General features: G+C 46.6%; 2 protein-coding genes and 2 long non-coding RNA genes across 5 annotated transcripts; 3 read left to right on the top strand and 1 right to left on the bottom strand.

Annotated features, from left to right (window-relative positions):
* Positions 1 to 13,060: 13,060 nt before the first annotated feature.
* Positions 13,061 to 165,278, top strand: ARMC9 (armadillo repeat containing 9). Its single transcript, XM_082396418.1, is given in 26 exon segments — positions 13,061 to 13,390; positions 21,968 to 22,055; positions 23,647 to 23,772; positions 27,070 to 27,240; positions 28,847 to 29,002; positions 32,701 to 32,793; positions 36,672 to 36,696; positions 43,776 to 43,933; positions 50,079 to 50,177; positions 60,480 to 60,514; positions 63,471 to 63,582; positions 66,494 to 66,586; positions 71,535 to 71,625; positions 73,496 to 73,619; positions 75,761 to 75,900; positions 77,332 to 77,408; positions 79,927 to 80,001; positions 85,896 to 85,986; positions 90,351 to 90,406; positions 133,813 to 133,917; positions 144,686 to 144,801; positions 149,859 to 149,995; positions 155,941 to 156,070; positions 164,009 to 164,192; positions 164,198 to 164,269; positions 164,271 to 165,278. Coding segments are annotated over 25 exon segments (2,592 nt in total). The 5' UTR covers positions 13,061 to 13,390; positions 21,968 to 22,004; the 3' UTR covers positions 164,346 to 165,278.
* On the bottom strand, positions 144,912 to 148,862 carry LOC309630768. Its single transcript, XR_014245926.1, has 2 exons — positions 147,743 to 148,862; positions 144,912 to 145,443 (listed from the first exon to the last, which is right to left on the bottom strand). It is a non-coding gene; the product is annotated as an uncharacterized lncRNA (long non-coding RNA).
* An 18,600-nt stretch (positions 165,279 to 183,878) lies between the features above and the next one.
* Positions 183,879 to 190,807, top strand: B3GNT7 (UDP-GlcNAc:betaGal beta-1,3-N-acetylglucosaminyltransferase 7). Of its 2 annotated transcripts, none has more exons than XM_082395599.1 (3): positions 183,879 to 183,937; positions 186,368 to 186,465; positions 188,363 to 190,807. In XM_082395599.1, the coding sequence occupies exons 2-3, from the start codon at positions 186,455 to 186,457 to the stop codon at positions 189,555 to 189,557; spliced, it is 1,206 nt and encodes a 401-aa protein (XP_082251725.1). In that variant the 5' UTR covers positions 183,879 to 183,937; positions 186,368 to 186,454; the 3' UTR covers positions 189,558 to 190,807. The 2 variants fall into 2 exon arrangements, with proteins under 2 accessions (XP_082251725.1, XP_082251724.1); XM_082395598.1 differs by lacking the exon at positions 183,879 to 183,937 and adding an exon at positions 184,908 to 185,413.
* A 9,554-nt stretch (positions 190,808 to 200,361) lies between these two features.
* On the top strand, positions 200,362 to 214,046 carry LOC309630408. The gene is made up of 2 exons (XR_014245649.1): positions 200,362 to 200,429; positions 200,765 to 214,046. It is a non-coding gene; the product is annotated as an uncharacterized lncRNA (long non-coding RNA).
* Positions 214,047 to 217,943: the final 3,897 nt, after the last annotated feature.

Below are 217,943 nucleotides of genomic sequence, written 5' to 3'. Positions count from 1 at the left end.
TATAGAGTAGAGTGAAATAAAGTAATGTATGAAAACAGGACAGGAGCTAGAATTGACACATTCAATAGAAGAAACAGAAGGGAGAATGGCAGCAATTACTGCCAGTGTTGTCATTGGGGCACAGTGTTTCAGAGTTGAAGGCAAGGGGGGTGCACATCCAACCACTCCCTGGGCATCCCTATTTGGGCTGCCTCACAGGCACTTAAAACCACATAAGCAAAGCACATCCAGCCCCTTCTCCCCCTTGAGGCTAATCACAACCCCTCGATCTGGTGATCCAACCAGAAATCCAGAAGGGCTTCACCCTTGACTCAGTTTAGCCTCTCAAGTATCTCTCCAGTTCCTCCACCCTCCTTCCCCACTGTTCACTACCCCTAGTTTAAGTACTTAACTGTCTGTCTGCCTCCAGACTTGGCCCACTCTACTGCATTCTCCAAACTGATCTTTCTAAATTGCAAACCATATTAGTCTCCTGCTTAAAAATCTCTCAGTGGTTCTTTGTTGAATAATGTGCAAATCCTTTTCTGTGTGTACAAAGTTATGCAAGGCATTAGCTGCTGCTCACCTCTCCAGCCTCCCATCTCTTCACTCTTCTCCCACCTCACACTCAGAACCACTTTCACTTCCTTCAAAGATCCATTGAAGGGATTTGTTGTGGAAAGCCGAAGTGTTGTCTCATTTATGATGAAGATAATAAGGAGGCTGGGGAGAGGACTGAGACAAAGCCACAAAAGCTTCTTTGCCCAAGCTTAACTTCTTCTCATCATCTCATGCCAGTTAGAGATAACTGGCTTTTGTACGTACTATTCCTTCTGCCTGAAATACCCTTCTTTCTTTATTCCCGCCTCTCCCTCAAGGTCTGGTAATCTACTAGTTACTTCTTTTTTTTTTTTTCTTTTTTTATTGGCGTATAATTGCTTTACAATGTTGTGTTAGTTTCTGCTGTACAGTGAAGTGAATTAGCTATATGTATACATTCTACTAGTTAGTTCTTTAGGTCTCCATTTAAAGAGACTTCTTCTAAGAAACCCTCCCCAATTTCCCCCACCAGAGCTGGACTAGGTCCTCTCTGCTTCCCCAGCGCCCAGTATTGCCCCCGTTGTCCTTATCACACCATATTATCATTCACTGCCCAGTTGACTTGCCTATCTTCCCGCATTTTTGTCTTGCTCACCATTATAACCCTAGCGCACAATGTATGATCATATATTCTTGGACTCTATATTGTTGAGAACGGTGAGAGCCACAACTGAGCACTAACAGAAAACTGGGACAGAATCCATGAGGACATATGAGGAGATTAATTCAAATGTCTCCTCACTTACCTCCTGCAGTGATTAAACAATCCTTCTAAGGACTGTTTTTCAATTGGTTTTACTCTTGGAGAACCTTGGCTTTTCTTTGTGTATGTATATGTGCAAGATGGTGTGTCTGAAATCTCTTAACTGGCATGAGATGATGAGAAGGAGTTGAGCTTGGGCAAAGAAGCTTTTGTGGCTTTGTCTCAGTCCTCTCCCCAGCCTCCTTATTATCTTCATCATAAATGAGACAACACTTTGGCTTTGCACGGCAAATCCCTTAGAAGTTGCTTAGCTTGATTGTTTCTAGAGCTCAAGTTCCTTTTCTACCCTCTCATTTTTTACAATTAAGAACTGGAAGGGAGGGCCCTTCCAAACCGAACTGCATAATGGGAAGGTCGTAGACTCTGGCTTCAGACTTTGGTTCAGGTCCTGATCTTGTCCCTTAGTGGTTTCCTCATTTGTACAGAGGAAATAATGTTTACCTCAAGGTTGTGGGGATTAAATGATAATGGCTAATTATTACATGCTTACTACATGCTAGATACTAAGAATCACACGTATTGACTTATTCCTCACGACAACCCTGTGAGCTAGATGCTGTTATCTTGAGATAATCTATCTAGGTTAAAGAACCTAGCACTAACGTATTCACTAAATTTTAGTTGAATCAGAACGGTATGGTCTAACCCCTCATTTTACACATGAAGGCACTTATAAGAGTGAAGTGACTGGTTGACATTAAGCACCATTTTTACAGTTGTGTTTCCAGTTCATAGGCCAGCTGGTCTCTGGCCTATTAGTGTTCTGGGCATGTTTGATCCAAAGGGCAACAGACCTCCCAATAGCCATTTTTCTGGCTATTCTACTTCCATACTCTGCTCCAAGTTTGTGTCTTCTTCCTCCATACTCTTATGCCAGTACGCCTTTTCAGAAAGGGATTGTCAATAAAAATGTTATTTCCAAACACCCGTTGCCTCTACAACACAGCCCATTGCTGATGGGCATTTCCCATCTGTTTGCTGGGATCTGGGCAGTTCCTTTGGTGCATGCACTCAGTGGTTGCCAAATCAGTGAGTTATTTATTTATAATAAAATTGCATCCGGCAGACAATTACCTTCAGAGATCTTGGGCGTTACACAGAGCTGGGGCTTGGCAAATAGTTGGACAGAGATAAAGAGTTTCCCATCAAGTTGTATTCCCACGACCTGGTGTGAGGAGCCTCTGACTCATGCCATGATCTTTTCTCATTAGCCCTGATTCATGTTCTAAAGATTCAAGTGGTTTATAAGCATACAAGGCTTTCTGCTTAGGCTGGGTATGAACTAGCCTCTCCAAAATAAGGAGTAAGCATATCCCTTCCTTTGTTCCTGGATTAGAAGCCTGGTGGGGGTATTCAATCAATCTTTCCTCTGAGCAACTCCCAGGCATGTATGATACATGGTTGGCAGGTGATTCGTTGTTCTCCAGTGATTTCCTGTGTGTATGGGATTTTTATCGCCCAGCCAGTTTATAAATAAGCTCCTTAAGAGCAAGCCCCAACATATCCCCCAAAGTCCCTGTCACAGCGTTTGAGACATAATGCCTATTGGCTCCAGGTTAAATAATTGGGGAGTCTGGTGATACACTTGATCCTGATTTATTTTTCTCCATGGCACTTAGAACCACCTTGCATATCATATGTTCCTTTATCGTCTGTATCCCCCGCTTAGTGTGTAAACTTCCTGAGGACAAGGACTTTGTTTTTGTTTTTGTTTTTAATTTTTTATTTATTATTTATTTATTACGTTTATTTTTGGCTGTGTTGGGTCTTCGTTTCTGTGTGAGGGCTTTCTCCAGTTGCGGCGAGTGGGGGCCACTCTTCATCACGGTGCGCGGGCCTCTCACTATTGCGGCCTCTCTTGTTGCGGAGCACAGGCTCCAGACGCTCAGGCTCAGTAGTTGTGGCTCACGGGCCCAGTTGCTCCGCGGCATGTGGGATCTTCCCAGACCAGGGTTCGAACCCGTGTCCCCTGCATTGGCAGGCAGATTCTCAACCACTGCGCCACCAGGGAAGCCCCAAGGACTTTGTTTTTGATGATTTATGTATTCCTAGTGCCTAGAGCAGTTCCTGGCTCATCATAGGCTCCCAGTAAGTATTAGATGGACAGATGGACAGGTAGATGGACAGACAGATGGTCAGACAGATGGCCTGACCGATGATAGTGCCAAACGTGTATTTAGCTTCTGTGAGCTAGGCACTCTGTTCAGCACTTTATTCACATTACCATTTTCAATCCTCACAATTCTATTGTGAGCTAAATATTACTCTCCCATTTTACACAAAATGGGACTTAGAGAGGATGAGGGTACAGAGTAAGTCATGAAACTGGAATTCAAACCCAGGTCTGACTACAAAACCTGATTCTTTTGCTTCTGCTTATTTTAGCCACCATGGCAGTGACTTGACAGACCTGGAGTCCAACTCAGAAATGAGCCAGTTTAGCTGGCCCTCAGGTGATCCTGGTGGAGACGATCCTGAGACCACACTGAGAAACACTGTCCCACACGAAGCTGCCTCCAGACTTGGGTCCCCTTGGCGTTTAGACGGGGTGTGGATACGGGGGTAGTGAAGACCCCAGAACCGCTCCAACAGCACAGCCATCAGCAAAAGCCCTGCGTACAGGACAGGTGTCTCCAGCAGCAATGCAGGACATACCTGGAGGCAGAGTTATTCCCCGAAGGAAAGGTCCCCAGAAACCAGGTCAGTGGGCCACGTGGCAGGAAGTGAGGACGCTGTCGTGCTGGGGCCCCTTGGGCAGGTCTCGCTTGTAGTACACGTGACACGTGGCACCAGGCCCGCTGGCTTCCCTAACTCCAGGCTCGCCTACACTCACCATGGCTATTGCTGCTCACCAGCAAAAAGGACTTTGGGTTTGTCTACCTCTGGTAACAGCCCATTTAATGAGATGCTTCGCTCTCTTCCCCAGAGCCCTGCGGTGGGCATACTGAGGAGCCAAGAGGCTGAGAGAGCCAGCAGGGGCGGCCACGATGCACCACTTCCCCTGGGAAGTACCCCACCGGAGCCCCCAACCTGAGACCTTCTGCGGCTTGCAGTGACCCAGGGAGATGCAAACACATCGCCTTGCCCGAGCAGACAGTGCCTGTGAGCGGATGCCAAACAGTCAGTCCTTGCCCTGGAAACGCCAGGCCCCAAGCCAGCCCCACAGAGGCCTGGACATAGGTGCCTCAGCCTTTCTTCTCGTCAGGGTTCTCAGGGGGGCTGTGTTCACGCAGTCCAGTAACACCCCGGCCGGCAGCGGGCTCAAGCAGGGCCGGCAGGGCTAAATTCCCCATCAGCAGGCAAAAGTGCATGCTGGAGCCAGCAGGGCAGAGGCCCAGGAAAAAATAATTTCATTTTTCTTAAAATAATTTGATCAACATATATTTGCTATTAAAATAGTCTTTATGGGGAAAATGAACACGTTGTTAGACGTCCTTACATTTATTCTGTGGCTTAGAAATGTTTTTATTTTTAATGGGGGCAGCGGGGCTGGGGGGAGGCACCATAATCTTTTCAGTGCTTAGAGTCTTTAAAGGTCCTTATCTATCCTGAACAGGGACATGTAATCTGTGCTTAGTTCCCCAACATTCTCAAGCCACTGAGTGGTTCAAGACACAGTCACGCTCTGGCAGTGGAGCTGGTACTAATAAGGAATATGGAAAAGCATCACATCTGAGGGGAAAGCCAGTGTGACCAAACCAAACTGCGGAAATTAAATCCATAGATGACTGGCCTTAGCTCACATTTCTATACCACGTTAGAGAAGGTCTAGGGAGCTCATTCACTCATGTGTTCACCCATTCTCCAGTGAGCTTCTGTAACGTTTGCAAACCAGCCACCACTTGCATTCCTTCTGGGAAATGATGTCTGCGCCTTCGTTTTTCCCTGAGGGAACTGCTGACCTCCTAGCTCAGCCCAGCTGCCGGTCAGCACGCTCCACCCGCAGGCCTCGGTGCCGGGCGCAGGGAAGAGCGCACAGCCCACCAGGCCAAGCTGAGAAAACAAGACCAATCCTGGGACCTCTGTGCCAACTACTGGGAACCTCCTACTTTTGACACGCCCTATAGCTGAGCCTTGCTCCGCAAAGAGCCTGAACATGACGCCAACCCAGAGGAACCCGGGCTCAGAGGCGGATCCAAACAGCACCACACAAGCTCCGGGTCCAGCTGTGTCTCTGCCTCCAGACTACGAAGTTCCATGAGTGCCAAGTTCTCTTCTTTCTTTAAGCAAAACACAAGGCACTTAGAGTTGAATTTCCGGCATTTGATACCAAAAGACTGCTTCAAGAAGAACCATTAAAGAGGGGTGCTACGGGCTAAACTGTGTCCCCTCAAAGTTCATATATTGAAGTCCTAACCTCTAGTACCTCAGAATATGACTGTATATGGAGATAGGGCCTGTCAAGAGGTAGTTAAGTTAAAATGAAATCATACGTGTGGGCCCTAATCCTATGACTAGTGTCCTTACAAGACAGACAACAGACAGACCAAGAGGCAACCATGTGAGGACAGAGCAAGAGGGAGGCCATCTGCAAGCTGCAGAGAGAGGCCTCAGAAGAAACCAAACCTGCCAACACTTGATCTTGGGTTTCCAGCCTCCAGAACTGTAATAAAGTAAATTTCTGCTGTTTAAGCCACCCGGTGTCTAGTATTTTGTATGGCAGCCCTAGCAAACTAACACAGAGGGTGTACTAGGGGACAGATGAGGTGATCGAATTGGTGGGTGGGGGGGAGTGAGAGGAAACCACTGCAGTCTTCCACCAGGGAGGTGAGGCTTGAGCGAAGCAGGAGGCAGAAGCCATAAAGAGAAGAACATGGATCTGAGAGAAATTTTAGGCCAAATTGAACAACTTGGTCACTGACAATGACGAAGTGAGGGTAGGGATATCATGCTTTTTGCTGGAGCCTGATGGTGTCATGTCCTCCAGCAGAGGGAGCGAAGTCAGAGACACCAAGTGGTGACCGTGAACTATACCTGTGTTTGTCCTCACTGTGTCCCTTACCTCTCCCCACACGAGGTTCTTAGCTCCTGGGTCTGGGCTTGGTGGATTCACGTTCATCTCCCCTCCAACCTCACAGCCTGAAGCTGCAGTTCTCAGGAGCGAGGCATAACTGCCCCTGGAAGGGAGGCATTTCCCACATCGGTAGGGTGGAGGCATTTTTAGTTCCCACAATGACTGGGGAACCCAACGGGTGTTCCTGGTGGGAGCCCACCACGCTGGACATCTTGCCGCGCATGGCTCGGTCTGGGCCAGAACTTTACTAAGGGCTGCTCATCCTTTTGAACTACCCGGTCGCCACCATCACACCCCTGCGCCGGTCTGCACCGCAGCAACGGCCTGAGGCCACATGCATCAGACTGCTTTCTGTCTTCCCGCGTAGTCGGCCCAAGTGCTTACATGTGGAAAAATACATTATTTTTTAATAAATTGCATTATCGTGATTATTTTAAAATCAGGTGGGTGAGGAGTTTCATTTTAGGATAGGAAAGAGGATATTACAGAGCATGTGATGGAAGGGGGAGCCTGAGAAGCTGGAGACTCAACACCCAGGGCGGCGGCGCAGCCTCCGTGGAGAGCCGCCCTGAGGCCTCCCCGCCTCTCTTCCCAGCGGGCCCGGCCTCTGCGCAGCCGCTACCCTATAAGGCCATGTGAGGGCTGAGCAGGCAGAGGAAATAAATGGGCTCCCCTAGCAGGGGCCTGCAACTCTCACAGCTTCCTGGAGGGGAGGGGGCTCCCAGAGCCCCCCACCGCCCCCCGAGAGGGCTTGGGCTGCCCCGTGCCCCCTGCCCCTGAGAGCCCCGATTAGAGGATCCGGACTGAGCCAGACTTTCAAGGGCAAGTAAAGAACGTTACCTGTCTACAGCCCCTGTTACTTCCTCCAGACAGGTACACACACATTTCCGAACAGATAGTTCTAGAAAATGGGAGGCAGGCATACCAGGGTCCTGAGGGCTCTTGGGGCCAGGATTATAGAAAACTGTCCCTTGTCTTGGCTCCTTCCCCAGACCTGTGTTCTGGGTTCGGCACTGCTGGGGGAAATGGCAAAAGCCTGCCTGCACGATTGCGTGGCCACAGCTGGCCTGGCCCAAGACCTGGCTTTCCAAAGACCTGGATAGCTTAGACGCAAGGGCTTTGGGGTTCAAAGCAAGGCCTGGACACTGGGGAGCAGGGCCACCATGGTGCACCACCATCAAGGGTGACCCCTGGAGGCAGCGGTGGGTTAGCCAGCACCCCGGGGCTAGCACCCAGCCCCCTTGGAAGGCAGAGCACTGAGACCTTGGGTTCTCATCTGCTCCTCACCCACCCTTACCCCAGAGGACTTATCCAAATATTTCTTCCAAACAAATCCAGTGCTCAACCTACGAGAAAATCTGGAGAAAGAAATTTCCTTCATCTCCATACAAACGGCACCCGTCACCCTCCTAGCCTGGCCTTGATTGTTGGGCTTCACCACTCACAGCCCAGCTGGGAAACCTTCAAACAGAGCGTCTCCTCCTCTGGCCCCACCGGCCAACAGGCCCAGAGCAAAGGTGCTGCTGCCACTAAGTGGCTCTGGCTTCCCAGCCTGGGAGCTCGGAGGGGCGGACGGAGGCTCACCTCACAGCAGCAGGTCCCCCTCCTATGGACTTCTCTCACTCTCCAGAGTTTTCTCATGTGACCCCTATGGTCACAGAGGGCCTATGGTTCTATATGGCCTATGGTCACTGCAGTCCCAAAGATCTGTGACTCTGAGATGGGACCCTGCTGCTAAGAGCTGGCCAGCTGGCCAAGCCTCAGATTGTTGCAGAGTTTGATGATACCGCCCCGCCCGTTCCTTCCTGGATGTGCTCAGCTCCTGCAGGCTGACCTCTACCCATGCAGGCTGACCTCCATCAGGACTATCCCAGGCTCTCAGCTGGGCCATATTTGCCTGAACCCTAGGGATGGACAGAGTTCATATCATTTTTCCTGGACAGCTTCTCAGCCCCTCCTCAAAGCAAATACTCGGGGTGGGGGGCAGGGGTTGCCTTAGCTCCATTTACCAGAAACTTCTGAGCCTGGACAAGATGCTGCCACACTGCAGCTGCTCCAACACCTCTGCCTACTTTAGCACCTCCCCCAAGGATCTTGGCAGGCCCTGCTGGGACCCTACAGAGGAGGACGAGGCCCCTCCCCTGTCCCAGGGGGAGGGAGGAGGAGGTCACAGAGCTGGACGCTGGGGCAGTGTCTGTGTCCCCTCTCCCCTCCTCCATGCTAGGGAGCTCCGCCTCACGCCCGCGGGCGGGGAGGCGGGGAGGCGGGGAGGCAGCCAGCCCTGCCCAGGGAGCCTGTGGGAGTCCAGACCCTTCCTTGTGGGTAATCAGCTCGAACCTGCTCAGCACAGAAGCAGCCTTCATCTTATACACACAAAGGCATTTTAAAGGGCCAAGGACGGGTGCAGCCAGGCCTCAGGAGCGAGGGGAACCAGACCCTTGGGCCCCAGACTCCAGGGAGAGCGCTCCCGCAGGGCTTCGCTCTCCTCCCTGCCTCTCCGCCCAGGCCGCCGCTCGCTGCTCCCGGGCCCAGGTCGCAGGCCCGGCCACGGGGAGAGCTGGCTTCCAGTCCCCACCCCGCACAGAGCCCGCGGCAGAGCCCAGCGGAGAGAGACAGAAGCGAGAACGGAAGGCAGCGCTGGGGTCCTCCTTCCCGCTCTGCGTGAGGGAGGCCGGCTGCGCCTGACTTCCCTGTGACGGGAGCCAGGAAAAGTCGCTTTTGGCTGACGCTGTTTCAAGGCAGGTTTCTGTCACTGGACGTGAAGGGGTCCTCTGCGTCCCTGGCGCGACTTCGTAAGGAGTTGCGGCCGGGAGGAAAAGGGACAGGGCCAGAGAGCTTGTAATGAGGGAAGGCGGGGCTGGCCTGGGCTGCTGTGCCCCAGGCCCCTCCAGTGTCTTTGCCCCGACTTCCTTCCCAGGGTCAGGACTGGGGGCCGGTCGTGGGAGGAAAACAGAGATGCCCGGCCGCCCGGGTGGGGACGGTCTCCGCTCCAGAGCGCGTGTGATTTCTGGGAACGCTCTGCACTCTGACCGCCGGGCTGGCACAGCCAGAGTCCGGGTTCCCGGAAATGACCTCGGGAGAAGGCGCGGGCGCGCCTGGGGCCCGGCAGGAGCCGAATTTCCGCCGGGGCGGAGCCCAGGTCAGGTCCGACGGCTGCTGTCTTAAGCTCTACCCAGGACCCGCGCTGACCCCATCCTTCCCAGGCCCGAGGTCACTGCACTGACGCCACCCCCACCCCAAGATTAGGATCACTGGTGAAAACTCCGTGAGCGCCTTGCTTGCTTCTTCTCTGGGCGGAGCGGCTGCGTTGGTGACCGCGGCTCCATCTGGTCCCCGCGCCAGCCAGCCGGACGCGCGGGCGGGCGGCGTCTGTGCGGCTTCCAGGGCGGGGCGGGCGGCGGGCGCAGATCCGGCCTCGCAGAGCCCAGCTCGCCGCGCCGGGGCCCGGGGGATGCTCGCTCCCGCTCCCGCCCAGAGCCCGCGCAACCCGAGACCTTCAAGTCCAGCGGCTCCGACACTCGGAGCGCCCAACAGTCCCAATCGCCTAGATTGCTGGGCCCCACCCAGAGTTTCTGATTTGGCAGGTCTGGGTGGGGCCTGAGAATGTGCATTTCTAACAAGCTCCCAGGTGCTGCTGCGGCAGCTGATCTGGGGACCACACATGGGAAAGCCAGTGGGCCATCCTCCCAAATTCTCTCCTCACCGGCCATAGTTTCACTTTTGGCTTCAGATGTCTATTAGCAGTAAAAGGCTTCATCCAGGGGCAGCAAGGAGTTCTACGTCTTACCCTTGACCTCAGGTTCAACTGAGCTCATGGGACATTCATTATAGGTGGGGAGAAGGGTGAAAAGGGAGATTCAGCGGTACTATGTGCATCTTCTATCATCAGGAATTATTCTTTTCATTGTCACGATTAACCAACTATTTATTTAGTAGCCCAGTTGTCCCTGTCTCACACACACCTTCTCAAGTCCATATGTAGGTCTCACCGTGAAAGCAGTAGTCATAATGTAAAGTTGGTCTGGGGCAAGTGGATCGGTGTTTAGGCTGAGACAACAATGAGGCCAGGAAATGCTTAGTGACAGGGTTGGCGGTACAGCTAAAGAGGTTCCTTGTGAGCCATGCCTTGCTGGTCCTCAAGATGTGTCAACCTGCGAGAAAACCACCAAATTCGGTCACTGTAGCATCTACTCTTCAGTTCAAACCAACATATTGACCTCTGTGCTTGCCCTTTGAAGGCCATTTTAAGGTCTGGATCTTTTTGCCAACCTCATCCAGGCCACAGAACTACTGGGCGCTGTGATGTGACTCACATCCCTGGAAATAAACTTAAATTGTTTAACAAGAAACAAATTTTTAAGCCATTTTCAGTTGATATAACATATAGAAATTACGTCTGTAATAGTCAGACTTCTTTTGGTTGCAAGTGACAGAAACTCAGTTTGAACCAGTTTAAATGAAAACGATGGTTGATTGGAAGAATGCTGGGGTGGGGGGCAGAGCAGTGCTTATGCAATGGATGGAGTGAGGGCTGCTCCAGGGAACTCAAGAGCCTGGGACCAAGGATCTGATGCCCCCAACAAGCTCTGTTTGCATCTCTCTAGGTAACAGCTTCATTTTCTCAGGCCTTCCCATGTGATGAAGAACATGGCAGTAGGCTGCTCTGGAGTCTCATTTTACAATGAACTGACCACACTTCAACAGAAAAATCCCAGGGAAAGACTTTCATTGGATCAGCTTGGATCACATGCCTACCCTGGACCAATCACTTGTCAGAAGGATGGGGCAATATTGGTCCAGATTGGGCTGTAATGCCCATTCCTGTGGTCAGGGGTGGGGGTGTGGGGTGCATTTCTAGAAGGGAGGGGATGCTGGGCAAATCCTGCTCATCAGGCAAATGCACTTGTAAGTGACCAATCCTGATCGTGAGGCAAATGCACTTGTAAGAAAAAGCAAAGCAGGAGTGGTGTTTTTGTTTTTGTTTTTTTCTTTGGCAGTGTTGCGCAGCATGAGGGATCTTAGTTCCCTGACCAGGGATTGAAACCCATGTCCCCAGCAGTGGAAGGGAAGAGTCCTAACCACTGGACCACCAGGGAATTCCCTGGAGTGGTTTTTATTGTAGTTAAGAGCCTAGGGTTCAAAGGCACAAGGTCTTGTGTTCAGTTCTGGTTCTACCACTCCCTAGCTATGTGAATTTGGAGGAATTTCTTAACCTCTTTGTGTTATTCATCTTGTCAAAGACAAAACCTGGACAAGGAGGTTGATTTTATTCAGGCTATTGCAATAGGTAGAGCACACCTGGTCAGACATCAGAGTGTCTCCACACGGTGGTTTTACCCTGGACTCGTAGAGGGAGGGCTAGAGAGGTTACAAGTAGGATGATTTACAGTTGGGATGATTTTGCCATCAGGGGAAAGCTCAGTCAATTAGCTGAACAGGACATGCTTATCTCTGTATCTAACTAGTTTCAGGGGGGCACAAACAGTTCTTAGCTAATCAACCACGAGACAAAGAACAGGAATTTGGAAGGTCTGTGTCTGGCCTGGTGAGCAGGTTCAAGCAAAAGGGGAAAGGTCTATGTTTGGCCTTGTCACAGGTAAACAAGGGCACCATCCATGAATCTTATAGGAGTCACGAGAAGAGTGGATGATGAGCCTTATCTAAGTCACAAGAGGAAGGGTAGTTCTTTTTGGTAAGCCCCTTCCCAGAACACAAAAGGGTGGGGGGATTTCTTAACCATCACTGTTTCCCAGGAGCAGAGGGCTCAGGTAAAGTACAACACTGTTAATCTGTAAACCCCTGAAAATATTACCCATCTCATAGATGTGGTGTGAGGATTAAATACAAGTGGGCACTCATCGGCTTGCCATATTTAGCAAATAAAAATACAGGAAATATAATGTCCTATATGCACAATAAAATAAGGCAATATTTGGGATATACTTAAACTAAAAACTTATCTGAAATTAAAACTTAATTGGTTTTCCGGTATTTTGTCTGGCAATCCCTGGCACACAGTGAGTTGATGATAGATGTGAACTTTTATCATTATGAATTGAGAGGTTTATTTTCAATTCATATTACCTGGACAGGGTGTCTCTTCCTGCTAAATACAACCTTTCTTTGAAAACACTATCAGATCTCAAAAGAGCACTGGCAGGCCTGGGGCCTGGGGAGATGGCCACAGACCATCTTAGGGCTTCTTCAAAGGCAAGCATATCTACCTTCTCCATGACCTTTTCCCTGTCTCTGGCCTTGGTGGTCTCCACCTTCTTGGAAGCATGGAGATGGAAACATGGAGATCTGGTCCTCAATGCCGGGTGGGGAGAGATTTTCTCCATTTCTAGCCAACTCCTCAGCCTCCAGCCCAGAGTTGGGCGAGTCGCAGGTGCTCTTTCAGTGCTGGTGAACTTCAGTTCAAAAGCACCACGTGCAAGGAGAGGGATGATTTGTGCTCCTGTTTTACTTTTAAAAACCACATTTCACGTGGGGGAAAAAAAGTTTCTCTAAAATCCCTGGAAACTGCTACAGTGGGGTGGAACCCTGGTGCCTGGAGCTTTAAGGCAGATCTTGGGCTACATTTTTGGTTCTAAATTGACCCTGGGTCGCTCCTGTAAAATGGTAATAACGACGTCTATCTTTTTCCGCGCACGCCACACTGTAATCTCTTGATGGTTTTGTTTCCAGCCTGGTCGGGCTCATCCCCAGAGCCAGGCACAACGCCAGGCGCAATATTTGTGGAAATGAACCAATGGGAAGTTGTGGAGAGGAGGACGGGTGACGCGGACCTGCATCGTGCAACCCGCAGCGGACTCTGAACTGCGAGCCCCGACTTCACTTCCGCCGCCTGGAAGCCCCGGGGCTTAGCCCTCTAGGCGCCGCCGTTTGTCCCAGGATGCTCCGCGCAGGTCGCGTCCGGTGATTGGCTGCGCTGCTCCACGTGGTGCCAGGCAGGCGGCGGCGGTTGCCGGGGCGACGGCTGGACAAGGGGCGGCCGGGCAGGGAAGGAGCGTGTGCCCGCGTCAGAGCAGCAGGTAAGCTCGTCCCCCGACGCGGTCGGGCCACCCCCGAGCCCGCCGTCCCAGGGCGGGGAGGAGTGGTGATGGGCCAGAGGGCCGAGGCTCTGCTGAGCCCTCTCCCCAGAGGAAAACCCCGACGCGCCAACTCAGCAGCAGCTGCCGGATGACCCCGCTTTTCGACTGCTGTCCTGGACTTTGTGGGCCCGAGGCGGCTGCCTGGATATCCCGAGGACAGGCCCAGCTGCTTCCCACAAGTAGTCCCTGATCTTTGCTTCAGTGAGCCACGCTTGAAGGGGGCTCCATGTCGTCCAGCTGGGGAGTGGCGGCACGAGAGGGTGGCCTGGGGCTTTTAGATCCATTCCTTCCGTTATCTCCATCAGCTAACCGCTCTCCCCAAGCACCCAGGTTGAGTCCAGACTTCATCCAGTCTAAGCAAAAACAGGATGCTTCCTATTCAAATTCGTCTTCCAGACAAATCCCGTAGTCTTCCCCTCATTCAACCAGCTCGTAGGCCCTAAATCCCTATTATATGGAAATCAGAAGCTGCCACTGCAACCCTCAAGAGTGACTGAAGAAGTTTTCTCTAGTTTTTGCATAAAGTAAAGCCGTGGTTCTCAAACTTGAACGTGCATAAAAGTCATCGGGAGAGATTGTTTAAAACAATTTCTGGGCATTGTGTTCAGTAAGATCAGAGTGATGCTAGGAATTTTCATTTTCACAAGCATCCCAGGTGATTCTGATTGAGGTGGTCCAAACTTTGGGGTAATACTGTGTAGTGGTTAATATCAGTCTGGATTTAAATTCCCACTTTGTTACTTACTAGTTGAGTTACTGGGAGCACCTTAACCTCCCTGAGCCTCAGCTGCCTCATCTGTAAAAGGAGAATATAAATCATATTCATCGTTCAGGTTTATTGTGAAAATTAAATGCGAAGCATTTTGCATGGCATACAATAAGCCCTCAATAAGTGAACTTATTATGATATAAAAGTGTACAGAAAATTTTGTAATTTTTAAGAATGTCAGAGTAATAGAATACCCAACGATGGCTCACATTCACTGACAGATGATCATAGCAGAATCTTATTCAAAAGATGGTCATGAAGAACTTCTCTGGCGAAGTGATGTTTATAAGCACAGGGCTTAGCCAGGTGAAGAAAGAGAGGGGAAGAGTGTTGCAGGCAGAGAGAACAATATGTGCAAAGGCCCTGAGGTAGGAAGGAGCTTGAGTTCTCAAAACAACAAAGTTTTCTTGTTCCAGGGCCTTCAAAATGCTTTTCCCTCTGCTTGGGCTTCATTTATTTATCACATGTCTTGGGTGCCTACCAGGCACTCTGCTAGGTTCTAGAGATACAAACTTTAAATACAGCTGCCTGCCTTTTTAAATAGGGTAATAAGTATAACAGTAGAAGTAAATGTAGGATATAGAGGTACCCCAGAGGAGAGAGAATTGCCTTGATGGGGAAGAAAGGAGAGGGGTTCCTGGAAGACTTTGTGAAGGAGGTCAAGCCCTGACTGAGTATGATGTGTCAAGTTTGCCCACGAGGTGAAGAAGAGTACATCCAAGGGCTTAGAATCATGAAAGAGCATTTTGTAAGGGGGAATGGCCGGGAGTTCAGTATTACTGGGGCCTCACATGGGGAAGTAAGAATGGAGCCAGCACAGGGACAGGGACAGGGGGTGGTGGTTGGTCCAGAAGAAGGCTGGAGAGGTGGGTGGTCCTTAGACAGTAGCTGTCTTTCTCCTCACACCTTGTGTAACTGGCAGGCAGGGTGTCCTGCTTACTCCTCATTGCTACTTCCCCGTCACCCCCTACCCCCCCACCTTTGAAGTCCATGCCGTGGGCTTTACCACAGTTGTTTCCCTTGAAGACTGCAATGCCTGGCTCACCGTCTACGTCTCCACCTCCTCTGCTTCATTTTGAGGGGTTTCAGAATCCTGGCTGCACAAGTTTCTTCGTCCTCCTTACTTATAGGCATCTTTTTCCTCCATCCTCATTTGCCCACTTCTGCGGTCATGAGCTTTTTATTACTGCACCACCTTCAAAATCTTGATTTGAAGTACTCATCCCACTCTCTGAGCACCACCTTCTATCTTTCAAGCTCGCTTTGATGTGCCTCTGAAGTAGGTCTTTGACCCCATTACTTTTTCACTGCCTTACAACCCCCTTATGCACCTTCCCTCCCCCCATCTTTAACGTAGCTTAACTTCAATGCTCCATCGCTGTTATGCTTGTTTTCTCTTTCCCCTCTCCTGCAAAAGCCTCACCCTGTTAACCTAACTCAGACAGCTGAAAGTGGCTGGAGAAAAGTGCAAAATGGTGCAGACTGGTTCTGTTTGGGATTCAAGTCCATGTATCTTTTTTTTTTTTTAATATTATTTATCTATCTATTTGGCTGTGTTGGGTCTTAGTTGCGGCACACAGGATCTTTGTTGCAGCATTGGGGAGGGGGGGTCCTTCGTTGTGGCGCGCAGGCTCCAGAGTGCGCCGGCTCAGTAGTTGCAGAGCGTGGGCTTAGTTGTCCCACGGCAGGTCCCCAACCTTTTTGGCGCCAGGGACCGGGTTCGTGGAAGACAGTTTTTCCATGGACGGGGTGGGGGGTGGTTCAGGCGGTAATGCCAGCGATGGGAAACAGCAGATGAAGCTTCGCTCACTTGCCTGCCGCTCACCTGCTGCTCACCTCCTGCTGTGCAGCCCGATTCCTAACAGGACACGGACTGGTACCGGTCTGCGGCCCGGGGGTTGGGGGCCCCTGCCCCACAGCATGTGGGATCTTAGTTCCCCGACCAGGGATCGAACCCATGTCCCCTGCATTGGAAGGCAGATTCTTAACTACTGGACCACCAAGGAAGTCTTTCAAGTCCATGTATCTTTTGTTTGTTTGTTTGTTTGTTTATACTGCAGGTTCCTATTAGTCATCAATTTTATACACATCAGTGTATACATGTCAATCCCAATCGCCCAATTCAGCACACCACCATCCCCACCCCACCGCGGTTATCCCCCCTTGGTGTCCATACGTTTGTTCTCTACATCTGTGTCTCAACTTCTGCCCTGCAAACTGGTTCATCTGTACCATTTTTCTAGGTTCCACATACATGCGTTAATATACGATATTTGTTTTTCTCTTTCTGACTTACTTCACTCTGTATGACAGTCTCTAGATCCATCCACGTCTCAACAAATGACTCAATTTCATTCTTTTTTATGGCTGAGTAATGTTCCATTGTATATATGTACCACAACTTCTTTATCCATTCGTCTGTCGATGGGCATTTAGGTGGCTTCCATGACCTGGCTATTGTAAATAGTGCTGCAATGAACATTGGGGTACATGACTCTTTCTGAATTATGATTTTCTCTGGGTATATGCCCAGTAGTGGGATTGCTGGGTCATATGGTAATTCTATTTTTAGTTTTTTAAGGAATCTCCATACTGTTCTCCATAGTGGCTGTATCAATTTACATTCCCACCAACAGTGCAAGAGGGTTCCCTTTTCTCCACGCCCTCTCCAGCTTTTGTTGTTTGTAGATTTTCTGGTGATGCCCATTCTAACTGGTGTGAGGTGATACCTCATTGTAGTTTTGATTTGCATTTCTCTAATAATTAGTGATGTTGGGCAGCTTTTCATGTGCTTCTTGGCCATCTGTATGTCTTCTTTGGAGAAATGTCTATTTAGAGTCCATGTATCTTAAGCAGACTCTCAATACTGGAAATCCTGCCGTGTTTCCATAGTTGATTTGGTTCCCACCTTCCCTTCTCTTCAAACTACCAACTTGCTTCTTGCTCTCAGCTGATGACCTTGTTTCTTGTTTTGCTTCTCATCACTAAATCTGTCCATTTCTTTGGTCACTACCCATATCCTCTGCCATCCCTCTGTGTCAGGAGACGTCCTGTCCCCATCCCTGTGTGAGGCCCGGCCCTCATTGGACACTGGCCGCATCAAGGACATTGCTTCCTTAACCATCTCCTCTCTCTCCTGCCTCATCCATTTTTCCTTTTCTAACTGGGTCACTCCTATCAACGTACAGACACGCTGCTTACAACATCTTCCTTCTTTACAAAAACCTCCCATCTCTTTCCAGCCACCATGCCATCTCTCCTCTCCTTTTTGTCTCTCCCTCCTTACTTCCCTTTCTCTCTTTAACCCTTTCCAGTCAGGCACATGTCCTCACTGCTCTTCTCAAGGTCACAATCAAACTCCATTTTGCCAAATCCAGGGATTAGTTCACCTGTCCTCATCTCCCTTAGCCACACAGGCGCAGTCGACGTGGGAAGCACCTTCACTGGGCTTCCAGAGTGTCACGGTGTCCTGGTCGTGTCTCCCAGCAAGTCTCTGTTCTTGCTTAGTCTGCCCTCTCGCTGACCGCGCAGTACCGAGGGCCCCGGGGCTCAGCCTGGGCCTGTGCTCCTCTCCAGCTGCACTTTCTCCCTGGTGCGGGGGTCACGTCAGTCACCGTGCCCATCTGCCGAGCTGCCATCTTGGTGCGGACGACTTCCAAACGCTCCTCCCCAGCCCATGCTGCTCCCTTCACTCCATCAGCCTTCTCAGCGCCCCCACTTGAATGTCCGCTCTGCATCTCAGATTTAGGGCCGGAGCAGAGCTCTTGATTTAGCTCTCAGGCCGTCCCTCCCCAGTTTCCCCAGATCGGTGAGTGGCTTACTCTTCACCCAACTGCTCAGGCCCCAGGTGTCGCCCTTCACCTTGTCCCCTCACGCGCCACATCCAGCCCCTCAGCAGCCGGCCACCTCTGCCTTTACACCTGGAACCAGGACACTTCACACGCTTCCTGTCGCTCGTCCGAACTCCCCTTATCACCCGTTTCCTCTCATGGGGCCCTGCAGTCTCTTCGTGGCCCGGCAGACATGGCGCTCCTTACAAGACGTGAGCCAGGTCGGGTCAGCCCCCTCCCGGCCTCCCGTTGTGCCCGGCTAACGGCCCGGCCAGTCATCTACACGAGTCCTGCTGGTCTGGGCCCTGGCACCTCATTGCCTCCACAGTCTGCCTGCTCTTCTGCCCTAGCGGCACCCCTACCCCAGCACCCGAAGCCTTAGCACTTGCAAATCCCTCTGCCCGGGTCTCGGAAGTGCCTGCTCTCTCACATCTCTGCTCACCACTCCTGTTCCCAGGGAGGCCTTCTCTGACCACCCTTTCTTTTTTTTTTCTTTTTATATTTTGGCCGCATTGGGTCTTCACTGCTGCATGTGTTGCTGCGCGCGGACTTTCTCTAGTTGCGGCGAGCGGGGCTACTCCTCGTTGCGGTGCGCGGGCTTCTCATTGCGGTGGCTTCTCTTGTTGCAGAGCAAGGGCTCTAGGCGCGCACGCTTCAGTAGTTGCAGAGCCTGGGCTCAGTAGTTGTGGCTCGCTGGCTCTAGAGCGCAGGCTCGGCAGTTGTGGTGCACAGGTTTAGTTGCTCCGCGGCATGTGGGATCTTCCCTGACCAGGGATCGAACCCACCTCCCCTGCATTGTTAGGCAGATTCTTTACCACTGGCCCACCAGGGAAGTCCCCTGACCACCCTTTCTAAAATGTCCCCAGACCCCTCTCCTCCACGCTCTGTCTCCTTCCTTGCCTTATTTTCTTCATATCTGAAATTCTTTCCATTCACTCAGTAAGTAATTTTGAGCACCCACAGTGTGCCAGGCACTGGTCCAGGCACTGGGGATGCCAAGTGAGCGTGTGTCTTCCTCGTGGAATCTGTACCCCGGGGTGGGAACGACAGTGAGCAGATATGTTAACGGAAGGATGTTCCTGTCAGGGGGTGCTTAGTGCTGCTGAGAAAGGTAAAGCAGGAGAAAGGGTAGGAAGTGACCAGGGGGCTGGCTCCTTAGGGAGGGTGGTCAGGGCAAGGCTCTGAGGGGGTGACTTTGAAGCAGAGACCTGAGTGAGATGTGGATGCCTGGAGGAGGGGCCACGAGGCAGAGGGGGCAGTGAAAGCAGAGCCCTCAGGGAGGGCAGGCATGTGCAGGGCGCGTCCAGCAGGTGTGCACTAGAACTGCATGGTGGCCCACGTGGCTCAAGCCTATAGAACAAAAGGAAGAGTGTTGGAGGCCAAGTGGTGTAGGCTTTGAGATGAGAGTTGGGCCGAAGGAGTCTGGCCTTCATCTGGAGGTGGAACCACGGGAGGGTCGAAAACAGGAGGGGAAAGATCACTTGTTGTAGCTTAGACATTGGAGTGAGGTGGAGAGGGAGGTGATGGGAGGTGGTGTGGAGGGACCTTGGGAGAGACGAAGTCACGAGACAGTGACGGGGAGACAGAGAGAATGAAAAAGGGGAGATTTCTAAATTTCGTCTTCTGGACTTGTATTCAAATATTTCAAATTGAATGCACTGTTATGGGCAGAAAAATGTAAGGTTACAGAATCATGCATTCTTTTTTTTTTTTTTTTTAATATTTATTTATTTATTTGGTTGCACTGGCTCTTAGTTGCGGCTCAAGGGCTCCTTAGTTGTGGCACGTGAACTCTTAGTCTCTTAGTTACTGGGATCTAGTTCCCTGACCAGGGATTGAACCTGGGCCCCCTGCATTGGGAGCGTGGAGTCTTAACCACTGGACCCCCAGGGAAGTCCCAAATCATGCATTCTTAGAACTTGAAGAGGTCTGATAAATTCTCCATTTTATTTTACAGATAGAAACAGGTTCCAGTGATTTGCCCCAGATCAGGTGCCAGTGAATGGCAGAGTTAGCATTAGAGCCCAGGCTTTGTAATTCCTTTGAGGTTATGGGCAAGCAGCCCGGGGGAGGAGACTGGGAGTGGGGTCCAGGGAATGGCTGCTTTGGGTACACCTTGGGGAGGGGTGGCAGCAAGAGAAGAAAGAATTACTTTAAAAAAGTTCACAACGTTTTATTTATTTAAGTGTTTTGAAAATATAAAAGATATTGGGCATTCTTGCACTTAATTTTTTAAAAACTGACCTAATAAATTCTCTGGTGTATGAACCTTGTGTTAACACTTGTGTAAAGGCACACCACCTCCTCTTCCGGTAGCGTAAGGCTGAATGATTATGGACTTTGGGTGACATTAAAGATTTCTTTTAAGTAGTACCTGATATCTTTTTGTGACTGTTTAATTTTTTTTTTTTTTGCATTTTTTAGAAACTTTTTATTTTGTATTTTTTTATTGGAGTATAGTTGATTTACAGTGTTGTGTTAGTTTCAGGTGTACAGCAAAGTGAAGCAGTTATGCATATGCATGTATCCACTCTTTTTTTAGATTCTTTTCCCATATAAGTCATTACAGAGTATTGAGTAGAGTTCCCTGTGCTATTCAGTAGATCCTTATTAGTTATCTATTTTATATATAGTATTGTGTATATGTCAGTCCCATCCCCCCACTTTCCCTCCTGGTAACCGTAAGTTTGTTTCCTACATCTGTGACTCTATTTCTGGGTTTAATGTTTTTTACTTGGAAGTAGAGCGAGGGATTAGTGACTCTGTGTTTTTTCCATCAGACTAATTCTAGTGCGTATCCTTTCTTAAAGTAAATGAATTGACTTTATCATTAAACTCTATTTTGTTCTAAATACACTTTATGCTCTTGACTGTTACACATACCACATGATAGCACGTTAGAAAACTCTAAATAAGAAAAATAATCTTCCGTACTCTCACCAGCAATCCTTGACTGTCTCATTTATACCACCCTCCAGTCCTTGATCACATTCATTTTAAGTAGTTGTCATAGAAGAGAGAATTACTTTTGACTTTAGCCACTGTATTTCCTAGTGCTACTGTAATAAATTACCATAAATTTAGTGGCTTAAAACGACACAGAGGGGCTTCCCTGGTGGCACAGTGGTTGAGAGTCTGCCTGCCAGTGCAGGGGACACGGGTTCGAGCCCTGGTCTGGGAAGATCCCATATGCCGCGGAGCAACTAGGCCCGTGAGCCACAATTACTGAGCCTGCGCGTCTGGAGCCTGTGCTCCGCAACAAGAGAGGCCGCGATAATGAGAGGCCCGCGCACCGCGATGAAGAGTGGACCCCACTTGCCACAACTAGAGAAAGCCCTCTCACAGAAACGAAGACCCAACACAGCCATAAAAATAAATTAAAAAAAAAAAATTAAACTTTAAAAAAATGACACAGATTTATTGTCTTACAGTCCTGGAGGTCAGAAGGCTGAAATGGGTCTCGCTGGACTAAATTCAAGGTGTTGGCAGGGCTTGTTCCTCTCTGGATGCTCCAGAGGAGAATCAGTTTATTGCCTTTCCCAGGTTCTAGAAGCCGCCTGCATTCCTTGGCTCCTGGCCCTTCCTCCATCTTCAAGGCCAGCAACGGCGGGTTGAGTCTGTCTCCCACTGCATCACTCTGACGCTAGCCTTCCTGCTTCCCTCTTTCCCTGATGAGGACCCCTGTGATTATGTTGGGTCCGCCAGATAATCCAGGCTACTCTCCCTATTTTAAGGTCAGCTGATCAGCAACCTTAATTCCATCTGTAGCCTTAATCCACCCCTTCTACGCAACCTAATATTTTCACAGGTTCTGGGGATTAGGACATGGGGGCCATTATTCTGCCCACTACAGCTATCTTTTTGTTATTTTACAGATAGTTGGAATGATAGCCTTTGTCTTATGTTTTTGCCTTGCAGAGATTTTTGCGGTGAGAATTAACAGTAACGGTTCAATATGGGGGACATTCTGGCTGATGAATCAGAATTACTTGGACTAGTGAAAGAGGTATGTTTTACAAAACACAGGTCATAGAAAAAGATCTTGAAGACTTGTAAAGCTTGTATTTTACAATGCAGCAAATTCTGTAATGCCTTGTAATGTTTCTAGCATTACATTACAGTTACCTGTTTTCCTTTTTATAATTTTCCATGTATTTATATTTTGTTTTTATAACTAAACTGAAATGTAAAGCTGCTTTTTAGAATTCTTTAAAGGAAGTTATAAAGGCAGCACATGCTCATGGTAACAGATTCAAACAGTATAAATGTATAAACAGTGAATTTCCTTCCTGCAGTGACCACTGTTAATGGCTTAGTACATTACCTTTCCAGACTTTTTTTCTATGGGTATTCAAAATATATTCACACGACTATAGTTTGTTTTACAAAATGTGATGATACCACACACGTTGTTCTGCAGCTTGCCTTTCACCTATCAACAGTAGTACAGTATGAACATCTTCCTGTGATCTGCCTCATACTTCTGAATGCTGTAGAGTATTTCACTGAGTGGCTGCATCATCATCTATTTAACTTGTTGCCTACTAATGGACATTTAGGTGGCCTACACTGAAAGCTTTTGAAGGATAGGACCCACACCTTATGCTTTTTAGTATTCTCTACTGCCTTTAGCAGGGGCTGGCATAGAGTTGGTGCTAAAGAAATGGTTGCTGCTGTTTTACTGTGTGGTTAAACTGTCCATTAGGCATTGAGAGACATGGCCGTGGAGCAAGGATACGGCATCCACCCTGGGAATGCAGCTTTGGAATTTGGTGTGATCATGAATAAATTTTCAAAGCTGTCACAGCAGAGGATTGTGGATAGGGCCTGGAGAAATAGCCACAGTTAGAGGAAGTGGAAACAGAAAGTTATGACTGACACAGACTGTAAAGAAGGGCAGAGAAGTGTGGAGAGCATCAGTAGAAGTAGTGCATGTCACTAACACAAGGCAGAGGGGCGTTTCAGGACGGGGTGGGGCGGGGATCATTAGTGCTTGAAGGTGGCTGATGACATGGCCCATCTTTTAATGACTTACCTTTTGTTCTTAGGGGCAGGCATTACCTCTAATCCCTCTGTTTCAAGTAACAAATTCCCAGAGACCTACTAGACCCAAAGCCGTCAGGTCCTTTGATCACTTTTGCCTTTTTCAGGCTGCTGCACATATCATCTTATTTTCTATTAATAATTATAATAAGGGAATTCCCTGGTGGCCCAGTGGTTAAGACTCCGCACTTTCACTGCCGAGGGCATGGGTTCGATCCCTGGACGGAGAACTAAGATCCCACAAGCTGTGCGACGGGACCAAAATTAAAAAATAAAAAATAAATTATAATGCAGCTCACATTTTCCTTCTAAAAACAAATTTATTTTCTGTAAATAAATGTTTTCTATGATACTGTTTTTCTAGTTTTTTAGTGTGTATATCAATAAGTAAATTCTAAGCTGGATCCCAAATTACTTCTCCCAAAGATGACAGTTCATTAACCCCATTATAAATTTTGTGATAATATTGAGCTGGTACAATTACATCAAAGATGGTTACTTTGTTGATGTTAAAACAGAGAAATATATATACATTTATACGCTTTTTTTAATAGTATTTAGATTTTGCCGAATTTGAAGACACCTTGAAAACATTTTCAAAAGAATGCAAAACAAAAGGAAAACCGTTGTCTAAATCAGCATGTGGCTCTTTAAGGGACTCCAAATCATCGATAATCCAGGTAACATTTTACTTTTTTTGATTTCTGTAGATAATCAAGATGCTCCAAATTTGTAAGAAATGCTGCCATTAGAGAATGCTGGAATATTTCTGGAGACCTGGGCACAGTGACTGTTAGACTGTGCAGATGTTTATGGATAAATGAATAACGTCATTTTCAAATCTCTGTATCCTAGGAAATGGGTGGCAACATAAGATCTTTCACATACATTTCTTGGCAAGAAGAAAAAGAAGAAACCATGCAATGCTTAGAAACTAAGACAAATGTGGTCCCCATTCTGAGGAGTTTTAGGTTATTAATTCCAGACACTGGAGACACAGCAGTGAACAAAACAAAACAAAATCTCTGCCCTCATGGTGCTTGCCTTCTAGTTTGGGGAGGTCGGAGGGGGCAGGGAGCAAGAGCCATATGCAAGGCAGCGTCCTTTCAAAGGAAGGCCTGGGCAGCTGTGAGCCTGTTGCAGGGGGCTGCAAAGGGCAGATATGACATGGTCCTCAGCTTTCAGGGTTAGACAGGATCTTAAAAGTCCTCATTTCAACCATTATTTGATGCTCCATCCCATTTGTAACATTCTAAGTAAGTGATTGATTCACCATGAATACATCCAGTGACAAGAGAGCATACTGTTTCCTGAGGCAGCATATTTCAGCTTTGCATGATTTTATTATTTTAATAAATTTGTTTCAATATACATACTTCTAAGAAAAATATGAGACTCTGTTTGAGAGTCCCACTGAGTAGCTGGAGGTCAGGCCGCAGCCCGACTCCCCAGTGGCCTGGCACGGGGTACCATTGAGCGGGGGCACCGTCGCAATGGCTTGGGGAGCTCAAGAGGGGCTGCTCCCCCGACCCAGTGCCCCTCCAGTCCTCACGCACCTGGATGCTGAGCTGCTACCACTTCAGACACAGGCTCTTCTGTCAGGGATGCATCGGGCAGCCTGATGACACCTCCCAACCGTGGAGCAAACTTTTCAGAACATGAAACAAGAATCTAGTCATTATTAGACATAGAAACAGAGGCTATACTTAACTTGAAAGACCTTGAAACTTTCTGATTGTGAGAAGCGTGTCTTTTCTGCTCATTCAGTAAACAGCTGTGTCCTGCCATTATACATTTCCCAAACAAAAATACCTGGAGCAGTGACTTAGGGACATTTGTTAAGTTGGCACTCAACAAAGGGAGAGTTTCCCTAAGCACAGTTCTGTGAAAATGTGTGTGTGTATGTGTGTTTATAGGTGATTACTGGTGGTATGTAAATTTTCTGATCTTCATAATGCTGGCTGTGATCATGGTTTATATTTGAGAAGTTAATATTTTGTGACCCTATGAGTTGTAACACTGGATTGCTTTATGTGTATATATTATTTTAAATGCAGGGACCATTTCCAGGTACAGAATATGATTCATAAATTGGGAGTATAATGGCACAGCAAAGGTTTGTAGTCCCAGGTCTACAAATGTAGAGTTTAGAATAAAGTGTAGATGGGCCATTTGACACATAGACTTCCTTTGCCAAGCCATGTTAAGAAAGTACGCTGACTCCAAGCTTTAAAATACCCACGAGAGTCTGCGGTCGCCTCATTCACACAGTCACTGGACCTCTCGTAGGACAGTCCTCCCCAGAGTGGCTCGCAGGGTTCGCTCAGAGCTCAGCAGAGGTGAGCCGGGGGCGGGGCCGGGCCCCAGCAGCGCACCCTTGGGAGGCTCCCCCTCACCTTTGCATCAGTCAGTGACAAGAAAAGGGGATCCTCTGGCCAGGTTCCCCCAGTTTCTTCCAGAGGTGGCGGTGCTTAGCTGCTTGTGCTTTATTTTGGGACCCACCCTGCCTGCAGTTGCTGACCAAGCTGTCCTTCACTGTTTCCAGGGCTGAGAAACAGAAAGAGGCCAGTTTTGAAGAGGTAGAATTTCACTGTAGGGCTTATTTTGAAAAATCCTGAGTTTCTTTCAAATGTATGCCAATCCCTTCCAGACTAAGGTACTATTCAGAGACAGTTGTTCTCGGTCACGTGACGTAGAGAACATTTTTGTGAGATTCACAGTGGAAGATTCCTTATCAGTGAATGTCTTTGACTTAAGGATGACCAAACAGTGTAACATTGTTCTCTGTACATTTCTATTTCATAATGCTAAAAAGTTTGATTATAAACAAATAGAATATGTAACCTTAAAAAAAAGACAGTTTTACAGAAAAAATGTAAAACCATTAAAAAAAGTATAAAGGAACAATGACCAAATAATGGTGGTAGATAATGGTGGTGATGGGTTGGGGAACTGGTGATTCTACAGAAAATGCACTCCAAGAAAAGCTTTTGCAGTTGAGCACAAAATGTAGGTCTGAGGATCTTGGGCATTTGATACAAAAAGGAAAACAAAATGAGTCACAGGAAGTTCTTTTGATTCTGCTTTATACCTAAATCTGCAAAATTACGCAGCAGGTATTTGTGATGGATCAGTTATCATTTTTCCTGTGAGACAGGTGACATGGGAACTGCCACCACCTTTCTCCAGAATTCTCTGTTTCAGCTATTGCATGGCGAGTCGGGAAGCTGTCTCTGCCCCACATAGTCAGACTGGCACAGCTCCGAGGTCGGGTTGGTGCCGGGCCTGTGTGCCCTCCTCCACCTCCAGCCCAGGCTTCCTTGTTCCTGGAACGGGAGGGCCCGGGCAGTCACTACCTGCGTGTGTTGGGCTCTGTGGTTGCTTCCCACACTGCCCTCTCTGCCAGACATGCTTCTAGCAACAGCGGGCACGTGACAGCACCCACCTCCCAGGCCTGGGATCGACTGTTCCGTGTGGCTGAGCTCCCAGGCACTCAGGGACTTGGCAGTTGTGGTGTCAGCAACTTTCCATAGGTATGAGGTTGTTCCACTGAGGTCTGGCTGGGCTCTGGGTCTGGCCTGTTCTCATCAGTTGCGTGCAGTGGGTCAGCAAGTCCAAAGGGTGACCTCAGTGTATTCATTTGCCTTTGAGTCTCTGGGCTCAATCTTTGGCCTATGCCTGATTCCTTCCATTTCAGAGACCTTAAATGTTGTATCTGTTCTTTAGAATGCTCAGATTTGATATTGCAGAGCCGTGGAAAACCAGGGTCGGTCTGTAGGAGTCTCAGCCTAGGCAGTTTGAAGCCCTCTGGATCTCTACTTTCCTATCCCTTACCTCTGAGAAGGAGACTTAATTTTGCTCACACTGAAACGATGGAGTATATGGGTATCCAAGGTAGCGGGAGGGTGTGAGGATTCGGGGTGTTGAGAGAAGGGGCATCCCTATGACCAGGCTTCACTCTGATGTCTTCTCCACAGAAGGACCTCCTTGCTGCGTTTGACAGTGGAGACCAGAAGGTGTTCTTCGATTTGTGGGAGGGGCACATTCCCAGTTCCATCCGGGCTGGCGACTCCCTCGCCCAGAAGTTGGAATTCTACCTTCACATCCATTTTGCCATCTATCTTCTGAAACACTCCACAGGGAGACCTGTAGGTTCACCTTGTGGCATGGGTTGGTCCAAATGGTGTCTTAAAGGAGAATGTGAGCTGTTACGTTTTGCAAATGAGGAGTAATTTAGCTTTGTGGCCATTTTTTCATATTGCCTTTAAGGAGTGGGTGTCTTACATCCTGATGAATGATTTTCTATCTCATTCCCCGCAGTTTACTTTCTAATTTGCATGGAAAGTTAATCACTTCTGTAATGAAAGCTACATCGTTTTCCTGAATACCTCAAGACATGTATGTCTAAGAGAATACATGTTCAGACCACATTTTCGACCATATATTAGAAGATAAATTTAAGCTTAAACAGTGGGAAAATGGTGTGCCCGTCTGTGAAAGCTCATTTGAGTGCTAAGTTGAACTTAGCTTCTGCGTCTTTTCCTGCAGGTGTGGGACTGGGGCTGCGAAGGGGAGAGGGGAGCAGCTGCAAACTGCTGTGCGGGGGAACCTTGGGGCACGGAGGGAATGACAGAGGCGAGCAGGCCAGGCTGACATCGGACCACGCACATTTGTTTCGTGGCTTCTCCACGCCTTGGCTACTGCCCCCAGGACCTGTGTTAACTTATTAAATGTCAGGGGGCCACAGGAAGGCTCAGTGGTAGCCATTCTTGGAAGGCTGTTCCTTAAGACAGTACTCCTGTGGGTGCCGTTGTGGGAGACTTTTCATTTTCTTTGTATTTATTTTGATTTTCTAATTTTTCCATTTTTCTGTAAGATGAAAAGATCAATAACTTTTTTAAGTCCGGTGGGCTTCACGGTGTAGGTGAAGTGAGATGCATTGATGAGAAGAATTGGCCTGTATATGAGGCTGTGAGGGACGTAACAGGTGAGGCCAGGGTCGACCTTCTTGTTGAGGCCCATGAGGAAATGGAAACCCTGGTGGGGGGACCCGACTTGCCTGGGATTACACCCGGAAGCAGTGAGGCAGGCAAGATCACTTCTTAGTTAGCCTAATAAAGGAAAGGAATAATGATATGGAAAACTTCTGTTTCAAAAAACGATTCACCTTTAAGTGCTCGCTTCGGCAGCACATATACTAAAAAAAAAAAAAATTGGAACGACACAGAGAAGATTAGCATGGCCCCTGCGCAAGGATGACACGCAAGTTCGTGAAGCGTTCCACGTTAAAAACAGTAACTGTTCACCCTTAAAAGCCTCTCGTAAGGAAATCACAGGAATGCAGACAAATAATTATTTCTGATATCTGAACTATGAAAACAATGTACATATCTAATAATGGGGGAATTGGTTAAATAAATTGTGATAGACCCACAAGATGCGGTTTTGTCCTGCCATTAAGAATGATGTTTATGAAGAATTTTAAGGATATGAGAAAATGGTAACGATAGATTGAAAAGGCAGCATTTGAACTGTGTGTATCATATATCTAGTTCTCTGATATTCCTGACAGTTTCACGAAGGGGCGAAATAGGGATGACGTTAGGGTGACTGGTGACGGCACACAGGCTGGGCCGGACGGGGAGGATGCCAGCGACGTAGCTGGAACTGAAGGGGCCTCGGAGAGAGGACAGGTGAACGGGCGAGCTGGCGTCAAGCAGGAGATCTCAAACGAGCGTCCTCCCTTCCTCGTAGGACAAAGAGGAACTGGATGAAAGGATTTCTTATTTCAAGACCTACCTGGAGACCAAAGGGGCAGCGCTGAGCCAGACCACGGAGTTCCTCCCTTTCTACGCCCTGCCTTTTGTTCCCAATCCCGTGGTACACCCCTCATTTAAAGAGCTTTTCCAGGTGAGTGGCCGCCTCCGAATCTTGTCTCAGATCCTGGGCAGCGTGGCAGTTTCACCTTGTATACACTGGTGGTTTCTGAATGATGCTGTAAAAAGGCTAAAATTTGCTTACGTTATGTTGTATTTTAAAAGAATGTACAGGTAATTTGCTTTAACAAACTTTTCTTGTGCTATAAAATGTGCTTTTTTTTTTGTTGCACCAAGACTTGTTAACCCAGACTGACAAAATATTTTAAAATATACTAACCTCTTAAATCATTCTGTGTATACTTCTGCAGTATTGAAACGATAACTTATTCAATTACAATGAAAATTAGTAGCCTGAAAAAAAACTAGGCTACTTTACACAATCACTGGCCATGTATATTTTGGTTTGTGTTAAAATTCTCACTTACTTGGTATATATTTGGTTACCTGATTGTGTACTATATTACCATCAGACTATTTGCCTATAGCTCTTTTAATTGTTATACTTCATTTTAGTTGACATTTTAGAATAATATTTATGAATAAGATTTACCTATTAAGGTAATTTTTGTTGACTTACTAAAATTAATATGTCCCACTGAGAGGTTTATTGAAAAGTATTTAGAGACAAATATTTTGATATAACTAGATACTTTTTCTAAAGATCTCACACTGTTTCCAAGAATTTGTATGGTGCTTACTCCCCTGCCATTGAACAATGGATGCAATTCTTCCAAGCTCAGTACATTTCAGTTTCTGCTATAATTCAGTAAAACAAATTTCATTACTCCTGAATAGTAGCTGCTAAACTGAAGGTCAGGTAGTTGACTGATCTCATCAAAGCCGGATTGTTGTATAGTAGCACAGTTGAATTCTGTGCTTGTTTTTTTGGTCAGTCCAAATTTAGTTTTACCGTCTTCTCCTAGAAGGTTGAAAATATAAAACGGTTAGAAAGTTGTGAAACTTCTCACAGTCAAGGCTTCTGTTTATGAGAATTATGACATGGCAGTGTGGCTACAGCTCAGATCAAGGTGAGGAGGAACTGGCAGCGTCAGGGAAGGGTCCCTCTGAGGCCGCAGCAGGTCTGATGTTGCAAGGCAGAGGTCAGGTTCCTCTTCAGAGTTCAGGAATTTAGAGACCATCCGTGTTCATGGAGAGTCATTTTATTCCATTTTTTTTCCTTTTGCTACTCTCTAAATATATTCTTTCAGTGGTCATCACAGATACTTCAGTGTACATAATAAAATCTAAAGTTAATGTCTTTATTCTCTTCCTGACCATTTACAAGGACCTTAGAATGCATTAACCTCATTTATCTCCTTCCCACCTTATGTGCTATTATTATCAAATATTTTAGTTATATACTTTTAACCCCACAAATTTGAAATTTTTATTATTTTATGCAGTCAGTATGTGTATAGATTTACCTTTAGGTCTGCCAGTATTTTTGCTTACTACTCCATCTTGCGCTGAGGACCTTCCATCTGGGATCATTTTCTCCTCTACCTTAAGTACGTTCCTTTAAAATCTCCTTTAGTTGAGGATCCCTTCTTTCAGTTCTTGTTTGTCTGAAAACATCTTTACTGCTTTCTCAGATAGGGTTAAAATACTAGGTTTACAGTTCTTTTCTTTTCTTCTTTTTTTTTTTTTTGGCCATGCAGCATGTGGGACCTTAATTCCCCGACCAGGGATCGAACCCGTGCCCCTTGCAGTGGGAGTGCGGAGTCTTAACCACTGGACTGCCAGGAAGTCCTGACAGTTATTTTCTTTTGGGACATGGAAGGTATTTTTATTTCATCTCCTGGCTCCCACTGTTGCAATTTTGAAGTTGGCCGTCAGTCTAATTGCTGTTCCTTTGTACGTGGTCTGTCTTTTTTCTCTGGCCTTTAAGATTGTATAATTTCACTGTAGTGTGTCTAGGGATACCCAAATATTTTATTTTGTTTTGTTTTTTAAGACGTCTTCGTTTATGTTGGCCAATCTAGCAGTCCTTTCCTGAGATTCTTTTCTGTATGGTTGAGCACAGAGAGCCTTGAGCTGGAGCACACTATTAGTTTCCTGCAGCTGCTGTAACAAAGGACCACAGACTGGGGGGGTTAAAACAGAAATTTATTGTCTCACAGTTTAGGAGGCCAGAAGTCCAAAATCAGGGTATCGGCAGGGGCATGCTCTCTACGAAGCTTCTAGGGGAAGATCCTTCCTTGCCTTTTCCAGCTTCCGGTAGCCTCAGGTGTCTATTGGCTTGTGGTTGCATAATTCCAGATCTCTGCTCTGTCTTTACGTGGCCATCTTCTCTCTGTGTCTGTGTCTAAATTCCCTTCTTCTTATAAGGACAACAGCAGTCATATTGGATTAAGAGCGTACACTAATAGCTAATTCCACCTGCAATGTCCCCGTTCCCCTGGCCTCACATTCTGAGGAGATTAGGGCTTCAACATGTCTTTTTTTTTTTTTTAATTAATTAATTAATTTATTTATTTATTTTTGGCTGTGTTGGATCTTCGTTTCTGTGTGAGAGCTTTCTCTAGTTGCGGCGAGCGGGGGCCACTCTTCATCGCGGTGCGCGGGCCTCTCACTATCGCGGCCTCTCTTGTTGCGGAGCACAGGCTCCAGATGCGCAGGCTCAGTAGTTGTGGCTCACGGGCCCAGTTGCTCCGCAGCATGTGGGATCTTCCCAGACCAGGGCTCGAACCCGTGTCCCCTGTATTGGCAGGCAGATTCTCAACCACTGCGCCACCAGGGAAGCCCCAACATGTCTTTTTAGGGGACACAATTCAACCCACAACAGACACATTAGAAATGAAGTCATCATGCTGGGTCGGGGAATTACAAAATCTTTTTAAAATATCAGCCTTTTCTGGCAGTATTTTTTCAAAGGGTCAGACAACGCACTGGATAGACTGATGGGGTGGGGTGGGAGGTGTGGATGAGGATTAGAGCTGGAGGGAGAAGTGGGGAAGGATGGGCAGATCTGGGGGAGATGGGGCAGGATCTCAGAGGTAAGTGGACATGAATTTTAGTGACAGAGCTTCTTTTTAGTGGAACTTCTTGGTTTAGGTGGTGGATATTTTTGTCTGAAGACTCAGAAAAATTGTCCTGAGAAAGATCGTTGCTCGTGACACTTATTCTTTTACTACGTGAGTCATTATTTTTTCCTTCTCAATGAGCATTATTTGAGATAAATAATTTATTTTTAAGGAACAAATCAAACTAGATGTATGTCATAATGCTGGACATGATGGAGTATTTGAGGCAGATAACAGCTTCTTTCTGTTTTTCTTGTCTGGATGAGGTTTATGGAAATGAGCCTCCTTCTTCTGGAGACTCTCAGTAACTTTGCGATAATTGTGTATTCCTGCCAATGCCACGTATGCCTAAACCGTACTGCATTATTTTTGGTGTTCAACATAATAAGGTTACTTATCATGCTTGTGTTTAAATCACATGAAACATTCAAATCATGTACAGGGTTATTTTTTCTCTGTATATGAAAGTACTCTCTTCTTTCCTCCTGCTGTGGGCTCTCAAATCTTCTATAAATGAATTGGTGAAATGTCCTAAAACCTGTTTTTTACAGCATCACACCACTGGCAAGACATCTTGCTTCTGATTTCAGTAACTGTGGCGGAGTTATTTAACCCTAAAGGCCACAACTTGACAATGTTTGTTGGCATTTAATGATCTAGTGCTTTTCTTTTTTTTCCTTGTTTTTTTTTTTTTCCTTTCCTTCAGGATCCTTGGACTCCAGAATTAAAGTTGAAGTTGGAAAAGTTTCTGGCTTTAATTTTTAAAGCCAGTAACACGCCGAAGCTTTTAACATTATATGTATCCTTTTGAAGCATATGGAGGCCACCTATGGTGTGAGAGCAGCTCACTGGCCTAGATGTCCTCAAATAAGGATAGCTGTGGTCGTGCTGCTTTCATACTTAAGAGTGAATTAAGCGTTAATGGGAGCGTGTGCCAACCTGTCCGCGGCCTGTTAGGACCTGGGCCGCACAGCAGGAGGTGAGCGGCAGGCGGGCGAGTGAGCGAAGTTTCATCGCTGCTCCCCATCGCTCGCATCACCCCCCGAACCATTGCCCTCACCGTCCGTGGAAAAATTGTCTTCCACGAAACCGTCCCTGGTGTCAGAATGGTTGGGGACCGCTGCTGTAAAGGATTGACTTCTATGGCGTTGGGTCTCTGAGACGTGGCGAGGGTCTTATTTTCATGTCATGTGCCGAGAAGCTGTCTGAGTAGGAAAAAAAAAGTCTGCCTTCTTGAAAAATAACCCTTTGAAAGAACTGTCCTTTGCAGGAGATCAGCTCGTCACTTTTAAGGCCTTGAGGCCGTGGCGTATGGACAAGTCATATATAACTTGTCACTCAAATTAGGACTTTTAAAAAACAACTTTATTGGGACTTCCTTGGTGGTCCAGTGGTTAAGACTCCGTGCTCCCAATGCAGGGGGCCCGGGTTCGATCCCTGGTCAGGGAGCTAGATCCCACATGCCGCCACTAAAAATCCCGAGCGCCACAACTAAGACCCGGCACAGCCAAATAAATAAATAAATAAAAAACAACTTTACTGAGGTATAATTTACACACTATGAAATTTACCCATGGTAAGTGCATTATTTAATGATTTTTAGCAAATGGATAGAGTTGTGCAGCCATCACCACAATCCAATTTAAATAGGGACACTTGAGAGTAAAAAGGGAACCCTGACCGGACAGAGGACCAGGCAGCAGGTGTAAATGGAGCTTGTCCAGGGAAGAATGTCACAGATCACCCCGCCCGTGGGAGGCTGATTTCCCAAAGCTCGTGGGTCTCTAAGGACGTTCATCTCCTTTTTTTCTGAACAAGACTGTATCAAAAGTTATTTCATAACAAGAATATAGCATTTTGAATTGTAAAGTTGGTGTTTGTTTTGTTTAATTTAATAAAACATTTAGGCCACTGTGCTGCATAATAACTTCTGCTTCTGTTCTAACTCCAAAGCACTGGACTCTCTTTTCCTAATTGAACTCTTTGAATTGAAATCCCTGGGATTTCATGACACGCTTCTCCTGCTTCAGCTTCCTAAGCCTCCAGTGGCTCCCTGTGGCCTGTACTCAACTCCTCAGCCTCGCCTTGAGACCGCCCACCGTCGGGCTGATTACAGCTCTCCTCTCTGCTTTTATATCCTTTAAGGTTTTGTTCCAATACTACCCTCTGCGCACATACCATTATGTTTGCATACCCAATTCTTTTCCCTCTTAGGGTTCCATATAAAAGAACAGTTTTCAGTGAAATTAGGACTTTTCCAACTTGGCTTATGATTACTTTAATACACTTTTAAAAAGCGTTTCTCCTTAAAAAGGTGATGGGAATTATGTAAAGATTCTAAAAGAAATTTTTTACATAGTAAATCATATTAGTTATATTAATAATAGCACCCATTTCATTGGAATAATATGAGGATTAAGTTAATACATGAAAAACTTGCTTAAAACAGCCCAACACATGGAAGCGCTTGTGCTACTGACTGTTAGCTGTTAGTATTATAGTTTGCAAATAGTTGTTACCTTTTATCCTGTTCAACATGCTTTGAAGCAAATACACTGAAGTCTAGCAGGTAACTATAAACATTATTCCTTTCTTTTCCTTGTTATGTGGAAATATTTGGAGTTCAGTTCAACACATATATTAGGTTGAATATTGTGCTAGGAATTAGGGACACAAAGAAAAGGCCAAGACATAGTTGTCTCAGGCAAGTTGGAGTTTTGAACAGTAAAATGGGAGTCTGTGAGGCAGACAGAATGAGGGACAGGAGTTCCAGGTAGAGGAACAGCTCGTGCAAAAGCACTGAGCCTGTATGTTTGGGAAACTATGAAGCATTCAGTATTGCTGGAGTGGAAGGATTGAGAGAGAGTCAGAGATTAGGCAGGCCCAGGGCACGAAGGTTCATATGAGGTCCCGTAAGTAATGAGGAGCCTTTGAACCATTTTAAGAAGAAGAATAACATGGTTATGTTTACATTTCTAAACAAACACCTTTTTTTTATTCCTGATTATAAAATTGATCATATTCCTTATAGAAAATTTGGAAAGCACAGAAATGCATCTGTGTACATACATACACCCCAAAGTATGTAATGTTTACAATAAACGAGGATAGACAGCTATATGTATGTGTATTTTTAAATATTTTTTATCAAATGAAGAGAGAATTTCCCCATATCATTAAATATTCTTCAAAAATAGGTTGTCTCCTCAAAGTTTAAACATAGAAATTACCTACGTCCCAGCAGTTCCACTCCTAGCTGTATACTCAAGAGAAATGAAAACATATGTCTACACAGCAACTTGTACATGAATGTTCACAGCAGCATTATTTGAAATAGCTAAGAAGTGCCAACAACCCAGATGTCCATCGACTGACGAATGGATAAACCAAATGTGGTCTGTCCATATAACGGAATATTATGTGGCAATAAAAGTGAGTGAATTACTGATCTGTGCTACAACATGGATGAATCTTGAAAGCATGATGCCAAATGAAAGAAGCCAGGCCCAAAAGGCTGCATATTGTATGATTCCATTTGTATGAAGGGGCCAGAGGAGGCCAATCTACAGAGAGAGTAGACAGTGGTTGCCTAGGGCTGGGGAGGGTGGTAACTGCTGACGGGCACAGAGTTTCTTTTTTGGGGGATGAAAATGTTCCACAGCTGATTGTAGTGATGGTTGCACAACTCAGTGAATGTATTGAAAACCATTGAAATGTACACTTTGAATGGGTGAATTAGATAATATGTGAATTACATCTCAATAAAGCTGTTACCAGAAAAATTAAGAAAACCGAGGGACTTGCCTCGTGGTGCAGTGGTTAAGAATCCGTCTGCCAATGCAGGGCACACGGGTTCGAGCCCTGGTCCGGGAAGATCCCACATGCCGCGGAGCAACTAATCCCGTGCGCCACAACTACTGACCTGTGCTCTAGAGCCCACGAGCCACAACTATTGAAGCCCACATGCCACAACTACTGAAGCCCACACACCTAGAGCCTGAGCTCCGCAACAAGAGAAGCCACCACAACGAGAAGCCCGCGCACCACAACCAAGAGTAGCCCCCGCTCGCCGCAGCTACAGAAAGCCCGCGTGCAGCAACGAAGACCCAACGCAGCCTAAATAAATAAATAAATAATTTTTTTTTTAAATTAAGAAAACCCAAATAAAACAGGTAAATACCTTGCCATCAGACATGCAGCCAGATGTGTGGAAGCTGAGATTTAAACGCAGGAGGCAGTCTGGTGCCAGAGTCTGTGGTTGTAGTTACCGCGCCATGCTCCTTTCATCCCATTCTCAAGTTCTTAGGCTAACGCTTTAGCACTGAAGTTACAGCATTAAAGTGTATGAATTCAGATTTGCATTTTTAGTCAAACGTTTTGGTAGCTGTGGGGAAGGTTTTTGAAGGGGGAAGGAGGCCAGTTAGGGGGCTGTTGGACTCAACTGAGTGGTTCTTGAGGTGGATAGAGGAGGATTTATTTTTGAGTAGTCAGTCACCCAAGAATTGAGAAGTTGGTAACTGTCTTAGTTATTTATAGCAACATTAAGAAGCGCCCTTCCCTGTCCTGAGATTTCTTTTTTACCACACTGGGGCTCTTTCTCAGATTGGCCAACACAATGTGAGATACCCTGAGTTCTGCCTCCTGAATGCCTGTTTTCCTGAACTTCTTTCATCCCAGAAGGAGAATGGACAAAGCAACAAAGGTAAATCATCTAGATGAAAAATTTTAAATAACTTTGCCAACTTGAGTTTTAAGTAGTGAAATGGAGAGAATTCCACGGACTTGGCAAACGAGGGCTTTAAAAATCTAAATATTTATGAAGTGCTTTGTAGTCCTTTTTATCTGCGTTCCTTGAGACCCACTTTTCAGGGTGGCTGGTATTGTTAGCTTTGTCTTGTATGTCAGATAACTAAGACACGAAGAAACTACGAGAATCCAAGCAAGTGCCAGAGGGACATAAGTGCAGCAGCACAGTTAGAAGACGCAGTACAGCATGGGTGGGGAAAGAGTTACTTCAGTATCTTTCACTTTTACCTTAAACTACTTTAACAGGGTCTTATCTCCGCAGCAATATGGAGTTCTCGTTCTTATAAAGCATTTCCATTTTTTGCATTCAAAGTAGGAATTCCAGTCTTACACTTTTGGCACAAAATGATGGTTTTCCAAGATTAGTAATTTTTACCAGACCTGTTCATTTTCCAGAAAAGTGAGAAAAATTTAAGTTAACATGAAATTGGTGGTCACAGTTGGGGTTCTTTGCGGGAGTTTTGTCTTTGATACAACATTATGAAAACTGCTTAAATTACTCTGTTGGAAAGGGTTATATGATGTGCTTCATGCCTTTGATAAGTATTGAGGGCATAATCCTCAATTCCCAGCAGGTGGAGTTTTACTACGTGAAATAACACATTTGCCCTTTTCACAGCAGTCATGTTAGAGAGGATTGCAAAACTTCCTGCCATTGTTTTTCTGTTTCCTTTTAGAGAGTTAAAGTTTTCTAAAGAAAAGAAGCATTAGTAAATTATTTAGCTCTTGGTGTTCCAGGGAACTGAATGATGAGCAGGGCTGCAGATTTGATTCCCCCGCGTGCTTCAGTAGCTGCAGGTGGGAAGCGCTTGGGTGTTTGTTCTCGCCCTCGGTGGCCTCGCAGGCCTCCAGCCCAGCGGTTCTAATTGCGCTTCTGGTTCTGCAGCTGGGCCTCCCCTCCTGGAACTCAGAGGGACCTGCGTGGAGGAGTGGCAGCTCGCAGGACTCATGCCCGCGGTCCGGGCCTGAACACAGAGGAGCAGTGGGGACCGCTCTGAGGGTCACAGGCTGCAGCCTCGAGCTCCCGGAGGTGGCGTTGCCCCCAGCATGGTTACGCGGAGGACGTGTACCTGGGGTCTCTCTCTGCAGCTCCCCAGGCCTGCTCCTTACTGGGTTAGGGCAGCTCCGGGCCTTGGCCAGGGCAGGTCCAGTCCGGTTGTCTCCCGTTCAGCACAGCTGGAGCTCCTCAGTTGGGCCAGGCACTCGGGGCTCGACCTGCAACCCCCAGAAATGCTCCTTTGCCTCTCACTACTTCTCTTCCTCTTGCTGCCCAGCAAACCGCCTCAGACTCAGTGGCATAAAACAGCAATGTCCATTTATTATTCTTATTGCTATCATCTTGCGTGGTCTGGGAGTTGTGGGCTCAGTCAGTTCTCCCTCGGGGTGTCTCCCGGGTGTAGACGGAGCCGGGTGGAGCCGTCTCCAAGGCTTCCACGTGCACAGGTCTGGTGGCTGATGCTGGCTGTCGGCCGAGCTGTCAGCAGAGGCCCTGGGCTAGAACGCCCACGTGCACTCTTCGTGTGGCCTGGGCTTCCTCAGGGCCTGGTGGCCGGGTTCCCACCCAGGGTGAATGTCCCCAGAGGGGGCTGGATGGAAGCTGTGTCACCTTTTCTAACCCAGTCTCTGAAGTAAATCAGTGTTGTTTCTGGTGTGTTCTATTCATTAGAAGCAAATTCCTAAAGCCAGCCCACATTCAAAGGAAGGAGACTTAATTCCACCTCTTGATGGGAAGGAACTGTCAAAGACCCTGCAGTCATATTTTAAAACCACCACCCAACCTGCATCCAGAGAACTGCCTTAATTCTTTTTTTTTTTTAATTAATTAATTAATTTTATTTATTTATTTTTGGCTGCATTGGGTCTTCGTTGCTGCTCACAGGCTTTCTCTAGCTGTGGCGAGCGGGGGCTACTCTTCATTGCAGTGCGCGGGCTTCTCATTGTGGTGGCTTCTCTTGTTGCGGAGCACGGGCTCTAGTCTCGCGGGCTTCAGTAGTTGTGGCATGCGGGCTTCAGTAGTTGTGGCTCGTGGGCTCTAGAGCGCAGGCTCAGTAGTTGTGGCGCACGGGCTTCGTTGCTCTGTGGCATGTGGGATCTTCCCGGACCAGGGCTTGAACCCGTGTCCCCTGCATTGGCAGGCAGATTCTTAACCACTGTGCCACCAGGGAAGCCCAATTCTTGGCTGAGTCTGTTTAGTCCTTGTTCAGAGTCGGTCTTTGGACTCCTAGGCACTGGGGACAGGAAGGTGGTGAGAAACTTCTCCTGGATTCCCGAGTTTCTGCCACCTCCTGTCACCCAGCATGCCCTGCAGTTTGGGGGGATGGCTTCTTGCCGGCAACCAGTTATGTCTCTGATAAGCGGTCCAATTTTGCAGACGAAATAAACATGGGAGGGGGAGTGCAAGTGGAAGAGCCTGTATTTTTCTACAGACCTTTCATTTGGTATTTCAGCAAGGAGACCAGGTTTTTCGAGCCTTCTTTAAGTTTGATTTTAATTGAGTTTTCTGAGGATAGCTAAGCAGGATGTCTGTGGAATTGAGTCTGGCAGGCACAGTGTGTGTCTATGGCAGAATAACCCCCAAATGCAGTATCGCCATGGAGATGAGAGATTAGCACCACAGGGCACTTGTACCAGGGGCTCCGGTCCAGGCCCAGTGTCACCATAGCTAGTTGTCACCACTGTGTCTTCTGTGCCTTGTGCTCATTGCTAAGGCTGCAGTGACCACAAGGCACAGACAAGCCCCCAGTTCAATTCTAGCCCCAGGTGTTGTTTTTTATTTTTATTTCTTTTTTAAAAAATTTATTTATCTATTTTTGGCCGCATTGGGTCTTTGTTGCTGCTCGCGGGCTTCCTCTAGTTGCACCGAGCGGGGGCTACTCTTTGTTGCGGTGTGCGGGCTTCTCATTGCAGTGGCTTCTCTTGTTGCAGAGCACGGGCTGTAGGCACGCGGGCTTCAATAGTTGTGGCTCACGGGCTCTAGAGCGCAGCCTCAGCAGTTGTAGCGCATGGGCTTAGTTGCTCCCTGGCATGTGGGATCTTCCGGGACCAGGGCTCGAACCCGTGTCCCCTGCACTGGCAGGCGGATTCTTAACCACTGCGCCACCAGGGAAGCCCAGGTGTTGTTTTTTAAATGGAATGGTTGGATAATATCATTATGTGTCTTGATAGGAAGGTTTCACGGGCAGAGTGAGATTTCCAGAAGCTTTTGAAGAAAGTGAGAAAAGTGCTTGGAGTGGAAGAGTCTCTCAAAAGGAATTATATTAAAAATGGCGTTAAGGATAAAAACTTAGGTTGGCAATATAACATATTGGATTATTATTTTCACCTAGCCATCTAAAAAGGATACAGAAATAGTATCTTTAGCATTTCTGGCATTATGCATTTGGCCCCTTCAGACAATGGGCAACTGATCATTTTCCTAGAGTTCAGAGCTGTGAATATTATTTTTGAAAATGATGACCTATATTCCTAGTTATAAGCCTTAACTTTCTTCCTCCAGTGTTTGTGGATTAGCAGAATAGCAAAGAGACGATTTATATCTAAATACAAAGAAAAAATTGTTTGATATCATAAAAGTAGAGTGATTGATTTCAGTTTTTTATATTAGGTTAGAAAAAAATTCCATATTTTAAAATGTATCATCTTGAGCAGCCAAGGTGGTGTCTCTAGAATCAAATCTCATCTACTCTTAAAACAAAAAACAGTGCATCTAAATGAAGTAGAAATGTCTACAAGGGAAAGCTTGACTGCTTTACTGTAGGAAAGATGCCCATCACTTTTGTAATTGATTCATTTCATGCTCAAATTATAGGAAATATAGGAAATTATATAATACAGGAAATTATAGGAAATATAAGGTCATTCTTTGTGACCTTAACTGGCATTCTTTTGGTTGTATATATCTTTTGTTTAAAGCTTGGGATGCAGTTCTTTGGACTTTTGCACAAACTATGTCAGTGGCTTTGAAATATAAAGAGTCTCACTAAATTTTGCTGGCATGATTACGACAGTTTCATTAAAATAACATGGACCAAGACATCTCCATTGAAAGTTGAGATCTTGCATGGCAAGGCATCTTAGCTTAGTTGTCCTTGTCTCATAAAACTTTTTGTTACTGAGTCCAAGCTCGCTTTGCTCACCGCATGACAGGCCAATGAATCGGAGACAAGGTCTTGAGGCAAGGAATACGACTTTATTCAGAAAGCCGGCAGACGGAGAAGACGGCAGACCGGTGTCTCTGAAAAACCATCTTATCTGGGTCTGGATGCCAGTTTCTTTTATAGAATCAGAGGGAGAGGCGGTGAGGAAGTAAAGTAAAAGGGCCATCAGTCTTGCAAAGCATCTTCTGGAATGACCAGACTCGGTGAGGGGATGTGTTAGTTTCTTCTTTCTTGCAGCCATCCACAGGTGGGCAGGGTTCCCTGAGGCAGGCCATTATGTACGTTTATAATAACAAAAGCAACGAAAAGCAAAGATTAAAGTCTAAGAAACAGATCGGAACATGGAGTCTGATTTAGCTCTTCCCTGTCACGATTTGACAGGGAAAAAAAGAGTCAAAGTTCTGTTTAATGCTCAAAAATAAAGTTGATATTTTGAGCTGTAACTCAGATAGCTTCCAGTAATGGTCAGGTCCTGTATGTAGCCAGTTAAGGTGTCTGCAAGGTGATATCTCTGGATAGCAGGCTGTTTTTGCTAAATGGTGTATTTGAAAGGGTTATGAACGTTTCAGCCCAGTTGCCTACTTCTCTCTTTCCTATAGGCTGCTGGCAGTTAAGGCTCTTTTGCCTCAGGTTACCATACTTTGAAACTGTCATAAATATCAATTCTGGGTTCCCAAGGCAAAAGTTCCACAAATAGTCCCTAACGTTTAGTTAGTCGTACAATGAGTTTATGAGGGGAAGAGTTTTTTGCTACAGTCCCCTTTCGAGAGGGACTACTTTGATGACATTAACACTGATAATTTGGGAAGTCATTTGACCCAGCTAATGGGTTTTGGTATTTCATTCATCTGCCACTTGGTAGACGTTGAGAAAAATGTCACAGATACTCTTTAATATTTATTCCCATAAAATGGGACTATGAATAATCTAAAATTTTCATCCTTGGAAGTTCTTGTTTATGTAATTTTGAGTTTTGGATGTATGAAAAAGCTTAAATGATACTTAAATGATACTTAGTGTAGGAGGAAGGTAGTGACTCCTTCCCAATATTATATTAGGAGAAGATTGATAAATGATTTCTAGGAATGTTCTCCAGAGGTTCAAGTACTGGATGTAAATTTGTGTCAGATGACTTTTTAAAGTTATCTTTCAATACTGAAATTTGATGGGTGTTAAATAATAATAATAATAATTCATTATGTGATATTTTGGGTTTTAGTAGTTAAAATATTTTACTTCTGCACATCAACAATTGTGACACATGAAAGTTTTTGAAATACAGTTTGAATGTGGGTGATCCTCATAGCTGTTTAGGACACAAATTAGGAGGAAAAGCTAATTTAGGACACTGTTTCTCAAACCTGTGGTCTGTGTCAGAGCCGGGAGTTTGTTGACAGTATAGATACTTAGCCCCTACCCAATATCCACAAAATCAGAGTCTCTGAAGGTAAAGCTTGATCATCTTTATTTTTGGATGATTCTGATATATTTCAAAGTTTGCATACCACTGCTTTAGGACGTAACCTTTCTGCCACTTTTTCAAGTTATCTACTTGCATAGAAATATATTTAGAAAATCTTTGACTCCTTTCCATGAAAAGCAATAATAATAATAGCTGCCGTGTATGGGCAGCTGCTGTGGGCCAGCAGTGTGCTTGGCACTTTTGAGTATATGTGTTCTTTAATCCTCACAATAACCCTTCAAGATCATTATCATTTTCCCCATTTTATAGGTTAAGAAATGAGAAGCAGAGACATTAAGTGTCTTGCCCCAGGTTACCCAGCAAGAAATTGGTAGGGTAGAGATTTGAACCCAGGTCTTTAACTGAATTATAGTTGATTTACAATATTATATTAGTTTCAGGTATACAACATTTTTATAGATTATACTCCATTAAAGTTATTATAAAATAATGGCTATATTTGGTCTTTATAATTTTAAAGGCTCTCTCTGTATACATGAGATGTGTTCTACAATGAAGACTAAGTATTATGCGGTGCCTGGATCGGGACAGTAGTGAGTTAACGTGGGTTTGGGGGCAGCAACACGTCCTTCCATCCAAAACATAGCCTTCCAGGAAAGGGAAACAGTAGGATAGGGCCAAGGAGTACTGACACCGAAGAAGATTTGCATGGTCCAGCTGTGTCCAGGGTGGCCTGGCCATCAAGTGCTGCCAGGGGGTACAGGGGCAGGGTGGGGGGGTATTCCAAGAAGAGAACCCTAGAACCTTCCAAGGCTGCCGCGCTAAGACTTATTTATGCCTCATCGAACTGGCAGAATGAACACCTGGAATCTTACCTAATTCTGGATTTGAGTTTTCTCAGCACCTGTCAAGCAGCCCTGACCTTTAGTTAAAATGAAGAACTCTCTTGCGGTTATGAGTTATCCCCCAGACAACCTCACGGGGCACAAACGGAGAAAAAAACTCAGTTTTGGTTCAACCATTTTGTGAGCTGATTCTAGAAAGAAACATTGAGTTTGTTTCTTGTACATAGAGAGAGGAACTAAAAGAAGTTGCATGGGGTTCAGCCAAGGAAATAGATTTTGTTAGGAAAGCCAGTGATGACTCAGTTGAACTACCGGGGATAAGAAATGAAAAAATCAGTGATTACAAAGCACTTTGTAATTAAAAGTGGCATGAGACAGAAGAAGTGTTAAACACAAATACGGAGCGTCAAGTTCATTGTTATAGTAAAATATTCTGACAGTAGGCATGGTATTCCCTTGAGCAGAATATACTTATTTTTTGTTTTGTAGGGGTCTTTTAAATTGTTGCTTTTTTGTTTTGTTTTAATATAAATATATATTGTCTTCCTAGAAATGTTGCAGCAGCTCCACCAGCAGCTGGTAGAAGCTGAGCGTAGGTCAATGACGTACTTGAAACGGTACAATAAGATCCAGGCGGACTACCACAATCTCATCGGAGTCACAGCAGAGCTGGTGGATTCTCTGGAGGCCACAGTCAGTGGCAAGATGGTAAGGAAGGTCCCCCATTGTTCGTGTGTCTTTTTTGAGATAAAGATGTGTCATGAGCATGGACTGTGTTGATACACAATTCCTGGCCACCCCCAGCCAGTGACGCCTGCCCTTCCACGTCACAAAGCCGACGTGCAGCTGTTTATCACGCTGCTGCAGTATTTCATCCATTTTTTCCTGACACATTATCTACTGTGTCTTTATTTCTTTACCTTATTTTTTTTTAATTGGGATATTGTTGTTTTACAATGTTGTGTTAGTTTCCACTGTACAGCAAAGTGGAGTTCCCTGTGCTATACAGCACGTTCTCATTAGTTACCTATTTTATACATATTAGTGTATATATGTCAATCCCAATCTCCCAATTCATCCATACCCCCTTTCCCCCCTTGGTGTCCATATTGCTCGTTCTCTATGTTTGTGCCTTTATTTCTGCCTTGCAAACAGGTTCGTCTGTACCATTTTTCTAGATTCCACATATATGCGTTAATATACGATATTTGTTTTTCTCTTTCTGACTTATTTCACTCTGTATGGCAATCTCTAGGTCCATCCACATCTCTACAGATGACTCCATTTCGTTCCTTTTTATGGCTGAGTAATATTCCATTGTATATATGTACCACATCTTCTTTATCCATTCGTCTGTCGATGGGCATTTAGGTTGCTTCCATGACCTGGCTATTGTAAATAGTGCCACAATGCCCAGCAATCCCACTACTGGGCATATACCCAGAGGAAACCGTAACTCAAAAAGACACATGCATCTCTACCCTATTCTTAATGTTAGCAAAGAATAAATTGGCATTAGAAAAAAAAAATTAGGTAGTGGCATAAAAATGAGGGGGAAATACCCTGTTGGTATATAGGAGAGCTATAGATTTTCATATACTGATTTTGTATCCAGCTACCTTTCTGAACTCTATTAATCTGATAGATTCTTCTGATTGATTCTTCTGTATTCTAGATTGGCAGTCATATCATTTTCAAATAATGATATTTTTGTTTTTTTCCTTATATATCATAACTTTCTTTTTTTTCCCCTTAGCTTATTGGCTAAGACTCTAGGACACTGTTCAATGTGCTCATGGGCATGTTTGTCTTATTCCTGACTTTAATGGGAATGACTCTGGTGTTCTACTCAATAAAAAGTTAGAAAGTATAATAAAATTGCTTTGTGGAAATATAGTTTTTTTTAAATGGAAGTAATTGTGGGTTCACATGTAATTTTAAGAAATAATGCAGAGAGAGTCCTTGTACCCTTTGTCCAGTTTCTGCCAGTTGTAACAGTTTGCAAAACTATAGTATAATATCTCAGCCAGGATATTGGCATTGATACAATCTGTTGCTCTTATCCTGATTTCCCCAGTTTTACTTGTACTCCTGTATGTGTGTGTGTGTGTGTGTGTGTGTGTGTGTATTAAGCTTTATGCAGTTTTATCACCAATATAAGTTTGTGTATTAAACTAGTTTTAGCAACTTAAAATGTGATTACAAAATAAAATGTATTACAGAAAATTTCAAAAATATAGAACGATGCAAAAAATAAAATGAAAATTACCTGTCATTGTGTCACTTAGTAATAACACTTGTTAACATTCCAGACTTTTTTCAATACTTAGATACACATGTTTTACAAAAATGGACTCAGTTCACACAGTTTTCTAATCTGCTTTTTTCCTGAATACTGAATCATGTATTCTTGAAGTCGTTAAATATCATCCTATGATGCCTCACCTCTCATGGCTGTGGAGTTTTCTGTCGTGGGCAATGCCATACTTTATTTAATGTTGGGTCCCTGTTGTTGCACATTAAGGTTGTTTCCAGGTTTTCACCTTCATAAGTGGACGTTTGAGTAAACACTTGGAAGGGATTAGTTATTCAGCTCCCTGGGGCTACCCCAGGGCTCTAGGCCAAAGCAAGAGCTGTGTATTGTTTTTCTACCATAACAGCTTTTCTTTTTTAAATTTATTTATTTATATATTTTTTTGGCTGCATTGGGTCTTCATTGCTGTGTGCGGGCTTTCTCAAGTTGCGGCGAGCGGGGGCTACTCTTCATTGCAGTGAGCGGGCTTCTCATTGTGGTGGCTTCTCTTGTTGCGGAGCACGGGCTCTAGGCGCGTGGGCTTCAGTAGTTGTGGTGCGTGGGCTCAGTAGTTGTGGCGTGCAGGCTCTAGAGCGCAGGCTCAGTAGTTGTGGCGCATGGGCTTAGTTGCTCTGTGGCATGTGGGATCTTCCTGGACCAGGGCTCGAACCCGTGTCCCCTGCATTGGCAGGCAGATTCTTAACCACTGCGCCACCAGGGAAGTCCAATAATAGCTTTTTAATATGTTTTGGTATCCTGCACTGAAACGCCTTTGCTCATGTGAAAGCACACACAAATGCTCAACAAAACTGCTCAAAGTTGCTTGGTATGGCTGGAATAGCCAAAACTGGGGGGTGGCATGTGTTGAAAGATGTTGCAGAGGAGGTGGATTGGGGAAGGTCATGGAGAGATCTGTAGACCGTGCTTAGGAATTTGTGCTTTATCCTGTAGTTAGTGAGGAGCTTTTGAAATGTATATCTTGAAAATTGTTAGGGTTTTTTTAGTTTTGAAAATAACACACACTGATTTTTCTTGAGTACAGAAAAGTACCAGACACAAAGCAAAAATGGCTTATATAACCACTGTTGACAAAAAAGAAGAAGAAGGCATGTACATAGAAAATTCAGGGACTTCCCTGGCGGTCCGGTGGTTAAGACACCACTCTTCCACTGCAGGCGGCACGGGTTCGATCCCTGGTCAGGGAACTAAGATCCCGCATGCCGCACAGCATGGCCAAAAAATAGAAAAAAGAAAGAAAGAAAGAAAATTCAAACAGTACAGAAATAAATAAAAGGAAAGTGTGTGTTTTCCTTTTGCCTTCTCTCCTCTTAAAACGTAACTGCCATCATCCTGGTGTGCTTCCTACAGCCAGGGTCGACGTGACGCCAAGTGTGGCATGCAGGCCACAGATGGGCACATGGGCTCTTACAGCTGGAGTGTGCAAGCAGAGGCCTGCAGACCACCAGGCAGGGGTTGGAAGGGGCTCCACTATCAAAACAGGGAGAGATGGGGTTGGGGGGAACACTGGAATCTTAACTAGATTGTTCTTCATGTAAAAGAAATATATGCTCTTGGTAAAAGATTGAAACAATTCAGAGGAGTATATAGTTAGAGCAAAAGGCCCCTTCCACACACAATTCCTAAGTCTCATTTTCTTACTGACATTCAAGATTAACACTTTCTTGTGTATTATTTCAGAACACTTCTATGTATGTGCATGTGTGTGCACGTGTGTGCGTGTGCATACGGTATGCACACACTTACTTGGGATCTTGTGACCCATTGCTCTTCTCAAACTTGCTATTTCACTTTCAATATATCTTGGAGATCTTTCCAGATGACCACACACCTACTTCATTCTTTTTTTTTTTTTAAATAGTTTCTTCCTTCTTTTATTTATTTATTTATTTATTTATTTATTTATTTATTTATTTATTTATTTATTTTTGGCTGTGTTGGGTCTTCATTTCTGTGCGAGGGCTTTTCTCTAGTTGCGGCAAGCGGGGGCCACTCTTCATCGCGGTGCACGGGCCTCTCACTATCGCAGCCTCTCTTGTTGAGGAGCACAGGCTCCAGACGCGCAGGCTCAGTAATTGTGGCTCACGGGCCTAGTCGCTCCGCGGCATGTGGGATCTTCCCAGACCAGGGCTCGAACCCATGTCCCCTGCACTGGCAGGCAGACTCTCAACCACTGCGCCACCAGGGAAGCCCTACTTCATTCTTTTTGATGCTTGTACATTATTATTCCACTGCAAGGGTGAGCCATAATTCATCAGATCTCTGATGAGGAACATTTAGATTTTTTTGTTTGCTATAACAAAAACTGTTATAATGAACATCCTCGTATATACTGTATACCTTTGAATATAGGTAAGATAAGAGCCTAAGAATGGAATTGCTAGGTCAAAGTTATGGGCATTAAGATTTTGAGAGATGCTTTGCCAAATTATTTCTCCAAAGATTTCAACAATGTCTACCCACCCCCCACCCCCAGTAGCGTATCGGAGCATCTATTTCTCCACACATTTGCCAACACTGGACATGATTATACGTTGAAATTATTGCCAGTTTGGTAAGTAAAACTTGGTATTCTGAATGTTTCAATTTACATTTCTTTAATTATGTATGAGGCTGAATATATTTTCATATGGTTTTTGGCCATTTATAGATTTGTCTTTTAGTCAACTGTTTATTCATTTCCTTTTCTCACTCACTTGTTTTAAGCAAGAGAGTGAAAGAATCAGATTTCCTTGTTAAAGGGATGGGTCTGGTATCAGTTCCGGTATCAGCCAAAAGAGGAAACAGTTTCAGGAGCAAGGGGTTGATCCAAAGTCTCAAAAATCACAGAAAACTCTAGAAGTTCACAACTGAAAAGTGTCCAATGTTTCTGACACTTAGAAGGTCATTGGTGGTGGCCTTTGCCATGAGTTTCCTTGGGGTGATTCAGATGGGGGCTCGACTGTGGTGTGTTGAAAGGTAAAGTGAAGGGGAGGCGGCAAACGTCGGCTGTTCTTTCAAGGACCTTGGCTGTGAAGGAAGAACACTGAGAGGGTGGTTGATAGATGAGGGCCTAGGGAGGAGAAAGGGGAAGGTATTTTTAAAATATTAAATATATTTGGACATGTTTCTAGGTTGTAGGAAAGGAACAGGTTTACAAGGAAAGGTTAAATGTACGGGATGAAAAAGGAATGATTAAATTTTGATACTGTGGGAATTCAGAGGAAATGGGCTCAGGATAATGTAGGAGGTGCAGCCTTGAGATGGGGCCCTTCTTTGTCTGAGTTACTTATAGCTGAGTGTCAAGGGATGACCAGAGGCACAGAGGGACAGTCTTTCTGGTGGCCGAAGCAGACCAGATGTTTCAAGGGGACAGACAGGAGTACGATAGGGAGAGAAAAGGGTCCAGCCCAGCATTCTGGCTCTTTCCAACTCACCAACCAGTTGAGTTGTCTTCCTCTTGTGGGGACGAATGAGTGAGGGGTAGGAAGAGAGCCAGTTACATTACCATATGGAAGTTCAGCACGTGGAATCATGAGGCTGGGGAAAAGGAACTTCCCTCTCACAATCAGGCACAGGAAAAAGTCTGGAAGGGGGTAAAATTGTTAAGAGTAGTTACCTCCAGGGATTGGCTTTTGGGGTGGGGCTGGGGAGAGGTTGCGTTACCTTTTAAATGAGCACATGTTACTTCTATGAAAAGAAAAGACATAAGATGAAAAGAAAACGTTTCAGAGATTACCACCTTAGATGCTGGATGTCCATCCTGAATCATGGTAGCTAATGAGAGAGGTATGAGAGATGCTGACGGAAGAGGCCATGATGCAGTGGCATTGATGCAGCAGTAACCCAGCCTCCTGTTGTCTAGCGCTGGATAGTTTATACAGTGTCTCCGTCACTCATTCAATAAGCGTTTACTGAGCCATCTGTCACGTGCTAGGCTCTCCCTTGATCTCATTTACCGCCCTCCCCGTGACGCAGAGCCGTGGCCTCATTCATTTCATCCGACAGGTCAGGAAAGCGGGAGGCAGAGCTGTTGGTTTTCTCGAGTCCACTGCTTGAGCCCAGATCTTCAGATTTTCAGTCCGGCTTTCTTTCCATCACATTATGGCCACCCAGTGACTTTGTTGCTTGAATTAACAAAAAATGGTTTAAAATCAGTTGATTTTATGGGAAATCCCTGGCGGTCCAGTGGTTAGGACTCTGCAGTTTCACTGCTGAGGGCACGGGTTCAGTCCCTGGTCAGGGAACTGAGATCCCACAAGCCGCCCTGTGCAGCCAAGAAAAAAAGGAAAAATCAGTTTATTTTATGTGACAGCAGGAGTACGTTAAGTGGAGTTCTGCAACTTAAAGTATGCTATCCCGTGACCACACCAGTAGTGTGTTAGTTTTTGTGTCAGGCTCAGTGCTTCAACTCCCTGGGGCTGCGATGTTAAAGCAAAAGCTCACCTTTGTGCCCTCGGAGAGGCTGTTGAGGGTCAGCTCCGACACTGGCTAGCGTGCCTCTCGCGGCTCCGGGGGTGTCTCACCCCTTTCACCCGCCGTCCATCCTCTGTCCTCCCGCAGATCACCCCCGAGTACCTGCAGAGCGTCTGCGTCCGCCTCTTCAGCAACCAGATGCGGCAGAGCCTGGCGCGCAGCGTGGACTTCACGAGGCCCGGCACGGTGAGGCTCTGCGCCCGGGTCTGCCCCCGGGTGTCAGAATCCCGTAACTTTAAAACATGAGAGAACAGGAGGAAATAACACATTCGGAGTCTGCATCTCAGCGGGCTTTGGAGGTCTGTGCGTTCCCAGAAGGAAAAGTGGGTTTGGGCCACTGGAGGCGACCTCCTGGGGGCGGGGGCGGGGGAGGCGCGTTTATCTCTTCCAGGCGTAGCTGCTTGTTGGGTCCCAGGGCAGGTAATGGCAGCAAGGCAGTAGGAAATGAAGGAAACCTCGTCCTGTTTGAAAAATCACTGCCGTGTTGGGGTTGTGCGGTGTCAGACGGGCTTTCCTTTTATCTTTTTAAACTTTATACTTAGAATCATTGCAAACGTACAGAAAAGCTGCAAAAACTGCCCGAAGGACACTTGTATACCCTTTACCCATATTCACCAACTGCTAGCGTGTTACTCATTTGTTTGTTTACTTTCTCTCCACACACACCCATACACACACAATATGTTTGCTGAACCATCTGAGGATAAATTACATATGTTTATGGCCCTTTCCTCCTAAATACTGGAGTGCAGTGTGCATTTCTTAACAGCAGTGTTCTCTTATTTAACCATGTGATTGTCAACTTCAGTAAATTTAATATCGAGGCAGTATTTTTACCTGACTAACCTACATCGCATTTCCCAGTTTTGCCAGCGGAGCCATTAATGTCCTCTACAGCAGCCCCTCCCCCGTACCCGGAGTGTGGGCTCAGGTATTACGTTGATTTGTCCTGTCTCTTTAGCCTCCTTTCAGCTTCAACACTCCCCCCCCCCACCCCCTTCCGTCTTTCTTTCTTTGACTTTCATGACATCGACATTTTAAAAGAAGACAGTCCTTCCCCTTCTTTAAAAATAGAACATTTCTCCTTTTGTGGTTGATGTTCCCTTGTGGTCAGATTCAGGTTTGCGTTACAGACCAAGACATTATGTAGGTGATGTGTCCTTCCTAGGAGAGCTCCTCTGGAGGCATGTGGAGCTGAGTCGGGTTCTTAACCAGGGGCACGAGTATAGCTGTGTCTCCAGAGGAAGTTTTCAGAGTTCGTGAACCCATGTCCCGGGAGCGCACACCAACCTGCCGCCTGGTCCGCAGGCTGAGTGTGTGCAGCCGGGCAATTAGGAAGGAAGCACCGGGTGAGCCTGAGGCAACCCCGAGGGTCAGAGCCCCAGCTTTTAATTAAGTGTTTGCACATTAATACTAGGGTCTTCATAAACAAGGTCTTTTTCAGCATTAAAATAATCTACCTGATTCTCAAGTAGATTTGAAGCAGCTTATTATGAGAAGACACAGATATGAGAAATGAAAAAATAGAAAATAAAAAGAAAGAAAGAAATTTTGGTTAGAATTCATAGAAACTGAAAGTAGATTGGTGGTCGCCAGGGAGTGGGGGCGATGAGGGGATGTTGGTCAAAGGGTACAGACATCTGACTTTAAGATGAATAGGTCTGGGGATGTAATGTGCAGCATGATGACTACAGTTAACAATACTGTATTGTGTACTTGAAGGTTTCTAAGAGAGTAGATCTTAAATGTTCTTACAACAGCAAAAGGTAACTATGTGAGGTGACAGCTGTGTTAACTAACCTTATTGTGGTAATCATTTCACAATATATACATTTATTAGATTATCACATTGTATGCCTGAAACTCACACAATGTTGTATGTCAGTTATATCTCAGTAATGCTGGGGGAAAAAAAGAAATTGTGCTTGAAGGAAAATGAGGGTAGGAAGAATAAAAGTAAGCCATGGCTAAGGCTAGTATAAAAAAATGCATGTCCTAAGTTACTGTACCCCTGGGAGCGAGGCTCAGATTTGACTGTGGGCTTCCTAGTAGCCTGTGCAAAAAACAGTTACATGACTTATTTCTAAAGGAAGTGAGGGTGATATTCACTGCATCTAAAACGGCATTTGTGCTACATGTGTAGCCCGTGAAGCACAGCAGTAAAATGAACGCCTACGAGCCCATCACACATGCCCACAGTAGACCATTTCAATGCCACCAACGTCCCCTATGTGCCCTTTAGACCGTGAACTTTTTCCAAGTAGGTATATTACTCTTACAATTTAAAAACAAGTCTAAGTACATTTTTTTTTGAGGACTGGAAGGTCAAAAAACCGCTGCACAGGGTTTTTCTGGTGCTAAGACCTGAGGAGAGTTCCTCTCGTGGATCTTGGTAGAAAGGACATGGCAACGTGGTGAAGAGCCAGCGTCCTTGACTATGTCCGCGGGGTGCACGTGCAAGCGCACCGCCAGGCTTTTGCTGCGTTGGCTGTGCCACACGTGGACAGGAGCTGCGGAGTCCGTGCTCTAGGATGTGGGCGCAGTGATGTCAGCATACAGGAATCTTAGCGAATCGACCGTTTTTAAAATGTCAGTAAAGCACACACAGACATCCAAGTTTCGAAAAAGTAACTCCCTCATAGGCCCTCTAGGATGAGGGGCTTCAAGCCACATCCCTGTGGACTGGCTGAGTTGACCCTCTGTGTCTAGTACATGCTTAGCTGTAAGTCATCAACCTCAGGTAACATTAAGGATCAGAGTGTGTTTACCAAAAATGATGGCTTTCTAGCAGTAATTAGCATAGCAGGATCTGTGTCTAATAAGACCACTTCTTCCCCCCCCCTTCCATTTATGTATTAATTCAGTAAATACTCAGTGTTCTTCAGGTTTGTTTATAAAATCCCACCCTGTCTTGCATATACAAGAATCCTGTCTGTTGGCGGAGTGCTGCATCCAGCATATTTAAAACTGATGTTGGGACTTCCCTGGCAGTCCAGTGGTTAAGACTCCACGCTTCCACTGCAGGGGGCGCGGGTTCAGTCCCCGGTCAGGGAACTAAGATCCCACGGGCCACGTGAACAAAACTGATGTCATGTTTAAAAGGAGCGGTATAAAAGGGGATGGGGGAACAACGTATCTGATATTTCATCCCGTTAGAAGTTACCTTCATTTGTCAAGAGACTGGTCCTACCATCCTTCCCTGTTATGGTGGCACTAAGGTACAGAGTGTAAGCCTCAGAAACCACGGGAGAGAGGATGCGCTCTGTTTGCCTTAACTCGTAACCGTTTTTTTTTTCCTGACTTGAGTCACTGACTTAGTAACAGGCCATAAAAACTGCAAACAATTTTTTATTGTTCCTAGTATATTTTTCTCATAAGGTGATAAAAAGTGGGTGAGGGGTCATTATGGAAGTGTAAAAGAATATTGTAGTTGACTAGGCATGCCTAACGTCAATGTATGATGTCAGATTTATAACGCATGAAGAGGAAATTAGGATACAATTTAGATCGGATGTCCGGTGACTGAGCCGATAGGATCTAGGATTTGGAAGAAGATTGCTTTTTTATTTGTTTAAGGGAATATAGTCAACCCTAAGTCCAAACAGGATGCCATCAATTTCAAGATAAATAGGTAGGCACAGCCCAGCCTTCTTTCTAGCCTGGTCCTTGATCAGCTTCTCCTCGGGCTTGAGCGTTTCAATTCACTGTACTTGACAGGAGCCTGGCTGGGGCCCATCAGAAAATGGCTGGTACTACAAAGTTTAGTGCCTTTGATACTGGTTTTTAAATCTGGCTGTTAAGAATCTGGCCCTCTACAACCTCATTCACTGTTGAAAGTTCAGAAGGGTTCAGTAAATAAGACCCTTCTTCCCCCTGAGTTCCGAACCAATCGAAAAATACAACAATAGAATGAAGGAAAAAGGAGCTGAAGATATTGCCACTGATTCTGACAAAGCTTATATTGCAGAATGTGGATTTTTTTTTTTTTTTTGGCAGGCAGGTGGGTAACCTACTTTTGAGCCCTGGACCTAAAGAAACTTTCTCCCCCCGTCACGGACAGCTGTGGCCCAGCCCCTGCTCTGCACCCCCTCCACCCGTACCACTGGGGCTGTGCTCTCTGTGCAGCCTCACTGCCCAGAGGAGGGGGGTGCAGGGCGGTGCAAATCCAGTAAGTCACCCCCTCTGGGGGGTATGTGTGAAGACTGTGTATGTGTGGAGGCCGAGGACCCCACAGAGGAGACGAGAAGTGTGTTTCCACCCTACCTCCTTCCCGCCCAGGTAACTGTGTCCAGAAGTCTGATGCATTATCAGAGCTGGGCGTCAAATCCACATGCTCCCAGGGTTGATAACGATGGATTAAATCTTGAGACGAGAACTCTCCTGGGTGGCCTCTTCCAGCCTGACTGCTTGTCACCACCCTAACCCCAGGTTTGTCTTGCCGTGGTCCTTACCAAATCAGGCTCCAAACCCTGGGGCCCATTATTTGCTGGGATTTGAGATGAATCTGATTTTATATTATCAGGAATCTAGTGATAAGTAGTAAAAGGAGAAACTTCTTCCTCAGAGCACAAGAGGGAGGGTTTTTTTGTGTTCTAAGGTTATACAGGGGATAGAAGAATATGTGTTAGCTGGAAAATACACAACAACATTTAGCAGTAAATGGAGCAAAGCAGAAACCCCTTCCCTCCCTCACACTCACCCCATCCTGCCTTCCTCCACAGGTAAGTGTTGACTATGTTTCATATGCATCCTCCAGACCTTTAAAAATTGTATATAATTGAGAGTTTATTACACATATCATTCTGCAGCTGTCTCCTTTCACTTAACTGTACATTTTGGAAAGTCTTTCATGTCCCTTTAGCATACTTGTATTTCCCTTATCTTTCAGAATTTTAATCTGAGAACAATATGGTACATTTAACCATTCCTCTGGGAGACATTGTCAGTTTTTTGCTCTTTCTAATGATGCAGCATCCATCTTTGTGTGCAGCAAATAGCATTTAAAAGTGCTTTGGTATGTCTTTCTCTTCTTAGCCCCCTGTTTGCAGAGGGCAAGCATGAATGCAGAGACACTCTCAAGGTGGAACTCTGAGCACAGCCCCCGGTTGAGTCCCGAGTCCCACCCTGTGGCGCCTCTAGGTTTGTGATTCATCGGATGGGAAAGTTTACATTTAAACCCATCCTTATTGGAAAAATGGCTCTTTGGGGAATTAACCCTCCCTTTCTTCCACGACTCCAGGTAGGCCGCATTGTAAATACAAGTTACAGTACTTCCCGGTGTGATAGCATTAAATATATTAAAGGCCCAGGACGTGTGAATCTTAGGAGGCATCTACTTCCAAAATCAACCATCTTTGTTAGCAGTGAAAACCTGCAGGGGGCGGGGGGGCGGTGGTGGCAGTGACCCTTTGGGGAGGTGGCCTCGTGCAGTTGTTCAGGAAGCCTTGCTGTGGCACTATTCTGCTAAGGAGGGTACTTCCCGAAGCTTCCTGCTGTGCGTACTGTGCTTCTGCAGATGAACTCCAGCATCTTCAGCCTTGGCCTTCTCCCTTAGCCGGCTCGCTTAAGTCTTGGCAGGACGCCTGCCCTTTCCCCACGTGGCCACTGCATTTCGAGGCAGCCTTTCCGGGCCCAGTGCTCTGTGTATCGAGGAGGAGGAGTTGCACACCTAGTTCCCCTCTCCCTACCACACCTCGTACACCAGTGCCTGTCACGTACCTGAACTGACCCTGTTGACGTGAGGGTTGAATACCTTTGGTCTCATCAGTCAGTAGGACCGTGATTGGCAGAGGGTAACTGTGCCATTAGCTCAGACCTTTTCCCCGACCTCCAAACCCAGACTTACTGGCCTTCTCCCCGTGAATGTCTGACAGGCACGTCACACTTTCCGTGTCCCGACCAGGCTCATCTTTTCCTCCACACAGGTGATTTCCCTCCTGTGTTTCTGTCTCAGCAAATGGCTCTCCAGGGAACCGCGGGAGTCACCCGAGGCTCTTCCCTTTCCTCTGCCCTGTGCTCAGGTGGCCGTGGGGATCCGGGCGGGCTTCCTCCCTCCTGCCCTGCCTCTGTTGCTTTGTGTCTGTTCAGGCTCTCCCTCTTTCTGTCCTGGCTTAAAGCAACATTTCCTGCCTGGTCTCAGTCTCAAAACTCTTAGATTTCTGATGGCTCATTCACATGGGAGCTGGAGTGACCTTTCTGGTTGTGTCTTATTTATTTACTTTTGCCCTCAGGCTTCAGGAAGGATTTAGGTACATGCAGGAACCCCATCTTGTTACTCCCTTGCTTAATACCTGTCGTCGCTTCCGGTCCAACGTGCTCAGCATGGAGTCCCCAGCCCTCCGCGATCTGACGCGCATCTGTCTCTCCAGGCCTGACTCGGGTCTCAGAAACCCCAAGAAGCCCCAGCGCCCCAGCCCCTGGCACCTCCCCAGGTGTGCACGTTGCTGTGCACCTTGCCCGGCCGCAGGCTCTCAGACGGCTTCAGGCTGCGGGGTGGTGAGGCAAGGCCAAGGGCTCAGACACCAGGCACTCCCACGCCGCGCACACACATAGCGCCGCTTCCAGATCGCATTGGCACAGTTTTCCATTCCAGCGCTCCCCTCCTGCGGTCACAACCCTGCGTTTTCGAGTTGTGTCCGTACCCTTTCCTGTTACAGAGTTGGCCATAGCAGCCTCCCTTCTCCATGTGGTGGGGATGCCCCTCTGGGTCCCCAGCTCCTGTTGCCTCTCTGTCACGTGGCCGACACACATTTCCTCAGGTGTCCCACGGTGGTGACTTAACCTCTCCTGGTGACCATTCCCCGTGAGGTTGCCTGACAAGGGTCCTGCCTTTGTCCTGCACCGCACAGGCGGCACCTGAGTTCAGCGTTAGTCCCACGTGAGCGGGGCCAGGGAAGAAGGGCTGGCAGCGGACCAGCCTGGTCCGAGGAGGCTTCTGGCTCCAGACGGGGCCTTCCTGTCGCCCTGGGGCTCGGCAGCCGCTGCTGGTGTCGTCGAGGCTCCCTCTTTCTGACCCTCCCTGGGCTGCGCACACCCGCTGCCGTCCTTTGGAGCAGCAGTTCCCCAAGTGTGTGTGCCTCGAAGCCAGTCCCGCAGGATGTCCCCGTCCCCAAACTGTTGATGTCACGAGTTTGAAACACGCTGGGTACTGAGATTCACGACCCTCAGCCGTACACCAAACTCCCCGGAGACGTCCCACGGTGACAGGCCCCCGCCAACCCAGTGAACCTCCAGTCGCTCGTGACCCAGGGGCACTCTCGCCCCGTCACACCTCCTCCCGGTTTCTCTAAGCACGCTTCCTGACGCCATGCGTCATTAGCAAAGCCCCTCATCCCGCTGTTGTCACCGAGAGCGGGTCCCAGGCTCGTGTGGCCCCAGTAACGCCCTCGCCCACACCATGACCCCGAGGGCCGGGCTCCGGTTCCTTGCCTGCAGCTGGGAAGGGATGGGGCCGTAGTTCCGCCCGTTCACTCTCGGCTTAGGTAGCAGTTTAGTTCTCCCACGTCCAGGCGTTGCAGAGAGCCCTGCCCTGAGCCCGGCACGGCACGGGCGCTCAGTGACTGACGGACAGGTTCGTACGTTCCTCGCTGCGCTGGCCTCCACCCGTGCCCGGAGAGGGCCGCCGCACGTTCACCCTGTGCTTGCCCAGTGGAAAGCGCCACCCGTCTGCGCCCACGTCCGCCGTGGCCGGGGCGCCGGCCTCCTCCTGGTGCCCCAGGCCTTGCGGGCCTTACGCTGAGTGCCCAGCGTAGAATCCCGGAACTCACACAGCCCCCGCTGGGGCCGCGCTCAGGGCCTCCTTAGCGGGGGGCTGCTCCCTGGGCTTGTCGTCCATACTCAAAATCCAGAGTTACCTTGAGAGGGAAATTATTCCAACTGATGGTGATTCTGGGGCCTCTCCCAGCTTTCTCTTCCTGGGCTTTTCTTCCTTAGTCAGACTGTCGTAGCTGTGTCCACCCCGCCTACACGCAGAGCAGCGCCCGCAGCTGGTGGCAGGGACCTCTAGAAATCCAGTCCAGAGTAAAGGTTAGGCCACAGATCGGAGCAGCCCCCTCGGTGTCCGAGTATTCTTACTAACGCCTCCACGCAGGAAGGAAGTGATAGCCGTGGCCCACTGTGAGTTCTCCATTCCGTGGGCAAGTTTATACTTGGGTGTCAATGTTAAGGTCAGCGTCTACTTCATGACTTACGCCCAGTACCTCTCAGCTCCAGCATCTCCGTCAGCACTGGGGGCTCAGCGTGGGCAGGCAGAAAAGAGGGGAAGCTACGCTGACTTCCATGGGCTCTCGTTGGCATCTGCACCCACTGGCATAGCATTGCCACCATCTTGCACGTGAGGCACGGAGAGTCATTTGATCATTGATTCTGCCCATTGGATTGCGAGCTCTCTGAGAAGAGGGCTTTTGCCTTGCTCACCGATATCAACGGTGCCTAGCAGAGGCCTGTTAGATGGTGGGCAGTCAGTACTTACTGAATGAAATGCCACAACTTCCTCCCTCGTTAGGAGCAGGCTGGGCCATTCTCCCCTCGGCTCATTGCCAGCTTTAAAAGAAATTTTTTTTTTTACTCGATTGAATAGTAAAGTCTCAATACTGTTTAACATACTGGCTCTTCTCATGAAAGGGTCAGTTATTACTGCTTTTCAATTAATTTCTTCACAGGGCAAATAGAATGATACAGAATTTAGGAAAAGAGAAAAAAAATCAGTGTTTTAAAAGAGAACATTTTCTTAATTATGAAAAAAGGGGAGGTGTATGTAAATGAATTTTATTTGTGGAAATATGAAGTAGCCAATATCACTAATTTTAAAATATTTTTCTCTTGTGTATATATTATGCTAGTGTTTTACTATGGTTGTGTCCTTCATTGACTACATCACTGGCTCCTTGATCCCCTTAATGTGTTAGACAGGTAATTTAGGTGACATTTCAAACAATGTTCTGAACTCCTTGCTATTTAAGCCAATAACAGGAATAACAGGTAATTAATTTTTTAAAAGTCAAGGGTTAAAAAAAAAAGACAGAAAAGGGAATTCCCTGGCAGTCCAGCGGTTAGGATGCCGAGCTCTCCCTGCCGAGGGCCTGGGTTCAGTCCCTCGTCGGGGAACTAAGATCCCACAAGCTGCACAGTGTGGCCAAAAAAGAAAAGGAAAAGTCAAAGGTTAAAAGTTACAAGAACATACATGGTCATGAACCATTTAAAAGCAGGGTTTTCGGTCTTCAAGGTGAGAATATGGGGATCTGTAAATACTGCGAAGGGAAGCAGTTGAGAACGGGGCCGATTTATTACATTTAGTTATTAAATCAGTCAAGGATTCTGGAGTGCCCACTTTTGGAAGTCAGTCTTCATTCATGCCTTCAACAAACACATGTTGATTGAGTGCCTCTGTGGTCCAGGTACTGTGCCAGGTGCTGGGGACATGCAGGTGCTATATCTCCAGCCCTTGTGAAACTCCGTGTCTGCTGAAGGAGAAGGACACAGAAATGGCTGCAAAATGATCACAGTTCAGTATGGTCAGCGTGGATAATGTTCCGTTCGAGGGCTGTGGTGACATAGAGGGAACGGAGTACTACTGCCTGCCCCTTCGGGAAGGTCTCCACAGACAGCTGAGACTTCCTCTCTTCGCCTCTACTTACTTTTTTCCCCGAGAGTTCTTTTAGACAAATTCCACACGTTCTATCATTTTACCTGTAAATAATTCAATATACATCTCTAACAGATAAGGGCTTCAAAAAACGAAAACCGTAACCACAGTGCTGGATATAATTAATACTAATTCCTTAGAAGCATGTAATACCAGTGCAGTCCATTTTCACATTTCCCGTGTTTTCTCAAAATGTCTTTTACAGTTGGTTTGAGCCCATCCAAACAAGTGCCATTCACAGCATTTGGTGGTTTCTGTATTTTAGCACATACTTAATACCGCGTTGCTGTAGTAGCAAAAACAAAACAAGAAAACAATAAATGGGACGTGCCCATAAAGTAGGCAATGATTTGGCCTATAGGCAGGATTAAAAGGGAGTAGGGTGGGAGGGGGATCGTGAATGTTTTCCACAAACACCTCTATAGCGACTTGGTGCCAAGTGCATGTGTTATTTTTATACTCAAAGATCAAATCTTAATAAAGAAGAAAACCAGGATAATAAACTGATTTTCATTGCTTTTGTTCTTTATGATGTCTTTGACTAGGCAGCTTTAAGTTCCTCTGGGAGCTTGGTCAGGGCGAACCCACCCGTTTTCTTATAGACTGCTGCTTGGAGTGGAGTAGCAACAAGCCAAAGGTGGGTGGCTTGGGAAATGCATCAGTAGGGTATTACTAAACTTGGACTTGGGCTAATTTTTAAATCATATACAATTATGGTTGGAGAATCCTGGTGGATGAAAAACTTGGCAAATCTGTTGGTTCTGTGCCGTTACAGTGATTTGGGATTAATGCATTGCTGTCAATGTTTAACACGCTCTATTTCCTTCTGTCCCCTTCCCCCTCAGGCTTCAACCATGTTAAGAGCCTCCTTGGCACCCGTGTAAGTAATTGCTCTTAGGAACTGTTATTAAGGAGAATAGCTATGGGTAAAACTGAAATTCAACATAGTTTTAATAAATGCTCTTAACCGCCTAGCTTAGACGAATTCCTTTGATTAAGCTGGAGCTACATGTGGGTATTAAAGGAAATACCAGTAATCATAAGTAATACTTATAAAATACTTATAAAAGTATCTTTTAAAGTCAATTCTATTGATGTTGGTGAGGTAGCATCAAATGGAAAAAATTGTTGAATTGTTCCTATAATATTCTATAGAAATCAGTTTAATCTACTGTCATAGGGCAGTCAACAGAACGTTGCAATGTCTAAATTTTATGTTCTCTCCTGAGTCACATTGTGACCAGGGCCACAGGATAGCTCTGTGTGTGCTGGAGCCTTCCTATACAAGTCAGTTAGGCTGTCCCCCATGGGGGTATCTGACGCATGGGGGCTTCACCAGGCATGTGTGTTGCACTAGCAGGGAAGTTGAGAACCTTTGGCATGGACACGAGGACTAGGGTGGGTTCTGGTGACCCTCTGAGCCAGCCTTGGGTGGAGGTGGGGATTGGGGGGTGGGTGCTATGATATTACCAAGACACCTGCGGTCGATACAACATTCCTCCTTCCTTCGGTCCTGCCCGAGTCTGACATTAACCCTGCACTCTGTTCACTTCAGATGGTGGCTGTAGAATGCAGTGCTTATGAGCACGGACTGCCAGGGTTAAAAACCCCCTCTGCCACCGGCTCTGTGACCTTGGACCACTTTTATAACCTGTCTGTACCTCAGTTTCCTCATGGACTGTGGGAGAGTGGCTGGACCACAGAAATGGGGGATAGCTGAGCAACTTAGTAATATTGCCATTATTGGCAAGTAAATATGGCCCAAATATATATGACAGTTTTTCCTCCTTTGATTAGAAGCTCCCCAGCTATAGAACATTATCAAACTTGGCTTTACAAATGGAACTTTTTTTGTCTAGAAAAAGAGCCTGTTTGCATTTTAAATTAAAACTTTTTTTCATTTTGAAATAATTTCAGAGTTGCAAAAAAAGAACAAAGAATTCCCATATACCCTTCACCCAGATTCATTCCCCAGTGTTAATATTTTACACAAGCCCAGTGCAGTTATCAAAATCAGAAAATTAATGCTGAAAAAGTACTGTCCTCTAGTCTGCAGGGCTTATTCACATTTTAGCAGTTGTTCCATTATGTCCTTTCTCTGGTCTGAGGTTCAATCCAGGATCACACGTTAGTCTTGTCATGTCTTAGTTTCCTTTAATTTGAGATCATTCTTCAGTCTTTGTCTTTCAAGGCCTTGACACTTTTGAAGAATACTGGCCAGTTATTTATAATTGGAATTTTTTTAAGTATTTGTATTAATTTTTAAACTCACAATAGTATCTGCCTCTGGGAAAAAATCAAAATAATCAATGTGCCATGTACAGAGGTTTACCATTTGCTATATTAAATAGAAGACGCTCCTCCCCAGGAGTGTTAACTGAGACCCCATTTGATGCCCTCTCTTCTGGCTTTTTCCTCCAGGCCCTATAAGAGGATGTCATTTTTTCTTTTAAAAACTAACCTTAAGGGAATACCCTGGCGGTCCAGTGGTTAGGACTGTGCTCTTTCACTGCTGAGGGCACAGGTTCGATCCCTGGTCTCGGGGAACTAAGATCCTGCAAGCTGCGTGGCGTGGCCAAAAAAAAAAAAAAACTAGCATGTAATTTTTTCCTATAATGTAAGTAATACATGCTCATTATAGAACATTTGAGTCTATAGAAACATGAAGAAGAAAATTTAGAGAACCCCAAATCCTACCTCCCAGAGGTATTAGCTCAGTTTTTACTCCACCCTTAAAAACAAATGAAACCCTACAGCTTTAGTCTTTTCACTCAATTCTTCATGAATTCTCATTTAATATTAATATTCTCTGCACAGTATTAGAAGAATCATATTTTGTTTTGTTCTTAGTTTTTTTATTTTGAAATAATTATAGATTCATAGGAAGATGAGTCCCTCAGTGTCTCAGGTAAGGTGGTGACATCTTATCTGACTGTAGTACAACAGCAAAACGAGGAAATTAACATTGAGACAGTGCAGACCTCATTCAGTTTTCAATTTTTCTATACACTCCAATCTTCTTCTATTCAACAAAACAAAATGTGAAGATACTTGTTTTAGTGACAAGGCATCTGAGGTGGTTCCTTTTGTTTCTGGCCAGCCAGATGCAGGTGTTGGGTCATCTGCACCGTGTAGGTCTCTGAACAGGGATCTCTCTTAGTTGAAACCTGCCTTCACCTGAGGCCTGACTCGGAGTCCTCTTGAGGAGGGTTTGCAAATTGCCCTACTTACCACCTGCCTCACTGGCACGTCCCCACTGCCGCTTCCTGGCCACACCCTCCTACCTCCTGGAGGGTCAGCTGTGCACCTCCTCTTCACAGTTGTTTTCTGACCCCTGTTCTGTCTTTCACATCCCCCCAAGCCAGTCCCTCAGGCTTGAGAGGGACAGTGGCTTCAGGTTTTTAGGGAGGACCCTAGGGGCCTGCTAAAACTAGTAGGCTTTGGACTTTGCTCAGGATTCTAAATAGAACTCAGGATTCTATGATGCCTCCAGGGTGATTTCATCCCCATGGTGTGGAGCCCTGGCCTATTGTGAATGTGGTGGTTTCTAATCCCATTAGGCAGAGACTCCTTGTTTTAGGAAAAGTGTTATATAGACCCTGGTACATGCAACAGAAGAGACAGAGCTGAGCCCGTTGAAGCCGGGGTGGGAGGCCTGGAACCCAGCCCTCTTGGTGGAGGCCTGGAGTTAACGCCAGGAGCACAGAGAGCAAGTGGGCCACTGCCCGTCCAGTGTGTCAGAGCAGCTCTAGATGAGACCATCGTGACACTCAGGAGGTGTAATGAACATGCCCTTTTGCCCTGTTCTTTCTCTTTGAACTTGTGTTGCTGAGTAGGCAATTGAAGGATGTCCCATTACTGCCCTCCTTGGATTATGAGAAACTGAAGAAGGATTTGATTCTGGGGAGTGACCGCTTGAAAGCCTTCTTGTTGCAGGCTCTGCGCTGGGTAGGTACCTTTTTCTTGAAGTTAAAAAAAAAAAAAAGAAGACCATGCTGGTTTTCTTGGCTGGCTGCCTTGCCTGTATCTTTTAACCCATCTTCTCAAAATCTTTCTTCATGCTTCCTGCTGACACCAAGAGCGAAAATGAAAAGCAGCTTCCGAAGCTCGCTGTGGTCTCTTTTTAAAAACCCCTATGTTGACGTCACAGCTGCCATTGCCTTCACTCGGTGATCTGATACACGATGATTTGGTACATGCAGTTTCAAGGCCCCGGAGACGTCCTGGCATCTGGCCCTTCCCTGGCCCTGAGCCAGACTCACAGCTGGTGGCGTCGGTGTGTTAGAGCACGGGTCCCGCTCACACTGACCCCCACAGAGACCTCTGGATTTAGGTATTCCCGCGCAGCCACACGAGCAGACATCAAGGGCGAAAACTTACTAACAAGTCTTTAAGGAAAATAGAGTGTAATCTAAATAGTTGCTTTTCTGGGAATTCCCTGGTGGTCCAGTGGTTAGGACTCCACGCTTCCCCTGCAGGGGGCACAGGTTCAATCCCTGGTCAGGGAACTAAGATCCCGCAAGCCACGTGGCGCAGCCAAAAAAAAAAGGAAAAAAAAAAAAAAGCCTTCGTTTAAATAAATAAATGGTTGCTTTTCTCACCAATTTTCAGATTGATCACAGTTAAGGCAGTGGTTCTCCAGCTTTCTGGTCCCAGACCTCTTGACACTGTCAAAAATTACTGAGGAACCCAAAGAGCTTTTGTTTATGTGAATTTTATCCACCAGAATTTACAGTATTAGAAGTTAAAGCTGAGAAAACGTAAAATGTATATTTATTAATTCATTTAAGATGAACAGTAATAAACCGAGGCTGTAACATAAATAACATATTTTTTATGAAAAATAACTATTTTCCAAACTAAAAAAAAAAATTAGTGAGAAGACTGACATTGTTTTACACTTTTATAAATTTCTTTAATGTCTGGCTTAATGGAGGACAGCTGGATTCTTATCTCTGCTTCTACATTCAGTTTGTCACAGTATCTATCACGCTTCATATAACCTCGGAGAGGTTGATCATTAAAAAGACAAAACATGCCTTAGTATTATTATGGAAATAATTGTGACCTTCTAGACTACCCTGAAGGGACTCTCCAAGTGTACTATGGGGAACGCTTCTAGATCCCCAGGGTTCCCCAGACTACATTTTGAGAACTGCTGGCCTAAGCCAACACTGGTTCACTCTTTTTTTTTTTAATTTTTATTGGAGTGCAGTTTATTTATTTATTTATTTATTTATATAAATTTATTTACATATTTATTTATTTTTGGCTGCATTGGGTCTTCGTTGCTGCTCTTGGGCTTTCTCTAGTTGTGGTGAGCGGGGGCTACCCTTCGCTGCGGTGCGCAGGCTTCTCATTGCGGTGGCTTTTCTTGCTGCAGAGCATGGGCTCTAGGCACACGGGCTTCAGTAGTTGTGGCATGCGGGCTCTAGAGCACAGGCTCAGTAGTTGTGGCACACAGGCTCAGTAGTTGTGGTGCACGGGCTTAATTGCTCCACGGCATGTGGGATCTTCCCGGACCAGGGCTCGAACCCGTGTCCCCTGCATCGGCAGATGGATTCTTAACCCCTGGGCCACCAGGGAAGTCCCTGGTTCACTCTTTAACTGAACAGTCTATTCTAATTCACCCTGCAATAGCGTCAAACCCCTTCATGGATCCCCAAATTTCAGGTTATCTTGACATCCAAATGCCTCTGAGTGATTTCCCCATCTCTCTGGATAACAAAAGCTCTCCTCACGTGCACTCTGATGGTTGGCAGTGCTTCCGGGAATATGGTCTGGAGGAGCGCTCTGAGGACGCATCCAGGATCAGCAGGAAGAGTCCTGCTCTGGTTTTGTTGACTAGAGTGGGTGGGGTGGCACGAGTAACCGCTAGCGGCTGTCCCTGCCTGGAGGTTTACCGCTGCTCCAGTTACCAGCCTCCCTTTGGCTCTTCGATTATCCACCGGGCACTTGCTATTGGCCCATGCTATTGAGCCTCTTGGCGAGACAGGATATTCCTTTGCTGAATGAATGTCATAGAACAAGCAGGAAAAATAAAGAGATCCTTGTAATTCTGTCTGAGACCCCTCCGGCCCCTCACCCCCCCACCCCAGCCCAGCAGTAGCCTCCGAACTCACCAGAAGGGCGGCAGCCCCTGTGACTGTGTAAAGCCCATGGGTGAGAAGGCGGGAAGAGCAGCAGACTGTCCGGAACCCAAAGGTGGAGGTGCTGAAAGGCCGGTGTCCCGGAGAGATGGGACCCACTGCGGCCAAGGAGGGAGGCCCTGGGGGAAGAGAGGACCATATGCAAGGAGGGCAGTGCCAGGGGTGCCACACACGCACACGCATACACAGTACCCGCAGTGCCGCTGTGCCAGCCCCTGTGGGATGGGTCTGCTCTGTGCGCCTGGCGCTCATTCACGGCCCCCCCGTCGGGCACCACGCAAAGGCACCCTGTGTTTTCACACCCCCCTCAGCTGGACCACACGTCCCCGGCCCCCACTGCGCTCACATCCCCCCGTGCTGCCCAGTAGTCTGCTCGTCCTTCGGGTACCAGCTCTTGAGCCACTTACGGCAAAAAAAAAAAAAAAGCCCTCTCCAGGTGTGTGTGAGCTCTCTCATCTGCTCCCGTACAATCCAGTCCAATACGATCCTTCACCGCTCTGGAGGTTACATGTGTAAGTTGACTCCTGCATCGCCCATTCGGAAGTACGTTGTAAGTTTTTGCTAATTGACTTGTTGGCTGGTTGGCCACCCGGCTGGGTATTACTCATTTTGTTTGGTGAAGTGCATAGTTACAGGTGCTGCCAGCTGTGGGAACAGTTTCCTCCACATCGACACTTGGGTCCTGTTGCTCTTGCTTTTCTTCATTCTAGCGCTTGACCACATCGCACCCTGGAGAGCAGAGGGAGACCGTTCTGCAGGCCTACATCAGCAACGACCTCTTGGACTGTCACAGCCATAGCCAGGTGGGTGAGAGAGGGGCCAGCGCCCAGCCAGGGCCTGCATTTCTGGGAAGGATCTTAGAAGGAGGAGGCTTTCATTTCATGCATATCTTCAGCGTAGCGACTGTATGTCAGCCTGGGGCTTCTGTTAGCTTCCGAAATCTGCTGTCCACCCTGGACACTGGCCCACTTTTCACTTCTAATGCAGAGTCCTAAACAAGTTAGTACTGCTTGATTCAACTCTGGAGCTCTTTTCTGCCATTTTTCCTTTTCTCAAATTCCCCGCTCTTTCCCTCACCCCACTGCTTACCATGAGTCCTGAAAACTCAGCGTGACTTACAATGGGCAAGGCAGGTAAGCAGATTCAAATTGTTTTCATCTGGGCCTGACTTAAAAAGTGTCTTCAACACTCTTTGTATATAGCTTTGGACCAGATAGGTCTAATGGTGCAGCGGGAAAAGTATGGGGTTTAGAGGGAGATAAACTTGTTTCAAATCTCTGCCCCACCGACTATTGGCCAGACACCCTTAAGCAAATTTCTCAATCTCAGAAAGCTTTCCACCACCAAGAAGGGGCCATCTTCTGCCTCGTGAGGTTGTTGGGATGGTTGCATGTGGTCACGTGTGGGAAGAACTTAACCCAGGGCCCAGCTCGGAGGAGTCCTCCACACTCCTCATCCCTCTTCCCTGTTCTCAGCACCTGTTGTCCTCCCGAAAGAGGATCGAGAGCTTGAACATGCCCTATGTAGAGAAGATACTGCATCTCATTATTTCAGTTTCATCGTTACCAAAATGCTCTAAAAACTTCATCTCCCTACTGTTAAGCTTCACGGTGTGCACCCTGAGTGCAGTATCAATACCTCTTAGGATCGCTGATGAAACAGCCCCGGAGAAAGCTTGTTGCACGTAATCTGTTGTGTGCACAGGCGACAACATTTAAGGGTTTTGAGTTTCTTCTTTGTACACAATCGCATTGTTCCCATGAAACAGTTAAGTATGAAAAATAGTCCCTCAAATTCTTATTTTCTTTTCCTTTTTTTTCCTGTTGGTATTTGTAATGGCATGGAAACCAGCCTATAAGACACGAAGCAGCTGAATAATATACTGTCATGACTTACGAACTCAAATTCAAAGAGTGAATTCAATACTGATTCTTTCTGAACTGTGATATTTCATTGAATCTAAGATGTAATTTCTCCCCCCATTTTAGCATCTCCGAAACTGGGGTGTATCTAATAGCCGATGGCCTGTTACAGTTTAACTTGCAGTGCTTTTTTCTTTCTTGGTTATATATAAAAAAATAATATGTCCTCCTATGAAAGGTGTCTTAGGTTTTGTGATATATGATATTTGTCAAAATGCCGAAATCTTTATAGCCACTGAAAATGTCATATCTTCCTCAGGTCATTATTTTTAATTGCTCTGGCTTATTTTTTTTTTTTAATAAGGAATGAGCTGGAGTTATCTTAAGATGTCAGAGAATCTGCAGAGCAGGAGAACTCCTTGGGAAACATGGGTGCCGTGTCACCATGACACCAAAATAAATTGGGAGATATATATATATATGTGTATATATGTATATATATATATATATATATATATATATATACATATATACACATATATATGTATACATATATATCCCACGTTTTGTTTATCCATTGATCAACAGACACTTGAGTTACCTCTACCGTTTGGCTGTTGTAAATAATGCTGCATTGAACATGAGTGTGCACACCTTCACTTTTGTCTCAATCAGTTCCTTGCTTTTCTTTGTAGTGTCCGCATTTGCATATGTACCCTGAATAATATAGTGTTTGATTTGGGGTTTGCTGAGTAGCAAGCACAGACCTTGCTCTGCAAGGAAAGGGTACTGTTTCCATGTTAGATGAAGGCACCGAGGGGAAGATGACATGAATAAAATTGCTGGATTATAATCAGACGTAGCTTCCCTGGGCTCTTAATGGTCCCCTCTGGGGACATTGGTAATCAAAGTCAGGAGAGAGTCCCGGGAAGCACAGGGCCTCTGGCAGGGCTGAAAGGTAGGCCAGGTACTGGTTATCCAGCAGCAATATGTATGGCCAAGGGGAATGGTGAGCCGCTCTGTAATTTGGGTTTTTAAGCTTGCCTCGTCTACTTCTAGTTCTCAGGAGCTGATCACATGAGAACACTCCTGTGGGGATGAAGAGACTTTCCACAGCTGATCCACACAGCAGGGTGTGAGTGGGGGAGCTGGAGCTTCATCAGAGCAAGGGCAGGGGTATCCAAGTGTGGGTGAGTCTGGGCTCCCCTTACCCAGGTAGTTTGCACTCTGTTTGAAAATATGTTACATGGTGCACTACTTTGGAACCCTGGCCGTATTTACTAAAACCGCATAGTCTGTGTCCTAGCAAAACCACTCCTAAGTATAACCCCAACAGAAATGTGTCTGTACGTTCAACTAAAAGATGTGTAAGAATGCTCATAGCAGCACTATTTATAAGAAGCAAAACACTGGCTATAACCCGAATGTCCCATCAAGAGTGGAATGGATAAATCACCTGGGATATATCTGTAAAATGGGATATATTGAGCAATGAGAAGGAGCACACAGCATACAACATGGATGAATCTCACAAGCATGATACTGAATGAAAAAAGTCAGGTATAAAAGAATACATACTGCATGACTTTATTTGTTAAAAAATTTAAAAACGGACAGAACTAACCTACGATATAAGAAGCCAGGAGAGATATTGCCCTTGATTTGGAAAGGGACCCCGGAAGGGCGTCTGGGGCTTTGGTAATGTTCTGTTTCTTGATTTGACTACCGGTTACCCACATGTCATCAAGCTGCACACTCATGATCTGGGCAATATTCTGTATGGATGTTATATTTCAATAAAAATTTTACCTAAATGAAGATGGTACAGTGGCAATAGGCATCTTGGGGATGACAGCCTTTAGTATGTCACTTTCTTGAGCCAGTCATTCAGCCTGTACTGGTGGCCCTCCACATCTGGGGCACAGCTGCCTTCCAGAAATCTCTTTTCACCAAACGTATGTTGATTCCTTGCAGCCCTTTCCTGAATTGGATCCCTGTTTCCAATATTCCATACTGTCTTCTTGGTGAAGCACAGCCTTTAGTTAATAGCTTCTAGAAAAAGGATGGATGGGGAGTATATTTTTCAAGACTCTGTATGTCTGAAAATATCGTTACCTTTGTATAGAACTCTGGGTTGTAAATAATTATCCTTCAGAATTTTGAAGATATTGCTTCATTGTCTTTTAGGTTCCAGTGCTGCTGTTGAAAAGTCCCAAGCCATTCTAATTCCTGACCCTTTGTATGTGACCTGTTTTTTCTCTCTAGAAACGTGTTGAATCTTTTCTTTTTCACCAGTGTTAATGAATTTCCCATTGATGGCTTTCATGATGTGTATTTGATTCACTGTTTTGAGCACTTTGTGAGCCCTTTCAATCTGACAACTTTAGTTCTGGGAACTGTTCTTGAGTTGTTTTGTTGATGATTTCCTCTATTGTTTTCTCTGTTCATTCTTTCTGAATGTTGGGCCTCTTGAACTCTGTTCATTCTTTCTGTTCATTCTTTCTGAATGTTGGGCCTCTTCTTTCTGAATGTTGGTTCTCTAATTATCTTTTTTCTCATATCTTTTTGTTCCACTTTCTGGGAGATTTCCTCATCTTTATTTTCCAACCCTCCTGTAGAGTTTTTCATTTCCCTCTTTTGTGTTTTTTTGGTTTTTTTTTTTTTTTGTAGCATTCTGTTGTTTCATGGATACAGTTATATCTCTGAGGATATTAATGACAAATTTTTGTCTATTTTTAGTTTTCTTCTCCCTGCACAGTTTCATTTCCTCCAAGTTGCTTCTGTCCCCTGCCCCATTTGTTTTGGCCTTATTTTCCATGTTAGAAACTTTCCTTGAGTTCCTGGTAGACCTTGGTTATCTCCTAATGTTTAGAGTGGAGGGACTGAAAAGCTGATTGGCGGTTCTGAGGGTGAGGATCAGGCCTGTAGGCATAGAGCTCCACTGAGGGTGACCCCGGTGGGCCAGCTATTGGGAACCTCTGATTTCAGGAACTTTAGTTCTTTTCCTGTTTCCAGGGCTGGTCATTCTCCTCCAAGAAGTGTCTTCTAATCTGCCTAGAAGGTAACAGTCTGGTTGGCAGTGTTCTGAGAGCCAGGTAGGGGAAGAGGACGGGGGTGGCTCTCTGTTGAGTATTTATCCTGCCTTTAGGCACCACCCCTACTCCATTTTGGGTGTGGCAGCCCTGCTCACCTGTGCCTGCTGTCCTCCGTCCAGAGACCTTTTGTGTTGCCCTCGAAAGAGAGCGCTCCCAGATGTGTGATGGGAGGTGCACGGGAGGACAGCTGTGCAGGAGCAGCACGAGGGGGACCTAGCTGCTGCTTCCACCACTTTCATTCATTCTTCTTGATTTCCCCCCAGTTCTTGAGACTTTTGAGGACTACGTGACATAAGCTGGGTGATTCCTCCTTGCCCGCTTGGCGTTCTTGGGTCTGCTAAGTTTGTTACCATCCTGCATTCCTGATTCCAAAATTGTGTTGTTATAGTTTCCTGTGCTGTCCTCTCTGTCCTTGAGGATTTGTCTCCTTAAAAAAGCCATTTACTGTAGTTTGATGGTGGTTTTGGAGGGAGCAAAATTAGACGAGTGTTGGATCAATCGTTCTACCTGGAAGAACCTCAACAACAGTCATAGCAAATAGTATTGCTTACCTGGTGTCAGTCACCATTCTAAGTGCTTTGAATAATTAATTCTCCTAATTTGGAAGTCTGAACAACTTATATTTTTTTGCCAACTCTCAGAAAAACATCAGTTGGAAATCAAGACCGAATCACCTCTAATAAGTTCACTCAGAGGAAGAGAACATCAGACCTGCAGAGGAGACGTATGCTTCTCTCTCACTTTTCTTTCACTTCATGGCTTTTCCTCTTTTGATATAGTTTTCTCTCCCACAGAGGAATGTGCTGCAGCTGCTGCACTCAAAGAGCGAGGTGGTGCGGCAGTACACGGCCAGGCTCGTCAACGCTTTCGCGTCCCTGGCAGAAGGTGAGACGGCAGCTCTCCTTGCCGGCTGAGGGAAAAAAATGAAAAGCTGAGAATTATGTTTTATTTGGCGGACGAAACTGAGGACTTAAGCCCGGCCGCAGCATCTCATATAGCTCGGAGGTGCTGCTCCGAAGAGGCAAGGGGGGAGCCAGGGTATATAGGAGTTTTTGCAGCAAAGATGAGGTAGACAGAGCATCAAAAGATTACTGTTAAAGAAAACCAGACATCTCGAGTTAAGGAATTCAGCACTTTTCTGTGTACGGGAAGATGCAAGAGTCTGGGCTCACTGAAATCATCCCTTTGACGGGCACCTCAGCGATCTAGGGCCATATCCTGTGCTTTCCCATCCTGAGCCTCCTCAGGGTGCACCGCTGGGGGTGGCTGCAGGGGCTGAGGGCTTGGCAGTGGGCAGCCCGTTGGTCTCCATCCTGAGTTCCCTCAGGGCTCACCGTCCAGAGTGGCTGTAGCAGCTTGATGGCTGCAACATCCTTTGCTTACTGATATGGCAGGCAACATTTTTTTTTTTCATTGATACCTTCAGAGAGAAGAGCTAGGTCTTGTGGATGTGTTTTTCCCTGTGAAAACACATTCTTCCCCAAGTTTCTTGGCAATGACGTGTTTCCTCAGTTTATTACTGTTTAATGCATCTAAGGTCTTTTGAAAAACTTAGTTGTTGTCATATTGCTGTAATTTATGTCAGAGCAAATTTTGATGGTTTTGGAGTTTATTTTGTTAGCCTTTAGTTTTATTTTGTAAGCTTTCTGGTATTGTAACATAGTACTTTTTAGATTGCTCTCAAGATAGCAGGTAATGCATCTTTTATCATTTTCTACTTAAGGCCAAATAAGGTTGGTGAAATAAAGTTATCCCAATAAGCACTATACCATGTCTTGCAAAAGACTAAGCCTTTTAAATCAAGAGGATTTGAAAAATCCCAAAATAACATGCCACCATAATTTAATTCAAAATGATTTTACAAAATGCCCTTACCTTCCATAAATTCTAATTTGTTTGAGCTCTTTTTAACATGAATAATGGGAGTTTTAAATTGTGACTGTATGACACTCCAAAAGTTTTTTCATTCATTTGTTTGTTCTTCCAGCCATTTAACAAACATTTTATGATAAGCCAGGGTATGTGCCAGGGACCATTCATATAATATGGTTGAACTTTACGTCTGAAATTAATGTCATCTGTATCAAGATACAAGTTCACAACAAGCTAGTGATAGGGTTCCAGGTATGGTTCCTAACTTCTTCTCCAGGCCATGGGTGTGTCCAGAAAGCACTACTGGGCTGCCTCTATTGTTAAGACTAAGGGGTTCATAACACACAGATTCATCACCCCCTTTTTCCTCGTGATCTGACTTTTGGGTTCAAGATTTTGGGTAGGGACTTCCCTGGCGGTCCAGTGGTTGGGACTTTGCCTTCCAGTGCAGGGGCTGTGGGTTCGATCCCTGGTCGGGGAGCTAAGAGCCCTCATGCCTCGGGGCCAAAAAACCAAAACATAGAACAGAAGCAGTATAGTAACAAATTCAATAAAGACTTTAAAAACAAAAAATGGTCCACATCAAAAAAAATGTTTAAAAAAAAAAAAAAAAGATTTTGGGTAAATAAAAGACAGCGCTCCGCACAAGAACACAGTGATGAATCGTGTTTAGATGACAGGAAAAGTGGTTTTCCATTCATTAGATAGTTGATTGAGTAAAACCAACTTGCAGTTGAAATATGCTTTAATAAGTTTTCTAGAACATAAAATTACCCAAACTCTACGTGTGTTATATGCAAAGTTTTCATAGAAAGTGGTTTTGGAGCATGAACCTAACACAAGATAAATTCTCTCCCTTGTTCATCTCTGGTTATATTATTAGGTCGCCGCTACCTTGCCCAGAGCACGAAGGTGCTGCGGATGCTGGAAGAAAGGCTGAAGGAGGAAGACAAGGACGTCATCACCCGGGAGAATGTTCTCGGGGCCTTGCAGAAGTTCAGCCTCAGGTGCTGACCGTGCAGTAGGTCATGGTGGCACCTGTGAAATCAACTTAGGGGTTTCTTAGCCACTGTTTTGTGCTTATTTGGTCCCAGTGACAATCCAAGATGCAGGTGATATTTTTCAGTGAATGCTTAGAAGAGGTTGGGTGGCTTTCTGAAGAAGAGCTGGAAAGCGTATCTCGGATCCACTAAACCGTCCTGCTCCTACACTCTAAAGCACTGTTATATTCTCCTAATGACCATTATCTCGTGCTGACCAGGTGCTAGATGCTAGATTGTGTCTCAAGCCACGTGCAAGGTTTGGAGATGAGCACATGAATGCACCCTGATAGAGCCTCCACCTGCAAGTGCTCACTGTTCACTGTGGGAGAGGCACGTGTAAATGCACAATCACAGTCGGTGGGGTAGGTCGCTCTGTGGAAGTCAGGGGTGGAGCCTCCTGGGTCCTGGTCCACCCATCTCAGCCACCTGCCCTGTAGTCTCAGCCTGGACCTGGTCATGACTTGGGAGTGCTCCACGTTAGAGATTTAAAACTCAGACACCTCTTCTTGAAGCAGATCTGATGTCCTCCCAGAGCTTTTTTTTTCCTAAATTGGCAGCATTATTAAGGTGTATTTTACATACCACAAAATTTACCCGTTTTAAGTGTACAATTCAATGATTTTTGGTATATTTACCGAGTTGTACAACCATCTCCACAGTCTAATTTTAGAACATTTCCATCACCACAGAAAGAAACTTCATGCCTATTTGCAGTCACTTTTCATTCTTATCCCTCACCCCAGGTAACCACCACTCTGTTTTCCATAGATTTACCTGTACTGGTGTGGTCTTTTGTGACTGGCTTCTTTCACTTGGCATAATGTTTTTGAGGTTCATACAAGTAGCATGTATCAGTACTTTGTTCCTTTGTGTTGCCGAATAACATTCCATTACATGGATAGACCACATTTTGTGTATTCATTCATCAGTTGATGATATCTTGGTTGTTTCTACTTTTTGGCTATTATGCATAATACTGCTATGAACATTTGCATACAAGTCTTTGTGTAGACCCATGTTTTCTTTTCTCCTGGGTAGGTATCTAGGAGTGGAATTGCTGGGTCATATGCTAATTCTTCCAGAGTCCATATTCCCTGATGACCACCTGACTCTCTCGTTGACTACTAAGAATTTAAGTACCTGAGTCCCTAACTTTTTAGGGACTGTGGTTAACATCTGACTGACTCTCACTAATAACCTAAAACCTGAAAAGGGACATATTCTAAGTGTGTATATGTTTTGTGTGGGGAAAGGTGTAGGTATGTAGTTCCTACTATTTGCCATGTCCCTGCTGATGAAAATTTCTTGTTCTACCTATATGAATTGAAAGAACTATAAATAATCTCCAGAGTTATTACTTCCTCAGATCATAGGAACATGTTTCTGTTTGTTTATAAAGATGATTTAGCTTGATGTTGACTATATTTGAAAAACTTTTAGAAATTTAATAACTGTAGTTATTATAGTTCTTAGTCCCATAAATTCTTAAGGTTGACATGATAACATCCACTGTAACACATTATGATGAGGCACTGGATTTTGTAAGATTTTCCACCTGGACCTTGGGTAGAAAATAATTCCATATAAATTGTATTACCCAGGTTACTAAACTACCCTTATTCTATAGAGATCTGAATCAAAATGGTATCGAGCTGGTTTTATATGAGCTGGTCTTCTTTTTTGTATTTCTTTATTTTTACATAGCTCAAAGTGCCCAAACTAGATTATATAGACTAGACTTTAGGTAAAAATCTGTTTGTCAGTGAACTATTTCTATGACTCTGTTTCCTGGGTTAAGTAGACCAAAAGCTATCAATAAATACTTATTAAGTATTTGAAGTAATACGCTGCTAATTCTAAATATTGAAAAGGAAACTTTCGGAGTAGGAAGTCTCCTTACTGCCTTATTTTTCTTTAAACCTTTAATAATATCCCTGAAAGGTAAAGAATTTATTGTTGTAGTTTCCGTTGTACAGGTCTAACAATAAGATACTCGCCAGCGTCCGTAACTTCTGTGAAGTTTCTTTTCTGATGGGCACTCACACTGCTATGTACTCTCACGTGAGAGGTTTCTTGCTAACTCCCTGCAGGCTGTTTCATCCTAGGCGCCCACTGCAGACAGCGATGATTCGAGACGGCCTCCTCTTCTGGCTGATTGACGTCTTGCAGGAGCCCGACTGCCTGTCTGACTACGCGCTCGAGTACTCGGTGGCCCTGTTCATGAACCTCTGCCTCCGGAGCACAGGTCTCACTCACTGTTGCCGTCCCCCCGCCCCCGGCTCTGGAGAACCCACGAGCCTGATGTGGTCTGCCTTTCGTCTCCCTCCCAGAAAACGCAAAACAGAAAAAGAGTGTGAAGCATGTCCAGCTAGGTAGAAAGCTATTGAATCCCTAAAGCCAAAATACCACTCTGGCCTTGGAAAGAATAATTTATATATGTATATATGCAGTACCCACATTAAGAGGAGATTGAATTGCATTACATTTTTCTTCATCTTCATTGCATTATTCAAAGGTAGGAAGTGAAGAATTATGATCTGTTTTATCTGGAGACAGAGAAGCATGTTCCCAAGATTGCACAGGATTAAGCTGGTGACATTAAACCAGGCTTCCTGCCCTTAATCACAGTCGCCTTCCCCACTCCACCTCGTACAGACAGCAATTCCCACGTGACATCTCACGTCATTTACGTCTTGATCAATAAAGGGAGTGATTTTAGCTTTCCTGCAGGTTCCATCCCACTTAAATGATCTGTTCCCTGGGATGGAAGAAGCTTCCTTGGAGAGGTGCCACGTCCGGCCCATGGCTGACCTCTGTCTGAGCAGCAGCCCTCGTGTTGGGAGAAGGTTACCTGGATAAATAGCTCAGGGGTATTTGTTAGAAGCTCCTTCACCCTCAGACGCCTTGGAATCTGAACCACCTAACTGTGTGTTGTTGAACTTACTTCTATCTTTTTTAAAAAAGTAGCATATGCAAATTTCCTAGCTTTAAAACATTTATCAGATTATAATTGGCTTTTCTTTATTATCATCAGTTTATTTGCAGCGATTGTCATGATGATGTTTGGAATTTCTGAAATAGCTGTAGGATTTTTAAGTGATGGCGTGTGCACTTGGGAGGAGAGCATGGCTCTTTGACTCATCGAGCTTTCAGTGTAGTGAACAGCTCTGACCTCCTGATAATAAGAACTGCCGCCACTTGCTGAGCACTGGGAGTGTGCCGCCCTATGCTGCGCTGCCTGGACGTCCCTGGCGGTCCAGTGTTTAAGACCCCGTGCTTCCAATGCAGGCGGCGCAGGTTCGATCCCTGGTCGGAGAACTAAGGTCCCACAGGCCGTGGCGCTCGGCCAAAAAACCCCCAAAAAACAAAAAACTGATGCTCTCTTTATGGCTCATGCTCCTGTCTCCTTTTCTCATATTGCTTTGGGAAACTTTAGTGTTAACATCCTGAGATATACTGAGCTACTTAATTCTACATCGCCCTTTGAGGTGGACGTTAATAATCCCCAAGGGACCCCAGAGGAAGAAATTGGGACCCAAATCGGTGAAGTGACTCATCCAGGGTCACACAGCTCACAGGCAGAGGAGCCAAGGTTCATATTCAAGTCTGCCTGACTTGAAACTGTGCCTCTGAGTTTAGACATGTCCTGTTTTGTTTCTCTCTTTTCCTCTTAAAGGGAAGAACATGTGTGCCAAGGTGGCGGGCCTCGTGCTGAAAGTTCTTTCGGATCTGCTCGGCCATGAAAACCACGAGGTACCCGGTCAGCGCCGTAAGCCCCGGGCTTGGGGGAGGGTGGCCTGGGGTACTTACTGCACTTGCCCTCTTCCAGGTATTTGTATAAGCTACGTCAGGGCTTTTATCATTTTTAAATTCTGGCACCCAGAGCAGGAGGCTGTCCCCTGGCTTCCCGCTGTGAGCACGACTGCCGTTCGCTGGCCTGTGCTGCTCCCTCCCGGGGGTTGTTTCTTCCTCCTGGTCACCTCCCCCTGCTTCACTCCTCCCCCCATGTTGACACTCCTCTGTTGGGTTTCATATATGTCCATGGACATGTATGTAACCTGAAAATATATTTAATATTATGGGTGTGTTCAATTTGTATAAATAACATTGCCCTCTAAATCTCATCCTTTTCTTCCATTTTCACTGTGTCTTTAGGACCTTTCTCTGTTGCTTTATGTACATGTAGGTCGTTAACTCTCGCTGCTGCACAGGAGCCCCTTGTTGGCAGCCCTCCCGTTTCACTTAACCAGTCCCCCAGGGGTGCCCCGTTTGCTTGCCTTCACCCCTCTGCTGCCACAGCCGTCCTCGGCGGACGTGGCCGCACTTCCCCCTCGAGGGCCCGAGCCGGAGCTTCCCTGGGGCATAGACACCCATCACCGCTGGCTCACCCCACGTGTCAGTCTTGGGTCAGAATCCTGCCAAACTGTCCGCAGGATGGCCGTCCTTGCGTCTGCTCTCATCCGTGTGGTGCTCTAGCCAATGGGCGGCAAGCCCTTTTTCAATAAAATAGAGGTGTGGATCTGCTAACACACACTATGATTATTCTCTCACCCGCTTTCTACAAATGCCTTTGTGGAAACCATGACATAACTTTGCACCTGAAGCCAAAACCTCCACAAAGATCTGCCCTCTTTAGCCAGCTCTTGATAGACGTTAAGAGTCAAACAGAGAAAAAACCAACAGGAAAAAAAGGATAAAGTGTATAAATGGACAGTTTACAGAACAGTAAATCTTGATGGTCTGTAAATATGAAAAGATCTTCAGTTTTGCTAGTAGTCAGGGAAATGAAAATAAAAACAACTATAGGATGTCTTCTCTTACCCATTAGATTAGCAGAAATGAAAAGTGGTAAGAAATCCAGTTCTGGAAAAGAGTGGTGGGAAATGAGACCGCCCCCACTGCCGCGGAGAGACTGAATGTAGCATGCAGTCCGCTCGAAAGGGAAAGCCCATTTATCAAGCGGCTGCCATGTACCACGTCCTGTCTGGCTTGATGTTAGGGTTACCTATGTGAGTAAAACATGGGTCCTGTCCCTGAAGAGCTCATGGAGAGACCTAAGTATAAGTTTAAAAATATACTAAATCCTGGGAGTTAGCTGGTGGCCTAGGGGTTAGGATTCTGGGCTTTCACTGCCGTGGCCCGGGTTTAATCCCTGGTCAGGGAACTGAGATCCTGCAAGCCGAGCAGGGCAGCAGGTAAGTAAATAAATGCTGAATCCAGCGCAGAAGCGGAGGGAGGTATGTACAGGGAGCAGAGCAGCCTGTCTGGGGGCTCAGGAAAGGCTTCCTCTGAGATATGTCTGAGCTGAGTTTTATTTTTTAATTTTTAATTAATTTATTTATTTATTTTGGCCACACCGTGTGGCCTTTGGGATCTTAGTTCCCTGACCAGGTATTGAATCCGCACCCCTTGCATTGGAAGCACGGAGTCTTAACCGCTGGACTGCCAGGGAAGCCCCTGAGCTGAGTTTTAAAGGATGAACCATAGGTTTCCAGACAGACATATATGGGAAGAGCATTGCCAGCAAGATGAGCTGCTAGAACCAGGCCAGGGTGTGTCACAGTGTGCTGGGTGTGGGGGGCAGTCCCTGAAGTGGAATCTGTGTAGTGTGAATTCCAAGTGGCAGGAAGGGAGGAGCAGAAAAAGGTGATATAGAGGCCAAACCTTGAAGGGCCCTATGTTCTATAGTAAGGAGTTAGGACTTTCCAGGTAGTTTCTACGGAAGGTTCCCGAGGTCGGGGGAGGGATGATTTGGCCCATGCTGTAGAATCTTGGCAATGATATGATGGTTGGATCAAAGGGTGAACATAGAAGGCAGAGAGGCCCTTTTGGAGATCTCACGTAGCCTAGGTCATGGGCGATGATGTCTGAACAAGGACTGTAGCGGCACCTATGGAAAAGAAGGGTTCCTACTAAACATGGCTTGGAGACCCAACACTGGAGGGTAAGAAGAGAGAGGAATGAGTGATGCCTCCAAAGGTTCTAGCCTGAGTCATCAGGATGACATTAATTCAGCAATGACATGTAACGGGAGTAAGCTTCGGGAGAGAATGATGCTCTTGGTTTTGAACTCTTAGTTTCAGCTGTTGCCCTGGGACGTGCCAGTGGAGATGTCTGTCATTTGGAGACCTGCATCCTGGAGCTCAGGGAGCTGTGGAGGTGGCAGTGCTCGCCTTCCTCGCTAGCCAGGCTGTTCTCAAGGGTAGTGTGTGATGTTTGAGTTGTATGGTATTTGAGAACCTGCAAATGACTGTTTTTTCTCCCCTTAAAGATACAGCCGTATGTGAATGGAGCTCTGTACAGCATCCTTTCTATTCCATCCATTCGTGAAGAAGCAAGAGCAATGGTAAGAAAACGTGCTGTGGGATCGGTCAGCTCCTGTCAGTGCCACGTTCAGAGGCTGTTAGAACAAGGGGTTCCTGACGGGGCCCCAGGGAAGGGCTTCAGATAGCTTCTGAACTCCCTGAAATTGTATCCCAAATACATATTTGCAGTTTTCTGGGGAGAGAGTTTGTGGTTTTTATCAGATTCTCAAGGGATCCCAGCCGACAGGATTAAGAACCACGGCGTCAGAAGTTCCTAGCAGGTTTGTTTTTTGGAAAGTTGTAGACATTTTAAAAAATTTAAGTGACTCATTTTAATTGGGGGCTTTGGGAATGCTTATGGATTTCATAGTAGGAGAAGCTTAGCAAGAAAATGATGAAACGGAGAAAATCATCACCCAGATTCACCTCCAGGCTTCCTGGAAGAATTGTGGCAGTGAGACCTGGAGCAATCAAAACACTCCTCTAATGTGCAGGCATTCTGATAGCAACCAGGTGGAACAGATAAAACTGATAAAACTGTCTGGTTGGAAAAGAGTTAACTGAATATTTAATGTGTTTACTTTAGTGTTTATATTGGAAGCATAAAACAAACCTCAGGTGATCAGCATCTTCTTTTGAGATGACAAACGTTTCTAGATCTAATCAAAACCATTGGAGTTTTGTCCTTTTTCCTTACGACATGTGAAACCGTGTGTGCGTATTAAATGCTTAGAATGAAGGGATTAAATATATTTCCATCGTCAAAACACAGGCTAAATTCAGTTTGAGACCAATGAAGCATGTTCTTCCACTTGGCTTTGCTTACTTAGAAGAATTACTAAATCTTCTAATGGGTCATCTACAGTTACATCAGCAGTTATGCCAGAGACAAAAACTTATTTCAGAGCCATTCTGTGTGGTCACGGTAAACAGTGAAACTTAATTGCCTACTGCTTTTAAAGAAAAAAAGAAATCTGCTTTTTCAGTACAGAACAGGGGAAGATAAACTTGATTAATTTCTGCATTATGGTCATTCAGTCAGGTCAAAGAGAGGAATTGTCAACCAAGGCAGAGAACAAGGAAGAAAACATGTAGGTTTAAGAAAAAGAAAGAACAGAGGTGACATGGAGTCCAAAAGCATGAAGGGCAGACATCCAGGGCACGGGGGTGGAGAAGGCGGACTTACGGGCAGGAAGGGGACAGGCACCAAGTGGGGGGAAGGGACTTGCTGTTGTCGGACACGAGAGGGGTGGCCCTTAGAGATCATCCAGGCCAGAGAGAAAAGAGATGGAAGAATGGGACAGCCTCAGAGCCCTGTGCACCAATATCCAGAGGTCTCACACGTCTGTCATTGGAGCCCCAGGAGAGGGGAGAGAGGTAATGGGCAGAAAAAGGGTTGAATAAATAATGATGAAAAACATAAACATAATAATAAGGCATCTAGGAAATTCCCAAATGTTTGGAAATTAAACAGCACAATTGAATTAGTTTTCTATTGCTGCATAAAAAATTACCCCAAAGTTTAATGGCTTAAAAAAAATTACTGCCTCACAGTTTCTATGGGACAGATGTTGGGGAGCAGATTAGCTGCGTGGTGCTGACCAAGAGTCTCTCCTTTGATTTTAGTGAAGACTTCAGCCGGAGAGCCGAGGGCACAGGGATCCGCTTCCAAGCTCGCTCTCGTGCTGGCTGTTGTCTGGGGACCTCGTTTCCTGGCCAGGGGACTGCCGCATAGGGCTTCTCTCCACATGGCAGCTGGCTTCTCCCTGAGGGACCCTAGAGAGTCAGAGAGTGAGCAAGACAGCAGCCAGTCTCCTTTATGACCCAGTCTCAGAAGTGGTCGCGGGACCGGCTCGGGTGCAGTGTGGGAGGGACGGCCCGGGAGCACACATTCCAGGAGGGGGGTTTGTCTTGAAGCCTGGCTGCCACTCGCTTCTAAGTTGCCTCTGGATCAAAGAAGTCGCAAGGGAAATTAGGGCTATTCATCTTTTGACATATATCGCCAATATTTCCCCAATTTTTCGTTGGTCTTTTACTTACGGGGTTTTGGTTATATGACAGCTTTAATTATAGTTAAATCCATTAATATCTTCCTTTATAGTTTCTGACGTAAGTTTCTAGACAGCCTCTGAATTACTGACTTTGAAAAGAAAACGTAGACCACTTAGATAAAGGTGTAAGTAGCATACGCTTCCCTCTGGCATTTTAACAGAGATCAAAGTCATAAGCAAATGGAGGAAGGTTTTGGACACTTCACCTGAGTAGTTACCTATTTATTTGTAAGAGAGGCCTCTAAGGGAGGATATGGCTTCAACAGAGCTTTTCTAAAACCCTGAGATTTCCTCTCATTTCACTCTTATCCTTGAAGAGGTTTTTAGATTGACAGAGGGTATTACATCCTTTTCCTTTATTATAAAACAGTAATAAAGGAAGCCAGACAGTGAGGAGAACACGATCCATAACCTCACCAGCCTAACACCTGCTCACACGCAAAGCCGGGGAAGAGGTGGCAGAACAGACGTTCAGACCGTGCCGGGTGCGTGTCAGCACAGTCCTTCTGGAAAGAGGTTCAGCAGAACACGTGAAAAATTATGAAAACCTACATATTTTGCATTCATTCATTTTCCTCTGGTTATTGATGCAGAGGAGAAGAGCTGTGTGCATGAGGAGGCTCATTTCAATTTTTTTTTTTTTTTTATAATTTTATTTTATTTATTTTTGGCTGTGTTGGGTCTTCGTTTCTGTGCGAGGGCTTTCTCTAGTTGCGGCGAGCGGGGGCCACTCTTCATCGCGGTGCGCGGGCCTCTCACTATCGCGGCCTCTCTTGTTGTGGAGCACAGGCTCCAGACGCGCAGGCTCAGCAGTTGTGGCTCATGGGCTTAGTTGCTCCGCGGCATGTGGGATCTTCCCAGACCAGGGCTCGAACCCGTGTCCCCTGCATTGGCAGGCGGATTCTTAACCACTGCGCCACCAGGGAAGCCCTCAATATTTTTATAATAGTGAAAAACCAGAACATACATGTCTGGTAATAGAGGAATTGCTAATGAAATTGTGGTTCTTTTGCTCACAGTATTAGTAGCTATTGAAGATGATAATGAAGAAAAGCAGTATGAGACAGTATGGAAACTTTATTGTGTAATGAGGGATAAAAGCAGAATATGACATTATAATAACTCTGTGTTTGCAACTGTGTAAAACATTTGTGTGCTTGTAGAAAATGAGAAAGAATACATAAAAATTAGATTAGTACCAAATGCCACTATGGTGGTCTTAATACCAAAAAAAAAAAAAAAAAAAAGGAGAAAAAGATACATGTGTGCCCTGAGGCCCATTTGAACTTTAAGAGACCACCAAGATCTGGGGCCGGAGAGCAGATGCGATCAAGAGGGCCACCCTAATGCTACCCCAAGGCCTCCTGCACCCAGGGCTGGAGTAATTGTCAGCCAGGAGCTCTTCCCTGGGATCGAAACCCCAGCCAAACATTGCGCCCTGGGCTGGAGCAGACCAGATGCTCTGTCGAGGCTCTCAGAGTCTCTGGGAGAACCAGGGAGCTGGGCTCAGAAGCCACAAAGCCAGGAGAAATGCCCACACACTCCACGGGGCTGCTCCAGTGATATCCCCACCGTGCCTTGCACCAATGCCCCGGGCCCAAGCTCACACTGCAATGCCAGAAACTCTGCTCTGCTGTCCCTGAAGGGCAGGATGCCGCCTGCCCAGCTGTCACAAAGACGTGTGTTCCCCGTGTGCCTGATTCTTCACATTGCCCACTTCTGAATCAGTCTCACATGGGTGCATTTGATTGGCAGGACCTAGGTCATCTGCCTGCACCCTGGCTGAAGGGAGCCTGGGAATGCTAATATTCTGGCTGCGGCCTTGGGAAATGAACACATTGTAGAGAAGCTGTTTTAAAAGTGTTCATCAGCTACAAAAGTTAACAGTTGTCCATTACAGTTGGTAAGCCTGTTTGCTGTATTCCATGGCATCCATTATGTGTGGGCCTTTCAAAATTAGTGTGGAGGGCTTCCCTGGTGGCGCAGTGGTTAAGAATCCGCCTGCCAATGCAGGGGACCACGGGTTCGAGCCCTGGTCCAGGAAGATCCCACATGCCGCGGGGCAACTAAGCCCGTGCGCCACAGCTACTGAGCCTGCGCTCTAGAGCCCGTGCTCTGTAACAAGAGAAGCCACTGCAGTGAGAAGCCCGTGCACCGCAACGAAGAGTAGCCCCCGCTCAGCACAACTAAAGAAAGACTGTGCGCAGTAACGAACACCCAACACAGCCAGAAATAAATAAATTTATTAAAAAAAAAAAATTAGTGTGGAAATCTTACTGAGAGAATAAATTGATATGGCATTTTTAGAAAGCAATTTGGCAATATGTATAATAGTCCTCAAAAATATTAATATTCTTTGCCCAGTAATTCCACTTCTGAAGCTCCATACAAAAACATGAACAAAGATTCATGTATCAAAATATTCATCACAGCATTACTGATCATAGTGGAAAACAGGAAACAACCTAAAGGTTCTCCAAGGCTCTGTCCTGACCCTCTTCTCTTCTCACTCTGGGGCCACCGGGAACCTTGTTTGCTCCCTTGCTTCTGGGACCACCGCGAACCTTGTTTGCTCCCAGCTCTCTCTTCTGAGCCAGAAACCACTACCAGACACAGCAAGCACAGTCTCAACCGCTTATTAAGCATCTCCTATGTGCCAGTCGTCAGACTAGATGCTTTTTTTTTTTTTTTAGGTATAATTATGAACAGTGAAATGCACAAGCCTTACATATACAGTTCAATGCATTTTGACAAATATATATATTTACATAACCAACACCCAATTATATCCTTTAAAAATCTCGTGTTAACTTGAGTTGCCATCCTTATTTTATAGTTGAGGAAAAAGGCTGGGAAGACTTAAATAATTTGACCAAGGTCACACAGCTAGTTTATGGGGAAACGAGAATTACAATCCAGATTTAACCTTTCTAGAAGGTAATGCTCTGCTTTAGATGATGGGAACTCACCATGTTCAAAACTGCACTTGGCACTTCTTCTTTGATTCAGTTAGAGCTGTTGATTCCAAACTGGCCTACCTAAAAAGGAGCTTACTGGCTCAGGTAACTGAAAAGTCCAGGCATAAGCTTCAGGCACAAGCTTCAGGCACAGCTTGATCAGGATTCACATGTCACTTGACCCGTTTCTCTACCAGCACCTCTGTACTCTGCTCCCTCTGCTTTGGGTTCAATATCAGATACACTTTCCCCTCGTGGGGGTAAGAAGGCCTCATCAGCTCCAACCATACATTCAAGTCCCACAGAAAAGAGGAAGGAGGGGAAATAGACATTTATGGTCAAGTCAGTACCTTACCTCTACATGTCCCTGGAATTCTGTTAGTCAAAATTGAAAATTCTGATGTCAGTGTTTTGTAGTAAATAATACACACTGTAATGACTTTATGATTATTTTGATAGAAAAAGAATGATGGCTGTTTAAAAAGAGGTTCTATTTGTTCTTTTACTTCTCTGAACATACGGTTTTACTTTTCAAAGACCATTTTTGGCCCTAAAATCCAGAAGGCAGTGTATAACTACAGGGAAAACATGGGAGAGAAACCAGCTCCCCAAACAACATACTGCCAAAGCTAAAAGGAAGACTTAACACAGTAAAATTTTACAATAGCTTTTTAAAAAATAAATGTGTTATAATTAGGTCAGATAGTCAACCAAGAATAAAATAATTTCCTTGTGAATTGTAAAAACAACAAAAAGAATGTTTAGAACTGAGCAGAGGATTTTTATTGTGCATATCCCTTCCTCCTGAAAAAAAAAGTTTTTTGGTTTTTGGTTTTTGGTTTTTTTGATTAGGTGAAACTACTCCATTGAAAAGTAGTTTCCCCCCAAAACTGAAATGTTAACTCTTACTCTCTCGCATGCTTCTAGGGAATGGAAGACATCCTTTGCTGCTTCATCAAAGAAGGCAATGCTGAAATGATCCGCCAGATTGAATTTATCATCAAGCAGCTTAATTCAGGTCTGTTTAATGCAAGAATCTATTATGTATCTTTTGAATCTTTCACATATGCTAGAAAGACACATGGACTTTCTTAGAGGGGCTTGTCATGTCTTAGAATTCATTCAAGAGGCCTTAAGGGAGGTGCAGAGACCCAAGTGAACCCACAAAGTTCAGCCAGGTAATCAAGGCCACTTTGTCCCATGATCAATAGTCTCTCATCACACTTTTGGCTTATAGTCAACAAAAAGAGTTCAAAAGCAGTTGCAGAAACCCTTCTCTAACTGGAAGTTCTCTTTATGTGGGCCTCCCCCTCCTAATTATTTCCCCCAGACCACTAGGGCGGCTGTCCCAGGGTCCAAGGGTCAGATAATAAAAACAGATGCCAATCTTTCTGGCACCACCGTGGAAAAGGCCCTTGTCCTCCCACGTTCATTCACTCCAGAAGAATTCATGTTGCCAACCAGCAACGTGGGAGGATGTGATCCCCTTTCTTCCATAACTGTGACCACCCACATCCCATAATAAGCAGGAAAGGAAGGTAAAGGAAGCCTTGGGTGGGACCGGGTGGTGGGGACGCTCTTAGCTCTTCCTGTGGCCCCCTGATGCCTTGATCCTGACTTGTACACATGCCAGAGGCACCTGACACTGCCAGGATCCAGGGTCAAGTTTGTCACTTACGTCTTTCTGCATGCCCTGGTCCACATCACTGAAAGTCCAAGTGCACAGATTCTGTTCCTCACACGAACGCAGGTAAAAAATGAATCTCCTGATCTCTACTCTAGTCCCAAGGCAGCAGCTTGACCAAGGCCAAGCAAAGGGAAGTGCCTGAAGCCCTTCACTGGAGGAAGCCCACAGGTGGCTCTCCCAGCTCCTGGTTCACAGCTGGGGCTGCACAGGGCAGTTCACTTGGGGAGATTTGAAAACCCCCAAGGTAGCACCCCACGCCAATTAAATCAGAATCTCTGGAGGAGCCCCAGGTACGAATAGTGTTTAAAACTCCCAGGTGACTCCAGTGTGCGGCCCTGCCTCGGGGGGACACAGAAATGGAGAGGCAGAAGGAGGGGTTTAGAGGGCTCCCCATCAACAGGAGGCGGCCGGGAGAGCAGCCGGTGAGGTTAAACCGTGGCTGCCTTCAGGCTGGGGGCCCATTTCCACTTGAATGTCCTCCCCTTTGGTTTTTATGGAGCAAGTATAATTCATCCCAGATTCAGGTGGGCAAGGAACAGATTTGTATTTTCTGCAGCAACTGCATTTCTGACTTTGCACTTCCATTCTGCTAGGCGGGCACATTGAAAAAAATAATAAGAGGAAATAAAACCTAACCTTAGTCCTGGCAGAGGTTACTCCCTAACCTTCTCTGTGCAGGCCACAGTTTGGGAAGGCAGGGGAATGCTGGGAAGAGTTGTTGCCTATCTGCTCTGAGGTCGCTAGCTATGCCGAGACCTCCCTCCCAGGCCAGGTGTCCTCTTCAGCGTCAGGGTCAGGTTTGGGTTGGGAACCTTCTTCAAGGCTGACTCTGTTTCAGTCAGTCTGTCAAGACACACTCACCTCTATTTCCTTATCAGTCTTCCCTCCTCCCAGGCAGCCAGAAAGCAGGGTGCCTTGTCTCTCTAGCCAAAAAATCATCTCTTCCTCTTACATAAAGCCGGCCCTTGGACCAGCATGCTGACAAATGTGAAGATGAGGGGTCAGTCTACATTTCTGTAAGGGATGTGCTTTAGCAAGAAGTTGTCCTGGACAGAGCCAAAGCCTTACAGCCTTGTGTGTTCAGGACAGACTTGGCATCTACCTGCTCAGCTCCGGAAGTTCCAGTTTAAATGGAGTGCCTACAGTAGTTCTTTTCCATTTCAAGCACAGAAGCTGTTCTGTATCCATAGGACAGCGGCAGGACTCCAGAGATGATTACCCAGGAGTCTGCTACTTTGAAGCAAAATTAGAAAGTCACTGAATATTTGGGTGGAGGACCAGATACATACACATGAATACCTTAGGATACCTGTCAACAGCCATCAAGTCAAAATGAATCTACAAGCATCATGCTTAAACCTAGAGGAGGGAGAGCTGGAGAGTTTCCAGTCTTCATCCTCAAGGGGAAATTGATAGCCGAGCGTGAGTTATGAGTCATTTACTAGTTTAAGATAGGTGAATCTTAAGCTAGTAAATCTAGTTTTAGATTTTACAATCTTTTTTTTAAAGTATCGACTTTCTTGTTTTATTTTAGTGGACATGAAAACACGTACATGGGTTTTCATAATTCAAGTCCATCTCAATCCTCTAGCACTCTTTTTCTAGTGGAGTTTTAAGGTCCTCAGGTACAAAAATTCCCATGTATTTTAGAACTCTAACCCCACAGGAGGGGAAGGACTGCTCTGGCGAAGCCTAAGGGGAACTGCCGGCCTGGTGATGTGACAAGTGGAAGTGCAGGGCCAGCAGCAGCAGGGAGTTTTGTCCGTGACTCCCGCGCTCAGCAAGGGGGACGGGCAGATACCAGCCGGTCACCAAAGAGAGGACAGGGCGACCTGACTGGTCACTGGGCAGAGCAAGGCGGAGCCGGCTTCCCCGGAGGGCCCTCAGGAAAGAAGGGACGCTGGTAACTCAAGCGCCCTGTTGTTGGGCCCACAGCCCAGGGAGCAGTGTGGGAAGCAGGACTCGTGTCCCCGTCCTCCCGGAGAGGAGGAGCTGAGAGGCTCGTAAGGGACTTGAGTTCACAGGACCGCATTGTTCCGAAAGTAGGTTGAGTCTGAGCCCACAGGGGAGTGGGAGGGGGCAGTGTGGCTGGACTAGCCTGTGGCCTCATGAAATATCTGAGATTCAAAAAAAAAAAAAAAGGCATTTCCATATTTGAAGAAGAAAGGTTTAATTTACAATTGGTAAATAGAGCAGCCTCCCCATTGTGAAAGCCACTTACCAGAGGTGGGAAGGAGCAGTGCTGTTCAGGGGCTGGGAGGGCATAGACGTTGGGTTATTAGGCTTCAGTCCAGATGCAGGTGACACAACATCCTCCAGTATGCAAAGCAGCTTCCACGACACCGGCACAGCCCACGGTAGGCGTGCGAGCCCTGCGAGTGTCCTGCTGGCTTCGGTCCAGCCGGGTCAGTGGGGTCCTTCCCTTCAGAATGAGGGCGGCGTCGAGGACAACGGGAGTCCCGGCGTTTCTACGCATTCCCTTCTAGGACATGGCTTTGGGGTTTGGTTAAGTCCACGTGCACCCGCCGCCTTCCTAAGTGTGCTGGGCGGTCCCTTCAGCGCCTTTGTTTCCTTCTGTCCTCCTATTTCCTGTCTGATTTCCTTTCCTCTCCTTTCCGGCTTTCTTTACTTTCATGTCGTCCGTTCAAGAAATGAGTGATAATTAGGAAGGTGCTGAGTAGGTCAGGTGCTCTGGCCCTGGGGACTCACCGTCCAGTGCAGTGGGTGAGAAATATACCCAGACAAGTCATAGCCATTCATTCATTAGTCACATGGTACAGAGAATGGTGACTCATGGGCTGTAGATGGATTTTGACATGACAAGCTTTTTCATTATTTTTCCTTCAGACCTAAAAGGTGGTAAGTACTGTCAGAGAGTTCTAGAGAAAATGCTGAGAGGGAGGTGACTGCTCAGTGAGGGATCAGGGAAGACTTCGTGGAGGAGAAAGTAACCAGCTTCTACATAATGCCTACTGTGTACCTGGCCCTGGGCCAGGTGGTTTGGTTCTGCTTTGTTGTAAAATGCCCCCAACAACCCTAGGAAGTAGGAGGTCTGATACCCATTTTACAGATGAAGAAACAGAGGCTTATTCTTTCTCTGACTCCACTGTGCTACTAATTTATTCCTCTTTTTTAAACTCTTTTAAGATCTAGCAATGAACCACGGGAGCCTTCGGGAACTCTGCCTGCCATGATCACTACCCCAGCCTCTGTGGAAAAATCATGGGATTTAGAAATAGACTTTGTTTGAATGTCAACTCTCACTTGCTGGGAATGTGACCATAAAAAAGTCCTTTATCCTCTGTGCCTCTATTTGCTATCTGCTATAAAATGGGAATAAAAGTCAACAAACTCTCACTGAGGATTAAGTGAAATAACACATATGACGCTATCTAGTACGATGCTTAGCAATAATACTAGTTTACTTTCTTTCCCCTAAGTTACTCTCAAATGATATGTTGGCTTTTAATTTTTCTCATGCTACTACTAATGTGTTCTGATAAAAATGGAGAGAGATATTTAAAACTGCTTAGGAGGATATCAAACTATGGCTGAAATGGTACCAGCAACATGACTGTTTTGCTGTAACCTAACTCTCACTAGGGTGTTAACGTGTCTCTGCAGCGGCTAAAGGATTTTGTTGACCAAGCCTCCCAACTGTGGTTGCGGTTATTCATTGATTTTTTTCTTTGTAGAAGAGCTATTGGACGGTGTTCTTGAATCTGATGATGACGAAGATGAAGATGATGAAGTAAGTTGGAGGCTCTTGACACCACATAGAAAACTCGGGCCAACTATTCTGAGTCTCTTCCTTGCCTTGGAAAGTTAGTCCAGAAACGGAGCTTTCGGTCCCTGCTGCGTTACTGCTCACAGTTCTGTGGGTCGGCTAGAGCTCAGCCGGGCGGTTTTCTGCTGGCCTCTCTTGGGGTGTCAGTGGCTCTTCTCCGCGTCTGAGCTGGCATCGCGTCCGCCACGGGGCCCTCTCCACGTGGCCTCTACTCACTCAGCTGTCCATCCTGGACTGCCTTACGGGTTGGGGGCCGGGCTCCAGGGGAAAGAAGTGAAAGCTTCCAGTCCTTGTGTGCGCTCAACAGCCTCCGAACGTCACTTACGCTGAGTTCTGCTCGGGGCGCGTGCCAAGACCGGCCCAGACCGGCCCAGACGGGGGGCCGCGGCAGTTAGACGGCACCCACACGCGGCTGCAGGGCGGGAGGACTTGCGGGGGGCGTGTCTGGAGACGGTCGGCCGCACCCCGGTGGGCTTGCTGCGGCCAGCACGGAGAGGCCACACTCTGCGGCACTTGGGTGGATGGGAGGCTGAAAGATGACAGGTCTTCAGCTGAGTCTTTTGCCCTGAAGGGGCGTGAGCCTCCCCTGCCTTCCCCGTGGGTGTGAACGTTGGGCCAGGAGGCTCTCCGGGAGAATCTCCAGGGTGGGAGTCCGGGGCTTGGGTCAGAGCTGGCACAACCTACCACTTTACCCTGTCATTTGCATTCCTTTGGTGTGGGTTACCTCAGCTGTGAAAAATCTGCTTACCTGGTGTTTTAGAGCGTGAAGGTTCAGAAGGAGTGAGCCTGAGTGAGTCCTGTGAAGTGGTGTAGAGAATGGTGACTCATGGGCTGTAGACGGATTTGCACATGACAAGCTATTTCATTATTTTTCCTTCAGACCTAAAAAACCCATACATGGCTGTCCTCTCTTGTTCTCTGTGGTAGTAAGTGATTTGCATTCCCTCTATTTTGTGGGGAGCATTTATTCCTGAAGTGAACGCTGGAAGGTGCGTTGTTATTTGGAGCTGTGGTCTGTCCATGTAAAAGGTGTGTAGAAGCCAAGTTTTTGTTCACTGATGGCATCAGTGGGGGAGACAGTTCATTTAAGAGCCCTCCAGCAACGAGGACGGCTCCGCCAATGAGGACAGATCTGTGAGCGATTGTCCCTCTGCAGGCAGCCTCCCGCCTGCCATTTTCCTAATGGGCTGTAGGTGGCGCCAGCGGGTGCCCCTGCTCGCTGCAGTTCTGGACTTCGGCCGGGCATCCGGGCCCCTTCTCCAGGCCCCTTCCTTTACAAAGGTGGATCCAGAGAAGGGAGGAGGCCAGCCTAAGGTGACACAGAGCTGATGGCAGTAAAATCTGGTTTAGAACAGGGATCAGCAGACTTTTTCTATAAAGAGGAAGCTAGTAAATATTTAAGGCTTTGCAGGCCACACCGTCAGCTTCATCCACCCAGATCCACCCGTTGTAACACAAGGTAGCCATGGACATTACATAAATGGTTGAACGTGGCTGTGTTCCCATAAACCTTTTTTTTTTTTTATGTGTCCTGAAGTTTGAATTTCATATGATTTTTATGTGTCATTAAAATTTTTTTTCAAACATTTAAAAATGTGAAAATCCTTCTTAGTTTACTGGTCTAACGACCACAGGCCATTGTTTGCCGACTCTGGAGAGAACCCAGCTCCCTGACTCACTGGCCTTCTCAGGACTGTGAAAAGACACCGCCTGTGTGTCTCACCCTTCAGCACTGTTTTATATTATACTTTGAGTTAATATCTTAATTATTTAATTCCAATAACTTTTTGTCCATAAAAAGCTCCCCTCAAGATCTGTTTTTTCCCCCGTATCTGTTATCCCTGTGGGGTGGTTTTATTTTATTGCTATTAACCCCTTTGTTTTTGTACTGCAAGGGAAAATTGATTTGGTTCAGCTGTTAATGATGGAAATTCAACTTTTGGAAATTTCCCTGTGGAAGTTATAGTCTATGGTAAATGAAGGAATATAGACATCTTTTAATTTTCTGGACTTTTTGCTACTCTGTGCAGATTTTTATTTTAAGAAGCTAGTGTTTGAAAATATTTGTAGTGATAATTAGAATTTTCAGAAGATTTTTGAAAGGGTTTAGCTGGAAAATTACAAGGAAAGGACCTGTCATTTGGGGCCAAAACTTGACTCTCTGTGGTGAGCTCAGGTCGGCAGGTTCTGGGCTCTCCCTCTGTCATGGTCCTGACGCGCACTGTGGAGGACTAGCCAGGATGACCTGGGAAGGAGCCAGCAGGTCTCTACTTTACTCAGCTTTCCCCAAGGCCAGGTGTTAACTTTTTAAACTGGGGGCGGGGTGGGGGTGGGTATGGGTGTGGGGAGAAAGTGAAAGATGCTTAGACTACAGGAAAATCTCCAAAAATCAGTTGTGCAAGTCACACTGTTGTTGGAATGTGTCTGTCACTTCCCAAGGTGACAACTTTGAAGGAGACAGCAAAATTATTTAAACCCAAAACACAGATAACGAAGCCACTGTTTTCAGTTAGCTGCTTAGTGCCTCTAAAGGTAAAATGGCTCTAGGAGGGGCCGGAGGCCGGGGTAAATTATGGCTGCCTTGCCTTACATTGAGCTGAAATCTGTGCCCTTGCAACTTCGGCCACTGGGCCTGCTCCGCTGGAGACTCTCAAGGATCCCCAGATGCAAAATCTGATTTTTCTCTCTAATTTCTAAAAATGTAATGACTTGTCCTGATGTATTAACACTTATTTAGTTATGTCTGAATACATATACATACACGTACCAACATAAAAAGTTAACTAGAGTTAGTTTTTTTCTGACTTGTAGACTGTCTAGGATATAACGTCAAATGGAAAAAGGAAATTGCAAAGTAACACGAGCAGTGTGAGTCAATTTCAGAAAAAACAAACTTATAAACACACGTCCTGATGAATTATATACCTGCTCATATATACGTAGCAGAAAGGTGTGGAAAGTTACACCCTCTTAGTTGGCACTGGAAATTCCCTGGGTGAGGTCTGGGGATGAGGAAGTGTGGCTGAGAGGTGAAGAAAGGCCTGGATCAGCAGGGCCCAGGGCTGCAGACTCACCACGTGAGGTGAGAAGTAAGAAGGGCACGCTGGATTTAGTGGACGGAGGTTGGCTGCTGAGCATTTTTGAAGACTAACGAGGCAAAAGCCAAACTGAGTAGTTGAGGAGCGGGTGGGAAGTAAGAGAATGGAGCTAATAAGTACATACAGCTCTTCCCACAGGTTTGGCTATGAGCAGGGGAAGAGAGTTGGATGGTGGCTAAACAGGGCATTTTTGTTCTGTTTTCATTTGGGAGATACCTAAGCATGTTAAAATGCTGTTTGGGAAGGATCCAGTTGAGAGGGAAAGGTTGAACATTCAAAGCAGGAGGAGAGAGAGAGGATGGCGTCAGAAGGACAGGTGTTTTCATTATTTTCTAAATTGCTTCTTATACTCTTCTTGGACCATTTAAAGCTCCAGAGGAAAAAAATACTATCATTAGATAAGCTTGGACAGTACCTAGGAGAGAATGGACAAATGACAACAACAATTTAAGGGTTCCAACGCATCTCACCTAGTGCTTTGAAGAAATGTGTTATTATCTAATACAGTTTATTTTTATATTAAACATAGATAATATGTTCCCAAAGGGTCGAAGGTGAATCACAAGGAGTCCTGATTCCAGTATTCTCACCACAAATGGCTCACGTTTTCTTACAGTTTGAGGCGAGTTCCTTGTGTCTAGCTCATAAGTGGCTTTGTAAGTGGAGATGAAAGGCCTTTCTGTGCTATTCCAGAAGATTGATTTTTAAGACAAATATTCTCCCCTCTTAACAAAACAGGTTTAAAGGCTGGGTTAGATCAGCCATGGACATTTACTTACTGGTTGCCATGAAAGTGACAATCATGTGCTCAGCAGTTCCCTTCTCTATAGACTTCTGAAATCTAAGAGCCATTCACTTGCTTATTCAACAAATATTTGAGGACCTTAAAATAACATTATTCTAGGAAATAATGGGGCAGGGATCCAAAAGAAATTTAAAAGAGTATCTATGGTTTAAAATGCCTCTAAGAGTTTAAAATCTAGATAGGTGCGGTAATAAAGCCCCTGATAATAGCGTGTGTGGCATCTCCACGTGCCAGGCACTGCTCTAGGCACCTTACACGTACTATTTACCCGTTTATTCCTCACAAGAACCCGGTGACAGGTGCTGTTATTGTTCCATTTCACAGACAGGGAAACAGAGAAAATATGTCACTTGCCGAGTTCACACAGCTGATAATTAAGTGATGCAGCCAAGAATCAAACCCAGGTGGTCTGACTTGTCCGCACTGTTAACCACTACATGATTTTGTCTCTTACGAGACATATATAAACAGTTAGCAAATAATAGAAAATAAATATGCGCTCATAGGTCCGTGAATGTGATAGAAACAAGAAGTGCTGCAGAAATTCGGAGTACTCAGAGAAAACTGGAAAGTGGCTGTTTTTTTTGTTTGTTTGTTTTTTTAATGTTATATTTATTTATTTATTTATTTTTCACACCCTGTATTTTATTTTTACAAGAGATAAATAGACTGACACCAAGCATTGTACATGGATGACCACAACAAAAGCAACAATGATTGCAATTACCAAACATGAAACACACTCATACTATGTCATAATATTGACTTTCAGTCCAGTGATCCTCCACTGTGACAACTCCTTTACTTTGCAGTGAAAATTGATTTGTATATTCTTTGCCTCTGAGTCCTTGTGGGATTTTTTTTTTTTTTATTCAAACAGAAAGTCACAAAAATTATACTCATCCTCATCAGTTCACTCAGTCCCATGTAATTTTTTTTTTTCATCTTGATCTTTTGTTAGCACTTTTATGAGTTCATCAGTTTTTCATTAGAGTTCTGAAAATGCCTATTCATTCAGTTCAGCAGTATAGTCAGTTACCAGAAACCTGTACTTGTCAGAGTCTTTTCCATGAATTTCTTGAAGATGAAAGCCTTTTATAGGAACATATTTGCAAAAGCATCAGAGTACACCCAGAACTGTCTGTAAATGACAAAAGACTTAAAAATGACCACGGTTAAAGATTTGATGAAAGTTCATAATAATGCAGTTGACAAGACAGTTATTTCTGAGATATACATTTTAAAATAATAACTAGGATTATGACTTATAACATTATACCAGAACATATAAGATTTTTAGAAATTTCATGTAATGTCTGAAACATTTATATTAACATATTTCCATACAAATAACCCAATGAAAGTTTAGTATTAGTTGCTTTGTTTGTTTGTTTTTTTATACTGCAGGTTCTTATTAGTCATCAATTTTATACACATCAGTGTATACATGTCAATCCCAATCGCCCAATTCAGCACACCACCATCCCCACCCCACCGCGGTTTTCCCCCCTTGGTGTCCATATGTCTGTTCTCTACATCTGTGTCTCTATTTCTGCCCTGCAAACCGGCTCATCTGTACCATTTTTCTAGGTTCCACATACATGCGTTAATATACGATATTTGTTTTTCTCTTTCTGACTTACTTCACTCTGTATGACAGTCTCTAGATCCATCCACGTCTCAACAAATGACTCAATTTCGTTGCTTTTTATGGCTGAGTAATATTCCATTGTATATATGTACCACAACTTCTTTATCCATTCGTCTGTTGGTGGGCATGTAGGTTGCTTCCATGACCTGGCTATTGTAAATAGTGCTGCAATGAACATTGGGGTGCATGTGTCTTTTTGAATTACGGTTTTCTCTGGGTATATGCCCAGTAGTGGGATTGCTGAGTCATATGGTAATTCTATTTTTAGTTTTTTAAGGAACCTCCATATTGTTCTCCATAGTGGCTGTATCAATTTACATTCCCACCAACAGTGCAAGAGGGTTCCCTTTTCTCCACACCCTCTCCAGCATTTGTTGTTTGTAGATGTGCTGATGATGCCCATTCTAACTGGTGTGAGGTGATACCTCATTGTAGTTTTGATTTGCATTTCTCTAATAATTAGTGATGTTGAGCATCTTTTCATGTCCTTCGTGGCCGTCTGTACGTCTTCTTTGGAGAAATGTCTATTTAGGTCTTCTGCCCATTTTTGGATTGGGGTGTTTGTTTCTTTAATATTGAGCTGAATGAGCTGTTTATATATTTTAGAGATTAATCCTTTGTCAGTTGATTCGTTTGCAAATATTTTCCCCCATTCTGAGGGTTGTCTTTTCGTCTTGTTTATGGTTTCCTTTGCTGTGCAAAAGCTTTGAAGTTTCATTAGGTCCCATTTGTTTATTTTTGTTTTTATTTCCATTACTGTAGGAGGTGGATCAAAAAAGATCTTGCTGTGATTTATGTCAAAGAGTGTTCTTCCTATGTTTTCCTCTAAGAGTTTTATAGTGTCCGGTCTTACATTTAGGTCTCTAATCCATTTTGAGTTTATTTTTGTGTATGGTGTTAGGGAGTGTTCTAATTTCATTCTTTTACATGTAGCTGTCCAGTTTTCCCAGCACCACTTATTGAAGAGACTGTCTTTTCTCCATTGTATATCTTTGCCTCCTTTGTCATAGATTAGTTGACCATAGGTGCGTGGGTTTATCTCTGGGCTTTCTATCTTGTTCCATTGATCTATGTTTCTGTTTCTGTGCCAGTACCATATTGTCTTGATTACTGTAGCTTTGTAGTATAGTCTGAAGTCAGGGAGTCTGATTCCTCCAGCTCCGTTTTTTTCCCTCAAGACTGCTTTGGCTATTCGGGGTCTTTTGTGTCTCCATACAAATTTTAAGATGATTTGTTCTAGCTCCGTAAAAAATGCCATTGGTAATTTGATAGGGATTGCATTGAATCTGTAGATTGCTTTGGGTAGTATAGTCATTTTCACAATGTTGATTCTTCCAATCCAAGAACATGGTATATCTCTCCATCTGTTGGTATCATCTTTAATTTCTTTCATCAGTGTCTTATAGTTTTCTGCATACAGGTCTTTTGTCTCCCTAGGTAGGTTTATTCCTAGGTATTTTATTCTTTTTGTTGCAATGGTAAATGGGAGTGTTTCCATAATTTCTCTTTCAGATTTTTCATCATTAGTGTATAGGAATGCAAGAGATTTCTGTGCATTAATTTTGTATCCTGCAACTTTACCATATTCATTAATTAGCTCTAGCAGTTTTCTGGTGGCAGTTTTAGGATTCTCTATGTATAGTATCATGTCATCTGCAAACAGTGACAGTTTTACTTCTTCGTTTCCAATTTGTATTCCTTTTATTTCTTTTTCTTCTCTGATTGCCGTGGCTAGGACTTCCAGAACTATGTTGAATAATAGTGGTGAGAGTGGACATCCTTGTCTCGTTCCTGATCTTAGAGGAAATGCTTTCAGTTTTTCACCATTGAGAATGATGTTTGCTGTGGGTTTGTCATATATGGCCTTTATTATGTTGAGGTAGGTTCCCTCTATGCCCACTTTCTGGAGAGTTTTTATCATAAATGGATGTTGAATTTTGTCAAAAGCTTTTTCTGCATCTGTTGAGATGATCATATGGTTTTTCTTCTTCAATTTGTTAATATGGTGTATCACATTGATTGATTTGCGTATATTGAAGAATCCTTGCATCCCTGGGATAAATCCCACTTGATCGTGGTGTATGATCCTTTTAATGTGTTGTTGGATTCTGTTTGCTAGTATTTTGTTGAGGATTTTTGCATCTATATTCATCAGTGATACTGGTCTGTAATTTTCTTTTTTTGTCGTGTCTTTGTCTAGTTTTGGTATCAGGGTGATGGTGGCCTCATAGAATGAGTTTGGGAGTGTTCCTTCCTCTGCAGTTTTTTGGAAGAGTTTGAGAAGGATAGGTGTTAGCTCTTCTCTACATGTTTGATAGAATTCATCTGTGAAGCCATCTGGTCCTGGACTTTTGTTTGTTGGAAGATTTTTAATCATAGTTTCAATTTCATTACTTGTGACTTGTCTGTTCATATTTTCTGTTTCTTCCTGGTTCAGTCTTGGAAGGTTATACCTTTCTAAGAATTTGTCCATTTCTTCCAGGTTGTCCATTTTATTGGCATAGAGTTGCTTGTAGTAGTCTCTTAGGATGCTTTGTATTTCTGCAGTGTCTGTTGTAACTTCTCCTTTTTCATTTCTGATTTTATTGATTTGAGTCCTCTCCCTCTTTTTCTTGATGAGTCTGGCTAATGGCTTATCAATTTTGTTTATCTTCTCAAAGAACCAGCTTTTAGTTTTATTGATCTTTGCTATTGTTTTCTTTGTTTCTATTTCATTTATTTCTGCTCCGATCTTTATGATTTCTTTCCTTCTGCTAACTTTGGGTTTTGTTTGTTCTTCTTTCTCTAGTTTCTTTAGGTGTAAGGTTAGATTATTTACTTGAGATTTTTCTTGTTTCTTGAGGTAGGCTTGTATAGCTATAAACTTCCCTCTTAGAACTGCTTTTGCTGCATCCCATAGGTTTTGGGTCGTCGTGTTTTCATTGTCATTTGCCTCTAGGTATTTTTTGATTTCCTCTTTGATTTCTTCAGTGATCTCTTGGTTATTTAGTAACGTATTGTTTAGCCTCCATGTGTTTGTGTTTTTTATGGTTTTTTCCCTGTAATTCATTTCTAATCTCATAGCGTTGTGGTCAGAAAAGATGCTTGATATGATTTCAATTTTCTTAAATTTACTGAGGCTTGATTTGTGACCCAAGATGTGATCTATCCTGGAGAATGTTCCGTGCGCACTTGAGAAGAAAGTGTAATCTGCTGTTTTTGGATGGAATGTCCTATAAATATCAATTAAATCTATCTGGTCTATTGTGTCATTTAAAGCTTCTGTTTCCTTATTTATTTTCATTTTGGATGATCTGTCCATTGGTGTAAGTGAGGTGTTAAAGTCCCCCACTATTATTGTGTTACTGTCAATTTCCTCTTTTATAGCTGTTAGCAGTTGCCTTATGTATTGAGGTGCTCCTATGTTGGGTGCATATATATTTGTAATTGTTATATCTTCTTCTTGGATTGATCCCTTGATCATTATGTAGTGTCCTTCCTTGTCTCTTGTAACATTCTTTATTTTAAAGTCTATTTTATCTGATATGAGTATAGCTACTCCAGCTTTCTTTTGCTTTCCATTTGCATGGAATATCTTTTTCCATCCCCTCACTTTCAGTCTGTATGTGTCCCTAGGTCTAAAGTGGGTCTCTTGTAGACAGCATATATATGGGTCTTGTTTTTGTATCCATTCAGCGAGCCTGTGTCTTTTGGTTGGAGCATTTAATCCATTCACGTTTAAGGTAATTATCGATATGTATGTTCCTATGACCATTTTCTTAATTGTTTTGGGTTTGTTTTTGTAGGTCCTTTTCTTCTCTTGTGTTTCCCACTTAGAGAAGTTCCTTTAGCATTTGTTGTAGAGCTGGTTTGGTGGTGCTGAATTCTCTTAGCTTTTGCTTATCTGTAAAGCTTTTTATTTCTCCATCAAATCTAAATGAGATCCTTGCCAGGTAGAGTAATCTTGGTTGTAGGTTCTTCCCTTTCATCACTTTTAGTATATCATGCCACTCCCTTCTGGCTTGTAGAGTTTCTGCTGAGAAATCAGCTGTTAAGCTTATGGGAGTTCCCTTGTATGTTATTTGTCGTTTTTCCCTTGCTGCTTTCAATAATTTTTCTTTGCCTTTAATTTTTGCCAATTTGATTACTATGTGTCTCGGTGTGTTTCTCCTTGGGTTTATCCTGTATGGGACTCTCTGTGCTTCCTGGACTTGGGTGGCTATTTCCTTTCCCATGTTAGGGAAGTTTTTGACTATAATCTCTTCAAATATTTTCTCTGGTCCTTTCTCTCTCTCTTCTCCTTCTGGGACCCCTATAATGCGAATGTTGTTGTGTTTAATGTTGTCCCAGAGGTCTCTTAGGCTGTCTTCATTTCTTTTCATTCTTTTTCCTTTAGTCTGTTCTGCAGCAGTGAATTCCACCGTTCTGTCTTCCAGGTCACTTATCCGTTCTTCTGCCTCAGTTATTCTGCTATTGATTCCTTCTAGTGTAGTTTTCATTTCAGATACTGTATTGGTCATCTCTGTTTGTTTGTTCTTTAATTCTTCTAGGTCTTTGTTAATCATTTCTTGCATCTTCTCAATCTTTGCCTCCATTCTTATTCCAAGGTCCTGGATCATCTTCACTATCATTATTCTGAATTCTTTTTCTGGAAGGTTGCCTATCTCCACTTCATTTAGTTGTTTTTCTGGGGTTTTTTCTTGTTCCTTCATCTGGTATATAGCCCTCTGCCTTTTCATCTTGTCTATCTTTCTGTAAATGTGGTTTTTGTTCCACAGGCTGCAGGATTGTAGTTTTCCTTGCTTCTGCTGTCTGCCCTCTGGTGGTTGAGGCTATCTAAGAGGCTTGATGGGAGGCTCTGGTAGTGGGTAGAGCTGACTGTTGCTGTGGTGGTCAGAGCTCCGTAAAACTTTAATCCACTTGACTGTTGATGGGTGGGGCTGAGTTCCCTCCCTGTTGGTTGTTTTGCCTGAGGCAACCCAACACTGGAGCCTACCTGGGCTCTTTGGTGGGGCTAATGGCAGACTCTGGGAGGGCTCACGCCAAGGAGTACTTCCCAGAACCTCCGCTGCCAGTGTCCTTGTCCCCACGCTGAAACAGAGCCAGCCCCCGCCTCTGCAGGAGACCCTCCAACACTAGCAGGTAGGTCTGGTTCAGCCTCCCCCAGGGTCACTGCTCCTTCCCCCGGGTCCCGATGCGCACACTATTCCGTGTGCGCCCTCCAAGAGTGGGGTCTCTGTTTCCCCCAGTCCTGTCGAAGTCCTGCAATCAATTCCCACTAGGCTTCAAAGTCTGATTCTCTATGAATTCCTCCTCCCATTGCCGGACCCCCAGGTTGGGAAGCCTGACGTGGGGCTCAGAACCTTCACTCCAGTGGGTGGACTTCTGTGGTATAAGTGTTTGCCAGTCTGTGAGTCACCCACCCAGCAGTTATGGGATTTGATTTTACTCTGATTGCGCCCCTCCTACCGTCTCACTGTGGCTTCTCCTCTGTCCTTGGACGTGGGGTATCCTCCTTGGTGAAGTCCAGTGTCTTCCTGTTGATGATTATCCAGCAGCCAGTTGTGATTCTGGTGCTCTCGCAAGAGGGAGTGAGAGCACGTCCTTCTACTCCGCCATCGTGGTTAATCTGTCTGGAAAGTGGCTGTTTTGACAACACTTTGCCTCACCGAGGGTGAAAGGTGAGTGGAATGGATTGCTGAAGAGAAGGATGTGGTCAGGAAAGCAGGAAAGGCATCTTCTAGAGGAGGCAACATGAGCTTTATCCTTTGCTTCTCCCTGACCCACAGTGATGCCCCCACGAAACCCATATTAACAACATAGTATGTGTATGTGCTTTCATACTTTTCTTCTAAGATACACAAAGAAAGTACACAAACATATGTACCATAGTCCTGGATGTTTTTGTCAGTATTTGTTTTACAAAATGAGATAACACACAGATGCAAAGACACACATCCTCACTGTTGCCTTTTTCCCTCTTAATATCTTCTGGAAATCCCTCTGAGTCAACCGGCATAGCAGTTGGGATTCCTTTTAATGCTGTGCATGTGCAGTTGTCCCAATTTTTGCTACTTCAGACAATGCTGCAGTAAACATCTTTGCAAATATATTCTTATTTAGTGGTGCTTTTATTTACATGGGCTTCTGTTGCTGGGTTGAAGTGTATGTGTGTTTTAATCGTAATACATTTTTCTAGATTGCTTTTTAGAAAGGCTGTAACAATTCAGGTTGCACTAGCAGAGCAAGAGAGGAACCTTTCCCTCCATCTCCACCAGCGATAGGTGTCATTACTCTTTTTATTTTTGCCAATCTAATGGTGGTAAAGTGGATCTCATTATTATTTTAATTTTGCATCTCCATTGAGTAGTGAGTTTGAGTGTCTTTATGTTTATTTGATTGGATATTTGGATTTGCTGTGCTGTAATTTCACATTCCTATCCTTTCTCTATTTTTAAAATTGCATTTGTCTTTCCATGTTGGTTCATATGAATTCTCTATATATTATAGATATTGATCCTTTTTCACCTTAATTGCAACTATTTTAAAAATGTATCTTTTATTTACTGACATATTTTTATAACTTCTTGTGTCATAAATCTTTAAAAAAAAAATGTAAAGACAAATATCTTGGCTTTTATACCCTTTGGGTTTTCTATCCTGATTAAGGTTTCCCTTAACCCTAAATTTTACATGTAGTCTCGCCTAGATTTTCTTCTAAGATTTCATTTTTTCATTTAAAATTTGATTATTAAATATTTTATACGTGTAAAAGAAAAAATATATAATGTTTATGTAGGTTTGAAGTAACTGTCCTCAAATTTTTGGTTTTAGGACACTTTTATACTCTTAAAATTATTGAATATTGCAAAGAGCTTTTGTTTAATGTGTATTTTGCCTGTCAATGTTTGCTAAATTAGAATATAAAACTGATAAAATGTACTTACTAATTTTAAAATGACAATAATAGGGAATTCCCTGGTGTTCCAGTGGTTAGGACTTGGCACTTTCACTGTCAGGGCCCAGGTTCAATCCGTGGTCAGGGAACTAAGATCCCACAAGCCTCGAGGTGCAGCCAGAAAAATAAAAATAAAATAAAATGACAATAATAAACCCATTACATGTCAGTGTAAATAAAATATTTTTTTTAAAAGAATTATTTTCCAAAACAAAGCAAAACAAAAAAACTATTAAGAGTAGCATTGTATTTTATTTTTACGAATCTCTTTAATGTCTGGATTAGAAAATAGTTGGGTTCTCAAATCCGCCTCTGGGTTCTGTCTGTTGCAATATGTTGTTTTGATTGAAGGATATAAAGAAAATCTAGCCTCATACATTTATGTAGTTGAAATTGTTGGAGTATTTTAATAGCCTTTTGGGATAGAAATATTTTTCTTTGATACTACTTCAAAACTGGACAAGTGATAGTTTATTAAAGGTTAGTTGCAATGTGGAATCAGAAACTATATCAATAAACCTTTTTTAATTCTGTTAATTAAAATCTATTCATCTATTTTGCATTTTGTGTATCTTATTTTCTGATTGCTCAGTGCTAGTGTATAGAAATACAATTGACTTTAGTATTTTGATCTTGTTGTATCCTATAACCTTACTGAACTCATTTATTACCTCTAAAAGTTTTTGTTTCTTTGTTTTGTTTTGTGATGGATTCCTTAGGATTTTCTGTATACACCACCATGTCATCTGCGAATAGAGATATTTTCACTTCTTCCTTTCCAATCTAGATGTCTTTTATATCCTTTTCTTGTTTAATTGCCCTGGTTAGAAGTTCCAGTACAGTGTTGAATAGAATTGGTGAGAGTGGACCCTTTGCCTTTTCCTGATCTTAGGGGGAATGTTTGTCTTTCACTGTCCAGTATGATGTTAGCTGTGGGTTCTTCATAGATGCTCATTATCAGTTTGAGAAAGTTCCCTTCTTTTCCAGCTTTGTTAAGTGTTGAATTTTGTCAAATGCCTTTTCTACATCAATTAAGATGATCATGTGTGTGTGGGGGGGGGGCGGGGGGTGTCTTTCAATCTATTAATATGGTGTATTACACTGACTGGTTTTCATATGGTAAACCACCCTTGATCTTCTGAGATAAATCCTGCTTCTTCATGATTTGTAATCCCTTTCATATGTTGCTGGATTTGGTTTGCTAGTATCTCATTGAGGATTTATGTATCTATATTCATAATAGATAGTAGTCTGTCGTTTGACTTCTCGTGATATCCTTGTCTAGTTTTGATATCAGGGTAATACTGGCCTCATAATATGAGTTGGGAAGTGTTCCCACCTCTTCCATCTTTGGAAGAGTTTGTGAAGGGTTGTTGTTAATTCTTCTTTAAATATTTGATAGAATTTACCAGTGCTGCCTTCTGGACCTGGGCTTTTCTTTGTGGGAAGTTTTGTTTTTGTTTTTACTAATTTGATCTTTTTACTTATTATATGTCTGTCTATTCATATTTTTTATTTCTTCTTGAGCCAGTTTTTGTAATTTGTGTCCTTCTAGGAATTTGTCCATTTCATCTAAGACATCAATTTGTTGGTGTACAGTTATTCATAGTATTTTCTTACGGTTTCATTTCTGTAAGGGCAGTAGTATTCCACCTTTCATTCCTGATTTTACTAATCTGAGTCTTATCTCTTTTTCTTAGTCAGTGCTATGGACTGAACTGTGTTCCCTCAAATTCTTATGTTGAAGCCCTAACCCTCAGTGTGGCTGTATTTGGAGATAGGGCCTACAGGGAGGTAATTAAGGTTAAATGAAATCATAAGTGTGGGACCCTGATCTGATAGAATTAGTATACTTATAAGAAGGGACACTGCAGAGCACTCTGTCTCTCTCACCACCATGTGAGGACACAGAGAAAGCGGCTGTCTGCAAGCCAAGAGGAGAGCCCTCATCAGGAAGTGAGTCAGCCTGCACCTTGATCTTGGACTTCTCAGCCTCCAGAACTATGAGAAATAAATTTCTGTTGGTTAAGCCACTCAGTCTGTGGTATTTTATGATGGCGGCCTGAGCTGACTAATACAGTCAGTCTAGCTAAAGTTTTGTCAGTTTTGTTGATCTCTACAAGAACCAACTTTTGTTTTTGTTGATTTTTCTCTATTGTTTCTCTATTCTCTATTTCATTTATCTCTACCTAATTTCATTATTTCCTTCCTTCTGCTCTTCTTTTTCTGGTTTCTTAAGGTATAAAGTTAGCTTATTGATTTGAGATCTTCTTTTTTAATGTAGGCATTAAATACATTAAATATATACAGCTATAAATTTCCCTCTGAGTACTGCTTTTACTACACCTCATAAGTTTTGGAAGGTTGTGTCTTCATTTTCATTCATCTCAAAATATTTTTTACTTTTTCTTGTGATTTCTTCACCCACTGATTATTTAAGAGTGTGTTTTCAACAAAGCCTATGAGTTGACCCCAAGTAAACTAGTGGGTTAAATAAAGACAAATTCTATGAGAGGGGTTTCCAGGAAATTGCCAGACAGGTCAAAAAATGACAGTTCTCTGAGAATGAGGCCTTTGGGGTGCTTAAAACCTGTCTGCTCACTCCAGTGACTGCTTGGATGCTGGTTTTCACTTTGATTGCAGAGCTGGTGGTTTTCAGGGACCTGGGGAGAGAATGAGAGGAACAGGGCAAGTTTAAATGCCACAACATTTGCTGTTCTTACTGAGAGCCAGTTTTTTTCTTGAATAAACACTCCTCGGATTGTTGCAGCCTTTGGTTAATTTTCAAAGTCCTGAAGAAATTGATTTTGACAATTTTTGCCAGTGTTCTTGCTTTTATGGAGAATAGATTTTCAAAAGTGCTTACTTCACAACTCCTGCTGGCATCCTGCCTGTTTTGCACTTTCAATTGCTCTTTCACCCACACGTGATTTTGTATTTTCATGCATTGATAGTTGGGGAAATAATGGTTTTGCACTTTTGCAGTTCTTCCAGTTGTTGCCGTATTTTATTATAAAACATCCTTCCAAATTGCGTTCATTAATATCACCACTGATCTCATCAAAAAAGTCTTTAGGTGTTAGGAAGCTATCAAGCTCACAGTAGCAGGTACAAGTTTTTTAAAATTCTTGTTTTCTCTTGAGAGTTCAAATTTTATTATTGATAACAAATACCATCAGTTGTTTTCCTTGAAGTGACAGGCTCACCTCATTAATTTTTGAGAAAATGTTTGCCAAATACCCAAGTCTGCATAACATAGTTCTTATGTCGTTCTTTTTTTTTTTTTTTAATTATTTATTATTTATTTATTTATTTTTGGCTGTGTTGGGTCTTTGTTGCTGCCTGAGGGCTTTCTCTAGTTGCGGTGAGCGGGGGCTACTCTTTGTTGCAATGCACGGGCTTCTCATTGCGGTGGCTTCTCTTGTTGCGGAGCCCGGGCTCTAGGCGCGTGGGCTTCAGTAGTTGTGGCACGCAGGCTCAGTAGTTGTGGCTCACAGGCTCTAGAGTGCAGGCTCAGTAGTTGTGGTGCACGGGCTTAGTTGTTCCGCGGCATGTGGGATCTTCCCGGACCAGGGCTCGAACCCGTGTCCCCTGCATTGGCAGGCGGATTCTTAACCACTGAGTCACCAGGGAAGTCCCTCTTATGTCATTCTTTTGAGTAAAAGTGGTGCTCCTTGAAAAAACGTGCCTAATTCAGCTTGCAAATCAAATAACTGCACAAATGCTTTCTTCAAGATGACTATCATGTACATCCTCTCGTTACACAGAATGCTAAAAAGACAGGCCACGAGAATCAAGGTTTAATAAAATTAATTCCTGCTGCTTCACTGAGGACTTCTTAAATGAAACCCTATCATCTTTCTATCATCTTTCACCTATCTCTCTATCTACCTATCATTTTTCTATTATTCATCTATAAGTCTGTCTATCTATCTATCTACCTGTGGCGGTAATGGAGAATACAGTGACTACTACTAGAGCTTGTTAGCAATGCCCTGATCGATGCTATGGAACTAGTGGTTTTACCCTCCTTTGCTTTTGCACCATAAGTTCAGATATCAGGTTAAACCATGAAAGTCAATAAAGGTATTCAATGCAGTATTTCAGCTAGTGTCACTTGTGTTTTGTTGCCAAGCATTTACATAAAAGGTCTTTAATGACTAGTTACTGTTGATACTGGATGAATACAAGCCAAACAGCAGGTCCAGGCATACCTCTGCAGATTAGATATTAACTCAGCATTCATGTTTGCAACTTAATCTTTAATTCGACAAGCTACTGTTTCATTGAGAAGTAGCATGCTGTAAATTCTCTTGCTAACTTTCCATCCAGCCGGCATTCAGTAGTATTAGCTCTACAAGGCTGTTGTGTATTTTTCTTGGACCAATGCAATATAATAACGTACGCTTTAAGGTCTTCAGTGTCTTTGTTTTTTAAATAATTGGGCTTGGGGGTGGGGATAATTTTAGATTTACAGAAAAAAAAATAATACACAGCTCCTGTATGCCCATAATGCAGCTTCAGTGGCTTTTTAATTTCTAGTCTGAAAAGTTATAACAAACAAATTTTCAGTTTTTGACTTTTAAAGAACTCAGTCACATCTATGTTTAAAATATTTAAATTCTTTTTCTTTAGACTCTGAATGATTGGTCTCAAAATTATACCTTAACTGGCTTTATAATACTATTCAAATGTTTACATAAGGTAAATTATTGACCTCTTTAAACTGAGGGAAAGATAACTTCCATCATAATTTTTTTTTTATTTGCGGTTTCACCCAGCTTTTCTGGAATAGATTCCTCCCTTCCATGAGTCAGAGAACTTTCTGATAAGTCGGTTTCATTTTTTTCAGCATTTTTTCATATAAATGGTGCAGCTGTGGGTTGAGAAATTGAGTCCTCTGATCATTCTTTTTTAAGCCAATGATCCATCCTTAAAAGTATAAGAAAAAGACTTTATAAACAAATTTTCTTTTATCTTAAAATAAATGATTCTTAAATTTTAACAGTTTTAGAGAAAAATTTTTAAATTAGAAAAGATTTTCTATAATTTTTCATTATAAAAATAACTGTTGCAACATAAAACAATAAGCGTACTGCTAGTCTGTTACTGCGTAGGAGCAAGGAAAACCTCATGATTTCAAAATAAAGATTTATTGGTTGATAATGAAGTTATATCAGTTATAGTAGATTTAACCAAAGATTGCTAGTAAAAGCACAGTAGAAGTACTGAGAACAAACTTAGTTATGAAAATGCACATATCTATACCCCAAACCTTAGAAATTTCTAGAAAACACAAGAATAAATAAAACAGACATTTTATTAACTATCAGAGTGATATCATCATGTGTCATGTAGCCTCCAGAAAACTTCACTGTATCATAAGAGAATGAGAGTGAAAAAGGCAAATATTATTACTATTAAAATAATTGTGTATTGTTTTACATTTTATAAATGATAATAAATATATAAGTATACTTTATGTGATATATAATAATATTATATTATGAACATAGTATAGACTTTATAAACCTCCTGAAAGGGTCTTGAGGCCTCTGAAGCTTCTCCAGACCACATTTTGAGAACCACTGGTTTACAGTTTAGTTTTGTACAATCTTTATGAGTTTGGTTATTAAAATTTACTCTGGCTTCATAAAATAGATCAGGAGGATTTTTATCTTGTCCTGGGGGCTGGAATTAGTTTTGTTTTGTTTTATTTTGTCTTATCATTTCTTTTGCCCCCCCCCCCCCCGCCCCACAATTCCACCTGGCCCGTGGTGTACGCACATATTCTCCTGAGGAAGTGAAGCCGGTCAGTCTGGTACAGGAAGTGGGGGGAGGTGGGGAGGGGTCCGAGGTTAACCGCCCCCCAGGCTGCTGCCGTAAACTCAGACCCAGTGACCGTCTCATGTGGTTGATGTGACGTGGGAAGGCTAGGCTTTTTCTTTTCGTTTTCTTTTTTAATCATATTTCCTAAAGCATCGATGTAGAAAGCAGAAAACTAGGTCTTATTCCTTAAAAAAAAATTTTTATGTCACTAATTTTTCAAGTGATACTCTCTTTAGATGCATTTTACCAATACAAGACCCTGGGTAGAAACATCAGTGTCCAAAGAAAGGCCGGGCTCAGGCAGTAGAGCTGAATCAGTGGCTTTTATAAAACCCCAGTATGTTCTGACGTCACTAAGGAATCACATCAAAGCACTTGGCACAGCTCCTGGGACGCCGTAAGCCCTTGATGAGTGTCGGTTCCCATGGTGATGATGGTCATGGTTACGATCCTCAGTATCACCAGTGTCGTCAACTTCAGGCCCACCACACCTGGCTGCAGAGAACATATTACGTACTGGTGTTTCTGCACCTGGTGTCCCATTGTACTCTGGCTCTGGTGGAAGCATGGGTGCCATAGAGGAGCCTTAGATAAGGATATGGCCTCAGGTGTTTTAAAATATAGTGTATTAATAGAAGATGTGAGCTTCAGTTAGGCTAACAGATCAGAAAAAATAGTTGCACCCAGTTCCCAAGAGGTTGGGGCACATCACATCCTGGGGGGTACATGTCAGGGGAGAGGAGGCACTGAGGTCAGGAGGCTGAGGGAGAGAAAGGAAATGTGGCCAAGAGCCTTTATTGTGGTTTCCGAGGAAGGAATGGTCGGGGCAAGGTAAGATTCGCTGGTTTGAATAATTTCACGGGGCTTTGTGGTCTAGGGGCTGTCCTGAGTTGTCTGGTACCTGGCCAGACAGGTGATTAGGGCAGGTGGATAATGACCCAGAGTTTGAGGACCCAATACAGGAGGTGATTGAGGCGTGGGCTCTGGATTGGTTGGGTTGCATTTGAAAGGTGTGCTCCCAAGTGAGTTGTTTAATATCTCCAGGAACTGGCTACTTCTAGGAGAGGCAGTCCTTCCATGGTCAGCCAGACCCCAGATGTCAAAGCATCAGAATAGAGAAAATAAAAGGCATGGTTAATACACGAGGCTTCCACAGCCTGGCCCCACCGGACTTTCTAGCCTTATCTCCCTCTTCTCCCTGACACTGACTCTTGAAGTAAGCAGGAGCTCCAGGGACCATGCGTGGTCTCAAACCTTCCCTGCTGTTTTCCCCACTGCCTTTATCCCACTGTTGCTGCTGCCTCGGTTCCGGGGCTGGGACAATTACTGCCATCATCATATCTGGTAATCCGGTCATAAGAGTCACATTGATCCCTTAAGTATTCACCCCAACTGGTAAAGACCAAAGTCTTTCAAAAGGAACTTTTATTTATTTAAAAACTAGAGGAAGAGGGACTTCCCTGGTGGCGCAGTGGTTAAGAATCCGCCTGCCAATGCAGGAGACATGGGTTCGAGCCCTGGTCCGGGAAGGTCCCACATGCCGCGGAACAACTAAGCCCATGTGCCACAACTACTGAGCCCGCGCACCTAGAGCCCATGCTCCACAACAAGACAAGCCACCTCAACGAGAAGCCCGCACACCGCAACCAAGAGTAGCCCCTGCTCCCCACAACTAGAGAAAGCCCGTGTGCAGCAATGAAGACCCAATGCAGCCAAAAATTTAATTAATTAATTAATTAAGTTAAAAAAAAAAAAAAACTAGAGGAAGAAAGCGAGTAAAAGAGGTGTTACAGCTGTTAGATTCAGATCAGCTTCAGAGAAGGTGGGCATCCAGGCTTAGGAATGGCATGAGTCAAGAGCATAGGCCGGACACCAGCCAAGGATGGTTTACTTTGGCCTCAGCTTGGAGTATGCGAAGGAGAAGGGTGGGAGACAAAGCTGGAAAGGCGGTTTGGAGCCAGGCTACAGAAAATGGAATATCTGTGAAGCCCCGAATATTTATTTGTGAGCCTGGGAGGGATGTGAACAGAGCTGTGCTATAGGATGGTTGATCTGGCGTCAGTGTTCAAATTAACAAGAGATCAAGAAAGCTTAGAATTACTGAAGAGCCATTATCTTCTGAATGCTTACTGTGTGCAGGCCAAGAGCTTTACGAGCTTTCTTCTATTTATTCCTCGTACCCCCTCTGTCAAATAGGTACTATTATTAGCCCTATTTCTTGGATGAGGAAACCAGAGTTTAGAAACTCTGAGTTTCAGAGTTCAGAAACTTGCTCAAGGTTACATGGGCAGTAATGGGTGGAACTGAGATTTAAACCCAGGCTGGTGTGAGAGTCTCTGTGCCCGCCCTCCCTCTGCTGCATGCTTCAGTGGGGATGATGCTGAACTTGGCCGCCAGCTGGGAGATACTCTGCAGGGGGTGCTCCTGGAGGTGGAACTGGCAGGAGTTGGTCACTAACAGGGCATGTCATTAGGAACCGAAGGCTGGGAACCTTGACCCTAGATAGCAGGGAGGGTGGTGATGCCTTTAACAAAAATGGGCAACACAGGTTTGGGGGTGGGGGAAGCCTATCGTGTATTAGGGGAAACTTGATTTTTTTTTTTTTTTAAACATATGCAAGTTTTATTTACCCACAGTAGTTCAATTTTTACTCTTTTTTTTTTTTTTGGTAGCGCCAGCTCTTTAGTTGAGGCAGGCAGGCTCCTTAGTTGCGACTAGCCGGCTCCTTAGTTGTGGCATGTGAACTCTTAGTTGCAGCATGCATGTGGGATCTAGTTCCCTGGCCAGGGATTGAACCCGGGCCCCCTGCATTGGGAGCGTGAGTCTTAACCACTGCGCCACCAGGGAAGTCCCGGAAACTTGATTTTATGTGGGAGGCACATACCATTATCTGGCTAGAACAGAAAGTGGGTGGGGCCTAGATCCAGTCAGTTTCCCACCGGGCTTCCTTCAAGCGACCTTGCATTCCACAGACAGAGAGGTGTTGAGTGCTTGGGCCATGACCTCCTTTCTCTTTGGCCACCTTTATACACAACCTGTGAGATGGTTGATCCACCTGAAACTGCTTCAAAGTACACGTCCAAAGAACCAACTACTCTCTGTGAATCACCTCTGATGGGTCACCTCCTGTGGTCTGCTTCCTTGGCACGGTGCAGATATGAGTTTAATTCCCTGTTACCTAATTAGCAAAGAAACATCTGTTTATGTCTGTGTTACTTGCAGGGCCTTTCCATTATTTAATCAAGTCAATAAAGAAACCAGTGTTTCCCAATTACGATTTTTGCTTTTTTCTAGTTCTAAATTCGCTTATTTCTATAACACAGCTCCTATGCTCTCATACCTTGGCGGGGACGAACCACCCAACAGGCTGACTCATGGCTGCTGCCCTCGTTTCCACTCTGGTTTCTATGGAAATAGACATCAGATGACTCAAAACAAGGTGAGGGCTCGGAGACACCTCCAGATTCCGAGGCATTTACAAACCCTATTTGTCCAACATCTGTTTCCATGGAAACAGATGCAGAAAAGGTCAACCAGTACTCTACAATAAACTTTTTTTTCTCTTATCTAATTTTTTACAAATACCACAGCAGTGCATCGCTTTTTCCTGTTATCATAGATTTTTGGAATAATTGTACCTTTTACGTAGTAAGACGTGTATTTCTAATTTTGACCTATTTGATAAATCCTTACACTTAAGTGCATTCTGCATTATTTTAAAATTTTTATTAAATAAACTTGTTTCTACTTACCTAATCAAACCACTATCACTTGGCATTCAGAGATGAAACACTTAGTGTCTTAGGCCTGGGAATGTGAGTGGAGAAAAAATAGTGCATGACCTGCCATCCCTTCCAACTTAAAAACTCAAGACATTGGTGCTCCAGGTAGTAACTAAGGCCCTTGCTTGTATCACTGTCATTTGGTTGTAAGGGCTCAGGGTCTGTTTGACTCAAATTGAGCCAGTTTGTGTCTAAATTCTGTGTGCCACGTATGTTATATAAAATATTGAATATGTCTGTTATATAAAATATAGAAATAGAAGCAATTTTCTGTTAGTAGTGAGCAAAATGAGCAATGCACCGTATTCAATTTTGCAGAATGACAAGAACAACGAAATGGACAAATACTCATTAAGCTGTTGTTAGGCGTGGCATATTCAACTTAAACCAAGATCTGCTGCTAAGAGTAGACAGATGTTAAGTCAGATCTTTAAAGGGAAAAGCAGAGCAAGCTCACTTGAAAGAGAAAAAACCAGAAGCAAAGTGAAAGTTAACGTTGCTATGTGGTTATGTGGGAGAAACGCTACGGGGAATTAGTCATGCAACTCATGTTGCTGCAAATCGTGTGCTACTTTTTGGCATTTATTTTGATATTACCTTTCACGATGGATTCATCTTTTTTTAGATGCTATTTATTCGCACTGCCTTTTATTCTCTACTAGTGAACTGTAAGTGCCACTAGAGCGGGGACAGTGTCAGCTTTGTTCTCCAGAGCACCCCCAGCACCTAGCACGGCACATGACACACACTGGTTGTTGGTTAGAGGTACTGGTTGGGTAGATGCTCACAGGAGCTCTGATGGTTTCTCTCTGCAGAGAATTCCCCCAGAAAAGTGGATGCAGGCAGATTCACTTGATCCAAAGACACACACCTGTGTGTAACCACCATCCAGATCATGAGCGTCTGCATCTCAGAAGCCCCACCTTGAGTTCTCGCTCTGTTGTTGACACTTATGTAAATGGAATCCTACAGCACGATGCACTCTGAGTTTGGCTTGTTTGCTCAATGTTTTATTTGTGACAGTACCAGTTAGCCTTTGCTAACTGATAAAACCACCCCAAATCTTAGTGGCTTAAAAAAAGCAGCAGTCTTTTCCTCCCGATTCTGTGGGTTGACTGGGCAGGGCCTGCCCTCCTCCTCCAGTGAATTTGCTGGGCATCTTCACAACATGGTCGTTGCCAGGCTCTAAGAAGGCGAAGGCCAAAGCCACTAGGCTTCTTACGAAGGAGTGTGCTTGCTGGCATGGGAGGAGTTTCTGTCTGTACAACAGTCCACCATAGTGAGATTCATCTCAGAATAAACCATTTTAGGACTTCCCTGGTGGCGCAGTGGTTAAGAATCCGCCTGCCAATGCAGGAGACACGGGTTCGAGCCCTGGTCCGGGAAGATCCCACATGCCGCGGAGCAACTAAGCCGGTGCACCACAACTACTGAGCCTGCGCTCTAGAGCCCGTGAGCCACAACTACTGAGCTCATGTGCCACAACTACTGAAGCCCGCACACCTAGAGCCCATGCTCTGCAACAAGAGAAGCCACCGCAATGAGAAGCCGGCACACTGCATCGAAGAGTAGCCCCCCCTCGCTGCAACTAAAGAAAGGCCGAGCACAGCAATGAAGACCCAACTCAGCCAAAAATAAATAAATAAATAAATAATTTTTTTAAAAAACCATTTTAAGATAACCTTCATATACAAAAAAAATAACTTTGTCGGTTTACACACACAAGAATTGACAATAAACTAAGAAAGAAGTTCTTTCCAATTAAAGTTAGAGTTTTAGTGATCTAAATTGACATTTGTTACCGTCTAAACCTTACCAAATGGGAAAAGCCAACTACCTTTTTCATTCTGAATCTCCTACTATACTCGCCTTACCAGGGTTTACCCTCAGCTCTTAATTTCAGAAACCTTGTTTGTTTTTTTTTTGTTTTTTTTTTTACCAGCCAGACAGTAGTGTTGTAAGCGGTAATCGGAATATCTGTGCCAAGTCTGAGCAGAGGGCCTGATGTGTATCGTCTGTGTTCAGTCGGTGGTAGCTTGTGGTGTTCTCCTGCTTCACCCAAGTTGGTCAGGCTTTGGGAATCTTACAAAAAAACTGACTTAGTGAGAATTCATCTAGTTAACAGGTATTTATCAAGCACCTGTTTGATGCCAGGGACTAGTCTGTGTCCTTACTGATTTTTCTGTCTACTTGCTGTTCTACCAGTTACTGAGAGAGGAATATAGAAATCTCTGATTTTAATTGTAGACTTGCCTATTTTTCCTTTCAGTTCTGTCAGTTTTGCTTCATCTATTTTGGAGTTCTTTTGTTTGAATCATATATATTTGTAATTGTTGTAATATATCATCCCAGTGTTGACCCCTTTAATCATTATGAAACGTCCTCTTTGTCTCTAGTAACGTGCCCAGTATGTTTTGTCTGTCTGGTTTTGTTTTTTTTTTTTAATATTTATTTATTTATTTATTTTATTTTGGCTGCGCTGGGTTTAGTTGCGGGATGTGAACTTTCTTAGTTGCGGCATGCATGCAGGATCTAGTTCCCCAACCAGAGACGGAACCCGGGCCCCCTGCATTGGGAGCACGTAGTCTTACCCACTGGACCACCAGGGAAGTCCCCTGTCTGTCTGATATTAATACAGCCATTCCAGCTCTCTTGTGCTTACTGTTCACATGGTATGTCTTTTTCCATTCCTTTACTTTCAACCTATCTGTGTCTTGGAATTTAAAGTGCTCCTCTTGTAGGCAGGATATAGCTAGGTTCTGCTTTTTTATCCAGTCTGACAATCTCTGCCTTTGATTGGAGTGTTTATTTAGGGCATTCATATTTTTAAACAGTTTTATTGAGGTGTAATTTACATACCATGAACTTCATCTGTTTTAAGCGTACAATTTAATGATTTTTAGCAAATTTACAGAGTTGCACTACTGTCCCCACAATTCAATTTTAGAACATTTCCATCACCCCAGAAAGATCCCTTAGGCCCTTTTGTAGTCAATCCCTGTCCACCATCCCCCTCCCCGCAAGCCCCAAGCAACTACTAATCTGCTTCTGTCTCTGTAGATTTGCCTTTTCTGGACATTTCACATAGTATGTAGTCTTTTGCATAGGATGGGTTTCATTTAGTATGATATTTTTGAGGTTTAACCATATAGAATATAGCAATAGTTCATTTCTTTTTATTTCTGAATAGTATTCCATCGTATGGATAGACCACTTGTTTATCCATTCGCTGGTTGATAGACATTTGCATTGTTTTCACTTTTCTGGCTATTATAGATAAGGCTGCTGTGAACATTTGTGTATAAGTCTTTGTGTGGTCATATGTTTTCATTTCTCTTGGGTAGTTACCCAGGAGTGGAATTCCTGGGTTGTATGACAAATTCATGTTTAACTTTTAAAGGAATGGACGAAATGTTTTCCAAAGCGTCTGTACCCATTTTTACATTCCCACCAGCCGAGGTATAAGGGCTCCAATTTCTCCACATCCTCACCAATGTTTGTTATTTGTCTGTTGTTTTAATTATAGCCATCCTAGTGGGTGTGAAGTGATATTACATTGTGCTTTTAATTTGTACTTCCCTAATTACTAATGATGTTGAGCATCTTTTTATGTGCTTGCTAGATGCATTAGTTTCCTAGGGCTGCTGTAACAAAGTACTACAAACTGGTTGGCTTAAAACAACAGAAATGTATTGTCTCACAGTTCTGGAAGCTAGAAGTCCAAAATTAAGGTGTCAGCAGGGCCACACTCTCTCCAGGTTCTGGGAGAGAATCTGTTCCATGCCTTCTTCTTAGCTCCTTGTGTTGCTGGAGGTCCTTTGCGTTCCTTGGCTTGCAGGTGCATTTCTCACCTGTGTGTCTTCACATCATCTTCTTATAAGGACACCAGTCACATTGGATTAAGGCCCACCCTGCTCCAGTATGACCTCATCTTAACTAATTACATCTGCAACAACCCTATTTCCAATTAAGGTCACATTCTGAGGTATTGGGGGTTAGGATTTCAACATATCTTTTGGGGATACACAGTTCAACACTAGCCATTTGCATGTCTTCTTTGGTGAAATATCTATTCAAATAGTTTTCCCATTTTTAAAATTGGGTTGTTTGTCTTTTTATTATTGAGTTGTGAGAGTTCTTTATATATTCTGGATACAAGTCCTTTCTCTGGTATATGACTTGCAAATATATTCTCCCAGTGTGTGGCTTGTCTTTTCATTTTCTTAATGGAGTCTTTTGAAGTACAAAAATTTTTTGTTTTTTCTTTCATGGTTTGTGCTTCTGTTGTTGTACCTAAGAACTCTTTGCCCAACCCACCATTTGTCAACCTTGGGTGCTGTTGACATTTGGGGCCAGATAATTCTTTGTTGTGGGGACTGTTCCACGTGTTGTGGGATGTTTAACAGCGTTTCTGACCTCTACCCACTGGGTGCCAGGATTATTCACCCCACTCCAAAGCTGTGACAACCAAAAATGTTTGCTGACATTGCTAAATGTCCCCTAGGAGGCAAAAGCAGCTCCACTTGAAAACCAATGGCCTAAACCAATATTGCAAAGATCTTCTGGGACTTCCCTGGAGGTCCAGTGATTAAGACTCCACACTTCCAATGCAGGGGACATGGGTTTGATTCCTGGTTGGGGAACTAAGGTCCCACATGCCATGGTGTGGCCAAAAAAAAAAGATTTTCTCCTATGTTTCCCTAAGAGTTTTATAACTTTAGCTCTTATATTTAGATCTAGGACCATTTGTAGTTATCTTTTGTATATGGTGTAAGGTAAAGATCTAAATTTATCTTTCTGCATGTGAATATCCAGTTGCCCCAATACAATTTGTTGAAAAGACTGTGCTTTGACCCATTGAATGACTTTGTCAAATTGAGCCCCTGTTAAAAAATTGACCGTAAATGTAAGCATTTATTTCTGGATTCTCATTTCTGTTCACTTGACCATTCTCATTTCTGTTCACTTGTGCTAGTACCGCATGATCTTAATTATTGTAGCCCTATAATAGGTTTTGAAAATGAGTCCTCCAACTTTGTTCTTTTTCAAAACTGTTTTGTTTGATATCTATTCACATTTAATGTAATTATTGGTATGGTTGGGTTTAATTCTGCTATTTGCTGCTTTCTATTTATGTGATCTCTTCCTGTTTTTCCTGCCTTCCTTTGTATTAAACAAATATTGTTTAGTATACCATTTTAATTACTCTGTTAGCTTTTTAGCTGTGTTTCCCTTTTTCTTTTTGAGTTGGTTCTAGGGATTACAATATGCATCTTTACGGTCTTCTTCGAGTTAATACTGATTTGTTTCTCGTAAACAGAAGAACTTTGCACCAGTACAGCTCCATTTCTGTTTCTCTTTTGTGCTCTTGTTGCCATATGTACTACATCTATATTTATTATCAACCCAGTATTGTAAGTGTTTGCTTTAAATAGTCATAAATCTTTTAAAGCAATTCAGGGAAAGTGTACATCTATGTATCCACCCACGTATTTATCCTTTTTAGTGCCCTTCATGCCTTCCTGTGAGGTTACCATCTGACACCACTTCCCTCTCGTTTGAAGCACTGCCTTCAGCATTTCTAGTAATTCAGGTCTGTTAACAACAAATTCTCTCAGTTTTTTAAATCTGGAATTGTCTTTAAATATTTATTTATTTATTTATTTGGCTGCACCGGGTCTTCGTTGCAGCACGCAGGATCTTCGTTTCAGCGTGCAGACTCTTAGTTGCGGCATGCAGGATCTAGTGCCCTGACCAGGGATGGAACCCGGGCCCCCTTAATTGGGAGTGCGGAGTCTTAACCACTGGACCACCAGGAAAGTCCCTGGAATTGTCCTTATTTCACCTTCATTTTTGAAGGACAGTTACACTGGGTATAGACCTCTTGATCAACAGGTTTTTCTCTGTCACTTTGAATATGTCATTGTCTCCTGGCTTCCATTGTTTCTGATGAGAAGCCTGCTATTAATTTTATCTTTTATCATTCTTTCCCTGGATGTGGTGAGTTGTTTTGCCCTTGCTGCTACTTAAGATTTTTATGTTCAATTTTGGCTCTCAGCAATTTGATTATGATGTGTTTGGGTGTAGTTTTCTTTGTATGTATCCTTTTTAGGATTCACTGAGCTTCTTGGGTCTATAAGTTACAGTTTTCCACCAAATTTGGGAAGTGTTCAGCCATTATTTATTCAAGTATATATTCTGCCCCTTTCTTCTCTCCTCTCCTCCTAGAAATCCAATTACACATGTATTAGAATACTTGGTCTTATCTGACAGATCTCTGAGACTTTCTTCATTTTCTTCAGTGTTTTTTCTCTCTGTTCTTTAAGCCAGGTACTTTGTGTTGATCCATCTTCCAGTTGATACTTCTGCCTGTTCATATATATCTGCTATTGAGCCCATCCACTGAAGTTTTCATTTCAGTTATTAATCCTTTTCCGCTCTAGAATTCCCATCTGATTCCTTTTTATAGTGTCCATTTCCCTGTCAAGATTTCCTGTTTTTCACTCATTTTTAGTATATTTTTCTTTAACTCTTGAGCATGTTTTCCTTTAATTCTTTAAACATTTTCATAATAGCTGTTTTGAAGTCTTTGTCTACTAAATCCAACATCTGGGCCCACTCAAAGTGAGTTCTTGGCTTCTTGATATTTCCTGAGTGCAGGTCACATTCTTCTGTTTCTTGGGCCACGTCTAGTAATGCCTTTGGTTGAAAACTAGGCGTTGCAGATAATATGTTGCAATGATTCTGGATTACGTTTTGTTCTCCTGAGTGTTGTTTAGTAAGCTGTTAACTTGCCTGGTCTCTAACTGTGAAATCTCTCCCCCCTGTGGCACGCAGCCAGTGGTGTCTCTGCTTATTACTTCCCCTGCATAGTTTAACCGTCAGTCAGAAATTAGGGCAAAGGTTATGTTGACACACCTCAAGTGACCATCTTCTGCCACTTGAGTTATGTGTAGGTTAAGGAATGCATTTAAAAGCACAGAAAATTTGCAAGTTTCCCCAAGCTTTTAAATTTCTCTGAGCTCCCTGGGGTTTTCTGCGTGCATCTGTAGTTTAGCAGTCAGTCGGGGATGCTTGGAGATTTTATTACCTCAGTCCTTCTATGGCTCCCTTGCTTCCGAGTATCACCCTTCAACTAGCTGCTCTGCTCCTTGCCCTCTACCAAGTCCACACCTTCAGCTGATAAAGCTGTGGGTTTCCACTGCCTGAAATAGACAGGAACTCCCCCAGCCAATGCACCATTCTTGCCCCAAGTGCAGTAGCACTTCCCCAGTGAGCAGTTGTGGCCTGCAACTGGTCATTTTCCAGTGTCCTGAAATGATTGTTTTTAATAAATTTGTCACATTTTATGCTTGATCTGTGTAAAGGGGAATTGCCTGACCTACTCATATTCCATTACCGGAAGCCATCAGGGCGTGGCAGTAAGCGAAACAGATACTTTATCGGGAGAAAAGCAGACCTTAAACAAATAAGAAAACAGAAATGTAATATGTCGAATGGTGGTAGGTGCCTTAAAGAACAATAAAAGTAGGAAGGGCTTGAGGGAGAAGCCCCGTGGTGGACACTGGGAATAGCACATGTCAAGGCCCTGAGGTAGAAGCCTATTTGGGGAGCCACAAGAAATGGGGAGGGAATAGGATACGGGGTCAGAGGAGGTAGCTAAGGTCAGATCACCTGGAGCCTTGAGAAAGACATTAGCTCTTATTCTGAGAGAGGAGGGAAGCTGTTGGAAGGTATTAAGTGAAAAGTGACATTATCACTCGTCTTGCCTTAAGGGATCACTCAGAACGCCCATTGACCGCATCACAATGAGCGCTACAACTGCCAAGTGAATTCAGAAAGTCATTGACAGGGCTTGGCATCCCTGTACTTGACCTGAGCTTTGAGGCACTGGAACCAGGGAGCCTGTGGACCTCGTGAATTTCTAGGCTGAAGAGGCATCTGGGCTTAGCCGAACATCATTCATCTTCGAATCAGGGACCCTTGTTGGGGTCCTGACTCCGCCATGTACAAGACTCAGTTTCTCTAAATGAGCCAACTATCCAGTGTCTAACACATGTGATATCTAGTCAATAATTGGCTCTAACTCAAATGTGGGCGTTAACAAAAACTGAGGTTCCTAAATTGCCTGCTTGTCCTGGCACCCATACTCTTTCAACAGCTCAGTGACCTGTGGCTGTTCCTTCTCCCTTGTACTTTGTCATCATCCTCCAGACACAGTGGTTCATCGTTCTGAAAGTCACTTTCATCTACCTTTCATTTCCTTTTCTGTTCCACATCCTGGCTTAAGCCTCAGTCTCTTCCCTTCCCAGCCTGTCCTGCATGTGGCCACCAGACCATCTTTCTAAAGCAGGGCTTGGATCAATCATGCAGGGACATGATCTCTTCATTTTTAAATTGGGGGACATTTTAAACTTTCCAGAAAGTCCAGAAAATAACATGACAGCGGTGGATCTATCCCTTCATCCCTCTCCTCTCCCACCTTCCCCAGAATTAACCACCATCCTGAAGCTGGTGTATAAAATTCCATGAGCATTCTGTGCTTCTATAATATCTTTATGTTTCCATTAACAATATACAATATTGTTTTATGGTTTTTAAATTTACATAAATGACGTAATACTCTATGAATCATTTACCAGCTTGCTTTTTTCATTCAACATTACGTGTTAGAGATTTATTGATACCAATACGTGCTGCCCTAGTTCATCCTCTTAACTGCTGTACGAAGGTCTCATCTTTATGAGATACTGCCAAATTGCTCTTCAAGGTGGCTGAATCCATTTACACTTTCACTTGATTCCGTCTTAAAAACATTCCCATGCCCCCTATCACCTAATAAAATTAAGTTGCTAATGGTGGTTTTCAAAGGCCCACTCAATTGAGACCCCAGTCTACTTTTATATTTTCTTTCACATTACTTGCTTTGTTTCTTCATCTATAAAGATAAAGATAATTACTACCGAATTGTTGTGAGATCAATGAGTTAATCTGTGGCACATAATGGACACACAAAAAAGTGATAGTTTCCGTTCCTTCCTTTGTATCTATATAGTACACACTTGCTCCTTCTGGAGCTATGTGGAAAGAGTCTAATCCAGAAAAGTTGGGGGGTGAGCAGGGGGACATGTTAAAGCCAAGACTAGGACGCTCTCTTGATCTCCTGATATCTTATTGTTGCAGCTCACTGGGGTCTTGGATCACATTCTTGTCTCCTCTCATGGGTGCATTTGATCATGTGTGCTGTCCGTGTCCTCATTCCAAGTCCAAGATGACAGGGGCCAAGCACAGAAGCCTCTCTGTACCCCCCAACAGACCCTGAAAATGACAAATACATGCTGAATGTTAAAACAGCGAGTGTTTGAATCTAAATACAGAGAAAGTGGTTCTGTAATCAGACTGCCTGGGTCTGAGTCCTGCCCCATCTCTTACCAGCCGTGTGGCCTGGGGCAAGTTGGTTAACCACTCCAGGCCTCAGTGTTCTCATCTGTAAAGTGCAAATATAAATACCCATTTCTTCAGGTGGTTGTGAGGATCGAATGAAATCATCCCCGTAAAGTGCTAGCACAGACGCAGTGCATGTTAGCCAGTTTTGACATTACTGTATCATCATGATCTACAGGCAGACTAGACTGATGCAAATGAAGGTTTGCTAGAGTGGAGGTTCCTCGTGTGGTACCCGGCCAGAGCTGGAGCCAAGGTCGGTGGGTGGCCAGGATGGAGCTGGGGGTGGAGAGCGGGGGAAGGGGGCCGTTGGAGGCCCTCAGTGGGTAAAAGGAGGGGAGGGAGGCTGTTCCCAGTACAAACTTCCGGTAACAGCCTGCTTGTGAGGTTTTTTCCTAAAAAAACAAATTCAGATTCCTAATCAGTCCCCGTGAACGCATTTTCCCCTACCCAGGGAGCTTGAGAAACACTGACAAATCCTTACTTTTCAAATCTCCTTCGTCTAGATTCTTTGAGGACTTTGAAGTTCATCTAAACATTATTTCAGAACTTACGTGGTTTACTGAATAATAATTTTTCCTTATGACATTCTTGCTGATGTGTAAGAATATACCCTCATTGTGTCAGGGGCACTTCCAGGTCTGGGGTGGTGGTTTCTGGCTTGTCAGCGAGCCGCCCCACTCACTCTGGGCTGGGGGGGGGACACACCCAGCCTTGGGGTCTTTTGTTTCCCCGGAGTGCCGCACCGCCCGCCCCTCCCATCTCTTGAGCACACTCAGTGACTCTTGTTCAGAAGGAACCACAGCGCGGGTTACCCGAGTCGTCCTGTCTGCGTCCCGCACAGTGTCTGGGCACTGCTATGATGTCGGCTTCCTCCCTCCGTCCCACCAAAGCTTTCGACTGTCTTTCACTTCCAGTCCTGTTCAGCCTCCAAGGCTCCTCTGACTCCGTGTGTTCCATATTTTAATACGCTCGGCTTCTCTCAGGGCAACACTGCCGTCGTCTCCATGTGTCTTGCTATTTTCACTCAGACTTCAGGTGAAGTTTAAGCAAGCACACTGAGCAGCGAAAGCAATGGCTTAGAGGAATCAGGGAAGTGTAGGGTGTCGGGGTTTGTCTGGTTTTATTCGGGGGTTAGTTAATGAACTGAGCTGGTTGTTAAACCAGCTGTCATTACCCCCAGGAATGTCATTTTGTGGGTAGGGAAGTTGCTGTCTAGAGCAACGCGGCATCGCGACAAGTCCTCCAGGATTCAGAACCTGCTTCCATCCGCAGTCCTGGCACACACTCAAAGAAAGCTGCAAAAATGGAAAAGGTCCATTCCGCTAGGGGAAATATGTTGATTACACTGCCTGCCTGGTCATCTTGGTCCACCCTTTCTCTCCCATGTGGAGTGTTTTTTCCTTATTTTTACAAAGAGTGAGATTTCCAATTCAGTGTTCTGAGAAGGTGTCTCAAATTTAAACTGCTGGTAGAAGTCTTATAATTATTTCAAGTGGAAAACACACTCGATACTTTCACTTGTCATATGTAAAACCACTTGAATACATTCTGCTCTCTGCATTATATCTGTAAGAATCTGAGTTTTCAAATGCATTTAGTGGTCAACCTTAGTTTTGTTTTCAGGCCAATTGCTTAGAATCTGGTTTGTCTGGAGTATTATGTATCTAAAGCCTCCAGTTAAGAATCTTGTAGTGTCATAAGATCACCGAGCCGCTATGGGGGAAGCTTCGGATTAGAACATCTAAATTCATCTCAGCTCAAGTGCCTTTTTTATGAGGCACTCTTAATTTCTTGAAGTAATCAGTTATCCCCGGGCTCTCCCTTCAGTAATCTGATGCATCCTGCCCAAGTACATAAAGACCAGTAATTTTAGTAAAATTCCTCCCAGCAATGGTATTTAAAACCCACCCTAATGAGACATTTATTCTTGAAGCATTTCCTTATCCATCACCTGCTTGCTTCACAGAGTAGATTGCAAAGTATGTTTCATTTGGAATTCCCAGGCAGCTCGGAAAAGCTGGCAATGTGGCTGGTTCTGTTTTTCCAAGGTGTGTTCTGCACCCGGGTGTCGCCGCGTTCAGCTGTTCACACACACTTAAGTGAGGCAAGTGAAATTTTCCCACTTAAATTGGGGGACACTAGTGGAAGTAGTCTCCTCTCTCCCAGAGAGAAGGCTGAAGCTGTAAAATTATCACTCAATGTCTCCTAGGTTTGCCCATTTCAAAAAGTTCTGACACATCCTCAGTCGTTTCCACCCACCTGGCCCCAACTGAAGAAGTGGACCCAGTGCCCTGCTATCAGCAGGCATCAGTTTTACAGGCTCTCTCCTTTCGTTTCCCACCACCCTAGTGGTTTCCCCTGCCTTCCCGAAGCTCCCTCTGCATCTAGTTTCCCAAGTGTTGCTGGAAACAGATTGAATAGCATTGAATTAAGCTCTTGCTTCTCTTTGCTGCGTTGCACTTTCCAGCTCGTCGAGCACAGCTCATTTTCCTGCTGCTCTTTACATTTCAGGGGTCCTAACGATGCCTCCGTTTCCTTTTTGCTGATATCCGTGTTTCTTAGAAAAACTCTGACAGTGACTTGTTTGTGTCTATACAGTAGATGGCTTTTCAAAATCAGAGAACTTAAGAAATTTCCTTAATCAGTAAGGCATGATTTTAAAAGGGACAGGATTTTAAATGATCTCATTTGCCGGATGGAGAAACTCAGGCATTGACAAGAATCACGTCTAATCAGAGCCTCACTACAAACTTTCTTAACCTGGAACTATCAATTTAATAATGATTTTCACATCCATTTTCTTACATTTATGCATCTTACATCAACGTAATATTCTTGAAAGCACCAAGAGTATTTGCCTGCGTGTTGGCAGTAGAGAAACTGTGGCAGAGTAAGCAAATTCTCCAGGTGGCAAGCAGATCGGCTGAGATGCCATGGTTCTTCCTCTGGCCCTACACTTGCACATGACACTGTGACTTAAGTTAACTTTTATTACAGGGTCGTATATATTAGGGGCCAAATGTAGAAACTGGCCTGTGTTTTATGAAGGTTATCAATTACCAATGAATTTAGCTATGAAGTATTTTTAATAAAAAACAGCTTCAACTTGCTTTAAATTTTTTAAAACTTGAATAATATTTCAGTGACTCTCTTACTAACTTGTTTTTGAACAAGTTAATAAATCAAGCTTTAACTTATGATGGAGAATACATTCGCTGGTTTGTATATTTGCAAGAGAATGTCTTACCTATGTACTCGTTGTGCAGAGTAAAGAAGTACTTTTGTGAGCGTTGACTAAGGTTAGCCATGGACCTTTTATTTTTCATTGAAGTGGCATGTGGGCATTTGTTTTGTTTCTTAAGGTTTCATATCTCATCCTGGCAGGGAAGTGGTGTACGACCAATACCTCTGTGAAACTGTGACCCATATGCCCATTGCCAGCTGGTGCCTCCAAAGCTTGGTTCCCTAGGAAAGAGATGAAATACTACCCCGCTGCCCAGAGCGCTTGGCCACTCACTCTGACCACACAGCCCAATGCTTTTGTCCACAAAGAGCAGTCATTTTCCTAAAATAATCATATAATGTACACACTATTTGATCACTAAGATGCTGGTATTGTAGTAAGCTAAACTCTAAGCCAAGGCAGCAGCATAAATCTTACCTGGCTGTCCCAGACCTGACCGCAGGTAGGGCCTCACATAGCATTACCTTTATGGAACCCCAAGTGAAATTTCAGGATGGCGTGTTCACACGCGCTTGACAGAGCTGCCAGCTCAGGTGAAGCAGCAGGAGAAGAAGGTAGCAGCCCTTGCGTGGAGAATGGGTCAGGACTAGAGGCTGGACGACCACGAACCTGGTGTTCCAGGCAGGACAAGACAGGGGGGTCCGAACGGTGCCGCGGCCCCCCTCCCCCCTCTGTCTGCCCCGTTGAGCTCAATCTCCGCCGGGCACTGAGGACCCTCGGGCCTCAGAAGACCCGGTCAGCCTAGCCTGTGCCTCCTCAGAGACCAGCTTCTCTGAGGGGTCCCAGGTGGCTGAGTCAGAAAGATCTGGGCAGAAGGGGACTGGCCCAAGGTTAAAGTCCAGACTCCTGCCTCCAGGCCAGGCTCTCACTGTGGACCTGTCGCTTCTCTCCAGCTCAGATTCCACATCAGACAAAGCAGGTGTAATCAAAGGAACCCACACGGAGTCACTGTGAGGATTCAGGTGAAGTGCTGTGGAAGGGTAAGGTGGATTCCTCCATGGTTCTGTGGTCACAGACCATCAGTTAAGCGCTCAAATGTCGGCTGGAGGAAGCAGTGTCTCTGCAGCAGCCCCTGCCCCGGATACGACAGCACGGAGGGTTAGGAAAGGCCCCGGATTGGACCGGAACATGCCTCTCAGTCTGCTGGTTCTGGTCTGCGTCGGGGGCCACCTAGAATAAGTCGAATCCCCTTTTCCTAAGAAAGCCCATCCTGGGGTGACAGTGTCTCGTGGTGGCAGATGGCACTGACTGCGTGGTGAAGAAAGCCTGGGAGACAGGCCTGCGCCCTGGAACAGCCCTACCCGAGGCCGTCCTCACGGGAATTTGGGCCTTCGCCTCCCTTGGAAACTGACTCAGACAAACCACATTCACAAAAGACTGGGGCATCCAAAACGGCTGGAAGTTCGTTTGAAAACAAGGACAGGTACTTACGTTTGCTTTCTCTTCCTGTTGGCGAGTTTAGAGGAAGCAAATCACATGTGGTTGAGTGGGTGAGGAATCAGGAGAAGGATTGGTTAGATAATCACAGGGACCCTTGTCACCCAGGCGTGCAGGCCTGGGGCACCCCCTCCGCCCTGAGACTGGACGGGCACTGGACGGGCATCTCCTCCAGGGCCCCTCCTTCCTGCCATCTCACCTCACAGCAGGCCAGCTCCCTTCACACGGACACATTCTTTCCTTAGTTTCTACCTCAGTCAGATGACGGTCTGGTCTGTTTTGTACTGATCTTTATAATTTAACCTGCAAAGGACAGTGTAATCTCTGAAGTCCTAGCAGGGAGTGGGAAAGAGTACCGCAGCTTCCCCGGTACCATGTACGTCATTCAACTGGCATTTGATTAGACACAGACTCGGGACAGCTCATATATACCATTATTTTGTTTTTAACTCCTCTCTTTTTGTGTATTTGAAAACTTTTTATTTTGAGATAATTATAGATTGACATAACAATAGAGAAAAATCTTGTGTACCCTTTACCCAATTCCATCCACTGGTAGCATCTTGCAAAGCTACAGCATGACAACAACCAAGGTATTAACACTGATGCATTCAAGAACCAGAAGATTTCCATTACCACAGGGTCCCTTTACAGCCACAACTCCCATTTCCTCCTTAAAATCTGGCAACCACTAATCTGTTCTCCATTTCCATAGTTTTGTCGTTTCCGGAACGTTGTATAAGCGGAATGATACAGTATGTAACCACTGAGGACTGGCTTTTTTCACACAGCGTATTTCACTGGAGATTCATCCAGGCCCCTGTGTGTCAGTAGTTCATGGTGTGGGGCTTCCCTGGTGGCGCAGTGGTTAAGAATCCGCCTGCCAATTCAGGGGACACGGGTTCGAGCCCTGGTCCAGGAAGATCCCACATGCCGCGGGGCAACTAAGCCCGTGAGCCACACCTACTGAGCCTGCGCTCAGAGCCCGCAAGCCACAACTACTGAGCCCGCGTGCCACAACTACTGAAGCCTGCGCACCTAGAGCCCGTGCTCCGCAACAAGAGAAGCCACCGCAACGAGAAAGCCGCGCACCGCAGCGAAGAGTAGCCCCCGCTCGCCGCAACTAAAGAAAGCCTGCGCGCAGCAACGAAGACCTAATGCAGCTAAAAATAAATAAATTAAATAAATTAATTTAAAAAAAAATAGTTCATGGTGTGGCTGGACCACAGTTTGTTTAACATTCTCCTGTGGAAGGACATCTGTTGTTCCCAGTTTTTGGTTATTACAAATAAAGCTGCTATGAACATTCACGTACAGATTTTTGTGTGACAATAAGTTTCCATTTCTCTGGGATAAATGCCTAAGAACATAATTGTTGGGTCATATGTAGTTCCATGTTCAGCTTTTTAAGAAACTGCCAAGCTGTTTCCCAGAGTGGCTGTACCAGTTTTGTGTTCCCACTAGCAACGTATGTGTGATCTACTTTCTCTGCATCCTCACCAGCATTTGATGTTATTACTGTTATCTAACTTAGCCATTCTGATAGGTGTGGAGTGACTCACTGTGGTTTTAATTTGCATTTTCCTAATGGCTAGTGATGCTGAACATTTTAATGTGCTTATTTGTCATCCACATGTCCTCTTTAGTGAAATGTCTCTTCATGTTTTTGCCCATTTTCTAATTGGATTGTTTGGGGGTTTTACTGTTGAGTTTTGAGTATTCTTTCTATATTTTATATATTTAGATACTAGTCCTTTGTCAGATATGTGGTTTCCAAATGTTTTCTGCCAGTCTATAGCTTTTCTTTTTGTCCTCTTAACAGGGTCTTGGACTTGAGGATATGGGGAGGGGGAGGGGTAAGATGTGACAGGGTGAGAGAGTGGCATGGACATATATACACTACCAAATGTAAAATAGCTAGCTAGTGGGAAGCAGCCGCATAGCACAGGGAGATCAGCTAGGTGCCTTGTGACCACCTAGAGGGGTGGGATAGGGAGGGTGGGAGGGAGGGAGATGCAAGAGGGAAGAGATATGGGAACATATGTATATGTATACCTGATTCACTTTGTTATAAAGCAGAAACTAACACACCATTGTAAAGCAATTATACTCCAATAAGGATGTTTAAAAAAAAAAAAGTTTTTAAATTTTCAATAAAAATCCAATTTATCCAATCCAATTTAAATTTTCCTTTTTATGGATTGTACTCTTGGTATCAAGTATAAGAACGCTTTGCCTTGCCATGGGTCCTGAAGATTTTCTCCTATTTTTTTCTAACAATTTGATAGCTTTACATTTAAGTCCATGGTCCATTCTGAGTTAATTTTTATATAAGGTGTGAGAATTAAAGTAAGGTTCTTTTTTTTTTTTTCCTATGCATGTCCAGTTGCTCCAGCACCACTTGTTTTTTGTTTGTTTGTTTGTTTGTTTCAATAACAATGGCTGGCATTTATTAGTCATTTACAATGTATCTGGCACTTTTCTAATGTACAGTTTTCAGAAGTGTCCTATGAGTTAGATTCTATTATTACCATGATTTTACAGGTAAGGAAACTGAAAGGTAGATGGAATAAACTGTACAAAGTCCAATGGCAGATGATCATCAGAGCCCATGTTTCTAGCCTATGTGCTCTACTATCTCCCATATAGAATATTTTACCTTCTCTAGTATTAAGATATTTTATGATAATTTTAGATTTTAAAAGTTTCCCCAATGATAATTTACTTTTTCACACCGAGAGATCTGTTCCAGTTTGCAGCAATCTAGTCAATAATTCAAAATTTTCATTATTGAATCTTGGGGCAGCACCACTTGTTGAAAAGACTATCCTTCCTCTGTTGAACTACTTTTTGCACCTTTGTCAAAAATCAGTTGGGCGTATTTGTGTAAGTCTGTTTTGAGGTTCTCTGTTTTGTCCAGTTGATCTGTATCTCTCTCCCTCTGCCAATACCACATAGTCTTGATTCTGGTAGCTATATAATGTCAACTGGAAAAAAAGTGCACAACCTAAAAGTTGAGAGTTTTATGTTTTATTTGGGGGCTTTACTGAGGACTATAGCCTGGGAGACAGCCTCTCAGACAGCTCTGAGGGACTGTTCCAAAGAGGTAAGGGAGGCACTGGATATAATAGGAGCTTTTGCTGGGGAGGAGAATGTAGTCGAACATCAAAAGATTACTACTAATCACAAAAAAAACCAAAAAAACGGACATCTCAAGTTAATGACTTCAGTGCTTTTCAGTGTATGGGAAGATGCAAGAGGCTGGGCTCATTGAAATTACCGTTTTGATATTCATCTTAACTATCTAGGGCCAGTACCCCGTTTTTTTCCATCCTGAATTCCCCTCGGGGTGCACCAGCACGGGTGGCTGCAGTGGCTGATGGCTTTATGGCCACAGCATGCTTTGTTTGCTGAAATGGCAGACGGCATTCTTTGCCTACAATAATAAGTCTTGAAATCAGGTAGACTGATTCCTCCCACTTTATTCTTCTTTTTCAAAATTGTCTTAGCTATTCTAGTTCCTTTGCCCCTTCCGTATAAATTTTAGAGTAGTCTTGTACCCATCTACAGAAAAATCTTGCTGCGATTTTTATAGAAATTACATTAAACTTGTATATCAACTTGGGGAGAATTGACATTTTAACTAAGTTGGGTTTCTAATTCATGAACAAGTTAATGTCTTTCCATTTATTTAGACCTCCTTTGATTTCTTTCTTTAGTGTTTTGTAGTTCTCAGCATACAAGTCCTATACATGTTTTGTTAGATTTACACCTAAATATTTCTTATTTTATTGTGTGTGTGTGTGTATAAGCAATTGTAAATTATATTGTATTTTTAATCAGAGTCTTAATTTAAGACTAATATGTAGAAATTGATTTTTGTATGTTTATCTTATATCCTGTGACCTTGCTGAACTCACTTATTAGTTCTTCGAGTTTTGGGAGGTCAATTCCTTGGGATTTTCTACGTAGACAATCATGTCATCTGCAAATAAAGACAATTCTATTTCTTCCTTTCTGATCTGTACGCTTCCTATTTCCTTTTTTGCCTTCTTGCTCTATCTAGAACTTATAGCACTAAGAATGGTGAGAGTAGAAATCCTTCCCTTGTTCCCAGTCTTAGGGGGAAGGCATCCAGTCTTTCACCATTAAGTATAATGTTAAATACAGGTTTTCTATAGATGTTCTTTATCAAATACCCCCCATTCCTATCCTTTTGAGTTTTTGGTCATGAACGGATATTGAATTTTGTCATGCTTTTTCTTCATCCATTAATATAATCATGTGATTTTTTTTTCTTCATAAGCCTGTTAATCTTGTGGATTACAATGATTAAATTTTAAATACTGAACCAGACTTGCATCACTAGAACAAGCCCCACTTGGTCATTGTATATAATTTTTTTAGCATATTGATCTATTGGTCTATTCTATTTGCCTATATTTTGTTAAGGATTTTTTTTCATTTGCCTTTAACTTGGTTGTTAAGGATTTTTGCATCTTTATTTATGACGGATATTTGTCTGTATTCTTTTTATAAAAGTACTATCATTGCCTGGTTTCGGTACCAGGGTAATACCAGCTTCATAAAATGAATTAGGAATTATTTCTTCCTCTTCCGTTTTTGGAGAACATTGTGTAGAATTGGTGTTAACTTTTTAAAAAGTTTGGTAGAATTCTCCAGTGAAACCATGTGGGCCTGGAGACTTCTTTGGGGGAATTTTTAAATTAGGAATTCAATTTTCTTAATAATTATAGGATTATTCAAGTCATCTGAGAGGCTTTGTGTTTTTTATCTAAGTTGTCAAATTTATGTACAGTTGCTCATAGTAATCCCTATTATCCTTTTTTTTTTCATTTTTTAAAAATCTTTTATCTATATAAGTGTGAACTCTGCCTGTGTGGATTTCTACCTGATAATCCATTAATATCAACATTTATTTTCATGCTCACATTGTCCCCATTTGGCCAGTGGAAACCCCACCAAGTTAGCTCTCATGCATTATATAATTTAATTGTGCATTATTTGTTACGAAAAAATTGAACTAATATATCTTTTCAAACAGTGAAAAAGAACAAAAAGTGACAAGGGCCTAAGAGAAGACAGTGGCAAGTAGAAAAGAAATTTAGAAGTATATAGGTGGCAAAATTGTGATGATTAACTTGGTATGGGCCTATTATCCTTTTGATGTCTGCAGGTCTGTAGTGATATCTCCTGTTTCATTCCTGATATCAGTAATTTGTGTCTTCTTTTTCTTTGTCAGTCTTGCTACAGGTTTGACAATTTCATTAATCTTTTCAAAGAATCAGCTTTTAGTTTTACCAATTTTCTCTGTTGTTTCTCCGTTTTCCTTTTCATCAATATCTGCTCTTCTCTTTATTATTGCCTTCCTTTTGTTTGCTTTGGGTTTACTTTTCTATGTTCTTGAGACTTCCTGTTTTTTTAATTTGTTTCAAGAATGTTTGTGATTGCTCACTGAAGCCTTTTCATGATGGTTGCTTTAAAATTTTTTCAGACAATTCTAGCATCTCTGTATCTTGATGTTGGCATCTCTTGATTGTCTCTTAATTCAGTTTGAGAGCACGCTGGTTCCTGGTATGATGAATGAGTTTTTATTTAAACCCAGATATTTTGGATACTATGTTATGAAACTTTTGTCTTATATTAAACCTTCTCTTTTACCTGGCTTCTTCTGACACTGCTCTGGCAGAGGAGCAGGGGCTCCTCCTCATTACTGTTAGGTGTGAGTAGAAGTCCAGGTTCTGCGGTCGGCCTCTGTTGACACCCCAGGGAGCGGGGGAGGAGACTCCTTGTTACTGCAGGACAGGGGTGGGAGTTCTCCATCCCTGCTAGGCCGCCACTAACACCTCCCCGACTGGAAGAGGTGGTAAGAATGCCTTGTGACTGCCCCCCCACGTGGCCTCCCCGACACCACAGGAACAGGGTGAAACGTGGCAATGGTGAACGTCTTGAGTCTCCACCAGGCCTCCTCTGACACCGTCCCTGGTTGGGGGGGAGGGACATCTCATTACTGCAGAGTGGGGGTGGAAGTCCAGGCTCTCCACCTGGTCTCTACTCTCCCCTCGGGGTAGGGGGGCTTCATTACCACCCAGCAGGTGGTAATGAAACTCCCCCTCCCTACTTGTCCCTCTCTGATATCACCCCAGTGGGGGTCACTGGGGTGCCTCATCACAGCCTGGTAAGGGCAGCAGTCTCAGCGCCCTGATGCCCTTTCTGGTGTGGTTGTGAGTGGGATGACGGTGTTTTCTCCGGTGTTTGGTTAGTGTCTAAAAGTTCCATCATGCTGGGCTCCCCGTTTCGTGGTTCTTTGGCTAGACGGAGTAGGCTTTGGGGGACTTTTTTTGTCTTCACCATGCTTGTTTCTGGGTTGCTGGCTTCTTCAGCGCCAAGTCTGGAATCTCTAAGGCAAAAAGTAAACCCAGGGGACTCACCACCTTTTATTCCTTGTGTTTCAGGATACCCAGCCAGTCTGCCCCCTCCTCTCCGTCTCTCAGGGTCTCATATTTATTTTGTACATAATGTCCAGTGTTTTTGGTTGTACTTAGGGGGAAGAACAGGGAAAAATATGTCCACTCCATCTTCCCAGAAGCAAAACAGTTCTTCTCTTTTTTGCTGAGTCTTCTTATTGACTGTAAACTGCGTAAGAAGAACAAGCCTATAATATACAGTTTTGTATCTATCCTCTGTAAGGCCTGTGCACATGGAGGTGCTTAGTAGTTATTTGTAGACTGGCTGATTTGGCTGTTCACGTGGCACCTTGACCTCACAGAAAAAAACATTCTGAGAACTGTACCTAGGAGAGACCATTCAACAGCATCTTGTTGAACCTCTTCCCACCTGTGGCTGCGGAAGTGTTCATTAGGTGCCCAGCTTCCTAAAGAGGTGGGTTGGCATTTTCCCTTTCATCTTCACGGAGGTTGTGAGCGGAGGTTGTGAGCGGAGGTTGTGAGCGGAGGGCAGACGGCCCTGGAGAACCCCTTTGAAATGCAAACCCACGAGCCGCTGCTGTTGGGCTAAGGTCTTCCCATTTCATGAGGTGCCCACTTGGGGAGCCGCCCTCTGGGAACTTGCAGCGAGGGAGGGGTCCAGAGCACTCACCCCGTGTCTCCTTTGAAACAGGAGGACCATGACACTATGGAAGCTGATCTGGACAAAGATGAACTGATCCAGCCCCAGCTTGGAGAGCTCTCAGGCGAGAAGCTTCTGACCACGGAGTACTTGGGAGTAAGTACCGTGCGAAGCGGGTGGGGACCCCGAAATAGAAAGGAGAGATGGACCATTGATGGACTTAGCATTTGCAGTAACACATAAGGGTTTGGTTTGGTCTGTTATGACACTGTGTTTATGAGAAGGTATGTGTTAGCTCGCTTCCAGGGGCCCTGAAGTGCACAGCGGCCCTAGTTACTATCCTAAAGAGACCCGCTGGTGAACAGAAGGCGGTTAGAGTATACCTAAAAGGCACACTCCAGAGCCTTCGTAACATCTGAGGGTAAGCCCATCCTTCGTAGTAATCATCTACCCGTCCCGCGTCTTGGTTTTCTTGTGCCTTATCCGTGAGAAGGGAAGACTGCTGCCGGTTTGTCAGTCGTCAGCACACAGGTGATGGCTGAAGCCATCTGAGCAGGTGAGGTCGCCCACTGAGGGAGGCGGAGGGTGGAGAGGGAGGGAGGGCGCGGCCGAGGGCAGGGGGTGAGCCATCAAGTCAGGCGCAGGAGAAGGAAGACGGGCCCCTGAGAAGGACAGAAAGTGAACAGTCAGAGAGGCTTGCGGAGAACCAGGAGAAAGCAGTGCCACGGAAACCAGGAGGGAGGGGTGTTTCCGGATGGCCTGAGTGGTCAGGCAAAGCACCAAGAGGCCTGTGGAGTCACACGTCTGTGAGGGGCCATAATCTGAACTCCCCGACGACCCCGATGCTCCGGGAACGCCTTGCTACCACCCACCAGCTAGATAGGGAAGGGTGTGAATTGGGGGAGCTGCCGACTGGCTGGGAGAGGACGGCGGCGTCGGGGGCCCAGGTGTCTCGTGGAACCTTGATCAGAGAACACATGGGTGAGCAGGTGGGATGCTGCCGGGTAAGGTTTCTGAAGGGAGGAGCAATTGCACAGGATGAGGCCAGTTCAGACTGAAGCCCCCTGACAGATGGCTGAGCACATAGGAGTGAAGGCCATTGGTATTAAAAGGAGCTCCTGGAATTTTGAAGCTGGTGGTTGACTGGGTCAGTTACATGGACCCTGAAATCTCGTCAGATTGGGCAGGTCGGTGTTGGAGCTGGGAGCCAGACTCTCAACAATTGAAGCAAAGACAGTGACTTGGGAAGGAAAAAGGTGGCGGGTGCAGGTGGCGTGAGCCTTTCCAGGGGCAGGTGGAAGCAGAAAGCACCTGTCGATTCCCATTGCTGCCCCGTCCAGGCCCTCATCACCTCACCCTGGGCACTGGTCTCCCTGGTCACCTGGGCCTGGTCTTCCTCATTGTTCAACGAGTTTCCAGGGGCCCCAGGCTGGAGTCAGTATATGCTGGCAGAACTTGAAGTTGGAGGACAGCCAAGGGCCCAGTCATGGGGACGTTGTCGGTGAGGGTTTTGGAGTTTACTCTGCATGAGCTGGGAAGTTGTTGGAGGGCGCAGAGCAGGGGAGTACTCAGTTTGACTTACGTTTTACTATATTAACTTCTATTTTCACTCTGGCTGCTTTGTGGAGAATAGACTGTATGGGGCAAGAGTTAAAGAAGGGAAGTGACTTAGGAGCCTGTGTGACCACCAGCCCCCAGTCATGGACAAGTGCCTGAAGCCCGCCATTGTCCCCAGAAACAACTCAGGGATCAAAGGAACCTAACTGACTGCGGAGCCTCCATTACGTTAAGTCAAGTGGGGAGGTAGGTGCTTGAGAAGGGACGGAAGTGAGGCCATCCGGGTTCCAAACTGCTGATGGAAGTCTTGAGCCCTGACTAGGCCTTTGCTTCCCTTTGGAAGAACACTGGATTTGTCAGGGAAGGACTGAGCTCCATTTGACAGGACGTGCATTTTTTTTTTCAATTTATTTATTTTTTATTTTATTTATTTGTGTCTGCGTTGGGTCTTCGTTGCTGCGTGTGGGCTTTCTCTAGTTGTGGCGAGCGGGGGCGACTCTTCGTTGTGGTGTGCGGGCTTCTCATTGTGGTGGCTTCTCTTGTTGCAGAGCACGGGCTCTAGGCGTGCGGGCTTCAGTAGTTGTGGCTCGTGGGCTCTAGAGCGCAGGCTCAGTAGTTGTGGCACCCCGGCTTAGTTGCTCCGCGGCGTGTGGGATCTTCCCAGACCAGGACTCAAACCCGTGTCCCCTGCACTGGCAGGCAGATTCTTAACCACTGCGCCACCAGCGAAGCCCTGGACGTGCATTTTTAAAAACAAGATTCTCATGCTTCATGGGCAGGTGGTGAGGAAAACAGAAGGCAAGTTGGCGGGGCTTCTCTGGAGGGTGGTGGCAAAGCTTCGAGAACTCAGCCCTGAGATGCTGGGACTTTCCCACAGACACCACTGCACAAGCACGCGAGGGTCAGCAAGGATGTTCAGACAGAAACCCCAGTACAGCCCCTCCGCTAAATAGCTTTTAGCACCTCTGCACAGTGAAATGCCACGGGTGAGATCTTATGCTGATATGGTGAAGATTTTTAACAGCAACAACGAAAACAAGACACTGAACATGCTGGAACTACCACTTTAATCTTGCAGGTTGGTGAGGCACAAAGGGACAGAGCTTTCAAATCAACCAATAATCCAGCTTAATGGTGTCATTTTACCATAGCCTGCAGTTCTAAATCTCCTTAATGCATAGGTATTGTTCTTTTACCAGAAGGAAGTATTTAGAAAAGTTCTACACATGCTTGTTTATCTCATTGGTGTCAGTTACTTTTCGGTGGCAATGTAAGTGGTAAGAATGAAGTACAGAAAGAATTCGTTTTAGGGATGTGAAGACCAAGGTTATTAGTTTCCTAGGGCTGCAGTAACAAATTACCATAAACTGGATGGCTTAAAACCACAGAAATGTATTCTTTCACCGTTCTGGAGGCCAGAAGTCCACAATCAAGTTATCAGCACAACCGCACTCCCTCCGAAGGCTCTAGGGGAGAATCTTTCTTGGTCTTGCACCTTCTGGCGGCTCCAGACCCTCCTTGGCTTGTGGCTGTGGAACTCCGGACTCTGCCTCCTTCTCCAGTGACTTTCTCCTCTTCTCTTTGTGTTCTCTTGTCTCTTATGACACTCTTCACTGGATTTAGGATAATCTAGGATGATCTCTTCATGTCAAGATCCCTAATGTAACTACATCTGCAAAGACTGTTTATCCAAATCAGGCCACGTTCACAGGTTCCCAGGGTTAGTACATGGACAGATCTGTTGGGGGCCACCATTCGACCCACTAGACCAGGTCACCATAGGATCTCATGTGGAAACACTTTAAAGTTTTATTAGAAAACTTACTGTTGAGCAGTAATCACTGAGGTTATAGGTACACTCCCCATTTTGCTGTCTTTGTTCATTAGACTCCTCAGCTGCCCTCAGTCACCCAGTCTTTTTTTTTTTTTTTAATTAATTAATTAATTTTATTTTTGGCTGCGTTGGGTCTTTGTTGCTTTGCTCGGGCTTTCTCTAGTTGCGGCGAGCAGGGGCTACTCTTCATTGCGGTGCGTGGGCTTCTCATTGCGGTGGCTTCTCTTGTTGCAGAGCATGGGCTCTAGGCGGGCTAGGTGGGCTCAGTAGTTGTGGCGCATGGGCTTAGTTGCTCCGCGGCATGTGGGATCTTCCCGGACCAGGGATCGAACCTGTGTCCCCTGCATTGGCACACGGATTCTTAACCACTGCACCACCAGGGAAGCCCAGTCACCCAGTCTTGATTTGAAATTGACAGCCGGCCAGTGCTATGAGCTCACCTCACCTGCCCACCTTTGGCTCTGGTGGTTCACACGGGGGTTGTGCACTCATACCTGCTAACTGCTTGTGTCAAACGAGGGAACCTGCCAGAGATAGAAGGCGTTGCATTTCACTAGGGAATGGGCACCCCAAAAATCACAATTCACGCCTCCCATTCTGATGTACTAGGTAGATTGTAGATTTTTCAAGATCAGTGGAAAGCTGTTGACTTTTAGAAACTTGTATTCAAAAATTTTTCATTGAACCTGTGCCATTTGCCTAACACACAGCAGAATGCTGGCAAAGTTTCTCAAGCTGTGATCTTCCAGAAGTTTACAGAAGATGACACAGAGCAGATAAAACTATGCTGTTGATGAGGGATGGAGGGTCAGGGGGTTGACGGGTATCATCCTGTGATGTCAGAGCTGGCCATTGAAGGTGGGTTAAAATAGAGTCTAGGCCCCAGCCCTGACCTCCTTACCATAATCCCAGGAGCGGTTATTGTACACACCAGTGATTTAAAAACTATAATACTAGTTAGGGCGTGAGGGGGGAGGTGCAGTGAGGGCAGCCTGCCAGGGTGTCGAGGGGATGGAAGGGAGCCCTTCCCAGGATGCCTGGACCTGTGGCTCCCCGCTTGCTGGACATTGACGGTCACCCTGCGCCCTGCAAGGCCACACTCGCTGCCTGTCCTCACCCCGCCAAGTTCAAGCAGATGGTGCCTGCGCACTGCAGAGCCCGGGCCATGAAGAAGCTGACGACCACAGGGAGCTCAGGGAAAGCTTGGGCAGAACAAGCCGCTTTTCCTGGCCTTGCCTGAGAGCGGTGGTGGTCACATCAAATGTATCCGTTCACTCATAATTCTGGTGAAAAACAGCACCCTTTTGTGTTTCTTCTTCAGGCCGTGATCAGCAGCAGGTCAAGACTGATGACTTGCCAACTTCTTGCTTGGTTATTTCTAAATTTTTTAGAATCGTCCATATTATGCCGAATAATCACTTAGTTCTTCCTAAAAAGAGTGCCCTGACTTAAATATCTTCAATACCCTGGGTAAAGGAGTGTAGATATTTATCATAGGATCTCAGTTTTTTTGTTTTTATTTTGAAGTTTAAACTTATTGTTCAGTTACCTTTCACAACAGTCATAGGCGTGCCTTAAATCAGTTGGGCTCACGTCCTGGGCCAAGTCCTGTGCTGATTGCTTCACATATCTGATTCCATTTATTTCATCCTCCCAACAAAGGATGGGGTAAATTCTGCTCGTATTGCGTGTCATGGATGAGGACGCTAAGGCTGAGAGGGCTGAGGAGCACATTCTCAGGTGTTATCTGAGCCTGCTTGCTCTTTACCACTAAGCTCTGTTGCCTTCCGGGAGAACTGTTGATTTTCCAGTGAATTCTGTTCCGTATTTGAAAGTTTAGAGTCTCCAACTGTGTGAAATATTCAAAATTACTATATGGTCTAATCTTTAAGCATAGACTCAGTTTGGAGGGGGAATGCCTGGTGTCAATGCTAATCACTCCCTTTCCACACTTTCTTTTCTGCCAAGTTGGTTTAGAGATCTCCTAAAGAGCTGGTTAAAGCAGGGGTCCTGGCCCAACCTCCAGACAGTCTGAGTGTGTGGACCTGGCCCCAGGAATCTGCATCTTTATTACACCCCTCAGTGGTTCTAAAGCCAGCATCTGGGCCATGGAAACATTGCCACGTGGGCAGACCTCAAGGTTAACGGGGCCTCAGCACGGGAAGTGGGTGCAGCTGGCCAGGGGGCAGGGCCAGCCCGCCGGAGACAGGGAAGAAGTTTGGACGCCTGCAGCTGACCCTGTTTTACTCGCAGTGAAAACCAAAACCAGAGAAGGAAGGGCCTCAGTTTCCAATTTTTCCTTTTTTTTTTTTTTCAAATTTGTCTCCACTTTGGGGTTTTTTTCTAATCACTTTTCAACCAATTATTCGTGCTCTGCCTGACTCTGATGATTGAAAAGTCACTTGGAACTAACTAAAAAGTCCATATTCCTATGTGTGAAAACACAACCAAACAAGCAGGGGGAAGAATCCCCAACCCCCAAAGATTCCAAATCCTTTTCTTTTTCAGTTTGTTTCTGGGATTCTTTTTTCTGATTGCAAAAGAAATACATGCTTATTACTGAAAAGTCAAAAGTAAGCACAGCATAAACAACCACCATAATAATTCTGTCCACCCAGAGATAACCACTGTTCCCTCTATTTTCCTTTCATTTATCTCTGTATCTCATCTTTCCTTTGTCAGTTGGTATTGAGCTCATCTGCAAGTAGCAGGGAATCCAGCCTTATCAGACCCTAGGCTCGTCTCTTGCCTTCTTTCACCCAGCCCGTCAAAAGGGAAGATTCAGGTTTTGTGGGCCCTCCAGTTTACAGGGTTTTGCAGGCCTTCTTTAAAACAACGGAATACAAGGTTTAGGTATAAAAGTGAATACGTAGAATGAGACTAAGAAAAATAAATCACAGTCAAATTCAAATTTTAAGAACTGACAGATCGATAACCAGTAAGGACCTACTGTATAACACAGGGAACTATACTCAATATCTTGTAATAACCTATAATGGAAAAGAATCTGAAAAAGAATAGATATATGTATAACTGAATCACTTTGCTGTGCACCTGAAACTAACACAACATGGTAAATCAACTATAGTTCAATTTTTTTAAAAAAAAGATAAAGGGAAAAAAGAAAGAACTGACAGGTATAACAAACAGAAAAATAATGTTTTATTGACTAGCTGCTTGCCACGTGCTTCATAGTTTTCTTTCCGGATATTTTTTGTTTTATACTCTTTGATTGCCTCTACATATGTGACAACGAGTTTGTAATATTTTCTGCAGAGAAAGAAAAGAAAATTAGTCCTTCCTGTAATGTATTTGATCAGCTTTGTTTCTTATTATTGATAGATTTGAAAATTTTCTTTTGGCCTCACATTTAGCTTTATGGTAATGCTGTGTAAATTTTTAGGATTGTTGTTAAATTTGAGAAAACCATCCTCAAACTTCTTTCATAAAGAAACTGGAAGATTTGGGGGCATTTCAAGTTTTCTTGTGCACTGACTCTTCATAAATTCTCTGATGATGTGTGGAATTCCTAGAAGCCACTTCCACACCAGGGCAGCTAGAGATGGTTTGGCTATGCACAGAAGTGACTGGGAATCATATTTCCCACTAGACTCAAATTAAAGGTAACCTGGATTCACCGTCCTTTTAGCTAAGTTCTAAATTGACTTTGGCCATTCCAACACCATGAGGGGGAGTATGGCAAGGGAAGTGAGAGTAGAAAGAAACAGCAGTTTTAAGTGACTGCAATTGAAACATGCTACTTCTGCAAATTTTACAAAAACCATATGAGCACATTGCCAGGGCTCTTTCCGGGGCTGTGAAGCTTTGGTTTCATTAGCTCCACGGGAGCTCTGCCTGGTGCATTGGCCCTTCATTCACATGCTTGTTGCCTCTTGGTCATAAGACGATGGATGCAGCTCTTGGCACAAATCATGATAAAGTCAGGAGGAAGTCAAGCGTGCAGGCCAGCCAAATCCACCCCCTCTACAGTGCTTTTCCCAAAGCTACTTCTGGCGTCCCCCGCTTACTTCTTTTTTTTTTTTTTTTAATTGGAGTATAATTGCTTTACAATGGTGTGTTAGTTTCTGCTTTATAACAAAGTGAATCAGCTATACATATACGTATATCACCATATCTCCTCCCTCTTGCGTCTTCCTCCCACCCTCCCTCCCCACTTACTTCTTACTGGTCAGAACTGGGCCACATGGCCCCTAGCTGCAAGAGAGTCTGGAAAGGTGTTTTTAAGTAGATGCATTTCTGGGCCCACAAAATCAGAGGGCTCTTGGTCAAGAAAGAGGGAATGAGTATTAGGTGGCCAGCTAGCAGTGTCTCCTTCAGCTTCCAGGTTGTTTTCCATGTGTATAGATGGACATATTGTGTGCCTGTATTTTCTTACAAAACTTCATACTGCTCTATAGCATGTCATAATTGCTTTGATTCACCAATACTCAAAAACTAGTAAATAGGAAATTTTTTACCTAAATTGACATGTTGACCATCTTTTACTACAGAATAAATTATGTTCAGCTAAATCATACGCTGCATTTTTTTCTAATTGTGGTTAAACATGCTGTATTTTTTTAGTAGCAGAACCTTTTTTCAAACAGCATCTCCATCCGTAACACAGATGGAAGCTGAGTTCCTTTGATGAGTAGGGTGGTTGTCAGGAACCCTTCCTCTTCTCTCCCAACAACCCCTGAAGCATTTCCGTGGAAATAGCACGTTGTTGGTAGATACACTTTAAGAACTTTCCAGCCCAAAAAGCCTCCTTTGCAAAGTGAGGTGCCCAGAGAGGGCCCTGGAGCCCTTGTGGACCCCTCCGTGGCTCCCCACATGCACAGTGGTTTGTGAGGTGAACAGGAAACAAGCCCTCTGGAAAGAGCTGCTCTGAGACACCGAGCGCCTAACACAGTCGTTCTGGGCCCTCACACCAACCCTGTTCACCTGAGACCTTTCCTCAGGCCTTCTGACGACACACCGGATGGTTCTGCCCACAGGCCTGACCCAGTTTCCTCATCCACTGGAGAGGACAAATACCACCCACCTTAGATTGTTTCTTAGGCCTGTGAAGTTTTAGGGAGATGGTGTGGCTGACAGGGTTTTCCAAAGGCTGAAACACTCTCAAATATGTGCTGTGTTCTCTCTCCTCTAGGAAGGAGTTGGGAGGGACCGTGGAACAGGGAGGAGGCAGGGGGCGTGGGGGGCTAGCAACCCACATACTCGCTGTCTCCCTCTCCAGCGCTTAAGACTGAGCCTTCCTATCCTAGCCCTCTGTGGAAGGACCCGGGTGTCTGACTGGCATAATGGAGGGGGAAAGAGAAGCCCCGGGTGGTCCTAAGGTACTGTTGAATATTGGCCTGAAGGAACCTGCTCTGGTGATGGGGGCGGACATGTGAATTTGACCCTAGGTACTAGACGGGGACAGCGGGACAGAAGGGAAGTCGGGGGAGAAGCAGACAGCAGTATTAAGTGATGGCAGTTAAAATAGCCTTCTTTTGCAAATTTCACAAGAGATATTAAGAGAGGTGAAACTGCATATTCGTTCTTATTTGGGAAGCTTAATTATGTTCCATTTCCTCCAAGAGGGTAGGGGCCTCCCCCCTCCTCTCTCCTGCCTTTCTCCCCTTCACACCCCCTTCCCTCTCCCCCCACCCACTCACCAACCCCTCCAGCTGGTAGCTTTCCCCCACAGCACAGGTGAGGCCTAGCGATGCTCTCCCAGAGGAAATGGGCCTTTTTTTTTCTTCTTCCTACCTCAAATACTAGATAAACCCAAATAACTTTTAAGTAAAATCAGGAAATCAAAGACGTAATTCCAATTAAAAATTTTTCTTTAACTTTTTATTTGGAAATAATTACAGATTCACGGGAAGTTGAAAAAGTAGTACAGAGAGGTCCCGTGAACCCTTCACCTGGCGTCCCCAGTGGTGGCTGTAGCATGTATTGAACCAGGAGATTGATGTTGGTACAATCCACAGACTTCATTCAGATTTCACCAATTTTACAGTGATTTCTTTTTTAAACAGTTTTTCTTAATTATTAACATAATATAACCATATTACAAAAAACTCGGAAAATAGAAAGGAAAAAAATTATTCTTGGTTCACTGTCCTATGTAGCCACTATAATCATTTTAGTGTTCATTTCCTTCCAGTCTTTTTGTGTACTTTTAGCATAATGGAAAGCATCATTTATGTACAATATTATAACCTGACAACAATGTTTTAAATAAACATTTTTCTTCATAACCTAGTCTTTATCATTGTATATGGCCATGTACTATTTCAAATGAATATGCCATATTTTAATTAATTATTCCCCTATTACTAGAGAGTTAGATTGTTCCAGTTTTACTGTGTAATGATTTTGTAACATACAGCTTTATTTAACATCTTCCATATTTTGGATTCTTTCTCTAGGGTTTAACACCCAAGGATATGAACACTTTAATGACTCTTGATATAAAATGCCAAATTACTTTCCAAAAGAGCTGTCTTAAATTTCCATGCCACTGACATTTTAAACTATTGTCAGAAGCGGATGGGGTCGTTTATTTAATTGTCACTCATTTAATAATTGGAGAATGATACATTTTTTGTAAAGCTGTAGTTTCTAGTTACTTATAAAGTTGATAATTTTTTCTTCTCTTTACTGGTGATTCTTTTTATTTTGTGACTTGGCTGTTTGAATTCTTTGCCCAGTGTTTTACTTACTGATTTGTAAGAACTCTTTATCTAATGAAAATCTTAAGCTTTCATCTGTTAAACGTGCTGCAAATATTTCTTCCCAGTTCATTGTTTACCTGTTAATTTGGTTTATCATTACTGTGTATGTGGAAATGTTAATTTTTTTTTAAGTTAGCGACTATGCAAATATCCATTAATGGGGATTTTTTTTTTTTTTTTTTTTTTATGGCTGTGTTGGGTCTTCGTTTCTGTGCGAGGGCTTTCTCTAGTTGCGGCAAGCGGGGGCCACTCTTCACCGCGGTGCGCAGGCCTCTCACCATCGCGGCCTCTCTTGTTGCGGAGCACAGGCTCCAGACGCGCAGACTCAGTAATTGTGGCTCACGGGCCCAGTTGCTCCGCGGCATGTGGGATCTTCCCAGACCAGGGCTCGAACCCGTGTCCCCTGCATCGGCAGGCAGACTCTCAACCACTGCGCCACCAGGGAAGCCCGAAATGTTAATTTTTTATGAAACCAAATCTATCCGTCTTTTTTCCCTTCTTACTTTCAAAAGTCAGTCCTCTCCAGTGATGTGATAAGTTACTATATCCAATTGTTTTCTTCTCCTTTTTCCGTGGTTTGATTTTGTTTTTTTAATTTATACTGCTAAATGGTATAAATGAAATGAAAACCTAAGCAGATTTTCCCCGAAATTTTCTGTTTAGCTGAGTGATCCGTGTCATGATCCTTCCTTACTTATTTGCAAATTCTCTTATTATTATAGATTATTAAATGTAGTGAGTTAGAATGTCTAGGTCAGCTCTCACCTGGATGATTTCTCCAGCCCTGTTTCCTCTTTGCTTCCACCAGATCATGACCAACACGGGGAAGGCGAGGCGGAAGGGGGTGGCCGGCGTGCAGTGGGGCGGCCCCGAGCCCCTGCGCCGGCCCGTCACTCCCGGCGGCCCCAGGACCGGGTACCCAGCGTAAGTCCGGGTACTAAAGGAGGCAGGGATTTACTTTCTTAAGCTTTGTTTTGATTAACTGCAGTGTAAGATGTACGTATTTTAAAAATTCAAAATAAAATTTCATATCGAAAAGCATTTATCTCTTTATTATTTATCTTTTGGGGATTTTTTGAAAGGAAAGAGGTTGAGTCTCCCTCTTCCCACCCCCACCCCCCCCGCCGTGTCTCTCAGGGTCTCCAAGCCAATTACAGCCTTTATCCAGGAGAAGGCTGGTGTTGACCAATGTGATTCTGAAGGAAAGGACCAAAAGGAGTAGTGAGTCTACCCAGAAAGGACTCTTGTTCTTTTCTGAAGCCTCTCACCGTAGCACCAGGCCCTTTGTTGGGAGGGAGTGTCACAGTTTAAGATGCCGTCAGCTTATTTCTAGATGACTCTATAAAGCACCGATATGCATTTTTGGCTGCCAAGCCTTATTCATTCTTCATAGCCTTGCTCCTACCCTGTTTATATAAACAAAACTAGTCTGGTTATCCAGAGCCTCTGGTCTCCCTGGGGACCTGAGGACCTGACCCCTGGGGGCTCTGGGGGAGCCCCAGGCCAGGCCGTCCAGCTTGGTCAGGGTGAAGCCTCTTCCATGGTCTGGGTGGCCTCTTCTCCTGTCTGGAGAGAAACAGGTGCAAATAAGGGGATTATAGAGAGCAGGCGAAAAACCTACATTTATTCATACAACAAATAGTGGCCGTAAGAGAGTTCAAATGAATATGACATATTGTACTTAGTTATCCCCTACAGCTGGGCGGTTTGCTTATTTCCAGGTTTGCTCTAGAGTAATCTGTAATGAACAACCCGGCACCGGGGATACAGCAACAAACAAAACACAGAAATGCCTGCCCTTGTAGATCTCTGTGCGTGGACGCGGAGCACTCTGGAGCCCCTGCGCCTGCTCTGGTGGAGTTTGGTTGCCCATCCAGGACCTGACCTGTAACTATTTCAGGGCCCATGCTGTGGATGGTGCTCTGAGATCAGTTTGATTTGACTTCAAAACTAGTTATCATGTGCTTCATATTTCAAGGTTTTTATTTTTAATTATTAATGTATAAACTAATATCATGCCTTTTTCTCTTAAACCTACAACCAGTATTTTTTAACCTACAGAAAAGTTGGAAGAATTATTACAATGAAGAGCTTCCAGCTGTTGGCGTTCTGCCACATTTGCGCTCTCTCGCTCTCTCTCTCTCTCTCTGTGCATATATATAATTTACACAAATACATATTTTTTTGCTGAACTGTTAGAAAGGAGGTAGCATAGTTTCAGCACACATCTCCTAAGAATAAGAACATCCTTTTACTTAACCACATTATCACACCTGAGAAAGTTAACATTAATTTAATAATATAGCATATAAATATTCCCTAATCGTCCCCAAAATGTCATTTATATCTGAGGGGTTTTGTGTACATTTTTTGGATCCAGAACATGGCCAAGTGTCAACTACTAGTAAATCCAGTTTATAAATGTAATATTTTTTTGAATGGAAGTAGTAAGAAGAATTAATAAAATTCATCTTGCTTGAGATGGGAAAGAGGACACTGAATCATCATTTAAAAAAATTATTTTAAAATTAGTTTTTAAAGTTATTAAAACCCCGGCTTCACAGAGAGGCAACAATAAGATAAGCATATTTAATCAGGAATAAGGGCAAAGGGGATCTAATAAATACAAGATATAACCAATGGGCACAGTTAATTCTTAGGTGAAATGTTCTACCTCATGGAGAGAAAAAGAGGACATTTTTCCGTGCCTGGGGAGCACACGTGGCTGTCCCCTGACTTGTGGAAGTGGTCCCTGCCAGGAATGAGGGCACCTCATTTTCCTGAAATGATGGACCTTCCCACTCTTAACGAAGCAATTGCCCCATCACCAGCTCTGTCCATCAGGCCAATTTAACAAACAATTTAACAAAATTTGTAACACTTCTGTGTGCCAGTTGCTAGGGGTGCAAAAATAAACGATGTGATTCCTGCCCTCAGGAGCACACAGAGCAAGCCACCTAGTAGGGGAGAAAGACAGCGGCTGTTACGCGGTAAGTAGGTGATGACAGAGTGTAGGGGTTCCCCGCAGGCTGGCAGCACAAAGTTAACAGCATCTTCAGGTCAGCTTCTTTAAAAAGGTTACATGACTCTCCATGCACAACCAGCGCCCTCTGATAACCCAGTGATGCCGGAAGTGTAAATAAATCAAGAATCTCAGTGATCTCGGGGACACTCTGACAACATGCATTACACACATTCCAGACACTAGTACTTTCGGAGTCAGTAATCCCACTCCAAGGATTTATACTGAGAAGTAATCAGATATTGACAGATACACACACACACACAGACACACACACACACACAGACACACACACACACACATAAACACAAGGGTATTTATTGAAGCATTACTTATATAATGAGAAATAATCTAAATGCCCAAAGTAGGAAGCGGGTTAAATTATTATCCACATAAAATAGTATTGAAAGTAACATTTCAGAAGAATATTTAATTCATGGAAAGAGCCTCCCAAGACGTTGCTAAGTGAAAAAGCAAATTATAAAATAGTGTGGATCTAGCCTGCTGGCCACATACAGTGATCCCAAGTTGGTTTTTAAAGTATATATTTGCATTTTAAAAAGAGTGAAAGATATCAAATGTTAATAGGGATTGTGTCTAGCAGGACATTCTGTATTTTCTATATATTTTCCTAATTTTTCATGATAAACACTGGTTTTAAAACCAAGAAAAGAAAGGTTGAAAATAACGAATACAGTCGCCCCTGTGTAACGCAGGACCCTCCATCACCCAGCATCGGACGGGCGCCTCCCTCCCACCTCCCCTCGGCCAGACCTCACCCTCTGCGGCCCCTAGATCCCCTCACCCCTGGCACTGCCCAAACGTTGCAACCTCATTTAGCACCTCTTTTGCTCCATCTTCCACCTCCCTCGCTGCCTTCTTTCCCGAGGCCTTTCACCAGGCTCCATGTCTCCAGGCCTCCCTCGCCCTCTTGCCCTCTGGCTCCTTCCCTGCCCATCCTCCTCTCCCTTCACAGCCCACGTGGTCTGGCGGTGACGTCTGCAAGTTAATGTTTCCACCGCCACAGGTGACCTCCCAGTTTCCAAGCCCAGAGGACACTCTGGCGGTTGCCCCACTGACCACCCCCGGGGAGTTCTCCCACCTCCATCCCACGGCCGCTGTGGGCTGGTCCCCCGACTCTCAACCCTCTTCCTCCTAAAATACTGTGTCCTGCAGGCCCCTGTTAAGGACCCCATCCCATCCTGCTGGTTCTCTGGTTTCCCTTACACGCTGCTGACACCCAAGTCTCTCCCTCCAGCCCAGACTTGCCCCCCCCCAGTGCTTGATGTGTCCTCACAGCACCCCAAGTTCAGCCTTTTCCGGATGAACACCACAGTCTTCTGAGCCCCCTGCTTCAGGGAGTGGCATTAATACCCCCAGACAACCGAGGAGGATCCCACCCCGGGGGCCCAGCCCTCCCCCCCACCTGCTCTCCTGGCTCTGGCCCCTCCTCTCTGCCTTCCTGAGCAATTTCTTCCTCCCCGGGCTGGGCGGAGCCTCCAGGCCATGCTGCCTGCCACGGCGCGCCCCCCACGACCACAGGCACCGTGCTCTGTCTACCACATCGCCATGGAATCTCACTGCCGTGACTCCTGTTTCCCTCAGGGACCAAGTCCAGTCAAACCCTGGCCAACCAGGTCCTTCTTAATTGACACCCCCCAACCTCAGCCCGCGAAGCCCCAAGCTCCCCAGGACACTCTGTACCCTCCAGCCTGCATTTCTGAGTGCACTAAATCTTTCTGTAACAAAGCAGCGTACAGATGTGCTTTTTTTTTTTTTTTTTTTTTGCCTCCTCTTGCTCCATCCTGCCCTGCCCTTTCATGGTGCTTGCTGCCTCTGCCGGGAAATGTTCCGTCTCTGGGCCCCTGACAAACCCCAGCTCAGAGCTCAAGACCGGCTGAGTCTGTCTGTCTGTCTCTCTCTTACACACACACACACACACACACACACACATACACACAGATACACACACACACCACACACAGGCTTTTCTGCCCCGCATGGCAGTTAGGTGTCTGCTTGTCTTTGCTGCTGGAACTGACATTCAAGAACAGCCGTTTCATGCGGCGCAACCCTAGACAGAGGGGGGACGAGCCTGCCGTGGTGTGTCCCCACTAAGCCCGTGCTGGAGCAGGTGGCTGGTCTCTCCCCGTTGAAGGGGAGTGAGTGCTGTGCTGCTGCGCTCACGCTGCAGAACCTTCCTGGGCGTCTGCAGAACCTTCCTGGGCGTCTGCAGAACCTTCCTGGGCGTCTGCAGAACCTTCCTGGGCGTCTGCAGAACCTTCCTGGGCGTCTGCAGAACCTTCCTGGGCGTCTGCAGAACCTTCCTGGGCGTCTGCAGAACCTTCCTGGGCGTCTGCAGAACCTTCCTGGGCATCTGCTGTGAAGGCTGACCGGAGATGCCACCCCACGTCCTACTTACCTCTCTGTGATGTGCTTGCCCAGGCCCCCTGTCTCTCGCAGGCGCCCACTGCATGTCTGCTGGGCGAATGAGTCTCCATCGACCCCGGTGCCAGCGTTAGACACTGCACGCACCACGGATAGTGTTCCAGAGAGCAAGCTCTTCCCCAGTCCTCTTCCTGCCTAACTCTTGTTGTCACGTCTTTTCTGATTGAATTCATCCCTTTGCTAATCTGCTTCATCCTTGGAAGAAAGCCCAGAAATTGATACTTTAAATTGTTTGGTTGAAATGTCATGCTCCCGTGTCACCCAAAGCCAAAAGGTCCAATTGTGTGTTAGAAAAATAATAGCCATGTTTCACTGTAAATTTATAAGAGCTAACAAGAGTGAGGTAAGGGCACTTCCTATTTCTTAAAGAGATTCAATATCTGCTGATATCAGTTTAACAAAAGACTTTCAGGTACTTCCACTTCCTGTATTTTTTTGTGACGCTACACAGTAGTCAGCAGTCAAATATCTCCTATCTGTATTTATTGCTGTTTCTCTTTTTTCCCTCCAGGCTGGAAGACCATCCCATCTCTCCCCAGATGGCCAAACATGCCAGAAACAGCTGCCTCCCGTCTCTTCCAAATGCCCACCTTCCAGTCTGCAAGGGGGTCATGCCTGGTGCTCCCGAGCCTTGCACTTCCTCTTCATGTAAGCGTACTGGCAGCATGTGGGGGGCAGCTCTGGAACTGGGGGCAGCTCTGGGACTGGGGGCAGCTCTGGAACTGGGGGCAGCTCTGGGACTGGGGGCAGCTCTGGACCTGGGGGCAGCTCTAGGACTGGTGATGCCTAGAATCTTATGAAGCAGCAGCAGTTACAGACCCAGAAAGGCCTTGGCCTCCCACCTGCTCCCGAGAAGCCCTCTGATCTCAGCCACTGCCCCGTGTGGTAGAGGCCCACAGGCTTGCGACCACACAGCCAGACCTGACTGTGGGCTTTTCCTCTAGACCCCCTTCTCTCAGAGCACTGTGTCCAGTGCTCACGTCTGCAAGCTATCTGAGCAAGATTTCTGACTGGGGAAGCTGTGTTTAATGTGAGATTTTTAAGTAGGAATCTCAGAATGATGTAGATCTTTGACCAAAACTTTGGTGCCCCGAACTCTGGCGCCGAGGTGGTCAACCACGTGTTAGAAGGCTGAATTGAGTCAGAAATGTGCGGCTAGGAGCAAAAACTACTGTGGGATCCAAACACATTTTGAAGTACCCAGTTGAGTTCATCAGAGACTGATGGGGGATAAATGTAGTTTTTAGATGCCAGAAAAAATATATGTGCTTTGAATTAGAAATGTACAAAGTTTTTTTTTTAATTTTCAAGAGGAAATTAAAAAAGATATGAACAGATCAGATAAGACTCTAATATCCATTCAAATAGAAAAACAACAGAGGAGCAGGTCAGATTCCAGTATGAGAAACATCTGCGAGCTTTTATAATCTGCTCACAGTTGGATTCAAATGCTTCTGATCTCCAATTCAGAACAATAGACCTGTCACAGCGCCAGAAGAAAGCCAGGTTATTTGCTTACCCCAGGAGAGGATCTCTTGATTATAAGCAGTTTTAAAGGTTTTGCCAGCTTTGATCATCTGTCATTTTACATGTGTTTTGTTAGAGCTGCAGACATTAATATGCCTTCTCTAAAAGACGATTAGCTCAATAATTTATCCAGAGATCTCTGCTGCCGGGGTGGAGGTTTTAGGTGGTCTAACAATTTTTGCCAATTTGACCTAATGCCATTGAGTTTAAAATGATTTCAAGTTCTCTAGGCCTGGACTTCCAACAAGTTGCATTTAGGCTAAACTTATTTATCAGTAACGTCCTTGTTTGACCCAAATGACCACCGGGGTGGCCCTCTGTCTTGCACCGATTATAAGTGTGGTCCTATCTTTTGGAACGATTTGTCATGGTATTATTTATTACCTGTAGGGTGGAGGCACTTGAGGTTGTCAGGGACAGAGGCGGCTGAGTGGCAGCTGGTGATGTAGACGTTCTTGTTAGTTTCGAGCACAATTGCTTTTGGCCCTGGCAGGGTCTGGTTCCTTGCAGGAAAGCAATGGGCACCCATCCCTGTGATCATCAGCCGTTCCCAGCGCCTCTCCCTGCGGAGGCAGCAGCTGCTCACCAGCCCCTCCAGACGGGCCCAGTCACGCTGTCGGGTGCACCCACGAGCCTGCTGTGAACCCTGAGGCCGTAGTTTTCGGGTCCCATCCTCCACCTGCTCCTGTTCGCTCAGGTCTGGCTGGGAGCCCATCTACTGCCCTCCCGCCTCGGTGCACTCCGCTACGCTGACCCCCGGTCCGCCCTCGCCCCCCCTGCAGACACCAGGCATGTTAATCTCTCCCCCCACCCCCAGGCCGTCTCTCCACCTCAGGCCAGCACCCGTGGTTCTCCTCTACAATCCTTTTACTTGACAAAAGTTCTCCCCTTGGAGAAGCCAAGCGTCCGGGTCCATCGGCTTTCCCGGGGTCATTTAATGAGCGTGGATTCTGTCTCTGGTGTAGATTCTGTGCTTCCTTCCTTTTGCCCAGCTGCAGCCACCCCGGCCCTCGCCTCATCCATGGACCAGTGCCAGCTCCCCATCCTGTCTCGCCACCGCCATCCCTTCCTCTTCTCAGCCTCCGTGTGAGGTTGCGGGCAAACAGGCTTCAGGCGATGTGCTTGGAATGCTGTGTTGAGGCTGGTTCTGAGGCTGCATCTGGGACTGAGCGCCACGGTTGAGGGAAGGAGAGGACAGCGGTGGGCAGCGGGGCCGTCCTGACCCTCGCCGTCTCCGGTTTCACTCCTTCCCTGACAAGAGCTGATCTGACTTCCTCTTGACCCTACCGTCCGTCCAGTCCTGCCCCTCCAGCCCTTTCTTCCCCGTCTCTGCTGCTGCTCACCTTGTCCCCCCCACCCCACATCCCATTCTGGCCTCGCCTGGCCACTCCCCACAGGTCCCCTCACACGTGACTTGCCACTGAGTCTGGCTGCACTCATGCTGGGAATTAACACCTCGAGACCCGTGGGAAACCAGCACCACGGCCCACACGTCGGGTTTGTTCAGGACACCCCTTCACACCTGTGCATTCAGTCAACACTGAAGGCAGGACTCATGATGAGGAACCTGTGGGATCCTCAAACGGCTTGATCGGTTGAATGCGGGCCCAGAAAGTACATTATTTTTAAGCAAAGGACTCAGCCCCACAGAGCCAAAAGGAAATAGTTCCCAAGAAAAATAAGCCAAGAATGTGACTTAGAATGTTGCATGATATTGGCCTGAGGCAAGTTATTCTCATTTCCCCATCAACCAAAACTGGGGTATCAAAATCACATGCCTTGTCAGTGGACCGTGGACGGACAATGCCAGCCCTGTTTGAAATGGATTAACAGGTAGGAAAACAGTGGTTGTCCCAGGAAGCCTCAGGTGCACGCACGCGCTGCCCTTCTCCTCCCAGATCCCAGCTCTTTCAGTGGAGCTGTTTTTTTTTGGGGGGGGGGGTGTGCCACAGGGGGTGCTCTGAAAGTCTGCAGTGTGGCCTAAACAGAGGGAATAGGCAAGGAGGGAGGAGTGGCTGCTGCTTGGTGACTGAACCGAGAAGACCTCAGAGGGTCTCCGGAGAGCCCAGCTTGGCGCCTCCTCCCTCCTGCCAGAGGGCTTTGCCAGCTGTCTCCCACCACCAGCGGCCGGGGAAAGCTCCTGATCCTGGAGGGCTGCCTACCCCTGGGCACCATCTCGCAACACCATTAACTCTCATGGGATTTTCCGTGTGTAGCTCAGCGCTCATGTGTGGCTCCACTCAACTATTATTTCATACACCCAAATCTGGTCCCCTGGGCTTTATGAAACAGTTAAGTCTCCTACATAGGAACGAGTTCCGTTCTGAGATCACGTTCGTAAGTCCAATTTGTTCGTAAATCCAACGAAGTTAGCCTAGGTACCCAACTAACTAATATACTAATAACTAATATAACTAATTATAACTAATATAATCAGCTACATAGTACTGTACTGTAATAGGTTTATAATACTTTTCGCACAAATAATACATAAAAAACAAACACAAAAAATAAAGAAAACATCTTTAATCTTACGGTACGGTATCTTGAAAAGTACAGTAGTACAGTACAACAGCTGGCATCCAGGGGCTGGCATCGAGTGAACAGGCAAGAAGAGCTACTGACTGGAGGAGGGAGAGGAGGTGGGAGATGGTAGAGCTGAAGGGTCATCAGCAATAGGAGACGGAGGGCAAGGTGCAATTTCACTCATGCCTGACGTTGATGGCACAGATTCTGGTTCCTTGCTGGATTCAATTCTGTCTACCCTCTTGAAAAAACGATCCAGTGACGTTCTGGGTAGTAGCTCTTTTTTCTCATCATAGATGACCCGGTAGCACCGGATTGCATTCTGAATGGCTGCTGCAACCATTTGTAGAGGATGCACGCACATGGCAATGTACGCCAGAGACGTGAACTAACTTACGTGATTGGACATGCAAATGCACGTTCACATCTTTGAAAGTTCACAACCTGAAGGTTCGTATGTAGGGGACTTACTGTAAGCCCACTGAGCAGAGAGCACAGACAAGCAGGCCAGTTGTCCACTGAAGAGCAGATCAGAGAAGGCTGAAATTCTAGTCCCACTTCTGGGTGGAGACTGTCCAATGTGGACTGTAAATAAAGCCACCCATTGGGTTCCATACCAGAAACAGAGTCCTTGTTTGGGTCAAAAGACAGTTATCTGGAAGTCAAAGCTGTGCCCCCTTGCTATGGATTTGAGGAAACCTGCAGGGAAGATTTTTTTTTTTAATTGAAGTATAGTTGATTTACAATGTTGTATTAATTTCTGCTCTACAGCAAAGTGATTTAGTTACACACATATATATATACATTCTTTTTTATATTCTTTTCCATTATGGTTTATCACAGGATATTGAATATAGTTCCCTGTGCTATACAATAGGACCTTGTTTACCCATTCTATATATACTAGTTTGCACCTGCTAACCCCAAACTCCCAATCCATCCCTCCCCCACCCCCCTCCCCCTTGGCAACCACAAGTCTGTTCTCTATGTCTGTGAGTCTGTTTCTGTTTCATAGATAAGTTCATTTGTGTCATATTTTAGATTCCACATATAAGTGAGTATGTGTTTTTGTACCATATAAGTATGGTATTTGTCTTTCTCTTTCTGACTACTTCACCGGGTATGATAATCTCTAGGTCCATCCATACTGTTGCAAATGGCATTATCTCATTCTTTTTTAAGGCTGAGTTGTATTCCATGGTATATATGTACCACATTTTCTTTATCCATTCATCTGTCGATGGACATTTAGGTTGTTTCCGTGTCTTGGCTATTGTAAATAATGCTGCTATGAACATAGGGGTGCATGTATCTTTTTGAATTATAGTTTTGTCTGGATATATGCCCAGGAGTGGAATTGCTTGATCATATGGCAACTCTATTTTTAGTTTTTTTGAGGAAACTCCATTCTTTTTTACATAGTGGCTGCACCAACTTACATTCCCACCAACAGTGTTGGAGGATTGCCTTTTCTCCACACCCTCTCCAGCATTTGTTAGAGACTTTTTAATGATGGCCATTCTGACCGGTGTGAAGTGGTATATCATTGTAGTTTTAATTTGCATTTGTCTAATAATTAGCGATGTTTAGCATCTTTTCATGTGTCTGTTGGCCATCTGTACGTCTTCTTTGGAGACATGTCTGTTTAGGTAGAGAAGATTCTTTATATTTAAGATAAAGCAGAGGCCACATTGCAAAGGTGCTAGAGAGACTTTTTTTTTTTTTTTTAATGAAAGAGCTGAAAGGAGCTTGGATTAAGGAAGCAGTGAATCCAGACTGTGTCACAGTGTTGCTCTGATGGTGACACGGACCCCTTTGGCTGTAGAACAAGAAGAGGAGAAGCAGGGCTGGAGAAAGAGGGGTCCACGTCATTTGAAATACAGAACAGGCCCGTCCCCAGACCCTTAGGAGGCATCCACGGCCGTGTCATCTGGGACTTCTCCCATCACTCCCTGTGATCTTGGGGTGACCTAGGTGGCCTTGTCCTTGCTAGGTGGTATTATGGAGGTTCCTGCCCCTGGGGGAAGACAGGGATTCAGGCCTGAAGGATCCTGGGGCAGCACAGGGCGAAGAGAGCCCCACCTCTGGGGTTGCCAGATTTGGCAAATAAAAATACAGGACACCCAGGTGAACTTGAATTTCAAATAAACACGAAGAGTTTTTCAGTGTGCCTCTGGGCCGCTGTGCATCAGCGCCAAGCAGGGCCCCAGGAGACAATTCTGGCTTTTGTTGGCTTTTCCCTGAGAGGCAGTGGGAGTGTGGAAGGCAACAGGGCCTCTGGTCTGTCCTTCTCTGTGCTTCGCGTGTTCCAGCCAGAGCGTGCCTGTTGAACCCTCAGGTTATAAGTACATCAAGTGGCCATCTTGGGAAAGGTCCCAAGCTGCACAAGTAAACAAGTCCCCATCCATAGGCGCCGGGGAGCCGTGAGGGACTGGCCCGGGGTGTGTGCTTTTCTCGACTTCAGGGCCCAGCCCAGTAAAGATCATCCTCAAAGAGCTTCCAGAGCAGAAGTCAACTGAGCTCTCTCTCCTCCTCCCCAGCCGCCATCGACGCCAAGTCGGGAGAGTGGTTGCCAGCAGGACGTCGGGGAGAGCCTCACCTGCCCCCAGCGGGGGGCCCGAGCCAGCCTAAGGAGGTGCCCTATGCCCTGGACAGTGGCGAGACCACCAGGTAGGGATGGGGAGGTATCCTGGGAAGGCTCCTCTGAGGCCCAGCCTCTGACGATGGAAGCAAAGGAGCGTTTCGCTGCGGCCTGAAGTGCGGTTCTGAGATCCTCAGGGGAGTGTGGCCACCACGCTTGATAACCTCAGAGCCCAAGGGGCGGGACCTGCCTCCTGAGAATTATCAGTTGTCAGACCGGAAGGAGAGAAAAATTTCCAAACATGCCCAAGAGATCAGTTTTAAGAACTGATAGGGAAACATGTTTGGGACGGTTTGTGATTAGAAGTAATTTGAGGTTGGTGTCCTATCTTAGCAGTTTGCTTTGGAGGGGAGAAAGGTGAAGAACGAGATCAGTAAAATGGTTTGGCTCGGATGTCAGCTTCCTGAAACCGAAACTGGCCCTCCAAGAAGAAAATAAAAGTTATTTTCTCTCCCTCTGTACCAAACGAGCACAAACTGGCACTTGATGGGTTACTAGGGATTCTTTAGAATCTAGAAAGGACTGTTTTTCTTAATCTCTCACAGGCCCCTTCTTTCAGATCGGAGGAAGCCTGCTCAGGGGGAGGGGCCCGGCTCTGGACTCAGACCCAGCCTGTCTCCCGACCGCCGCCCACCACTTCCTCCTGGTCACAGAGCGCCCTGCCGGCTGAGCGTGTCACCATAGACAAGCCAAGCTCGTGCACTAAAACACTGGGCTAGAGTCATGGTGAACATGACTACGCCTGCAGTCTCTGAAGTAGAGGGATCCTGCCATGGTGACTGGTCAGGCCTCCCACGCCCCACCTTCCCGTAGAACAGGGAAGGACTGTGTCTACAGGGTCACCCTAACCTCAGCTGTGGTCACGGCTGACTGGCCCAGATCAGCAGCTCCGGCAGCAGCGGGGCCTCGGGGAGCTGGGTGAAGCAGTGGGAGGGCCCGCATTCCAGGTCCCCGAGGCCTGAAGCCACCCACCCCCTGCAGAAGTGGCTGGGGAGTCAGAGATGACCGGCAGAAGCCCTAGCAGAGCGGCACCCACTGGGGCAGGCGGTGACCCTGCACCTTTCTTTCCTGCTGTGTGGCGATGAGCCGGAAGGACTCTGGGACCTGCACTGGGGAGGGGGGCAGTCCTGGATGTCTCTACCGGGCCGAGGGCGTAAAAGATGGTGAGCCCGAGGCTCACTGTGTGGTCACGTGCTCCGTGACTGTCTCCCGCTCTCCTCAAAGACAGAGGCCACGAGCGGGGTGTTTGTCCCTGTGTTCCCACACCTGGCCCAGAGCAGGCGCTCAAAATAGGCAATGGATGGATCCTCAGGAGAAAGGGAGAGACAGTTGCTCTCTGTCTGGCTTGACAACTCCTCTCTCTCGGTCTGTAGCGGGGAGGGCAGCCCCTGGCCCCGGAAGATGAGTTGGCTGGGTGGGCCCTTGCTTGCGGCAGAAGGAAGGCCCTGGAGCTCTGGGCGTGGGTCATTGGTAGACAGAATGATAGCCCTCGTTGCTTAGCCCCAACTTTGAGGTGGTGTAAAGATGATTGCAGCCCTGTGGCTTCCAGCAACTGGTCTTGCTGTGCAATTGCCTTCCTGGAAAAGCCAGGAGTAAAAATGTTCGGACCCCACCATCCCACACCTCCCCAAAGCCAAGTTCTGCTTTTCTTTTTTCTATCCGCTTAGCTTTGAGTAGCTGTTAACCAGGCTGTGAACATGCATTTTTTTTAAAAAAAGCATTTATCCCAAGAAGAGCCACGGCCCTCCCCCAGGAAATCTGTCGGCCCAGACCTGGGGGGGCCGACCTGCACCTTGGAACGTGCAGCATTGCTTTCCAGCCGTCACCTCCGGGAGGGTGCGGGGCCTTGCTGCCCAGACTGTCACGTGGCCTTGCCGACCCGTCGGCCGCCAGCCATCTGCGGAGGCCCCGCTCTGCGCGGTGCTGGCACACAGTCCTGCAGAGGAGCCCAGCCCGACGGGGAGGGCGTTTGCCCGGACGCTCCCTCTGGGTGGCCCGAGGGCAGTGGGCTCCTCCGGGTGGAGCTCTCACTGCCGCACAGACAACCACCAGTGCAGACCCAGATCGGAAGCAAGCAGAGTCAAAGCTCCTGTCCAGCCACATGTATTGTGGCTTTTAAAAAATAAGGAAGAGGGCTTCCCTGGTGGCGCAGTGGTTGAGAGTCTGCCTGCCAATGCAGGGGACACGGGTTCGAGCCCTGGCCTGGGAAGATCCCACATGCCGTGGAGCAACTGGGTCCGTGAGCCACAACTACTGAGCCTGCGCGTCTGGAGCCTGTGCTCCGCAACAAGAGAGGCCGCGATAGTGAGAGGCCCGCACACCGCGATGAAGAGTGGCCCCCGCTCGCCGCAACTAGAGAAAGCCCTCGCACAGAAACGAAGACCCAACACAGCCAAAAATAAATAAATAAAATTTAAAAAAAGAAATAAGGAAGAAAGAGATTTTACACGTATGCTTTTCCCTCCTCACGTTTGTCCCCAAAGGATATATGACAGCTCATGATGACACATGCGGTGCCTCCAGCTAAAAGCAGAAACAGAGACACAGATGTAGAGAACAAACGTGTGGACACCAAGGGGGGAAAGGGGGTGGGTGGGATGAATTGGGAGATTGGGACTGACATATATACACTATTGATACTATGTATAAAATAGATAAATAATGAGAACCTACTAATGAGAGCTCAGAGAACTCTACTCCGTGCTCTGTGGTGACCTAAATGGGAAGGAAATCCAAAAAAGAGGGGATATATGTATACATATAGCTGATTCACTTTGCTGTCCCATAGAAGCTAATACAACACTGTAAAGCAACTATATTCCAATAAAAATTAATAGAAAGAAAGAGAGAGAGAGAGAGGACGGGAGGGAGGGAGGGAGGGAAGAGAAGGGAAGGGAAGGGAAGGGGGAAGGGAGAAGGAAGGAAGGAAGGAAGGAAGAAGAAAAGGAAGGAAGGAAGGAAGGAAGAAAGAAAAAAAGAAAGAAAGAAAGGAAGAAAGAAAGAAAGAAAGAAAAGAAAGGAAGGAAGGAAGGAAGAAAGAAAAAAAGAAAGAAAGGAAGAAAGAAAGAAAGAAAAGAAAGGAAGGAAGGAAGGAAGGAAGGAAGGAAGGAAGGAAGAAAGAAACTACAAGCTAAGAACCAGGAGGCCAGGGAAGTCAGGGTAGCGTGGCTGCGTATTTACACGTGCACACACGTACACATGTGAAATTTGCCCTCATCTGGTGTGCTCTCTCCCCAGCCCCACCCCCGTCTGGGCTTGGTTGTAGCCCAGGTGAAATATCCACAACAATGACCAAGAGCCAGTTATGAACCCTGACGAGCAGAGTCCAGTTAGGGAACCCCTGAGTGCTTTCATTCGTATCTTAATGCAGACGGTGGCTCCCTCCGGAAAACTGAAGGGACGCGGGATCCTCTGCCGCGGGATCCTCTGCCGCGGGATCCTCTGCCGCGGGATCCTCTGCCGTGGGAATCTCAGCTGTGGGATTATGACTCAGCAGCATTCCAAACACAAGTAAAGATTAAATATCTCCAGAAGCCTTTTATTGCTACTCCCTTCCAACACAATGTTCCTATTGATAAGCAGAGATGATATAAGCAGGCCAGGCTTCTCTAATAAGTAATCTCCTACCTTGCAGGCCACCTCCCAATTTACCAATATATTGAAGTTTACCTCTTACTAGGACCCAGCGCCATGTGTTCCTGTAGCAGATTACTTTTTTCTAAATCGTAGGTGACTGCCATCCATGTGCTTTTTCTGCTCTGCCCTCATCCGGCCCCATCTGCTGCCAGACCGTCGCCCTTTCCTGGCTCTGGCTCCTAGCTGCCCAGACCGCTGAGCTCAACATTCTGGGGCGTTAGGGGGCTAGGGGCCACTCAGAGGCCAAGCTGACCCTTACCGACAGATGCCCATCCCCGCCTCCTACAGAGTCCTTTCCAGGGGGCCCTGATGCCATCATCCCTGCAGAGTTCAGTGACAGTGGCCAGCGCCCTCAGTCCACACCGCCGCTTCCTGCAGCCCCCCAGGTGGTTTGGGGAACCTCATGGGGTGGGGGGGTGCCTGCCAAGCCGAAGGGCGGCCCCCTGGTGTCTGCCAAGGGCCACTTTCTCCAATGCCAACGGGAAGAGCCAGCCGAGGGATCCTCTGCCTGGGGGTGCCCTTTCCCCAGCAGCAACGCTGCCCTGGCCAAACAAAGGTCATGTCCCACGGCAGAGAGGAGGCTGCCTTTTAAGGTGTATTAGTCAGGATTCTCCAGAGAAATAGAACCAACAGGAAGTGTGTCTATACAGAGATTTCTTTCAAGGAATCGGCTCCCATAGTAACAGAGGCCTGGCAAGTCCAAAATCCAAAAGTGATCAGATGAGACCCATCCACATTCTGGAGGGCAGTCTGCTTTACCCAAAGGCCACCTATGAGGAGTTCCCTGGCGGTCCAGTGGTTAGGACTCCGCATTCTCACTGCCAAGGGCCCAAGTTCAATCCGTGGTCGGGACACTAAGATCCCACAAACCGCACAGCACTGCCAAAACAAAACAAAACAAAAAGTCCACCTATTGAAATGTTAATCTCATCCAAAAAACACTTGCACAGAAATATCCAGAACAATATTTGATCAAATACCTGGGTCCCATGGGCCAGCAATGTTGGCCCATAAAATTAACCTGCACGTAAGGGTATTCATACGCGTTGCCAAATTGCTCTCCAAAAAGGATGGGACTCTTTCCTGGTTGCCCTGGGTTGGGAGGTTATAGATTCCCAGCCCTGCTGCCCAGACTTTTTTCTCCCTTCACTTCTTGCCAACTCGCCTTGGCTGCCTCTGACCCTGCAACTTGACCTTGCTGCCCACTGGCTCTAAGGCCCCACGGGGTGAAGCGGGCCAGCCGTCCTGGGCCTGCACGTCTAGCTCCTCCAAATCTGGCCACCCTGTTCCATGACCGTGTGATGGGACATCCCCAGGTAACCCAGGGCTGACCCTCTGCCATTACCATTGCCGGAAATAGCTCCAGGGCTCACCTGAGTAGTTTTTACTAGTGTCTCTCAATTATTCCTCCTTAAAGTGTAATGGGGCTACATTTAAAAATGGTCAAGATTTTTATGTTATGTATATTTTACTGCAATGGCAATGATAAAAAATATCAAAATTAGGGAGTTCCCTGGTGGCCTAGTGGTTAGGATTCTGGGCTTTCACTGCCGTGGCCCGGGTTCAATCCCTGGTCAGGGAACTGAGATCCCACAAGCCACAAGGCCAAAAAAAGAAAAATACATATATATATATATATATCAAAATTGGAGTAGCAAAATAGGAGAAAAAATCATCTGAACTAGATAATATTAAAGGAAAACCACCTCACTAGCCCGTGTAAAAAGCTTCTTTGTATGTGTAAGAAGTGTCAGCAATGCATGCCTCTTTTCACACAATTGCAGTCAGACTTACATGCTACTCTGTATTGCTCTGTTTTCAGCCTTATTCCATTCTCTCTCATATGCCTGAGTAGCCCCCATCTTTATTATTTATAATGATTGTGTACTCTTTCATCTGATCTATATACCGGAATTTATGACGCCTTTGCCCTAAAGTTTTGCTTTTCTTTCATTCACTGGTAATGCACCTGGTGCTCAGAAACTGTGCTGGACACTGGGGATCAAAGGTCAACTAGACCAAATTGCTGCTCTTAGGGAGTTCACCTGGAGGGACAATATTATGAGTGACATAAAAATAAATATTGCTTTTTGAAGAAAAAAAATTAAACTTTAAAAAAAAAGTAATAGGGCTAAATCTCGTCTATCCTTTTCAACCTGGTATGAAAGATTTCTTGTCTAAAGTATGGGCGGTTTTTATGCCAGTCTCTTTTTTTTGTTTTATTGGAATATAGTTGATTTACAACGTTGTGTTAGTTCCTGCTGTACAGCAAAGTGAATCAGTTATACGTATACATATATACACTCCTTTTTAGATTCTTTTCCCATGTAGGCCATTACAGAGTATTGAGTAGAGTCCCCTGTGCTCTACAGTAGGTCCTTATTAGTTATCTATTTTATATATAGTAGTGTATGCCAGTCTTTTTCTAAATTTGAATTTGGAGACTTTTCAGATATTTAAGTTTTATTTTTCTGATTATTAAAGTAATAGATTCTCAATGTTAAAAAAAAAAAAAGGAGGCATATAGAAATGAATCCAAAAATTATGCAGTTTCCTCCCGAGTCTCACTCCCCAGAGCCGTAACCCCCATTTAGGGGGCACTTACCACACCTGGGCCCGGAGCACAGCCACCCTATCTTCAGAGCTGTCCTACAGAAAACATTTTCCAGGCGAGGAAACTGAGGCTCCCAAAATGTCAGCAGACTTGACTCTCCATCAGCAGCTAGAGAGCAGCACAGCGGGACTGAGGGTCCAGGCCCTCCCAGTGAGCGCCCCCTCTGGGCCCCCCACCCTCCTTCCCGGCCACTGGATCCTGCACTTCCCACAGTCCTCGGTTTCAGCCCCCAGCACACACCACACACACACACACACACACACACACACACACACACACACACACACACTCCCCACTGCCCACTGGGCAGCCCTGCAGCCGGTCAGCATCTCCCTGTCCCGGGGGATGCAGTGGGGGGACCCCCTCACTCGCCAAGCTCACTGTACCTGCCGTGCACCTGCCGCTGTGTGCAGCCCGCAGGCTGAGACACCCACTTATTGAAGGGAAGCTGGAGTAGGAGCACCTGCTGCCTGCCGGGAGCGGAGCTGGCGCTGACATCGGCTCATTCAGTGGTGACAACAACCCTGGGTGACAGCCCGGGACTCCAGTCTTCAGAGTTATTGTCCGGAAAATGGGCGCATAGATAGCAAAGGCCCCAGAAGTCGAGGTGGGAGTAAGAGTTGAGCATGTATGTAGCTCAATGACAGCCAGAGAGTAAAGGGCTGGGCGGGGAAATCACATCGCCAACCCCAGCTGCGGGTGGCTGCAGGCGCTGGAGGAAAGCTGGCTCCTGTCTCTGTGAAGCTGGTCCATTGGGATGGGGTCCTGAGGGCGTCTGGAGGATGGCTGGCTATAAGATCCCACTGGGTTCAGATCTTGGCCTCACTAACTGCTTGTTATGTGTGTGACCTTGGGAAAGTTTACGAACTTAGAGCCTCAGTTTTAACATTGGAAAATGGGGTAGTAATGCCTGCCTCACAGGATTGTTTGGGAGCTAAAAGTCACCTTCTCATTGAGGCCTTCTCGGGCTACCCCATCTAAAATCACTTTCCAATTGCTATGATAAATTAGCACACGTTTAGTTACCTGAACAAACACAAATTTATTATCTTACAGTTCCCTAGGTTAGAAGTCCTACACGGGTCTCAGTGGGCTGGAATCAAGGTGTCCACTGGACAGGTTACATTCCGGAGGTCTAGGGAAGAATCTCTTTTCTGTCTTTTCTGGCTTCTAGAGGCCTCATGCCCTCCTTGGCTCGTGGCCCCTTCCACCATCCTTCAAGCCAGCAGCGTTGCGTCTCTGTGCCTTTTTTCCGTGGCCATACCTGTTCCTCTGACTGTCTTCTTCTGCCTCTCTCCCACTCTTAAGGACCCTTGTGATTACCTTGGGCCCACCCCAGTAATCTAGGATAATCTCACATCTGCAGACTTAATTCCCTTTTGTCATGTAGGGTTCCAGGGAGTAGGACATGGACCTAACTGGGGACCATTACTCTGCCAGCCACAGCTTTCCTGGCCATTCGATCTCACAATTTAATACTCTCCCAAGTTCCCTATACCCCTTCCTTGCTTCATTTCCTCCTTAGCATTGATTTCTCATCATCTCCCTCCTGCCCTAAGACGTGAGCTCCATGGGGCAAGGATTTATGCCTCTGTGTGCCCTGCTCTCCCTCACCCCCGCCCCATGCCCAGGACAGTGCCTGCCTGGCATCTATTAGTGCTTGGCAAGGGGAGTCCTTCCTTCCTCCTGTGACTTCAGATTGCACATTTTGTTCCAGGGAGTTTACACCAGGCTTCGCCTACAAGCCCCGGGCCCCCTGCAGCCCGGAGATCCTGGACCTGAACCCACCCAAGGCCAAGGCATCGGCTCTGGCCCCTCATTTCTCCTCGTGTGGCCCCCAGCAGGCCAGCCGCCCCGGCTCCACGGCGTCCGCCACGAGGAGCCTGCAAAGTAAGTCAGCCTGCAGGGAAGGGCGCTGGCCTTCCGCATCGGACTCGTGCCCCTTCCGTGCCCACCGGGCCAAGGCCCGCTTCCCCTCCGCGCAGGACCAGGGCCCTAGCCGGCCGCTTCCTCTGCCACAGGGACCGGTTCTTCACTCATCTTTCTGTTTATGAAATTGCCCTTGGCCTCAGCGGCTCACACACAAGCGGGCGGAATGATAACCTCCGGGCAGTGCCGTTCAGAGACAAGATCCCCCCACGTGGGGCTCGCGGGTCAACCCCGACATCCGAACCAGCCTTCTGGTGGGAAGCAGCCAGCAGCTGCTCAGGGTGGCCTTGAAATCAGACAGAAACAGGCGCTTCCTCGCAGGCTGGGCAGAGGGGCCGCCCGAGGGACCGAGGGTGGGGAGGGTCCAAGGGCCCCCCTCTGTCCCTGGGGCCCCCCTCCCGCCCTTTTGCTAGCGGTAAAGACCGCTTCTCTGTCCCCTGCCCATCGGCTAGTTGACCACCCCACCCCCCACCCCCCAACCGAGCCCGTAACTTTCTAAAGGGCTTTACTAAAAATAAGGGAAAACAAAAGAGAAACCGAACAAAAGAACGTCAAGCGGCACAAAATCAGTCACTCTCAGGATGTATGCAGGCCTGTGGCCGAGCCGCCTCTTCCCTTCCCGACGCGGCCCTGGGCGCTCTGGCCAACCGGGGAAACACACGCGGGGCCCCAGCCTGGCCGCCCCACCGCAGTGCTTCCGCACACAGGTCCGGAGGAAACGCCGGCGAGGACCGGGGGGGCGCGGCCAGGAGAGGGGCCGGCAGGCCGCCCATCCCTGCCCGGCCTCCGGGCTGCACCAGGCCGGGCGCCCCTGCTCTCGTAACCACGGTGGCAGCACCCGGCGGGTAGCAGCAGATGCGCGTCCCTCGGCCTCAACAGACACAGGCGCGCGGCCAACGACGCTCACTGAGTCCCTCACCGGGCGGCCTGCTTCCTGTAAAGAAGGAGCGTGGCCGCCCGACTCAGGCCCTGGGCGCAGAGCAGGTGACCCGGGAGGGAAGGTTCTGGGCGCTCTGTTTGCACGGAGCCTGTTGAAAGAAGGGCTTGTGTGGGACAGAGGGGGCTCTGTGCTGAGACCGGCCTGGTGCTGGCAGCTTGCCTGGATTTTCTTCTCCAGGCAGCCAGTCTTCCAGGAAGTGAGGATGGGTTCTTCCCCGGTGTCACCATCCCGTTGCCCAGTGACCAGCCAGCTTCCTGCCCTCGGCCAGCCAGCAGCTGCAGGTGACAGATGTGGAGAGACAGTCGTCAGTGAGCCGCCAGGTGGCTTCAGGGGCTGAGGAGGACAGCCCTCCAGGCCTCCAGGACCAGGGCCACCGCAGCCCATGCTCCAGGGTCCTGCCACCGCCCTTCCTGCCCGCCCTCCCCCTGGCACCCAGCTGGGGGGCAGCAGAGCCAAATCCATGAGCCCGGCCATCTCGTCCATCTCTGGAGCTTCTGCGGAGGAGCCGGAGCCAGACAGCTCAGCCAGAGACGGGACCTTGGCCTCGGTGGAAACTGGCCCCCCTCACCCAGACCAAGTATGAGGAAACAGAAGGGACTGAGAATAACAGAAACTCATTCTCAAGCCTGCTGCCTGAGAAGCAGACTTAGTATTTTCTTCCTCTTTTAAAATCTGGTAAGAATATGGTGTGCTCCTCTCTCTGGCTGGGAATATGGCTATCCCAAAGCAGCCCTGTGCTTCTGCACGTGTGTTTTAAGGACTCAGAGCGTTGACCAGTTTAAAGCCATTTCCCTCCCTCCATTAAGACCATAAGCACAAATAGTGCCACTGGCAGTGTGACTGTCCCCCGCGGGTGGAGGCCTGTGCTCGCCCCTTGCCCAGGGTGCCCTCGGGGCCCACGTCTGAGGACAGAGGAAGAAACTTCACTTCATTGCAGAGCCAGTAATGTTACTCAAGCTAGTCGCAGGGTCTGACCTCCTTAAAACAGAAATATTGAAATAAAATTATCAGTATTTAGATGGTACGTGTGTGTGTGTGTGTGTGTGTGTGTGTGTGTGTGTGTGTGTGTGAAGAAAATCACATGCTGCCCCCAGGCAGTCCGTCTGCCCTGGCCATGCCCATTAGTGGAGACATCACTGTGGTCCCACTGGACGTAAATAAAGGATAAGCACTGCGTTTTTCAGTGGCCTTCTGACTCCTCAGGAGAGCGGGCAGAGAGGTAAACAGGAGAATGTTGGAGCAGGCAAGAGGCCAGGTTACCCCTGCGATGACTGTAAACACATCGTGGGCCAGGCCTGGGTTAATCTCGCAAGTTCTTGGCAGTGGTGCCAGGCTGGGCACATTAGAACTCTGTGGTCGTGTCACTGGCCCATCCTGATTCTCTGGAAATGCGTGAGCCCCTCTCTGTTCCTGGGGAAGAAGCCTGTGTGGAACACTGCCCTGACTTCTTGGGAATGTCAGCCTCCAGGCCCTCTGAACTCCTGGCTTGACCTCTGGAGGAATAAAGAGAAAACACAAACACTTCTCTCGGTGTTGTTGATACGGACAAACAGGAGAAGCAGAGACTGGGTCCCTGAAATGGAAGCACTCCGCAGTGAAACGTTGAAAAGGCAGAGAGTGTTTGCAGATGAACAGCAGAGGAGCATCATGGAAAAATCTCTCCCATTCTCTCCAGCACTGTCCACTCCCTTCAGATTCCTCAGATGCCACCAACTGGCACAGCCGTGCCCTGCCTTGGCGTGGGAGAAGCCCTGTCTCCAGAATCCAGAGGGAGTGGGCGACTCATCTGTTACCACCCGTAGCCTCCCTGATGCAAGGGGGACTTCTCTTTCTCCCTCAAGCCTGCGGATGAGCTCAAGTGTGATTTGGAAATGTCTGGCCATTTGGGGTTGAAAAACAATGTGGGCAACTACACTGAGGTCACCAGGAGTGGTCTGGGCGGTTCCCTGGGGACTAAGTACGGCCTCGGCCTCTGGGAGAGCCCTCTTGCAGACACACACTTCCACATCCCAAGGCTGATGGCACAAAAGAGACTTTGTAAAATACCAATGACTTATGCATAAATATTCTAGCTCTCTGCTGGCCTAATGGGAGGTGGATATGAACACTGTCTATGGGGTGCGGGGGGGAATCAAATATACAAAAGCGAAACCAGAACGTTTTCACGGGTCATCTGGAAACCGAATCAGGCAGCTCTGAGGATTTGCCCATGAAACCTACTCAGGGAAGACGTGGAGAGGAGTCCATGGAACTTTGGAGAAATGGGCCTTCAGGAAGGGTCCTTCTGCCCCTGAAAGCTGACCCCAGTTCCCTGGTTACTGGCCCCTTAATTTCTCCTGAGTAGGACTTGATCTCATTTGCTTCATTCACAACAAGTGTAAAAGTCTGGCAACAGCTTAAATTATGACCCGTGGTGGGAATATAATAGGCAGGTAGAGGTTTGAGATCTAGTCAGATACCAGGGCTCACGCGGTAGGCTGGAAAGGATTTGGCCCAAATCAAAGGAGCTAAAAAAAAGCACAAATAAATAAGATTAACACAAAAAAATCCATGACAAAGTATCAAACTTTTAATAAAAACAGAGTCTGGGGCTTCCCTGTTGGCGCAGTAGTTAAGAATCCGTCTGCCAATTTAAGGGACGGGTTCGAGCCCTGGTGCAGGAAGATCCCACATGCCACGGAGCAACTAAGCCCGTGCGCCACAACTACTGAGCCTGCGCTCTAGAGCCCGCAAGCCACAACTACTGAGCCCACGTGCCATAACTACTGAAGCCTGCGTGCCTAGAGCCCGCGCACTGCAACGAAGGTAAGCCCCTGCTCACCGCAACTAGAGAAAGCCCGCGCACAGCACCAAAGAAGACCCAACACAGCCATAAATAAATAAATAAATAAATTTATTTAAAAAAAAAAAAAAGCAGGATCTGACCGCATACTTCTGTGGCCCTACCTTGTTTGCAGAACCTTAATCCCAGCCCCGATTCTGATAAATCTTTATTTACAAAAATAGGCAGCCAGCCCACGAGCCATAGTTTGCTGAATTGCATTAAAATATCATGTATCTTGAATCTGGGGCACCCCTTACATTTTGTGTGCGAGGTGAATGCCTCACTGGCCTCGCCCGGGATCTGGGGGGATCCTCCTGGGGCCTCCCAGGGTGCTCATAGTACAGCCTCGTGGCCGAGGGGCTGGGCCTGCCTGCCTGACCATCTTCAGCTCTCCAGACACTGTGAGGAGTTGTCCTAAGGAGTGATGCAGTTCACTTTTGCACATAACAAACTACCCCCAAAACTTAATGGCATAAAACAACCATTTATTAGCTTCACAACTGTGTGGATCAGCAATGGAGGCTGGGCCCAGATGGGCAGCTCTCTCGGGCTTGGATGGACCCAGCTGATGAGAGGGCAGTCAAGGAACCTCACTCATGTCTGGCAGTTGGCTGCGGGCTGGGTCCTGGGTTTATCCTCCAGCAAGTTAGCTCAGGCTCGTTCACATGGTGGTCTCAGGGCAACAACTGCAGTGAGAGAGATCAAGCCCACGTGCTGTTCAGGTTTCTACTTGCATCACGTTTGCTGCTCTCCCATTGGCCAACACAGGTTACATGGCCAAGGCCAAGTCTGTGCAAGAGGGACCGAGAAGGACCCAGAAACAAACCCGACAGGTCTGCGACAATCTACCATAAGAGGGTGTTCAGAACTTACCTCACGCCTCAGAACCAAATCTTTCAGGATGGTTTTTCCACCATGGTGTAAACTTCCCATTTTAATTCAGTTCAACAACCGTATCCTGTGGGGCTGCTCTGCGCTGGGTTGTGGAGTGTTGTGATTTTGTTAAATTACGTTGCTTAGGTGGAGCCCCGGTGAAGGGAAAGTGCAACAGAGAAGCTTAGTACTCAGTCCCGGGGGAGGTACACGGCCCTCCTGGGGTCGGTGGCGGGACACACGGGGAGGTCCTGGGCGGTGGGGGAGACTATACCGCACTAGGCCCTTGGGGAAGTCCTATCGGGAACTTACTCTTGCCTCTGAGCTGCAGGCTCTTCCTGGGCCGCGCACTGGCGAGAGGGCTGGGGTCAGTTCAAAGCCCCTGCGGCCTCACTTAGCCACACAGCAGACGCTGCAGCAGCGTCACAGAGTAGCTTGGCTAAACTCGCAGCAGGAGACAAGGTTCCACTGGCCTGTGAGTTGCTATCCATCTTCTAGGAAGAAGTCCTGGCCTTTGCAGACAGCCACAGCCCAAGGCAGGGCACCAGCACCGGACTGAAGTGATGGGCAGATTTCTAGGAGGAGGCTGTAGTATTTGGAGAAAGTCAGGCCTAGAGAGACCTACGCAGAGTCGTCTCTTTAAGGTGTCAGTTGAAGCCTGGGAATGGATGGGATCTCAGAAGAGGGAACTGGAGAAATAAGAAACCTAGGGCAGAACCAGGGGTGAGAGAAAGAAGAGGGGCTGGTGCAGGAGACGGTCTCCAGGGAGGAGCCAGGCTGGGAGCACCTGCTCCAGAGCCCGGGGAGGAAAGCAGTGCGTGGAGGGCGCTCACCATGGTCAGAGCCGGAGGAGGGTTGGGCTGCCTGAGGACACCTTCCAGAGAGCGGAGCTGGGCCAGAGGTCAGCCTGGCCCCGGGAAAAGCTGAGGCGACGAGTTGGATGCTAGAGGCTCTGAGGTCAGTGGGGTCTCCTGGAGAAGGACCAGGGGCCAAAGTGATGGCATGAGCTCTAAGAGGGGCAGCTGGAACAAAGGCCACGGAGCAGTGACCTTGAGGAGTGCTGGGAGCAGGGAGTCCACCAGGCCCTGGGCCAGGTCCACCTGGGCAGAAGGCAGTGGTGTCCTGTAGTCAGCTTGTGCCCCCTCGCTAAATTTTCAGGATTTCTATGAGCTGGTGTTGAACATAGCCATTTTCAAAGCTTAAATTTTATAAACTTAAAATTAAATAATTTCTATTAAAAACAAAGTTAATAAATTCTCAAAACTCATCCCTTCCTAGTTTTGCTGTTTATATTGTCTACATCCTGGAGGATACATACACCTGTTGTATTTGTAGGAGGGAGATACACTATAATGCTGCCTACTCTGCACCCCTTCACCAGTGTGTGTTCAGTGACATCATTTTGGTAGCTTGAAATTGGCTGTGATGGGGACACTTACACCACAGAAAGTGACAAACACTACAAACCAGGGCTCCCCCAGCCCCCCAGCAGCAGAGCTGGTTGTTAAGGCGTGTGCAAGGTGCAGCCTGGGGCAGAAGGTTGGGTGGATCAGGGGCAAGTTGGAAGGAGCAGGGCAGTGTGTGCCCCCTAGAAGGGCAAGCCCAAAGGGTGGCACGTGTGGGGGACAGGCGGTGGTTACATCACTTCGCCTCCAGGCCTTCGCCCTGCAGGAGCTGACGTGTAGCCTTTCTCCTGGGTCACGTGATAACTGAGGGTGACATCTGGTGACCCTGGGTGCCCTTGAACACCTTCCCTCTTGACACACTGCTGCTGAATGCACTTGCGTTATCTCTGTGCCACCTAGAAACACACCCGCCATGTGTGCTTAAGGGTACGGCACTGCTGCTGCCTGCCAGTCACGGGGGCGGGCCACCCTCCCAGAGAGTCAGGAGGGCTCCCCAGATACACTCCTAGGGCTTTGTGTTCTGATTCTGAAACACCCAGGTGGGAGCCTGACAGGGCTGAGGGGGAGATAAGTGTGGATGCCCTCCTCACGTCGGCGGGTTCCCGGGCAGCACTCAGGCCAGGCTTGAACCCAGGCAACAGCATCTTCAAGGGAGAAGCCAGGCTGAGGGTCCCAGTGACTTACAAGTGCAGAGGGGCAGGGTCTGGGCCTGGTACCGGGGACCTGGCTGCACCGGCAGGAGGCAGGCATAGAGCCTGGATAAATTGCCTGAGCCAGAAGCAAGAAGACTGCGTGCGGAAGTGGCTGGGACGTGAACTGGGGGACACTAATGCCAGGCCAAAGGCCAGTCTTCCAGGGCCCCCCTGGGAAGCAGCGTGAGTGGAGGTCTTGGGGCCTCCTGGGCACCCCGTGACCCCGGGGCTTGAGGGTGGATTAATGTTTTGGTGTGGGGTTCCCAGCTGGGCCATCTTCAGGGGGACCGAGTTTCTGAGCCCAAAGCCCCACAGATGAGGCCCCAGTTGCCCAGGGCAGAGGGGCCCAGAGATGGGGGGAGCGTTGGGCGTGGGCTCCCGGGCAGGGATACAGTGACCAGGACTTTCCATCCACAAAGGGCATGGAGTAGGGGGCAAGTGGAAAAACACAAAAATCCGGCAAAAGAGAAGGATTTCTGAGCTTTTGGGGCCCCCGGGGGGGGACACATGGAAATAGGGAGGTGGGAACCTGGCTATCACTGGACCACCTTGGGACCCCAAGGAGACCGACTCTGCCATCACCAGAAATGGGGCCAAGCCGGGCCTGGCCAGACCCTCCTCTGAGCAGCCAGGGAGGCTGCACCCAGGCAACTGCAACCTTGTTGTCCTGGTGACTGCAGACAGTAGGGAAGAATGGAGGGGGTGACATTTCCATTACAATGACTTCAAGGAGGATCAAGTACTAAGAAAGGTGCAGGGGGGCAGCTGGCAAGGGAGAGCCTTGACCCAGAGGCTGCAGAGGCACCACCAAAGCTGAGGTGTAGGGTGGCGTCTCCCGACATCGACATGGCTTTAAGGCGTCGTGACTCTCTGCCGCACCATCTGTGGGGCCGTCCCACCTGTGTCTGGTATTCCTTGGTGATCAGAAACTCGGGTGCTGCCATGGGATGCCTGAGCAGACCTCCCTCCAAGTAGGGGCCTCTCCTCATCCCGCCCTCACCACATGGTCCAAATGGAGATCCCATTCTCTGCCTTGACCCTGGCCCCCTGAAGTCATGCAGGGGGGGGAGGTGGACTTGAGTCGCGCCAGTCAGACCTGGGGGCCTCTTTCCCTCTGGATGGCGAAGCTGAGATGCCGGCCGCGTCCCCTCCTGCAGGAGGAGAGAAGGAGGCGCCAGGAGGAAACAGAGGTGAGATCCCTGGACAGAGTCCTGCTTGCAGCCGTCTCCAGCAACACCCTGATCCTTCCTGCTCATCTGGGCCAATAAATCACCGATAAATGATTATTGGCCTTTTTGATTGTTTGTTTAATGATTCTTCATGTTGGGTGTCACTTACCAGCAAGCCTACGATTTGAAACCGAAACAGTGACCTACCCACTTAGACTCGGGTTGCTGGCGGGCTCTGCCGGCCACATCACTCCCAACCTTCCTTCAAAACCCACCTTCTCTTAGCGGCTGGGGAAAAGCGTCGCTAACTCTGCTTCTGATTATTTTCATAGGTAACTGCCCTCCCACCCACCCACGTGCTCCCCGCTCTGGCCCACAGGACGTGTGGCCCAATGCTGTGGCTCTTCCCCTTCCGCCTCGGGTCCCTTCAAGGAAACGTCGTTTGGCTGGGTCCCTTGTGATTCTTCAGCAACAAACGCCCCCCTCATGAAGTTCCAAACCGCTCGCCCTTCGTTCCGGAGAGAACAATGTTCCACCTGCACTGTTTTTTCCAAATGGTGAGGGTCCCCTCTGTGACGTGTGTAAATGCAAGACTAGGAGGGGACAAGAGAGGTGACCATGAGGCCGGGTGCGGGGAATCAGCAAAGGGAGTAAAAGTGGGACCAAGGGTGAGGCTGCAGTGCCAAGCTCGCGGTCTGCTGGGGACTAGACTCCCTCCACAGCCTCGGTCGTAAGGGTCAGGGTTCCTGCAAGGATTCGGAGGTCATCATAAGGCAGGAGCAGCAGCAGGCCAAACAAACTGTACCAAAAAGTCAAGATCATAGTTGTGGTTAAATACATCTTCTCAGAAACTCAGTCTGGCTCAGGGATAAAACACACTGCCATCTTTTTCCTGCACGGTGGTGTGGCTAACAAAAAAGCTTTCTGCCAGAAGGTAAGGTACCATGACTACTGCCTAGCGTGGGTCAGGCAGGCACTGAAATGCCTTCACTGCTGTTTCTGGCCCCCTGGAACGGCTCTGGGCTTGTCCCCTCTCTCTGTGCCCTGGAGCAGACCTCCCAGCGCTGGGTTCCAGGCTCAGACCCCCCGCCCTCACTCACGCCTCCGTTGGTCAGCTTCTGCTGTTACAGCATCAGATCCAGGCTGGGTTTTCTCTTCTCCTTTGTTGGTTCTCCAACATCTATAATCAGTGGCTCCCCCATACCTGCAGTGACCTTCCCATGTTAAGGAAAGATCTTGGGTCCCACTCTCCAGAATCATGGGGCCCCCGGCTCTGAAAATGCTTTTATCCACTCCTGCCCCTCACCCCACCCCTCACAGACCCGCTTCCTCCCAGCGCTTCTCAGGCATCATCTTTCTGGGGCTCCTGCCAATCTTCCAGCCCCTGCTCCAGCCAGATGACAGTTCAGGAAGATGGGAGGGCACCAGGGACTTCACCCAGCGACAAGAGGGTCTAAGCAGAAAGGAGCGGAGGGAACCTCCCCTCTGTCCCGGCGCCTCTGGCTTCATAAACTCTGAGAATCGAGATGGTATCCTGGGTCTAAGGTGAGCCTCAAACCAAGACCAAACCGATCCAGAACTGTGGTCCACGCACGACTGGGCCAAAATGGCTTGAACCACAAATCCCAGAGAACGGAAGCTCCCAGTCAAAGAAGAAACGATTCCGCCAGGGTGTCCCCTCCCTGTTTTGATGGGGAGAGCAGGATGGGGTGGGGAATGGGAAAAGAGCTGCCACTCAGAAGTGGGGGGTGGGAGGACCCCTGAAGACAAGGCCTCCCTTGGCCCCTGGCTTCTCCGGAAGTGGATCAGCTCAGTCTTCCACGGCCAAAGGCCTTGCTCTCCTGCAGGGAGCCCGAGGCTGTTGAGAGAGATATCCGTCCATGGGGAATAGGGTGGGAAGGGGCATTGAGCCCAGCTCTCCTGGTCCTGCTGGAAGCTTCCTTGGTCAAGCAGGACTGGGTGTGAGGTTTCACCTTCCCAAAGCAGCCTTAGCTGAAAGGGAGCGGGAAAAGTCAACAGGAAGGCGAGCCTCGCGGTTTCATTCCTTCCATGTCCGAAGCCCGAGGGGGAGGCCACACAGGCGGGGAGCTGCCTGCAGCCCAGACACCTTTGGCACACAATGTCACTGCGTCTGTGCCAACCCTGGACAGGATCACATCGTCCCCTTATCCCTGGCTGAGGGATGCTCTCCCACAGTGCCCAGAGCAGCCTGGGGTCTCCACTGGGAAAGGGGTCCAGGCCCCTGAAATGTGTATCACACCGCCTCTGTGTTATCACTTTCTAGGCAGAGTCCGGCTTCCTGAGACCCTGCCCTGTGCTGGGGGGAGGGAAGGAGGACCAGCAGCCAGGCGATGGAGGGGCTGAGCGGATCGCCGGCCCAGGCTGGGCTCAAGGGGCCCACACCGTGAAGAAGGACGGCCCTTTGGGCTCCCAGGGAGCGGTTAGCCCCCAGGAGACACACGGTTGGGCTGCTCCTTCCTCCCTCTCCCTGGCCGACAGCCCACGTGTGCCTGCCCTGCCCCCCACACCCCCATTCCTCCTTGGGCCTCTGCTAGGACACCAGCTCCCAGGAGGCCTTTCTCACCCCTCCCCCCCCCCCACCCCGTCACAGCACAGACACCCTGGGGGTTCTTGCCGGCAGCTCTGGGAGGGCAGGGAGGGCCTCTCCCCACTGTCCTGTGGGGTGGGCACAGCACACCTGCAGGTGCAGGAGCCACCGGCGCAGGGCCAGTGGCCTGGAGTCAGCGTCCCAAGAGCACCAGGGCGCTGGCTCTCGATCCAGGGCTCCCCCCCTGAGCCCTGACCTTGGAGCTACTCCTGGCTGGGCCTCAACTCTCCTCCCCGCAAACCACAAACCCCCTCAGGGAGCCCGTGTCTAGTGCTGCTGCTGCTTTTTAACGGTTTTACTGAGGTGTCGTTAACATACAATCAACTGTAAATTGTCTAGTGTACAACGTGATCAGTTCGGATGTGTGTAAACACCCGTGAAACCACGCCACAAGCAGCAGAGTGAAGAGACCCATCACCCCCAAAGGCTTCCTCCGGCCTCTTGGGACCTCTCCCTTCTCCTCCCCCCACCTCTAGGCGACTGATTTTTCTGTCATTAAAGGCAGGTTTGTATTTTCCCAACTTTTATGTATACACTAGAATCATACAACAGGTATTCTTTCTGGTCTGGCTTCTTTCACTCAACATAATTATTTTGAGATCTATCCCTGTTGTGGTGTGTATCAGGAATTTAATCCTTTTTATTACTGAGCAGTAGTCCATTTTATAATACCACCATTGGTTTATTTAGCTACTAAAAATAAAGATGCCGTGAGCATTCGTGTACAAGTGTTTGTAGGGACGGAGGATTGTTTCTCTTTGATAAATACTTAGGAGTGGAATGGCTGCGTCATGTGATAAGTATATGTTTAACTTATTAAGAAACCATCCAACTGTTTTCTGAAGGTGTCGCAACAATTGACATTCCCACCCCCAGTGGACGAGAGTTCCAGGGGTCCCGCATCCTCAGTAACACTGGATGTGCTCAGACTTGGCAATTCAGACCTTCTAATACATTGTAAAAGGATCCCCCCATCTAGTTAATTAACAGCCATCACCTCACAGAGTTATTTATTTATTTATTTATTTGGTGAGAGCATTTAAGTTCCACTCTCAGCAAATCACAAGTATACAATACAGTGTTATCAACTCTAGTCATCATGTTTCACCTCAGATCCTTAGACCTTATTTATCTTTTTTTTTTTTTTTTTTTTTTTTTTTTTGTTGCACTGCACAGCTTGCAGGATTTTAGTTCGCTGACCAGGGATCGAACCCCGGGCCCCTAGCAGTGGAAGGGCGGAGTTCTAACCACTGGACCGCCAGGGAATTCCCCTTATCCATCTTAGAGCTGAAAGTTTGTACCCTTTTATCAACCTCTGCCTATTTCCCCCACCACCAGCCCCTGGCAACCATTTTTCTGTTTTTATGTGTTTGACTTTTTTCTTAGATTCCACATATAAGTGATAACATGCAGTATTTATCTTTCTCTGTCTGGCTTTTTCACTTAGCATAATGCACTCAAGGTCCATCCATGTTGTCAAAAATGGCAAGATTTCCTTCATGGCTGAATAATATTCGTGTGTGTGTGTGTGTGTGTGGTGTGTGTGTGTGTGTGTGTGTGTGTGTGTGTGTGTGTGTATCTCACATCTTCTTTATCCATTCATCCATTGACAGCCACTTAGGTTGTTCCATATCTTGGCTATTGTGAATAATGTTGCAGTAAACATGGGTGTGCAAATATCTCTCTGAAACACTTTTTTCATTCCATTTGGATGTATACCTAGAAGTGGGGTTGATGGATCATATGGTAGCTGCTTTTTTAATTTTTTGGAGGAACCTCCACATTATTTTCCATAGTAGCTACACCAATTTACATTCCCACCAAAAGCACACAAGGGTTCCCTTTTCTCCACATTCTCACCAACACTTGTTATCTCTTCCTCTCTCCTATAAGAGCCATCCTAACAGGTATGAGGTGATATCTCATTGTGGTTTTGACTTGCATTTCCCTGATGATTAGCGATGTTGAGTACATTTTCGTGTACCTGTTGACAATTTGGATGTCTTCTTTGAGAAAATGGCCATTTTAAAATCAGATTGTTTGTTTTTTTGCTGTTGAGTTGTTTGAGTTCGTTATATATTTTGGATATTAACCCCTTATCAGATATATGACTTGCAAATATTTTCTCCCATTCTGCAGGTTGCCATTTCATTTTGTTAATGGTTCCTTTTCTGTGCAGAAACTTTTTAGTTTCATGTAGTCCCACTTGTTTATTTTTGCTTTTGTTGCCTTTCCTTTGGTGTCAAATCCAAAAAAATCCCAAAAGTTGCCAATACTTATGTCAAGGAGATTACCCCCTATGTCTTTTTCTAGGAATTTTATGGTTTCAGGTCATAATCCATACAAGTCTTTAATCCATTTTGAGTTGATTTGGGGTGTGGTATAAGAGAGGGGCCCAGTTTCACTCTTTTGCATGTTGCTAACCAGTTTTCCCAACACCATTTATTGAAGAGACCATACTTTCCCCATTGTATATTCTTGGCCTTGGCTCTTTTGTTGTAAGTTAATTGACTACATATACATGAATTTACTTCTGGGCTCATTATTTGGTTCCATTGATCTTTGTGTCTGTTTTTGTGCCAATACCATACTGTTTTGATTACTATAGCTTTGTAATATAATTTGAAACCACAAGTGTAATTCCTCCAACTTTGTTTATCTTTCTCAAGATTGCTTTGGTTATTTGAGGCCTTTTGTGGTTCCATATAAGTTGTAGGGTTGTTTTTTCTATTTCTGTGAAAAATACCATTGGAATTTTGATAGTAGAGCCCTGGGGGTATAGCTAGTTAAGAACTATTTGTTTGTTTGTTTGGTATAGTGTGGCTTTCAGGGCTAGGTGTTTGGGGGGCTCTTCCCTCGGGTGGAAGTTTTAGAATTTGGCACACTAGACTGGGGTCCAAACCCTCCACCCCTGAGAGAGAAGCTGGGAATTGTGAGTCCCCTCCTGGTACATGTCACTCTACCAGGGGTGGAGTATATGGCAAGAGTGTGTCTCAACCTTTCCTATCCTTTCAATGTAGGGGTTTTTTTTCCCATTTTCTCGATGTGTAGTTGTCACTCAGCTAGTTTCTGGGTTTCTTTCAGAAAGAACTGCTCCATGTGTCAACATAGATTTGGTGTGTTCCTGGGAGGAGGTGGGCTCAGGCACCTCCTATGTTGCCACCTTGGCCCACAACTCCCTATGTCTATTGACCCTGCCAACCTTCACAAGTTTTGACTAAGTCACCATAGAAAATTCTCAGACAAGTCACTCATCCCTGTCTCCCAGGTGCTGGACCTCTCCCCAGTGACCTTAGCCCTGCTGGGTGAGGAAGGGGCAGAGCTGGGCCACCTGAGCTTCTGGGCAAAGTCCAGAGTCTTTGCTTGTGGGTGGGTGACAAAAACCGCCAACAAAAAATTATTGGCACCTGTAACCAAATCAGGGGAGGCAGGATGGCACTAGTTCTCAGGCCCTATTTTATCTTCCTAATACTACGGTAACCAATTACCACAAATTTAGCGGCTCAGAATTTATTCTCTCACACGTCTGTAGGTCAGAAGCCCAGGGTGGCTCAGCTAGTTTCTCTGCTCAGAATTTTACAAGGTCAAAATCAAGGTGTTGGCCAGGTAGGCTCTTATTAGAATATGCTTCTAAGCTCATTCACACTGTGGGCAGAATCCAGTTCCTTTTGGCTGCAGGACCGAGGTTCCCGAATCCTTGCTGGCTGTTAACTGGGGGCCACCTGCAGCTCCCAGGGGCCTCTCTGGTCTCTAGGCTCCAAGTGGGTCCCTATATTTCACAACCAGTAAAGGCACGTCAAATGCCTCTCACACCTGGAGTCTCTCTGATACTCCCTTCTGCTTCCAGCCAGAGAAGGTTCTCTGCTTTCAAGGCCTCTCATGATTAGATTGGGCCCACCTGGATAATCCAGGCTAAACACCCTATTTCCAGGTCTAGAACCTTAATTACATCTGGATCCTTTTTGCCTGTTTCCTAATATAGTAACAGGTTCTGAGGGTCAGGGCAGGGACAGCTTTGTGGGAGGGGCAATACTTTGCCAACCACAGGGCCTCTAGATCCAGGATTCCGGCCCTGTTCAGACTCCTGTTTCTCTGTTTGCTGTGCGTGTTGTTTGTTGTTGTTGTTTGTGGGTGGGGCACACGGGATGCATGAGCACAACACTTCCCCAATATGTTCAGAGTCACACTCTCAAAAGCCTGGTGACCAGAGAGGAAAGGGGTGTCCCTCTCCCAGTTCCACTCCCCAGGGCAGAGCCCTGACTGGCCCAGTTTAGGTCACAGGCCCACCCCTTGGACCAAGCATGCTGTCAGGGCAGGAGGGGGCATAGGGACTGACTGGCCCAGCCTGGTTGAGAGCCCACCCTGAGACCAGAGGGAGGAGGTCTGTTACCAAAAGAAGGGAGGGGTGCTGGGTACAAAGCCCAGAACAGATTTTGTGACCATTGTCACATGGAGCCCACTCTTGGACCCCTTCTCCAGGGCTCCTGGCTCAGCCCTTTACCGTGCTCACTGCAGTTCTGCAAGGCCCATCGTGTTATTAACCCGTCTTTACCGAGACCCGGCCCCAGCTCTGCCATTCACCAGCAGGCTGACTTTTCTCTGGGCCTCAGTTGTTCCTTCGGTAAAATGGGAATAAGGAAACCCCATGCCTGGCCAAGCTCTCTAGGGCTGCTAGGGAAGCAGGTGGGAGGGTATGTGCGTAAAGAAGAGTCTTTGTCAATGTGGAGAGGCCTTTGACCAGAGCCTAGGAGGGACTTCTGGGGCTCTGAGTCTCGGCCAGAGTCTCAGTGGTCCCTCTGGCCCCGGCCCCTCAGCGGTAGCAGCACCAAGGCCAACAGCTACCCGGCGGGCTGTGGTAGGAGCAGGGCTGCCCGGATCGCACCTGGCCAGGCTCTGGGCCATGAAAAGGCAGCCATTCAGGGCTTGGCCGGGAGCCGGGTGACGAGAGACAGGGAGCCCTGTGCTGCGGAGGGGAGGGAGGCCTCCCCATGGGGCTGAGCTGCCAGGCCGGGGAAGGCAGGCCGGCTCACAGCCGAGGGGGAGGCGCCGGGGAAGGAAGACTAAGCTAGTGTGCTTGAGGCCGAGGGGCTGAAAGGAGGCTGTGTGTGCCCAAGCCGGCCGCCTGGCGGGTGGGGATGTGAGTCATTGGTGGCCTGGGGGGAGGGGGCACCCAGCTGTCCAGGACGAGGGGGCACAATGCCCACCCTCGTGTGAATGCGTGTCAGTGTGAATTTGAACGCGTGTGCTGGGGGTGGGGCTGGAGCCCTGCAGATCTGTCTGGACCTCCCAAGGCTCCCTGGGGTGGGCACACCCCGTCATCCTCTGAATACGGCCGTGGCGAGACTGGCCTCGTCCCTGCCAGGGTCTCCTCCAGGCAGCCGACGCTGGCAATTCATGCCCTCTGTTATTCAGCCAACGGCATCGGTGCCTCCCCCACCCTGTGCTGCCAGGAAAACAGAAAGGCCTGCCCCTGCTCTTAGTTGTCATGGGACAGGTGGAGGGGGGACAGGCAGACAGACATGATGCCAGCCAAGAGAGGGAGCACCTACTCCAAGGAAGGGGATATTTGTGGTGGGTTTTGAAAGATGAGCAGAAGTTCACTCGATGCAGCAGGGGGGAGCGCATCTGAGCAGTAGGAAGCTGGAGTCTTGGTGAAGGAGAAAGGAAGGCCAGGGCGGCTGGAGTAGGGATGGGAGGTAGACTCGGGTGGTGCAAAGGGCCTGTGGTCAGTAGCTGGAGGTTCCTGGAGGTATGGGTGGGCATAGGCTTGAGGTGGAGGAGATCAGAAGAGGCCACTCAAGGATGCAGTAGGGAGCTGCCTGGTGCTGAGCCCATTCTCAAGGGCCTGCCAAGCAGGGTTTCACTGGTAGCAAATGAGCTGGTTGGGGGAAGCCCCTCCCACCTGGACTTGTGTGTGTGTGTGTGTGTGTGTGTGTGTGTGTGTGTGTGTGAGAAGGTGTGTGTGCGTGTGTGATGAGTATCTGGGTGTGTCTATGGGTGAGTCTAGGTGTGTGTATGTGCCTCTCTCTGTGGTGATGTGTGTCTCTGTAGGTGTATGTGTATAAGTGTGTCTGCGTGTGTTTCTTACCAGGTGTGCATGTACCTCTTGTGTGTATGAGTGTGTATGACTATGACTGTCATGCCGAACATGCATGCTTCCGTGTGTGAACGCGTCTGTGTATGAGTGCTGTGTGTCTCCAGATACGTCCGTGTGTGCATGCCTGTCCCTGGGTGTGTGTGCGTGTCTGGGTCTGTCGCTTGCTTGCCCGTGCGGCTGTGTGTGTGCCAGCTGTGAGCGCCCAGCACGCCCCGCCCGCAGCGCCCGGGGCTCAGCCCAGCTGGCCTGCGCCCAGGGCAGCATCCGGGGAGGGCGCCTCTCATTCCCACCCCGCTTCTTCACAGGCCGCCCTGACCCTGCTCCTGGGCCTGTTCGGATTGCGGCTTCTCTCTCGTCTGACCAGCTCCACCCACACGTGACTGGCTCCCACCCCTACAAAGGCCAGGGTGGCTTCAGCTGCCCCCAGGCCAGCCGGTGGGGGCCCAGGCACAGGAAAGGGGAGGCCAGCCCCACAAAGGGGGCTGTGCCCACCCCCCCAGTGGCCAGCCTGGAGAGAAGGACTTGTCAGGAAAACGTTTACAGACACTTCCCACACAGACACCACCCTTCTTCTTCCTCCTGGGGCCCTCAGGCTTAGGGCTTGTTTCTGAGGGCAGTTTGAGAGTCCAAAGGGGCATGAGCAGGAGGGCTGGCCTGGGCACCTCTCTCCTGCCTTCTTGAGAAGAGCAGCTTCCTTTAAGGGATCTGCCCCCTCACAGTTGTTCCGACTACGGCAGCGGACACGTGACCCAGGCCCGGCCGATCATGGCACCCCAACCCCCCAGACACAATCACTGGCCCGTCAAACAAGCTTGAGCTACTTAGAGTTGGGTGTCTGTCACTTGCAGCCAGAGGGGCCCCGGACAATCCTTGCCTCAGTCGCGGGTCTGAGTCTCCAGGGCACACGGGACCACCCTTGCCTGGCGCTTACCACTCCTCTGTCCTTCCCTGGCTTTCTCGGATCCCATACAAGGGCTGTGGCCACCCTTCGCCCCCTCTTCTCAAGCTACTGACTCCACGGCCGCTTCCTCAACTGCCTCCTGCTTCGATGGGAAAGCGAACTCCTCAGCTCTTCCATCTTGGCCCTGATTTCCTCCACACCTGCCTCCCATTAGGTCTTTCCTGTCCCCAGGCTCACAGGAGGAACTGTCCCTCCGCTGGCCCTTGCCCACGGCTGACCAAAAGAGCTGGAATTGGAGGGCTCAACACCAGTGGTTCCCAAACCTTCCTGCGCATCAGAATCACCTAGGAAAGTGGAAAAATACAATTTCCCAGGTTCCATCAGATTCTCTGCAGGCAGGCCCTGGAATCATGGCAACATCACCTTCATAGTTGTTGGGTCAGTCTTGGCTCCATCAGGATTTGGCCCTAGAAGGGCATCTTGGGCTTCCCTGGCAGCAATGGGGTTGCCCGTTGTGTTGCTCATATGGGGACCCTGCAAGGAGCCCCTTTTACCTTCCTCCCATCTTCTCTCAAGCCCCTGTGATCTGGGCTTCTCTTTGGCCCAATCTTCCTTTGGGTGAGGTGACCTCTCAGACTCCAAACCAGACCACTCGTGCTTCAAAACCCTGTCCTTCCTCCCTGCCCCCTCCCCGAGCACCCCCTTTCTTCCCCCATCCCCCCACCTCTCTGCTCACTCTTTTTTGACCTCCTCCTCTTCCTCCCACTCTTTAAAGGGAGGGCCAACCCACAGGAAACATGGTCCCCTGGAAGACTGCAGTGGGGACAGAGTTTGCCTGCAGGGGGCTCCTCCAGTGCCAGTTTGTGCGCTGCCCCCCTTGCCCAGGCAGTCCCTCCCAGCATGCCCTGCAGGGTGGGTCAGGTTGTGCAGGGGATATGGGTGGCCTCTGAGGACCACAGGTAGGTGAGGACACTGGGCCTCACCCCACACCTCCGGGACAGGTGGTGTGTGACAGTGCAATCAATGCTGCCCCACTTAAAGCACCTGTTACCAAGAAGCACAAAAGCAGACCTCCTACCCCTGCCCAGGAGCCCGAGGGAGTACCACTTTCCATCCCAGGGCAAATTCAAGGACACGCTCATGCTGACCAAGGACTGGCTAACCCTCCAGTCTGATCATTGTAGGTGAGGGGGGCACCCAGTACCAATTAGAGAAAGTTCTGGGCCCAGGGCACTGCTCTGCTGGGTTATGGGGGCTCATTCAGGCTCGAACAGAGGGGCCTGTGCAGTTTCTTGCCAGGCACACATCTTCACCAAAGAGCGATGGCTTCTGACACTCCAGTGTGAATTAACAGACCCCATGGTGCAAGTGTAGATGGCCACCCTCGAAGCGCTGGCCGTGTCTGCCCCTGGAGCGTAGAGTCCTACTTGGGGAGGATGTGAATTCACACGCTCACACACATCACACTGCTGCACTTAAGGGACCACAGGCAGGGCCACTCTCCATCCTGCAGCCTCTGCCCAGCTCTGAGCTCCATCCCCTCTCTCCCAGGTGCCCAGAGCTCCTCACACCTCGGCCAGAGGCTGGCCCAGTGCACCCTCTGGTCCTGCAGAGGGCCCTCCACATCTGAGGGCTCAGCAGGCTCTGGGCCCTGGGCTTTCGGCCCAGGGGAAACCATCAGAGTCGGGATCCCAACCAATTCTGGAGGGTTGGTGGGGGCTGATGTGAAAGAAAGGGGGGAGGGGTAGGGGAAAGGGGGAGGGGGAGGGGAGGGGGAGGGGGAAGGGGGAGGGGAAAGGGGGAGGGGGAAGGGGGCTCTTGGGGATCTCCCAGGCAGGGCTCACTGAGCTCCCTCTTTCAGGGAAGAACGTCAACCTGAGGGGAGCAGAGGATGACCATGTGACAGGGACAGCTGAGCCACTTCCACCATGCTTGGGCCCCATGCCAGCCCCCACCTAACCGTCTGCTCCCATTCCCCCACCCTCCCTCCAGGGCCCCGTCCACCTCCCGGATCAGTTTCTGCAGCTTCCCTCTGCCTTCAGCCATGGCTGTGGGGCAGGTGACAGATTCCATCTGCAGACTGACTTCTGCCTCCTCAGGGACCTTGCTCAACCACCTCCTTCAAGGCATAAGACATCAGCAGGAATCTGCTGCTGGGACTCTGTCCAAAGGGCAAGGGCTGGGACAGGTGGAGTGGGCCAGACTGGGTGAGTTCCAGCACTCCTGATAGGGACAGGCTCAAGCAGCCCCAGGGGAGCCTGTCAGACTGACGGTGCAAGCTGACCAGGGGCTGGCCTGGCTCCCACCCCAGAGTCAAGCACCGAGTATTTAACTGTCATCCATTTCCCAGTCTGAGTTTGACTGAGGCACAGATCAAATGAATCCATGATGGCAAACTGTTCCTCTCAATGGACCAGATTCCACTGGCAAACACTCTGCTGCCTTTGGCGGCAGTCCTCCCATTACCACCTTTGAACCCTCCTGGGTTCTGGGGCCTATGGATTGGCTCGACACCCCACAGGAGGCACTGATCAAGCTTCACATGCGTCATCTCCGTAATTCCGTGCTGCCAGGAAACTGAGGTCTCAAGGTGATAAGCCACCTGCGCCCAGTGACCTGCAGGAAGTGCAGACCCACAGACCCGACACTGCCCCTCCAGTCCCTAAACCTGGCCTCAAAACCCCTTCCCAGAGATCACTGTGTCCACCCCTCATTAGGCTCCTGAAAAGACCCCGCAGCTTCCAGGTGAGAGGTCAGTGCTGAGGCAGGGCAGATTGTCCTCAGCCAGGCCAGCACTAGCCCTCAGGCTAGCCTCAAGGCCATACTTGCAGGGCAAAGCAAGAGAACACAGAAGCCTGGGCAGTGAACTACTGGGTGCCCTGCGGGATGGGTGGCCAGTGGGACTCTGGGTGGCCCTCAACAGCAGGCCGCCAGGCCAAGGGGGGCTTTGGGCTGCAGGTCAGACCTTCTTCCTACTCTGGTACTTGGGAGGGGCTGCTACTAAGGCGCTGGCCCCAGGGTTCTCCTCTGGAATTCTGCCTGAAAGGCCCTTCACAGTCCCTCACTTGCAACATCCAGGAAAAATTCTATTGAGTGTTGGCTTTCTCCTCCCCCTCCAATGGGCCCTCGAGCCTTAAAGAAAGGGCTCCTCACCAGAGCCTCAGGGGCCTGGGGTCCAGTTGGGAAAGAGCAGCTTCCTTAGGCTTCCTACTACCTGCCTCTGACTGTACCTAGAGGCCTCCTGGCCTCCCTGGGTGCCCCTTGGCAGGAAGTAGCTCCCTGTCACTGCTTTCCCTGAGTGAAGGGCAAAAGGGCCTGCCTCCGGAGCCAGGCAGGCTTCCTGGGTTTGCTTACTATGAGACCTGACCCACTGGAGGCAGGCACCTCCATTTCCTCCTTTGTAAAATGGTAATAATAATAGTCTCTAGGACTGAGTCATTTCACACAGGGGCCTAGACCGTGCTTTGCATATTGCACTGCTTGATGAATGTTAGCTGTTATTTACTGGACTGTGAAATGCTTCTGTTTCACTACTGTGGGCCCTTTTGAGGCCCTACTGTAAGCTCAGTGATGGGACCTCAACATGGAACAAGGCTAGGACAGACATTACCTGTTAGAGGATCCTGGAAGTCACCTGGATGGAACACCACCGCCCCAGACCCACCTGGGCCAAGAACGTCCCTGTGAGTTCTCTGCCTTTGTGCAGCCCACCCCCTAGGAGCCCCTGGGTGTGGCATACACAAACAGATTAATAAAGGCTTAGGGACAAAAAAGGTTTTGAGTGAAATACTTGTTGAGGGATGAAAAGGAAGGTTGGGCCGGCAGACGGGCCTTTCCTTGGTGGTGAGGAGGGGCTTCCAGAGGCAAGAAGGACCCCAGAGATGGAGAGGGCTATTGTCCGGGGACACAGAGAAGGTTTCAGGGCTGCGCTGCGGCCTGGGCCGGGGTCCCCACTCAGGCGGGCCGGGGTCCCCACTCAGGCAGCCCGGCCTCCCCCTGACCTCTGCTCGGGGTTCTGCTCTCCCAGCCCCAGTCTCTCTCCTCCGTAGACCCAGCCTTAGGTAGCTAGGTGCGGGGGGTGGGGGGGGCTGGGGCGGCGGGGGGGAGGGGAGAGGGCAGAGGGAAACAGAGGGGGGGAAAGGAAGCCCTGTCTGCCTCTGCCTCACCCACCCAGAAAAAGTCCGGACGGGGCCGGAGGGAAATGGCTGGGCCCCGCGCGCCTGGGGAGGTTGGAGGTGGGTGGGGTCCCGGTCCGCAAGAGTCCAGAGGGGCCGGCGACCCCAGGGACGCCCCGCGGGGGAAACCGCGTCCCTAGGGGCGTGAGTGACCCTCGTGGGCTCCGAAGTCCTGACTCGGCCACTCACGCTCGGGCCGAGTGATCCTGGGCGGCTCCGGGCGCTCCCGGGGCTCGGGCGCCATCCCCGGGAAATGGGTAATTGCCGCCCTGCGCGGGGCTGAGGGCTCGGCGCGCGGCCGCGGGGACGGAGGGCCGGGGGCGCCGAAGGGGTTAAGGTACCTGGGCCGCCGCCTACCCTCCCGGCCCCTCCTCCGGCCGCGGGGAAAAGGAAAGCCTCGGTGGGGGCGCGGCCCGGCCTCCGCCCATGCCCGCCCCCGTCCCGGTCCCCGTCCCGGTCCAGGTCCCCGCCCGCCGTCCCCGAGCCGCGGCGCCCAGAGCTGCGATCCGCGCGCCCCGCTCCGCCGCCGCCGCCCTGGACCGGGCCGCCATGTCGCTGTGGTGAGTGGGGCCGTCGGGCCGGGGGACCCGGGCTGGGGGCGCGGGGAGGCATGCCGCGCTGGGTGTCCCGGGCTGGCCTCACTTTCCCGGGCACAGATGGGCTGGCACGGCGGTGGCCGGAGATGCCCGGCTGTGCGCGACGCCTGGACCGGCCGGTCGGCGACCGGGGACCGCGGGGCCCGTGCGCTCAGTCCTCCCCGGCGGCCCCTCTGCTCCCTTACGCCCGGGCACCGAGGCACGCACATCCCACTCCCGCGCCCGGGGAGTTAGCGACGCAAGGTCTCGCCGGCAGCTGGGTCCCGTCCCCCATTCCGAGGGCCTCCTGCGTCCTGGGCGACCCCCGTCCTCTACCCTCAACCCCCGAGTGGCTCTCCTTCCTCCCGGGGAGCTCGTGCCTCCCGCCTGCCCACCTCTCCCCTTCTCCTCTCCTCCCGTTGGGGGCTTTTTTCCCACAAATGAAGTGGGGCGGTGCAAGTGGAACCAGCCTGGCGTGGAGGGGGATGACCCCTTCCGTACTTCCTCCAGTCCGGCCTCCCGAACTGGGGTGTGGAGGGCTTCGCTGAAACCACCAGGGCAGGAAAGCCGGCCCCGGAGCACTCCGCTCCCACCCCCTGGGAGGATCCGGTCTTGGGTCACACCCCTGTCCCAGCACCTGAGAGGATCCAGTCTTCCTCCAGGAAATCTTGGGACCCCATGGGAAACTGCCGCTCCATGGGGCTCAGCCTTCACTCGCCCTGGGTGCCTGCACCTTTAATCAGCCGGTCCTGAGGCCACCCCAGGCGTCTCCACCTGGTCCCACTCTCACCACTTTGCAGTCTGTCTCTCCCATATCTCCCCTCTTGGCACTCAGGGCCATCTCCCTGCTGGGCTGGCCCTGTGAGGCCACACTTTTCTGGCCTGCCCCCCACCCCGGAGCCCCTAGCTCCTATGTCTCCACAGGAGAGAACATGGCAGGTGGCCTGGCCACCCCCAGAGTGTGAGCTGACGAGAAAGGGTCCTGGCATCCTAGGGCTCAGGGTCCAGAGACTCAGGGCCCTGGCCCTGGCTCTGCGAGCACTCCTGGAAAAAAAAAAATCTGATTTCTGCTTCCGAAAGGGGTGTGGTGAGGTTAACTTGGCATGAGGGACCCTGGAGAGTGGGGATACAGCTGCGCCCTTCCCAAGGCAGCAGAGCTGGGGGACTTCACCTCTCCTAGTGGGGGTATGGGGGCAGTGGGCATGCTAGCAGATGCTCGCCCCATTTTCAGGCCTCTGTCGACCGTGAGAGCTGTTCTTTTTTGTTGGGTCACATGGATGCCTGAGGACGGGGAAGGGACAGGCTTCTTCAGGTCCCAAGTTAGAGCCGGCTCCCCAATGTCCCCCATACTTTTTGAGCAGGTGTACTCTCTGAGGGTTCACCAGGCTTGCACAAAGCAAAGGGGGTGCCTGGGGGAGAGGTGGCGAGCAGGGCAGAGGTCATCCTCGGGGAATCACAGCATTCCCCTGACTCCATACCCACTGTGTGCCCGGCACTAGTGCTAGTGGAGCTAGCACTCCAACTGCATGTTATCCTCATTTCGGAAAAGAAGAAATCATGGCTCGGAGAGGTTAAGGGAGACCCACTGGACCTCTCCATTCAGCTTGTAAGTAGCAGGACCAAAATCTGAATCCTAGCAGCCTGACTCCACAGTGTTTGTACTTGAGCTCTGTGCTGTGTGGCCCCCCTGGTCCTGGAGGAGGGAGGGCAGGATGAGAGAGGAAGCAGGACCCTCCTCTGACCGCTCAGGGGCCCAGGGACTTGAGTCTGTGCCCAGGGTCCACTTGCCCATCTGGGACTGCACCTCTGTACAAGGGGACTGACTCATCCTTTCTTCTCTCCTCTGTACCATCCTCTCCCCACCTCACCGCCCCCACCCCAGGAAGAGAACCATCTACAAGAGTGTGTGCCTGTCGCTGGCCCTGCTCGTGGCTGTAACAGTATTCCAGCGCAGTCTGACCCCCAGCCAGTTTCTGCAGGAGCCCCTGCTACCCACCCTCGGGTTACAGAAGGCCCAGAAACCGAGCGGACACCTGGTGAACCCTGACAGCTTCTGGAAGAACCCGAAGGATGCGGTCACCCTCACACCCATGGTTTCACGGGGGCCCCAGGCCTGGGATGTGACCACCACTAACTGCTCAGCCAATGTAAACTTGACCCACCAGCCCTGGTTCCAGGGCCTGGAGCCACACTTCCAGCAGTTTCTGTTCTATCGCCACTGCCGATACTTCCCCATGCTGCTGAACCATCCAGAGAAGTGCAGCGGCGACGTCTATCTGCTGGTGGTTGTCAAGTCCGTCATCACACAGCACGACCGCCGCGAGGCCATCCGCCAGACCTGGGGCCGCGAGCAGGAGTCGGCGGGCCGGGGCCGCGGCGCCGTGCACACCCTCTTCCTGCTGGGTACAGCCTCCAAGCAGGAGGAGCGGGCCCACTACCAGCAGCTGCTGGCCTACGAGGACCGCATCTACGGGGACATCCTGCAGTGGGACTTTCTTGACAGCTTCTTCAACCTGACCCTCAAGGAGATCCACTTCCTCAAGTGGCTTGACATCTACTGCCCCCACGTACACTTCATCTTCAAGGGCGACGATGACGTCTTCGTCAACCCCACCAACCTGCTGGAATTTCTGGCTGACCGGCGGCCCCAGGAAGACCTGTTTGTGGGTGACGTCCTGCAGCACGCTCGGCCCATCCGCAGAAAGGATAACAAATACTACATCCCCGGGGTCCTGTACAGCCAGGCCAGCTACCCGCCGTACGCAGGCGGAGGGGGCTTCCTTATGGCCGGGGGCCTGGCCCGGCGCCTGCACCACGCTTGTGACACCCTGGAGCTTTACCCCATCGACGACGTCTTCCTGGGCATGTGCCTGGAGGTGCTGGGCGTGCGGCCCACGGCCCACGAGGGCTTCAAGACGTTCGGCATCTCGCGGAACCGCAACAGCCGCATGAACAAGGAGCCCTGCTTCTTCCGCTCCATGCTCGTCGTGCACAAGCTGCTGCCCACTGAGCTGCTTGCCATGTGGGGTCTGGTGCACAGCAACCTCACCTGCTCCCGCAAGCTCCAGGTGCTCTGACAGCGGGCGGGCCGCCAGGGTAGACCAGGGCGTGTGCCCTCGAGCCCCGGAAGGCATGAGGCTGCAAGTGCGAGGCCAGGGCACAGCCTTTGGTCCCCGCGGGGGAGGTGGAGGGGTGGGCCTTACGTGTCCCCAGGTGTGGTGGGGTGCAGGTAGCCGGAGCTGAGGCCCGGGAACATTTGGAACTGCCCAGACTGGAGACGGTTCTCTGGGGAGCAAGGCCACTGGCCCCTGGCAGCCCTCCTAACCTGGGTCTGTGGCCTGGCTCCCTCCTGACCTGGTGGGAGGCCCTGGTGGCCTCTGAAGGAACCCTGTGCTCAGGTACCTGGGCTAGACCTGCCCCTGGATGGGTCTGCGGCTGCCCTCTCACCTTCATGGAGAAGATTCTCCTTCTCCTGTGAAATGCCTCAGTCTCCCCGCGGGCCTAAGCAGCCCTTTCAGGAGAAGCTCAGCCCTGTGCAGGCTCACAGGCCCTCTCACGCCCCTGGGTCTCCTGGAGACTGAGCCTCAGAAGGCCCTCGGCACACCCCCGCCCCTGACCTACCTGGGGTTTGGCTGCCCAGTCTCTACTCCCAGTTGGCTTCACTCCTGGCTGCGTCCCGTGACGCTCCATCCGGCTCCCGTCTGTCTGGAAGCATGACCGGCCACTCTGACTACCTCAGCGATCCTCAGAACCTCTGGATGGGCTGCAGCCCCACCTCACCCCCTGACGCAGGGCCGAAGAGCAGTGCTCCGGCCCCGGCAGTCACGGTGACGCCCACCGGCCCAAGCCGAGGGCCCTCCTGCAGCCCCGTGAGGCCTGGCTCCGCAGCCGGAAACCAGCCGGTTTGACCCTGGAAGTGGACATGCCTTTATTAATGTGAAGTTCTATTTATGAAGAATTTGGAGGGAGAAGGTGCCAGGCCTCGGGAGAAGGTGGTGTTCTTCCCTCCCCTTCCCTCATTTCAGCAAGACACGACCTGCCTCGGCCACTCTTCCCCCCACAGCCACAACCCCGCCCCGGCACCCCCGTGCCCGTCCCAGCCCCGCTCCAGAACCCTGCCCGATCTGCATGCCTACTTCTGCAGGGCCTAAGCAGACCAGCATTCGCCCCTGTGAAGGGATGGCGTGGCCCTCGTGGGCCACCCCACTCAGGTTCAGGGGTCCTTGGGGGTGGCTGCAGAAGGATGCCACCTCGGATCAGGGTCGAGTCACCTGGGAAAAGATTGAGGGATCGACTCTATTTTCTCAATAAAAGGGGACTGATTTTTTTTCTGGTGTGAAAGTTCCTGTCGCCATCTCCGTCGGAGGGCCTGTCTGGGGCCAAGGTTGCTGGAGATTTCTGAAGACACAGCTCGTTCCTTGTTCTTGGCTGGTGGGTACACAAGGACCCTTTGAAGGACCTTAGAGGGAGCTGAGTGCCAGGATGAAAGCAGAGTCAAGAAAGACGCCCCCTGGGTGGGGAGCGGGGTGCAAGAGAGACCTGCCGCCCACAGAGTGTTCCCAGCGAGCGCCAGGCCAGAGCCGCCCGAGGCCGGCGTTGCAGCGAGTGGGGTTGGGTCTGGGGCGTGCAGGGGCTGGTGGGCTTCCTGACGTTCCTTCAGCCAGCCTGGAGCCTTGGTAAGGTTGACAAGCGGCACTGAAACAGTGGCCCTGTGGGGGCCGGTGTGAGCGGGACCGCACTGTGCAGGGAACCTCGGCCTGCGTACTTCCAGGCTGGCACTGGGGCTGTAGTGGGCAAGCCAGCAGCTCCCTGCCTGCGCCCAGTGGGTCACATGCCCCGAGAGGGTCACTTACTTATTAATGTCCACGCTAGGACTCTCCTCCAGGTGAGTGAGAGGAATGGCTAGATCCTAACGTAACGCACCATCTTAGAATGTTAAGAATTTCACGATGGCACAGCAGAGTTAAACCGGGCACAGTGGCCTTCTGAGGCGGAGCCTTGTGACTGTACAGGTCACTAGCCCTCTTTGTCCATCACTCACCCTCTGAAGCCAGGGGCTGCAGAAAGCAGGGAGGGGCTCTGGGGTCTCTGCCTTCCCAGAGCTCAGTCCAGCAAGGCCGAGAGCCATGGAAGGGACATCCAGGAGACAGAGGTGGAAGGGCCACTGGACCCAAGGCCCAGGTGGGGGTCCAGAGGCGGCCTTTGTGTTCAGCTGCCCCCTGAAGGATGCTGGGCAGATGGAGGGGAGACGGGTGGGTGCATGCGGAAGCAGATAGGAGCTCCTCCACAGTGGGGGGCGCTGAGGTGGGTGAGGCTGGAGGTGGCGGAGCAGGGCTGCGAGAGGGGAAAGCTGCCTGGGATCTCAGGCCTTCTGGGTTGCAGGAGGGTGTTCAGATTCCATCCTGAGAGAGAGGGACGAGGAGCGGGGCGGGCCCTGGCGGCACACCCCTTCCTCTGGGCTCGCTCCTTCTCCAGCTGAGCCGCATGCACAGGGAGATCTCAGTGGGAGCAGCAAGTTCCCAGCATGGGAACTTCCTCAGGCTCTGCCCCATGGGGACCCTTGTTCCTGACCCCATTTGAAACCTCAGGGGCCCAGGCTGGGCTGGCAGAGAGGGCTGGGAAAGGGGTGGGGCGCCCGCGTTAGCACAGCAGAAGGAAGGGAGGAAGGGCGGGGAGCCCACCTGAAGGGGCTGGTGTAACAGGACCCCCAGCACAGGGCGGGGAGCACCTGCATCTTGAAGGAGGAGTGGGCGCTTGCCTGTGGTGGAAGGGGAAGGAAGGACAGTCCAGGCCGGGGACACGTGCAGCAGCCCAGAAGTGCAAAAAAGTGGGGCATCGGGGCGGCCAGCTGCCCCAGGCGGGCAGTGTTGGAGATGGGAGGAGCTGGGTGGGGTGTCCTGGTGTTGCACCCCACAATATCTTTCTTCAGTCTTTAGCCGAAAATGGTATTTACGGTGGTAGCTTGGGCCATTTCGGAGAGTTTTCCTGGGTATCCTCCATGCATATAAGAGGTATGCATGTTATTAAACTTCTGTTTGTTTTTCTCCTGTTAATCTGTCTTTTATTATAGGGAGGAGTGTCCGCCAACAACCTAGAAGGGTAGAGGGAAAATTATCTTTCCTCCCTACAAAATCCTACCTCTCCCTTTTGGAGCCCACTCACTCCTAAATCGTCTGGACCCTCAAGGACATCCTTAGTCCAAAGTGTGCTCCCTGGAAAGTCTGAGCCACCTTCTTCAGCTGCTGCCTCTCCCCCGACACGGTGACACGGCGGAACACGGTCTCCCGCACCCCAGTCCTGTGGACTCTCAGGCGCTATCTTCCTGGCAGAGGCTGTAGCGGGGCGCACGCTTCAGACACAGAGTGATTCTCTTAATCACCTTCGCTAGCGCTGCCATCCTTCCCCAAAGAGCAGAAGAAGCAAGCTAGGGGCGCTGGGTCCCGAGACTCCCAGTCGGTTACACAGTCTCCTGGGGAGCCCCACAAACGCACTCAGCTTCTCTTTGTCCCTGGGAAGCAACTTTCCAAGCCTTCCCTGACAGCAAATTTTAGTCAATCCTCAATCAGATCCTGGGGAACAGGGAGGGGTGGGGGGAGGTGAGTCTCAAACCCTTTCCTCCCCAAGGGCCCTGAGCTTCAAATGCAAGACGCTTCCCCTCCTCCCCAGCCACCAGCCCTGCATTCCTAGGGGCCTTGGGAAGAGGTAGCTTTGTCAGGCCACAGAAGGTCGGGTCTGCTCTCCGCCGGGCAGTGGGTGCTCTCTTTGCCACATTTACATAACTAAAGAGACCACTCAAAGAAACCTCCCCTTAACAAAGAAAGCCTGTTCTGAGGTGACTTACTCTGTCCACCTAAGCTAAGAAGCAGGGAGGGAAGCTTCTGGAACCCTGTTATATACGATGGTCAAGTGAAGAAATGGAGGCTCCCAAGAGTAGGGTCCCACAGGTATCGTGTGACAGGGCACTACTTGAACTCAGGTCTCTGCACCTAACCTCTCACCCACTAACTTCCATGTGTATTAGTGGGGTTTTGCCCAAAAGCCCCAAAAGTAGAAAAATGTGATGTCCCATGAGTGATTGGAAATTGGGTATTTTGGGTTTGGGGGAGCCCAGCAGTATTAGCACTGTAAGAAGTCTTTTTTCCAGGTAGTTTTTTAAAATATTGTGAAGAAAAACTTTTCTGTTTCAGCGAAACACTATGCATTGTTTAAAGCACAACCCCCAGTCTGTCTGCTTCTAGCCCAGTTCATGGTCTTGGAGCTATTCTGCACCTTTTTTTAAAATCACAGGAAGTGGGGGAGGGATAAATTGGGAGTTTGGGATTAACATATACACACTACTATATATAAAATAGATAAACAACAAGGACAGCACAGGGAAGTATATTCAATTTCTTGTAATAACCTATAATGGAAAAGAATCTGAAAAAGAATATATGTATATATAGACACACACAAAAAACTAAATCACTTTGCTGTACACCTGAAACTAACACAACTTTGTAAATCAACTATACTTTAACTTTAGATTTTTTTAAATAAAAATTTTTAAGAAATACATTGTAAATATAATAATAAAAAAATCGCAGGAAGCGAGAGCTTCCATCAACTTCTCTCCCCCCTACGGAAAAACCAGTTTTGCCTCCGTTTGCAATTCAATTCCTTCGCTCCATATAAATTTGTGCTTTTTGACAAGTCTGCTGTGAACCAGTTATAGCATCCGCTTGCCCTCTTATGAATAAAATAAATCTTTACCTCGCGTTCATTTTTATACCTGTAGGAGTTAGGAGTTTCTTTTTCTGAAAAGTATCTTTTACATTTGCTTCTATATTAAAACGAATACAGACACATTATGGAGTAGAATGCAATTTTTGCGTATATTTCTGATACAAAACTTGCATCTCGGAATAAATTTTACACCTTCCAGGTGAGCCTGGAGCTCAATCCTTTCCGGAGGGGCTCAGCCCCGCTGCTCATCTGAAAAGCAACCCCCCCGCCCTCCCCGCCCCCGGGAGCTTTGGGAAAACGCTTGCGTCCAGGCCCCAACCCAGGCGGGTTACATCCGAACCTCGGGGGCGGGCGCTAGTCTAGGTGTTTTAAACAGTTGCCCAGGTGACTCCGGCGGGCGCCCGGGCGGGGATTACCTGACCCTGCAGAGCCGCAGGTGACCGATCAGGAATCTCCTCGCGCTTTTTTTTTCTCTGGTGCCGAATCTAACAGGAATGCCCGGAATTCCTGCTCCCGCCCCAGGCTGGACAAAGGGTGCGGGCGTCGGAGGGCGGTCAGCCCAACCCGCGACCCAGAGGCCATCGCTGAACCACCTAGGCTTTAGTGGGGACAATCGCGCTTTGCCGTCGGAGGTGGGGGAGGCAGGGGTGGGTGGTGGCGGAATCCACCAGATCCCGGGGACCTGGTTAGGAGGTGGGGAGCGCGGCACCTCCCGGTGAGACCTACCTGCTGGCCCGTGACGCGGCCGTAGAGGGGCGAGGGGCGCACGGCTGCAGGCAGACCCCCCTGCGCCGGCTCCGCAGCAGCGGGCCGTGGGCGGGGCCCTGCGAAGATCCAGGGCGCGGGGCGGGGCTGGAGGGCTGGAGGCGTCCGCGGGGCCAGAGCGATGCCAGGAGAGGGCGGGGAGCGCCCCCAGCCGACCGCGTTGGACATCGTGACGGTGAGGGGAGGGATGATTAGAGCTGTTCCGTGAAATCTGTAACTTGGAATACTTGTAGCCCAAGTTATCCGCGGTACCTAAGGGCATGTGTGCCTCAAAAATGCCAGAAATCTCCACGCCAGACTGTACAATAGGAATTGTTTCCTTGTAGTGGGATTCCAGGGGGTTTATCCTTTTCTTTTAGCTTATCTGTATAAAGAAGGCTTTCTACCCTGAGCGTTTATCACTTAGTTGAGGGGTAAAGTTTAGGAGATACACGTAGGCCAATATTTGGACAGACACGGTGGCCTTGGAGGGAGGGAGATGGCTTTGAGGCCTCAGGACCACCTCAGGGGCTTCTTCCAGGGGAAGGAGGAATGATTCTTGTTTTACCCACCAAGGAGATGAGTGCAGCCTCTTGACAGAAATCGCCTTGGCCAGCCCACCCTCAGAGGCCTTCTGAGGTCAGAAGGAAGACCTTAGATATCTGGCAACAGTTTGCTGTCCTTGTAATTGTTTACTACCTAAGCTCTCCTAGACAACTGATACAATAATCCATATGCTATTAAAGCTGATGTATAGGGCTTCCCTGGTGGCGCAGTGGTTGAGAATCTGCCTGCTAATGCAGGGGACACGGGTTCGGGCCCTGGTCTGGAAAGATCCCACATGCCGCGGAGCAACTAGGCCCGTGAGCCACAACTACTGAGCCTGCGCATCTGGAGCCTGTGCTCCACACCAAGAGAGGCCACGATAGTGAGAGGCCCGCGCACCGCGATGAAGAGTGGCCCCTGCTTGCCGCAGCTAGAGAAAGCCCTAGCACAGAAACGAAGACCCAACATAGCAATCAATCAATCAATCAATCAATAAATCTTTTAAAAAATAAATTAATTAATTAAAAAAGCTGATGTATAGCCAGCCTTGCTTAGGATAAGTTTGATTGCAAATGACATAAAATTCAGCTCAAGCTGGTTGAAACTTCTTTTTTTTTTTTTTAATTTATTTATTTGGCTGCTTCAGGTCTTGGTTGCGGCACGCGGGATCCTCATTGCTGTGTGTGGGATCTTCCTTGTGGCATGTGGGATCTTTTCAGTTGCGGCATGCATATGGGATCTAGTTCCCCGACCAGAGATCGAACCCAGGACCCCTGCATTGTGAGTGTGGAGGCTTAGCCACCGGACCACCAGGGAAGTCTCAAGCTGGTTGAAACTTTAAAAGCAATTTGCTGGCTCACATGAGTGAAAGGCCAAGGGCAGCCACCCTCAAGGTTGGTCTGATTCAGCTGCTCATCCAGGATAAAGACACAGGGCAGCCTCCCCACTTGCCAGATCTGCACTCAGGTTGCAAAAGCTGCATGTTGACCACCATACTGAACCCACGCAAATGGTCTGGAAAACTTTAAGGCAGGTCTGGAAACAGCTGACCATCCACCATTGCTGCCTGCAGTTAGCTGAAACCAGCTGCTGGTTGAAAGGCCAGACTCAAATCAGGCAGCCCAGCACATCCAGACCTAGTCAAACATTTCTTACTAGATTTGTTTTATGTAATTTGAACCTATGTTCTTTGGCACTTAAAAAATAGGGAGTTACTGATAAAAATGTGTCTTTTATAATGAAGCCTTATGAGCCATTGTGAATCACAGTACGCTCAGCGTCCCCCAGTGATGTCCTACCTGCTCCCAGGAACCTTCACATTTGTTGAGGTATCATTCTTATAACTACAGTGCATTATATGTCACAGTTGACCTTAAAATACGGAGATTATCTGGGTGGGCCCGATCTAATCCCATGAACCCTTAGAAGCAGAGAGCTTTCTCTTGCCAGCAGGAGAAATTGGAGAGATTCAAAGCAGGAAAAGGATTCCACATACAATAGCTGACTTGAAGATGGAGGTGGCCAAGTGACAAAGAGTGAGGGCAGCTTCTAGAAGCTGAGAGCAGGCCTTGGTTGGCAGCCAGAAAGGAAGTGGGACTGAATCAAAGATTCATATCAAACTCTGTACCATGCTCAGCACGTATGTCCTTTCTGCACAAGAAACTTTCACCACGTATGTGTATTAGGAAGAAAACATCAAGGATCCCCCAAAGCAGAAATTGGACAGGCCAAACTCCATGTTCATGAGACAATAAACCAGGAATTACCCACAAAAGTGAACCAAATGACAAGAACAATGACAACAATCCTAGCCTCTTTCTTAAATAACTGTATGCCGAAGAGAAAATGAAAACTATAAAGGCAGATTCTTTTGAAATCAGGGCTACCACATAATTATGTTTATGAAGATAACACCAATTTATGTCATTATGACTTCAAAGATGTTAGGTCTTGGCCCTAAAGCAGTTGAACATTGTGAAATTTGACAACTTTAAATGCATTCATTATCTACGAAAAAAATAATACAAATAATTGAACTAATATTTCAACTCAAAATTTCAGGGAAAGAACTTTAAAACAGACTAAAGCTGGAGTTCCCTGGTGGCCTGTTGGTTAGAATTCGGAGCTCTCACTGCTGTGGCCTGGGTTCAATCGCTGGTGGGGAACATCCCACAAGCCACATGGTGTGGGCAAAAAAAATTTTTTTAATGAAAAATAAATAAACAGACTAAAGCAAAGCCAGAAAAAGGAAACAATAAAGACATAATAAAAATGAAAGTTGAATTTAATGAATTTGAAAGCAGTAGAATTGATTAAATAAATCCAAAAGTTGTTCCTTAAGAAAAAAAATTGACGAATCAAGACCACCATGAGATATCACCTCACACCTGTCAGAATGGCTGTTACCAAAAAAACAACAAATAGCAAGTGTTGGCGAGGATGTAGAGAAGAGGCAACACTTGTGCACTGTTGATGGGAATGTAAATTGATGCAGCCACTATGAAAAACAGTATGGAGGTTCCTCAAAAATTAAAAATAGAACTATCATATGTCCAGCAATTCCACTTGTGGGTATGGAGACCATTTGGCTGTTCCTCAGAAACGATTTGATCCAACAAATTTACTTCTAGGAATATACCCAAAAGAATTCAAAGCAGGGACTCAAACAGATATTTGTTCATCAGTGTTCATAGCAGCATTATTCACAATAGCCAAAAGGTGGAGACAGCCCAGATGTCCATCAAGATGAATGGATAAACAAAATGTGGTATATGTCCAATGGAATAATATTCAGCCATAAAAAGGAATGAACTTGCAGGACTTCCCTGGCGGTCCAGTGGTTAAGACTCCATGCTTCCATGGCAGGGGGCACGGGTTTGATCTCTGGTTGGGGAACTAAGATCCCACATGCCGCACAGCATGGCCAAAAAAAAAAAACAAAAAAAGGAATGAACTTACTACAGAATAGTACATGCTACAACATGGATGAAACTTGAAGACATTATGCTGGGTGAAATAAATCAGACACAGAAAAGACAAATATCGTATGAGTCCACTTATATGAGGTCCCTAGAGTAGTCAAACTCATAGAGACAGCAGAATAGAGGCTACCAGGGGATGCGGGGAGGGAAGAGTTTGTGTTTAATGGGTGCAGAATTTGTGTGTTGGGGATGATGAAAAAGTTCTGGAGGTGGATAGTGATGATGGTTGCACAACATTGTCTTTGTACTTAATGCCGCTAAAGTGTACACTTTAAAAAGGTTGAAATGGAACGTTTTATGTAATGCATATTTTACCACAATAATAGATGAACAGTAGATAATTTTTTTTTTTTTTTGGCTGCTTTGGGTCTTCCTTGCTGCACACAGGCTTTCTCTAGTTACGGCGAGTGGGGGCTACTCTTTGTTGCAGGGCACGGGCTTCTCATTGCAGTAGCTTCTCTTGTTGCGGAGCACGGGCTCTAGGCGCACGGGCTTCGGTAGTTGCAGCGCCTGGGCTAAGTAGTTGTGGCTCGCGGGCTCTAGAGCGCAGGCTCGGCAGTTGTGGCACACAGGTTTAGTTGTTCCATGGCATGTGGGATCATTGTAATATAACATCATCTCTATCCCCTTGTATATCTCCTCTGAATTTCCAGAATCCCTTTCCAGTATGTTCTAGGCTGAATTCTGCCCATGAGGGGCACCCTCACCAGATTCAGAAGGCTGAAGGAGGTAGAAGCCATTCCTCTCGAGAAGCAGCTATGGTTAAGCAGCAAAAATCATCGCTGGTGTCTTTCCTTAGCTTCTGGGGTCCCCCTTGCAAGAGCCCCACTTCAGTGCTGTGGGCAGCTGAGACCCTTAGTGAAAGCTTCCAGCAGCTCCAGGTGTCCTCCTGGGGAACCCCTGCTTTGGTCCTGCTGGCACCTGGGATCATTGGTGGCACGTTCCCTGCCATCCCCTCACTTCCAGTGGCTTCCTGTCCTTTCCTCCCCCAACCCCTCCAATGCTTCTGCAAGTCTCCATTTCCCTGTATTAATCTCTCTCTACTTGAAATACCTAGAGTGGCTTCTGTTTTCCTGATTAAACCTTGACAGAAGGCTTCCCTGGTGGCGCAGTGATTGAGAGTCTGCCTGCCGATGCAGGGGACATGGGTTCGAGCCCTGGTCTGGGAAGATCCCACATGCCGCGGAGCAACTGGGCCCGTGAGCCACAATTACTGAGTCTGCGCGTCTGGAGCCTGTGCTCCGCAACAAGAGAGGCCGCGATAGTGAGAGGCCCGTGCACTGCGATGAAGAGTGGCCCCCGCTCGCCGCAACTAGAGAAAGCCCTCGCGCAGAAACGAAGACCCAACACAGCCAAAAATAAAATAAATAAATAATTTAAAAAAAAACAAAAAAAACAAAAACCTTGACAGATACAAACAGTACACCTTGCATATCCTTGTTCGTGCTCATGAACCCATGGGCCATTCTAACTGCAGCATAAATTCCTGCAAGTGAAATGTCCAGGTCAATTTAAATTTTGATAGTGTATTATTCAGCTAGTGTTGCCATAACAAAGTACCACATGGGACTTCCCTGGTGGTCCAGTGGTAAAGAATCCACCTTCTAGTGCAGGGGACGCAGGTTCCATCCCTGGTCAGGGAACTAAGATCCCACATTCCGCAGGGCAACTGAGCCCATGCACTCTAGAGCCCGCGTGCCTCAGCTAGAGAGCCCGCGTGCCGCAACAAAAGATCCTGCATGCTGCAGGGAAGATCCCGAGTGCCGCAGCTAAGACCCGACGCAGCCACATTAATTAATTAATTAATTAATTAATTAACTTAAAAAAAAAAAAGTGAAGTACCACAGACTGAGTGGCTTGAACAACAGAAATTTATTTCCTCACAGTCTGGAGGCCCATAGTCTGAGATCACGGTGTCAGCAGGGCTGGTTTCTTCTAAGGCTTCACAGGTGTGTCCAAATTTCCTCTTCTTTTTTTTTTTTTTTAAAGAAATTCACGTTCTTTTTAATTTATTTATTTATTTATTTATGACTGTGTTGGGTCTTCGTTTCTCTGCGAGGGCTTTCTCTAATTGTGGCAAGCGGGGGCCACTCTTCATCGCGGTGCGCGGGCCTCTCACCATCGCGGCCTCTCTTGTTGCGGAGCACAGGCTCCAGACGCGCAGGCTCAGTAGTTGTGGCTCACGGGCCCAGTTGCTCCGTGGCATGTGGGATCTTCCCAGACCAGGGCCCGAACCCGTGTCCCCTGCATTGGCAGGCAGATTCTCAACCACTGCGCCACCAGGGAAGCCCCAAATTTCCTCTTCTTACAAGGACACCAGTCATAGTGGAGTAGAGCCCACCCTAATGACCTCATTTTAATTTTATTACCTCCTTAAAGACCCCTCTTCAAATACACTCATGTTCTGAAGTGCTGGGTGTTATGATTTCAACATATGAACTGGGGCGGGAGATGCACAACTCGGCCCATAACAGACAGCAGCTACCAACTAGCTCTCTCGCCAGAGATTTACCAAGCTACATTCCCTAGAGCAACGCACAAGTGAGCCCCGTCCCCGCACACCTGCCGACAGAATGTTGGCAAACTTGGTGATCTTTGCCAATCTAATAGGTAGGAAAGGTACAGAGTGTGGTTTTAACGTGCATTCCTCTTACTCTGAGCGAGGTTAACAGCTGTTTCCTGACTTTATGAGTCATCTGTGTTTCCTCTTCTGAGAACGGTTTGTTCTCAAACTTTGTCCATCTTCCTATTGGCATATTTGTCTTTCTCTTATTGATTTGCAGAAGGGCTTCATCAAAGCCATTTATCCAATATGCTGTGCAAATATTTGTCATTTATCTTTCAATTTCCTTCATAATTTTTCTACAATGCAGTGATATTTTATTTTATGTAAATTACCCATTTTTCTTTTATGGCTTCTGGGTTCTATGTCATTCTCAGAAAGTCCTTTCCAACTTTGAAGTTATAAAACAAATTTTCCCATAGTACTTTATTTTATTTTATTTTTTATTTTTTGGCCACACGGTATGCAGGATAGTTCCCTGACCAGGGATCCAACCCGTGCCCCCTGCCGTGGAAGGGCAGAGTCTTAACCACTGGACCGCCAGGGAAGTCCCTCTTCTAGTTCTTTACTATTTCACTTTTCACATCAATACCTTTGATCCACCTGGAACTTATTTTAACGTAGGCCACGAGGAACAATGTTTTCTCTCGGCAGGTATTTATCCAGCTGCCCCGATATCAGTCCGCCTTTCCTGCACCAACCTGAAGTGCTCTATTTATTATCTACGGAGTTCTCCCGTACACTTGGGTCTATTGCCGTGCTTCCTCTGTGCCAGCCTATCTGAGACCTTCTTCACTCTTCTCAAACCTCTGACTCCAGCATCTCCCCCCACTTCTTATCAGATGACCTGCCTTTTAGTCCACAAGGAAATGCAAGGACTCATGGGGGAGCACCTCCTGCTTAAAATGGAAGGCCCACCCTCCCTCCTGTCTAAGGCAGCCCCTGCACCCCTCTGAGAGCCCACCTTCCCAAGCCCCTCAGGAACACTCTCTTCTGTGGTCAACATCTAAGTATTGCTTCCCTACCCCTTCTCAGTGGTCGTCCAAATGGACTCAAGTCTCTCACACATTAAAAACAACTAAGGGGCTTCCCTGGTGGCGCAGTGGTTGAGAATCTGCCTGCCAATGCAGGGGACACGGGTTCGAGCCCTGGTCTGGGAAGATCCCACATGCCGCGGAGCAGCTGGGCCCGTGAGCCACAACTGCTGAGCCTGCGCGTCTGGAGCCTGTGCTCCGCAACAAAAGAGGCCTGCGCACTGCGATGAAGAGTGGTCCCCGCTTGCCGCAACTGGAGAAAGCCCTCACACAGAAACGAAGACCCAACACAGCCATAAATAAATAATTAAAAAAAAAAAAAACCCTCCCCTGAAAGCCATCAGGGAGTGTATATATATAAAAAAAACAACAACAACTAAAAACAAAAACCCTCCTTCAATTCTGTGATCCTCTTCAGCTACTGCTGTCTTTACTCTGACCCTCAGACCCCGGGTCTCTGAGAGCATCATCCGCTTACTGTCTCTCATTCCCATCTCCTGTTCACTCCTCAATCCACTGAATCAGCTTCCACCCCCATCAGCCTAGGGTTGGGAGGGAAGCGAAACTCTGGGCCATGCTCGGTCCTCCCAATTCTGAACCGCCACAGGCTCAGTGAACATGGAGCAGGATTCAGGCTGGACAGGACGTGGCTCAGGATATCCACGTCCACATAGTGCCCAGGACGGGGAGGCTAAGGCAGGAGGTTTTGGAGGTAGCCACCTGTTGCCCTTCCACAAGTGACCAGTCAGGAGTCTGGGTCTCTCCACAGATGCTGGAGTTTGCTCCAAGCTCCTGAAGAACCAGTGGGGTCTGCAGGGGAAGGGCCTGGTGGTTGCTGGGAGGGTGGCATACAGCACTTCCCATCAGTGGACCGGGCCCTGAGTCCAGCCACCTGCATCAGCATTTTCCCCGTTGCCAGTTCACAGCCCGGAGGAGACTTGTGGGGTCGCTTACAAAGCGGAATGTGCTTATGAAGTCAGAATTGGGATGACCGCCCAACTGAGGGGCAGAGGGCTGAGGTCAGGAGCTGTGTACTAAGGAATTGGGCCTCCCCCATGAGAAAGATCTAGCCTTGGTCCCTTTGTCCTGGCTCCTGGGAGGGAACTTCCAAGCCCTTGGAATCTCCCAAGTAACAGGAGATTATTTGTTATTCATGGTGGACCCCTGGACCACACCAGATATTTTATCCTAAGAAAGTGACTTACCATGTGATATCAGCTCATCCTCCAGGGATAGGAGGTGGGCTGGAGACTATGTGGGCCCTGATTCATTCCTATGTAATGAAACCACCGTCCAAATGAAACGGAGCAGGACCCTGTGGTCCTTGTCCCCCATGTCCTCTGCCTGCCTTTTGCCTGTGGAAAAACTTTAGCCAAAGAACAAGTTTAATCAGAGAAGTGAGAACATGCAGAAACAAAGGAAAACAGTCAAAGGAGACCAAATAATAATAGTTTGGTCATTAAGCAAAGTCAAGGACTTTTAGTTCCTCCTCAAGGGCTATAGATAATATTCTGACCCGTATCCTGTGAGCTGTGTTATAGATACTGAAAGCCCCACCAGGTGGAAGAAGTTAACTACATGATGACCAGACTGTAGCCATGACATAAGCTGCCACAATTCCGAGAACAGTCCTCAAGGCAATGGGAACAAACCAACCCTGGAACTGAAGACTAACTGTACTTAAAACAATCAAGACGACGCTTATCATACCAGCGATGGCCAATTTCAAGATGCCTGTCAGAGCTGACTGTGCTCTTTCTGCATGTAGCCCCCCAGCACCCGTCTATAAAAGCTCTTGCCCCCTGATTGTCAGTGGGGGGAGTCGGCCTTTGGATGGGAGTCTGCCCTCCCCCCCGAGCTGCCGGCATCCAAAATAAAGCAAAATTTCTTTTCCACCAACCTGGCCTCTTTACTGGCTTTTGAGCGGCGAGCAGCCGGGCCCCACTTTCGGTTACACAAACGCTGGACACGGAAGCTGAGTGAGCTTTCCAGGTTGGCAAGGCTCAGTGTGTATTCTCACACATCACGGCTGGGAGGGGTGATGCCACGCATGGCTCCACAGGGAGAGGATGGGCAAAGCTCACGTTTGGACGCCCCCCAGACTCCACCTTATGCTTCTCTTCCTACGACTGGTTCTAATTTGTATGCTTCCCTGTAATAAATGTGGCTGTGAGTATAATAGTTTTCAGCGAGTTCTGTGAGTCATTCCAGCAAATGATCAAACCTGAGGGTGGTTGCGAGGACCCTGAAATTTGTAGCCCCCAGATCTAAAGTAAAGGTGGTCCTGAGACCCCTGAACTTGCAGTTGGTGCCTGCAGTCAGGGCAGTCTTGTGGGGACTGTTCGCTCAGATAGTCCAGTTGGCTGAACTTGTTGCAGCTAGCGTGAGAAGTCTTGGGCAGACGTGGCAGTCTGGAGGGCTCTGCCCTTAACCTAGCAGCTTGGCTACCTCCCAGGCAGGGCTGTTCCATTCCCACATTTTCCCAGTGGGGCCGCTACAAGTGGCCAACGTGCTATCTGACCTTCTCTGTGGCCAGGACCCTGCCCATACACTCACAATCCCTGTTGTCTTAGAGCAGTTGTAAGTATAGGGCTGGAATCTTTTACTTTTTGTCTTCGCTTTGCCTGATCAAGTGAGCTTGACACAGGGGATGAGACTGAGGGAAAGACTCGGGGTCGGGGGTTCCCGAGCCCCTTGAAGTTGCTTGCAAGAGTCTATGGTTATGGACCTACCGTATAGCACAGGGAACTCTGCTCAGTATTCTGTAATGACCTAAATGGGAAAAGAATTTGAAAAAGAATGGATACATGTATATGTATAACTGGATCGCTTTGCTGTACACCTGAAACTAACTTAACATTGTTAATCAACAATATAAAAAAATCCAATATAAAATTTCAAAAAAGATTCTATGTGTATGGATCTGTGAATTTTTCGGGAGAGGATCCATGGCTTTCCTCAGATTCTCAAAGCAACACTGCAGGTGCCAAGACATGAAGCACATCCAGATCTATCTGAGATTCACCCTGGGCTCATGGGCAGGTGTCAAGATGCTAACAAAACACCAAGAGGCTCCAGGAAAGAGATCAGGTCACAGAGGAGCCCTTTGAAGACAAATATGTCCGCTTGGGGTAAAGTCATATCCAAAGATTTCATCTGATAATTCCTGAGCCACGTGTCATGGGACGTGCATAGTTGTGATGTTGGAAAGAGTGTGAAAATGCAGTCTCATGCAGGGGGAAGGGCAGAGTTGATCCCAGTTGGGTAACAGCTTTTCCCCAGGCTGGAGCTGGAGATGGAACAATGGATTCTAGGAAGAATGTGCGGATCTCCCACCTCACACCGGGGACTGGGGGCTGATCATTCAGGAATGGAATGTCACAGAGCCAGGGCCAAAAGCAGGGCCACATCCTTACCCAAGAGTGGAGGTGTTGAGACAAAGGTTCTGGCAAAGCTGAAATCTGAGAGTGGGCAAAGTAAGGTGGGGTCAGCTCAGCCTGGAAAAAACATTGTGCAGGTCAGTCCTGTTACCCTGCGAAGCTCAGTTCTCAGTTACAAAATGGGCGCGATAAGACCTTCAATAGAGGGCGCTATCGTGGGGTCCACGGAGCCGTGCTTAAGGGAGTGCCAGCCATTGGAGGTGAATTCAGGCCCAGCCAAGAAGGACCAAGGTCCAGCCCCACAGCCTGAAGATGCCAGAAGCAAGTCCTCGTGTCCCCAGGACCTTAAGCTGCAGGGCACGGTGGCCTGGATAGGATGGATTACCAGCCCCCCTTTGTAAGGAGCCTGGCCAGGCAGACCGACCTCACTTTCTAGGATGGCAGAGTGGGCCTGTGTGCACAGACAGGCAGCCAAAGGATCCTCCCAGGTCCAATGAACCAGGGCTTATTGGTTAATTTAACAAAAAGACAAAAGGTGAGCTTGTCCAGACAGAAGGAGGTTTAAAAGCACAGATAGAACAACAGATGAGTCAAGACAAATGGTGTCCAGGGATTCCCTGGCGGTCCAGTGGTTAGGACTCTGTGTTTCCATTGCAGGGGGCACGGGTTCGATCCCTGGTCGGGGAACTAAGGTCCTGCAAGCCGCGTGGTGCAGCCAAAAAAATAAATAAATAAATAAAACTAAGTAAAGAGGGGGGCTTCCCTGGTGGCGCAGTGGTTGAGAATCTGCCTGCCAATGCAGGGGACACGGGTTTGAGCCCTGGTCTGGGAAGATCCCACATGCCGCGGAGCAACTAGGCCCGTGAGCCACAACTACTGAGCCTGCGCGTCTGGAACCTGTGCTCCGCAACAAAAGAGGCCACGGTAGTGAGAGGCCCGCGCACCGCGATGAAGAGTGGCCCCCACTTGCCGCAACTAGAGAAAGCCCTCGCACAGAAACGAGGACCCAACACAGCCAAAAATAAATTAAAAAAAAAAAAACTAAATAAAGACAAATGGTGTACAACCCCTGGTGACACCAGTTTTATCTTCTCTTTTTTTCCCCACCTCCCACCTCTAAACTAGACTGCATCCTGAATTCTAGTTTTCTCCAATATTTGGCTATCACTCTTCCAACTCACGTTTCCAATTTTTCTCCCACTTTTGACTTGGCATCATCAAGAAAGAGAGCTGCCCTTTTCCTGAAGCCCCGCAAAGTCAAGCTGAGAAATTTGACATCCACCTGAGAAAGATGACAATTGCCCCCTCTTTAGACCATCCTCATCCTCATGCCTGTTGCTGTGGAAACCACTCAGAAAGTTAACCTGAACACAGCATCAGAGACATTTCAAACTGCCCCAGATGCTTTGACCCTGACATCTAGAAATCTTCCCGACTGGCAGTACTCAGGACTCAGACCCCGGGTTTATCATGTACTCCAACCACGAACCTTTGTTTTCCTTTACGGAGAGACTGGTTTCATGAGATGGAACCATCTACCAATTCAGCTTCTGGGCCTTGAAACTTCGTACAAGAAGTTTTAAAGGTGGGACTGTAGAGGAACAAAATTTGCCACCCCAAAATGTCTCTTGAGCATGCGGATTATTTCGAGCTGAAAACAATCAAGATGCCATTGTATCTTCTGAGGGAGGGACCTTGGAACTGCTCCAGCCAAACTCCCCTCCTTGCAGGCCTCTCCTCCTCAGCACTGGAGGCAACCACTGTTTTCCGGATGCTATGGCCCAGCCTTGGGGACAACCACCCCTTGAAGAAGAACTGCAGGCAACATGCTGGGTGGGGCCGAAGCAGCAAAGCACTCGGGACTCCTCCTCTGGCCTCTTTAGAGTCTGCGGGAACCTCTCTGCCTTCAGCCCACACCACCTGACTGCCACGGTCGTGTGGTCCTTCTCCATTAGCCTCGGTTCAGATGTGGTCTCAACCTGGGGGCCATGAGTTCAGGGGAGCCATAAACTGGGATGGGAACAAAACCTGCATCTTCATTTTCACCGACCCTTAAGTTTCCTTTAATTGTAAAAGTGGGCAACAAACCACAGTTATCTTAGCGGTTCTGTGACTGTCACTCTATCAGTGAGGGTTTTAAGCAGAGAAACAATCAGTAGAAGGTACATTTAATTCTCATTCTTTGCGGTAGTTATGTTCTATAAAATCGCTGCAAACACTGAATTAGTAAACACTGAAACATTGCTCCTGGGGTAAATTTCATCAGCCGATCAATATACAACCTTGCTTATGTGTGTTTCTGTTTAAAGACACCTAATTTCATATATATGTTGATTCGTTAACATTGAACTCAGAGCCAACATTGCTATAACTCAGCTGTGAACGAAGCTCATGTAACACACATATTTTCTCCTTAAGGCTCATGATACACAGCTTAGGACACTAGACAGCACTTCAACACTATGCATGGGGGCCATTTCAAACAGCAAAATCACCAACAATAAGGACAAAAATGCTAAAACCATGGCACTAAATGTACTGTCAAAAGGACCCTAGCTTACAGTGTGAGAGCTGAACCAAGAAGGCAGGGTCGCCTCATTCGACCTCCGCTAGGAACACGCTTCACAATTTTTGCCTCTCTGTACGTGTCCTGGATGACCGTGGGAACAACCTCGTATGGCCACAAAAGCACCATGAGTATGGGTTTGGGGGTTACAAATAAACTTTAGCGAGTGGTTGAATTTGCAAATACAAAATCCAAAAATAATGAGGATCACCTGTATATATTAAGAGATTTATTGTATTGTAAGGAATTGGCTTTCAGGATTATGGGGGTGGGCTCGTCCGAAATCCACAGGGCAGGCTGTCGGGAAGGGCAGGCTGGAACTCTCGGACAGGAGCAGACATACACGAGCAGAATTTCTTTGGGGAATCTTCCACTCTGCTCTTAAAGTCTTTCAACTGTTTGAATTAGGCCCACCCAAATTATCTAGGATAATCTCCTTTACTTAAAGTCAACTGCCTATGGTCTTCCAGCCCATCTACAAAGCATCTTCCCTGCAACACCCAGTTTAGTGTTTGACTGAAGATCCAGGGACGGTAGCCTAGCCAGGCTGACACCTCAGAAGACCATCAAAGTCACCGAAAGAAGTCAGGTTACAGGAGTAATACTGAAGAATGATAAAGACAATGTATTATCCGGTTTCAGTTTTAATAACGAGCACAACAGGACAAAAGCCACAGTGTTTTCTGTACTGAAAAATCCCTGTGAATGGAAGGATGAAGCCAGCAAAATGGAAAGGGCATGGGACGTGTATCCCTTCTGAAAATGCATTTAAAGGTGTTGGTGGGAGGGTAGGGGCGTTGTGTAAGGAAAGCTCAATTCAAAGAAGCTGGAACCAGGGAGATCAGCTGGGTGCTGTGTGACCACCTAGAGGGGTGGGATAGGGAGGGTGGGAGGGAGATGCAAGAGGGAGGGGATATGGGGATGTATGTATATCTATAGCTGATTCACTTTGTTATAAAGCAGAAACTAAAAAAAAGAAAAAAAAGCTGGAACACTTCCAACACTTGGATTTGCTATTTCACAGTAAGCTTTTATTGGAGCAGCCTCCAAAATTGCTCACCAGTTGCCCAGAGAAAAATCTCCCGCGCTGTCGGGGGGGGGAAATGTTACAGTGCCATGGCACATGCACAGAGATTATCAAACTGCTTTTTGGATTGGACCAGAAGAAAACACTGGAAGCAGTTTCCTTGTCACATGGTGTGATATGTTCTAGAATAGATGACATTTCTTTTAACATTTTGAAGCAGGTCGCTGGGGAAACAGCAGCTTCACTCTCCTCACTGCGGGCGTACTGGTGCTACCAGAGAATTCTTACTTTCTGAGTGGCTTTTGCAAACTACAAAGGCTGTGGACATTTTGAAAGCAATAAAAAGTGTCTTTGCCAAATAAAACTTTGCCTGGGAAGAAAAGCTTCATTCTCTATCCAGATGGACCTCCTGCAAATCTGATTTTGCAAACCTAGTGATAAAACTCTCCACGTTGTCATCACTCAACGCAGGGCAATAAAGACTTTTGTGACATCTCTGAAAGATGTTTTGTCAACTTTCATAAAAGTCATCAACTTCATCAGAAGCAGGTCTCTCAATGACTGCATTTGCAAACAGCTTGTCAGGAAATGGGAACACGGTCCATGAAGTGCTTCTCACTGGCTTTCAAAGGACAAGTGCTTTGTTCAAACGAACAGCAGAAGTCTTATTATTTTCTGAAAGAAAAGGAAAGGCCACTTCTGGAAACACTTTGAAGGAAAAAATTTTATCCTTGGGTTGGCTTACTTGGCAGATATTTTTAACTGTATGAATGAGACGTCTTCCTCTTCCAGGTCCTGAAGTCACCATTTATGATGCTCCTAAAAAATTTACAAACTGGGACAATAAGGAAGGAGAATATAGTACCAATGACATCTTTGCAAATGATCTCAGGCTGGGGACATGCTCTCTTAGGACAGAGAGCAGACACAAAATGCTCTAACAATTTCTTTGCAAAGAGAAATTTGCTAACACCTGGCAACATTTCATAACTCTTTCAAAAGTTATTTCAATCTTTAGGGAATCAAAATGGAACCATGAATCCACAATTCTTTTCTTCCTGAAATAATGTGTTTCTGAATTTTGACCTAGCTAAAGATGAACTCATTTGTCTTAGGACAAAAATACTTATGACGAGTAGAGTTTAACTAAAAAAGCCTTGAAGAATTCTGGTATTCTTTGAGAAAAGCCTGTCTTCTCCTAGTAAAGCAAGCCCTAGAACCTTAGATATATATCTTTGCAAGTCAAGATTTTCAGGACTTATAACACTGAAAAGGAAAACTGAAATCAATCAGATGTACAAAATTGTGTGTATTGTCTTGTCAAAGGCCACCCTATAGTATAATGTTTTTTTAAGTTTACATATTTTTTTTGAATTTTTGAATTTTATTTATTTATTTATACAGCAGGTTCTTATTAGTTACCTATTTTATACATATTAGTGTATATATGTCAATCCCAATCTCCCAAGTTTATATATTTAGTTTTTTAATTGATGTATACTTGATGTACAATATTATATAAGTTACAAATATACAATATAGTGATTCACAATTTTTAAAGGTTATACTCTATTTATAGTTAAGATTAAATATTGGCTATATTCCCCGTGTTTTATAATATGTCCTTGCAGCTATATAGTATAATGTTTTATTTCAAACAGCTTTCACACCAATATGTCTTTAAACAGTAAAATTTAACTTTAATTTGCTTACACATTTTAAATGTTAATGTATAATTTACATTCAATGAAATGCACCAATCATAATGTGCAGTTTTGTGAGTCTTGACAATTGCATACATCTGTAACTACCACCCCAATCAGGATTTCGACTATTTCCATCATCCCAGAAATTCCCTTGATCTTCTTTCCACTCAATCTCCCCCCATCCCCAGAGGCAACCACGGTTCCAATTTCTATAACGAGTGATTAGTTCTGCTTGTTCATTCTGCCTTCTATCACTGTATATAATATTTTTGAGTCATCCACGTTGTTGAGTAAATAAGTAGTTTGTTCCTTTTTATTGCTGAGGAGTCTTCCATTGCATTAATACACCACAGTTTATTCATCCATTCTCCTCTTGATGGACATTTGTGTGGTTTCCAGTTTTTGGCTAATATGAATAAAGCTGCTGCAAGCATTTTTATACAAGGGTTTTTTTGTGGACATATGTTATCTCCTGAGTAAACATTTAGGAGTGGAACTGATGAGTCATCAGATAGGTATAGCTTTGACTTTACCCTGTTATAAACTTTCAATGTGGGTATATGTTTAACTTTATAACAAATGGTCAAGCACTCTCCAAAATCGCTGTACAGGCAAACCTTGGAGATACGGCAGGTTCGGTTCCAGACCACTGTGGTAAAGTGAATATTGCAATAAAGTAAGTCACCTGAATTTTTTTGGTTCCCCAGTGCATATAGAAGTTATGCTAACCATCATCGGTGAGTCAGAACCTTTATGCTGGTGGAGGGTGTTGCCTCTGTGTTGATGGCCACTGACTGATCGGGGTGGTAGTTGCTGAAGGGAGGGGTGGTCATGACAATTCCTTAAAATAAGACAACAATGGAGTCTGCCACATGGACCGACTCCTCCCTTCTCGAATGATTTCTCTGTAGCATGCAATGCTCTTTGATAACATTTTATCCACAGTAGAACTTTCAAATTTGGAGTCAATCCTCTCAGACCCTGCCACTGCTTTATGAACTAAGTTTATGAAATATTCTAAACCCTTTGTTGTCATTTCAACCATCTTCGCAACGTCCTCGCCGGGAGTAGATTCCATCTCAGGAAACCACTGTCTCTGCTCGTCCATAAGAAGAAACTCCTCGTCCGCTGAAGTTTTATCATGAGATTGCAGCAACTCAGTCACATCTTCAGGCCCCACTTCTAATTCTACTTCTCTTGCTATTTCCACCGCATCTGCAGTTACTTCCTCCACTGAAGTACTGAGATATTGGAACACAGATTTTCAACTGCGAGGAGGGTTGGAACCCCTAATCCCTGCATTGTTCAAGGGTCAACTGTACTTTGCCCAGATCCATCAGAGGAATCACTATCTATGGCAGCTATAGCTTACGAAATGTATTTCTTAAATAATAAAACTCAGAAGTCGAAATTACTCCTTCATCCATGTGCTACAGTATAAATGCTGTTAGCAGGCATGAGAACAACGTGAATCTCGTTGTACATCTCCATCAGAGCTCTTGGTGACCAGGTGCATTGTCAGTGAGCAGTAATATTTTGAAAGGAATCTTTTTTTCTGAGCAGTCGTTTTTAACAGTGGGCTTAAAATATTCAGTAAACCATGTTGTAAAGAGATGTGTTGTTATCCAGACTTTGTCATTCCATTTATAGAGCACGGGCAGAGTAGTTTTAGCACAATGCTGAAGGGCCCTAGGATTTTTGGAATGGTAAATGACCATTGGCTTCAACTTAAAGTCACCAGCTGCTTTAGCCCCTAACAAGAGAGTCAGCCTGCCCTCTGAAGCTTTGAAGTCAGGCATCGACTTCTCCCCTCTAGCTTTGAAAGTCGTAGATGGCATCTTCTTCCAATATAAAGCTGTTTTGGGAATTCCCTGGTGGTCCAGTGGTTAGGACTCCATGCTTTCGCTGCCGAGGGCGCAGGTTCAATCCCTGGTCCGGGAACTAAGATCCCGCAAGCCATGTGGCATGGCCAAAAAAATAAAAAAATAAATAAAAAATAAAATTTTATTTTTTTAAAAAAAGCTGTTTTGTCTACATTGAAAATCTGTTGTTTAGCATAGCCACCTTCATTCATTATCGTGGCTAGATCTTCTGGATAACTTGATGCAGCTTCTATATCCGCACTTGCTGCTTCACCTTGCACTTCTATGTTATGGAGAGGGCATCATTCCTTAAACCTCATGAACCAACCTCTGCTAGCTTCATACTTTTCTTTTGCAGCTACCTCACCTCCCTCAGCCTTCATAGAATTGAAGAGAGTTGGGGCCTTGATCTGGATTAGGCTTTGGCTTAAGGGAATGTTGTGGCTGGTTTGGTCTTCTACCCAGACCACTGAAACTTTCTCCACATCAGCAATAAGGCTGTTTCACTTTCTTATTATTCATGTGTTAATGAGTAGCACTTTTAATTTCCTTCAAGAACTTTTCTTCTACATTTACAACTTGTTTAACTGGTGCCAGAGGCCTACCTTTCAGCCTGTCTCAGCTTTCGATGTGCCTTTCTCGATGAGCTTAATCATTTCTAGCTTTTGATTTAAATTAAGGGACATGTGACTCTTCCTTTCACTTGAACACTTTGATGTCATTATAGGGTTATTAATTGGCCTAATTTCAATATTGTGTCTCAGGGAATAGGGAGGCCCAAGGAGAGGGAGAGAGATGGGGGAACAGCCGGTAGGGAGAGCAGCCAGAACACACACGTTTATTGATTAAGTTTGCAGTCCTGTGTGGGTGTGGTTCGTTGTGCCTCAAAACAATTACAGTAGTAACATCAAAGATCACTGATCACAGGAAATTCCCTGGTGGTGCAGTGGTTAGGACGCCTCGCTTCCGCTGTAGGGGGCTCGGGTTCCATCTCTGGTTGGGGAACTAAGATCCCGCATGCCTCACGGTGTGGCCAAAAAAATAAAAAAGGCAAAGATCACAGATCACAGATCACCACCACAAAAATAATAATCATGAGAAAGTTTGAAATATTGCTAGAATTACCATTGAACAGTTTGAAATATTTCAAGAATATGACACAGAGACACGAAGTAAGCAAATGCTGTTGGAAAAATGACGTGAACAGACTTGCTTGACACAGGTTGCCACAAAACTTCAATTTATAAAAGATGCAATATCTGCAAAGCACAAGTCAAAGCACAGTAAAATAAGGTGTGCCTAGGGAGTTCCCTGGTGGCCTAGTGGTTAGGATTCCGGGCTTTCACTGCCGTGGCCCGGGTTCAGTCCCTGGTTGGGAAACTGAGACCCCACAAGCCGGGTGGCATGGCCCAAAAAACCAAAAAGGAAACAAGGTGTGCCTATACCATTTACATTCTACCAGCAATATATGAGTTCTAGCTCTATATCCTTGACCACATTTGGCATTGTCAGTAGTTTTAACTTTAGCCACGGTGGTGGGTATGTAGTAGTATCTCATTGCAGTTTTAATTTGTATTTCTCTGATGACGAATCATGTTGAGCATGTTTTTATGTGCTTTTTTCCTAACCAGCTATCTTCTTTTTTAAAGTGTCTGTTCAAGACTTTAGTCTCTTTATTGGGTTGTCTTTTTATTATGGATCTTTAATCCTTTATTATTTTGAAAATACATATGTATTGTGAAATACATATGTATCAGAAATACATATGTATTGTGAATATTATCAGAAATACATATATATTGTGGATATTTTCTCCTAATCTATGGCTTGTCTTTTCATTTTCTTAACAGTGTCTTGTGATGAGCAGACATTTTAATTTTGATGACGTTCAATTTATCATTTTCCCCCATTTATGGTAAATACTATTTGTGCCCTAAGAAATCTTTCCTACCCTTAAGTCATAAAGACATTCTCCTTTGTTTTCTTCTAGAAGCTTTATAGTTTTAGGTTTTGTATTTAGGCCTGTGATCCATCGTGAATTATTTTCGTATATAGGGTGAAGTAAAAGTCAAGGTTCATTTTTTAAAATATGAATACCTAGTTTTTTAAACCCCACTTGTTAAAAAGGCTATCTTCTCCCCATTAAATGTCTTAGTACCTTTATCAAAAATCAACAGACTGTGTATATGAGGAATTATTTCTGGACTTTCTAGTCTGTCTCATTTTCTATATATTTATCCTTAAAATAGTAACACAGTGCCTTGATTACTGTAGCTTTATAATAAATTTTGAAATTATTTAGTATAAGTCCTCTGGCTTTCTTTTATTTTTCAAGACTGTTTGGCTATTCTAGTCCCTTGCATTTCCATATGTTTTAAAATGATCCTGTTGGGACTTCCCCGGAGGTCCGGTGGTTAAGACTCAGAAATTCCACTGCAGGGGGCACGGGTTCAATCCCTGGTCAGGGAACTAAGATCCCATATGCCGTGCAGCACGGCCAAAAAAAAAAAAATTATGCTGTCAATTTCCGTAAAAAAGTTTGCTGAGATTATGATGATTGGGTTGAATCTATGAATGTGGAGAAGATTGACATCTTAACAATATTGAGTCTTCCAATCGACAAACATGGTGTATCTCTCCAGTTATTTATTTAATTTCTTTTCACAATGTCCTGCTCATCTTTCATTAAATTTGTTTAAGTATTTTGTTTTTAGTAATGCAATTATAAATTGTAGTTAAATTTTTTTTAATTTTCCAATTGCTTAATGCTTTGTACATAAATACAACTGGTTTTTATATGTTGATCCTTGTTATATAAATCCTTGTAAACTTTATAAAAATTTTGCTTTTTAGTGATAGTAGTTATTTTGGCAGATTTCTTGTTATTTTGCTACATAGACAATCATATCATGTGTGAATAAAGCACTTTAGTTCTTGCTCCTCAGTATTTTTTTTTTTTTTTTTGGCCACACCACGGGCGGCTTGTGGGATCTTAGTTCCCCCACCAGGGACTGAACCCAGGTCCTGGCAGTGAACGCACCAAGTCCTAACCACTGGACCACCAGTGAATTCCCTCTTGCTTCCCAATCTTTATGCCTTTTTATTTCTTTTCCTTGCCTAATTGCACTGGACTTCCAATACAATATTAAGTAGAAATAATGAGAGCAGACATCCTTGCCTTGTTCGTTATCTTAGGGAAAAAATATTTGACATTTCACTATGTAACATGATGTTAGTGGTAGGTTTTTCATAGATGTTCATCAGTTTGTTAAAGTTTGTCAAACTTTATTATGAACGTTGATTATTGAATGTTGACAAATTTCTTTTTACTTTTATTTGGACAATTGTATATTCTCATTTATCCTATAATGTGGTGAATTACATTGATTTTCAAATCTTAATCAACTTTGAATTAAGGATACACCCCACTTGGTCATGATGTATTATCATTTTAATATATTTCTACATTTAACTTGCTAATATTAAAAGGATTTTATGTTTATGTTCATGAAGGATATTGGGTTTTTTTTCTTGTAATGTCCTCATACTTTGGTATCAGCGCTCACAAAACAGATTGGAAATTATTCCTTCCTATATTTTCTGAAATAGGTTAAGATTGGTGTTGTTTCTTCTTTAAACATTTGATAGAATTTACTCACAAAGCCATGTGGGCCTGGGATTTTCTTTGTGGGAAGGTTTTGAATGATGAGTTCAATGTCTTCAGTAGATGTAGGGATTAGCTATTCAGATGTTCCATTTCTTTTTGTGTCAGTCTTGGAAAGCTGTGTTTTCAAAGAATTTGCTCATTTTGTCTAAGTTGTTAAATTTATTGGCTATTTGTTTTTTCATTTCTTTTTTCTTATCAGTCTTGCTATCAGTTACACTAATCCTTTTCACCCTTCCAGTGAACCAACTTTTGCCTTGATTTTCCTATATAATTTTCATTCTTATTTTTATTATTTCCTTTTTCTGCTTATTTTGAGCTTAATTTTCTCTTCCTTTTTTACCTTAAGGTGGAAACTTAGATCATTAATTTAAAATCTTTTTCCTTTCTTTTCTAAAGCATTTAAAGTTATAAATTTCCATCTAAACACTGCTTTATTTTCATCCCAAATGTGTTTTCATTATCATTCACTTTGTAATATCATCTAATTTTTCTTTTGATTTCTACTTTGACCCATTCAGAAGTGTTTTGCAGAAGTGCACTTAATGTCCGAATATTTAGGGATTTTCTAGATGTCTTGTTATTGATTTCTAATTTATTTCCATTATGTCAGAGAATATGCTACATATGTTTTTCAGTCTGAAATTTCTTGAGCTTTGTTTGGTGGCCTAGAATATTTTGGTGAATGTTCAATGTGCATTTGAAAAGAATGTGTATCCTCACGTTGTTAGGTCTAATTGGCTAAATAGTGTTCAATTCTTCTACATCACTACTGATATTTGTCTACTTACTTTATCTATTACTAAGTGAGAAGTGTTAAAATCTGCAACTGTGATTTGCAAATTTGTCTATTTTTCCTTTTAGCTCTGTCCATTTTTGCTTCACATATTGTAAGACTTATTAATATACATTCAGGATTGCTATACATTTCTGATAAATTGACCTTTCTTTCATTATGAAACGATGCTCTTTATCTTTGGTTCTACTCCTCGTTTTGAAATCTACTTTGTCTGACATTGATATAGCCACAACAGATTTCTTACGCCTGGTGTTTTCATGGTATATCCCTTTCCATCTTTTTCTGTCAACCTTTTTCTTTGTATTTAATGGGCGCCTCTTGTAAACAGCCTAGAGTTAGTTCTTGTGTTTTTCATCCAGTTTGACAATCTCTACCTTTTGTTTAGTCCATCTTCACTTACTGTAATTACTGGTATGATTGAGTTTAAATAAACTATCATTCCACTATTTGTTTTCTAGTATCCCATCTAATCCTTGTTCTTCTACCTTATTTGGGGTTATTTTTTAACATTTCACATCGTTGGAATTAATATTCCATATTCTCTATTGCCTTGTATTATTTTATTTAATGTTTGCTCTAGGGATTACAATACTCATCTTTAACTTATCACTGTTTACCTTAAATTAACATTATACTAGCTTAAGTGTAATACTAGAATCTTAAAATCATATAACTTCATTGACCTACTTCCCTTAGTTTGTGCTATTTTTGTCATGTACTTTACTTTTACATATATTATAAACCCCAGAATATACGTGTATGATTTTTGCCTTAGACAGTAGTCTCTCAAAGGGTAAATTATTTACCATTTCCGGTGCTCTTTATTTCTTCTGGAAGATGCAGTTTACCATGCGATATCATTCCCT

This window comes from Balaenoptera borealis (assembly GCF_965194805.1).
Source record: "Balaenoptera borealis genome assembly, chromosome: 6".
Lineage (NCBI taxonomy): Eukaryota > Metazoa > Chordata > Mammalia > Artiodactyla > Balaenopteridae > Balaenoptera > Balaenoptera borealis.
Note: the sequence above shows the minus strand (reverse complement) of the source record. Positions and strands in the feature narration are given on the sequence as shown.

Bases quoted from the DNA above. Each gene is read 5' to 3' on its own strand.
- B3GNT7 (XM_082395598.1), top strand. From the start codon at position 185,369: ATGGAACACCACCGCCCCAGACCCACCTGGGCCAAGAACGTCCCT. The intron at 185,414-186,367 runs GTGAGTTCTCTG...GTCCCGGTCCAG, and splicing joins CCTGGGCCAAGAACGTCCCT to GTCCCCGCCCGCCGTCCCCG. The intron at 186,466-188,362 runs GTGAGTGGGGCC...CCCCCACCCCAG, and splicing joins CGGGCCGCCATGTCGCTGTG to GAAGAGAACCATCTACAAGA.